At 43.1% G+C, this 281,130-nt stretch overlaps 30 protein-coding genes and 1 pseudogene across 51 annotated transcripts; 15 read left to right on the top strand and 16 right to left on the bottom strand.

The window, feature by feature from the left end:
* Positions 1-2,897: 2,897 nt before the first annotated feature.
* On the bottom strand, positions 2,898-5,385 carry LOC4325178 (probable indole-3-pyruvate monooxygenase YUCCA10). Its single transcript, XM_015787816.3, has 2 exons — positions 4,301-5,385; positions 2,898-3,418 (listed from the first exon to the last, which is right to left on the bottom strand). The coding sequence occupies exons 1-2, from the start codon at positions 5,315-5,317 to the stop codon at positions 3,200-3,202; spliced, it is 1,236 nt and encodes a 411-aa protein (XP_015643302.1). The 5' UTR covers positions 5,318-5,385; the 3' UTR covers positions 2,898-3,199.
* Positions 5,386-9,593: 4,208 nt separating this feature from the next.
* Positions 9,594-15,046, top strand: LOC136355183 (uncharacterized). Its single transcript, XM_066307485.1, has 16 exons — positions 9,594-9,636; positions 9,728-9,775; positions 9,875-9,922; positions 10,212-10,295; positions 10,382-10,441; positions 10,519-10,566; positions 10,853-10,918; positions 11,015-11,092; positions 11,179-11,277; positions 11,595-11,668; positions 11,769-11,843; positions 11,952-12,095; positions 12,206-12,310; positions 12,416-12,853; positions 14,027-14,818; positions 14,897-15,046. Exons 1-16 carry the CDS (start codon positions 9,594-9,596, stop codon positions 15,044-15,046), a joined length of 2,352 nt encoding a protein of 783 aa, XP_066163582.1.
* Positions 15,047-24,311: 9,265 nt separating this feature from the next.
* Positions 24,312-29,592, bottom strand: LOC4325177 (probable indole-3-pyruvate monooxygenase YUCCA10). The gene is made up of 3 exons (XM_015774210.3): positions 28,891-29,592; positions 25,313-25,672; positions 24,312-24,694 (listed from the first exon to the last, which is right to left on the bottom strand). Exons 1-3 carry the CDS (start codon positions 29,521-29,523, stop codon positions 24,491-24,493), a joined length of 1,197 nt encoding a protein of 398 aa, XP_015629696.1. The 5' UTR covers positions 29,524-29,592; the 3' UTR covers positions 24,312-24,490.
* A 13,600-nt stretch (positions 29,593-43,192) lies between these two features.
* LOC4325176 (uncharacterized) lies at positions 43,193-53,502 on the bottom strand. The gene is made up of 12 exons (XM_015765468.3): positions 51,626-53,502; positions 50,918-51,148; positions 49,565-49,694; positions 48,483-48,635; positions 48,133-48,365; positions 47,961-48,030; positions 47,499-47,705; positions 46,845-47,074; positions 45,745-45,823; positions 45,527-45,669; positions 43,718-43,988; positions 43,193-43,603 (listed from the first exon to the last, which is right to left on the bottom strand). Coding segments are annotated over exons 1-11 (3,237 nt in total). The 5' UTR covers positions 53,386-53,502; the 3' UTR covers positions 43,193-43,603; positions 43,718-43,987.
* A 7,931-nt stretch (positions 53,503-61,433) lies between these two features.
* LOC4325175 (uncharacterized) lies at positions 61,434-63,369 on the bottom strand. Its single transcript, XM_015777848.3, has one exon. It carries the CDS (start codon positions 63,315-63,317, stop codon positions 61,704-61,706), a length of 1,614 nt encoding a protein of 537 aa, XP_015633334.1. The 5' UTR covers positions 63,318-63,369; the 3' UTR covers positions 61,434-61,703.
* Positions 63,370-67,595: 4,226 nt separating this feature from the next.
* LOC112938624 (protein FAR1-RELATED SEQUENCE 5-like) lies at positions 67,596-70,627 on the top strand (annotated as a pseudogene).
* A 1,189-nt stretch (positions 70,628-71,816) lies between these two features.
* Positions 71,817-72,701, bottom strand: LOC4325174 (uncharacterized). The gene has a single exon (XM_015778278.3). The coding sequence runs from the start codon at positions 72,615-72,617 to the stop codon at positions 72,042-72,044; it is 576 nt and encodes a 191-aa protein (XP_015633764.1). The 5' UTR covers positions 72,618-72,701; the 3' UTR covers positions 71,817-72,041.
* Positions 72,702-74,164: 1,463 nt separating this feature from the next.
* On the top strand, positions 74,165-76,757 carry LOC4325173 (protein DELETION OF SUV3 SUPPRESSOR 1(I)). The gene is made up of 3 exons (XM_015772271.3): positions 74,165-74,230; positions 74,349-74,469; positions 76,421-76,757. The coding sequence occupies exons 2-3, from the start codon at positions 74,373-74,375 to the stop codon at positions 76,552-76,554; spliced, it is 231 nt and encodes a 76-aa protein (XP_015627757.1). The 5' UTR covers positions 74,165-74,230; positions 74,349-74,372; the 3' UTR covers positions 76,555-76,757.
* A 5,712-nt stretch (positions 76,758-82,469) lies between these two features.
* Positions 82,470-86,669, top strand: LOC9266469 (uncharacterized). The gene is made up of 7 exons (XM_015770877.3): positions 82,470-83,043; positions 84,083-84,136; positions 84,237-84,446; positions 85,428-85,567; positions 85,664-85,761; positions 86,129-86,253; positions 86,344-86,669. The coding sequence occupies exons 1-7, from the start codon at positions 82,525-82,527 to the stop codon at positions 86,497-86,499; spliced, it is 1,302 nt and encodes a 433-aa protein (XP_015626363.1). The 5' UTR covers positions 82,470-82,524; the 3' UTR covers positions 86,500-86,669.
* Positions 86,670-87,560: 891 nt separating this feature from the next.
* Positions 87,561-88,700, top strand: LOC107276383 (early nodulin-like protein 5). Its single transcript, XM_015781807.3, has 2 exons — positions 87,561-87,919; positions 88,038-88,700. The coding sequence occupies exons 1-2, from the start codon at positions 87,634-87,636 to the stop codon at positions 88,424-88,426; spliced, it is 675 nt and encodes a 224-aa protein (XP_015637293.2). The 5' UTR covers positions 87,561-87,633; the 3' UTR covers positions 88,427-88,700.
* A 487-nt stretch (positions 88,701-89,187) lies between these two features.
* On the bottom strand, positions 89,188-93,825 carry LOC4325171 (hydroxyproline O-arabinosyltransferase NOD3). Its single transcript, XM_015772469.3, has 8 exons — positions 93,316-93,825; positions 92,636-92,703; positions 92,180-92,378; positions 91,911-92,008; positions 91,749-91,818; positions 91,559-91,630; positions 91,296-91,409; positions 89,188-89,671 (listed from the first exon to the last, which is right to left on the bottom strand). Exons 1-8 carry the CDS (start codon positions 93,745-93,747, stop codon positions 89,606-89,608), a joined length of 1,119 nt encoding a protein of 372 aa, XP_015627955.1. The 5' UTR covers positions 93,748-93,825; the 3' UTR covers positions 89,188-89,605.
* A 27,950-nt stretch (positions 93,826-121,775) lies between these two features.
* On the top strand, positions 121,776-124,208 carry LOC9267815 (uncharacterized). Its single transcript, XM_015755147.3, has 3 exons — positions 121,776-122,012; positions 122,131-122,183; positions 123,905-124,208. The coding sequence occupies exons 1-3, from the start codon at positions 121,922-121,924 to the stop codon at positions 124,019-124,021; spliced, it is 261 nt and encodes an 86-aa protein (XP_015610633.1). The 5' UTR covers positions 121,776-121,921; the 3' UTR covers positions 124,022-124,208.
* Positions 124,209-127,932: 3,724 nt separating this feature from the next.
* Positions 127,933-132,179, bottom strand: LOC4325169 (NEDD8-activating enzyme E1 catalytic subunit). Its single transcript, XM_015755134.3, has 9 exons — positions 131,983-132,179; positions 131,737-131,900; positions 130,904-131,106; positions 129,995-130,227; positions 129,850-129,912; positions 129,718-129,774; positions 129,117-129,238; positions 128,815-128,932; positions 127,933-128,353 (listed from the first exon to the last, which is right to left on the bottom strand). Exons 1-9 carry the CDS (start codon positions 132,094-132,096, stop codon positions 128,072-128,074), a joined length of 1,356 nt encoding a protein of 451 aa, XP_015610620.1. The 5' UTR covers positions 132,097-132,179; the 3' UTR covers positions 127,933-128,071.
* Positions 132,180-135,097: 2,918 nt separating this feature from the next.
* LOC4325168 (ATP-dependent Clp protease proteolytic subunit-related protein 4, chloroplastic) lies at positions 135,098-139,412 on the top strand. Its single transcript, XM_015795983.3, has 7 exons — positions 135,098-135,443; positions 135,535-135,738; positions 136,124-136,179; positions 137,271-137,397; positions 137,639-137,716; positions 138,859-138,972; positions 139,056-139,412. The coding sequence occupies exons 1-7, from the start codon at positions 135,198-135,200 to the stop codon at positions 139,125-139,127; spliced, it is 897 nt and encodes a 298-aa protein (XP_015651469.1). The 5' UTR covers positions 135,098-135,197; the 3' UTR covers positions 139,128-139,412.
* A 761-nt stretch (positions 139,413-140,173) lies between these two features.
* On the top strand, positions 140,174-144,642 carry LOC4325167 (glutamate--tRNA ligase, cytoplasmic). The gene is made up of 7 exons (XM_015795971.3): positions 140,174-140,298; positions 140,948-141,119; positions 141,478-141,574; positions 141,670-141,823; positions 141,910-142,985; positions 143,079-143,543; positions 144,260-144,642. The coding sequence occupies exons 2-7, from the start codon at positions 140,983-140,985 to the stop codon at positions 144,476-144,478; spliced, it is 2,148 nt and encodes a 715-aa protein (XP_015651457.1). The 5' UTR covers positions 140,174-140,298; positions 140,948-140,982; the 3' UTR covers positions 144,479-144,642.
* On the bottom strand, positions 143,116-147,754 carry LOC4325165 (uncharacterized). Of its 6 annotated transcripts, none has more exons than XR_010738763.1 (8): positions 147,500-147,754; positions 147,288-147,425; positions 146,606-146,861; positions 145,727-145,804; positions 145,072-145,152; positions 144,739-144,954; positions 144,392-144,496; positions 143,116-143,525 (listed from the first exon to the last, which is right to left on the bottom strand). XR_010738763.1 is itself a non-coding variant. In XM_015796006.3 (8 exons), the coding sequence occupies exons 1-8, from the start codon at positions 147,593-147,595 to the stop codon at positions 144,483-144,485; spliced, it is 846 nt and encodes a 281-aa protein (XP_015651492.1). In that variant the 5' UTR covers positions 147,596-147,754; the 3' UTR covers positions 144,261-144,482. The 6 variants fall into 6 exon arrangements, 4 of the variants coding, with proteins under 4 accessions (XP_015651492.1, XP_015651482.1, XP_015610610.1 ...); XM_015796006.3 differs by lacking the exon at positions 143,116-143,525 and having other exon boundaries at positions 144,261-144,496; positions 147,500-147,540; positions 147,574-147,754; XR_010738764.1 differs by lacking the exon at positions 144,739-144,954 and having other exon boundaries at positions 143,264-143,525.
* A 19,502-nt stretch (positions 147,755-167,256) lies between these two features.
* On the bottom strand, positions 167,257-169,763 carry LOC4326274 (phosphatidylinositol 4-kinase gamma 1). Its single transcript, XM_015781806.3, has 2 exons — positions 169,277-169,763; positions 167,257-169,177 (listed from the first exon to the last, which is right to left on the bottom strand). Exon 2 carries the CDS (start codon positions 169,099-169,101, stop codon positions 167,623-167,625), a length of 1,479 nt encoding a protein of 492 aa, XP_015637292.1. The 5' UTR covers positions 169,102-169,177; positions 169,277-169,763; the 3' UTR covers positions 167,257-167,622.
* A 6,391-nt stretch (positions 169,764-176,154) lies between these two features.
* LOC4326273 (peroxidase 24) lies at positions 176,155-178,341 on the bottom strand. The gene is made up of 2 exons (XM_015766872.2): positions 177,961-178,341; positions 176,155-177,149 (listed from the first exon to the last, which is right to left on the bottom strand). Exons 1-2 carry the CDS (start codon positions 178,186-178,188, stop codon positions 176,403-176,405), a joined length of 975 nt encoding a protein of 324 aa, XP_015622358.1. The 5' UTR covers positions 178,189-178,341; the 3' UTR covers positions 176,155-176,402.
* A 10,705-nt stretch (positions 178,342-189,046) lies between these two features.
* Positions 189,047-192,836, top strand: LOC4326272 (cysteine proteinase inhibitor 12-like). The gene is made up of 4 exons (NM_001401643.1): positions 189,047-189,381; positions 189,491-189,710; positions 191,787-191,932; positions 192,286-192,836. The coding sequence occupies exons 1-4, from the start codon at positions 189,148-189,150 to the stop codon at positions 192,436-192,438; spliced, it is 753 nt and encodes a 250-aa protein (NP_001388572.1). The 5' UTR covers positions 189,047-189,147; the 3' UTR covers positions 192,439-192,836.
* A 2,204-nt stretch (positions 192,837-195,040) lies between these two features.
* Positions 195,041-200,297, top strand: LOC4326270 (actin-related protein 6-like). 10 transcript variants are annotated; one of them, XR_001542687.3, is made up of 11 exons: positions 195,041-195,327; positions 195,645-195,720; positions 196,768-197,549; positions 198,017-198,218; positions 198,289-198,352; positions 198,436-198,520; positions 198,613-198,663; positions 198,744-198,806; positions 198,896-199,061; positions 199,880-199,952; positions 200,049-200,297. XR_001542687.3 is itself a non-coding variant. In XM_015766847.3 (10 exons), the coding sequence occupies exons 3-9, from the start codon at positions 196,855-196,857 to the stop codon at positions 199,023-199,025; spliced, it is 1,290 nt and encodes a 429-aa protein (XP_015622333.1). In that variant the 5' UTR covers positions 195,041-195,327; positions 195,645-195,720; positions 196,768-196,854; the 3' UTR covers positions 199,026-199,061; positions 200,049-200,168. The 10 variants fall into 10 exon arrangements, 9 of the variants coding, with proteins under 9 accessions (XP_015622333.1, XP_066161394.1, XP_066161409.1 ...); XM_015766847.3 differs by lacking the exon at positions 199,880-199,952 and having other exon boundaries at positions 200,049-200,168; XM_066305297.1 differs by lacking the exon at positions 200,049-200,297 and having other exon boundaries at positions 199,880-200,043.
* On the bottom strand, positions 199,722-202,430 carry LOC4326269 (disease resistance protein Pik-2-like). The gene is made up of 2 exons (XM_015766842.3): positions 200,303-202,430; positions 199,722-200,182 (listed from the first exon to the last, which is right to left on the bottom strand). The coding sequence occupies exon 1, from the start codon at positions 202,262-202,264 to the stop codon at positions 200,321-200,323; it is 1,944 nt and encodes a 647-aa protein (XP_015622328.2). The 5' UTR covers positions 202,265-202,430; the 3' UTR covers positions 199,722-200,182; positions 200,303-200,320.
* Positions 202,431-203,084: 654 nt separating this feature from the next.
* Positions 203,085-204,222, bottom strand: LOC136354968 (disease resistance protein PIK6-NP-like). The gene is made up of 2 exons (XM_066306887.1): positions 204,025-204,222; positions 203,085-203,861 (listed from the first exon to the last, which is right to left on the bottom strand). The coding sequence occupies exons 1-2, from the start codon at positions 204,220-204,222 to the stop codon at positions 203,085-203,087; spliced, it is 975 nt and encodes a 324-aa protein (XP_066162984.1).
* A 4,313-nt stretch (positions 204,223-208,535) lies between these two features.
* LOC107277168 (disease resistance protein Pik-2-like) lies at positions 208,536-212,273 on the top strand. The gene is made up of 3 exons (XM_015781805.3): positions 208,536-208,733; positions 208,897-209,606; positions 210,185-212,273. Exons 1-3 carry the CDS (start codon positions 208,536-208,538, stop codon positions 212,271-212,273), a joined length of 2,997 nt encoding a protein of 998 aa, XP_015637291.2.
* Positions 212,274-213,917: 1,644 nt separating this feature from the next.
* LOC4326268 (disease resistance protein Pik-2-like) lies at positions 213,918-229,589 on the bottom strand. Of its 6 annotated transcripts, none has more exons than XM_066310026.1 (7): positions 225,013-225,212; positions 224,752-224,919; positions 223,657-224,363; positions 220,171-222,143; positions 218,916-219,027; positions 217,419-217,509; positions 213,918-215,256 (listed from the first exon to the last, which is right to left on the bottom strand). In XM_066310026.1, coding segments are annotated over exons 3-5 (2,670 nt in total). In that variant the 5' UTR covers positions 224,352-224,363; positions 224,752-224,919; positions 225,013-225,212; the 3' UTR covers positions 213,918-215,256; positions 217,419-217,509; positions 218,916-219,025. The 6 variants fall into 6 exon arrangements, with proteins under 6 accessions (XP_066166123.1, XP_066166128.1, XP_025880386.2 ...); XM_066310029.1 differs by lacking the exon at positions 213,918-215,256 and adding an exon at positions 217,142-217,281; XM_066310031.1 differs by lacking the exon at positions 224,752-224,919.
* LOC136356302 (disease resistance protein Pik-2-like) lies at positions 214,410-217,032 on the top strand. Its single transcript, XM_066310035.1, has one exon. It carries the CDS (start codon positions 214,410-214,412, stop codon positions 215,232-215,234), a length of 825 nt encoding a protein of 274 aa, XP_066166132.1. The 3' UTR covers positions 215,235-217,032.
* Positions 229,590-239,327: 9,738 nt separating the features above from the next.
* Positions 239,328-244,506, top strand: LOC4326267 (rab escort protein 1). The gene is made up of 10 exons (XM_015766985.3): positions 239,328-240,210; positions 240,297-240,419; positions 240,598-240,697; positions 241,226-241,264; positions 241,612-241,828; positions 241,932-242,007; positions 242,170-242,368; positions 242,478-242,558; positions 242,918-243,026; positions 244,037-244,506. Exons 1-9 carry the CDS (start codon positions 239,486-239,488, stop codon positions 243,008-243,010), a joined length of 1,653 nt encoding a protein of 550 aa, XP_015622471.1. The 5' UTR covers positions 239,328-239,485; the 3' UTR covers positions 243,011-243,026; positions 244,037-244,506.
* Positions 244,507-245,509: 1,003 nt separating this feature from the next.
* LOC4326266 (uncharacterized) lies at positions 245,510-249,697 on the top strand. Of its 2 annotated transcripts, XM_015761488.3 has the most exons (8): positions 245,510-245,893; positions 246,098-246,275; positions 246,420-246,599; positions 247,410-247,490; positions 247,574-247,737; positions 248,255-248,391; positions 248,872-248,987; positions 249,237-249,697. In XM_015761488.3, the coding sequence occupies exons 1-8, from the start codon at positions 245,625-245,627 to the stop codon at positions 249,489-249,491; spliced, it is 1,380 nt and encodes a 459-aa protein (XP_015616974.1). In that variant the 5' UTR covers positions 245,510-245,624; the 3' UTR covers positions 249,492-249,697. The 2 variants fall into 2 exon arrangements, with proteins under 2 accessions (XP_015616974.1, XP_066168121.1); XM_066312024.1 differs by lacking the exon at positions 248,872-248,987.
* Positions 249,698-249,909: 212 nt separating this feature from the next.
* Positions 249,910-253,480, bottom strand: LOC4326265 (Holliday junction resolvase MOC1, chloroplastic). Its single transcript, XM_015761513.3, has 6 exons — positions 252,973-253,480; positions 252,779-252,884; positions 252,505-252,557; positions 252,002-252,133; positions 251,060-251,132; positions 249,910-250,307 (listed from the first exon to the last, which is right to left on the bottom strand). The coding sequence occupies exons 1-6, from the start codon at positions 253,390-253,392 to the stop codon at positions 250,228-250,230; spliced, it is 864 nt and encodes a 287-aa protein (XP_015616999.1). The 5' UTR covers positions 253,393-253,480; the 3' UTR covers positions 249,910-250,227.
* Positions 253,481-254,179: 699 nt separating this feature from the next.
* On the bottom strand, positions 254,180-259,251 carry LOC4326264 (rhomboid-like protein 20). The gene is made up of 8 exons (XM_015761500.3): positions 258,931-259,251; positions 258,701-258,801; positions 257,617-257,757; positions 257,053-257,119; positions 256,189-256,343; positions 255,996-256,097; positions 255,241-255,360; positions 254,180-254,694 (listed from the first exon to the last, which is right to left on the bottom strand). Exons 1-8 carry the CDS (start codon positions 258,953-258,955, stop codon positions 254,527-254,529), a joined length of 879 nt encoding a protein of 292 aa, XP_015616986.1. The 5' UTR covers positions 258,956-259,251; the 3' UTR covers positions 254,180-254,526.
* Positions 259,252-263,191: 3,940 nt separating this feature from the next.
* Positions 263,192-267,056, top strand: LOC136354975 (protein MIZU-KUSSEI 1-like). Its single transcript, XM_066306890.1, has 2 exons — positions 263,192-264,376; positions 266,073-267,056. The coding sequence occupies exon 1, from the start codon at positions 263,407-263,409 to the stop codon at positions 264,346-264,348; it is 942 nt and encodes a 313-aa protein (XP_066162987.1). The 5' UTR covers positions 263,192-263,406; the 3' UTR covers positions 264,349-264,376; positions 266,073-267,056.
* LOC4326262 (uncharacterized) lies at positions 265,122-273,840 on the bottom strand. Of its 2 annotated transcripts, XM_015771752.3 has the most exons (7): positions 271,634-273,840; positions 269,554-269,686; positions 268,934-269,149; positions 267,425-267,580; positions 266,403-267,086; positions 266,148-266,264; positions 265,122-265,560 (listed from the first exon to the last, which is right to left on the bottom strand). In XM_015771752.3, exons 1-7 carry the CDS (start codon positions 272,752-272,754, stop codon positions 265,189-265,191), a joined length of 2,799 nt encoding a protein of 932 aa, XP_015627238.1. In that variant the 5' UTR covers positions 272,755-273,840; the 3' UTR covers positions 265,122-265,188. The 2 variants fall into 2 exon arrangements, with proteins under 2 accessions (XP_015627238.1, XP_025880382.1); XM_026024597.2 differs by lacking the exon at positions 267,425-267,580.
* Positions 273,841-281,130: the final 7,290 nt, after the last annotated feature.

The following is a 281,130-nucleotide window of genomic DNA, read 5'->3' as shown; positions in this document are numbered from 1 at the left end:
GTTGTGATACTAGCGGTGTATTTCACTCTAAAAACATGTATATACTGTAGCCACAAACATCATGATATAGTATACTGTAGCCACAAACATCGTGAGATGTGTATGTCTACCTTTCATGTACAACGTGCTTCAGCTCTCAATATTCATCTGACTCTAATTTTATTTTCACGTTTTTTTAGCACCGAAATCGTACCGCTGAGTGAATATGGTCCACACAAATGGTCTTTCTTTGATTTGGTCTCTTCGGACGTAATTTGATTCCGGGTTAATCAGTCCTGCTACCAAAAGTCAATAATTTTGTTTCGGGCATCCAAATGCCACACAAAATCGGATACGTACATAATCACTATCCACACGATCACTCGAACGAAATTGCACTTGCTTATTAATTAATTAGCGTCACAAACTATACGGGATCGGAAATGGTGAAAAAAAAGTTGTATGGATTTAGTGGGCAAGATTTCACTCAGAGTCAGAGATGGTGAATGAGCTGAGCAAGAAGAGGCAGGACGGAGTACGTATATGCAGATTCATTACCACACACAAGCACACACGTACTCAAATATATAGACCGGCCAAGCTTAAAATTATTACAAGCGGCTGATTAAAATCTACTCCCTCGTATCAGGTTATAAGAAGTTTTAAAAGTCAAACTATTTTAAGTTTGACTAAGTTTATATACAAATATATTAATATTTATAATACTAAATTAGTGTCATCAAATTAATAATTGAATATGTTTTCATAATAAATTTATCTTGGGTTAAAAATATTACTACTTTTTTCTATAAATTTGGTCAAACTTAAAGCATTTTGACTTTCACCAAAGTCAAAACGTCTTATAACCTGAAACGGAGGGAGTATTTGTTGAGAATCTGGAAATTAGGTTTTTCAATTCTTGCTTCTAGTTTATTTTTTGAATTATATAACTATACATTCTCAGAATATGTGTGGGAATCTAAAATGTTTGGAAAAAATGAAGATTCTGAGAGCTGCAGGTACTAGAAGCTCTCTCAAATAGAGCCATATAACAATATGGATTCTAATCACTCCGACAGATATCCCCTAGTTTCCTTTATCTTGTTATTTTCTCTAAAAAGTATTAATGCAATGTAAACGGTCATGAAAAAGTCTAACAAATATAATAATTCAAAGTATAGTCACACCAAAATCCAAAATTTTAATTTGTCCAAATGTTGAAAAAAAAGAGAGGTAAATTTGAGCGTGAATAGTAATACTATTGTTCATATGTTGGATACACTGCTGGAAAACCCTTTTTCACTCCCGGTTTGTAACCCCCTTTAATCCCGGCTACGTAACCGGGACCCCAAAACCGGAACTAAAAATGAGGTTGAAATAACTGGGACTAAAGAGGGTAGCGCCATGTGGCAGGCGCTACCATCCTAGTCTTTTTTTTTCATTGTTTTTACTATTTGCATATTGATATCTAACCAAACTCCACAATAAAATCATCAACATTCACATAAACATCACAAAATCATCCACATCCAAAAATCATCTATATCTACAGTCACAATTCACATAACAAATTTACAGATCCAAAGACATCACAAATCAGCAAATTCACAGATAAATCAACCAAATCCAACACTTAAAATCACAAATCAATCGCCTCCCTCCACCGCCGTGCCGTTGCCGTCACCGCGCGGGGCTGCTGCCACTCACAGCCACACGGGCCGCGGCCACCCGCTCCCGTGCACAGGCCACCGCCTCCCTCCACCGCCGCACTGTCACCATCGCCACGCAGGGCGCCGCCGCCGCCGCTCGCTCTCTGCAAAAGGAGGGAAGGAGATGATAATAGAAGATGAGAGAGAAAAAGAAAAGGATAAGAAGGAGGAAAGGGAGGAGGAAGTGTTTGCGCGCGAGGAGGATAAGTGCGAAGGAATAACGGGCCGGATGATATCGGAACCGGGACTAAAAATTATTTTAGTCCCGGTTGGTAAGTGCGTTGGGCTTTTCAACCGGGACAAAAAATAATTTTTAATCCTGGTTCCTATCGGAGCCGTGACTAATGTGGTTTTAGGCCAACCCAGCAAAGATCAGTTCTCTAGTAGTGATATATCTTTCTTTTCTCTCTATGTGAGATGAATTAAGATTTGAAATTGAGTGAAGTAGAATATTTATTATGTATAAATGTTATATCAAATATCTTGAAGAAAAATTATAACTGTTTCTATGGTATTTTGACGAATGAGGTGATATATCCTAAATCGAATGAAGAGTTTTCGCTAGATCATAATTTGATTTATGTAATTAAATGGCCCAAACAAGTGAGTGGAGAACTGTAGATGCTACTTAGTTTCTCTGGTTTTTAATGGATGACGGCCTTGACTTTTAAACATACATTAACCACTTTTCTTATTCATATAAGTTACATAATTAGTATTCATTATATTGTGACGTGGTCTAACATTACTTTAACCATGATTTACATTTATTTTATACTCCTTCCATTTTTAAATATTTGACGCCGTTGACTTTTTAAAATATGTCTGACCGTTCATCTTATTAAAAAAATTTAAGTAATTATTAATTCTTTTCCTATCATTTGATTTATTATTAAATATACTTATATGTATTCATATAGTTTTACATATTTCACAAAAGTTTTTAATAAGACGAACGGTCAAACATGTGCTAAAAAATCAACGGTGTCAAATATTTAGAAACGGAGGGAGTATTTATATATTTCCTTTAATAAGATAAATAGTGAAATGTATGTCTAAAAGGTTCAGATGTAAGCCTCTCTTAACAACCGAAGTGGCTAATTATTTATTTACAACATAACTATTATTATTAGTATTATCACAGACCATTAAGGCCAAACTATGCATATTTAATTTTGTTTAATTCATTAATATCCATAAAGCTCAGAATATAAAATGATACGTAGATATTTATCTCAAATTCTAGGATAGCACCACACATCAGCTTGTTGCATTCGCTTATTATCTACGTATATAATCCCCCCCTCTCTCTCTCTCTAATAACGATCTATGTGTCTCTATAGGCCTATTCACTTTGAAGCCATTTTCAACCTTACCAAATTTTAGTAAAGTTATAAAAAAAGTGACTACATTTAATTTGCTGCCAAATTTTAATAACTGGAGTATATGAGAAATCGTAAAAAAAAAAGGTTTTTTTTGACGTCAAAGTGAACAGGGCCTATATCTAGCCTTTAGGGGGATCCGTTGCTGATGTGGCCATTGTAGACGGGCTCGCTGCTCCAGCGCTTCATCTGCTTGCTGATGTCGTCGGCGATGAGCTCCGCGTCCTCGCCGCTGCCGTAGATTCCCCTCCTCACCATCCCGGCGCAGTACAGCCCGTTCTCCCCCTTCCAGTGATCCGGGTAGCTCCGCCCCGCCATCCCGTCGTCGCCGATCAGCCCGTCATCGCTCTACAATCCATTCACAAAAGACATGTAAAAATATATAGAGCATCTAAGTATTATTTATAGAACTTCGCTGAAATCAAGTTCAAAATCGATCATACACTGAGAAAAAAAATATAAATTGGATGTGAATAATACTACTACCTCCGTTTTTTAATAGATGACGCCGTTGATTTTTTCTTACATGTTTGACCATTCGTCTTATTTAAAAAGATTACGTAATTATAATTTATTTTGTTATGAGTTATTTTATCACTCATAGTACTTTAAGTGTGATTTATATCTTATACATTTACATAAAATTTTTGAATAAGACGAATGGTCAAATATGTGAGAAAAAGTCAACGGTGTTATCTATTAAAAAACGGAGGGAGTAATATTTTTCATACACTATATTTGTCTCTTTTGAAAACCTTTTTATGCGTATGTCCAGTTTGCAGTAATTTAGAATTTGTGGAACAGTATACTTTCTCCGTCCCAAAACATAAGAGATTTTAGGTGGATGGGACGTATCCTACTACCATGAATCTGGACCAAAATCTCTTATATTTAGAGACGGATGGAGTATGTTTGTTGCATGGGTTTTTATTTTTGTTGAAATTTTTTTATAACAATCTGGATGGCATTGGAACAAACGAGAACATATCCCATCAAGAATTAAGAAGGGGTTGTTTACCACACTCTATTTCCGATTTTCCGGTATATTCTCGGAACACACAGTACCCTGAACATGAAGTGTACTGGGTGTGCTCCCAAAAGTTGAGACCGGTTGGAGTTTTTATTCTTCGCAAAGCTTTCCCGCCAAATGACTTTGTGTCGCGGCACGAATCATGATGCACACAACCAGTTCATGCACACAGTGTTCAATTAATTTACTTAATTAATTACCTTGAGCCACTGCTTGGTGGTGCTCCGGTAACCGGTGGCGAAGACGATGGCGTCGAAGGCGTGGCGCCGGCCGTCGGCGAACTCGACGTCGCCGCCGCGGACGCTCTTGATGCCGGCCGGCACGACGCGGATCTCCCCGGACCTGATCTTGGCGAAGGTGCCGACGTCGAACACCGGGTACGCCGGCGTGGTCATCTTCATGGAGAACGGCCCGACGGCCGGCCGCCGGAGCCCGTACCGCGCGGTGTCGCCGCCGAACACGACGGCGCACATGAGCAGCACAACCTTGTCCACCGCCCACGTCGGCAGGTACCTCTGCAGCGCCATCCCCACGCTCCAGACCTCCCGGCTCACCAGGTGCACCTCGCCGCGCACGGCGATGGAGACGGCGGCGGCGCCGCCGGCGGCGAGGTCGTAGGCGATCTCAAAGCCGGAGTTGCCGCAGCCGACGACGAGCACGGACCTCCCCTTGAACGCGCCGGCCGAGCGGTAGTCGGCGGAGTGGACGACCTTGCCGGGGAACGTGTCCATGCCGGGCACCTCGGGCACCACCCTCTCGTCGTTCTCGCCCGCGGCGGCGACGAGGTGCCTCGCCGCGTACCGCTCCGCCTTCCCCGTGGCGAGGTCGACGGCTTCGACGAGCCACCTGGCGCGGGCGGCGTCGTGGCGCGCCGAGCGGACCTCGCGGCGGAGGCGGGTGCGGACGCCGAAGCGGGAGGCGTAGGCGTCGAGGTAGGCGGCGAAGTCGTCGCGGGGGAGGTAGTCGGGCGCGGCGGCGGCGTGCGGCGCGCGCGGCAGCGCGCAGTGGCGCTTGGGGAGGTGGAGGCGGAGGCGGTCGTAGGCGCGGTGGCGCCACAGCGACGCCACGCAGTCGTCGCGCTCCAGGACGAGGCAGCTCGCCACGCCGCGCACCGACAGGCACGCCGCCGCGGCCAGCCCGGACTGCCCGGCGCCCACGATGATCACCTCTTCCTCGTGCTCCGGTGTCATCTCCTCACCCTCCGCCGCCACCGCCATTGCCGCCGCCTTTGCAGAGCAGAGCTCGTCGATCGTCGCGCGCGTGGAGCGAATCGAAGTGAACGGGGTTGGATGCATTTGGTGTGGGGGTGGCGGCTTATAAGGGAGTCGCGTTGGAGGGGTGGGCCCTACATGTCAGGCTGCGGAGCTGTTTTTCTTTTTTAAAATTTTTCTGTGGCTGTGTGCTGCGTTGTACTACTAGGCCAAGGACTTGTTATTTATAACTTTTTCTTCGAACTTTTAACTTTTTCATCACATCAAAACATTTTTACATACATAAACTTTTAACTTTTCCGTCACATCATTTCAATTTCAATTAAACTTTTAATTTTAACGTGAACTAAACACACCCTAGGTCTACTGGCCTGTACCGGTGTGCCGGCCGGCCGTGTGTTCACTGCATATGCATAGTTCAGTGTGGGTGGTAATGCATGGTGCCACGTTTTTTTTTTGCGGGGATGGTGTCACGTATCTTACAAAATGTTTACTTCCTTCGTACGATTTTAAATGTGTAATGCTGTTTACTCTTCTGCATTATTTTTATAATATGTTTTATTTAAAATTTTAATCTAAGTATAAAAAAAATAAGCTATGCTTATTTTTAGAAAAAGTTTAAATTACCACCCCACTCCCCTCTTAAATTTTAATATCACACATTCTATACCCCTGAATTCTCTAAACCAGACGATTTACCCCCTTAATCACAATTGCCGCTGCCTTTGCATAGCTCGTCGTGGAGCGAAGCAATGAGATCTGGGGTGGATGCACTTGGTGCGGGGAAGGCGGCTTATATACTGTTGGATTGAAAAATAGGCATATAATATTCGTACATAGGAAAAGAGAAATTGAGAAGATACATGAGCGCATGATTAATTGAGTATTAATAATTTTAAACTTGAAAATGAATTAATATTATTTTTAAAGTAACATTTCAATATTTTATTTTCAAAAAACGCACCATCTATAGCAACGGGGAACATGTGCGCGTAAAACGAAAGAGTTGTTCTCTCTTTATGCTGCTTGCAGCCTAAGTTTTTATTAATTTATTTTATAGCTTACGTTTAGTATTTGGTTAAGATTTTCGCACAGGGCTCCAAAATTCATGGGACGGCCCTGGGGCCTAGAAGTCAGGCAGCGGGGCTGGGTTCCTTTTTTAAAACGAAAAATTCTGTGGCTGTGGCGCTGTGCTAGTAGGCCTACCGTGTGTTCACTGCATTGGTTAGTGGTGGAATGCATGGTGCCACCTATGTTCGAAATTGTTACCCCCTTCCTACAACTTTAAATGTATAATGTTATTTACTTTTCGACATTTTTTAAGTATATGTTTATGTTTATTTGAAAACTTAATTTAAGTATAAAAATAAGCCATGCTTATTTTCAAGATAAAACAAACCACAATAAAATAAATAATACTATCTCCGTCTCAAAATATAAGAAATTTTATATGGATGGGACACTTCCTTGTACAGTAAATGTCTCATCCGTCCAAAATCCCTTATATTTGAGACGGAGGGAGTATTTAATTAATTTTTAATAGGATGAATGATCAAATGACGACCAAACATTAACAGAGGCGTATATTTAAAAACGAAGATAGTACTATTTTAATAAGGGAGTTACTCATTTTATTACCACAAATATTTGAGTATTTCAGGTGCAAGTTAAGTGACACAATTTTTTTTTAGTAGATTCGCCTTATTTTAAATTTAGGCCATAGGGAGCAAATAAGATAGAGACCATATTCTTGTAGTATATATAATGCATTACAATTTCATAATGTATTATACATTTAGACCAATATGGTCATATCATTATTTTCATGTGTGTAACACAAATATTCAAAGGACTTCAAAAGAATACAAGTAATCGGAGTCCAGACATCGTAAACTAAATGTACCTCCTTTTCTGAAGTACAGAAAGCCGCTGAGTGAATATAATCCACACAAATAAATGATAGATCTAAAAAAATATCTGTTTGGTTTGGCCTCTTTACATTAGGACACGTAATCTAATCTGATTACAGGAGCTAAACAAGTCATTTAATTTGTTACGGCCGCGCCGCAGCTAATTAAATGCTCCTAGTACCACACAATGACACAATCGGATTAGTTTCGGTGTCCCGTGGAAATTCGTTTGCCGTACTTCCAATAGAGCACTGTCGGATACCACACAACACAAAACTAACATAATTCGTGCTGGCTTGTTTAGTATCACAAACCAAATCCAGCCGATGCATTGTTTTTTTTTAAAAAAATAAAAAGACAATATGAACACCCTCTTTTTCAAATTAATGCAGTTTAGGGTGGATTTTTTTGGTAAATTTTACTATAGGACACTCGATCAAAATTTATGTAATTTACTGGTAAACATCATAAAAAGTTGTCACAGCTAAAAGATATCTTAAAAACTAGTAATTTGGTGAAGGACAATTTCAGCTCAGTTAGAGAGAAATTCTTCAAAAAATATAATAAGGGAGTGTCTACAGATCATGCAACATATTTTGATGTCTCCCATCTGTCGAATTTTTTGACCATCTGATCCAGATCCAACGAACAACATTTTTTGATCAAAATAGAAGGAAAAAAAAATAAAAAAAACACAGATCGGGCTAGATATTGGCCCGTCTGACTCGATCCAAATTAAATGGAGGCCCAAACAAAAAAGTCTAAAATTCAAGCCCAATGTAATAAATCAACAAAAAAAAAAGCCCAAATAGATGAGCACAATACACGTGACACATGCCAGGTGACTTAATTAGAAAACTTGGCATCCAAGAAGAAAGTGTCACGTGATCTGGAGATAAAAAGCAAAAAGCAAATTCAACATAGGGGGAATCAAACAGAGACAGATATGAAGTCAGAAGAAAAAAGATGGAGATTAACGAGAAAATTGACGATAGAGAAGCAAATTTACAGTACGCACAGAAAGGAATCACAAGTTTGAGCGATTTGGAGAAGGGAAAAGGTGAAGAGAAGGAAAAATCAACAGGTAAGTGCACCTTTTGATTCCTCCTTTGAAACTTACCTTTTGATTCCTCCTTTGAAATATCTTGTTGTTTTGAATCTGGATTTGAATCTTGATCTTGCATTTTGTTCTTCTGACCATTCTAGATAAACTTTAACTCTGATCTTTTGAAGAATGTGAAATTTTGGAGAGTTTTCCTTGAGACATTCAAATATTCACACATATTGACTTCTGAATATACACACGTTCACACATTGTAGACAGTGCCTCTCTCGAAACTTCTGAATTCCTGTTAAATGAACATCACAGTATCAGAACAGAAGAGAAAATTTTAGGAGGATAAACAGAATCATTACAATTTTAGGAGGATAAACATAATCTCTTGGGTAGAACATCAGCAAATTCATGCAACTCATAAACACATCTCATTCAAAAATTTTACATGAATAAGGAAACTCAAATCACTGTCACAAGTAATTCTCTCCACTGTCATGAAAGCAAGTCATCTCAAACTTTCAGAAAATTAAAATTCACCAGCAATAAACATGATTATAAAAAATTCAGTGTGAACTATTCAGTTTGTAATTAAAACTATTCAGTGTGAACAGAACACTAAAGCATGTCATGTCAAAATTTCATTACAGAACACTAAAGCATTTCATGTCAAACTTTCATTGTTTAAAAAATTCATTGCCTACTATTTCATTCTGAAATTAAAACAAGTGAAATTCAATGTAGTTCATGTCCTTTTGTACTAAGAAACAGAACAAGTAAATACATCAAAAAATTCAGTCCACCAGAAATTGTTGTCAATCTGGCAACATTTTGTATTCATGTTGTTAATGAGCTGATGTACTTCAATGTTCAAAAACATATCAATCCAGATTCAAACAATTCCATTACAAACCAAAGCTTAGACAAACAAAAACTTTGAAATATAAAAATTACAGTGAATTTGTACCATAATTACATAGAAAAAAAACTGTAATTTCAATATTGAAATCATGTAACTGACATTGTAGATCATATAGATCAGGAGAATCAAAATCATTAAAAAAAAGACATAAATACAAAAGTGGCCATCAGATAAGTAAAAAAACACCCCAATTCTCTGCACATCATCTGGACAAGAATTTTAATCATTATTTTAACTTAGCATGATTAATTTTCTTGCCTAATGATGTGCAGAAAATTGATTTGCTTAATCAAAAAAATATTTATCATCATCTGGCCAAAAAAAAATTCATTAAGGGTAATGCTTCTATTTTCATGAACAAAAGAGAAGAAATTGAAAATATCAAATGTCCTAAAGATGGCAGATGAAAAGCAATTCGAAGCAGGGAAAACATCAAGTGGTAAATGCGTTACTGTGTATTATTCATGTTTAGTTCTGTTTTTTTTTTGCACTAATCTTCTATAAAATTACTTTTTTTTGTATTGAAATAGATTCAGGCAAAAAATCACAGGGTCTGAAGATAATGAAGCAATTAGCAGGTATATTATGCTAAATTTTATAATATTATCTATTTATCAAATTAAACAATAGGACGAGAGAAAAATTATGTATCTGATCTTAATAATAAACTTTTGCAGGAAAAATTGAAGCTGGAACTAGTACTGATTCTGTTAATTCAAAATCAGGTTTGCAAAAGAAGTCCAAAACTTTATACTAATATTACTTGAACCACAAAAGATTCATTTAGAAAAATGAAAAAATGACATAAAAACAAATGTGGCCATCAGATAAGTAAAAAAAAACACCTCAATTCTCTGCACATCATCAAGACAAGAATTTTAATCATTCTTTTAACTTAGCATGATTAATTTTCTTGCCTGATGACGTGCAGAAAATTGATTTGCTTAATCAAAAAAAATATTTATCATCATCTGGCCAAAAAAAATTCATGAAGAGGAATGCTTCTATCTTCAGGAACAGAAGAGAAGATTTTGAAAATATCAAATGATCTAAAGAAGGCTGATGAAAAGCAATTACAAGAAGTAAAGACATCGAGAGGTAAGTGTGTTAATGTGTAAATTTCATATTAAGTACTTTTTTTTGCACTAATCTTGATCAAAAAATACAAATTTTGGTTTCGAAAGGTTTTGAAACAGATACCGACAAAAAAGCACAGGGATTTAAGACAATGAAGCAATTACCAGGTAATTATAAGAATAATTAGAAGAATAATTAAAAGTAAAAAAATTATGCTTCTAATTTGTTTTATAATCTTTTGCAGGAATTTTCGAAGATGGAACTTGTACTGCTTTGGTTCAGTCAAATTCAGGTATACAAAAAGAAGTCCATTAAATTCAAATTATTTTTTTAGAAAAAAAATTCATAGAAAGAGTTTAACTGGATTCTAACAAATGTGAGTCTTTCATTTTAAACAGGTCTAGCATTCCTAGAGAAGAATTACAACACAACTCAATCATATAAAATGCAAGAAAAACAGAGACAACATAAAATCAGGTAATTAATGAATATGTTACAAGCACTCAATCATATTTTCATCAAAATTGATAATGTTATACAACTATGGATTGACAACAATTTTTTTTAAAAAAAAACAGGGAACAGGGGGCACTTATCAGATATAGGAAGTAAGATTGAGAAGAAGAACACAACAAATCAGACAGGTAAATATAAATAAATGTATAAAATTGTTTGACAACTTTCATACTGCATTAATTATTTTGTGAAACAAATTTAATAGTTTATATGATTGAAAACAGGTTTAGCATTGCTTGAGGAGAATTACAATACAACACTATCTTATAGAGTGCAAGAAAACATGGACATTACAAAAACAGGTAAGGGAAAAATTATGAAGCAAATTGCAGGTATGAGTAATAGTAAAACAAAAAAAATCAGATATTTTCCTCATATTTATTTTCAGGTAACAGTAAAGACTTCTCAGAAACAGAAGCTAAACTTGACAAGACCAAAAATTCAGAAGCAGACATTGGATGTAGTGCTTTGAATGAATCAGAGAAAAGTAAAAAATTTGCAGTAATATTTATATTATTTTTAAGAGAATTTTTTGATTAATTAAAAATTACACTAACCTATAATACTGGTATCAAATATTGCAGGTATTATAGAAAACAATGACAAAGAACTATAAGTTGTATGAATATGCAAGAAATTAATTCAGGTAAAAAGTTGAAAAAATTCAATCATAGTTCTTCAGTAAAAATAAACAAGAAAAATCATCAATCTAGTTGTTCAACTACATTAATTTTAGAATTGTAGAATAGCACTATTTCTTTCATATAATTTCTTTTATGATTAGAATTTTCAAAATTTTTGCAGAAAATGGAGCTAACAATGCAAAGGTTGATTATGAAAACAATGTTCTATCTCTGTTGGACCAAGACTACATTGTAGTAAGTTTTTTGACTTTGACAACCTTAAGTTTGATATAATTTCTTTTATTTTCTTTGACAATCAAGACTACATTGATTTTTTGTTTTTTTTATCAAACAGGATTCATTTATATCATACACTAGTCTAATGGAACATATTATTTCATCACAACCAAAACGTTGCAATGAATTGAAGGTAAATTTTTTTTTGAAAACAAAAGTACTGATTTGTTGTTCATTTATGTATTTATGTGTTCAATTAAGTATAGTTTTTTGAAAATCTTTCAAAAACTGTTTAATTAAGGTTGAAGGAACACAAAATGATACAATAGAGACTGGAATTGGACAAGATTATCAAAAGGTTGATGAAAGTTTGAATTCACACGTTGAATATCAATCAGAACAAAGATGCTCAATGGATATTTTAAATTTGCAAGAATCTGTGCAGGTATGTAATTGCTGTATAATATTTTTTTAAAAAAATACTAAAACTTCTGTCTATTAAATTTAAAAAATGAGAAACCTTTAATTTTTTTTTTGCATTTTGTTTTTTCACAGGATAAAAGTTTAGAGCAAACAAGTGAAATTGGTTACAGCAATGTTGACAATCAGTCACAACATGCATGGTCACTAGATATTTTCAATTTGCAAGAATCAGTTCAGGTATGAACTTCTTACAAATATAAGTTTTTCTATAAAATGAAAAGTAAAACATTATTCTAAATAAATGTGAAAAAAGTTTTATATTTTGTTTAAATCTTGTGACAGGAACCAATTTTAGAACAATCAAGTGATATTGGTAACATCAGTGGTAATGGTGTTGATGATGCTGTTTTGAATGATGAATTGCTAACTGAGGAAGACATTGAACAATTTTTAGAAGAAGAACAACAAGAAGCATTGAAAGGGAATAACGCAAACATAGATAGAAAGTACATACCTGAATTAGATCAGAAGTTCAAATCGATTATTGAGGCACAGAACTATTTCAACTTCTATGCATACATGGCTGGATTTTCAATTGTCAATGTTCATAGTGCTAGAACTACAAGTAAGAAAAGAAATAGAGAAGTTATTAGAGTGACATTCAAGTGCTACAAATATGTCAAAGCAGATTGCAATACAAAGCCAGAAACAGTAGATGAGACTGCTACTGGAGAGAGAAAAACAAATGAAGTTGTTGGAACAGAGTGCAAATGTGTTATGGTAATCTCAAAAAGAAATTTGGAATGACTTATAACAAGGTTAGATTTGGATCATAATCATGAGCTGAGCCCTCCAGACGAAGTCAGATTTCTAAGGTCACACAAGTATTTATCAACAGAAGAGCGGGTGCTTATTCGAACTTTGAAAGAATGTCACATTCCCACAAGGAACATGATAGTTATTCTGTCAGTTCTTAGAGGTGGTTTAACTTCATTGCCATACACTAAGAAGGATATCAGCAATGTCAGAACAGAAATCAACAGAGAAACAAGCAGCAATGATATGATGCAGTGTTTGACATATCTGAAGAAAAAACAAGAAGAAAATCCAAATTTCTTTTATGAATTTGATTTGGATGAAAATAGGAAAGGGAGAAATTTCTTTTGGACAGATGGTAGATCCAGAGATTGGTATCACAAATTTGGTGATTGTATAAGTTTTGACACTACTTTTTTGACCAACAGATATAACCTACCATTTGCACCTTTTGTGGGAGTTTCTGGTCATGGAAATACAATATTGTTTGGTTGTGCATTTTTACATGATGAGACAACAGAGACTTTTGAATGGTTGTTCATAACATTTCTGAAATGTATGAATGGGAAGCAACCAAAGACAATAATTACAGACCAAGATGGTGCTATGAGAGCAGCTATCAAAAATATTTTCAGAGAAGCTAAGCATCGAAATTGTTTTTTCCATATAATTTCAAAAGCTTTGAAAAGATCTGGATCCTTATTCAAAAAGAGGCAAGGTCTTTATGCAATATACAGTGATATCATACATAACTGTTTGACTGAAGAGGAATTTGAGGTTCTTTGGCAGGATATGATTCAAGAATTCAATCTGCAAGAGATAAATTTTCTAGCACACATGTGGCATATCAGAAAAAGGTTTATTCCAGTATATTTCAAAACAAATTTCTGTCTTTTCATTCAATCAACAGCATTAAGTGAAGGAACTAACTCAAGATTCAAGAAAAATGTTGGCCCCCAATATAGCATCAGAAGTTTCTTGACAGAATATGAAAGGGTTATGGAAACTATTCAAAATTTAGAACAGCATGACGATCATGAATCAAGAACAAAAAGGCCGACTAGTTTTTGGTCAAACTACTCCATTGAGTACCAAGCAGTGAAATTATATAACAACAAAATATTCAAAAGATTTCAGGCTCAGCTCAGGAAGACATTAGAATTACAAGTTGAAGAGATTGAAAAGTTCAAGTGTTATGCAGTGTTTGAGGCAGAAAATGTGATCAGCAAGCAAATCAGAAAGAGAAAATACCTTGTGATCATGGACTTGGATATAGAAGAATACACATGTATTTGTGCAATGTTCCAGAAAGATGGCATACTATGCTCTCATATATTGAAGATTATGCTTGACCTTAGCATCAAAGAAATACCGGAGAAATACATCATGCATAGATGGAGAAAGAATCATAAATCAACAGAAATAATTAAAGGCAAGGAAATCATACCTGTTTCAGAATCATCAGTTCTCAGATTTAATATCCTCTCAAGGAAATTTGCTGAAATTGCATCAAAAGGTGCGAAAACAGTTGAAGCATACAAATTCTTGATGGAAGAATCAGAAAAGATTGATGAAAAGTTGAATACTATGTTCTCTCATGAATTTGAAGGAGCAGATAAACAACAGGGACATGAAGAGAACAATAGTTTCAGTCCAACAGCAGAAGTGAATGAAAAATCAGAAAACACACACATTCATGGAGATATCAGAAATAAAGAAGATTACATTGAAGATCCAGATATAGCAAATTCAAAAGGGAGGACTAAGCAAAGATATAAAACAATTAGAGAGCAAATAGAGGACAAAGAAACAAATCACTGCAGTCACTGCGGTAGGACAGAACATACTTTTCCAACATGTCCCTTCAAGCATATTGAGTTTTATTTGGCAAGGAAAAGGAAAAGAAAAATTCCAAGTAAACCACAAAAGGTAATCTACAAAAACAAATGAATTCTGTTTTTCATATTTTAAGATATTATGAGTGATTAATTTTTGGCTCATTTACAGAGTGGAGAAGAAGAGAAAAAGGAAGCTACTTCAAAGAAAAGAAAACCAAACAAAAAGGAGAATACAGAAATAGGCAAAAGTCATCAAGACGAAGTACAACAGTTGAGCAAAAGGGTCAAGAAGAAATCAGAAATCAACACAAGCAAGTGATGTGTGATGAAAAGAAAAGAGTAGAAGATGAAAACTAGAACAAATAGAATTTATGTAGTGCTGACAGCACAAATATCAGAACTTGTATATTTCACCACCATGAATTTGTGCTGAAAATTATATCATGTACTGCTATATTCTAGTTACAGTACTATATATCATATACTGCTTTAGTCTAGTTTCAGTACTGAGATTACAAAAAAAAAATTTTCCAGACAAATATATTCTAGTTACAGTTTTATGAGAATTGATATCCTGCACTGCTATACTCTATTGCTTGCATGTAAAGACAAATCTGTTGTCTTGTTGAATCAGATCTTCAGCACACCTACAAAAAAAATCTCAAATTTAATTAAATTTTAAAAAGTTATCAATTTTGAATTAGCTATTTGTTCATTGAAAGTTGTTACCTTCAGAAGTGATCATTCAGTAGTTTGTAAAGGTCTGAACAAAGAATTGAATTGTGTGGGTGAAACAACATTTTGTTGAGTAACTGTATTCTGATATTAGGAATATCTCTTTGCGAAAAGATATTTGGAAGCAGCACTCTAGGGCCCCAAACCTCCATGAACTTGAGAGTAAAAATACCACAGTCAAATCTACAAAAAAAAAGAAAATAAAATCATAAAACATCTCAAATGACGTCTGACATCAAAAATTTTACAATTCATAAAAATCATATCAATCAATGGCAGTTGAAAAATACCAAACAAAAGATATCTGAAAATTTCAGTACATATTTTTTCTTCAATGTCATTGATTTCATAAAATGAAAATAGACAACTCATAATTCATAATAGTGCAGTGACATATTAAATTTACAACGAATTAGAACAATAATTACAAAGAAAAAATATTGTAATATCAATAGTAAAAGTATGTAAATGGCATTCAAGATGGCATAAATCAGAAGAGTCATAATCATTATCAATTAATCTCAGAAAATAAGCAATGAAAGCCCATAAAGCAAGTATATGTAAACTAGCATGCAGGTCAGCCATATGCTGAAAGGTCAGTGAACTAGGAGGTAAACAATTCCCTATACTAAACAACAATCATTCAAACTCTGTTAATGAGCCACTAGTATTAAATTTGTTCTACAAAATAATTGAATTTTGGTCATACAAGTTGACACATCACAAAAACAACCAAATTACATTTTTACCCATTGTATTCTGTATTGGAGATCATTGTAGAACATGTTAGCATCTAATTGTAAGGATATCAGAACAATTAAAAAAATTACAGTGAGTTTGAATCATAAATACATAGAAAAAAAACTGTAATATCAATACAAAAATCATGTAATTGACATTTTAGATGACATAAATCAAAAGAATAAAAATCCAATGACCAGCTGATACACATTCTATTATAAAAATGAATCTAGTCTTTACTTGCCAAATCTTAATTTGTGCTAAACAACATGTGAAGACATGTATTTTGGACAAAATTAAACTTAAAATGAAATTACAGTTATTTTGAATTAAAATTACATGAAAAGAATACTGTAATTTCAGTAATAGAAATATGTAAATGAGACTTTTTAAGATGAGTTTATACCTATTTGTTTGCTTGGGCACTGGAGGATAAATGACTGTGTAGTTGTTGAAATCTATTGGATGATCTTTGACATAAAGGTTCCAGGCAAGACTAAAGTTTGATATCTACGAACAATCAATTTCAAGTAATAATAACAAATTTGTATGTAAATAAAACATATGAGAATGGAAAAAATTCAAAAAAAAGATAAGCAAAATCATAAGAACTTAAATAACTATAACTTATCATACCAGTTTTGGCCTAATCTGTTGATGACATATACTGTCCTCATCATACATTGAATCCAGAAAAACAAACCTCTGAGCTTTCAGATCAATTGCAAACACAAACCAGTGCCGATTCTTGACAATTGGAAAAAAAAGCTGAAAAAGAAAAAAATAATGACAAGATTGAATATTATAAAAAATTTAATTTAGATAAAAAAAATACTAACCAAGTCACAGCTGTGAACAGGTCTTGCAAGGGATGCTCCATCAAAACACTTTTTGACAACAGAGAAGTTAGTTGCAGAGCGTTCCTTAAGAAGATCATCCTAACATTAAAACTGTGAACCTATGAAACAACAGCTATGGCTATGAACTTAATATTTTAAAAACTAACAGAATATCAAGTTACAAAAAAGATATTGGCATATGTTAAAATTTATTGAGAAATCTTTAACTTACGCCAATTGATGAGAAGAAGTAATGTTTTTTGGATTTTGAGGGATGGGATAATCGAAACATGTTACGACAGAAAACTGACATTACAAAATTTGAGAGTTCACCACCAGGCTTGAAAGAATCACCAAAAGTAAAAAATTTGCAGTGCACACCGTCAATGTCAACAGCAACCTTACTGCATTGTCAAAAACAAAAAAATCGTTAAACATTGTACGATCAATTTTAAATAATCTATTACATATTATTAATTTATAAGATGAAATACTTACTCTTGAAATGAAATTTTGCTTATCTTGCAAACAGCATTATATACTTGTCTATCATAAGCTGTGGCACAAAAAGATTGCCTCTCGGGACTATATGGATCAGTAGAATATCTTGCTGGTTGTAGAATTCTCCTGAGATCATGCTGAGGTTTTTGACTAGAACAACATTGTCCAACATTTCTGTCAACATTGCATAAAAGAACCCTTTCTGGACTGGCAGTGCACATCTTCAATTTCTTATCTGGATTGACTATGAAAGTGTTGATTTTGTTGTACAATACATTAGTCTTTGATGTGATATCAAGACAATTTTCTGTAGATTGCCTTTCCCCAAGAAAAACTACTTCAGGTGAATCCTAAAAGAAAAAAATAATTAAGAAAACAGATATTAAATATTAATAAATTTAGATTTATAAATTAAACAAACAAAAATTGCATATCATAAACATATAATAAAATTTTTTTAACCATGACATGCATACCTTTTTGTTTTCTGTTGACTTAGTGTACTGTTGTTGAACAGGCAAATTTTCCTTTTCATTGTGTTGAGATTGTGTTTTTGAATCTTCCAAAGTTACCATTATCAACTGGTCCTGTGAAGTTAAAAAGCAAAAATAAAAATTTTAAAAAGGAATGAAAAATTATTTGAGTACAATTTTAAAATTTACCTCGTTTTCTGAATTGTTTTCTTGGTTTTGAGATAAATCATATAAATTTTGTGACAGGTCCAATGGAATAATCTGTAAATAGTACAACAAGATGATTAAAAAGATTTGCACTATATGGCAAATTGTAAAGACAAAAAAAGATCAGAATAAATTATACCATATGGCAAAAAATCAAAAATCAAATATATGCAAAAAGTGACATGTTTGCTATCTGAATTTGATTATAAAGTTCAGTGAAAACTGTGACATGTCAATACAGTTAGTATCATAGTAGAAACTTATAACAATTATATTCTGTTAATAGAAAGTGAAAATGTCAAACAAAGTGAGTTATAATAGAAATCTCAGTAACAGGGAATGTGAATATAACTCATGAGGATAACAAAAAAATATATAAATAATCAAATATGAATTTTTTGTTTACTGCAAAGTATTTCTAGTTAAGACCTCAAGATCAGAATTGAATTTTGGCTAATCAATTTTAGAACATATCTAAGACCACATATATCATATAAACAAACAAAGTTTTGATGTCAGACCACAATTCAAAGAATGAGAGTACTAACCTTGGTTTTATTCAATTCAGTAGGGCATGCTGGGGAGTAAGAATCAGGAACAATTTTGCTTGATTTGAGTCCATGTCTTGGTGTTACTTCAAACCTCAAATTATCTTCTTGATTAATGTTATCATCATCTGAATCCCAGATTTGAAATTGTGGCTTCTCATGATCAAAATAGATGGGTTTTCTTTCATTGAAACCAACAAATCTTGCTTTAGTTATCTTTGGAGGACTAGAAATCATTCCTGCATAAAAAATTAAATCAGTAATATAATTTTTTTTCTTAAGAAACAGATATGAATCAAAAAGCAGAATTACTATCAAAAAAATAACAAAGAAATAATCATAATTGAAAAGGGAAAAGACATACCAGGCTTACAAAGCTTTCTCATTATACCATCAACATCAGAATTTTTATCCTACAAATTTGGAATTTAAAATTTAATATTAATGAAATGTTAATAAACTGGAAAATTAGGATTAAAATTGTAGTTCATTGCAAAGTATTTCTATTTAGATACCATTTCAGAACATGATCTTTCGGTAGTTTTAGTATCTTTGCACAGCATTGGGGACTGTTCATTTAGAATTGCATTGTCATCACAAGTGGAATGGATCTGTACGTAAAAGTTTTAGGTCAAATTTTAAATGATGAAAATTGAAAAAACAGAATATAGAAAATGAAAAAATATATAATTACCTTTGGGGTTTCACAAATGTTAGCTTCATTTATTATGCTGCCATCATTCAACTTATTCTTGTCATCTTCAGAAGGATTAAAATCTTCAAAATGTGTAAGAAAAAATAAATTAATTTAATAGACTTGAAAATATTGAAGATGACAATAATAAGCAAGTATTATCAGGAACACTAATGAAGATGACAGTAATGAAGAGATTAAATGTACACTAACCAGTATTATCAGGAACACTTGGCTTGCTAGCATTAGATAAAAGAACAAATATATCAATCAGAAGATTCTTCACTCTATCATCGATGCAATTTTCATCAGGACCCAAATGGTGCAGAAGCAACTCATTTATGTCTTTTTTTATTTCTTGAGGTAAGTCAACACCAATTGCAGAATCAAGCCTTTGAAGAAAAGTTGCTTTGGCAGTACCAGTTTCAATCTACAAAAAAATGATAGAACTAAAGAGTAAACAATTTAAAAGAAAGCAAGTTCAGAACTAAAAAAGTAGGTATAAAATTACCATTTTGTAACAGCTCTCAGAAAAATCTTTTATCGGTCTTCTGCCATAGACTCCTTTGCTTATTTTATCAAACTTTGAAAATTTTTTGATCATTGTTCCTTTCCATACTTTGATTCTTGGAGTATCTTGCAACACTTTTCGCATACCAAAGTTAAGAAAATCCAAGTAATTGACCTATTAATAAGAAAAGGCAAAAATATAAAGTTAACTGGTTACAAAAAAGCAAAGCAATTGAAAAAAAGATAGAGTAATAATACTAACCACAAGGTAGTACAGACAACCACCAAAACTTTTGGACTTCTCAAGCTTGCTAAGATGTTTCATCAACCATTCAAAAACAAGATTGCTCCAATCCAATTTATCAATAGAAGTAAGATCCGCAAAAGCACTGAGATATTTTGTGCTAGGTTGAAGGGATGAGTTTGGGCAAAGAAAACAATTCGAAGAAACCATCATGAAGGATATCAACACTTGATCGTCAGACATTGATTCATTCTTTATCAGCTTATCTCCAAAAAAATTGACAGTAGGCAAAGAAGAGAGACCAAAAGTGTCAAGAATTTTCTGCTTGCCAATTTCATAATTGGAACTGATAGGTAAACCTCCAACAGGAAGACCTAAAACTATATGAACAGATTCTTTTGAAAGTGGAATTACTTTGTCTTGAACAATGATGTCACAAGAATTGACATCAACTTTTTGGGCAATCCATAAAGCAAGTCTATATGGCACAGAACATTTCTCAAACAGCAAAAGGGTTTTGAAACAAGATTTGAAAATGATATCTCTATGACGTTTAGACAACTTTTCCAGAACTTCAGAAAAGTACTTCACAGAGAATCTTGTCAATTTAGTTTCTTCTGTTGCATCAATCATGACAGATTTTTTCTGCAAAAAAAGAAAATTGGAAAAATAAAAAAAATTGCATAAAAGAACAATTTATGGACGGGCAGTGCACATCTTCAATTTCTTGCTTCGATATATTGCATTTACCTTGCTTTTATGGCAGTGGAGTTTTCGTTTCATACCAATTAAAACATTGTCTCTAAAAATTTCAAGTAATGCTGAATCCAACTGATTTTTGAAATCAACTTCTGCTGTTTCAGATCTTTTTCTCTGCGCAAGAATAGGGAATTTTTTTAAAAAAAAACTGGAAATGTATTTACCAAGTGAATACAAAAAATGAGAAAGCTGTAAAAATAATAATTAAAATTGAACATAACAAAAAAAAGTAACCTTCAAATTGCAGTCAACAGATACTTTCTTTTTATTCAACTTCAGCTTCAAAGATCGCAATAGCTCCTCTTTTGATATCTCATCACAACTAGTTTTAGAGTCCTAAAAAAATAGTGAAAATTAATCATGTAATTAGAAAACACAATAAAAAACACATATAAGTCTCTTGCTTCATTGTATAAAAAAAAGGAAAAAAAATTAAGACAGAAATACTCACTTCACTATCAGAAATAACATCATCATTTTCAGAACTTTTAGAATCAGAAGAAGTAGAATCAACAAAAATTTCATCACTATCCTTTGTGTGAACCATCTATTAAAAAAAAGAAATGTGATTACACAATGGGAATAGCAAACAAAAGCAGGAGCAAATATTTTAAATAATGCTAAAGTAATCAAATTACATATAACAAGAAGACTGCAAAAGTACTTGGACAAAAGTAACCTATGTAACATAATTGTTCAAACATTAATCCACAAAAAAAAAGTCTGTATATAGAATAATGTTTTCAGTTACTGAAAAAGATGAAACTATGTTATTAAGTGCATTGCTGGAGGATAGCACCAAATGCATTACATGAACCTTATATAGCTGGATAAACTGTCACACTCACACAGCCCCCCCCCCCCCCAAAATAAACACTGTAAGGACTCAACAAACACAGGAAATGAAATAGGTATAGTACTATTGGATCAAATATTACAAATGAAACCTAAATAGAATAGAGGAAATACAGTTAGAACAGATTGAAGTAATGAAAAAACTTAAATTAACTTCAAAATAAAACTACTACAGATTAAATCATTTCATTTAATTATCATTTGTCTTTGTCATTTCCTGAATCATGGTACATGCATGAATGTGAGCTTATAGTTTATAGTTAACTAATAAAAAGAGGTGCAACCACATATCAACCCATCATTTCATTAAGCATGTTCAGCAGAGATATAATGCCAGCTCCACTTGAGATGACAAAAGGTTCCAATCCAAAACAGAAACACATTAAATCATCAATTTAAGTGACAACTGATGTCACGGAGGAAAGTGAGGATGAACTTTCATCAGTGCACACACAGACACTTCATCCAAGGTGAATTAAAAATTCGGTACAGCTATGTCTTATGGTGCTTCCAATGAACACAAATCATATAACCACACTCACTTAGGATCACACAAATCATTCTTAGATTCAAACTATATATCTGCAAAACTACAGATCTGAGCATCCAAACAAAAAACCAAAACAAAAGTAAATCAGTCTAGGGCATTGGTAAACAGATCTACATGAGAAATCAAACTCTATTAAATCCAGTTAAAAACAACTTCAGATCACACATAGTGTTCTACATAATTTAGTACATTCATTTTCAGATCTACACCACATCAAGTTCAGACAAATAACTAACCTTAACTGAATCCACCAAATCGAAGCTTCAAACACCTAAGAGAACACGACCCTGCACAACATGAGAAAATTAAACAACATGATCTAATCGCACATGAACAACATCACATCGTTGATGAAAGCCAAATAACACAATCTCCAAAGTAAAAAACATAAGGACACACAAAATACTACTAGTCATCCAAAAAAACGAGATCCCAAAAATCCCCTCCTCATAAACATGAACAAATCCCCTCCTCATCAAAAGCAAAAACAATCCACTCCTCCTCAACAGCAAACAACCACCCACCTCTCCCCCCAATCAACAGCAAAAATCCCCCACTCATCAACAGAAAAAAATCCACTCAAAACCTCAACAGCAGCAACAACCCTTCCCACCGCCCCACCCACCTCTCCCCCCCAATCAACAGCAAAAATCCCCCACACATCAAACAGTAACAATGCCCCACTCATCAACAGAAAAAAATCCACTCAAAACCTCAACAGCAGCAACAACCCTTCCCACCCCCACCCACCTCTCCCCCCCCAATCAACAGCGAAAATCCCCCACACATCAAACAGCAACAATACCCCACTCATCAACAGCAAAAAAATCCACTCAAAACTCATCAACAGCAAACCCAAACCAAAACGAAAAAACTCATCAACGCATGCAGTTGAGCAGATTCAGGTGATGCTCAAAGGGGAGAATGGAAGAAGAATGGACGAATCTACCAACGAATCGCCCTCACGTCGAGCTACTCACCAACGAATCGCCCTCATGTCGCTCCGCCAGAATCGCCGCCGCGGCGAAATGGCCTTCTCTTGACGACGACGAAATCGTCGCCGCTCTCTGCTCTCCTCTCCTAAAAGCGTTCTCTCTCTCTCTCTCTCTCTCTCTCTCTCTCTCTCTCTCTCTATCTATCTATGTCGGAAGAAACGAGAAAATTCAGCAAATGTGGGACCCACAGAAGAGACAAGAAAAAAGTAGGCGCGGATTTCAAAATTGAACAGTTGCTGTGGGACCCACGAGGAATCAATAAAAAGGCCAGCCCAATAGATAAAAAAGATCGGTAGCCCAAACAGAGAAGTCCATCCCACAACCCAATTATTGCACGAATCTTAAACATGATGGACGGCCCAAAAAACGAAAGATGGAGCCCAGCAAAATCTGTCGACAGAAGAGTAGCCAATCCGATATAATAATGCCCCTAAGGGCCAAAGGCTGATGACATGAAGATAAGTTGAAGATGGAATATGATGTATACTAATGATGTACTTGGGGTAATGGCAGATTTAGAGTTTCATGATTTCCAAATTTTTACTACAACACCATGTTTGGAGCCTATGCCCTAGGGGTGTTCTCGTCTATTTGAAGAACTTCTATCTCTAATTGAGCCGAACGTGTTCTCTAGCAAATTATCAATTTTCTAGGATGTCTTTCAGCCGTGGCACTTTTTAAATGTCTACCAACAAATTACAAAAAAATTGAATGTCCTAAGTAAAATTTGTCTCTTTTTTTACACTGTGTAGTTTTTTTTTTAAAAAAAGAAAAGACATAACTATTGTTATTGTACTCTTATACTTTGTAAAGTATTTGTTAAATAAAGTACACAAGTCTATCCCATAATTAAAGAGGTTAAAAAAAACAAAACCACACCCCCAAGCACGACCAGATCACAGCTTGATTACTAGAGACGACCCCACGATCGAGTGAGCCAACATGATATAACTATTATTAATCAAAGACCACCCAAGGGCAAGTTTTATTTTGTTTATTTCATCCACATCCACAAACTCAGAAACAAAATCATAGTATAAAAGCTACACCTAATATAATAACCAAGACAAGGTCCAAGGGGGAGAGCCTCATCAGCTTGATTTAATTTCTTTCTAGGCCGAGCCATTGTTGTGGGTAGGCTTGCTGCTGCTCCGGAGTTGCTTGCTGATGTCGTCGGCGATGTGCTCCGCGTCCTCGTAGCTGCCGTAGATTCCCCTCCTCACCATCCCGGCGCAGTACAGCCCGTTCTCCCCCTTCCAGTGATCCGGGTAGCTCCGCCCCGCCATCCCGTCGTCGCCGATCAGCCCGTCATCACTCTATAAAATTAAATTTAATTACACACAAATGTTAGAAAACATATGTAAAATATATAAATAAGGTACTATCTAGCATATGGCATAGTTAAGATCGTACAATAAGGTTAATTAAAACATGATTTTTAATGTGCCATTCTGTTTTTTAAAAAAACAAAAATATTAGAGCTTTTATTGTTGATGGTTAAATAACATGTAAAGCTTTTGTGTGTTTCGGATTGAAAAAAAAATGTTGTCATAAGCCACACTAGCTATCGCTGATATATTATTCGAAAAACATGTACTACCTCGTCTCATAATATAAGGGATTTTGGATAGATGTAACACATCCTGATTTAATTAATCTGGACAAATATTATATTAGGATGTGTCACATCCATCAAAAAATACTTTATATTACGAGACGGATCAGTATGTACGTTCAGCATGAGGTGTATGCTGCTGAAAGTTGAGACCTTGTCGAGCTTTGCTTCATGCCAAAGCCTCAGACTTTTCCAAATAGGAATATGCATACGGCCGGGAGCAGCAATAATTAATTGTGTCGCCGCACGTACGAATCATGATGCAAACAATTAACACAGTACTGTTCAATTAATTAACTTATTAATTAATTACAATTACCTTGAGCCAGTGCTTGGTGGTGCTCCGGTAGCCGGTGGCGAAGACGACGGCGTCGAAGGCGTGGCGCTGGCCGTCGGCGAACTCGACGTCGCGGCCGCGGACGCCCTTGATGGCGGCCGGGAGGACGCGGATCTCGCCGGACCTGATCTTGGCGAAGGTGCCGACGTCCACGACCGGGTACATCGTGGTGGTGGCCTTCATGGTGAAGGGCCCGACGGCCGGCCGCCGGAGGCCGTAGCGGGCGGTGTCGCCGAACACGGCGGCGCACATGAGCAGCACCACCTTGTCGATCACCCACACCGGCAGGTACCTGTACAGCGTCATCGCCAAGTTCCATATCTCCTTGCTCACCAGGTGCAGCTGCGATCGATTAATTAATTGGTTGCAATTTAGATTGCATGATTAACCAGAATGGTCACTGAGATTACCTCGCTAAGGAGTAAGGACGACGTACTACAGTTATGCGTGTAGAAAAAATCTCGAAATCTTAAATCATTACTAAATATTAAAATATTTTAAAAAATCAAAATGAAATTTTATATTAATAGATTTTTCATAAAAAGCTCTTTCATATAATTATATTTTTATTTTTTAAAAAAAAGTTTATCTATACTCGAGTAGTGGTGGTTCTTGTTCCGCCACCGACCCCCCACCAACTCCTAACTTTTCTTTTTAGCAAAAATGGCATGTGGGTCTAGAGGACCTATATGTCAACCACTCCCACCAACTATATGTTTTTTATAAGAAGGAAAAGTAATAGTGTAGTACTAAAGGATTCATATGTCAGTAACAAATATATATACATCAATTAAGAGATGATAATAACATCTTAGTGATAATTTTTTATTTGATTAAAATCACGTTACAACGCACGGTCAATATGCTAGTTCCATGGATATTATAGAACGTTGTGTTGATGTCTAAACCAACAGATGTATAGTGATTAATCAAAGACTAGTTACATTAAAAATTTTAATTAATTAATGATATTATTACTGACATCTCTGAAACTAGATCCTACGGTAATTACGCACACACGAAGGACCGTACGACTTTTGGCACACGGTAAGAAGGAAAAAAAAAAGAAGGATAACCACACTACATTTAAATAAGTAGAGATATACTCCCTCCATTCCATAATATAAGGCGTAACTAATTTTTAAAGTTGTTTCAAGTTATTTCATAATATAAGGCGTATATGCATGTATGTCATTAACTAGCCCATCTTTTTTTATTATAATAATATTATTTAAATCCTCCATCAACAAGATCTCTAATTTTATTGGGTGCATGTATTCTATTTATTAGGGTAATCTAAACTACGATGCGATAATAATTATTTCTTAGTTTTTGGGTTAATGGTAGTTATATCTTATATTTTAGAATGGAGGGAGGAATAACTTTCTGTCTACGTATAGTTATATTTAGCCCGAATCAAATAGAGCCGCAAATAGAGGGCTCCCCTAATAATTGGAACAAGAAAATACTAGAGGACAGGATCCCAGGCCGTCCGGAGGGACGCTGGACGGACTATGATATGCCTGCGTGGATCTGGCGTCGCCATGCGAAAATCAGACAAAGGCGTGCACGTGTAACGTGTTTTTTTCCCTCCTGATGACGATGACGCACGTACGGTACAGTATATACGTACGACATACATACAGAGAGATGAACGTACGTATACTGGATCGAGCCACATATATATGCTTGTGATGTGATTGATAACAATCGAGTTAATGATGTTTTTAAGCAAAATAATCATCGGATCCTATGCTGCATGCATGCAACCTGACCTGAATTACATTACGCATTTAATCAGCTGCGGTCTCCGGCTGAGATTAATTAGGAGCAAAATCATTGTGTAGTCTGATCGATCGATGATGTGTTTAATTTGCCTGCACGTGATGTCAGAGTTCGAGAGAGACCAGGCCATGTGCCAGCGACGATGAATATATATATATATATATATATATATATATATATATATATATATATATATATATATATATATATATATATATATATATATATATATATATATATATATATATATATATATATATATATATATATATATATATATATATATATAGTCAAGTTATTTATACTTTTACATGGCGCCGCCCACGATATAGCTCTCGGATACCATTTTATATGGTTGGGTCTAATAAAATTTGCAATAAGCATGCACACTACTGTAATTAATCATACAGCAACGAAATTCTCTGCCAGGTTGTTGGTTTAATTGTTTAATTTATTTCCACTTTCGAGTCCTCTGGAATTAAAGAGCCCAAGTTTTAAAAAAAAAAACAGCTTTCATGTTGGTTGCCCAAAATACACGTCAGGATGCACACACTTAATTACTCACGCCTACAAACACCTGTACATGATTATATTCTAGCTAGCACAGTCTAAAGAGACTAAATTAAGGACTAATTAACCTTATATATATAGCGGCGTGGGTACACATTTTACCATTGAATAGATTGTGTGGTTATTTCTGTTCTAAATACGTCCCATGTCCTAATTAAATATACGTCGTCTTATTTGTGGTCACACCTTCTATTCACCGAATTTATTGGCATATTATACTCTGTCTCTTTTTTAATTTTTTTTCATATAGACCATTAATGTAAACCTGTAATGTTGGTGTTTGGGGATCAATTTCGATCTCCGTACGTGTGTTTTTTTGTTTCATTTCAAAGTTAGTTGGAGTTTCTCTATTTGTCATGTTTCATCAGTACTGATGGTAGCTTAGGACCACACTGAAAGAATTTGGACTGTTGCGTCGTCATGTCTTAATTAATCGCTACTACTACGTAGTACCAGCAACACTAGGGAGTAATGAAGTAATTAACCCTGGTGATTAATAACCACATGTACTGATCGATCCATTGGAAAGGAAGAAAACGTGGATGGTTTTAATTAATTACAGAGCTTAATCACGGTCAGGAGCCCGCCGCGTCCACTGCTAATTAATCCCTCTTTAAGATCTCTGTCAGTAACTAATTATGGTTAATTAATTACTCAGCTTGATTACTCGATCCTAGCCGTCCGTTAGGCGATCCGATGGTCGTAAATTAATTCAAGGTACTTCCTCACCGATCAACTGATCAAGCACGGGTACTCTCACTCACTGGCATGTGGGGCCATGGATTAATTGGTACCAAAGAAAATACAAAAAAAAAATAGCTTTTCTCATTCTCACTAGCGTGTGGGGCCAGGGGTTGGTATACTAGCAAATAATAAGAATGTTACGAAAATTATTGGCAAATCTAGCTCTTTTAAGGTGGCTAGGATGTTATTAATTGGCCCGGCCCTACCAAATTTGGTCAAATAACAATTATACTAGTACCAAATATTCGATTCGGTCGTATAATTTTTTTAAGGTACAAATTCGATTAATTAATTGGTAAATCAAAAATAATTAATTATAAGCAAATTAAACGAGGGACAAATAAACAGAGCTTGAAATTCGCTCGTTTTAATGGCAAATCGAATTTAATTTGGAAACGATTGAAACGAATTAATTATAATTAAGCTAGTATAGGAGACAAGAGCTAAGCAAGCTAGCTGACCTCGCTGCGGATGACGATGGAGGTGGCGGCGCCGCCGACGGCGAGGTCGTAGGCGATCTCCATGCCGGAGTTGCCGCCGCCGACGACGAGCACGGACTTCCCCTTGAACCCCTCCGCGCTCCGGTAGTCGGCGGCGTGCACCACCTTCCCGGGGAACGTCTCCATCCCGGGCACCTCGGGCACCACCCTCTCGTCGTTCTCGCCCGCGGCGGCGACCAGGTGCCTCGCCGCGTACCGCTCCGCGCGTCCCGTGGCGAGGTCGACGGCGTCGACGAGCCACCGGGCGCGGGCGGCGTCGTAGCGCGCCGAGCGGACCTCGCGGCGGAGGCGGGCGCGGACGCCGAAGCGGGAGGCGTAGGCGTCGAGGTAGCGGAGGAAGTCGTCGCGGGGGAGGTAGGTCGGCGACGCCTCGCCGTGCGGCGCGTGCGGGAGCGCGCAGTAGCGCTTGGCGAGGTGGAGGCGGACGCGGTCGTAGGTGCGGTGGCGCCACAGCGACGCCACGCAGTCGTCGCGCTCCAGGACGAGGCAGCCCGTCACGCCGCGCACCGACAGGCACGCCGCCGCCGCGAGCCCCGACGGCCCCGCCCCGACGATGATCACCTCCTCCTCCTGATCCTGCTCCACCGCCGCCATTGCCGTCGCCGCCGTGGTGAATCGAGAGAGAGGTGGAGTGGAAGCGAAGCGAGGGCGAAGGGGTTTTATATATATAGGGTAATTTATATAGGGGGGAGGGGGTGGAGTGGCGTGGAAGGGAGAGGGTGGCCGGCGGTGGGGGTGGGGGTGGGGATGGGGCCCACCTGGCAGGCAGTAGGAGATGGATTTTATTTTATTTTATTTTTGGATTTTCTGAGGCTGTGTGCTGTTTGTTGCCACTAGTGCTAGTACACTTGTCATAGCAATTGCTGGCCTTGGGTTTCACTGCATGTGGGGCCATTGGGGGGTGGGGTGGAATTATTTATTATGTATGATGCCAAAATGCCTTCAATTTGTTGTACTTTTAATTAGGGGAGTTATTATGTTTTATTGCTGTAGATATTTTGGCTGTTCCCATTCATCAATGTTTTGGTAGTAATAGTAGCTGTATATTTCTTTTCCTACAGAATTTTTAATCACTCATGAAAAACGTGTTCCAATAGAAAAAGGTATAGGAGGGATTGAATTATTTCCTCTTTAATACTTTTAGGGAGGGATTAACCGAACTTAGACTTTAAGGTTGTGTTCTTTGCTCGATATTCTCAACTTCATTTTTTGCGCGCGCACTTCTCAAATTATTAAACGGTGTGTCTTTTTGCAAAAAGAAGTTCTATAGGAAAGTTGTTTTAAAAATCAAATTAATATATTTTTCAAAAGAAAATTAATTAATACTTAATTAATCATGTGTTGAGAAGTCGTTTCGTTTTACGTGAGCGGGAGATAAGTTCCCAACTCATTGAAAAGAACACAATGGAGAAGTTATCCAACATTTCATCAGACGTATCTATGAATATGGGGGCTTGGTTTTTTTAGAGAGATTAAGAACATGGAGAAAAAAAGAACTATTATATCCCTTGTTAAATGAGAGGTGCAATGACGGAGATGGAAAGAAAATTGAATGAGGTGTGCAGTGATGGGTGGGACAAATAACACTACATGAATTCTTATATTTATAGATATAAATTTTATAAGTATCCTAAATTTTATTTATGGATAAACTTTAAGTGCTAAAATCATCTTAAAAAACTATATGCAACTTGGAGTTTACATCCAAACCACGAATGCCTAAAGTGCATATACAACCGTTGGCACTTGGCACACAACACAAATTTGTGCCTCCTCAATTTGCTATCAGGTATACGCTATAGGCCTTGTTTAGGAGAGTTTAATATTTTGAGAAGCAACTATTTAGTAGCTAGTTTTTGAGAATCTAGAAAAGTTGGCTTTTTCAGTTTATGATTTTTAATTTATTTTCTGAATTTTATAACTACAATTTCTCATAATCTAAGTAAGAATCTTGACTGTTTGGGGAAATTGAAAATCCGAAAGAAGTTACAGGAGTTAAAAGCTCTCCAAATAAGACCATAGTCTTGTTACTGTGAGCTATAGTTTTCAGGTGTGCTCCAAATCAGTGGGTTTATTTGTGGTCTCTCTCAAGAACTTCATTTGCGAGGACTTTCACTGTCGTTTCTTCTTATGGCGTGATGGGGGTCCAAGTTGGAAGCTGGAATTTCTTTCTTGGGAAAAGGAAGAAGCATCTCAATGGACTGTAATTTCCAGCAAAAAGACCAAGTTTTCTCAGTCTCCCAAGATCCTCAATAAAGGAAAGTTTGTTCCTCGGCGTTTAGTTTTCAAGAGGTTATGTTTCCCTACCAGGAAGAACCTTTCTTCTTCCTCAGCTCTTCGCCATTGCTGGACTCTCAAGGTTTGAATTCTCATTCATTGCAAATTCATAATGGTCATTCATCCGAGGTAAATTCTGGAGCATTTTTTGTGGGATCTATCTCTTGTCCGCTTATTGCTCCTTGCTTGATGCCCGCTGCTCGAAATTTAAATTCTGCTGGGCTGCGCTCTCACTTGGGCCGCCTTAGCAAATCTGCTAGATGTGTCTCTTATTGGGCCTATGGGCATTTGGCCTCTTCTTGTCTTCATCGCGGCCCAAAGAAACGATGGGTTATCAAAAATCTCGCCGTTATTCTATCCCCCGCTAATCACTTGACTGATCCTGTTTCCATTTCTGAAAACGGGATTATCGCCACTACCACCTCCCCTTCCTCCCAAGCACCCCTTCAGCTTCCTTCCACCTCTCCTCTCTCTCTCTCTCTCTCTCTCTCTCTCTCTCTCTGATCACTGTTTCACCGATGGCGAACTTTCCGGTAGCCCTCTTCACTCCTGAGTTTTTTGTTCCTCCTGGCTTCGAGATTGAGGAACCTCTTGTCCGTGTGGCTCACTCTGAGTTCACGGTTCAAGCCCCCGCTGCCAGAGTTCATGAAGATTTTGTGGCTGTTCAAGTTGAGCCGTAGCCGCCTCCAGAAGCGTTCCCCAACCTGATTCATCAAGTGATCCACTTCATCAACAATCATCATCACATGCACGTCTTCAGGGCAGTTAGGTTTCCACTTGCTTTGTGTCTCATCCAAGTTGCTTCGGAACTCCATAGAGATATTCTTGTAGCTAGTGGGCACCTTAATCTAGATAATGGGGTTTTTCAAGCTAAGTTAATTTGTGCGTCCTGGTACTCTTGCCAATTGGAGGAATTGCCCTTTTAACAGATCTGGTTGGGTTCTTATTCTGGGTATTCCTCCGGATTACAGAAATGAGTTCCACATTAAGCAAGTTGTTAACACTTTTGGTAAAGTGATTCGCTGGCATAACGAGGATAGGGTTCTTGGGAGAGTTCTTGTTAAATGCATGTACACTGAACCAGAGGCTGTTCCGCGACGCATAGTCATGTAGAATCCCGCCAATATGGGGGGAAATGGGGAATCTTGGATGCTCTACACTTTTGTTTTGAATGGAGAATTCACTGATGTTTTTGCAATGGATGAAGACCTGCCACCTCTCTGGCATCAAATCCAGGATCTTAACATGGAAATTCAGGACTTACAGCAGGGTAATGAGGATTTGCTCAATCAAATTCAGAATTTGGTTGAGCACCAAGACGATAACAATGTCGCTCCTCCTCAGGATGAAATGCAATAGGATTCTATGTCCATTGCTGATTTTTCTCAGGATGATTCAGGCTCTATTCAGGAGATTGATTCCATTCATCAGTAATTTGTCAAACATCTGCAGATAGTCCCCTTTGGCCTGCCACACCCGCTCATGCCTTTTAGAGTTTTACCAGTTGAAGTCTGTATCTGGATAGTGAACAATGTCATCACTCCTCTTCTTACATGGAGCTCTCCTTCTATACTAATCAATCCAGAGGAGTTTATCACATGGGGTTCACTCTTTCTACCCCTGGCCCCTTGGGATTTTCAATCCCCGGCCTAGTCTGATAGCTTTCCTCAGTCTGACAGCATCCTCGATAGCCCACCGATAAATTTGCATTTCTCTGCTCCTAGCAGGAAGGTGGTCAAGGCTTTACCTTTTAGCCTGGGTTCTTCAGGGCAGCTTGAACCCTCGCAGGACTCTGGTTTGGAGGCAACTGGAAAATCAAAACGAAAAAGGCCTCGTGCTAAAGCCCCCATTTCAACTGAAAAATCTGAGAAGAAGCCCACAATTCCTGGGCCATGGTTACCGGACTGCACTGAACATTGGTACTCCAAAAAAGAAGTCTAAAGCCCAACCTATCTCTGCTTCTTTGAAGATTGCTGTTGAAGGCATTGTGAAGGAAAGCTTTGGGAAGGAAATTCCACCTCCACTTTCTGTTGAACATATCCAGACGGTTGCAGTGCAAAGGTGTGGTATGCTTCCTGAGGAAGTTACCAAAGACAAGCTGATGGCCCAAGCTAGTGATGATGCTTAATTCTCGTATGTTTCATGAGGCTCTGCGTAACCTCTTTGCCCCTGTTTGTTTATGGGCTATCTCTTTCAGTCTTGTTCAGAACAGCAGATGTGTTTTGTTGGTTGCTACTTTTGTTGGACTCCCTATCTATATTTTACTGAACCAAGTGAATCACTCTAAATTTGTACTTAATACTCAGTACTTTTGCCAGTTTGATAACATCTTGATGAAACTACGTTTCAGTGGACTAGTCTGTTCCTTTCTGTGTTTCCATGAATTGTAAATCTTGTAATATTTTGTGCTGGAATGTTCGGGGTATTAACTCAGATGACAAGTGGCGCTCTATTCATGATACAATCTCTAGCATCAATTGCGATATTGTTTGTCTGCAAGAAACAAAGAGGGAACTTTTTGATCACTCGTACCTCAGAAAATTCTGTCCAAGGAGACTGGATAAATTTGTGTATCAACCATCGGTTGGGGCTTCTGGAGGTCTCATTGTTATTTGGAATAGTTCTTCTTACCAAGGAAATGTTGTTTTCACTATGCCTTATGGAATTAGGGTTGACTTTATCTCTCAAAGTTCCCCTGACGATTCATGGAAATTGATTAATATTTATGGCCCTTGTCAAGGAGAGTTGAGAACTGAATTTGTTAACTGGTTACATGACCTAGACATTGGGGATGATGAAAATTGGATTGTTATGGGTGATTTTAACTTTATCAGATCAACTGAAAATAGAAATCTGCCAGGTGGAGATATGAATGACATTTTGATTTTTAATGAAGCCATTAGCTCAGCTGGACTGGTTGAATTACCTCTAAAAGGCAGGGCATTCACTTGGAGTAACATGCAAAATCATCCCCTTTTGCAACAGCCTGACTTGGTTTTTATCTCACCCTCATGGATCCTGAAATATCCTCATACGGAGTTAACGGCCCTTCCAAAGAGTATCTCCGACCATGCACCTTGTGTTGTCAGTATTGCTACATCAACTCCCAAATCACCCCTTTTCAGATTTGAAAATTTCTAGGTAGATGTCCCTGGTTTCTATGATGTAGTGCAACATTTCTGGGGATCTGATTCAAGTTCCAGTAATCCTGCGGTCTCTCTCAATCATAAGCTTAAAAACCTTTGAAGAGGTCTAAAAAACTGGAGTAAAAGGCTATCTAACTTGCACACCATCATTTCCAATTCAAAGGATTTCCTCTTTTATCTTGATTGGCTTGAGGAACAAAGACCACTCTTTATCTAGGAATCCAATTTTAGGAAAATTCTCAAGCAACACATTCTTCAACTCTTGAAGTATAAGAATGACTTTTGGAAGAAAAGATGCACCATTCGCTTTGTCAAATTTGGAGATGAAAACATCAAGTTTTTCCAGGCTTCTGCTATAGCTAGATTCCAAAGAAATAAAATTTCCCATCTCACTTTGGGGGATAATGTTAGGGTGACTTCGCACAATGACAAGGTCGCTGTTCTGTTTAACTGTTACAAGGCAAGAATGGGTGTTTTAGCAGACAACTCTCTCTCTCTCTCTATCGATCTTGCAATACTCCTCACCATGTCAGAAAATTTGGACATGCTATCTTCCTTGCCAATGAAAGAAGAAATGGATAAGATTATAGCTAAAATGCCAATTGACAAGGCTCTGGGTCCAGATGGTTTTAATTGACTTTTTTTGAAAAAATGTTGGCACATCATTTCAGAAGATTATTATAAAATGGCAACAAGTTTCTTTGAAGGAAGGACATCCATCAGAAATCTCAATAAATCTTTCATCACTATGATTCCGAAAAAGCAAAATCCTGAAACAGCAAATGACTATAAACCAATTGCTCTACAAAGCTCATCTCTGAAATTTGTCACAAAGATAATGGCAGACAGGTTGCAGACTGTCATTCTTCAATTAATTCATGAAAATCAATATGGTTTCATTAAAAGTAGAACAATTCAAGACTGTCTCACATGGTGCTTTGAATACATACATCAATGTCATCAAAGTAAAAAAGAAATAGTGATTCTAAAGATTGATTTTGAGAAAGCCTTTGACATAGTAGAGCATCATGTCATTATTGAAATTCTTAAGCACAAAGGTTTTGATAACAAGTGGAGAGGATGGGTGAAGGATATTTTATCAACAGCATCTACTTCAATTCTGCTAAATGGTGTTCCTGGTACCTCTTTCACATGCAAAAGGGGTGTTCGTCAAGGGGATCCTCTTTCACCACTTCTCTTTGTTTTGGTAGCTGACCTCCTACAAAGCATTGTAAATGAAGCTCACAGGCATAACTTATTATCTTCTCCAATCCCTCACAGCTCGGGTCTTTTTCCAACCATCCAATATGCAGATGACACACTTGTTATCATGAAAGCTGATCAAAAAGAAGTTTTCTGCTTAAAAGGCTTATTGCAGATTTTTGCTCAAAATATAGGGCTCAAGATAAATTTTCATAGATCCTGCATGATCCCCATCAATGTATCTCCAGAAAAAATGCAGATTCTATCAGGGACTCTGGGATGTCAAATTGGGTCTTTGCCGTTCACATACCTTGGATTGCCCATGGGTCTTTCTAAACCAAAAATTGCTGATTTTGCACCTCTAATTGACAGGTTGGAAGGTAGACTTTCGTCTCTCACTATCTTCCTAAATTATGGACAAAGACTAACAATGGTTAACTCAGTACTCTCATCACTGCCAACATATTACATGAGTACGATTAAGCTGCCAAAGAAGGTCATCATGCACATAGATAGAGCTCGTCGGCATTGTTTATGGAGAAAAACAGCAGAAGTTTCAGCAAAGACTCACTCTTTAGCAGACTGGGATATGGTTTGCAAACCAAAGAATAAAGGAGGTTTAGGCATAATTAATCTTGAAGTTCAAAACTATGCACTTCTTCTGAAACATCTGGACAAATTCTTCAACAAGCATGATATTCCCTAGGTCAAGCTCATCTGGACCAACTACTATCCGGACGCAAGTTTACCACCCCATGCTTGCAAAGAGATTGGGTCCTTTTGGTAGAAGGATATCTTCAAATTAATTCCTCTTTTCAGAGCAATCACAATAATCACCCCTCATGGAGGAGACTCTACTTTATTTTGGAAGGATGACTGGCATGGTACTGATCCCTGTTTTGCTGAGCAATTTAAATTCCTTTTCTCTTATGCCGCCAAAGAAGACATTTCCATCTTTGGTTTCATGAATGATCAAAACCTCACAAATCAATTCTACCTGCCCATCTCACCTCAAGCTCTTCAGGAATGGAATACACTGCAAAATCTTATTGCACATGTGTCTTTAAATAACGAGGATGATCACTGGGGTTACAAATGGTCACATCCTGGTTTTCAATCAAAACGGGTCTACTCACTATTCTATGATCACCTCTCTGTAGATTTGCCTCTCACTTTCATTTGGAAGAGCAAATGCACTTTGAAGCTGAAAGTTTTTCTATGGCTTCTGATGGTAGACAGGTTGAACACAAAAGATATGCTACAAAGAAAAAACCAAGCTGTCCCATCTGGGCCAAATTGCATCTTGTGTAGCCTCTCAATTTTGGAGGATTTTATTCATCACTTTTTTGGCTGCCCTTTTGCCACTAGATGCTGGAACTATTGTGGAATCCAATGGCAATCAAATCTGAGTTTCATGCCCATGATCATTGAAGCAAAAAGGAATTTTTCCCAAGTCTTTTTCGTTGAGGTTGTTGCAGTAGCATTGTGGAACATCTGGAGAAACATGAATGATTATATCTTCAACAACATAACGCCCACATTCAACTCCTGGAAATCTCTTTTCCATGAAGATTTTACCCTACTTTTGCATAGGGTTAGAGCTCAGGACATACCACCCTAGAAATCATGGCTAGATAATCTGTAATTTGTTCTTTTAAGTTCTATTTTCTTCTTTCTTCCTTTCTCCCTCTCAGAACTTTTTGGGATTGTAAATATCTTCTATTGGCAATGCATTTCAGTAGGAGCCTCTCCTGCTGGTTTTTCGTCAAAAAAAAATTGTGCGCTAACCACGATTATTAGGCTTATTGCTAAGGTGTGGTAAAAAAACATATTTTCTGGTTTATCGACCAAATTTTGAAAAATAAACAAACAATATAAATGTTTGGTAAAATTTATCTGGTTTTTATTGATTTTGCTCAGTTCTCTCCCGACAATAACGTTTTTCTCAAATGATCATACCATTGCCTACGTTTTATATAAAAGAAGAACGTATCCCATTTTAAGGAGTAACTGTGACCAAACCTTACACTGCTCGGTTAATTAGGGAAAACTGAGCAAAAACCACAGTTAAAACAAACACTTCAACTAGTCTAAGAACTGAACAGTAACGGAGCCCAACGCAAGGCATCGATGCTGAACTTGCTATAAAAGTGACAAAGTAGGCCCAACTACGAAAAAAGTGTCATTGTTGCCGAGTTTTCCACACTAGTGACACAACAGCTCTGACTTCACAGAAGATGCGTCCACATATCCAAACCCGTCTCTAAAACGAACAATCAGCATCGAAACCCATGATGAACATCAGTCCAAACCACCTAGGCACCACTTCCTAAACAGCTAGCACCAACATTCCTAGAGAGTGCAACATTTCATCGTTGCCAAGGTTCGTTGCTCCCCAACAGCGAAATAACTCCAACTCCACCCAGCAAAAACAAACAAAGTATGAAAGTCACCAGGTGCAGAGTAAGAAACAAAACCAAAGTAGTGAAGGCCTTATCAAATACCCTAAATCTGTAGAGCTTCATAGACATTGCAAAAGTCCACCAACAGTCACCGTCTCCCTAGAGATTATTGTCAAGGGAAGAGGGGCCCCGACAATAACGTCAACCCTGTTTGCGCTTAGTACGATTTTTTTGTTTATTACAACTAAAAGTCACCAATTAAATGTGTGGTTAACAACACACTTACTCAGCATAAATAATACTCTTCCTCGAAAAAAACAAATTATTTCATGAGAAATTTTGATTCTCTAAGCAAATGTATGGGGAAAACACTGCCCCGGCACCTTCTGCGTAAATCATTGTGTTCTGTCTCTGTCTCCCAGATGCTTGCAACCGAGATAAAAGCTCAAATCGAGTAGCCCTGGCCCAACTCTCTCCTTTTTGGATGATCAAGTTTATATCTTTATTTCTCCTCATTGGCTTGATTAAATTGGCAATCTAATCCATAATCCTTTTCAGCCCCCAATAGATCTATGAGGAGCTAAATGCTAACTCTCTAGCTAGGGACAATTTTTTTAAAAAAAATTATGGTCATGTTTACAACTGATGAAGATAAAGATTAAGTAAGGGCAAGTAAAATGAGAAAGTCATTAACACATGATTAATTGAGTGTTACTTATTACAAATTTGAAAGATGGATTTATTTGTTACTCAATTTTAGAGTAATTTCTATATAGAAAGTTTTCAAACAAAACAACCATGCATTTAGCAATGTGAAAAACGTGCTAACAAAAATAGAGGTAGAATATGCCTCCTAATAAAAAAGAACGGGGTCAAATAAAAGATGCACATGCTATTGAGGGTTGTACCCGACTATAATATTTGTATAGTGTGTGGGATGTTGATACAAAGGTACACATGAAATTGCGGTAAAGCAGGTGGAAAATAAGAAATTTTTATATTGGTCAAACTCTAAAGATGGAGAATAGGCCTAATCTAGTTTATATGTATAGCTCTAGGATGTCTCCAACAGAATGGTGGAGCAAGCTAGCTAATATAGCCTACCAACTAGTACTCACCGATAACTAACCGACGACTTATAGTTGGCGGCTAGCTATTCACTTCCTTCGAGTGGATCTGCGATGTGGCTTGTAGCTATGGCTTGTGTTTCGGTGCCCTCCCCTCCTAGTGGTGTTGTATTTATGTGGGTAAGCAACTTTCTCTCTAAATAGAGAACTCAAAAATCTCCTCTCTCTCCTCCCTCATCCTTTCCTCTCGTTCCCCATCTTCTTCCCCTCTCCTCTCCTTTTCCCCTCTCCTCAAATCCTCTAACCCATAGCAGGCGGCGACGCTGGCACCGGCAACAACAAACAGGAGCGGCGGCCACGCGACGGGAGTGGCCTGTGCGCGTCGGCTCCTCCAACACGGGCGGCGACAACGGGAGTGGCTTACGTGCCCTCTCCCCCTTCCCAGTGCACAACGGAGGTGGCAGCGGCTGGCGATGGCGAAGAAGACAGGGGCGGAGGATCCGCCGGCTCCTCTAACGTGGGTGGCGGTGACGGGAGGGGCGGGGAGTGGACGCGGCGGCAATGAAGTGGTGGGGAGGGCCAGCGGTAGACACCGTAGATCCAATGGCCTCTTCCCCCTCCAGCGCACGGATTCGGCAGCGGCTGCAATATGGGAGGGGCTAAGCCAGCGGCCTCTCCCTCTATGGTGACAACAGCGAAGAGTGGATCCGGCAGCCGGTATGGTGGTGATAGATGGGATCTCTCCAAAGGGTTACACTTTTCCGTTTTGAATTTTTTTTTGCCAACAATAATTTGTGTAGTCAGATGATCTAACACTCCGTATGAAAAAAAAAAACCATTTTCGCATACGGTTGGAGTGCCCGTATGAAAATATCGCTATTTTTTAGAGACCTAGGGGTAGGCGAGTGTTAGACCCGCCTGCGAAAATGCAATCTAGCCATTTGCAAAAATGCAATCTGTATTAGTATGTCTACCTCCCTGAGGTAGAATATTCTACTTGTAATAAGATTGTATGCCTCATATGACATGGCCACAATATTGTCCTTTTCTTTTACCTGGTCATTATATGAGCCACATATATGTACACAGTACACCACATTGGCAGATTAGGACCACATATATATATAATTAACGTTACGAAGCGTTAATGGCAGGTCGGACCGTCGGAGGAATAATAATCTAAGGGTTGAAGAATGCATGTTGATAATGGTATTGTTGGCCAATGATGGGGGCATTATGAACTAAATGATCAATATGTTGGAACTTTTGGAAAGCATTATTTTGGTTGCGACTTATAAAACGAAGAAACGTGACCGAAATAAAAAAGAAGTTACGGCAAGATTTTAATATTTATAGCAGCCCATATAAAGGTAAGGTTGAGAAATAGAAAGCGATGAATATATACAAATATATAATATATCTCTACTATTATAAAAATTAAAATTGTTTTTGCCGGTAGCTTGGTACGTCATCCGTGTATGAGTCGGTTTTTAACTTTGTTCGCTTTTAGAAATACATATATATCCGTATTTGAGTCAGTTTTTAGGTTCGTTCGCTTTTGGAAATACAAAAGAAGTCATATAGTAAGAAATGTCTTTAAAAAAATCGCATGCTAACTTGAAATGATCATACTTCTAATTGCAGCTTATGATTTTCTAAAAAATATATATGTTCAAGCAAATTCACACAGTAAATTTCATCTTAATTAAACCGTATAACAATAATAAGATTAAAATAACCCTCACCTGTTGCAACGTTGCAACGCACGGGTATTTTTTCTAGTAAAATAAATAAACAAATCCTAACATCTCAATGACTTAAGGATGAAGAAAAAAAGACTGAAATATCCCTGATATTAATAGTAGTATCAATGGATGGGTAGATGAGTAATTATTAAAGAAATATTTTTTCGATTCATGGACCTGTAGTAGGTAAGAAGGTAGGTATTGGTTTTTATATTTTGAGACAAAATTAATTTAGACCCTAAATGTTAGTTTATTTTGGGACGGATAGAATAAACTCATTAGTTTGGCATCTACAATATTGTAACTCCATTTCACATATATACAGACACGGCACTGTAGATAAACATCTATAGCTAATAACAATTTTCGTTATGTTCCATTATTTTTTTTATCTTCTTTATATCTTTACCACATCTTCCGTCTGGCAAAATCATAATACTATCTCAAGTAGGATGCACGGTTCTCTTCACTCTTAATTTCCATTTTTCCCATACATTTTCCATGCATGACATCAACCACATGTAAATAAAAGAAAAGTCCTCCAGCTGAGTGGACCATGAAAGAATGACCATGTCTTCGATACACTTTGGTTCCAACTATGAGCATCTCCATCTATCATATAAGTCAGCATCCAATATAATCAACCATCGACAAATATGTAATTACTCGAGACATGAATTCTAGCATACGCCAATTGTGTCGCCCATAGCTTAAAGTTGATGTTTCTATCTCGAAAAGTACATCAAACTTCACGCAAAAGTATATTTACATTAAGAAAACAATGGACACGACCAAAATGACAACAAACTAACGCAACTACAAACTAAGCCGGCCTCCTTTTCTTAGCTTGCCACGGCAAATGAGCCACTTTTCAGTTGCATACAAAGTTGTATCGAAGACAGATTAACAAACAAAAGAAAAAGGAATCACGCATGTCATATCATATCTCCTGTTCCTAGCTTCTATTATCTTTAAAGAAAAAAAATCCCATATTCCTTCTATCACAAAATTAATTAAGTTATAAGCAGTGGGAATATGTTGAAATTCCTGCACGCCATGCATGCTTTATTAATTACTCTCTTGAGGAGTTCATTTGAAGATCGACATTTAATTTTAAAGTATGAGTGTGATATTTATGCTTAATTGTTTAGTATATATTAAGATCTCCTGCAATTTAATTATATATATGTCCCTCTTTTGGGGATAACGTAGTCTAGTGCCTAGGCAGTTGTGTTGCCCTCAAATCTGTCGGTTTTCAGCAAACAGAGATAAGTGTACTTCCTCTATTTTAAAATATAAGTATTTTTTGGTTAACATGGGTAATAAAAAAGTAAATGAAAATAATTGAAGAAAACTTGTGATTGGTTAATAAGAAAAAATAGATGAAAAAATTAAATAGAGAACAGTTATGATTAGTTATGAGAAGGGATAGGTAAAGAAATAATTTATTTTATAACAAACTATTTGGAACGGATATACTTAGTAGTTACAAATCTGTACTTATATGAATTAACTTAAATATAGAGAATCTCTCTTGCAGCAGTCTTTGATCTGCAGTGACATCTTCAGACCCGATGCATAATCCTCTTCTGGTCAAGCTCAAACTCCCAAATCATGACGAGATAATTATCAAATATAAAAATGTATTTTTGTGGATGGACAGCCGCTGTTGATGATGATGTTTGCCAGCGATGGACCCTCCAGTGGACTGATCAAATGATGCTGAATGTTGGACTGGCTGATGCGGACATGCTACGTTTCCTTGTGAAAAATCTTGCGACGCACTGACTCACATGGGGACTTGTGATCGATTGGAATGTGCAGAAGAGTATACTGTAGTTGAATGGGGCATTGCCAACTTCCTGTCTCTGAGAAACTGAGCTACTGCATGATTGGCTCTACTATACTCCTATGCTCTAGCTTTGGATGGTAACAAATTATCGTTTGATTTTTGAATCAACTACCATGATGATGATGGTCTGATTTAAGTATGGGGTCATGACAGGATTAGAAGCTGCTAATGATTAAGGTATCAAGAATGCATTGTTGGTTAAGCAGTTTAAGCTATTTTATCCCATGTCAGACAAATGATGCTATCATTTTCCATTTTAGAAAAGTGGTGCTATGGTCCAAATGTCTTGGAGAATAATACTCACATGGAAGCGAGTTCACGGCAACAGCCAAGTGGTTTCAGCCCAGTTTTGACTTGACTCACTAAGTCCCGAACTGACCGTCTTCCAAAACGCGACCCATTCTTTACGCAAATATATCAAAGTGCGGCTTCAAAGAAAGTTAATACTCTCTCCGTCCCAAAATCTAATCTAGATACGAGCATGTACAAATTCGTTGTCCTAGAATAGATCTCATCCCATCTTAGGTTGCTATATTTTAGGACGAAGGGAGTACAGAATAAAACCAGCAAGTTAGCAACAAGAATAACACACAATTCATTCATGCAGCTTTAATCGTTTGTTACAACAAAAGAATCACTCACTGGTTCAGTTTCACACAAAACTGTACTGAGGGCAGCTTCAAAGGGTAAAAAGAAAAAAAAAATCCTGCTTACAAAATCACCGTGTTACAATCAACACATCAAACAAATCATATACCTCTGCCACGCTCATGTAAATGGGTGTGTACCCGTATTTACAGTGTTTCTGATTCCATTTACAACTGCTTCAAGAACTATACATACCATTGGATCTATGCACACCTTTTTTTTTTTGGCTGTGAGAAAGAGAAGTAACACTGGCATACAACAAAAAACTCTGCACACCAAGAGACGCAAACCTGGCATTCGGCAAACTCTGACATCAGTGGCTAGGCTTCTTTTTCTGAAAACAGAGACAGTATTGATTAGGCATGAACACCTGGATAGACAGCTTTTCAGAGTAAAGGTATTCATGCAGAAAAAAAACTGTGACATCAGTTGATTAGGCATGACTCACAGGCATCCTGAATCCTGCGTAACAGAAGCCAACTTTTAGCGTCGGACCTAGTCTTCAAAGGGGAAAAAAAGGGTAGGACTGATCCATTATGCATTTCTGTTTCTTCAGTGTACCACCTCATGATTTTTCCAAACATTGTAAGCTCCTGTCATTGTTTCGATTGCTCTGACCACTTCTGTAATATTCATGTGCGCTGTTTGCACTACTACATCAAAGATTCTGTATACATCCCCGCAGAAAAATAAAGATTGTGCATCTATCATTTGCTTTTCTGTATTACATTGTAAATGCCAAAAATTAGCAAGCAGCTGATGATATTTTGCTTTAGACATCAAGAGAAACTAAACAAATATCAACAACAAGGCAGTGATATCTGACAAACCAATTGCTGTTACAAAAACAGTGAACAATTAGACACCTAAAACTGAACTACCATAGATCGAAGGATCCTACAAGACTCTGTTCTCTTTCGGCTTTCTTCCAAAAGCTGGGTAGTAAAATGCTTGTTATCTAAAAATAGATCGAAGGATCCACAAGGTGTGTATTTATGGAATTCAGAGAGGATAATATAGAACAACTGGAATTTGTTTATGTATATGACGCTGGAAACAAAACAAACAGCTAATTTAGCAACATCAGTTCAAATTACTTGTGAAATGTAGGCATGAAATGGTTCTACAGCTCTAGGTAGCTTCCATTCTACCTTTCCTCTTCTCAACTAAACATAGCCATTCCTTTTAAGTCCACATTAGACAAAATATTTTAAACTTTTTGGATTTAGAAAAATAAACTTGCTTTGAAGCTCAAGTTCAGTTTGCGCATTCAAACAGTTGAAGATATGGAACCTCATACAAAAAAATAAACAATTTGGAATTCAACAGTACAAAAAATAAGTGAATGAACAGGGCTGTGGTACGTCATTACAGTAAATGACAATGTATCAGCATTCTATCAATAGGAGTAGCACGGAAGCATAAGCAACGGATAAAGGGCAAAGTAAAGAAGGCCCCGCATTCAAGTCTAATGATTAGTAGGACATACTATCTCACAGTTCACATGTTCATACGACCAAGCATATAGGATTCTCAAACATCAGTGGTATAGCACCAGATTCGAGATATTTAACTATTTGCCACTTTTAGATGCGGCAATTTGCCCCCAGATTCAGATCTTGAATACCACGTCAGAATATGCTTTCTAGATAAACCAGGTGGATATTGATTAAAAAACAGATCCATCAGATAAGAAGCATTATAAAAGGTACAAAAGTTCAAAATAACACAACCAAATCTAATGCTTGTTAATGTCTAATCTAGCACTCCAGCTGGTTTCTGTGATATAACCTAACATGCTTCAAGGTAACTTAAAAAGGAAAGAACATAAACATGCATGCAACTATGCAAGGGGAAGAAGTACAGTTTGCTAGTCGTACTGCAGTCACAATGATAATTAAAAATTCTTGTTCCCAATCAAAGCAAAGCCAAAGTGCAGCATAATTTTCTGTTACAGAAAATGAGGGGAACTCTTAATATAATGTCCCTTTCAGGATTTTTTTATAGTTTGTGTTTTTACGGTATACAGGAATTTTTCTGTTTCAGTATTTCCATAACATGCATTGCATTTTTTTTAGGGTATGTGTTCCATACTGTAGTTGAACTAACAGAAAACAAGGACACAAGAAGGATAAAGTAAACTGTAGCACGCAAAAATGTCCAGATTACTGAGACACTGATTCCGTTATAAGGGAAAAAAAATGAAACATGGTAACAGCAAAGTTACCAAAATGGATCGGCAGCTATTATCGCATACCAATTAGTTGTAGGGTCCGAAAGTATAGCATATGCTTTCCCAATTAGTTTGAATAGATAGTCAGCATCTTTGCGGATGTCATTAGCAATATCTCTCCACACTGCATCGTTGATATTTTCACTTCTCACAAGAAAATTACCAGCCTGTGCCATATTAATATTAGAGAAGAGAAGAAAGTAAGGAAAGCCATACTAGATGAAAATGGTATTCAGTATTACTTTGTCTGGATGATGCCTTAGTGCTGCTTTGCGGTATGCCTTCTTTATATCCAAGAAAGTGCAAGATGGTTCGATTCCTCTGCATGCAAAAAAGGTGTAAATTTACTTCCAACGAATTTCAGTAGAGGAGAAGGTTTCTTTCAGAACAAACTCATACAGAATTAATTTCTTCTAAACATGGTTTAAAATGTACTCCTTTCTTCCTATTGTAAGTTTTTTTTTCTCAAACACGCAAGAGACTTGCATGTCATTTCATTAAGAGGAGGAAAGAAAGTACCCAAGAGAGGTCAAAGAAACCTCACCCAAACACACCGACAAACACTGACTCCCCATACTTAAGAGACTAAGCCGAGTACGACCATCCCACCAACATCAAACTTAATTGTCCAGGGTGAGCGACTGAAGGAGGAGCTCCTGAACGGCAGAAGCTCCAGCCCAACACTATGGCTACTCTCGTAGGCTATAGTTTGTAGGACCACCTGAATATTTGGGTTACCCTTCAAAAACACAGCCATTCCAGTGCTTCCATAGTTCCCAGGCTCTACTGGAATTATTAGAGAGTTGAGGCCCTTCTACACTTCCTTAGGAACGCCCCAGGCAACATGCTACCACCAGCTACAGAAATGCACGGCAGGCTGAGGTGCAAATGCAAGAAGGTTTGACACTGGAAAAAAAATCTCTCTAACTTGGATGCTGGTGATTGCAATTTTAGTACATATTTTTTGAACAGGAAACAATTTTAGTACATAGCTGTCCACTTCTGTGAGTATGTGTGTGTGCAAGTGTTTGGGGTGATTGTGTGAGAACTGGGAAACTGGTGAAGGAGCTTTTGACAACATGATTTCTCATAGGTTGTGCATCCTAAAAGAAAAATATAGTCAGATAGTCCTGTTGAATGCACAAGATGGTACCATGAATAATATAACTTGATAAGGTAAGAAAGTGAAATACCAGTTTCAAATAACTTAAAAACAGATTCAACAGCTGAACAAGTTATAGGTAAAACATCAATCTATATCATAGAATTGCATGTTGTTATATAAAGAATGTGATTTTGTATGTTCAACATGAACTAAAATCTTTAAAGGGTATGCACTTACAGTATCAAATATACATTCAGTGAGATCCCCTTCTTGGCATCCCGCTCCAAAGCAGAAAGCCTAAGATTGGATCGGTTCAGACTGCTGCGAATACCATCTGATTTTTCTGAAGGCGTGTATATATTTTCTTGAAGCTGTCTCTCAAGAAGAGAAATTAACCTACGAAGATCATTCCCTGCCTGATCATAGTCCCTTATAAGTTCATACAAACCAGCTCTTCTAGAAATAGCCTACAAAAATAGGAAGCACAACATGTTGGTAATGTTATCCAGGTAGAACTCCATCTATGTAAAAGACTTAGCACATATCAACTAAATAAACAAGCAATAGAAGTATTCAAAACTTATGCAGCAAAATATTGTCAATAAAAAATAAAGTTCATATTATGTAGAAGAAATAAATCAATGTTGTAGCTCCAGATAAACAAATCAATAATAACTCCAGGATACAAGATCCATAAGAGTGAAGGGCAATTTTCTCTGGATGATCCAACAAGAAGGAACAGACACTGTCAAAGTAACTTGTAAAAGAAACATGGACCGCATGACACAAGATTATACACATAGTTTTGGCAAGACTCTTCGAAATAAAGAAAAGGAAAGAACATGGCTACAGTTGTCATTTCGATCAAGAGAAAAGAAAACTTTAACGAACCTTAGAATAATTGGAGTCAAGGGCTATGGCTAGTGAGCAATCTGCTATTGCATCTAAAATTTGGCCCATTGCTTGGTAAGCAGCTGCGCGGTTAGCAAAGCAGATTGCTGAAAAACGCGGTGACTCGGTATTGCTTAACAAAGCAGCAGTGTAATGCTCCACAGCCTCTGAATATTTACCAGCTTGAAATGCTTTGTTCCCAGCAGCCTGAAATGAAGCAAACAATAATTTCAAGCCACTAGTGGGAAATCCTTGAAATTTTTGTTCAATTTCTTGAGTATGACTATCATATTTGCACATGATTAATACGAGGATAAGGTATAGGAAAATTGCTGGATATAAAGGAAACAAACTATGTTAGAACATGTGGACAGAGAAAAACACATATTTGCTGCCTCTATCATACCATCAGCTAAAACTCTTAAAACTGAAAAAACTTAACAAGGCAAACATATGGCATACTTTAAGGCGAAGTAGTTCACAGATTGTCGTGGAGAATGATGAAACTGATTGCTGAGATTGCTTCCCGTACCTATTGAATTAGTTTCCACAAACTTAGCAAACTATATAAGACAAGATGCATGGAATACAAGAAACAAATAAAATTAACAAACCACTGATTTAAAAATATTGCCTGCATTCAACAAGTGCTTCCTGTCCGAGCTTCTTTAAAAACTGATGAGCCTCTTCAAGCTTTCCAATGAAGAAATAGGACTTCGCTATAATATAATAACGCCACAATTTCACAGAGCTACTGCAATTGTCCAAGTCAATGATTTTTGAATGCTGACACGGAGAAAAGCTATTTTCCTCTGCCAGATGTAGAGTTTCTTCACAAAACCGAATTACTTCTTCATATCGTTGTAACTGTTAAGTCCCAGAAAACCGATTGTTAACCAATAAAAATACACTAGCTGATGATAGCAATGAAAACATAGCAGTATGGCATGTTCAAGGCAAAATAAATTTACCGTAAATACAGACCAGTAACAAAGCTTCTGCTTTCATCATCATCAAATTATCTGAATAAGTACTTGTGGACAAAGCATCAGAGATCATCTGTAAGGCGCTGGGTATCTTATCAAATTCCTTTTTTACAATATATTCCTTGGATAGGAGCATAAAATTAGATACTTTCTGTCAACAAAAAGACAATAACATACTGATTAGATTGTCAATTGTCATGTAACAAAGTTACAAAGCATTTTGGTTTGAACAGATAATTCCTGAAAGAATTTATTAGGGTGTAAAAATAAGATAAGTTTTTTCCTTTGCATTAAATAAGATAGTTCTCACTAAATGGATATAATGAATTAAGAAATAAATATATCAGTCTGTCACAGAAAAAGTGACCAAAAGTCTGGTTTAGAAAGCAACCAGGGGAAGAAATGTTACAAACAGCCACAGTAAAAGGATTGTATTTTAAAAAAGTACTGTGAACATCATTGCCACCTGCGTCTGCTCATATTTATCATATACTCGTACTATGTAATATTAAATTACACTCAGTTTGTCTGGCACATTCAACGGTATATGAGGCAACAAGTTGGGAGTTTATAAGGTGTATGTACTGTTGAAGTAAGAGATACGTAACATGAATCTTTAGGAGATTGGCAATGTTATACATAACAGCATGAATCTTTAGGATATGTAAAACTAGATTTTTACTGTTGGTATAACATCTAGTTTTAGAACATCCCTGGCCTCTAATGTACCAAATTTAGATTAAAAAATAATTTCACACAAAATAAGCATGATCTTCTTTTTAGAGGAAGTAAAATAAGCACCACTAAGATAGCTATTCTGCAAGGAGATCCTCAACAGCTTGCTTCTAGTTATTCATTTTGCTATTCATAAGTAAAGGAATAACATGTGTGTGTTGTCATCAAATTTTAATCAAATTACAAACTTGTTTACCTTGTGATTACAAAAAAACATAGTAGAAACTAATGTACTAATGGTAAAAGGAAACGTATTTCACAGATTCCAGGATTCCTAGAGATATGCCAAAATTTAGAAAATGACAGCGGAAAACGAGATAATTACTTTCTGCGCTACCTGACTACCTTAGCTTTTTTTATGCCATCAGAAGCCTCTTCCGTGATTTTACTGTCCAAGCTTGCTTCATGATTAGACTTCAAACATATTTCAAAACCCTTTTGTGCTTCTTCTACATCCCCCAAAGCAAGTAGGCAACTATACCATTTATACAAGCACAATGATTAGTTCATAATCACAATGTTGAATATGAAGTATACTGAGGGCCAGAAAAATGAGCAACTAAATGCATTATCTAGTTATGCTTATTGAATCTGTGATGCAGAATTTGATTTCAGCATCATCCCTGACCCAGAGCTGAGCTCACAGAATATAACTTTGACGGAGGAATCATTTTACCTTCATCAAGATTTAACAGTAATTGTTCTCTAGACTAAATCATGCAAAAATGGCTACAGCAAACCTCAAACTCGTTAATTAATTACGTGTCACTATGAAATTACGGTCATTTGCCAAAACATGATTCACCCAATATAGTTTTTTTAAAAGAATGAAATGAGAGATAAGTGACTTGAATTAGAAACTCAGAAACTCTGCCCTGCCTACCTAACAAATTCGCCATAAACCATTTAAACCTAGACATAAACTGGTGGCAGCGCCCACAATCTGGAGGAGGCGATAACTGCTCACAATGCCGTGGCATCTCCAATGATGCATACAGCATGAAGGACAGGACACAACTGGACTTTTAGCAAATATCCTTGACAGTGGCAATTGTCGAGGGCATCGTGTTTGGGAATAATACAGTTGAGACTCCATCCAACACAGTGTTGTCAGGCAGAGCTGTAACAGCTAACATCTGTTACCCCACTCAAGCTTAGACACGGCGTGACAGTACATTGTAACCCTTAGAGGCATTTTGGCCATATCTTGTATTGCTTGCTCTCGAAAACTCAAAAGATGGTACACTAATATCTGTAGTGTGTTTCAGAAAATGATCATGATTATGTAATGGTACTTAACTAATTCGTGAGTACACAGCTCATTGAATAAATGATACAAACACAACATCTATTTATGGTGCTTGAATCAGTAAGGCTAACAACATAGTATCACCTTGCAAGTTGTAATCACGCTATGATAGTAATGTTACAGTTTGACCTTAAACTTTAAAACAAGGAAATATTTCTTTACTTTGAGAACTGGAGGCCAAAAAATACGGCAATCAATTAGGATGAATTAAAAAAATAACAGATTCCTAGGAGAATTAATTTAATTAGTCCATGTCTTGATCTTTTATGTATGATAAAATATCTTAATATTTTGATGCTAAATGATATGAATTTATAATGCAATTTCAAAAGTTTGCCGTATTATATTGGCCACTTCAGTGAAAGCACATCCCTAGCCATTGATCTTACTTGGCAGCTCTGATTTGAGCCTTCAGAAAGCTGGAATCAATATCAGTGGCTTTTCGACAATCAGAAAGGGCCTCTCTCATCCTACCAAGAGACATCCGAGTAGCTGCACGATTGCTGTAGCACAGCATCAATGATTTCCAAGAAGCCTCATTCAAAGAAACAGAATTGATTCCATGGGTATAGCACTCCTCGGCCTTAGCTAACTGTCCTTCAGCATATGCTTGGTTCCCCCTAATGCACATCAAATAATTTAGCTTAAAAAGCGGCAAAGCCAAATATCACAAAATATTGAAAAAACATGTGTGCCATTGTTTGAATCACAGTCGAATTGTAAAATACTTATTTCTGAATTTGGTTGGTTGATATACAGTGTTATGTATATCATTTGTTCAGTTACGGAAGATCTGCAAGTAGTCTTATATTAAGCAATAAAGGGTTGTACTTCTCAAATGATTGCGTTGCTACAACTAAACCAAAATAAGTAAATAAACAGCAATGCAATAAAAATCTATTTGCAAAATTTATAAATTACAAGGCATTGAAAGGGATGCTGTGCGTCGGCACATGTAAAGAACCACCATACGCTTGTCTGTATTTGAGAATAAAATTGGTTGCTGAGAGGTAAGTTATTGAAAAGGAATTGGTATACATGCCAAAACGTGTATAATTAAAAAGCCTGTGACTAAAGACAAAGGCTGATTTGAGAACCTTATACGCCATGTTTCACAGTCTTCTTGATGTCCAATGTTTTCCTTAATTGCTGGTCCTACACTCACTGTAACTGTTTTAGGATCTGTTTTGTTGTATTTGGTCCATTGAGCAGGTAAATCTGTGTATTGCTGCCTTGAGATTTCTGAGTGTGCAAGACCAATGGCAGATGACGGATGGCTTTCAACAGAATTAGCATGATTACTCATTCCTCCAATTTTTTTCTTGCTAGGTCGTCTTTGTGAGTGCAATTTACTATGATCAGTTGATGCCGCAAATATGAAATCAGAACGACTAGAATTTTCCAGGTTTGTCACAGAAATAAACACTGTTCTGTCATGATTACTCTCTGTTGCTTGCGGGCTAAAGCAGTTAACATCTTCTTCCTTTGTGCCAGAGTTTCCTTTACTGATATCAGAGTCCTCTAGTCTGAAGTTAGTGACTTCCTTCAAATGCAAATTTACTTCTGGAGCTGCTTTCTGATCGCTTATAAAGAGTGGTAGCGGTACCTGGTGGGCTGAGAACTTCTCTTGTTGAACTGCTCTTTTATTCATGCTCACACCCTTAACCCCTCCATATTCTCTGGACGCTGCATCGTTGTCATGTACAGTAAAGGATTGCTCATCAACCAACCCCAAATCGCCAAGTTCTGATGTTCGTACTCCAGCGCTTCGTCTTTCATCAGACAACTTTGTGGAAGAAACCTTTGCACCACTATCCTGAACTACAAGGCCAAAAGGTAAAGCATTTGAGGCTTTTGCTCTAGTGGAAACTCCACGATGATCCCTCATACTTGAGCCACATCCATGCCTTTCACCCTGAAAACTGGACTCGGTGCATGCATTACCTTCAGCAACTGAGGCATCAAGCTGATCAGAACCAAATGCTACAATCTTTTTCTCTACTGAATCTCCCTTCTTAATTTCAGTTTCTGTTATTTTTGTAGTGAACCCCCTTTCCTCAGAATTCTCACCAAAGACAAAAACAGATTTACTCTCCCTGCTATCAGCACCATCTGCAGAAATTTTGCCTTCATCCTTTGCGAATTGCTTAGCAACATTTTCTGTGGTACATAGTGATGGCCTATCCATTTGACCAACTAGTGAGCAGCTACTCTCTGTACTCTCGCGTCCCATTGTTTGAGAAGGAGCACCAAGCCCTTCATCACGGTGATCGATCTCTTGACGAACAAAATTCGGACTCAAAACCGAATCCGTAATCATCTCCGGAAGTGAACCATTTCCTCCAGAAACATCGACATCGCCTTGCCTATTGCGGGGATCATCTATGGTGAGCTCGCCCACCGTTGCTGAGAAGCTCGACGACGGTGCGGCCTTGCTGGATCCAAACGAGAAGCTGCTCCTCGTGTCCGACGCCCCGAACACGAAGCTGGACGAGCTCCAGGAGCTCGCCAACGTCGGCGAGCACCCCTCCACGTCGACGAGGCCGGGCGCCGCGGTGTCCCCGCCGCCGCCGCCGCCACCGAAGACGAAGCCCGAGGGAGCGCGCGATCCCGCGGCCCCAGCGCCACGCCGCACGCCGTGGCGGACCGGGATATCGACGCCGAGGCGCCGCGTCGACGACGACGACGAGGACGAGGAGGCGGAGGCGGAGGCGGAGGCGGCGCCGGGGTGGTCCGACGACCGGAAGGGCGCGGGCTGGCGCCGCGGCCTGGCGGCGCGGGGGTTCCTGGGGCTCGAGGCGGCGGGGATGGTGGGGAATGGGGCGGAGGCGGACAGCGGATCGGCGGCCGGATCCATCGCCGGCGGCGGCGGCGGCGCGGCGAGGGAGGGGACGTGGGCTTCGTTGTCAGGAGAGGCTGAGGGGTGGGGCCATGGACAGATAAAGGAGAAGAAAAATAGAAACGGAAATGGATTGAATCGGCCCTGTATATCATTACTCGTCACTATCAGCAATCAGTAATGGGAGTATTAAAAATAGAAAAATAAGATGAAGAAAAGGCAGGATCATATGCTAGTGGTGCTAGCGGGATGGGACAGCTCGGGGTGGAGAGAACGTGCTACAATTGAAATACCCAAAATTGCTCAAATATAATAATAATAATAATAATAATAATAATAATAATAATAATAATAATAATAATAATAACTACATAGGAGTGTGCATACACGCATGTCACTAGATTTAAATATCCATAAATGTGCCACCTAACAGGCTAACACACGTTTAAAGAGATAGAAAACGGTGGCATATCCATGATATCACTAAGTTTTTAGCCTTTTAGGATTTGAACTGATTGTTTCTGATATAGTACTCTTATCACCTTAATCTAAGCATGTGTGGCAGAATCCCCAAATAAAACCCAACCCTAAAATTTAGTGTACTCTTAAAAAAGTGGGTCTAATAGTTCCCTTTAAAAAATTGGCTCCAATAGTTCCCTTTAAAGTTGCTAAAAATTGTCCCAACACCATGTCCCTTGCTCTACGCAAGTTGGCCAGGGCTACTTTCTCCCAATCCATCAATCCGAAGGTATTTAGTGCGCGTGAGGGGATCAAGAACTTGCAGCACACGGAAGAATGACACTAATCACGCATGGAAGTGTATCTATTCGAGAACGCTCTGGCTCAGGCGCCTATGGGAAAGAGAATATCGGGTGACCACGCCTCACCGCCCTTTTCTCTCCTTTCTCTCGGTCTGTCGGAGAATGAACTCCTCCACCAGGGAACCGTGAGGCCCCCTTTGTGAGTTCGGTCGGGGGCAGCGGGTGAGATTTGAGGATTTGGTGAGCGAAACTGTGTGATCTTGAGCGGGTTCAATCCCCCAAAAACGATGAGACAAAAAGGGTTTATACAGGTTCGGGCCGCTATGAAGCGTAATACTCTACTCCTGTGTATGGGATTTAGACTGAGAGTTACAAGGGTTCCTAAATTCGGGAGAACACTCTTACTTCCCTCCTCCACAAGCTCAGGTTTTCTGAGAGTCATCCCCTTTCTCGGTGGGCAAGATCCTCCTTTTATAGTTCAAGGGGATACCACATAGGCTCAACAACCTAACTTCCTCGAGAAGTATTACCATCTTTGCATTAAATGCATGTCTTGTTTCTTAACTTGGAAGCCGCATACACGTCGCCTCGGTCGTGGGGCCTACCACACCATGCCGCCTGACACAGGGGGCGCCCATGTCATTCACCATTTAATGGGTGAAGACTTCTGGGCTCCTATTACACCGGGAAACGGGAGCCTAGCTTTGACCAGAGCGGGAGGACCAACTCCGGCTGGGATAAGAGGATGAGAACCTCTCACCATCATTATTTGATGGGACATGTCAGGCTGCACGCCGCCTGACACACGAGCAGCGCACAGGCGCACTACCCAGTCCCATCGGTCATTCGACCGGTCATAGACCGGTTGAGTACACCGCACGCCGCATTAAATGCGGGTAGGTGGGCACCTATAGGTGGACACCTAACCCACCGTACGTGGTGACCTAGAGAGGGGGTCGAGTGTAACGCCCCGATTTTCGTTCGGGATTAAAAATCATTTAATAATGCATTTCCTAGAAATTAAATAAAAATTTAAGCAATTTATTCGAGTGAATTAATGGGAGAATTAAAATTTTCCCTTAAAAATCATTGGCCGAGAATATTTTGCAATATTCTTTGTGCCCTAAAATACTCTCTGAAATTTCCCGTGAATTTTCGGAGCTCAAGAAATAATTTTAAATAGCACAAAGTTCATTTAACCAATTAGAATAAAAAGAAAAGAAAATAATCTTCCCCTTCCTTCCTTTCGGGCTCGGCCCAAATTCCTCCCCTCCTCCTTCCTAGGCCGGGCTTCCCTTCCTCGGCCCGCTCGGCTCTCTATCTCCCTCAAGTCTACATTACCTCCCTAGCCCGTTTTCCCCTCCCCCTCTCTCCGACAGGTGGGCCCCACATGTCATCTCCTACCTCCAGCTCCATCCCCAACCGCCGCCATGGCCGCCAAATCCTCCTACGTCGCCGACTCTCCCGCGCGACTCCCTCTCCCGCGCGTGCGTGGACGCGGTCGTCGCCCACGTCCGCGCCGTTTCCCCCTACTCTCCCCGCAAAATCCGGCCACGTCGCCGCCTCCCGCGTCTCTCTCTCCTCCCACGTCGCTGGCCGGTTTCTACCTCTCTCGGGCTCGATCCCGCCTCCCCTCCCCTATAAAAACATTCCCCGCACCTCCCTCTCCATTTTCCCCTCTCTCCCGAGCCCTCCCGTGCAGAAAAACCACCCCGCCACCGTCGCACCTCCCGCCGCCGCTCGCCGACGACCCTCCAGCCGGTCGCCACAGCCGCTCCCACCACCGTCGTTCCACGCGACCGCCACCAGCGGCTTCGCCGCGTCGTGCCACACCCCGGCGTCCGCTCCATTTCCCCTCCCCGCCTCCGAAGCACCGTCGCCACGCGCACCACCTCCTTCCACCGAAGCCGCCGACTCCAGCCACCGCTTGGCGCCGCTCCTAGCCACCCCAAGTCGCGCTGTCGCCGCCGCTCGCTTCGCAGCGCCGAGAAGCACCTCGGCCGCCGCTTTTCACGGCCGAGATCCCACCGGAACACGGTTCCCCTCGCGCCGGTGAGCATCCGCCGCCCGTTCTCCCCTCCGACCAGCGATTCATGCCGCTGGGAGCCCTCTCTCCCCCTCCTAACCTCTCCCCCATCCTCCCCAGGTCCTTCCGGCTGCCGTCTGCCGGTTCTCGCTCGCGGAACGCCGCCGGGCCACCGTTCCGCCTTCATCCCGAGGAGCGCCGACGCCGAGCTTGCCCCCCCCCCCCCCGCCTTTCCCCGCCCCTCGTCGCCGCGTCCTTGGTGAGCTCCTCCTCTCCCTCCTTGCCTCCCTCCTCTGTCTCCCGTGGCGCTGTCGCGCCGGTGGCCGCCGCCGGCGACCATCGGGCCGTGCGCCGCTGCCGTTAGGTCGGCCGGCCGGCTTGCCGCCGCCCCGCTCGCCTGGGCCGCCCGGATCCCATTGCCGCGCCTCACCGCCGCTTTCTCGCATGCACCAGCCGTCGCAGCAGGAGGCCGCGCCGCCGCGAGCCGTCGCTCGGCCGGGCCGGCCTGAGCCGTGCCCGTGCTCAGCCGCGCCACCCCGTGGTCCCGGTCCACGGTGGACCGATTCCCTTGACCCGTTGACGTGTGGGGCCCGCCTGTCGGCGCCGGCCTCTTTGATGACGTCAGCGCTTAAGCTTTTTCCTTTGAGAAAATAAATAATAATTGCGCAATAAATCGAGTTTAATTCTAGAAATTCATTTAAATGGCTCAAAACTTCTAAAATTCATACCTAATTCATTCGAACTCCGAATTGAGCCATTCAACTTGCAAAATTCATCTAAAATTGAGCTCTACATGTTTGTTTAGTTTTTATGTACTGTTTTCTTGGTTTTTATTAGAGTTTTTCCTCGTTTTGCATGCCAGCGTGTAGAATCCATCGTTTCGGAAGTCCGCGGTCGCGAGGAAAAGAGTTCGGAAGATCAAAGTGAAGAAGCAAGGCAAGTCACACATTCCCCTTGAGCATGTTGATCCCAATTTACAAATGTTTTACTGTTTGCAAATAAATATGCATGTTTTGCTAATTACATGGGGTCAGGGTTTTACCTATCTGCTCGCTTGTGCCATGTTTACTTGATATCTGTCCTTCGTCAACCATGGGTAATAAATCGCCTAGCTTGTGTTACTTTAATGACCTAGCTAGAACTATATGCTTAGCCATGCTTAATTACCACTAGCTCAGTCGATGGGATAATTGCAGTATTAGACATTCTAGTATCTTGTTGAGCTGCGTGCTCGAGACATCTGGCCATGCTTCATGGTCGTAATTATCCAACTAAAATGAGACTGAATGGTGGGCTGTGGGTGCATGGTTTTGCTAGTCGCACCCATGGCAATTAAGGACCGGTTCGCGGGATGCCCTGGAAGAACTTATCGTACTTACCACAAGCCAGCGTGGGCAACGGCTGGGCTTGTAGTGTAGCTTTCCTCTAGCTGACGCATCCAGGCAAGGGTGGGCATGATGGAGCGGGGCGGGCCCTGCGACGGCCTCTGTCGCTTCCGGATTCACCTAGGCACGAGAGGGGACTGCCCGTCGCCCGCTAGGGACGGGGGTGAAACCTGAGGTGTGGTGTGCTTGGCTAGAGGGGGTTATGTGAAGGGTCCTGTCACGGCCTCTTTCCGGTATATCGTGGTGGCATGTCGGCGCACGGTAACGTGTCGTGGGGCTGTGTCTTGTGGGTACAGTTGTACACCTCTGATCAGAGTAAAACTATTCGAATAGCCGTGCCCGCGGTTATGGGTGGTCGACCAGATTCACCGTGATTAGTCTCACACTTAATAAATCGACCTAATACAATGTAGTTCAGGTGGGTTGGTTGGGCCTGTTCAACGTGGTGTAGTGTTGATCAGTGGAGATTTAATGTTACTCTAATTACTCAACAGTTTTACTGTTTTGCTCAATAAAATGTTTTACAACCACCTTTATACAAATAGCCACAAACCATCCTTGTATCCCCTTGCACGTCTGCATCGTTGGTGTGGCTTGCTGAGTACGGTGGTTGTACTCAGCCTTGCTATTATTCCCCCTTTTCAGAAGTGTAGTGCTTCTGAGCTGAAGACGAAGTTAGAGGACCAAGGCTCAGACCCCAGTTGAGTTTTGCCTGTGGAGTGGAGCTGAAGCCCCGCTAGGATCGCCTTTTTCCGCTGCTGCTGCTTTCGTTTCGTGCGAGGACTAAGTGCCTCTTTTGTAAGTATTTTACGCTTTATTTACGTTTGGAACTGTATATTACTTGTCGTTTTGTGTACCCTGGCTGGTCCTGGACAGGGATTTAATACACAAAATAATCTGGAAATTTGGGCTAAATTTCTGGGCGTGACATCGGGGGAGCCCGACCCCTAGTCACAGGAGGAGGCGGTCACCGCCTGACTTCGAGCCCGTTTCCCCCCTCGGGGGAGGGCCACGTGGCATTGGGGGGCAGCCTCCTCCGTCCAATCTCTGGGAGGGAGTGGCCACCGCCTCACCTCGGGCCCGACCCCCCTCGGGGGAGGGCCACATGGCATTGGGGGGCAGCATCCTCCGACTAGTCTTTGGGAAGGAGTGGCCGCTGCCCCACCTCGGGCCCGACCCCCCTCAGGGGAGGGCCACATGGCATTGGGGGGCAGCCTCCTCCGACTAGTCTTTGGGAAGGAGTGGCCGCCGCCCCACCTCAGGCCCGACCCCCCTCAGGGGAGGGCCACATGGCATTGGGGGGTAGCCTCCTCCGACTAGTCTTTGGGAAGGAGTGGCCGCCACCCCACCTCGGGCATCACTCCCCTCGGGGGAGGGCCACGTGGCATTGGGGGGCAGCCTCTCCCGACTAGTCTTTGGGAGGGAGTGGCCGCCACCCCACCTCGGGCCCGACCCCCCTCGGGGGAGGGCCACGTGGCATTGGGGGTAGCCTCCTCCGTCTAGTCTTTAGGAAAGAGTGGCCGCCACCCCACCTCGGGCCTCACTCCCCTCGGGGGAGGGCCACGTGGCATTGGGGGCCAGCCTCCTCCCTCTAAACACGATACCCCCGGACCCATATCACCGACACGGTCCTATCCATTCCCCTTCCCCTCTCTCTCTCTACCATTTCTCTCCACGCGAGGAACGCACACTTCTCTTCCCGCTCCTCCTCCGCGACGACAACGGCACTGAATGCCGCCACCTTATTCCCCGCCTAGCCAGAGTCCACCAGTGGCTATGGCAACGACAACGGCAACAAGATCCCTAGCCCCAACTCAGCAGCCCCCGCCACCGACGCGGTGTTGTCACCAACGATCTGGCTAACCATTGGAGATAAAAAAAAGAAGTGGATCTAGTTGGTGTTTTTTTAAGATGATTTTTTGATGTTTTAGTCTATTTGTCTGGATATTTCACTAGTTAGATCGAAGCGTGGGTTTTTCTATGGTGTTTCTTTTTTTTTTTATTTCACTTGGATCTTGTTGATGTTTCAATGTCTTTAAATCATTTCTTACATATGTTGAAGCAAATTATTTCATCTGACGATCCGATTTTGTTTCACATCCTCACTAAATGCTAAAACATTGCTTTATAAGAGGTGAAACAATGCCTAATTTTTTGAGAAAAAATCGATTGTCCGATTTGTAGTTGTTTCTTTATCTATTGAAGGAAGGATTCTAACTGATTAGCTCAACTAGTTAGGATTTTGGTAGTAGAACTTTTTCACTCAGACTAAGAACAATGTCAATAGTATAGCCAGCTAACGGCTATAAAAATAAGGGTAATTTGGAACCATACTATTATAATTTTGCAAAGTTTGAGATATGCCATCGGTATCTCAATGACATGTAGGACCCACATGAGTCAATGACATGTGGGTCAGGAAAACATATCTCAAATTTTGCAAAATTATAATGGCATGGTTCCAATCTAACAGCTAGTGTATACGATAGGTATCTACTACTCCCTCCGTTTCATAATGTAAGACTTTCTAGCATTTCCCACATTCATATAGATGTTAATGAATCTACACACATATATATATATATATATATATATATATGGGAAATGCTAGAATGACTTACATTATGAAACGGAGAAAGTATCTTCTATTGCTACACAATTCCCATCAACCATGAACAAATGCATGCGGTAGAATGAGGGTGACCCCACCCAGCTTCTTGCGTTGCCATAGTATGCAGCCAACAACAGCTAAATGCAATTGCCTTGGATAGTGTGAGCAACTAGCAACTAATTAGTCGCCCGCTTAATCTCTCTCACCACCTTTTTCACCTCCAGCTTAATCTCTCTCACCACCTTATGCATGCGGTAGAATGAGGGTGACCCCACCCAGCTTCTTACGTTGCCATAGCATGCAGCCAACAACAGTTAAATGCAATTGCCTTAGATAGTGTAAGCGGCTAGCGACTAATTAGTCGCCCGCTTAATCTCTCTCACCACCTTTTTCACCTTCAGCTTAATCTCTCTCACCACATTTTTTCACCTCCAGCTAAGCATTAACGCTGACATGGTCATGGTCATCCTATCGCCACCTTTTTCACCTCCAGCTTAATCTCTCTCACCACCTTTTTCACCTCCAGCTAAGCATTAACGCTTACATAGTCATCCTATCGCCAGCATCTACCGCCTTATTGTACCTGCTCTAATAAGTCTTAGATTACAGGTGTTCGTATTTACGACTAATTCATTTTTTAATATTGGTCGTTATGTCTAGAGGAGTTCGGAACAAAGAACACAAAAATGCAGCTATAGCGTAAGGTCTTTTCAGAAATCATATTTTCTCGGGAAACAGGTCTCGGGAAACAAAGGTGAAAGGGTTACTGTAATAAAAGAAAATGAAAAGGCGGTTCACTGTCTCTCTTTCAGGGTTGAGTTATAGGCCAAAAGAGAAAATCAATCCAAATGAGGATATTTAAAAAAAATGTTTAAAATGCACCTACAACTATACAACAAATAGATGCAAGTCATGAGTCATCATGCAGTTCAGTCTTTATTCAGTACAATTTCACACTGTTGTACCAAAAGGAAGAAAGACATAGCTATATCCATATATCAGCTATAGCAAAGTCAAATTGAAGAGAAGAAAACAAGACCAAGGAAGACAGCAGGTGGCAATTTCAGTGCAAGTATTGGCTTTATAAACCATACTCCCCAGTACCCAATGCCTTCAAGCATTTGATGAGTTGAGGCATATATTCTCCAGTTATTGATGAACTATGATGACAATGCATGAGTTGATTTATGAGCAAGTGTTTTAAATAGGGTATCATAATCAATCAAAATGGATATCCATTGAATCCATGAGTATTTGACCAGCAAGAAAAGCACTAGGCTGTCTTCAAGAAGAAAAGTAGGCACTATGTGAAATCAAATTACCAATCGTAAGTTCATAACAGAAGAACCCTACCATTCTATTGAAAATTTTACAGGGGCAGTAATCAAACAAACAACCCCATTGAATTTGAATGACTAGTGACCATCCAATATTCACATCATATGTCAACCAGCACTGTGGAAATCCCAATTGACACCAAAGTGGAAAAAAGTGTGATAACATTTTAAGCTGACAACTTTCAGACCACTAAATTAAGTGATGCAGAGGTTTTTTCACTCATCAATATCCCAACTCAGCTCTTCATCATCTTCGACAGAACTAAATCGTTTTCTGATATCCTCAGCTTTGCTAGGAGGGCTTGACCGTGGAATCGGTTTTTTCTTCTCATCTTCATCACCAACATCTTCGATCTCCTCCCAGCTAAGATCTTCCTCCTGTGCAGATGGAGGAGATGCCGCTGAGAATTCACTCTCCTTAGACGAGTCGATTTTCTCTTCTCGCCCCATGTCATTGCTCGACTTTGGTGCTGCTACTTCATCCTTGGATTCGCCATTGCCATCCTTCTCAGCTGCCAGAGTAGTCTTCTTGTCCTCTGAAACATCAGGTGTATCCGCTCCTTGTTTATCATCCTCTGTTTTGTGGCTAACAGGCTCCTCAATTTGCTCTTCTTTCTTATTCACTACGGTGTTGGCACCTTCCTTGTGATCACCATTGTCGTCATCCTCATCATCATCATCGACATCCCAGCTGAGCTCTTCCTCATCCTCCTTTGACATTGCCCTGGTCACAAGCTTGGTGCGGACATCCTCGGCTTGTCTGAGCTTATCGACGGCGAAGAAATACCGGCACCAGAACATGTCATAGTCTACCACCGATGGCACAAGCCTCTCTACGAAGCTCTCCAGCCCGGGGCTCTCCTTCAGCACCCCCTCGATCTCCTCTTTCCTCTCATCGATTCTGAACGCATCCCGCCACTTAGCGAACCCATCGGCATCCTCCGGCTCCTCGGTGAAGGTGGCAGGGTCGGCGCGCAGCGCGAGCACCTGCGCCTCGAAACGGGTGTACTTCTTGGACGGCAATGACGCGCGCCAGGAGGCGCCGGAGGCGGAGGCGGAGTCGGAGGGATGGGAGGAGCCGTCACCGGCGCCATCCTCGCCGTCGGCGTCGACGGATCGGAGGGCCTCGTTGGCGTGGGAGAGGAGGACGGCGGCGGCGGCGCCGAGGTCGTCGACTGCCTGGCCGACGGACTCGAGCCTGTTGGAGGCGGCGGACGCGCCGGCCTCGAGCGCGCCGGGGAACGCCGCGGCGGCCCGTGCGGCGGCGGCGCGGAGGGTTGCCGTCTCGAGGCGGAGGCCCGAGCCGAGGTCCTGGATGTCGCGGCGGTAGCCCTCGAGCACCGACTCCGACCGCGTCGCGAACGTCTGGATCAGGCCCCCGAAGCTCCACTCCCCGCCGTCGCCCGAACCCGCGGTTTCCCCTCCCTCCTCTTCCGCCGCCGCCGCGGCAGCCGCAGCAGCAGCAGCCGCCGCCTCCTCCTCGGCTTCCAGCTGGCTGTTCACCTTCCGCTGCTCCTCTATCTCCTCCGCCAACGTCTTGATCAGCCCGCCGAAGATCCACCCGCCGCCCGCATCAGCCTCCTCCTCGACCTCCCCCTTCCCCTCCGCCACCTCCTCCCCGCCCTCCTCCGCCTCCTGCTCGTCGCGCGGCCGCACATCGATCTCCTCCGCCAACGTCTTGATCAGCCCACCGAAGCTCCACCCGCCGCCGGACTCCGCCTCCCCCTCCTCCCCCTGCTCCGCCGCGGCTTCCTCCCCCTCTCCCCGCTCCTCCTCGTGCTCGTCGCCGCCGACGCCGGCGGCGGAGAGGACGGAGCTGAAGAAATTCATCGGCTCGCTCGGATTTGGATCTGGGCTCTCGAGAGAGAGGGTGGAAGGCGGCGGAGGAGAGGTGGGGTGGCGTGGCCGTCGGGATAAATCGGGGTAGATCCGCAGCGTCCTACTACTAGGCTAGAGCCTGGAGTACGTGACGATGACGTGTGGGACCAGGTAGGGTGGGCCCCAGATTTCAGCGAGAGGGTAGGATCCACCAGTGGTGAGTAGTGGAAGGTGGAGAGGGGGTAGAGGCTGGTCGGTTTGGTGCCAATCTGGGCCAAGGTGGACTCCGTTTGTGTGGAGCTTTGCCTACCTTGCGGGTATAGATCCACTCAAATATTATTTGGTTTTTTTGCCTACCTATATGGAGGATGAGTGGATCATCTCCAAATTTGAAATCTTGTATTTTTTTAAAAAAAAAACTTGGATGTCCTGAAATACGGAGTACATGAAAATCTTAAATTACTTTTTTATAAATTTAATCAAATTTAAAGAAGTTTGATTATGAAAAATTAAAGCAGCTTATGGCTTATAATTTGAAACGGAGATAGTAATTGTCAGACTCAGCTAAACCCAGTGATCTGATTTTGGATAGACACAGGTACACCGTAGAGCGGTACAGCTTTAATATCTCTGTCTAGAATGATGCATATTGTATCTCTTTAGAGAGCATGTACATATCTCTTTGGACAATTGAGATCCTCTGCAGTACTACACATAGAGTACCGCAGACGATCTGCATCCCTCTTTGGAGCTCAGTCGTTTGTAGCAGAACTTGTATACTAGCCTATACAGTGTATGCTGTGTTTAGATCCAGGGTGTAAAATTTTGGCGTGTCACATCGGATATACGAACACACATTTGAAGTATTAAACATAGTTTAATAACAAAACAAATTACATAATTCACCTGTAAACCGTGAGATGAATTTATTAAGCCTAATTAATCCCATCATTAGTAATTGTTTACTGTAGCACCACATTGTCAAATTATAGCGCAATTAGACTTAAAAGATCCGTCTCGCAATTTGCATGCAATCTATGTAATTAGTTTTTTTTCGTTTATATTTAATATTCTATGCATGCGTCCAAACATTCGATATGATAGGGTGTAAAATTTTGCCAGGGAATCTAAATAGGCCCGTAGTTACATGTTGGATGCAGAACCTGAGGGTCATGTCACCAATGTTTTCAGTTCAGGATTTATAACTCCGAACCCTTTTACCATACTGTTAGAATTCCCTTAAAAAAACCATACTGTTAGAACATTTGATTTGTAACGATCATAATCAAGCGTAAGGAACCAATTACATTTCTAACTGAGGGTGTGTTTAGTTCCTGGAAAAAGTTGAAAGTTTAAAGAAAATTGGGAGTTTAGAAAAAAAGTTGGAAGTTTATGTCCATGTTTAGTTCCAAAGTTTTTTTCCAAACCTCCAACTTTCCATCACATCAAACCTTTCACACACGAGAAAATTGCATATCTACCATCGCATAAGATTGGCTTCGCAGAAATACCATTGCTTAAATCGGCTTCGCTAGAATATCACTCCCAACTAGAACGGCTTCGCCAAAATGCCATTTTGGACGAAAATGACCCTGCATCTGTCTCTTCCACCTCCGGCACGAGCAAACGGCAATGGCGCGCGGCGCGGTAGCGGCGGGTGAGATGAGGAGCGGACGACGGTGCTCTTCTCCGGCGAGTTTGTTCGCCTCACCTAGCTGCGCCGCCCCCATCGCCGGCGAATTCGACGAATTGTCCCCATCGCCGGCGAGTTCATCTACCGCCTCGACGCACCGCCCCCATCCTCAACGTGTTCTTCCACCGCACCTCAACGCGTCACCCCCATCGCCGGAGAGTTCGTCCACCCCGCCTCCGTCGCCGATGAGTTCATCCCCATGTTGATGATGTCGGCTGAGGCCTCCTCCTAGCATGACGGGCAGGATGAAAAGGTGGGGACGACGAGGAGGGCAGCGCCCCCATCGTCGCCGGCAAGGTGGCACCGGTGGCTGCCGACGAGCTCCTCCGGCATTGGAGGAAGGGAGAAGAACCAGGGCCATTTTTGTCCAAAATGGCATTTTGGCGAAGCCGTTCTAGTTGGGAGTGGTATTCTAGCGAAGCCGATGTAAGTGATGGTATTTCTGCGAAGCCAATCTTATATAATGGTAGATATGCAATTTTCTCTTCACACACACATAATTTTTCTATCACATCGTACCAATTTCAACTAAACTTCCAAACTTCAGTGTGACCTAAACACAGTCTATGTGTGTAGGAAAGTTTTTGATGTAATATAATGTAATGAAAAGTTAGAATAGAGGAAAAACTAAACACGGCCTGAAATTTTCAAACTGTTGTAGGCTACAGTTCACTCTGACATGGGTAGACCAACCTGGTGGCGGTGAATGATGATACGAGTACTCCTCGTTGGGCACCCTGGACAGGACTGTAAAATTCAGCACGGCGATGTGTCCTGTATTCTTTCAGCAGATATCGCGCGTTCTCGGAAGAGAACTTTTACAGTAGAATTCTACTGTAAGTATATAGGGTAAGTTTGGTATTCGTGAAAAATATAGAAATGGCTGTTTAGTAATTTGAATTTGAGATTTATTTGCACCCGGAGTTAATCTCGGACGGGTTGTTTAGTTGGTATTAGTTCTGGATCTCGTAGTACGTTCGGCTAGAGCAGCAGCGCTTCTTCGGAATACATTGTGCGTGGCGGCGAATCGATTGTCGACGGACGAGCGCGCGTGGAGGCAGAGCGATTCCTTCCAATTGAAACAGTATTCAGTACATCGTAGTTCAGATGCCGTAAGCCATTAACGACACACATCTACCTCCATCTTGCACGCTAGCCTGAACTCTGAAGAATCACCAACACTCGTTCAACTATCTCAGAGACACACAGCAACTGCAGAGCTGATGTTGCTGCTCCAGTGCTCTGTGCTGCTTCCCCTTCCTCTCTCCCCATACGTGATAGCATGCGAGTGTGGCGGCGCTTGATCATGGTGGCTGTCAGCGGCGAGCGGGCCGGGGCGCGACGCGGTGGCTGTCGGCGGCGGCAGTAGCGCATGGGACGAGTCCCTTTCTCACTATCCGGATCTGACTAAAGAATAGAACGCGAAAATACAAAAATATCCCCCGCAAAAAATATGGAAAGACAAATATACCCTTCACAATTTATACTGTAAAAAAAAGATCGGATGAATCCACACCGTTAGATTATTTATACTGCAAGTATAGTATATATTGCAAGTATAATGTACCGTAAAACTCCTCTCTCAGAAAAGGCTAAGCTCAACTGGGAAGCTTAGTTTGGGTTTCAGAGGTAAAAAAAATAAAAAAAAGATTTGAAAGAAGAGACGTCCGTTCAAACATTTTTTTAAGAAGAAATTGTGAGCGTGTTGCGAATTGAATACGAGACCTTGGGGTTGAAACTACACACCCCTTATTATTGCACTATCGACACACATTCTCAGACAAGGCTAAGCTCAACTGGGAAGCTTAGTTTGGGTTTCAGAGGTAAAAAAAAAAGAAAAGAGATTTGAAGGAAGAGACGTTCGTTCAAATATTTTTTTAAGAAGAAATTGTGAGCGTGTTGCGAATTGAATATAAGACCTTGGGTTGAAACTACACACCCTTTACTATTGCACTATCGATTACATCTCCAATATACCGGACTTCTACTAGATAGTGGATTGAAACTAACTTGTTTTAGAAGTGGCATGAGGCCTTTATTTATCCTTTCGTTTGGCCTTTGAAAAAAAACACGAATATTAGAGAACAGACTACTAATATTAAATAATTAGAAGATATGAGACTTCGAACTAGGTCAAGACCCCTGGATGTTTCTCGTTTGGCCTTTGTTGTTCCTGTTGTGAACATACTAGCAATTAGCAAGTGATTCTAGATGTTGTCTGCCGTATATCTTTATGTATAGCCCCTGATTTGAGGATGCGGCTTCCCTGTTGCTGTGTTGTGTTCCCTTTACTGTTCCCTTCCATGTGTCAGCTCCTAATTGGTTGGGGTTTTTCTGGTGGGCCTCTATGCCTTGCGCTCCTTTTTCCGTCTACGGTGTTAACGGCCGTTCTGTGTCACATCAGGATTAACATCAGGATTAAGGTGGAAACAACGTAATTTAAGGACGTTAACAGAAAAATGGCGGCAAACCAATAAAATTGGTGGCGGGGAGAAATAACTGAGCTGGTTAATACGCAAGACTACACAACTATTTTATCTTAAAATCCACATATTGCTACTCCACAATAATACAAGCCTCCGCCAAATCTTGGCACCATGGCAGATGAATTTCCCATTCATGTATCAGTGCCATCACAATTGCAGAATGCAGGAACGACTAGCATTTTGGATGATCCTTCGGCGCCAACATTCGGAGACCTTGATGAATCCAAGGATCCATCGGATGGCATCTTGGATGATACTTCGGCGCCAACATTCAGAAACCTTGATGAATCCAAGGATCCACCCGATGGCCTAGGAAGAAATCAATTAGAAGATGTAAGATCTATTTGTTCTCCTTTACACTTTGTTAAATTATTTGGATCTAAGTTGAATTGTCTCATTGGACAACTCTCATAATTCCAATCAAGTGTATGTGCATAGGAACCACTGAAATGTCAATTTTATTGATCTTCTTTTTTTTTTTTGCATTTGTATGGGTAATAATACCACCCAATAAAATCAGGATCAAGGAAAAAATGGAACTTCTGATGCAACCAAATCTATGGAAGACAAGGTGCCAAAGGTCGGAATGAAATTTAACTCCGAACAAGAAGCTTATGACTTATACAATGCTTATGCTGGTGAAAAAGGTTTCAGCATTAGAAGAAGCAGCTATCATCATGTGGGACATACTAAAATTATTAAAAACATGACATTTTGTTGTTCTCGTCAAGGTATTTTCTTCATTTCTAGTATTTACATTAACATTTAATTAGAGTTATTTTATTTCAGTTGGTTCATTGAAATAATAGGTACTAGAGGTATTGATAAGAGAGCAGAAGCTGCAGGGTATGGTGATAGTTTTAGTAGGCCAGAAACTCGATGCAAGTGTCAAGCATGTATGAAGATAAGTCTCATAGATGGATTATATTCTGTCTACCACTTTATGCCTGAACATAGTCATAATCTTGCAACAAAAAGCCAGGCTCATCAGTTAAGATCACAAAGGAAGATAAATGAAGCTCAGGTTGCAAGTGTTGAAGTCGCAAAATCTGTAGGGATTTCTACTAAAGCAGCCATTGATTTGATGGCAAAACAAGCATGTGGATTTGAGAATCTCGGCTTTACTCGTGTTGACATGAAGAATAAGTTATACTCAAAGAGATCACTGCAGACAAAACAAGGTGATACCGGAGGAGTTTTGGAATATATGGAGAAGAAAGCATCAGAAGATGTCAAGTTTTTCTATTCTATTCAGGTTGATGAGGATGATTTAATAACAAACATTTTCTGGGCTGACTCTAAAATGGTTTCTGACTATGAAGATTTTTGTGATGTTGTTTGCTTTGACACAACATATAGAAAATTGGATGATGGACGTCCTTTTGGTTTGCTTGTAGGAGTGAATAATCATAAGAAGACTACTGTTTTTGGTGCTACGCTTCTATACGATGAGACCGCTAATAGTTTTGTTTGGTTATTTAATACTTTTCTAAATGTTATGTCGGGGAAGAAGCCAAAAACAATTTTTACAGATGAAGATGCAGCCATGGCTAAAGCAATCAAAATAGTATTTAAAGGAACTCATCATCGGATATGTGTGTGGCATATGAATCAGAATGCTTGCAAGCACCTTGCTGGGTGTGTTAAGGACTATAAGAAATTTAATGCTGACTTTCAGAACTGCATATATGATCAAGAAGAGGAAGAAGAATTTATACATGCATGGAACCAACTACTTGACAAATATGAGCTGCAGCAAAATACATGGTTGCGACGGCTTTTTGATAAAAGGCACCAATGGGCACTAGTATATGGGCGAAATACATTTTCTGCTGATATGAGTACCACACAAAGGAATGAAAGCTTGAATAATGAATTAAAGGGTTACATTAGTGTAAAGTATGACATGCTTACTTTTTTTTAGCACTTTGACAGATTGGTAGGAGATAAAAGATACGAAGAGGTAAGATGTGATTTCAAAGCAACACAGAGTACACTGAAGCTAAAGGCGGAGTTGAGAATACTAAGAGATGTGGCAGAAGTTTATACTCCAGCAGTCTATAAGAGATTTGAGGAAGAAGTAATGCAGACTTTGAATTGTGACATATTCTACTGCGGTGATGTTGATGCAGAAAAGGTGTACAAAATAAAGGTTAGTGGAAAGAATCATGAACATGTTGTTAAATTCTCACCGTTGGAATCTACTGTTAAGTGCAGTTGCAAGAAGTTCGAATTCGTCGGCATCCTGTGCTCTCATGCACTGAAAAATACTTGACATCAACAATATCAAATCAGTCCCGCAACAGTATATATTAAAAAGATGGACAATTGATGCAAAAGTACTACATATAAGTGGCAGTAGCAATATGCATGATGATCCTATAATTAAGTTATCATATCGGTACTCCTCATTGTGCAAAATGTTTGTTAAAATAGCTTGTCGAGCTGCAAAATCTGAAGAAACATACTCCATGTCTACTAATTGTGCCGAAAAATTGGCAGAAGATATAGAGAACTTCTTGAAAATCAGAGGTGATCCAGATTTAGACAGCTCCCCTTCCCCACAAGGTTTGTTTTCTATACAATAATTATTAGTCATATGACAATATAAATTATCCAAGTCTGAACTTTCTCTTTTCTAGTTGCGAAAGAAAATCAGATGGCTAGTAAACCAAAAGGCATTAAGCTCAAGAGAAAGGAAATTCGTGGTTCAGCTAGACCTATCGGTGGCTTAGAGAAATCATCTCAGAAAAGGAAAAAGAAGAAGAATGAAGACTCCCCAGCCGAGGTACTAGAACTTCAACCTGTGACAGAGATGCAGCCACAGCCATATGCTACAGTACTGGTATATTGCTCACATAATTTATCTCCAAAATTGCATGCTCTTGGTTTCATGACTGACCATTCTTACGCTTATTTTTCTTGTCCTAGGGTAATCTAGAGGTTCCCAATGACCAAGCATTTTTACATGTCTCACGGTACTATGCTGCTTTGGATGCATCAACTTCAAATCCTACTCATGTCTTAATGACTCCAGAAAATCAAGGGTTGCACCAGCAAGGGAGGTCAATTCAACAATTTGACACTGATTTATACAATCTGTTCAATTGATCTACTTGCAGTATTCATTTCTTTTCGCAAACGCTATATTTATTTCTACTTGCAGTATCGTGTCTCAACGTAGTATTTATTTCTATTTTGCACAGAAACATTTTATATTTTCAATTTACTGAAATATACACTTCAGTGATCTAGTTTACTTATAGTTCACATGTGGAGCCCCACTATTGTTCTACTCGTTTGCAGTATGCAACTTTTCCAAAGGCAATGTGTTTTTTTGTCAGATCTACAATAGGTGACATGCAAATGAGCATTGAAATAGGCAGAAATCATCTTCAGGCCAAATAAAATACTACTATCTAAAACATCCATAGCATTCACAAGTTGTAACAAAATGAATAGATCTGGAGAAAAAAAGGCATGCAACAACAAAGGATGGATTCCTTACCCAATATCCAAGCTCATGCACTTGATGCAGCTAGATCACAGGCAGTGGTATGCTCGCGTGTGGCGACGCTTGTGCTCCTCCTGTTGACCACAAGCAGCGGAATCCAGCGGTGCGACCGCGCGCTGTTTTCGCCACAAGCAGCTCAATCCGGCGGCCGGCGGCGTGAGTGCTCATGCCTGGACCACCCGTGCTCGATGAGGCTTGGTTGATGGAGAAAATGTGGGGAATTTTTGATTCGTTTTGCTTATACTAGCTCAAGTGATAAACAAACTAGAGAGAAGCTGAGTAGAATTATTAGAGAGAGAAAAGTGAGACTCCATGCCGTTTGCGTGGAAAACGAAACTGGCGTTAACGGCCGTAAGTATTAAAAAGGAGCGCAAAGCATAGAGGCCCATCAGAAAAACCCCAACCAATTAGGAGCTGACACATGGCAGGGAACAGGAAAGGGAACACTCTGATGGTTTTGAAAATAAGAGTTTTGACATGGCTGTCCAATATATCATACTCGGTGTGAATTTTGAATGGGTGCCTGTGGAAAATGATTTGGCAAGTTTATAACTGGATCAGCAACCTCGCTAAAAGAACTCTCCAAGATTTTTGAAGTTAAGCTTGAACACCATTTTGCTGCTGTTCTGCCAAGGCTTATGCTTAATTATATTTACCTGTATGAATCGTTGTCAAACCTTATGCTGGTTAACATCGAAGGAGCACAAGGGAGCAATTACAGAACCAAGTTGGACAACATCGGTGTCAAAATTGCAGGATCCTAAATGGAATTTCCCTTTTCACGTACTGGACTAATTTAAATTTTTTGAAGAAAAACATTAATCCGTTTGAATTTGTTTCTCATATATAAATTCCAGTATGACCACATCTTGTCGACGGCAAGCACTCTTACATCGAAACAAATGAATCATTCAAACAACCAACAAAAAAAAATTACAGATCGAACAGTTCCAATCCGACTCGCACAACAATCGCATTCGAATCATCATCGATTCAAGGTGAGAAGGCCAGATCAGATCGCCGGGCGAAGGCGCCACCAACTTCTACGCGGTGGGCTTGTAGAGCTTCTCGACCATCTTCCTGAACTCGTCCTGGTTAGGCCAGAGGGCGGCGGCCTGGGTGTTGAGGGGGGAGTCGTTGTTGGGCTCGCCGAGGAGGCTCTGGATGGAGAGGAGGATGGTGCGGACGTCGTAGGCGGAGGACCACTTGTCCTGGAGGATGTCGAGGCAGATGTTGCCGTGGGCGTCCACGTTTGGGTGGAAGCAGGGGGTTTCGAACCTCACCTTGGGCGGCTTGTACGGGTACTCGCCGGGGAAGGCGAGGGAGAGGCGGTAGGAGGTGCCCTCGTACGCCGTCGCGGCGGACCCGGCGATGGTGCCCACCCAGCTGAAGATGTTGTCCCCCTCCGGGAACGCGGACACGCCCGGGTCGCCGCCCATCATCAGCGCCATCAGCTCCGACTGCAGCCGCCGCACCACCGACTGCCCCTCCGCCCCCGCCCCCCGCGCCTGCTGCTTCCCGGACGCGGCCGCCGTCCCCGCCGCCGTGGACGCGGCGGTGGCGGGAGGAGGCACGTTGCCGCTGCCGTGCGCGCCGGTGTTGTTCTCGCCCCTCGCCATCCTCCTCCCTCCTTGCCTGGATCGAGAGAATTCGAGATCGGTGGAGGCGCTTCGAGAAGAGAGAGAGAGAGAGAGAGGGAGGAGGAGGAGGAGGCGGCGCGGTGGGGAGTATATAAGGGATTGGTTTAGTGACCGTTGCTGCAGGGTTGCGTGGATGGGGCAGCTTTCCGGCGCGGCGCGGCGGCGGCGCCCCAACGGCTAGTTTCCGGAGAAGCGGGGCGCGTTCACACTTGGGGGTGGGGAGGCGGAGGTGTGGGGCCCACGTGACAGGTTGCGTACGGTGGGCCGCGGCGGGGGGCGGCCTGGTCCGCGCATTGGCCCGCTCGCCAGTGAGTCCGTGATAGGCTGATGGGTTGATGAAATTCATGCGGATTTTACGCTCTATGTCATTTTTGGTCTAAAATTATTTTAAAAATTATGAAATTCGATATTATTAGGATTAATTTTAGGGGTTTCTTTATTGTTTTCATTGTTAGAGCATCACCTTACATAGTCTCAAAATAGATCCTAAACCCAAAATTGAGGGTTTTTCTTTTAAAGAAAAGATCAAATCGAATAGTCGACCTGGTTAGATGTCCAATGTTTGGAATTCCCAACTTTGGTTTTTTTTTTCCGTTCTCCACATATAGATTTGATAGACCTCCAGATACTCTACCTATCTTTCTCTATTTTTTATTTTTTTAGCGAAACACAATACAAATGAACTTGTGTTTCGCTAAAAAAAATAAAAAAAATACAAAAAGATAGGTAGAGTATAGATAGATACTACCAGGGTTTCCAAACTGTTTTTTTGGGTGGTTACCGCCACCCTACGGTTTGGCGGTTGCCGCGAGATATACCATAGTTTTAAAAACTGAAAAGATAACCGTACACGATAACAGTGGTAACCATACGGTTACCGCATGTTTTTTTAAACCATGAATACTGTTGAATGGTTATCCTACTTCTATAAATTTCACACAATCGCTAGAATACGAGGTAACAGTTCTATAACAAAACTTAGGGTTCATCTATTATAAAAGAATTAAAGTCTTACATATTTTTTCAACATCAATTTTTTTTACCTTCGAGCAAATTTATCCATATCAGATTATTTGTGAACGAAAGAAAATAACATGTAGAAGACCCTATTCGAACGAACCTGATGAAGAAGAATATTACTTCCTCCTTTTCACAATGTAAGTCATTCTAGCATTTTCCATATTCATATCTAGATTCATTAACATCGATATGAATGTGAGAAATGCTAGAATGGTTTACATTGTGAAACAGAGGGAGTAAGTAAGAACACGTACACAAGAAAGTCATTATCATATGCTTATTTGAGTTTTAATCTTTACAAATTTGATGAAAGGAAGATTTATTTGATATTTTAAAGTAACTTTCATTTAGAAATTTTTTATACAAAACATATTAGCAGTTTGAAAAATAACAACAGAGGGCGAAAGAAATTTGAAATCCTGAACGACTCCTACTCGGCTACTCCGACCTCGCGGAAGTCGGTTTGACGCCACCGTTTCTACTCACCCAAGCCGCCACCGCACTTCGCACCCGAAGAAGAACAAACCGCCTCCAAAAATCTAGGGTTTCCACCCGCGCGCGACGCGATTCAGGTGGGCGCCGCTCCCTCTCCCGCTCGATCCCTCCTATTCCTCTTCCTCCTCCTCCTCCCGCGCGCACGATTGCACGAATCGCTCACGATTTCCGATCCGTTCGGCCGCGTCCTTGCAGGTGTAGCAGCAGCGGCAGAGGGTGATGGCGGCGGCGGCGCCGGCGGACGCGAAGGCGGAGGCGGCCAAGATGGACCTCCTCGAGGACGACGACGAGTTCGAGGAGTTTGAGATCGACCAAGGTATGCGCGGCCCGCGGCTCCCTCCTATGACCTATCCCTCCCCCAACCTATCGTCGAGTCGAATCGCCGTGGTACTGTTTGCGTTCTCTAGGGTGGGGGAAGCGACGCCGATTCGCCGCAGGTTGCGTTCGTGGCCGAGACCTTCGGTTTGGGCGAGTTGGTTTGGTTGGTCAGGAGACCGTGCGGCCTGCTATCTCGTGCGATCTGGTGGATTCTATTACTTTTTTTGGGGAAAATCTGTGCTCTTTTAGTTTCGCATAATGCAATGTATGTTCTAAGTTGGTTTGCTTTTGGTATTGTTGTTTTCCTTATCGAGTTAATTCATGCTCGCTTGCTTGCGACAATTGTGACCTGTGCCTTGTGTGCTTTCGTATCTGTACCGGTTTCTTCCTCTCACTGGCATATAGTGTAAAGATTCACATATTAGAATGTAGAAATTTAGAATGATAAACCCCTAAGATTTTTAAGTGTAGGGGCATATGACCGAAAATGTTTCCATTGGTGCTGCCTGTTGAGGTGAATCATAACAATTGTGAGCAGTTGATGAAATTTTGTGTTCTTTTGCAAGTCCATTGAACAATAATTTGTAGTTTAGTTTTTAGACCAAAATTTTGTCTTTAAACCTTTTCATGATAGGCATCCCAATTTATTTTTGTAATTATCCTAGTCCATACCTGCTCCCTTCCTCCTCTAGGAACACATGATATCTTCTCTCTCTCTTCGAGGCAACTAGTCCATGAATTGTGATGGAGGCCATTACATTACCAAGGTTGGTTCCAGTCCTGTTGCCACCTGCAAATGGGGGTGGCAGTGTTGGAGCCAGCTATTGCACCCCTACCACTACCAGTACGCTTGGGCACTAGCCTGCAAAGAAGCTGTTCTGAAAGCACGCTCTATGTTGTCCTAGCCTCTTAGGGTCTATAGTGATTTAACGGATAGAAGATTTTATCGCTTTTTGTCCATGGTTTATCGAGTAGAGAAAAGGAGATATGTACTCAACATATGAATGAGATAAGGACTTCTAGCTTGTGCTACTATTAATGGTTTTATTTTTAAGCGAAATGGAAATGTACAGACTACCTTCCCCTTACTGGGAACTGCTCTTCTTGTTACCTTATTATCATGGCTTTTCTTCCATTAAAACCCTTCTTGTGATTTGTGCTTATGGGCCTGTTTAGATCCATTTGGAATGGCAAATGGCAAAAGATTTGGCATGGAGTTGGTGTTTAGATGCATCCTAGAGTTTTGCCATTTTAGCACTAGAGAGAGAGAGCGTGGTCCCGGAGCACTTCTTGGCAAAATTTGCTACCTTGGGCTAGCAAATGACAAATGCCAAATTGCCAACTTTTGCTACTAGTGTTTGGATCCAAAATGGCAAAACTAAACAGGCCCTATGTATGATTTAGTGGCTACCAAACAACGTAGAGGTTTCCACTTCTTTTGTCATTTATGTGTTGGATTTTTTATGCACATTGTACTATATGTGGTGTGTTTTCTTCTATTTAAAATGAGCAGATAACCTAATATTTTGTGACATCACGGGGTTATATGATTTGGCACAAACTTATTGTTTGGTGCTTCTTCCATGTATTGAGCTATAACATCTCATATTGGGCAACTGTCTGTATGGTTCACAGGGAAAAAAAAACTTCTATAGTTTTAGGATGTTTCTATTGGCTTCCTCTCTATATGGTGGTAATAGCTACTTTCTTGAAGTTGAGTTTAGCATTTTGATTTATTCTTTACAGTGCCTTATGGTCAGCAAGTTGTGCTTCACACTTTGATTTTTGGCATGCGGCTGTCACTTCTGTGTTGCAATCTGTTTCCCCCATTTTGTACATTCTTCTGCAAGCAATATGCGATCCTAGGGTGAAGTTGTGGATCTGGTGCTACAATGTTATTATGTAAGGCTTGCACTTACCCATTCTTCCTGCTTTCTTATATTTTGTAGAATGGGATGACAAGGAGGATGGTGATGAGGCCATCCAGCAATGGGAGGATGATTGGGATGATGACGACGTCAATGACGACTTCTCGCTTCAGCTGAGGAAGGAGCTGGAGGAATGCAACACCCAGAAGATCTGAACTACTTTTTTTTCCCAGTTATGTTTAGCTGTAGCACCTATGCTGGGTCAGGCACTTTTGTACCCTTTGTGCCCCATTGCTTTCTCAACCTGCAATGTTCCTACTATACTCCTACTTGTGTGCTGAAACCTGCGATCAAATTTAATTTGTGAAAGGGTTAAAACCAAGTTGGTGGAAAAAATATGGTTCTCTATTGTTGGTAACTTCGAGTTCGAAAATCGGGGCTAATAAGCGTTGTCCCTGTTGGTCAAATCCAGGTCGTCTGATGCAAGATGGGATTTTTTTTTTTTGGCCTGTTGTGTTGAGACTGTTTGAGTCGAGAAGATGTTTCTTGGTGCAACAGTTATTACCGGCAACTCTAAGAGCTCGTCTACCTGGCATATGTTTGGTTTTGGTTTAGGGATGAAGAGCTCGTTTACCTGGCATATGTTTTGGTTTTGGTTTAGGGATGAAGAGCTCGTTTACCTGGCATATGTTTGGTTTAGGGATGAAGTTATATTTTTTGGGATGATCCCATATAGATGTTTGCTGCTGGCATATGTTTGGTTTTGGTTTAGGGATGAAGAGCACGTTTACCTGGCATATGTTTGGTTTAGGGATGAAGTTATATTTTTTGGGATGATCCCATATAGGTATTTGCTGGGCGATGTCTAAGGGGGTATTTGTCCACATTCGCTGATGTCTAAGGGGGTATTTGTCCACATTCGCTGCAAAATTGAGTGGGCCCTTATTTGTTACAAGAGTGGGCCTTCAAAATTGAGTGGGCCCTCATTTGTTACAAGAGTGGGCCTTCATTTGTTACACTCTAGATCTGTACCAGATTATATATGACCCTGCTGGGACCTGCGTAAGTTTATCGATTAAGACAGTGCGCTCTGGGGCACAATGCACATGTGATCAGAGGTGATATTTTTTTTGATTCACGGTATCATGCAATTTCTGATTTTTATTCCACGCAAGTTGATATGAATAGGGAGGACACGAGCTATACTACAAGTATACAAACAGTACTAAAGAACAATGGAAAAAAAAACCAATCCAAGCTTGAGAGTAAACAAACACGCAATCATATCCGACATTAATAATGTATATCCGACATTAATAATGCGCGGCATTCCACACTAGCTAGATTAATCAAATTAAGAACAATCATGTATCGATGAACTCAGAGGCTATCTGGTCGATGTCACGCTCGGCGTACCACTACGGACTAACACATGTCGGCTAGCTAGTCGTGCCCGGCTATCTGTCTTGCTCGCCGCCGGCGCCGGCGAGCATCCCATGGTGCACCCTGTCGATGAACTTGGAGGCCCTCCGATCGATGTCACGCTCAGCGTACCATTACCGCCCGTAGTAGTTGTTGTCGTCGTAGTGCGCCGGCGAGCATCCTTCGGTGTACCTGTTGATGAACTCGGAGGCCTTCCGGTCGATGTCACGCTCGGCGTACCACTACGGACTAACACATGCCGGCCAGCTAGAGTGGGCCCTCATTTGTTACAAGAGTGGGCCTTCATTTGTTACACTCTAGATCTGTCCCAGATTATATATGACTCTGCTGGGACCTGCGTAAGTTTATCGATTAAGACAGTGCGCTCTGGGGCACAATGCACATGTGATCAGAGGTGATATTTTTTTTGATTCACGGTATCATGCAATTTCTGATTTTTATTCAACGCAAGTTGATATGAATAGGGAGGACACGAGCTATAGTACAAGTATACAAACAGTACTAAAGAACAATGGAAAAAAACCAATCCAAGCTTGAGAGTAAACAAACACGCAATCATATCCGACATTAATAATGTATATCCGACATTAATAATGCGCGCCATTCCACACTAGCTAGATTAATCAAATTAAGAACAATCATGTATCGATGAACTCAGAGGCTATCTGGTCGATGTCACGCTCGGCGTACCACTACGGACTAACACATGTCGGCTAGCTAGCCGTGCCCGGCTATCTGTCTTGCTCGCCGCCGGCGCCGGCGAGCATCCCGTGGTGCACCCTGTCGATGAACTTGGAGGCCCTCCGATCGATGTCACGCTCAGCGTACCATTACCGCCCGTAGTAGTTGTTGTCGTCGTAGTGCGCCGGCGAGCATCCTTCGGTGTACCTGTTGATGAACTCGGAGGCCTTCCGGTCGATGTCACGCTCGGCGTACCACTACGGACTAACACATGCCGGCCAGCTAGCCGCGGCCGGCTATCCGTCTTGCTCACCGCCGGTGTCGGCGAGCATCCCGCGGTGCACCCTGTCGATGAACTCAGAGGCCCTCCGGTTGATGTCACGCTCGGCGTACCACTACCGTCCGTAGTAGTTGTCGTCATCGTAGTCGCTCGGCCGCACTTTCGTCGTCGTCCTCCCCCGTTCCTGCTGCTGGTGGCCGTAGTACCTCTGCTGCTCCCTCTCCGCCACCGCCGCCAGCTAGCCGTGGCCGGCTATCCGTCTTGCTCACCGCTGGCGTCGGTGAGCATCCCGCGGTGCACCCTGTCGATGAACTCGGAGGCCCGGTCGATGTCACGCTTGGCGTACCACTACAGCCCCGTAGTAGTTGGCGTCATCGTAGTCGCTTGACCGTACCTTCGTCGTCGTTCTCCCTCTTCCTGCTGCTGGTGGTCGTAGTACTTCCTGTTGTTGGTGGCCGTAGTACCTCTACTGCTACCTCTCCGCTGTCGTTGCTTCTGAACAAAGGTATTTTGAAAGCAAACACTGACTTCTCTCTCCCCATCACAGGCACAACTAGCTCACAAACAAGATTTGTTTGGTTGGTTGTGAGGGGACATGGCCTATAGCCTAGCCAACCACATGCACGCGCGGGCATTTGTCCACATTCGTTGCCATTGCTCTTAAACCCAAAGGTCTTTGGAAGCAAACACCGAACTTCCCTCTCCCCCATCACCTCTGCTGCTCCCTCTTCGCCGCCGCCGCCTCATCCTTCCTTACACCATTGCTGCTACCGTTGCTCTTGAACCAAAGGTTTTTGGAAGCAAACACCGACTTCCCTCTCCCCATCACAGGTATAGCTAGCTCAATCTTGATCAGAAACCAGATTTGTTTGGTTGGTTGCGAGGCGACACAGCGAGGCCATACGTATTTATAGCCTAGCTGACCACACGCACGCACGGGCATTTGTCCACATTCGCTGCCATTGCTCTTGAACCCAAAGTAAGCAAACACCGACTTCCCTCTCTATTATAGGCACATTCCATAAGCACATTCGCTGCCGTTGCTCTTGAACCCAAAGGAAGCACTCCATCATAGGCACATTCCATAAGCACATTCGCTGCCGTTGCTCTTTTAACCCAAAGGAAGCAAAACTGACTTCCCTCTCCCTATCACAGGCGCTCATCACAGGCACATTCGCTGCCATTGCTCTTAAACCCAAAGGAAGCAAATGCTGACTTTCCTCTCCCCATCATAGGCCTCTTAAACCCAAAGGAAGCAAAACTGATTTCCCTCTCCCTATCACAGGCGCTCATCACAGGCACATTCGACTCTTGAACCCAAAGGAAGCAAACACTAACTTCCCTCTCCCCATCGCAGACACAGTTGTTTGGTGGGTTGCGAGGACTCAATCTTGGTTGCGAGGGAACTCAATCTTTGATGTTTGGTTGGTTGCGAGGGAACATGGTGAGCATCACAGACACAGTTAGCTCAATCTTGATAAAAAACAAGATTTGTTTGGTTGGTTGCGAGGGAACACGGTGAGGCCATGGCGTATTTATAGCCTAGCTGACCACATGCACGCGCGGGCATTTGTCCACATTCGCTGCAAAATTAAATAGGGCCCAGGCCCCTACTGGTGATCTCTATAATCACTACTACCCTTTTACGAACTAGAGCGTAGTGATTCGTATAATCACTACTATGCGAAGAAGTGCCAAAAACATCCCTTCAAAAAAAAAAAGAAAAAAAAAGACACATTCGCTGCAAAGTTAAGTGGGGGCTAGGCCCCCTACTGGTTATCTCTATATAGTTTTCTAAGGTGCTTGGGAGGCATGGCGGCCGTTAAGTGGGGGCCTAGGCCCCCCTACTGGTTATGTCTAGAGATTTCTAAGGTGCTTGGGAGGCATGACAGCCGTTGATTACTTTCAATATGACGATAGATAAGAGAATCTATCGTCAAAACCAACATGGAGGTATTTAAAAATGTGGGCCAGGTATTAACTTGAACATAAAAATGAAAGGTTAGATAGTAATTTGTAGTAGTACCACAATCAATGGCGCATGCTAATAATAAAAATCTATGTTTCTCCTAATTGAATCTGCTCCATAATCTCATCAAGCAGTAGACTAAGCAATGCTGCCATCACAGCCATGGTCCGCGCAAATCAACTGTCGATGCTCTAGTACGTAGTTACTTATAGATGACAAAGCACGCAGGTGAAGAAATACGACATGAGAAAGACGATGCGAGGAAGCTAACCTGGCAACGTTTGATGGGCAGAAGTAACTTGCTATCACGATGGTTGATCATGAGTTATAATGTTCAGTAAAGATATCAATAAAATTTGGTTGTGCACCGGTGGCTCCACGTACCTAAGCCATGGTTGATCATGAGTTATAACGTTCAGTAAAAATATAAATAAAATGATATCAATAAAATTTGGTTGTACACCGGTGGCTCCACGTACCTAAGCCATGATTATGGAGGAGAATAATGTGGTCCTCTCAGTTAGTAATTCAATTTTAGATGAGAATCAGTTGTGGAGGAGAATAATGTGGTCCGATTAGATGAGAATCAGTTGGGGAACCTAAGCCATGATTATGGAGGAGAATAATGTGGTCCTCTCAGTTAGTAATATAATTTTAGATGAGAATCAGTTGGGGAAGAAGATATTAGTTTGATGAGAATCAGTTGATATTAGTTTGCTAAGTGATGAGAATCAGTTGATATTAGATAGTAATTTATATATATATATATATATATATATATATATATATATATATATATATATATATGTCGCAGAATTCACAAAGTTAGCGACAACCATAGTTATTAGGACCGCCGGTCCTACCGGAAAAAATCGGAACCAGGGGCTCAGCCGGTCCGGTCCAGTTTAAAGGTCCGACCGGAAAAAAACCGGAACTAGGGGCTCAGCCGGTCTGGTCCAGTTTAAAGATCGGCCATGCAATCAACCTGGGAAAAACCGATTGAACCGCTAGTCCGGTCTAGTTTAAAGATCAGCCATGCAATCAACCCGGGAAAAACCGATTGAACCGCCGGTTTTTAGCCAGAACCGGTGAAAAACCGAGCAGATAAACCGCTAAAGACCGGCCACACGTGGGTGAGAAAGTGCCAGTGCAGGCTGAAACCATGGGGGAGCGTGGGGGGATGGAAGAAAATAGGAGAAAAATATGGGCAGAGGGGTTCGAAACCTCCCCTTTAGACTCAAGAAACCCCACCACTGAGCTATGCATGCTTGTGTGATTGGACTATATATCTCAGTTTATTTAAACCGTCTTGGGCCGGCGGTTGAACCAATCAAACCGTGAACCGAGGTTTCGACCGGTTCGATGTCCGGTCCGGTCCTAATAACTACGGCGACAACTAGCGACAGATGGCTATGTAAAGATTATGTGGAGAGAAAAAAAACAGTTAGGAGAGAAGTTTCTCCAGTTGATAATTGATAAAAAAATTTAACAATTACTAAACTACCATGTAATGTTAATTTCTATCTCTATAAACTACCCTTTAACAGATCAATGGTGGATGTTTAATAGCAGGGGAGGTACTTAGGATACCTCCAAGCACTGTAAAAGCTCTCATCTCTATAATCACTAAGAGTTACGAAAAAAAATCCCTTTCAGAAAAAGAAAAAAAAAAGAGAAGAAGAAGAGATACGAAAAAGAAAATAAAAATCTTGTGCAGTTCGAGATATTAGCGTCGTGTCGCCGTCTCACCGCGCCTCGTAACTCGCCGCCGCCCTCACCGCGCGGCTGCTCTCCGACCGATCCACCGGAGCCATGAGCTGCGCGGCGGTCTGGGTCCCTTCCCCCTGCTCGCCCTCCCCCGTGCCGCCGCGGCACCGGCGGGGGCGATGGCGGCGGGGGAGCGCCTCCTCCTCGTCGTCCTCCGCCTTCCGGGCCTGCGCGGGCGGGGACGCGTCCGGCGACGGCGGCGGCGGAGGGCGGCCGGCGCGGATGGTGCTGCACGACTCGCTCGAGGGGGCGGGGGTGTCGACCGAGCACGCGAGGGCGGCGAGGGAGGGGTTCGCGAAGCAGGTCGGGAGGCTGACGCGGCTGGACGCCGAGACCAGCATCGCCATCAGCCGCGGCGCGGACCTCGCCCGCGCCGCGCTCTGCGTCGCCGCCGAGGACGACTCGCTCGTCTCCCACTCCTCCGTGCCGCTCCCCGTCGAGGCCTTCGTCTCCCGCCTCGACGACCTCTCCACCGGCTTCCTCGCCGACGGCTACCTCCCGCCCGCCGGCGCGCCGCCCCAGGTCTTCCTCGACCACCTCGACCGCTACCTCTACGTCCACAAGGTACAAATCATTTCGCACAAGCACATATTCTTCTTGAGGTCTTTTAGTGTGCTTGAGAGGTACCATGGGTACCTCCCTTTCTAGTAAATACGCACCGTTGATTCAATGATAATATTTTGTAAATAAAATTATAAAAACATGGGTAGTTTAGTAATAGCTCTTAGCCATAACTGTCCATCTACTTTTCAGGCATCCGTTGCTCACCTAAATTAAATTAACCTGCATCTCCGGCTCATGGATGAAATTGATCGTTAATTTGTTCCCATTTCGAGTGAGCATAAGGCATGACAAATTGATATGAGAATATTTTCTTTATCTGGGAACAATACTAGAATCTGATCGTATAGATTGAAGGGAAATACACAATTATTGATTAATTACTTAGTTTATCATTAATTATGCATGATCAGTGTATTAAATACGTTGTTCTTTTCTTTACAATAATAAAATACGCATCAACCAACTTGTGTTTCCTATAAAACAACAATTTAGTATTGTTTGACTATACTAGATAATCAACTGGTATTTATCGCCCGTTACACAATCTACATGTGTTCACCTTTTTTTTTTTTCTTGTGAAAGTTTTAAGCATTCACACGTTTAAGTGCACTTTTCCCCCACAATCAACGGACGTGAAATTTTGGAATGTAGTGGCACAACATAGTATAGCATACTATCAAAAGAAAAAAATACATACACCGTGATTTGCCTTCTCTCAGTTATCTAATTTAATTTGATAAGAGGCACACAATTACCTATTTAACCTTCCACCTAATCTACAAATTAAGTACCTGTCCCACTTTTTTGCTACCTTTCCTAACGTACCTTTGTTTGTATACCGTTAGATTTTAATTGATCAATGGACTAGATAACTTCCAAGCACCGGAGAATCTCTCATTCTTCTTTCAATCGTTTGACTTCAGGCTCACTCTGTTAGTTCGATTCCTTGATATAAAATCCTGAAGAATTTCTTGCTGTACCCTCTAATCGTACAGTGAATTGATGTGCTAAATACGTTATTATGTGACTTTCGATTCAGGGGTTTCGGAGAAAAAATGGATCGTCAGATGGGCGGGCAATATATCTTCACTCGGTAAAGCCTTACTGTACCTTGTCCGTGTTGTATGTGTATTCTCTTCTGACTTACTTGTATGTGATTCATCTAAATTTGTGTTGATTTGTACGGTGGCCAGGTTCTGACGTGCCGGTTGGGATCAGCTCTAATGCTCTCGTTGATATACTCCGAGATACTGAAGATGCTACGATTGTATGGCTTACTGGAATTCAATGTGGAGATTTTCTTTCCACATGATCTCAACAGTCTGCCTAGGGGTTATGACAAACACAAAAGCAAGTTGGGCGATGAACCGCATATTATGACATCAAAGTCACTTTTGGTTGAGGTGTGTATTTTTTCTATCCTCAGTACCCATGTTCCATTTTTAACTGTAAATATGTTTTTTGTCTGCTACATGCTATTTGTATATCTGGTAGCATTTACCACCAATTACCAATTCATAGGAGCACGCCAGCCATAGTGGCAATCTCAACAACTTTCCTACAGCAGGGAATTTTCATGTTGTTCTAGCTTGCTTCAGGGGAACCATTTCCTCAAGTACCTTTACCAGCAAAAAGATTGTTTGCATTTATGCATCAGATTACTGAACAAGACTTGAATTGGATTCCTGCTTGAAAATTTCCATATGCAATTTCCTGTCAATTATTTTTGAACGAATTTCCTACTAATTTCCATAAGTACAGACATGAATTTATGGTCATTTGTTTATACATACAAGTACAACACTTATGAACAGGCCTAAAACCTTTTATAATTGTTCTTTGGTTGTCTGTATAAGTCCTTTCAGAAATAAAGAAGGGAGTTTTGTAGTTTATAGCTTTTCAGGTGGTTGCCATAAGTACTTCCATGGGTTTGTGCATGCTTTGTACACGGTACACTTGTCAATTACTTCTTGTCCTCCGGGAATTTGTTTCTCCCTGCCATGCTTGAGACCTTACAGTTCAGTGTACACCTTCTTGGTCATCAAGTAGTCCTAAGTACCGGAGCATAACGATTTTGGAAGTGCCACCTGATCCAAGCATAATTCAACATCTCTGCAAGTCAACTTGTAATTTTATCTGGAACTAAACCAAAATATCTTGGATTTGGAGTTGTATAGGTAGATATATACTGTTGAAGGTTTCATCTGCACTTTAGAATGTAGCATTAATAGTTTCCTTCTTTTTGTCAGACATGTCGCTCCTGCTCTTTATATTAGTTAATGTTTTTGGTCTGTGTTCTGTTGAAGGTGGTGCTATGAGACTTCGACCGTTAATTTTTTCTGATGAGAAAACATTTTTCGCTTACTTTGACTTATCCTTTTCAGATTTTGAAAACTCTGAAGAATACATTTTGGCCTTTCCAGTCCAACCAGTCTGGTAGCTTATTTTTAAATGCTGTTTCTGCAAACCAACATGGCCCTGGTAATGTAGGTGATAATCAAACAACGCCACATGGCAATATAAGGTTTGTTCTAAACATGACTTGCATAGCAAAGTATTTTTTGTTGTTGTCATATATTATCTGGAGTGCATGATAACAGTGACATGCAACCATTGACAGTACCATAGAGATGGCTGCTGCAAAAGCTGCTCAACATAGGTTGATGCGTGGAGTATGGACTAATGTCCGGTTTGGTGATATGCGGCGTGCTTTAGCAGGTAGAACACCTTTTTTCTGTTTTAATAGTGAACAGTTGGTTATTTTACATATGATGCACTACCATAGCATCTCCTAAATGAGAAGTTTAATGTTTCAACCATAATCTGGGAGTTGTATATAACACACTGCAAGTCATTCGCGATTTTGGTTACAAGTCACCTATCTATTTTTTGGCACCTCATCCACTTCCTAAATGTGTGATCCTTCTCCTTTAAGGCCGTAATAATTTGGGTACCATATAATTGGTCATTGTTTTGCCTAACGTTGTTTTGCACTAACTCTGTGTTCCTGCAATTCCTGCAAAATACTTGCTTGGCATTTCAGCAGTTCCTAACCAGAGATTCGTACCTTTCATCTTCATGGCAGCATGTGAACGACTTATCCTACTGAACCACGATCCCCGTGAACTGAGGGATTATGCCGCCCTTCTCTACCACTGTGGGTACTATGAAGACTGCCTGCAATACTTGGCATCATACCAAACCGCAGTGGTATAATACATCTTCAAATGCGGTACGTTCGATCGATCATTGTTGAAATCACAGCACCTCTAAATGTCGCTCTATTTGTTTCACTCCAAGGCTGGGCAGCATTGGAACAATCCGCTGGAGATCATGGAGGACGAAGCGGTGAACACCCTGAGAGCGCGGGTAAGCTTGATTTTAGCAGAGGATGGCTGGAGCAGCCGCAGATCACCTGCCACGAGTTACTGGACGAAGAACTCCGAGCCGTGGTAGAATTAGATAGGACGATGCGTTACATGTGTATACGGTTTTACTGAAACAACACGAGCTTGTACATATAATTTCGATGGCATTTTCGCAATCATTTGTACTGGATGAAGTGAGCTCATGAATCATGATGATGCTACCATCTCTTCCCTCTAATGGTTATAATGCTTTCTAAATTCGCTCCGCAATTGTAAATGAATTACAGAAGGTGGTAATAATCAAACTGGAGTACCAACTATGATCAACAGATGCAAACTGGCTGCCGCATTTCGTGCACCAGGCCCACCGACGTGTTTCCACGAGCCCGTACCTGGTTGCAATCCATGAAAATTTATGCAAACAGGAGGATTTAGGTTGAATCACACGAATGGAAAAACATGGACGAAAAAAATAGAGAAATAGAAAAAAGATATGATTCTAATAGAAATGTAAATGTAAAATAGATGATTGCAAAATACAAATGTTATTTTATAGAAATAACCGTTTAATTGAATAACAGGAAAAACACAGAAATCGAATAAAAGAGATGGACTCAAAAGAAATTTTTCAAGAGATTGAAGCTCTAGCTAAGTTTCCTCTAAAATATACAGATAACGAGCCATTCGATATGAATTTATATGATTTGAAAAACTTCAATCTTTATATCAAATGACCAAAAAAGAAAATTTCTTATAGGATTTAAATCCTACGAAACTCAGGGCCCTAGCATGGATTGCAGCATTCAGATTTTGCCTGAAAACTGTAAAAGTTCCTGAGTACTTTTTTTTTACGCGTGTCCGCGTGTGTGCCTGGAGATGAACCGCTCCTAGTATTACGGGCTTGCATTTCATGGGCCATCCAACGTAACGGCAGTCAAAGTGTCAAAACCACGTCGTCACCCCACTTCCTCCAATCAAACTCCGCCACGTGGCCACGTCTCCCCGACTTTCCCCACCCTCCCCCAACCCCCGAAGCGCGCCCCCGCGGTCAAACAAATTTAATTAACCGCGGCAAACAAATTATTACTACTACTAATTACCCCACGACCCGCATCTTATATATATAAACCCCACCCCCTCACCCGCACACACACACACACATCGCTCTGCAGTTTCAACCTCACCTCACCACCCAAGCGTCGCTCGATCGATCGTGCCATCCATGGCGCCGCCGATGATGGCGACGGCAGCAAGGCCTCGCGACGACCAGCCGCGGCGGCGGCAGGCTCTGCTCCTCGCCGCCTCCGCCCTCCTCTTCCTCCTCTGCGGCGGCGGCGCTCCTGGCGCTGGCGGCGTCGTCGTGGCGGTCGCGGCGACGGCGTCGGCGACGGCGACGCCGGGGCTGGTGTTCCACGTCGGCGGGCCGCGCGGGTGGCGCGTCCCGGACGCCAACACCAGCTACACCTGGTGGGCGATGAACAACCGCTTCCACGTCGGCGACTCGCTCTGTGAGTAGCTTTGCTTCCACTCGTCTCGCCATTGCCGCCGCCTGCGGACCTCGCCGCTGTCTGTTGCAGGATGTGGATGATGGATTCACGGCGAGTTCTTGGATCCGTGTGCTTGCAGACTTCAGGTACGGCGGCGGCGACTCGGTGCTCGTCGTCGACCGGGAGGCGTTCGACGGCTGCAACGCGACGGAGCCGGTGGCCAGGTTCGCCGGCGGCGCCACCACCGTGCCGCTCGGCCGCCCGGGCTTCTTCTGCTTCATCAGCGGCGCGCCGGGGCACTGCGACGGCGGCCAGAGGCTCATCGTGCGCGTCATGGTGCACCCGGCGCCTGGAGCCCCGGCCCCCGCGCCGTCGGCCGCGGCGGCGGCGACCTCGCATCCTGGCGCCTCTGCCTCCGGCCCCGGCGCGTCGTCCGGAGCCGCCGCGGTTGCCGCCGGCGGCGCCGGCGCCGCCGTCGCCGCGGCGGCGATGGGTGTTCTCGCCGGCCTCGTCCTGCTGCTTCAGTGATCAGTTCGCTTGCAAGTAGTTCATTGGCTAATCTTCATTTAGGCTGCTTGGTTTGATGTTTATCTGTCGTTAGTAACAACTTGATTAATTAGATTGTGTCCAGCATTTAAGTAGGTATTATTACTGCTTAATCATGCCGTGTAAGACAAATATAATTGTTTGCATTGTGTATTCCTTTCGCTGGTTGCCTCTTTGATCCTCTCCAAGGGAAGGGATACAGAGGATGCGTGTTTTAGCAGTATCTAATTCTAATGTTATTTGTTCAAGTTGGTTTGATACATTCGTCATAAATGGATCAATCTACGTGATTTGAACTCACCCGGAGCATGATTTGAATTTTGCAAAAAGTTTAGCCAATATGCATGGATTGTTCTAAAGTAACTGTGTTGGATCTAATCCACTGGACGGTTCAGATCCACATAAAGGCAGTTCATCTTCTTGACCTCTTCAGTCCCGATGGACTTCGTTGTCGCCCTAGCCAACTAAACTTCTTTTTGTGTGTGTGAAATAGAGATTTTCGATTTAACCTAAATCCAATAAAAATCTTTCAAAAAATAGAGATCAGGCCATTCGAATGTCCAATGTAAACGCGACCAACGTATGAACGTATGATCTACGAAGGAATGCTCCTATCAGTCCAGATGCACACAAGCATGTGTCTTGGAGTCATCGAGTTAAAATAGAATTCGGACACAAGTCACAAGCGGCAACCAAAAACAATAAGCAATATGTGTGGCTCATTCAGGCAATTTGCAAAGTTATTTTGCAAAACGAACGACTAAACCATTGTATTTTATTGACATTATATAGGCGATATTTAACTTTGGCATTCGCAAACATTGTTTGCATGCCAATAAGCTACAGTTCACTATTTACACAGCGGTATAGTTCGAACAAACAATTGGACAACAGATCAACATATGCTCAGTAACTCTATAGAGATGTCAGAGGTGCAATCACCATTTTACTGGCATAACTATACTTTAGGTGTTTATACTAGTAGCATTTCGATATAATTTCATCAAAAAAACTTTTGGGCTGCTATCTTGTTTTCTTTCTGTAAGTATACTGGGAAAACTATCGATTTCTATCATTTATGGTGTATTGCCCCTGAATAGAGAGGAATGGGGCAGCTATCAGAATGAGTAATCACTAATCAGCAACATTTGTCGTCATAGTCTATCTTCCATCATCCCACCCTGGAAGGTTTGCGGTAGCCTCGTTTACCATCTTTACAAGTGTAACCTGCATTAAGAAAATATATAGGTTATGGCTAAAAATAAAAGCATGAAACCTGAATTCTCAGAGACTTTTCGCAAACAGGATAATGGTACAATTTCACAAGCATGATATTAACCCTTGTTAGTGCAACACCATTTTAGCTATTCTTTTTTATAGGAACAACGCCAGCTACTGGGAGTAGCATTTGTAAATTCAAGAATATCAACTAAAAAATCTGAGCCAGAAACCCAACTTGACCATGGAATAAATCAAACAAATGTCAGCAGACAACTTAGAAAAATTAAAAAAATGCATGAAGCATCTATTTTCTGGATATTTTCTATCAGAATCCGCAGAACATCTTAAACAACTAAAAGATATGTACATTTTGCAGTTTTGCTGCGGAACATATATTGCATTCCTTTGGAACACTTCTCATCTTCGCCCAGTTTAATAAAGGTGAATTTCGGAAGCTGCACCAGTAGCACATTTTCTGTAGACCCTGGGACACATTCATTTGGCATACACAGTTTTTGCAGGGCCTTGTATTTAATTGTCAGTGCCAGACAGGATCTGGTACGAATGGGGTAAACTGGGGTTTTGAGGGTGCTGCTGAGAAGTTTTCTTAGTATATTGGATACTCATCTTTGCAGTGTTTGAATTGTATCATGAATTTATGTAGGAGTACTAAAGTTAGACATCGATTGACTCTAATGCATAGATAACTTCCCTACCATATTTTCCTACATCCTAGATTATGTATAACATTATTCAGGTAAGCCATATGGCCAGTCCAATAGTTATCATTATGCACTTCTCCTATTGTTCTGTTCACACAATTATTCAGGATTGGCATAAATAAAGTAATGCTAACAACAATTTGTTAGGTAAAAGGACAATTCCAAGCCACATGAACCCACCGTACATGAAAAAAACACATGGTTCATATGTGATATACTAATACTCCTTATGTAACAATTTACTAGCTGGGTACTGTTGTGCTTTAAAATTTGTGCAGTACTCAGATGTAAGCATATAAGCTAAGAAATCTAGCTAACAAGTAGTTAATGATCATGTTGGAAAGGAAGAGAGAAAATTGGGTGATGAACTTGACACGGGAATCACATAGTTTAGTATTTGCTGATGATGGCAATGTGCCAGCATTGTGTAAGCAACTTAATTATGTATTCAAACTTCCAGAGTGGATGCCACCATCAATGGACTCAAAGTGGCACTTGAAAGGAAAAAGATGGCAAACCACTCTGACTTCTAAGCCCAAGCAAAAGGACAATTTATGCCAAGACCATCATGCAATCAATCATATAAATCAAAATTATGCCAATTACAATATCTTACAAATAATTGGGTTAAGGAGGAAATTATACAGATAACAATTGAGTTATATAATAAAACAGTGCCAGTGAAGCATTGCTCTAGTGTATTAACATGGCATCTGAATTAATTTAAATGAGAAAAAATATTTTTCTGTCTAGCAAAAATAAAACGTTGTGTTTTGTACTAGCAAGACTATATTATACTAAAAAATACAAGACACTAATAACACCTTAACATCTTAAAGGTTACAATATTTCTTTTACGACATAATGAAAATTTTGTATTTTACAAATTAATTTGCTAGTAAACATACCACACTTTCTGGTACTCCTGGAGGGGGCAATGTAAGATTTCGTGGCGGTGGCCTGTCTTGGTATGCTCTCTTGTCAAATCTCCATTCACCAATTTTTCCATAGGTTAGTACACCCTGAAATCATTTGCCAGTGTAATGTCAATTACATTATGTTAGCAAAACAAAAACAATAGTGACTTCTTTACTTTATCGCCTCAGAAATTTTAGCTTCCGATGAATATTTATATCTGTAGAAAAACATCACAGATCTGGGATTTCAATACCTTGAGTGTATAGTCACATCCGTAAGTGAAGTGGATAATAAATGTATTCCCAAGTTTGGTATCAAAAGGTGGCTGCAAATTTTTACTGGACCATCAATAGCACTCTCATCATGAAACTCAACACAACTACTCTGAAGTCAGGCAAGTCTGTTGTCAAGCATTGACAAAAAAACATAAACAAGTAGAGCACCTGAATCATGAAATCTTTTCGAAGGATATGTTGAACCCCATGGAGTGCACTAGCAACAGCATATGCATACCTAGAAGTCAAGTAAAAACAAGAACCTGGAATCATAACAATGTAACAAGCAAGTAAATGCATTATGAAAATATACACAAGCGTAATTCTCACATTTCCAAGACCCATCCAAAAGCTTTATCTGTCTCCTGATCTTCTTTCATTTGAATCGATACATTCATCCATGTAGGGGCAATCTTCTCAAGTTGTATCTAAAAGTTTCCTCAGATGATAAGGGATAGAGTTAAAAATTGAAGCTCATCAATTCAAAACATTAATAACTAGCAACTGGCATGTAAGTAATGTAAAAATAAAATCCAAGGAAATACTCCTCATGCATGAGACTTCAAGGTATACCACGTCAATTCTGCAATATGTGTTACCTTCTTAATGATTACAGGGGAATTCCCAATAGGGTCGATATTTGTGACAGGGCCTCTTTCTTTAGGATAATATTTCCTGAGAACACTTTCATGTTCTGATGGTGTAATGTAAAAGAAAGGGAATGCTGCTGGATCATCGCGGGCTAAATTTGGTAAAGGTCTCACAAATATATGATCTGGTTCTGCCATCAATATGTATCTGCCATGTTTCAACAAAACAGAAAATTGAAAACACATCAGAACATCCACATTATTTTAGCACAAATAAATTACCAACGCCAACAATGTTCTTCATCTCAAAACCCAACACCAAGAAAATAATTAAGCTATTCACATGTTGTTAAATCATGCATGTTGGGATTCTAGATATGCGTCCAAGTGTCCATCAGAGTAAGGTTAAATGTCAAAACCACAAATAAAGTAACTCAACGAAATGGCAGATAAATTTTAACTCACTCTTCTTCAATCTTTGCTTTCTCCAGCCACTGTACAAATGCCCAGGGCCTATTTAGTACGACATAGCCCTGCAAACAATTCAAAACAAAAAAAAAAGTTTGGTCAGTTACCAAATTGACTGATCATGTATGTATACTCTGCAAAGTGATTTCGGCGCAAATAGTTGCGTACAAAAGTAAAACACGCCACAAATCCTCATAAAACACACACACACAAACACAACAAGCAAATTCAATGTACAACCGAACAGAGAATAGTACCCACATGGGAAGGCAAGAAAAGGAGGCATAAGTTCAGACAAGTGGGTCAGAAAACTGAAGAAAACCTTCAGTTATGATATTATTGTTCTGTGAAGTACCATTGAAAAGTAAGCCATGACTGTTCACTTCTCACGCAATCTTCTTGCCGAAATTCACAGACACTATCTATCCGGAAGCTGTTCTCAAATCATAATGTTGTAAAAAAGAACATTCGGTTTGTCATTAAGAGTTGCATAGAAGCGGTCATTTTCATCCAAAAAATGAAGGGGAAAAAAAAACTTAGTCCCGTCTAAAATTCACAAGCACATGTGTTCTTCTGAACACCTGCTGGACCACAATGCCACTGCCCCCACATTGCGCAACAGACAAAACTGATGAAACGAGAGAGAGAGAGAGAATTTGGTTTGATCGCTTGCGTACATGGTCCTTGCCGGCGGGGAGGGGGTCGACGACGAAGGTGGGGATCTCGCCCATGAGGGCGTCGGGCTTCCCGGAGTGGAGCACGCGGGTGAAGCCTCCCATGTCGGCGCCCTCCGGCCGCGCCTGCATCCGCTTGTACCAGTAGTACATCACCCGGCACTGCCACCGGCTGTACGCGGCGTCGGTCGCCGTGAGCGCCACGTGGAACGGCCGCCGCCGCCCCCCGCCCGCCGACCCAGCCGCCCGCATCCACCCCGGCATCGCCACCACCGGGTCCCTCTCCCTCCCCGCCCCGGTGGCCGCGCCGCCGCCACCCCGGAGCACGATGGCCAGGAGGTTGTAGGAGATCAGGAACGCCCCCACCGCTACCACCACCAGCACCGCCGCCGGCAGCCGCGCCGCGGCGGCGGCCTTCCGCGCCGCCGCGTTCATCTCTCTGGGAATTTTGGGGGTTTGGATTCGAGGGGCGGCGCGTCTCCTCCTCCCTTGCGAGGGAAGCGAATAATTAACAGGAGAAGAAAAATGGGTATTACGTGTAATAATACATTAATACTCCTCCTAATTAGTAATTAATACGCGTGGATTTTAACGAGTGAGACACGATGCACACACTTACAGGTTACAGCGCGGGCCTACCATGTGTGGGGCCGAGTTGTCAGTGGGATTTAGAAGCGGGGTCGTGAGGGGGTCGCCGGTGAGAATGTTGGGGGGATGGGAGTCAACGGGATTTTGTTTGTACCTAACCAGTGGCGTGTGGTAGCGTTTGACGCAGCTGCGTGCTGCCACCGTGCACCAGTTGACTTGGCCCACTGAGCAATGTCGAGTTTATTATTATTATTTTTTTTTTGGAGGGGGGAGGGTTGGTGGTGGGGGCTTCGATTTTTTTAGCTGCCGGATGTGTTTTAAGATTATTTTTTCAACAACCGGATGTGTTTTAAGATTAGTGGTAGGGAGGGACAAAATTTGTTAGATGCGTGAAACTCATAACAAGGGAACACAAGCGCTTAACGCTAATCCGTGCGCTAGTACGTGTTTTTAAGGTATTCATATAAGTTACTATATAGAAGTTACATTATACGACAAGCAAGATGGATAAAGGAGCCAACGAGCTTCTCGATCCAATCATATTTCCTGCTACGCCACCTAGCCTACATCGACATGCCACCTCTCTCCTACCTTCTTTTTCTTCCTCCTCCCTCCCTTTGCTCTCTTGCCACAAACGAGGGGAAGACAGGATCAATGACGAGCTTGACTAGGGGCCCATCCGTTTGACTGAGCTCGAGAGAAGTGGGGCAACAACAAGCTTGATTGGAGCCTGACCTCTTGGCTAAGGTCGGATAGGATTTTTGAGTGGCCGCAAGCAGATGAGGAACTGGACATGGATCAGAGCTTTGTGGACATGGACATGGTGCGGATCAGCCCTCCATGCCATCTAGATTTGTCGATGGCTGCTTGTGATCTAGGAGTCTTTCCTTCCAAATGCCACAAGCCAAGTTGCAATGCTTCAATGCTCTCCTCCACGAGGCCTTTGTCATCGTCTCCTACCCAAGCTTTGCTACCACAGCGAGCCGGCCCCGAGCTTCGCTATGACACTCCTATCCAATATTCGTCGGTGCCGCTCTCCACATCAAGCTCGAGGAGGTCAGCTTTCATTGGTAAGCTCAATCAATGGTGAATTGTGAAGTGACATTGATTGATTCTAAATATCGGCATGTGTGATAGCATTCCATTATGGGCAGGACTTTGTAATGGGCCATGGCCCCCCTCTAGTTTTCTCAAATGGATAAAAAAAGGTCCATTTGGCCTCCATCAACTATATGCTGAGTTTAATTTGTGTTCTTTAACCGCAAATCTGGCTATAGAAGAACCTCAACTATTTAAACCAGGTTCTTCACTTTAATAGGATCTACTAGTTTCTACATGCAAAGCCTTAGAGCAAGTACAATAGCAGGCTACAAGTTAGCTATAAGCATAAATGGAATAAATAAGAGATGAGAGAGAAAAAAACGGGCTATAGTTTTATAGCCAGCTGCAATATGGATTCCAAAATATATGAGAGGTGGGACCATATATTAATGGTGTATTATATATTTATAACTAATTATTATATCAATAAGCTATTTGATTGACTATAGACGATTTGAATCTATTAGTTGGCTGTTTAATAAACTTGCTCTTACGCGTTTGGGTTTTGGTTTAACAGCATGCATGTCAACACGTGTAGCAGTTCTTCTCACAAATTGCCTTTGGTTTAGCTTTCTCCAACAAAAAAAAATTTGGGCCGTATTGCCTTCACGTACGTGCGTACTCGTGCCCGACCGGAGCTAGACCTACAGTGGTTAGCTTGTGTGTCGTGGTTGAGTCCGACTCCTGTTGCTGCGTGCACTAAAAGCCACGACGGTAACAAACTAGAATCGAGCGCTGGGTGCTCCTGGAATAAAAACGAAGTTGGCGATCCCGTCTACACCGAATCGAATTGCTCGGGGAGTCGTACGTCCTCGTGCCACAGCTCTGAGCTCGCCGCCTAAAGCCTACCGGTGAGTTGAATTGCTCGATCGTTCCGGTGCAGAGGGTGATGAATCATCAGTCACGCCGCGGAGATACATCGTACGTGTTGCCCTCTAGCAACGCGCCCAGGCGGCTCGAGTTCCGCATCCTTAAGCGCGGCCTCCGCAACTAGTGGCGGACGCAGGATTTCGAGAATGGAGTAGAAGTTAAGAAAATAAATATCACTCAAAAATAATAATAAAGTCCTATGTAAATATAGTGTACATTAAATTATTAAAATTACAAAATACTTAATAAAATTAAAATTATACTCGATCGGAACTTTTTTTTTTGAAAAATGGGACATTATGTTTTTACAATGAATATGTAGAAAAAAAAGTTGTTTTCAAAGAATTTAACTAACTAATTATTCAAGTTTTTTTATGTAAGTTATATTTCTTATTTATTTTATATAGAATTAGTTGCAATATTCTGGGTACAAAATATAAAAGCCCATGGACAAATCATCACAATAACATTTAGATGGTTCAACATATTAAACTTTTTCAGAAAATTTAATTCTTTGAAGGCTCCATAGATAAAATATTCAGCAATTTTAAAGGTTCTATAACCTAAAGTCACATTTAGCCTATAAATTTCTTGTTGCCTTGTAGTTGTCATGGCCATTGGTTCGTGCCAGTGATTAAGTGCAGGATGGACTATGGAGGGTGAGGTATTAATTGGACTGAAGTACTAATTTAGGTGCAGATATATTCATTTTAACCCACTTTTGGTATATGTATGAAATATACCATATGTATATTGTTCTTTTTGCAAAAAAAATTTGGGGGTACAGCTGTACCCCATGTCCCTATACAGTGTCCGCCCCTGTCCGCAACCACACCGGCAGGGTGAGCCGCCACCTGACATGTAGGGGCGGAGCTAGAACAAAATAAAAGAGAATGTCAATGGCTTAATTTACTCTATTTTAGATCAAGTTTAAGCTGATGTGGGTGTCTCAGTTTGTATTGAGAGGGTGCACAAATGATGAAAATCGGTAAGGTATAACTAAAAATTTTTCTTGACTGGGTTCCTGGGCACCCCCTCCAATACTCTACCTCCGCCCCTGCTAACACGTAGCTGCTTCGGCGTGCGGTCAGTCGTCCACAACCGCTACGTCCAGAAGACGCGCTACTACCACTACTGCGAGCTAGTCATGTCAATTAGGCTGTGTTCGGCAGCCCTTTTTCTCAACCCCTCTTCCTTGTTTTCCACATGCACACATTTTGAATTGCTAAACGATGTATTTTTTGCAAAAAGTTTCTATACGAAAGTTGCTTAAAAAATCAAATTAATCCATTTTTTTAAAAAAATTAGCTAATACTTAATTAATCACACGCTAATGGACCACTCCGTTTTCCGTGCGGAGGGAATGAGTTCCCATCCGGTAGATGCTAACACAGCCTCACAGCTGGTTGAGGCAGACATGATGGGGATAGAACGGTGGCCGGGGAAACTGTTTTAAACACTCGAGTGGACGTTCACCCATCTTTTGCATGTCAATTAAATGATTATGTAAAAATTTCAAAAAAATTGACAAGATGTATTAATATGTAATATATCACTTCACAAATATACAATTCCAAATTCAACTTCTATAAGTTGTAACAAAAATAATAAATTTAATCGTGAATATTTTTTTAGATAATGGTTTTTCATTAATCCAGCCTCTATATCCACGAGGGATATACACAGCCAAAAGGATAGAAGAGTACTTAGACTCACACCTCAATAAAGAGGAGAAAACACAACCAAAAAAATGAAAAACCTACAACCTCGACACATCCCTACATCCTGACATCGTCCTCTCCTGAAACGGCCACAACCGACAAGAGGGAGTCGTCTAGTGCCACTGCCCCTAGTGTGTTATCGTTGCGAATCTCCACTAAGTGCCATCTTCATCAGCTTCAAGTGAAGTAATGCCACTCGCTGCCGGGTAGCCCACCTTCATCCATCATCATCTGGTCAGAACTAGATGACCAGACACTAGCTGAAAGCATTTGCTTATGCTTCGCCAGATTCCTAAGCCCCGCCGCCCATAGGGCCGCCGTCGACGTCGGAATCCTCCTCCGCTCTTGGACTACCAGCCCACCGCCATCTCTGCTGGAGTTAGAGGACTAGCCTCCGTCTCTGCCCAACTCCGTTGTCGCCCACCAAGTCCGTCGGTGACAAAGGAGGGGATAGAGGACTCGCTCCATCTCCACCCAGCAACGCTGACCACCAAGTCCGCAGCACCGTCGTGATAAAGGAAGGGATAGGGGGCTAGCCCCCATCATCGCAGCCCATCGAGTCATCCAGTGATGGAGGAAGGGACGGAGGACTAGCCCCTGTCTTCACCCAACGCCGCCGCTGCTAACCACGTCCGGCATTCGCTGATCGGAGCGCCCGGCTGATCGGCAACCTCCTCCGCTATCACGGTGTCACCACCCTCGGCCAACCGGCACCATAACCACCGTTGCACCATCCTGCCTTGCCGCCGCTACCACCTTCAACATCACCACCGCTATGCTGCTTACCGGAGCCAGGCGAGACCCACCATGCCGCCCATCTCTAGGAAGGGGACTGAGGAGGAAGCCTCGTCGCCAACCCAGCGGACCTGCACCCTCCGGTGACCTACTCCGGCGGTGGCAAGGTTGAAAAGCGGTGACGATGGTGAGGATTTACCAGATTGGCAACAAGCCAACTGCTTGGGACTGGATCTGAGAAGAAAAGGTGGAAAAGGGAGAAGAGAGAAAGGGAAAAGGTGAAAGGGGGAGGAGGAAACAGGGAGGAGGTGGGTGGGGACAGCGCCAGCACCACCGCCGATGGTGCCGATGGTGGCGAGGGGAGAAGCGCCGGGGTCAGGTCATCCTCCTCCCGGGTGGCCCCAGAGAGTGACACGGGAGTCAAGGAGGCGTGTCAATTTTTAGAGTTTAATTTATCTTGTCATTTTTTTTGAAATTTTTGCATAATCATTTAGTTGACATGCAAAAATGGGTGGAGGTCCACCCAAGAAATTAGAATCCATCTTCTGGTGGCCGGGGTACGTGGAGGCGAGGCCATTGTGCCAGAGGGTCAGCGACATCTACTTGGCGCTCAATCCGGCGGCACACAAGGCGTGCATGCTACTAGAGCGCTACCGGAGGATACAAGCGCGGCGCAGGGCGGCAATGGAACGCTATCGGAGGATGCGAGTGCAACGCAGAGTTGATGTTGTGCAGTGGCGGCGGAAGAAGAGGTTGGTGAAGCGCGCACTCATCTTCGTCTTGCCGGCCTTGGAGACGGCCATGCTTGGGCTCACCCTCCTCAGGAACACGCTCGTGTTGGATTCGTACACCACATGATGGAACTTGTGCGCGTGCCTCTCGTATGTTGCATGGGTCTATTGCTTTCGCTTATTTGTGTGCATGACAAGTAAACTTTTTGTATTATTGATTGTTGATTGATTCTAGATACAGCATCATGCAGTAAGCATGGTCTTCTTCAGAGAAATATGGAATTACTACATTTCTTCGGTTTGAATTCAAGCTGAGATTATCAGTTCTCTTCTCCCAAATGGAATCGACCAATTGGCTGCACATTAAATATCAGAATATTGACATCTATCCTCATAATTATTTTTTAGGAAAGGGCAGGAGCTCTGCCAATTTCAATTAAGTAGGGGGAGAAAACACAATTTTTACAACATATAGCCTCAAGGCTTTGGGGGGTCCCCTGGAGAGACCAATTGAGGAGGGAGAGGGGAGGAGGCACATAAGTTAAGAAAATGCAAAGCAACTAATAACAAGATGCGCTGGAAACTCATCCAAGTTACTTGGCTGCATTGAACTCCTTGCACATGTCTATGATGGAATCAACAACCTAAGGCACAATATTGTATTTCCCATTAAAGATTATACCATTCCTTTGCATCCAGATGCCCCAAGCCGTGTAGATGAAAACGCCATCGAAGTTACGCCTTTGGTCTTTTATCATTTCTCTTCTGCATGTTTCCCACCAACCTAGCATATTTCCTGAGAAAAGGAAAGGGGAAGGGCGGAAGGCATGTGGAGGCCAAGTTTGCTCTATATGCTGCTCCAGACTTGTCTTGCAAGGGAACAATCCATGAGGAGTGGTGGGCAGTCTCAGGTTCTATACCACAGAGGGGGCAAATCTCACTCTTATCCCATCCCCGAATCTGGAGTTTGTCTGCAGTAAGGATTTTCCTGTGTATCAATGTATCATGAGCTAGCCGAAGAATTTGCAAAATCCTGTTATCCTCATATTTTCTAAAATGTAAAAAGATAATGATACTGTACACTACACAATTATGTCAGCTATGGTTCGATCTGCTATGGTTCTCTTATTAGTAGGGTTGAAAGTGATTCGGACCTTTTTTCGGATTCGGATAGTTTCGGTTGGACATATATGAAAATTTTCGAATTCAGAAATGAATTCGGATATTTTTTTCAGAAATAAAAACGAATATGATATAGGTGATATCCGTCGAAAATCGGATAACGATCGGATACTATCCGGTATTTTTCCATCGGATATCCGGAATTCTTATGCAAAAACATGTTTTACTTTTCTCTACTTAGGTGGAACAAAACAAACCATATGAATAAGATACAAGGAATAGCAATTAACATACAAACAAATGGAAAAATTCAATTCTGAAAAATAACCACTCAAATTTTCAAAAACTTTCAATTCAATTATGAAAATTTTAAAAACTTTTAATTCAAAAATTGAAAAGTTTCAGTTCGAATTCAAAACTCTCAACTCAGATTTAAAAAATTCAACTCAAATTCTAGAACGTTTAATTCAATTTTGAAATTCTCAACTCCAATTGAAATGTTCAACCCAAAATTTAAAATATTCAACCAATTTTCAAAAATTTCAATGTGCCTGTGAAAATTTCAGTGGTACACACTAATTTATTTGTTTCATGGTAACATAAATTTGTATGGAAAATAAACACAACATTTTCTATCTCCCCCTTGCCCTTACAAATAGAGATAAAATTTGAAAATATTAATGTGTTGTTTTTGAAAACTAATGGCTACATCTCTTCCTCGATTTAAGAAGCTTACTTTGAGGGGTCTTGATATTTCGATAATTATTCGTTACCGTATTTGTTTCGATTCGTATTTGCTCCGTAACTATATTCAATAATATTCGATTCCGTTTTCATATCCGGGTTTCCGATTCCGATTTCGATTCCAAGAAAAAAAATATGAAAATGAATATGATAGAGCTAGTTTCCGACCGTATTCGATCCGTTTTCATCCCTACTTATTAGTGGTGTGCATAGATTCTCCCCATGCATTGCCAAAAAGGCAAGAACACACAGGGTTAAAGCTGGAACTTTGACATGGCTGTATTTGGTCAAGATACAAGACAAAATTCCATAAATATTGCTGCAGTTGCTATGCTGCATCTTCATATTTCAGGAACAAGAAAAAGAGCACACATTGATAGATAGCGCTTTTGACACATTGCGCTTTACACATGCTTTGGTAATGGCTACAAAAAGAATCTTACAGAGCGCTTTCAAAAGACCGGCAGCCTAATCCACTTAAAAGGTGAATGGTAAAAACTAATGGAGATCACAAGTTAAATAGATTATTCTATTCAGCAAAAAATGTCCTAATAGGTGGAACCTTGAGCCTACTGTCTTTTATAACTTTACAGTATTTTGAATCTGATAATCAAAATAATTCCATATATTAACACAAACTGGGTTGTAGTTGGTCAAGTATTATACTAGCATCTGATCAATTAACAGAATTCCATGTGATCAATGGGGAAAATACAACACAGGTGGAAACTATTAGAATTCACGTTGTCAACAATCGAACAAGCACACACGAACACACGGACACGAAAGTGGAGGGCAATCAACTTTATTGATGTTTCTCTCTCTGTTACAAGTATTACTTTGCCCTCAACCTCACTATTGTATTTATACCCACAATAGGATGTCCTATATGGATACATACATATATATTTGATATAAGCCTACTTCATTAATAAGGAAACAGAAGAATAGAAGGAGGAGGTACCGTGATCCTCACGATCATAGTCCTACAAATCCGACTCCTTCGGGAGATCGGTTTCATAACACTCCCCCTTGGGCGAATACCGCGCTATACATATGCCTCATCGAAACTCCTTCCAAAAACCCAATGGGAGAAAAATGAATAGGAGAAAGAGTACATAGTACACGCTACTTATATTGCACTGTTGCCTCATTAAAAACCTAAATGTGAGAAACTTCAAAGAAAACTCACTAAAGGGAAAAAGAGTACAACCATAAGCTAATCTACTGGATAACTCTATCATTCTTCAAGAATGATGTACTAATCTGCATGATCAATATCAACGGAACACAGTCAGGGAAGTGCTCCCCCTGATTTGTTCATATCTCTCATCCTACTCATACCGATGCCATGCACAAGCTTCTCAAAAACACTAGTTGGCAAAGACTTAGTAAATAAATCTGCGAGATTTTCACTAGTCTTGGTGAGAGTCACCTTGATTTCTTCTTTCTTTTACAATTCATGCATATAGAAGAATTTAGGTGATATATGTTTTGTGAGACTCGTCTTCACATAACCCGTTTGTATTTGTGCAACACAAGCTGAATTATCTTCATAAATAATGGTTGGAGTTGGTGTGATATTCAGCCCACATGTATTCTGTACATGTTGTATCACCCTCCTCAACCACATGCATTCCTTGCTCGCTTCAAATAATTCTATAATCTCCGAGTGATTTGTTGATGTCGCGACCATCGTCTGCTTCGTTGACTTCCATGAGATGGCTGTACCACCACAGAGAAACACATACCCAATCTGTGACAATGCTTTATGAGGGTCTGACAAATATCCAGCATCAGCATATCCCGTCATGGTCAAATCTTGATAATTTTCTAAAGAATAAACCGAGATCTTGTGTGCCACGTAAATAACGGAAGATTTTCTTAACGCCATTCCAATGCCGTTTGGTAGGAGCCGAACTGAACCTTGCAAGTAGGTTAACAGCAAATGCAATATCGGGCCTGGTACCATTCGCGAGATACATTAAAGCTCCAATAGCGCTTAAATATGGACATTCAGGGCCCAATAATTCCTGGTTATTTTCCTGTGGTCTAAATGGGTCACTCTCTACTGCTAGAGATCTTACTACCATGGGGGTTCTCGTTGGATATGAATCCTTTATATTAAATTTCTCCAATATCTTCTGGATATATGCAGACTGGTGTAACAATACCCCTTCATGAGTGTGCTCAAGCTGCAGACCTAAGCAATATTTAGTCTTACCTAATTCTTTCATCTCGAACTCCGTCTTTAGGTAAGAACTAGCTTCCTTAATCACCTGTGTGGTCCCGATGATATTCAGATCATCCACATATACAGAAATAATACAAAATCCATGTTCTGATTTTTTTGATAAACACACAGGAATCATCATTCTTGATGAATCCTTTTCCTTCTAGGAATTCACTGAGCCGGTTGTACCACATCCTACTGGATTGTTTTAACCCATACAATGATCTTTGCAATTTAACACTGTATATGTTGCGTTTTGTTTCTTCAGGAACTTGAATCCCATCGGGAACTTTCATATAGATTTCAGAATCCAATGACCCATATAAATATGCGGTCACTACATCCATCAATTGCATTTCTAAGTTCAAATTGACTGCCATAGATATTAAGAACCGGAATGTAATTCCATCCATTACAGGTGAATAGGTTTCATCGAAATCGATGCCAGGTCTCTGCTTAAACCCTTGTGCTACTAATCTCGCTTTATACCGAACCACCTGGTTGTTCTCGTCCCGTTTTCGGACGAACACCCATTTATATCCTACAGGGGATATCCCTACGGGGGTACGATCAACAGGACCGAATACTTTTCTTTTATTGAGCGAGATTAACTCTGCCTTTATTGCTTCTTTCCATTTGACCCAGTCTGAACGCTTTTTGCATTCTGCCATGGACTTTGGTTCTGGATCCAGATCAATGATCTTAGCGATCTTTTCGGCAAAGTATATGTCGACAATAGTAGTCTCTCTATTGTATGTTTCACCTGTATCCACATAACTGGTGGATATTTCCTCTATTCTTTCACATTCCTGATCTTCATTGTTTCCCGCAATGTTTAAGTCAGGAATTTCCGGTCTCCCAGTGCTAGTAGTAATTGCGCGCGCATTCTCACTGGGTTCATTGCCATCCGGGCATATCACTGCAGGTGGCTCATCTACCTGGTGAGCTCCTTCACTATTCTCTGGTGCTGTGGTATTCTGTCCAATCTGTTGTTTCGTAGGACGTCTCCTAGAAACTTTAGTTTGGTTGTGTGCAACCGGTGGTCTCCCCCTCTTCCTAGAAGTTGGGGTAGATGTAGAAATTAATTTGAAAACCGGTTCCTTTGCGTCATGAGGTATTTCTACTCTTTCCGGTGCATTCACAGCAGGTATATGAGATTTCATGATCCCCTTTGGGTTAGTGAAGGCTTCTGGCAGATTATTTGCAATTCTTTGCAAATCAATTATGGTCTGAACTTCCTGGTCAGATTCCTTAGTACGTGGATCTAAATGTAGGAGATTTTTAGTTTCCCACTCAATTTCGCGGCATTCGACCTTCTGTAGGTACTTTCCTCCCCCTAATGCCGGGAAATGATCTTCATTAAATATACAATCAGCGTATTGACCCGTATGTAGGTCTCCTATCAATGGTTCTAAAAATTTAACGATAGACGGAGATTCAAATCCTACATAGATTCCCAATTTTCTATGAGGACCCATTGACGTACACTTAGGTGGCGGTATAGGGACGTATACAGCACATCCAAATTTGTGCAGATGGGAAATATTTGGTGCATATCCACGTGTAAGCTGCATAGGGGATACAACATTGTATGCAGTAGGTCTGATTTGAAGTAACGCCGCTGCATGCCAAACAGCGTGTCCCCAACATGTAGTTGGTAGGTTGCTATGCAGTAGCAATGGCCTAGCGATAAGCTTAATCCTCTTAATTAATGATTCGGCGAGACCATTCTGAGTGTGGACGTGTGGTACAGAATGTTCCACTTTAATTCCCAAAGCCATGCAATATTCATTAAATACCTTAGAGGTAAACTCCCCGGCATTGTCCATTGTAATGGATTGTATCCGGTTATCCGGGAAACTGGCTCTCAACCGGATTATTTGGGAAATACCGGAATGATCCAGACATGGGATTAATTGGTCCACATATGTTTCCCTGTATTCGTTGCAAGAATACTGGTGATTCTGCGTTCACCTTTAGATTAGAGGGTCTAACGATTAATTTCGCTGTTGCACAATCAGTGCAAACAAAATCTTCTTGGTTTGGGAAATCGTTAGTTCGTAAATTATGGCCATTTGAAGTTGAGATGATTCTTGTCATCATCCCTAGACCTGGATGTCCTAACCTATCATGCCATATTCTGTATGACTCAGGATTTTTAAATATTGTTTTCAGTGCAACATTTTCGGGTTTTATATGAGTGTAGTACAGGCCAGATTTCAAGGAAGGGAGTTTTTCAACAACAGTCTTACGATTTCCGTTTAATTTCGTTATGAGAAGAAATTTGAGTTTATTCTCATCTTTGGTTTCTACATGATAACCATTAGCACGGATATCTTTAAAGCTTAGTAGAGTACGACTGGACTCTGGATATAATAGAGCATCATTTATAATGATCTTGGTACCATGTGGGAGAACTACTGTTGCTCGTCCCACTCCGACGATGTGTGCATTGCTTCCGGCAATAGTAGCAATTTGACCAGTCTTTTTCTTTAAAGTCTGGAAATACGTGGTATCTCAAAAGATAGTATTGGTGGTACAACAGTCTACCAGACACATCTCCTCTTCCATTGCCATAGTACGTAACACTATTCTTATCATAAAGCATTTAAATATAATCAATTCATGACCATATAGCAAAAATTAACACTTTAAGATAGAAAAATAAAAATCTGGGAAATATATTAAACTAAAAGAGTTCACTCAATTATTAAGATAACCATTGCTCTGAAGGAGCTTACAGAAACTATAGTTCTGCTAGGAACACAAACTAAATGCACACTTGAAAAATCACCTAACTTTAGTCTATTACATAGTCTAAAATTTAAAGTAACTTATAATGTAGGAAGCTAAGATACAAATTGGAAGACTTAAATGTCCCCATATAACTGATCAGAGTCCATGAGATCATCTGAGAGCTTTAGCTCTGCGTCTGCTGCATTCTGTTCCATCTTATCATCGATGTGCATTGCAACCACTGCCTTCTCGTCGACCTGCTTGTCGATATTCATGGCAGCCATCTTCTCCTCTGAGTGCTGGATCTCAACAGTGAAGTGTGACTCATGCTCCGACTTCTTCTTCCCATGCTTCTCTTGATAAAGCTCAATGAGATGCTTAGGGGTGCGGCAAATGCGAGACCAGTGTCCCCTAGTGCCACACTTGAAGCATACCTGATCTTGTTTTCCATATTCACCACTAGTAGAGCCCTTCTTAGACTTACTGTTCTGATTTCCTTTCTTCTTGAAAGACATCTTGTTAACTTTGCCACCATTTTTCCAGAAATTCTTCCCTTTGTTCTGGTTATTCTGGTTATTCTGGTTTTTCCCCTTCTTAAAGGAGCTAGCATTTGCTTCGGGTGCTGCTGAACTTCCAGTGGGGCGAGACGTATGATTTTCAGCAAGTGTCTCATCTTCTCCTTGCGCTTCCATGAGCACGGAGACTAGTTTAGAATACTTCTCGTATTTATCCTGGCGGTATTGCCTCTGAATATTCACATGATTGGCATGGAAGGTGGACAAAGTTTTGTCTATCATGTCAGCATCAGTGATTTTCTCTCCACATAGCTTAAGACAAGTGACAATGCGGTGAAGAACTGAGTTATATTGCTCCACATATTTGTAATCCTGGAAACGTAAGTGAAGCCACTCACGTTTTGCTTTTGGGAGCAAAGCCTTTACTTGATGGCCATAGCGATCCTTCAATGAGTCCCAAAGGACATTCGGATCTTCCTCAGTCATATACTCATTCTTGAGAGTAGTATTCAAATGGTGCCTCAGGAAATGCAGTGCCTGATTTTTCTCGGCTGAAGTTGGTAAATTATTAACTCCTCCAGCTGATGTTGCAATAGTTGGGTCCTGAATGCAGTTCAGGAGTTTCTTAGCACCAAGCATGATTTTGGCATCTAGTGCCCATATCAGGTAATTCTAGCTGCTGACTGCTAGTTCAGCAAAATCTCTCTTAGCAATATCAGTCATTTTCCTACACTAGTCATGCAAAATTCAATAAGTACTGCAAGTAAGAGCATGACAAGTGTGCAAATAGTAAATTGTCTGGTTATCCAAATTTAGTACTGTGTCAATATATTCCCATAATTCTCCCAACATTTCTCAGAATTGTTGTACTATTTATTTAGGTACCAAAGTAATTACTGAATTACTAACCCATTAAATAGTATCCTGAAAAAAAAATAAAACAGCTAGGAAAATAAACCATAAATATGATGCTCTCTCGTGTGTACTAAATTTCAAATTATGAGAGCTCATTTCCTAAAAACCATGTCTCTAGGATTCTATGGTTGATTCAAAAATTAACTAATAAACAGTTAATATACAGAAAATTGAAAGTACGGAATAACAAAAAAAAAAGTGATATTCTCTGTAATTTCTATGATCCCGAGGGACTATTCCGCTAAAATTCCAAATCCGCGTGTATCCTGAAAATTCAAGGACATATTCAGAAGTTTGCCTTTTTCGGGCCAAATTTCGATTCGAGCCCGACTCCTTTTATAGGCCTAATTTATACTCGGCCCACCTCTATGTACCGGCTATTCAAAGGTTAACCGGCCCGTCGGGACCGTCGTCCTGCTAATGGCCTTGGCCCATATGCGGCCCAACAAGGGCGCCGCACCTTATCCAATCGGGTGGCTAGGGTTGAAACCCTAGCCCCTAATTCCACCGATTCGATGGCGGCGGCGGGTATCCCGGTGGCTCATGCGGGCGAGGCGGCGAGGTTGACGGGGCTCGTCATCACGGCGGGGTCGACGGAGCTCGTCGGCGCGGCGGGGTCGATGATAGAGGCGGAGCGGCGGTGAGGCTACAAGCAGCACCGACGCCGGCGTGGTTGGCTACGGGCCGTATCCGGCGTCCGGCAAACGCAGCTCCTTGCTGTGCGCCGGTGGAATTTGGCTCGGCATGCGGGTCGGCGAGGCGGACGGCTATCGGCGGCGGGAGGCCGCGGCGGCTTCGACCCCCATCCCAGTTGCGTGCGGTAGCGCGGGAGGCGTGCCGTGCGTGCCGGCGGGGGGGGGGGGATGCGGGCGCGGTCTCCTCAGCGTCTCTGCGGGCGGCGGCCGTTGACGGCGAGTGCGGGCGGTCGATTGAAGACCCGTCGACTGGCTTTTCAAGGGCGAACCGACGACGGAAAGCCGATGGCACGATTCTGCGGCCATCGGTGAAGCGGGTGGCCGGCGACGCGTGCTGGCGGCGGCGAGGGCACGACGGCGCATGCTGGCGTCATCGACTCGGTTTCGTCGTCGTCAACTTCAGGAGGACGGCGGCGCTGGCATGAGGATTTGGGCCGATTCGTTCGGAATCGGCAATCACGTTAGCCAGGTACGCGATTCTTCTTATGTGCATCGCGATTACACCCTGAACATAGCGTCGCCCTTCGAGGCATCACTAGTTCTAAACCGTCGTTCTTGCAGCGGCTTGTCTGATCCGTTCGTGCGTCTAGGGCATACGGTATCCGTGTATTTGTTTGCAAGAAAAGAAACCCAGCGCAAAGGCTGGGAACAGATCTAATCGGACTATAGCGATAACCGCTTCTCGTTCGATAGATCGGTTGTACAAGGGATAACCCCATACGCCTGTCGCGCATGGGGTGGAGAGCCGCAAACTCTCCTGCTACGTGCGCCATAAGGGACAAATCCACATAGTACAACCCATCGATCAAACGATTAGCGGAGAAATAAAAATAACAGAAAACGATCTAGCAAGTTTATCGTTATCCCTATAGAACGAGATTAGGACAGATCGATGTTGACAATATACCTTGGCTGAAGAGCACCTCGTGCTGATAACGTATTAGGATTCACGTTGTCAACAATCGAACAAGCACACACGAACACACGGACACGAAAGTGGAGGGCAATCAACTTTATTGATGTTTCTCTCTCTGTTACAAGTATTACTTTGCCCTCAACCTCACTATTGTATTTATACCCACAATAGGATGTCCTATATGGATACATACATATATATTTGGTATAAGCCCACTTTATTAATAAGAAAACAGAAGAATAGAAGGAGGAGGTACCGTGATCCTCACGATCACAGTCCTACAAATCCGACTCCTTCGGGAGATCGGTTTCATAACAGAAACCATGTGATCAATGGGGAAAATACAACACAGGTGGAAACAACCTCTTGCACAGTGCACACTTTTACAATAATATCCCACCCTGATCTATCTTTTTTAAAGCTAGCTCATCTCGAGTAATTTTATTGGGCCACATGGCAGTGTTAAATTTTGAGATAAATCTAAGAAAATTAAGCATAAGAAGAAATAGCCAAAAGAAAAAGAAAATACACAAATCCAATTTCTAGAGGCTTCCCAGTGATCCATCCTTTTGAGATAAATCTAGAGAATATCCATAAGAAAAGAAATACCGAGAAGCAAACAAAAGGCACAACATCTAGATTCTAGAGGCTTCCCAAAATATATTTCCCCTTTGTAATCTATCTCGTGCTGGTTGGTTTCGTGCCAGTTGATTGGCTGCCCTCACCAAGAGCGACACGTGGCGAGATACAAGCGGTGGAAAGAGTGTCGGGTAAGAAACGCTCTCTATAAAACTGGCAAGCGCTCAAGTTATGACGTTGAATTGAAAAAAAGAGAGAAGAAGAGCCACTCCATACGCGTAGCTTAGGCCACACAGCACCACAACCCAATAGTATGTGATTGGACCAGTGCAAACACGTAAAAGAGAGGGAAAAAGAAAAAGGAAAAAAAGGAAAAAAATACTTTGTAAAATTCTTTGCACATTATTCGGGGCATGTATCGTGATCATATATACTATGTTTCGAGAAACTAAAAACAATAAATAGAAAAACTAAATGACATAAACAATTTGCTCTTTTCTAGGATTGAATCAAACTTTGTAATCCTGATAACCATTTTCTAAATATATGTATAATCTGCTTATACTACAAAAGAAATAATATGTAAATCTTTCAATTTTTAAAAACACTATAATTCGGATAAAACAAACACTTATGTCGGTGTTGTAGTCTTATTTCATATCTAAACATCATGATGCTCAAAATCGTACAAGAAAAATTAAATATTTTGTATGTTAATAATGTGGTTTTTAAAGACCAAATACATAGGCTAATCAGCTGGCGCGCTAACCAACGCGTTGATTTTTCTACTTAAAAACAAAACATGGACCACTAGAATTTTTATAAAGATATGGAGGAGAAATAAAAAAACAGGGACATTGAGTATATGGAGGAGAACCATAGAGAATTTTATGTGGGTATGGAGGAGAACTAAAAACAAAGGGCAACTGAATTTTAGGATGATATAAAAGACAATCATGTAGAAAACACAAGTAATGAACATTAAAGAATGAGTACAAACAGTACATTTAAGTCTTGGGGTAGATATGTACAAGTTATCAATCTTACAAATATATCAAACGGTTGTTGGCAACCGCGTATCTATCCATGCATGCAAGTGTGTTACAAGAAGGAGACCAAACGATTAAACAGAAGTAATAATCTTTCGTAAAACACTCGAACTGAACTAACGAATCTCAACAAAATCTCACAAAATTACCACACAAACAGAAGAAGAAACGAGATAAGCACTAGACCGATTGTCCCATTAATCATCAATCAGTTAACGAGAATGATAAAATGTCTATAATTAAGATCCAAAAGAACTGACACAGCCGATTGAAACATATACAATTCACAGTCTACATTCTGCAACGCAAAATTAAATTAAGACATACATGCAAATTCATGATGCCTCCTAGACCTACGATAATTACTTGTGAACTCATGACGAAGAACTCCTTCATGGCCTTTTGCCAGGAGCATTCGTTAGCATGATCATTTTAGAAGCCATGGCTGGAAGAAATACCTCTCGTAATGTCTCACGTTGGATCTATCCAATAACATGTTCTCTAACATATGCACATTATCGATTTGGTATCTTCATACCATGATCCATAATACATGATCATCTATCAATATATGTGCTGATCATCTAATCACATTTGTTTCATATGTGATATTTGATTAGGGAATCTTTGAATAAATAGTAACATACAACATAAAGAGTTTCATGAATGAATCACATATTTATTAATCAATAATAATAAAAAATACCTGCAGTCTGAGCTGACATTGATGCGGCTAGCATGCCTATGGCTACCACCACGCCGAAGACCACAACGGCAACGGCGATGAGCACAAGAAAAGGATGCTTCGCTTCTGGCGTGCAGAGCGTGCACAACAGCAGGGCGACATGTCTATCTCATGTTTTGCAAAACGTAAAAACCAGTGGTATTGTACACTTTATAGTCATTTGTATCCACAAACGAAGTATACGCAAGTGCACTACAATGTAACTAGAGATGAAAACGGAGCGGATACGGACGGATAATGCATATACCATATTCATTTTCATATTTTTTTCCAAATACGAAAACGAATACGTATAGCTCGAATACGAAAACAAATACGGATTATCTCGAATATAAATAAGAATCGAATTGATCGGACTCGAATACGAAAACATTTTTTTCTCGGAACACGAAAACCAAACTCAACTTCTAATATAAACAAATATCAACATATATAATTAGATCCTTTTATATAAAATGTAGTATACTTTATAATTTTTTAAAAAAACTTAAATAATATTAATAGTGTAGACTAGTGTTAAGAAATAAACTACTATTAAAATCTAAAAAGGTATATTGAAGGTCATAGAGTTATAAAGAAATGGAGTATGTCTCATGGCTTCTGCAGATATCCTAATAGCACTGTTCACCGGATATCCGAATTGTTATCCGTATTCGACGGAAACCCCGATACCATATTGTCAGGGTTACGAATAACGCCTACCCTCCATCCTTGGATATACGATGTATACTGATATGGTATACCCGCGCATATACGGGTGTTTCCTGTATACGTTAAGGAAATCTATCACGTAACATAAACAAAGTCCACAATTGGAAGGAGTCCTACTCGGACGGAACTGGGTCGTTACCATATCGTGTGGGGTCCGATATCTCCGAGTTCTACTTGGAGATCGACTAACCCGCGATATAAAAGGAACCCCCCGGGAGGACCTAAGGCATCGAATCTTACCGCCAACACATCCACCACAGCCTACGAAGCCAGAGCCTACATGAGCCAAGTCGCTGGGTGATCTAGTCGAGCCAACTCGACTACGATCTCGTCGGTATCGCCGAATTTCATTATTCCCTTTGTAATATGTGGTTTCCACTATATAATCCCATATCAACTGGACTAGGGCTATTACCTACCAAGGAGCCTGAACCAGTATAATCCTCGTCTTCTGTTTGCTTGATGTTGTATTACGTAATCCTCGTACCAGCGTACCCCAATACCCTCTATATCCGGTCTGCGGGTATCCCCCGTCGACACATATTTGTATTCGTATCTGGGAAAAAATATCCGTATTCGTATCCGTATCTGAACTATCCAATCCGAAAGGTATCCGTTTTTTGTTTTTCTCCGGAGCGGACGGAAACTATCCGCTCCGTTTTCATCCCTAAATGTAACTGCAACTGAATGTATAACACATTCGATTTGCTATAGTAGTGCAGCAGTGGGAGAGTAGATTATTTTAAACACTCTCGAGAGAATTCTTCTCATTATTTGCATGTCGCTTAAATAGTTAAAATATTAAAAAAATTGAGAAAATATATTAGTATGTGATATATATATATATATATATATATATATATATATATATATATATATATATATATATATATATATATATATATATATATATATCATTCTATAAACATTAAGTTAAAATTCAAATTTTACAAGTAAAAATAATAAATTACATTACAACTAATTAACTTACATTTATAGTCAAATTTATTTTTTTCTTTCAACATGTAGAAGTTAAATTTTGCCTTGCATATTTGTGTAGTAATTTATCACATATTAGTCTACCTTGTTGGTATTTTTTAAAAAAAAACATAATTATTTGAGAGTGACATGCAACAACGAGAGTACATACCCTCGGGAGTTTATAGAATAGTGGTGTGCAAAAGATTGTCCACGATAGAAATTGCACTGTAGTTTATATTAACTGAATGAAAATAAATTTTCTGCTTTGTCATTATCATCAACGATGGAAGTGCATGCACGGTTACCTTTAGCATTAGCGGCCCATAATAATGCAACTTCTCTCTTTTAAGTTTTTATTTTTCAAGAGGACATCCTCTTATTTATTGCACGCAACCTAAATAGTATAGTTATTAAAAATTTAGAAAAAAAAAGTTTTGATGAAGCAAATTAGTATGAAACATATCACTCCACAAATATAAAAGTCCAAATTCAACTTTCACAAGTTGTAATAAAAACAACAAATATAATTGTGAATTCACGTTAACTAATTTCAACTTAATTTGTACTTTTTTCTTATAACTTATAAAAGTCGAATTGATCTTGCATGTTTGTGTCGTGATATATTTTATATTAATATATCTTAATTATCATTTTTTTTATTTTTTAATAATTATTTACGTGATATGTAAGAAAGGCAAGAATGTTCCATCAAAGATGAAAATCCATCTCCCTAGCTTTGACATACCTATATATGGTCATGATACAAAGACACAAGCTGCACCTTCATATTTCAGGGGGAAAAAAAAGCGCAAATCGCATTTTTGTACGAGAAACAAGAGCATATGAATTGGTATAACAACTCGTGTCAATGTTCAAAAAAAAAAAACTCGTGTCGACGTGTCGTGTGGTTGGGCCCGACTACGACTCAAAAGACCCATGCCTGAGCCATGGCGGCCGTGTAACAGATTATAATAGCAAATAGCTCGAGTTATTTTCGTGGTTTTCTCCTGCCGAGCGGTACTGCTCCCGGTAAAACGAAACGAAGATGCATGGCGATCCCGTCTACACCGAATTGAAGTCTCCAAGCCAGTAGGAAGAGAGAAGATGAATCAACAGTCACAGCAGATGCCGGGGAGATGCATCATATCGCCCTCTAGCGAGTAGCGAGACGCCCAGGCGGCTCGAGTTCCGCAAGCATCCGCAAACGCGGCCTCCGCAACAACACTGGCGGGGTGAGCCGCCTCATGATACGCAGCTGCTTCGGCGTGTGGTCGGTCGTCCACGGCCGCTACATCCGGCGGACACACTATCTCCGCTACATCTGGAGTTGAGGACGGCTTGAGCATGGAGTGCATTGTGGGCGTCGACATCCAGAGCAGGGAGTGGCGGCGCGGGTAGTTGGAGAAGAAGCCGGGACGAGGCCGACAGATAGTCGGGAGAGAAGCGCCCGCAATCTCCGGGAGCATTGGCGGTGAAGTCGGGGCCGCAGCCAAAGTGGTTTCTGCGCCGCGGGAGTGTCAGACGCAGCCGTCGCTGGCAGATGTTTGGAGAGAGCATCACGCACGGCGGTCGATCGTGAGGCCGGGAGGGGGTTGGTACGAAGCGCGAACACCATCGCCCACCGCCGTGGCGACTGCGTTGACCGGCGCGTCGTCGTGGGATGGGGGAGGAGCCGGCGGTTGACATGGTCAGGGTTCTAGGAGCGGAAGCGGTGGATCGAGGAGTCTGATACCTTGTGAGACGATAGGACTCAACGCGATAATCGAATTGATACTGATGAACCTTCCTGAATTAAGTCAGCCGATTTATAGAAATATAACCGGAGAGATGATTTAGAGAAACGGGAGATCAGGTGTGGCTAAAAGGAAACACGATATACATGCCAAATATACATGATCGATACGCTAACATCTATATATACGTATTCGTCGGTGTTGGTGGTGGAGGCTAGGTTTTGCTTGCACCTTCTCTTCCTCTCTACGCCGGCGCCTACATCCACCCACCACGAATGGCAACCAAGGGAGGACGCGGCGGCAGGGGAGGCCAGCCGGGCGAGCTCGGCCAACCGGGCGAGCCCGGGCAACCGGGCCGGGGCGGCGGCAGGGCAGGACGAGGCGGCAGGGGAGGACGCGGCGGCGGCGGCGGCAGGAGAGGACGCGGCGGGAGGGGAGGAGGACAGCCGGGCGAGCCCGGCCAACCGGGCCAGTTCGGCGGCCCCGGCGGCCGCGGCGGACCCGCGCTCGGCCCTCACGGCGACGACGGCGGCACCGGCGGCACCGGCGGCTTTCTCGGCGTCGGAGGCGACGGAGGCCGCGGCGGCGACGGCGGCCCAGGAGGCAGCGGAGGCCGCGGCGGCGACGGAGGTCAAGGCGGACCTGGCCAACGGGGCGGGGACGGCGGGCCCGGCGGGGCAGGCGGGCCCGGCGGGCACGGCGGCGACGGTGGGGACGGCGGGCCGAGTGGTTCCCCGTTGCGTAAACGGCGGCGTGGTGGGCGGAGCAGAGGCTATCTGCTTAGGGAGGAGGAGGAGGAGGAGGAGCTTGATCAGATATGAAGATACTTTGGATAGTACAACAACTGTCGATGCCGCTGTAGTTGCACTCCATCTATATTTGAATTTAGTTAGTAGAAGTACTGTTCGCTCTAGTGTTCTATGTGGTCTAAGAGTTTTAAACTCGTTTATGCTATGATTTGTTTTTCCATGGAAGCAGCATCTTGAAATTTTAGAAATTATGTTGGACGAACACATCTGACAGACGAGTTGAGGGGGTGGTTTAACAGCTTTGTTGATCGCCTGCGCTTGAGCTACTACTGCTGCACAATGCACATGTGGCAATGGAGAAGGTGGAGTTGCACGTGAGAGGAGGCGGACGGCGCGGGTGGAGCGGTACGGCGATGCTGCTGCGCGCGCCATCTAGCTACAAGCTAGGCGGTCTCGCCGGCGGCGCGGAAGACAAACAGGTGCAAGCGCGGCGCGCATGCAGGGCGGACGGATGAAGCGTGCGCTCATCTTCGCATTGCCGGCCATGGTGACGGCCGTACGTACGTGCTTGGCCTTACCCTTCTCAAGAACATGTTCGTCTCAGCTCGGAGTCGTATAGCGCGCGTATGGCGAAACCTGTGCATGTGTGCCTTTTGTACGTACGTTGCATGGGTCTAAGTGCCTCCGTTTCATTTGTATGTAGGAGAAACGAACTTTATACTAGTATTAACCGTTCATTTTTATGTATGAGAAATGAACTTTATACTAGTATTAACCGTTCATTGATTCCAAATATAGCAGCATATAGAGCATCACCAATACATTAGCAATAATCTATCTCTAAAATTTGATTTTTGGGTTTTCTAAACTAAAAGTAATTAGCAATAATCTATCTCTAAAATTTGATTTTTGGGTTTTCTAAACTAAAAGTAGGAAGTATTCCTTAAAAACTAAAAGTGGGCCCTTTCACTTTTTCCTTCCGCTCACGCACAAAAAATCACGGTCACTTGCTCCCAAAAATAAGTTTTGATCACCCGCTTCCAAAATAAGTTTTCGCGCGGGAAGGAGAGGACAAGCGCGGGCAAGGAGTGAGAAACGGCGAACGAGGAGACACTCTCTCTCCCTTAAATCCACATAGCAAAATACTCCCTCCATCCCAAAATGTTTGACGCAGTTGATTTTTTTAAACATGTTTGACCATTCGTCTTATTCAAAAAATTTAAGTAATTATTAATTATTTTCCTATCATTTGATTCATTGTTAAATATATTTTAATGTATATATATAGTTTTACATATTTTACAAAAGTTTTAGAATGAGACGAACAGTCAAACATGTTTTAAAAAGACAACGGCATCAAACATTTAGGGAAGGAGGGAGTACATAGGGATGGGAACTCCAAAACTATCTCAAATACACGTAGCCAAATATATGGAAATGGGAACTCCAAAACTAGTGTAGAGCTTTTGGGATTTGTTGGATCCGATTTTTTTCGCTAAAAAACCTCAAAATCAATTTTGGAAATGAAATAGGATGACTGCCGGTGATGCTCACATCCTTATCTTTTATCTTTACCTATTATAAAAGTTTAAGATGTTTTTGCCAAGTATTTTCGTACGTCGTCCTAGTATAATGGGCGCGTAGTCCGATTCCCTCCCCGTACGCGAAACGGACAACTTGTTTACCGTATAGCTTGATTCCGAGGTTGATACGATGTGATTTTGCTCTAATTCTTAGAAAGAACGAAGATAGAAGAAGATAAGGATCAAAACTCTTCAATTAATTTTGGATTATCTCTGTGGATGCGGACTGATTTCACAGAGGTGGCGGTGTTGGGAAGGTGCAGAGTCGGACGGAGGTAGGGGACGACACTGTAGCACTGGGACCCACGCGATAGTGAGAGGAGGACAAGGGATGCTAATTAGACTTTGTGGTTGCTTGATGGGTCGGATGCACGCTTGCAGGCTGAGGTGGAAGGGAGGAGAAGTGAGGTTAACGGGCTGAGCCGGCTACGGGCTAATGAAAGAATGGGCTGAAAATGGCCCTGGGAGAAAGGAGGGTTTTCATTTAGATTTTCATTTAAATAAATGCTAAAATGATTTTTGTATTATTAAAATTAGTAATGGAGCTTTGAAAATACCGAAAAAATTTCACATAGTATAATTAATCATGGAAAATTGAATAAAAATTAAATCTAGCCATAGTTTATTTGGGAAATTTTATTTTCCACATTTACCTTGATTTTTACGAGCCTTTCTTTTCTTTAACATCGTATACATGCATAGTTGCGATTTTATAATTTAATTAATTACATAATGTAAGGGCCTATTCACTTTGATGCCAAAAAAAACCTTACCAAATTTTGGCATTACCAAAATTTTGGCATAGTTGCCAAAATTTTAGCAACTTGCCAACATTTTGGCATGATTTTTTATATAGTTACCAAAATTTAGCATCAAACTAAATGTAGCCACTTTTTTGGCAACTTTACCAAAATTTGGTAAGGTTGAAAATGGCATCAAAGTGAACATGCCCTAAATCTTTCCCAACCTTTCCTTAAAGTTCTCATGTTTTTTCCGTTGCAATGCACGAGCATTTTTTTCTAGTTCAGAGAAAAATACGGAATTACTATACTTCGGTTTGAATTCAAACTGAGCTTCGATTGCAGACTAGAGGTCAGAAGAATAACATCATCTATCTCATGTTTTCTAAAACGTAAAAACTAGTGGTACCTATACATATGTATCCATAAAAAAAGTATGTGCAAGCGCACCTACAATGTAAGGAGAAACCATCTTTGATCGGTCGACCAAATTTCACAATAGTCCTGGTTACAATAAAAACCGAAACTAAAAATTATCTTTAGTCCTGGTTCAAAAGGTTAGAGCTATTTTTTTTATCTTTAGTCCTGGTTGGGAACACCAACCGGGACTAAAGATCATTTCTAGTCCCGGTTCAAAGAACAACAGACTATGTCACACCTTCTCTATTATCTTTAGTCCCGGTTAGTCTATTTCTTGTCCTGGTTGGTAACATCAACCGGGAAAAAAGATCGGCATACGCGGCGGAGAGGACGAGACATGTGCAAGATCGAGGAGGAGGAGGCGGGATCAGTTAATAAGTTCTATCTCCTCCCTCACCTTATCTCTTCCTCCTCTTCACCCCATCTCTTCCTCTTCCTCCTCGTCTCCTCATTCTCTTCCTCCCCTCTCCTCCCATTCACAGGCGGCGGTGGCTGCGCCCTCGCGCGGCGGCGGCCGCGCGGAGGCGGAGGCGGCCTCGTGCAGCGGCGACCGGGCGGCGGCAAGCAGTGGAGGCCGGTGCTACTGCGTGGATTTTTTTTCTTTTTTCCTTAATGTGTGATTCGATCTGTATTGAATGTGTGATTCGATCTGTGTTGTTATTGTGAATGATTTGGGGATGACTATTGAGTGAATGATTTGGAGATGAACTATTGTGTGAATGATTTGGGATGAAACTATTGCTTGTGAATGATTTGGGATGAACTATTGCTGTGAATGATTTGGGATGAACTATATTGCTGTGAATGTTTGATCTAAAATGATTTCCGCAAATAACAAAAAAACAATGAAAAAGAAAGAGAGAAAAAAAACCTCCAGCCGAGACCACATTGGGACTAAAGATCGATCTTTAGTCCCCGAGTATTTGAACCGGGACTAAAAATAGCGATATTTAGTCTCGAATTCTTACTCCCGGTTGGAAAACCAGGACTATAAAGGGGTTACCAACCGGGAGTAAAAAAGATTTCTCCACCAGTGGTATATATATAACACATTTGATCTACTATGGTAGTGGCGTGCAAAAGATTGTCCAAGATAGAAATTGCACTGTAGTATGGTCTATATTAACTGAAGGAAAAGAAATTTCCTGCTTTGTCAATTGTCATTGTCATCGATGATGGAAGTGCAGCACGGTTAAAGCATAGCAGCAAATAGTAAAGCAGCTTCTCTCTTTTGACATGGGAAAGTGTTATTATTTCTGGTGGCGATATCCTCTTATAGTCTTATTTATTGCATGTCATCTAAATTTATATATCTATATACCTAACAAAAAAAATACATAAGGTTTCCGGTTATTTGTTTTCGTTAGTCATCCCACTTGCGTGCACTAAAATCTGTTTTAATCCGCTTAGCCACGTCAGGCCTTTTTCAATCTACTCCAAAACCAGAGTTTAGATAGTATTTTCCATGTCTGCCTACTTGGCTAAGGAAGGATGTTTTCACGTTGCCCACCACCCGTATTATTACTTGGAATAAATCTACTTTGTCCTCATCTCTTGCTGCTAATTGTATCGCACCCTCAACCGTAAAACGGGTATAACACCTCCCTCATCTTCAAAAACCGGTACAAATCAAGTTTTTTCATGGTTTGGAGAATGGTTTTTACTGACGTGGCAGGTGGGATCCATATGTAGGGACTCCTCTTCCCCCTCTCTCTTTCTTCCTCTCTCTTCTCGTTTTAATCTCTCTCAATGACGTTATGTCTGAGCACGAAGACTCACCACCATGAGTCGGCGTCCGTGGCTCGGCGGTGGTGGCAATAGCCTACCGTAGCGTCGACCACGCGTCGTCGTAGCAGGCGGGGACGAGGTGCTCCGGCACGAGGCGGTTGTCGACAGCCGCAACTCGCTCATCATGGAAAACCGCTCGATCGAGCGCCGCGCCATTGCCTCAGCGTCTTTGTCTCCACTGTCAAGACGACGGCCACCGTGAAGGAAGCCTCGTGCCCACCGCTAGCTGCCGCACAAGTGGAGAAGGCGTGACCATGAAGGAGCTGGTGAGGAGATCTACGGTGGGCGGTATAGATGGCCAAATGGGCCGCCCAGTCCGGCATGACCCAGGCATGGTCGGGCCTAGGCCGAGTTCAGTTGGACCGGCACGACTCGACCTACACGGCCTGGCCATGCCATTCCAGCCCACGGGCTACATACACGGCCCAGGCACGACCCAATAAGACTCAGGCCATGCCAGCCCGTCCCGAAGACACGATAGCCCATCGTGCTTCTCCATACAATAAGTCTATTTGTCCTCCCTCAACTCTTATGGCGATCTATAGTGGACGGTGACCACGACGGCACTAACGATGGGAGGACACTTGGGCCAGAATGGCTGTACGTTGCGCGAACATTCCTGCAACGACCATTCTGCAGGATGCATGCCATGACGTACGGTAACTGATCCGTTGCTCCAATTAGGTACGATGAGCCCCCTACCTGACATCCCTGCAACTAACTGGACGGTGCCACGACAACGTCGTGGTCGCTAGCCAGCTCGAAGCACGTCGACTTCGCCTTCTGCGACATAATAATTCCGTGGAGCTTCGTCAACCGCTACCGCCGCCGCCTGCTCTATGTTCGACGTGGTCTCCGCCGCGATATGGCAGTGTTGCACCCGAGCTAGCCATCCACGGCCACGGCGGAGGTGTCACCGCCGCTCCCGCGCCCCCGTTCGTGTTCACGGCCAACGTGCGGAACCATGTCGGAGCTAAGGACGGGTACTATGGCAACCGCATCACGCGGCAGGTGGTGGCCTCCACGGCCGGCACGCGGTGGCGAGCGGCGACATCGTCGACGACCTGGCTAGGCTCATCAACGACGATGCCAAGGAGCGGATGCCGGGGCTCCTCCCGAACAAGCAGCAGCATCTGATGTTGCTGGCGCGCGCTGTACGTGTCGAGCTAGGGAGGCATCGTGCTGTGTGCCGTGCCTGCCATGCTCGAGAATGGACAGTGTGAACGCGGTCGCGTGGTGCGTCACGGATGAACACCACGATGGTGTTCCGCTCCGAACTGGACATACTCCAGTGATATGGAGTACTCCCTCCGTCCAAAAAAATGTTCAACGTTTCACCGTCTGTCTTATTTAAAAAAATTATAAAAAAATTAAAAAAATAAGTCACGCATAAAGTATTAATCATATTTTATCATCTAATAACAATGAAAATATTAATTATAAAAAAATTTCATATAAGACGGACACTCAAACGTTTGTTTTTTTTAGGACGAAGGGAGTACTCTTGAAGATGTACTCAATAATAAATACGGGCCGAATTGTTTCCGGACCAATACTAGGTCCCCCATCTAGCCCTAACATGTAGGGCCCACGTAGATCCCACTTGTCACATCAGTTAAAACTGGACTCGAGACATCGATAATCACCGCTTTTACAAGTTGAACATAAGGGACCTAAAGTGAACTTGCATATTTCTCGGGCCGAAATTATACAGCCCGATTAGGGCCCATTAATACAGCCCCAATTCAGTCTCTGGGAAGGCCATCCCAATTCCCAAACCCTAGCCGCCGGCGGCCGCACCACACATCCCCGACCCACCGCCGTTGCCGCAGCCGCAGCTCGATCGCGAGCGAGAGGGGCTAGCGGAAACCCCAGCAGCGTGAGGGCTAAGCTTCGCGGCGGATTGGAGATGACGCAGAAGCAGAGCCAGTTCAAGGGGCAGGGGAAGAAGAAGACCATCCCTCCCAACCGCCATGGCAAGGCGCCCCACGTCCGCAAAGGTACCCCCGCCGCAAAGATCTACCGGCGCCTCCGTCCGTCCTTCCGTGCCGTTCTCTGGTGCTCTTCGATGCTTCCCTGTCGCCCTGCGTGTTTTGATTGGTCGCTCGATTCTTGCAGGGAAGAGGGCCGTGAAGCCGACCAAGTTCACCAAGGACATGGACGCCGATAAGGTAGACTCGGTTTACTGAATGCTTGCTCTATTCATCAATCAGCACCTGCTTTCTCCCTTTCGGACATAAGATGTTATTTGGGGCAGCATTTGGAGATTGGGGGTCTAGCCTTCTCTGAGCTCTGAAGTAGGCAAGAAACAAACATGAATTAAACTAGTGATACATGCAAACCAAATATGTTCTGTTTTTGAGTGATATAAGATGGAAAGTTGTGTGTTCGTTAATGTGCTCCAAAATAACATAGCAATATTCTTTTACTACTCCAAAAGAGAGTTACATGCCTATTGATTACGGATTCTCTACTAGTACCAATAAGATCAAAGTTAATGATTTTGTCGGAACTAATATCCAGTGATAGTTCTTTTCAACATAGGTTACATATGTAGTAATATGTTTCTTCATAAGTTGAGGAGCCATGGAAATAATAATTGAGAGGTGTATGGACATATGGTTAGTATGGTTAGAGGGGTAAAGGTAAAGGCTAAATTGCTTTGATTAGCAGCTGGGATTTGTCTTTTAGCGCCTGATTTGTGTTGCATTTCAATATGGGTGCCCATATTAGGCTAATACATGTAAATCTCATGTGGTTGACTTCAACATTGTTCTGGTGAGGCCCTTTTAGGGTAACTGGGTGCTGAGGTCATGCTCCATGATTCATGGCCTATGGCTGGGAACTGTACAAAATGCAAAAACTGATGTTAATATTACCGTATAAATATATGAATTTATGATAAGTTTGACTCCAGAGGCAATTGCAGAGAGAGTCCGACAGCATTGCTGATTTTTTGGCTGGCTGTTGCTGAATATGTCCGCTAATGCCATTACTGTCGTTCCATTTACAGTGGTTGATCTGTTTGTATTGGTTGTTTGGGTGCTTGCCAATCATCTACCGTATGTTAAACCTAGGGATGGATTTAAAATCTATTTTTACTGGTTGACAGACACAGCATCAGTATTCAGTAGTCCTATAGATATGCCAAGCTGTAGTTTAATCCATGGTTTTTCTGCCAGTACTTGCAATGATAGGTCTGTTTAGTATGATATTAACAGTTTTCTATGGCTCGGTAATATGGTAACTAAACTGGCATAGCTGTAGCCTGTAGTCAACATGTTATGGCCATTGATAAGTTACATCATACTTGGGACTACGATACATTCTTTGTAGACTATAGTTTTCTAGCTCGGTATGTTTTTGTAATATTCCGAATTGTGAGGAATGCTGCCTCAGTTTTCTATTCCACTTTCTTGTTATAACAAGATTGGTAACTCAATTGCATGACCGTGTAGTTGTTGTTGATGTTCTACGGTTTGATCTGAAAAACCAGTTTTACATTGCTTCTTGTTGTATTTTGATTTACAGGATAAGTTGTGTTTGTGAACTATGTAGATGTTTGGGAAATATTTGGCAATGTTTTACCTTGACTTGCGGTGTGGTTTTTGCACGGGCAATCGTGTCCGAAGTTATCGAGGATCAAATTTTATTAGACTATTTTGGTGTTGCAGATTTCAGTAGGTTTGGCATTCTCTATGATACTAATAAACGACCACTTTTGGCGCCATGTCTGTTTGTCAAATGGTGACATTAGAGTTTGGAATAATTGAAAGCAGACTAGACCTTCTGATCTTATTGTTATTAACTTTGTGATTACGTTTTTTTCTTATTTGAGATATTTAAGATATTTAGTAACCAGTGAACTCATTTGATGTTCTCTTCTTCCCAGGAACTCACAAAATTCATCAACCAGTGCAACGAGAAGAAGGCTGCAAGTCTTGCCAGCAAAGAAGGCGGCGACCTCAGTATACTCAAGGCGGACGTTGATCCCTCCAATTCAAACTAGGAATCTGTGGCTACCTCTGCCTACGGCTATGTGCTATAGAAGATGAGTGTGTGGAATGGATATTATGTTACATTGCATACTTGCATTCTAGTATTTCCCTGCAGAAATGTAGTAATTCTGTATTTCTCTGAAGAAGGTTATGCTTACTGCTAAATGTTTACAATCAATCAACGGTTAATACTGTAAAGTTCTCTTCTCATACATACAAATAATTAAGGCGAAAGCAATAGACCCATGCGACGTACGCGAGGCACACGCACGGGTTTCGCCACGCGCCGTACAACTCCGAAGATGCAAGTAGTGAAGATGCATCCTGTGAGCAATGGTCAGGCTTGTAGAGTTGCATATACCATTTGGGGCTTTTGGGATGCGTGTGTGCGAGAGAGATAATAGCATATGTTTATTGAGAAGTAAGAGATGGTCGAACATGTGAATGGACGTGCTCCAGACCCACGATTTAAGTCAAAGGGCTTAAATTCTTTCTGTTGTGTGCTACAGTAAGATTATGTAATCATATGGTTAGCAAAAAAATGTCAACCATCACCGTAGGATCAAACATGCAGTATAAGGATCGTACGGGTCATTTTGCTAGTACGTACTCCCTCCGTTTCAAATTGTAAGACTTTCTAGTATTGCTCATATATTTAGAAGTTAATGAATCTAGATACATATATATGCCTAGATTCATTAATATCTATATAAATATGGGCAATGCTAGAAAGTCTTACATTGTAAAACAGAGAAAGTACGTACAAATGAAATGGAGAAGCGGAAGCAACAAACCCTCGAAGTATGCGAGCCACACGCACAGGTTCCGCCACGCGTTGTACACTTGTACGAATCCGACACGAGCATGTCCCTGAGGAGGGTGAGCCCAAGCACAACCGTCTCCTTGGACGAGCGCGTGCCTCACCAACCTCTTCCTCCGCAGGCGCTGATCCGTCGTTGATGTACCGCCGGGAGCTTCCAGCCCTAGCCCGGACCGTTGCCCCTCGAACATTGCCTGCAAAGAGAGCCGAAAGAAAGAATTGACACAATCCGATTTTAGAAACATGCAAAACGAGAGATTTTGCAATGCAAAGTGAATAAAACAGGCAAAATAAAGAGGCAATACCAGTAGCAGGCGCTGATGAAGCTGGAGGGAGCAATGGTGTTGGTGCACGGGGCAATAGAGCCATAGGTGGCACCGGGAGCCACACGCTGGTGGAAGTGCCACCACGAGGTCCTGGAGGGGGAGGAGATCACCGGAAGGGAGGAAGAAATCAGCGGAAGGGTGTAGGATGTTGGTGAATAATGTCACGAGAACGGCTGCGGTGAAAGCCACGCCGCTAGCCACAACAAGGAACTAGCATGCTGGCGGAGGCGCTTCATAGTTGGGGTCGAGGGGGAGGGCGAGGTCATCGTCGTCGTCCTCCTCCTTGTCCTGCTCGTGGTCATCGTCAGCGACGGCCGGGATATGCTCTGCGCCGGCGACCTCGAGTTGCTCCTCCGAGGGATCCTCTGACGACATAGAGCTATAGTAAAGTGCATTGGGACCTACTGTGCTCCTTGTTGACGACGGTTAAATACCAAATTTAAGCCTTCGATACCTGCATAAATTTAAAAATATAAAACATCCAACATAGTGGTAGGGTTTATTTCTAACAATTTTCATAAGTGTTGGTGTATATTTGAATGAAGGTGATAAACTACCAAAGTGAAAAGAAATATACATAAGGAAGAGAGAATTACGTTCATATCCAAGACTATGGAGTCTCGGGCCCACAAACTCATCGAAATACCAGAAAATAGGCCCAACCATCATACCAATGGGCTAAGGACTCCTTTGCCAAGGCCCAGGAGAAAGGCCTAGGCCAGGGAGGCCAACCAGGGTTCGGCCGAACCCCAACCCAGCTAGCCCAGAAACTTCACAAGCTAGTAGTTATCACCCAAGGCAGTTGTGACTGTTTCTACCTGAAGAAACCATCAAATGACACTTGGCACAAGGAGGTGAAGCAAGAAGGAATATGCTCATTGGATGCTTGAGCATCTCCACATTTCCAAGGCACTTCTTGGCCTATAAATACCTCTCTCCTCCTTCATTCACAACACACCAAGCATAAGCTGAATTATAAGAGGCTCTATTGTATCTTTTACTCCCTCCATCCCAAAATATAAGGCTCAACCACTCATAACACAAAGACCAAGAAAATATTTAATCATATTCTTGGTTTGGATCACCTCGATGCATGAAAGCAAGGTGATTGAGAGGTTTGATGGTATAGGATTTAAAACAAATCAATTCTATTGAACCAAGAGGTGCTAGTTAATCTATGCATGCATGCACATCTTATATTATGAGACATGGAAGAAAAGTGGTTGTGTCTTATATTTTGGGATGGAGGGCGTATGTACATTAGAATATGGAGAGGGTAAGGGAGAAAGAGTTGGAGGAATTAGAATAGGGAGAGAGTAAGAGATAAAGAGTCGGATGAATTTTGGAGTTTTCTATATTTTCCTTTTATCTTTTGTATCTTGTCAACTAATCTGCTTTAATAGATAATATCTTTATCGAGTAATTGAGATTTACTTTGTAAGGATTATCTTTTAGTTCAGCTGCGCAGGAATATGTTCCTTTTACCTTTTTTTATCTTGTCAATTAATCTGCTTTAATAGATAATATCTTTATCGAGTAATTGAGATTTACTTTGTAAGGATTATCTTTTAGTTCCACTGCGCAGGAAGATGTGCCCCAGCCCGAACCGCTGCCCCTCAAATTCTTCCTGCCCCAGCCCAAACCGCTGCCCCTAAAATTCGAGATTTATTAAGGCTAATCTATTTGTTCCACTGCGGAGGAAGACGTACCGCCACCGCCACCGCGAGGAAGTCCGGTTGATGTGCCGCGCGAGCCTCCAGCCCCAGCCCGAACCGCTGTCCCTCAGATAGCTTGGTTACTGCTGTAATGTGAATTGCTTTCTCCAGGATGTGAGATTGTCAATTGCTTTGTGTGTGTGTGTATATATATATATATATATATATATATATATAATGTCATTTTTCTCTTTTTTTTAGCTAATTTCATTTAAACAAACAGTCAGTTTTGAATGTGTGTATTTTATCTCTAAGCACTTCTTGGTTATCCCTGAATGTGAATTGCTTTCTTCAGAATGTGAGCGAAAATTCTTAGGATCGGTCAATCGGGGGAGGGGGAAAATCGGTCGCTCCCCCTCCCCACGCGCGCACCCCCGCTGGGCCCACCAATCTGTCCCTCCCCTTATTCCATAAAAAATGTTTCACCTAGTGTATCTACAATGTTTCACTATATATAGAGATCTAATGTTACAGTGGATTAAAATATTCTTTTGCAACAAATCACCAACATATTTTGTAAACCCTCTATGTCACCAACATATTTTGGAAACCCTCTATGAAAGGAATTTATTTCATTTTTTGTTCCACCAAAAATGTTTCACCTAGTGTACTTATAATGTTTCACTATGTATGGATTAAATGTTGCAGTGAATTGAAACATTCTCTCGCTATTTGCTGAAACATTGTTTTTATATAAGGTGAAACATCGTCCGATTTAAACGATTGAAATATTGTTGATTTACTTAGTAAAACAATTTCGATATACTTGGTAGAATATCGTGCAACATTTAAAAATAATTCAATAATAAGCTAAAAAAATTCGTCGGAATATATCCATATGTGTCTTGTTTTAAAGATTTAATTGCAACGAATTTAATGGTGCAATCGAATCATGATTTGGATAAGTAATTTAAGAGAAAAAAAATAGTTTAAAGTGGTTTTACACATATGCGTGACGCTGACATCATGCTGACGTCAGCACCGATTTGACCCCCTCCCGGGCACCCAACTGGGAGTCGCGTCCGGACTTGTGAATTGCTTGTGAGAATGTATACATGTCATTTTCTCTTTTTTTAGCCAATTTCATTTAAACAAATAAACAGTTTTGAATGTGGTGTGCATTTTATCTCTAAGCACTTCGGTCCCCCCGGTACAATTGGTTAATTCTCAGTTCTTGAAAGCCATAGCTATAAACTAGTATCAAGAACTCTCATCCATTTTCGAAGATTCCTCGACGCCCTTGAAAGTAACACGCAGCTTCCTCAGAGAGGATACTTTCTTCCCGTTGTTTTCTGCCATTCCAGTTACATGCACAGTCGTGCGTGCAGCTCCTTTGAGTAGCTCAAACATTGGGACACCCAGGTTTGGTCGCGTCATCTGCTCTAGGACTTCAGGTGCCTGCATGTAGAGGTTATCGCCTTCGTGTGTTACGCTAGCCCTCGACATTAGCAGCTTGGGGTGCTCTTCAAGCATCTTGATGAACTGTTTATCAGGGGAAGTGTTAGAAATCTACAAGATACTTAGGATTATACACGAAATGTAACAGGTATGCAGAATATGGGCAAAAAAAAATGTTTGTCTTTGCTTGTCCAAAACAGGAAAAGGAATTCAACAGTTTAGAAAAGCACGATGTGAATGCAAGCATAGCATGCTGTTTAAACTTTGTAAACAACAACTTTAGATGACAATGGTTTGGAGTCTCCATATAAGTGATTGCCATATGATGGCTGTATTAATGCATATGTAGACAGGTCACAGGTGAGCTAGATAATGATTACTATAACAGCTCTACCTCAGAGGTTCAGACTGCCATTAACAGCTGAAGTACGTCACATACTAGTGTGATTATGTGGCTAAGCTAGCAAAGTGAGTCTAGCAAGGAAACGTGTTCATGACATCAGAAATTCTCAACATAGTTACAAGGTATTGAGTGTATTACTGACCTCTGAGAGGGTAGTCGATGTCCCAAGTTCAATAAGGGTACCAGGTCCACATACAAGGCAGTCTTTCTCTCTTGCAAATTCGCTTACATTAATGTGTGTTCCATCAAGGCCGTTATACCTGCAGATAGTCAAAGAAAAATAATGCACTTCAAACAGAACCATGTTAAGTGTTTCTAACCTGGTCAAGAAATCAATCGCTTCAGATGTGCTTGTTAATTATAGTTAAACAATCTTGGGGATAAATAAATATTCCAAGTCGAAACCAAAATTTAAAATAAGACTCAGAAAAGTAGTGAACTCACGTGAGATAATTCGACACAGTTTTGCTGCACCCAGAGATAAGCTTAAGAGCTTCCAACGCACATGCAGCAGAAACAATTGCATTTGTTGAAGCAATGGCTGGGATGATATTCTTGACAACACCCTGTAATTCATGAAAATACACAGTGGTACATATGTCACATCCCATCAAATTAACAACCATGACTTTCCAATAATTACACGGCATATCAACTAATGGTAAGATGATCTTAGTCATCCACTCAAATCAAGAAGCAGAAATGGCTGGCATAAATTTCGATGAAAACTGACAAAATGGACCACAACCAAAATTAATACCCCATTTAGCACAAGGACCAAATATTGAACATGCTTTTATTTATTTGTAGTAAGATCGAATCACCATGAGAGTCAACTTGTTGTGCAGAGAGAATGCTATTCACATACTGTTGAGTCTAACATTTTCTTTAACCAATGTTGGATCGTTTATCATCTCAGTCAATCTTAAAGAATTTCCCAAAAAAAAGGTTGAAGTTGGTGTGATTATAGGACTCATGCATTATTACCAGAGTACAAGATTCGCATTAAATCACTAGCAGAGAAGGCACAAGATTAGAGAGACACCTGGGTAAACGAATATGTAACTCCAGAAATACCAAAAAGTTCTGCTCTCTTTAAAGCCTGTATTACAATGAGGAAAAAGATTAGAGAGAAACCAGAGATAAAATAAATTCCATGTCATGAAGTAAAGCAAACCTCTGAGTAAATCCACTGCATATGTTCTGCATCATCAGCATCAAAAGGTTTCCCAGGATGAACCTACAAGAGTGACTTTAATTATTGGGGGGGGGGGGGGGGGGGAGGAGTTCAAAGAGCAATTATACAGAAACTAGAACAGTACCTCATTCCATTTGATCAAATGAGCATATTCAATGCAATGAGCTGCAGTTCTCGGAGTCTCAGCAAGTGTACATAAGGGAAATTTGACCTGGGGAGGGAAAAGCCATATGTTGCATTCAAAACAAGGTGTTGTCCCAGGTATGATGACTCTAGCATGACCTTTGAAACCTTCAGTCCCACCATCGACCATAGGTTTAAGCGTCTCAGGGATTGGCTTGTCATCTGAGTCATACTCTGCAATTGCAATTACATATTAGCACTATAGCACTGCACTGAATATACTGAGTTTGGTACAGTACATAGTGAATAACAATATACCTCTGTTTGGGCATCACCATTGTCTCCTAGATGCAATTCAGATCACTAATTTATTTTGGAAAACCCATTAATCTCTTAAAGTATACTATTGTGAAAATATTTTTTGATACAAATCTACATGTATGATTTTCATATGTTCAATCTAAATACTTGAGACAATATTGATACCCAAAGTTCTAAAAACTTTACTACATGCATGTCCAAAACGAAATGTATTTGAGACCGAAGGGAGTAGTAAGCTATGGACAATTGAGAATCAGAAATATAAGCAAACTTCATAGACAATGATGAGTAAAAATTATCTGCGCACTAATTTGGATTTATATAACCATGACTTTTGTCTGCACAGTATCATATTTACAAGGTTACTCCAATTCGTCACGAATGGTTTTTCATCGGTTTTAATCCTGAAGCTATCTGTGGCATGTGTGTAGGTTATCACATCACTTTATAATTTAATGTCAAAAGTTTTATACTGAAAGAGGAGAGATGAAGATGTTGTAGAACTCAAGACGTATGCTAGATTAAATGTCTGTTTCCAATTCCCATGCAGGAGAAAAGATAAAGAAAGAACGGCTAAGGAAATATGTACCTAAGAAACCACACGCCACGGAATTGATATAGCTTCGAGCTTCAATTGAATCTAGACCAAGAACAATTATCGAGAATTGACTGTAGAACTCTATCTCTTTATCTTCAATCCTACAGAAATGTGGAACAATGTTCACTCCACTAACTCGCTCCATAACCCTCTTTGCAGCAACTTCAGCCTTGGACTTCCCAACATCTTGAACCCTGTAAGAGAGTACATGTAGCACTTATCGAGATGAATAAGATAATAATAAAAAACACAAATACAAACATGAAACGTCAAAACAGACAAACAAACGTGAATGCTGCACCACACTGAAACTTGAACTTGGCTATGAGAGAAGCCAAAACATGGGACTTTTTTTTTTTGCTTTCCATTCAGGTATTGGCTTTGAAAACTCGAAATAGGCTTTCTGTAGTTATCTACCATTACCGTCCCTTTTATTAGGAAATATGCGTGCGGGTTGTCACCATCGCTTAACTTAACTTTATCTAAGGCTTATTCTACTCCGTGAACTCAGAGCTGGTAAGCAACTGAATTAACAAAGGGAAAACCACCTCAATTGCATTCAACTGAACAAATAGGCATAACACTCTTAATCCTATTCGCCCATTCTCCGTGGATATTATGCACTCCCAGTGAATGTAAATGAATCTTTTCAGTCGACGCTCATAGGTGCCCGGCTCTTGGCATTTGAACACGGCATCGAAACCTGACAATCTATCCCTATGTTTTTCCCTCACGGCGCAACAATCTGATGGCATCGCACAACAGTGGGGGGGAGGGGGGGCACAATTAGGTGGGCGTGTGGAAGGAAGGAGAGTAAAAAAAACCTGAAGAGGAACTGGCGGTTGAGGTTGGAGACGTCGATGGTGTCCATGTCGATGACGTGGATGTTCTTGAATCCGGAGAGCGCCAGGTCCTTGAGGAGCTCGCACCCCAGCCCGCCCGCGCCCACCACCAGCACCTCCACGAGGCTCCCCAGCGAGTCCCGCAGCTGCGACGCACAGGGCACAACGATCTTCATCTCAGGACAAACGCAAGAAACACACACAGACAAAGAGAGAGAGGTGGCTGACCCCGGGGCTGGGGTTGAAGTCGGCGTGGACGAGGTTGCCGGGGCGGGAGAGGAGCATGTCCAGATCCCTCCACCGCTCGGGCTCCGTCGGCGGGTCCTCGTCGGGGGAGGACATCTCGCCGGCCCTGCTTGGACGGTGGGAGGGGAAGAATCGCTGGTAGAAGAGACCCTAGTAGAAAGAGAGATTGCTGATGCGGCGGAGGAGAAGAGGAGGGGGAGGAGAGGAAGGGAGAAAAGAAAACCCAGGGGCTTTGGCGTGGACGGCTAGGATGCGTGGTGCGTCCGATCGGACGGCAGCAACCGAGGTTTCCACTTTCCAGGCTGATCGAGTTGGCATCTTATCACGCGTACAAGGGACTCAGTTGCGCCTTTGGGGCAATAGAGCGCATTTTTAGATTTTTAACACGGAGTCTGAGATACTATTTTGATCAACGATATTTATAAAAGTAAAATGTTTTAAATAAAAAAAATTATATATTATGATAGTTTGTTTAATAATAAATCTAGTAACATCAATTTTACATTATTAATCTTTTTTTTATTTTTTTTACAATTAATAGTCAAAGTATAGCATATGATAGAGTTAATTTAACTTTTTAAAATTTGCTATTATAATTTGTTTATTTGGATCAACACTATTATAATTCGCGTATGATTTGAAACATATCATAAACCTATGTATTTTTACTTGTATTGGATATAAATATCCACATCTTCCTTCAACATCCTCCTTGTATCCTTTTTAAGTTGGAGACCAGGCAACGCCACGGCGTCTAGCGGCACGACTTGCTTGACGCACACCAACCTGAGAAGGATTGCACGTCACATTGACTTAGAGACCATCCTCTGGTGATAGATGAAGAAGAAAGAAAAGACTCAATCTAACAAAATGTGTCCGGTAGGGATGAACATGATGATAGCTTATTTGATTTCAGAGCCGGCTCTGGGCTCCGGCAAGAAGTGCGATGGCCTAGGGCCCAGGAAAAGTAGAGGCCCAGACCTTGGTATGTATTAGTTATACCATATGGACGTATACAAGTTTCTGATTGAATCGCTGCCCGCATAAGCGCCACTTATACGCGACCGTCCGAGTTCCAAACTTCTGTTTTCTCGTCTCCTCTCCTCTACCGGTGGCAGTCTCCGCCAATCCGCCTCCAGCGCCCTCTACGGCGCCTCCGCAAGTCCGCCGCACGCCGGGCCGCCGCCGATCCCTGCAGCATTCAGCCCTTCACAGCTTTGTCTGTTCGCCATCGACCGGCCGACACAACATGAATATCTGCCTCAACTTCCAGAGTGTCTGCGGGTTTCAATTTATATGTACTATCGTGCTGCCGTGCTGCAACCATATTGTCCATTGAATTGAACTACTGAAGTAACTAATTAGTCATTAGTAAATACTAAAGATCAGTTTCCTCTGTACGTTTAGGTTTGCAATGTTACAAGAAAGATTAAATGGCTTGGCTATGTGCATGCATTGAGAAGAATGTCTTGGACAATATTGATATCGATACCGTATTAATGATTTTGCATCAAGAAATACCCGAACGAGTATTTTTTTTAAGAGATGCAAATGGATGTATGTCATCTTTTCTTTTGTCAAGTATTATTAATGAAGTCCCTGGAGCTTGATCCTTAGTCAAGAATCCTTAGTCAATAATTTAAGGTAACCATAGTAATTCTATTTTACTGCTCTTTTTGTATTTTTAGCAACATATATAGAGGATATTATCAATATTTATTTTCAGCATGATTAGCGGATGAATGCTTTAAAAGTATACTTTAAAAATCCAAAGTGCATATGTGTATATATAGAGAGAGCGTATGCCTAAGGGCCCATGTCATGGAGTTGATCTAGGGCCCTAAAAAATGTAGAGCCGGCCCTGTTTGATTTATGCAAGCTTCGAATGGGGGGGAGACGCCACGCGTATGCTCAGCGATTCTGACTTAGGACCATCTAGGCATTAAAATAACTCCATAACAATGTCAAAAGACGCCATCATTGTTATTGCCATCGGCTGCTATGGTGGTTGTTGCATGATGTTGAGTTGTTCGCGGATGGGAATCTATCCTTGCTCTGACCCCATCCGATGGTGATGGAAACGGAGTAGAAAGAAAGCAGGTTGCCTTCATCACTTCCTTCCCTCTAGGATCGATTAGATGTAGCAAAGCATGTACGATGGACAACTAATGAAAAATATTCATTTTCACTCCGTCTTGCATGTCTTGGTCTTGTGGCGTTTATTGTTGCCGTCTGAGCGAACATATCATTTCTCTCAACGATGTGTTCTTCTCCCGTTTCTGACTGCTTATCCTTAATATTACATTGTGTACAAAGCAAAAAAAATATAATAAGAAAATAGATCATGCGTAGAGCAAAAGGAGTTGATCAAATACAATAACCAGAGTATACATCACCTTTCGTGTGGATTAACTCCCAATTAAGATGGTTTGTCTATTGTATTCTTCCATGGAAGAATGCAGTATCAGTAGTAGGTCTGAAAGCTTATTGGGATAAATTAGCTAAAGAGAGGGTGTAGTGTGTATGGCGACGTCCTTTTATAGAAAATGAGGGTGCACACAACATAGCATTAGGTGACAAGTGCCCCAATAGAGCTCATCAACGGAATTGCTGCTACGCCTCACCGAGGCAATGCTCGGTAAGTCCCAAGCTCCCTAGAGCCCATCCATTTCGTCGTGCTAAAGTCAACCTAAATAGAGCCCCACCTCTACCGGTGCTCCACCTCGCTAGCCCCCAACCTCCATTGGCACTTCCCTTAGCTGCGCCGCTCCAAAGTGTTAGCCCATCGTGCCGAGCTATCCTTCCACATACAGTGCTGGAGAATATGAACAGGAAAAATCGAGAAATAGAAGGGAAAGAAGAAAGAAAATAAATGCAATTATATATAAAAAAAGCAAACAAAATGGCTAAGCAATAACATATATCTCATAACCGTGAAATTATAACGGATGTGTTCAAATTTATTTTAAGATCGGAAAAAAATTAGTGGCATATGGATCGGATTATTTTTTTTTCTTACAGAACTGACATGTGACGATTGACCAACACTGGCACAGGGACGGTCCAGATGAACCCACGTCCTAGCCGTCAACGGCGTAGGCCTCTTCGTTCCGCCTCCGCTTATCCGCTCTCGGAGGCCGCATCCACTCACCCAGCTTCGCTCGCTCGCTCGCTCTGCCCCCCGGACTGCCTCAGCCATGGAGGCGGCCGCCGCCTTCTCCCCTCCCCGCGTCTCCCCCGACGCCCGCGCCATGTTCGCTACCCTCCCCGCCTCGCCCTCCCCCCACCTCCGCCTCGCCGCCCGCCCCCGCGCTCTCTCCGCTTCCGCCCCCACCACCGCGGCGGTGGCGGCCACCAAGCAGCGGTTCTTGGCGCCGCCCCGCCCGGACCCCGCGGCGCCAGGAGGCTGCGGCGGCGGCGGCGCCAGGGACGTCGTCGCGATGGTACGGGCTTTGCCTTTCACCTGCTACACACTACCTGGCTGCGTGGACTGAAATGGCGTCTCATTTGGTTGGGATGCTTGTTGCGTTGCAGGTGGTGCCGTTCCTGAGGGGGACCGCGTGGCAGCAGCCGCCGCCGGACCTGGCCTCGTTCCTGTACAAGAACAGGATCGTCTACCTCGGGATGTGCCTCGTGCCGTCGGTGACGGAGCTCATGCTCGCCGAGTTCCTCTACCTCCAGTACGACGACGCCGAGAAGCCCATCTACCTCTACATCAACTCCACCGGCACAACCAAGGTTTGCTGCATTTGATTCAATTTTGGTTATACGATTTCCACTAGGCTTGGTTGATTAGTGAACGGGCACGCGCGTCTCAATCTAGGGTAGCTTGTGGATCATGAAGGTCTCTGCCCCCCACAATTTTCAATGATCTGTTCAGATTCTTTTACTTTGCCAAATGATTCAGATAATGTGCAGTTTATACATCTTTGAAGTGATTAGCAAGTGAGGCAGGAACTCAAAAGTTTTTATTGGGCTAGAAAATGCAATTCCGGTTTATGCCTATCACCTTTTCCAGTAGCACATCATCTTAACAGTCTACAATGTTTTCTTCAATCAGAATTATTGTTGTTCTGTTTTCAGCATAAAATTTTCTGATATATTTCTCTCCCTTCTTACTTAGAATGGCGAGAAATTGGGCTATGAGACAGAAGCTTTTGCAATATATGATGCTATGAGGTGATTTCCTACACATGCACCACTTTCTCTCAAAGCTATTGATCTTCCTGCTTCCTCTCCAAATGATTTTCCTCTTGTTTCTTGATGCTGTTCTCTAATGTCAACTTTCATACTAGTAGTTCCTTATGAGCAGCTCTTTTACTGTATAGGAAGTTCGAATCAAATTGGTCTATAACCTTAGCCAGATGGAGAAATTCAGTGGACTGCACTATATGGTGGAAAGCACGATCCAAGATATAAAGACACACAGGATATACCTCACATGGAACTCAAAGACACATAAATATGTCTCATATGATTCTCCCTCATAAAATTCTAGTTCTATCCGTGTTATCAGAAGGGTGGATCTATGTCTAGTGTAACAGTGTGCACTGTACCAGAGGCTATATTTTTGGTGGCCTGAGTCAGACAACTCTTTAGGGAAACAACCAAATACAGCTGTGTATTGCTCAGGCTCACTGCAGGCCAGGCCAATCTCCACCAGTGTAGCAACCAAACACACCCTATGTGACCCAGAATAGAGGAATCAGCTCCCTGCTGCTCAGCGCAAGACCGCAGTAATCTCTCCCCAACATGAGCCACAGCCACCAGCCCACCAGTTAGCTATTTCCATCTGACCGCCATCTTTTGTATTTACCATTTGAAATACTGGTGATCAAATACTACAATACTTGACCAACTACTATAATACCTTATTCCCAATTTGTGTTGACATATAGTGATTATATCCTACTACCAGCTTCAAATACTGTAAATTTATACAAGCAGTAGACTCAAGGTTTCATTTACCAGGAATTTTTTTTCGTGCTACACATAATTTAGTTGCAGAATAGAATAAAATCTGTTTAGCTTATGGTCTCCAACTCTCCATTAGTTCTTTCCATTCACCTTTTAACTTCTACTAGTTGTACTTGGGTTACTAGTCTTTGGAAGATTGTAGTGGTTATAGCCGTTGCCAATACATGCTGTTATTGTCATCCAAAAATTCATTCTTCAATGTCTGTACTTGTTGTTTTACGAAATATGCTCATGCAACCTAGCGATTGTAGTAAAATTTCTGGAATTCTGTCTCATGTTTTCACTAAATACAGGTATGTCAAAGTTCCAATTTTCACCTTGTGTGTTGGCAATGCATGGGGAGAAGCTGCTTTACTCTTGGCTGCTGGTGCTAAAGGTAACCGTGCTGCGCTTCCATCGTCGACGATAATGATAAAGCAGGTCATTTTCTTTTCCATCAATTAATAGAGAGCAGTTTAGTTTCTACCTTGGACAAGTCTATGTCTATCACACACCACTAATAAGACACTGTAGCAGAATGTGTCACATTCTTGCTCTTCGATTGTGGTGCACACTTGGATATACTTATTTTGTGAACATGCAATTCTGTACAGTATCAGTAGTCTTTGCTTCCAAGAAATACGAGGATAATGATCTTATTCTTCTGACCTTTAATGTGCAGCCAATTGGTCGCTTTCAAGGACAGGCGACAGATGTTGACATAGCAAGAAAAGAAATCCGAAATGTGAAAATAGAAATGGTATTTTTTCCAAGGATAGCCTATCCTATTTTTTCCTATCCATTCTGGAAGAAAGAACTGATAATTTCAGCTTAATTTCAAACTAAATCAATATTTAACATGTTCATGTCTTATCAGTCATAACAATTTCGCTAGTTCATAACTGGTGCTTTTCAATCGAACATTGCCGCAAGACAAGAACGTTAGAGTTCTTAACTTACCTGAATTATCAGGTAAACAAAATTATACATTGAATAGCTAAATGCATGTGCTGTGCTACACCTAGGCATAAAAGAAAATATGTCATAATAATTCCTAAAATAAATAAAATATGTTTTTGCATGAAATATGTTATCCGCTTGTTTGTTACTACCTCTGTCCCAAAAATATAAGGGATTTTGCTCATGTAACTCACGGGCCAAATCCCTTATATTTTGGTAGGATAAGGGAATGCTGACCTTGATCATATATATGCCAAGTACTTGCAACCTATTTATTTTGGTTCTGTAATTCTAAAAAAGTATCAGGACGGTAATTTATGAGAACTGCAGCGGGAAGAAGTGAGGTGGCAGTTTCGCTGTCACCACCACCAATGCAGTCTTTTAAGAGGAAGTATAGATTATCTGTTATCCATATTAACAATACTACCTAGGCACATTTATAATCTTACCAGAAGTGAGCAATAGAAAATTTGGCCTCCTGTCTTAGGGAGTGAATGGCAACTGAACAATAGTTTCTGTCTTCATATAATCACTGCCAGGATCCCGATGTCCTGAAAATTAGGTGGATACAGTGATTTGAAAGTGAAGCTCTTTGTTATATTTTGGGGCAGCATTTGCGTGCCTTGGAAATGATAAAAGACAATATACTTATTTTAGTTATTTGCAGCAACCCACCTTAAGAATGGCTACACACAATTTATCTGAAGCCAAGATCTTATAGGGATACAAACTTCTTGTTGGAACTTGGAACTGATGTTGGTGAAAATTTAGTTGCATTGCATTAGATTTGATACGAACTAGGTTTCCCTTGCGTTATTTTCAGCCATGCTACATTCATATTTTGCACTAGCTACCCATGAACTGAAGGGGCAGGCAGTCTATTTCAGTAGGCTGTTTACAATTCAACCTATAATGTACTGTATGAATTCACTTTTATGTCAGATTAAGCTGCTGTCAAGGCATATCGGTAAATCAGTAGAAGAGATTGCTCAGGACATCAAACGGCCCAAATATTTCAGTCCAAGTGAAGCTGTGGATTATGGGATCATTGACAAGGTAAAATTTCTAGAATGATCGCAAAAAAAAAAAAAAAAACCTGAAATGCCGAGCCTAATTTGACGGTGTTCTTCCACACACAGGTGCTGTACAATGAGAAAAGCCAAGAAGACGGTGGTGTCGTATCGGAGCTCAAAAGATCAAATTTGATATAGTATTACGCTAGATACAATCTCCCTGTAAGTTGGTAATAGGTCAGACACACGACATGCTTTGTAGTGCCATGGAGTAGCTGCCATTCATTAGCTGGCCTGGTTGTAGAACATCGAGCTGGATTGGCAATGCAAATATGCAGTACACGCTGATACTTTTTTTTTTTTTTGATATGGGCTTTTTCCAATCTGGTGCCTGATAACTTGTACGGTGGCTTGGTGCGAAACTTCTATTTTTTGTTTAGTTTTCTGAATGGCGATTCAAATGGTTGCTCTGGTTGTTTGCAATGGTATTGCTTGAATTGTGAGCGCCAGTGACTGTAAGAGCTGATTTTGGCCTGTTGAGTGCCAATATTTTGTATCTGGTCTAAAAAATCGCGCAACACTGACTTCATCTATCAGGGTTTAGAAATTTTGTGCCGCACTAGTGGATATGTTTTCGGTAGGAATTTTACTAGATTCATGAATTTAATTCTATTTCAGTTGTGTTTGTGCGTGTCTGTACTTTATGTTTATTTTCTTTTGAGAAAGTGCGTGTCTTTACGTAATTAGGGAAATGTTGTGCTCGTCTGAAATAGGTGTGAGTGTATGTTGGTGTACGCGCATCTGCTTTACTAATGTTTTTTTTTAAAAAAAATGCAAATATGCAGTGTAAATCATAAATATAGTGAAAACCTGAAAAACTAACATTTGATAAAAAAAAAGGACATCTAATATTTGTTCATTTCACTGAGAGAAACTTTTACTAAGTAATAAAATTTTGCTCAGGATAAGTTCATTTTTTTAATCTAATAGTAGTTTTTATAGTATTTTTAGGTTTTCAGTATACATATATGGTTCGGAAAGAATATAATCGGAGAAAAAGGAAATTGATGACGGAAAAAAAGCGGGGAAAACAGGAGATGCCAGGTTCCCTTGGAACGGAAAATGTTGGAAACCATTTGATCTACCACTGGCTCGCAGAATTAGACCATCTTTTGCGATTCGCACGGCAGCGGCCAAGTTTATATTAACCCCTCCCTTGGTTGGGCCTTCCCTTCTCTTCCTTCGCTAGAAGCCGCGCTCTGCTCTTCCCTCCCCCTCCCCCGAGAGGCCGAGAGACCCGCCTGCCTGCCTCCCCCTCGCCGGCGGCGCGCCCGCCCCGTCGCCCTCGCCCGCCGCGCCGGCATCCACTGTGAGTCGCTTTGTTGATCTCAGCCTTGAGCCCTTGACCCTTCTTTACCGTGGGAACAACCGACTTACAAGCTGCGGGGCGCCCCCCCTAGTTAAGCGAGGTTTCGGCCTTCGCGCGATTTTGGCCGGCGGCGCGGGGTATAGGGGACCCGGACCCGATGCGATGCGATGAGGTGCTGCGGCCCTCGGGGATTACGTGCTGCTAGTTAGTAGTAGCTTCCTTCCAATTCCATCGAGGCTTTTGGGGGCAGTGAGCATTCTGTTGGCCAGTTCGTTTTGCTCACCGTCTGATGCTTCAAATCAAGTTTTGAGTAATCGACTTGTTTGGGTAGTATCCTGGAATTTTATTTTTGGTTTTAGGGAACATGTAAATTCTACTGCTCATGTGGTACTCTTTTGAGGTTGCTATCATAACCCCAATCTTTAGAGGTTGCTGTCATAACCCCCAGCTGACTGCATTCTTATCAGATGTTCAGTTTGTTGAAAATGACGTAATTTTGAAAGGATGTTTATTTATTTTGATTTTTGAGTTAGAAGGCTGGAATTTTATATCTTTGCTAAAATTGCTCGTATAAGGACTCGATGAGTAAGTGCATACTGGTTTATTTAGCTGATGTAAATTGTACAGCTTACAACATTTTAATTTGTAGGTTCCCTCTCTTTGAGAGGACTTGCAAGGAGCTGAATGGAGCCGAAACTAGCATTCCCCCAGGATAGTCCACCACTTGCCATCCTCTGTGCTGCTAAGGTCGCAGGTGTTTCCCTCACCCTCGATCCGAAGCTCGCCTCGGGTTCAGCACCCACACTTCACCTTGGTTCTGGGTAAGTGGATACTGATCAGTCTGTAGCTTCTCTCTGAGACGAACCACTACTTTTTTTTCCCTTTCTTTTAAGGCTTATACTATGATAATTTGCTCCATCATCATGCCTGCATCTTGAATCGTGCTTGGAATGGCAAGTTCGGTGCATAATATTCTATTCCATAGTAGGGTTTGACAAAGCAACCTTCAGCATTATTTTTTTCTTTATGTCATTCTAGTCTTCATGGAACATCAAAACAATATTTTTGGTGGCCAAATTATTGCTCCTCTTTTCCATTAGTATTTATCCTTCTCAGTATTTCCCCTTTAGAGTTTAAAAATTCTCACTGAACATCTGAACCTTTCATGATTCTGTGCAGGGATTTTATCCACGGTGTTAACACAATTCTTCGTTACATTGCTCGTGTTGCATCTGTTACCAGTTTCTATGGTCAGGATGCTATTCAGGCAGCATATGTATGTTCTGGTTGACTATTTGCTATCGCTGGTGCTACTCAGTGAATTTATTGATTGTCTGAGTATTCATAGTTCCTGTTATTATGCATGTTTAGGTTGATCAATGGCTCGACTACGCCCCAGTCATTCTTTCAGGATCTGAATTTGAAGCTGCTTGCTCATTTCTAGATGGATACCTAGCATCACGAACCTTTTTGGTTAGTTATGGCTTGTCAATTGCTGACATTGTAGTATGGTCAAATCTTGCAGGTAATTGTCTGGTTTCTTTTATAATCTATATTTTATCATTCTATATGTTTATATTACTTACTTTGGAGTGGCACCCCTTTATTTAGGGACAGGCCAACGATGGGAAAGTCTAAGGAGGTCCAAGAAATATCAAAACCTTGTTCGCTGGTTCAACAGCATAGCAGACTATTCAGACACACTAGATGAAGTTGTCTCTGCTTATGTTGGAAAAAGGGGGATAGGAAAGTCTCCTGCACCAAGCCTGAAAGAGAAATTACCTGATTCAAAGCAGAATATCTCAATCCCTGAAGTAGATCTCCCAGGTGCAAAAGTTGGGGAGGTCTGCGTTCGCTTTGCCCCCGAGCCTAGTGGGTATCTTCACATTGGTCATGCAAAGGCTGGACTTTTGAACAAGTACTTTGCTGAGAGATATAAAGGGCGCCTGATAGTTCGATTTGATGACACAAACCCTTCGAAAGAAAGCAATGAATTTGTTGAGAACGTCCTGAAGGATGTAGAAACACTGGGAATAAAATATGATATAGTTACTTACACATCAGATTATTTTCCGCAGTTAATGGAAATGGCTGAAAATTTGATTAAGCAAGGGAAGGCTTATGTTGATGATACACCAAAGGAGCAAATGAGGAGTGAGAGAATGGATGGTGTGGAATCTAAATGTAGAAATAATACTGTTCAGGATAATTTGTCATTGTGGAAAGAGATGATCAATGGAACTGAAAGGGGTATGCAGTGTTGTGTACGGGGTAAACTTGACATGCAGGACCCTAACAAATCACTTCGAGATCCTGTATACTACCGTTGCAACACTGATCCCCATCATCGTATTGGCTCAAAATACAAGGTCTATCCAACTTATGACTTTGCTTGTCCATTTGTCGACGCATTGGAAGGAGTGACTCATGCTCTCCGCTCAAGTGAATACCATGATCGGAATGCACAGTACTATCGTATCCTTCAAGAAATGGGGTTAAGGAGGGTAGAAATCTATGAGTTCAGCAGGTTGAATATGGTTTACACGGTTCTTAGCAAACGCAAGCTTCTCTGGTTTGTACAAAACAAAAAGGTGGAGGACTGGACTGATCCACGCTTCCCCACTGTACAAGGCATAGTACGTCGTGGCTTGAAGGTTGAAGCTTTGGTACAATTTATACTTGAGCAGGTAATGTTCTAATGAGTTACCGTTTGTGATTTCATAGCTATATTTAATGGTGTCTTCGTAATTCATTTGTTCTTTGACCTTTTATTTCTCAAGGGTGCCTCTAAAAATCTAAATCTTATGGAGTGGGATAAACTCTGGACAATCAACAAGAAGATAATTGATCCAGTGTGTGGAAGGCATACTGCCGTTCTGAAAGACCAGCGTGTGCTTTTCACTCTTACTAATGGTCCAGAGGAACCATTCATCCGAGTCTTACCCAGGCACAAGAAATACGAAGGTGCTGGAAAGAAGGCTACAACCTTCACAAACAAAATTTGGTTGGAGAGTGCTGATGCATCAGTTATTAGCATCGGTGAGGAAGTTACTCTGATGGACTGGGGAAATGCTATCATCAAAGAAATCAAGACACAGAATGGAATTATAACTGAACTGCTTGGGGAACTCCATCTTGAGGGGTCAGTTAAGATGACAAAGTTAAAGCTAACGTGGCTGCCAGATATTGAAGATCTTGTATCTCTCTCGTTGGTAGAGTTTGACTACCTAATCAAAAAGAAAAAGGTAACACGTTAAATTGAAGTTCCTTTATTAAGTAGTAGGCTAGTATCGTACAGATGCAATACCACATGAGAAACAGAGTTCTTATAGTACTGAACAATTGGTACTCTACTGCTTTTGCTATAATTTTGTAGTATTAATACCTAATTAGGCCCTCTTTGAATCAAAGGAAAAACCATAGGAATTTTAGAGGATTTTATCATATGGAAAATAATCCTATCTAGTCCTTTTGAAACAAAGGATTGTTTCCTATCAATTCCTTTGAAATTCCTATGAAATGGACCTTCCTAGAGTAATTTTGAAGGAAAATAAGCATGAGGTTTCACCTCATGTTTTTCTCTTCATGTGTCTAAGTTTCTTGCGTTTTTCCTGTATGCTAATCAAACGATAGTTTTGAGACTTTCCTATGTTTCAAAATCCCAGAGGAGGCCCTTAGTCTGTTAAGTTTGACTATGTTCACCTTAGACTTCTTCAATAGATAGTGTATGAAACCCAATACTAGTGTATCACAGTATCAGAAAAGCTAGGCTTGTGAAGGAATGGTCAATATACTTGTTCTTGGAGCACGATCTAGAAGAGATTTAGTTTCTTTATTAATTTCTTTACATATTGGATGATGTCTCTGAGTTTTCGCTTCCATGAATCCATCGATGTTTTCCTTCCATGATTGAGTAGCATCATCTGCTAGTATTTTAAATATTGCTGTGGCATTTTTGCAGCTGGAAGAAGATGATAATTTCCTTGACAATCTTAATCCATGCACTTGCCAAGAGTTTCCGGCTCTTGGAGACGCAAACATGCGGAATCTCAAACAAGGAGAAATCATACAGCTTGAAAGGAAAGGGTATTACAGGTGTGATGCTCCATTTATCCGGTCTTCCAAACCAATTGTCCTTTTCGCTATTCCAGATGGACGACAAAAGTCCGCAACGAAGTAGGAACCTATAAGATGGTTTCTGGAACAGCAAATACAAGAATCATGTTCCTGATAAAACTGGTGTTGTAAACTTGTTGATTGGAATTTTAAACTTAAATAATTTTGTTGCTCCTTTTATTCTGACTATATGAAAATTAGCTGATCGATCATATTTCTGTGGTTAAATTATGCTCTATCATATTTCTATCATGAGAATTGGCTGATCTATCATATGAGAAGGAATACATCGTACAAAATAGTATTCGTGAACTGAAGAATTACCGAGGGTAAATTCAGCACAAACTGTAATGGCACAAGCATCATCACATCCAACGAATACGATATTTTTATCAAAAATGCTCTTTTTTCCCCCACAACGGAGGCTCCGTGTGGCCCTTGCTGTTACTGCTTCAAAGTTTGACAGCACTACAGCGTGAGGCACATGAAAGAAGAAAAAATTGAAGTAGTGCAGCCCATGAAACAGGTTCCTCCTGCGGTCTTCAGGAACGCACACAGATTATGAGAAAAAAAAAAGGTCCTTCGATGGTCCAAATTTTTACTTCTTTAGGCTGCGCCCAAGTCGTTCTATAGCGGCACCAACGCCGCTTTGATTACCTTGTTCCTCCACCAAATCTGTTGGTTTCGAACTTGCCATCTCAAGATTGGCTTTCTCTGCCAGCTTCAACTGTATCCAACCTGTAAAAGAATTCCTTAAGGCTGACTTATTGAACAAAAAATCAAGCTACCAGCATCCTAGAATGTGTCAGCACAGCACGGTCATCGTGTAAGCATAAAGTTGTTGGCTTGGCAATTGATGACAGTGTGCTAGTAGTAGCTCTTATATGCAAATGCTAAATGCACTTCTTATATGCAAATGGCTTGGCAAATGATTCCCAAGTCCCAAATCCCAATCAAACCTCATTGAGACTGTTCATAAGTTTATAGAAAGATCGAGCACCCTTGCGCTGAAGATGAACAGGGCTAAGCGATGGTAATCCATCAGTAGGCAATATAAGCTGAAGAACTACCAATTTGGAAATGCATCCTGCCCAACATGAAATGCAACTATGTCCAAGAGTCCTGCAATTAAATGTACTCTCAAAGTTGTTAAAGCATAGATTGAGTTCACATGATTCAATCTAGTACTACCAGGGAACACACTAAATATCAGTTATTCAGCTTATCAGGACCATATTCAATCAAGTGATGTGCATGTTCGAGTGAACTAAAATGACCATTTTTCATTGGTGAATAGAAAGTAGAGTAATACCAAGGGGAAAGCAGACTCCAGCACCAAGAGCTGATCCAACCAATACATTCCTTGCACGCCACATTGGTGAACCTGGCACTGAAGATGAACGATCATCAGTTAAGATAAACTAAGGATGCTGAGGGCTACCTTAGTTAATGAAGTTAACCAACTATTTGCACAGCAGAATCAGAACTAAAATACAAACAATATCATAAAACAATGATTTATCTCATCATATCATGTGGCAATGAGATCACAATTAACCCTGACAGGTAGTAATAATTTCTGAGCACACAGATTGAAAACCAAAGTCAAAGATAACAGGATTTATTAGATATTCAAGGAACCTATTTTAAGAGCTTCTTACATTAATCTACATCCTTCAAGGTACAGGGGAAAAAATCGAGCACATCATGGTGACAGAAAAATCCAAGTAGGGCTATATATCTTAGCAAGTCTATTCCACCAATCAGATTTTCAGGTATCATATGGCTAGGACCTAGAAGCTCACAGCGGTAGAAGGCCTATAAAGGAAGCAAACCTTATAGAGGAAGACAAGTAATATAACCTACTAACCTTCAGAACCTCTGGTAGATGACTACAACAGACGACTTTCCCCAAAATAATAGTACTTACGACACAAGATTGTCTATACTGAATTACATACATATTACGGGTACATGATAACCTCGTTTTCTTCAAAAATATGTCATTTTTCTTTCAAAACATGACTGGGGCTATTCTTATTCTATTACAATCAGTAATTGAATATTTGAATGCAATTCAGGCTTCACAGTATCACAAACATATTTCATAAGCTCACTTCAAATTATTTGAGGTGACCAAAATTTCCACCATCTAAACAAAAGTATAAACTGGACATGAAGAGATACATACATATAAGTCCAAATGCAGCTGCAGTAGCCGAGCCAGCTCCAGCTATATTAAATACATCATGCACCCCACGTTTCTCAATAAGAAGGTTCTGTATGCCAAAGAAAGTTGCAGTAAACATCCCAAGGCGAACACCACCAACTAGCGATCCTTTGGCAACCCGGATGAATCTTTTCTCCATTGCATCTCTCATCAATCTATACTGCTCACGCTTGTCTGTGGTGCTCCCCATCTTCAACATCACTTCAGCGTCTTTGCTCTGTAAAATACAGCACAATAATGTTGTAACTGAAGACATTTCATTTTATTTGGTGTAAGGAGTTCAGGAAAAAAGGATATAAATGTTCACCTCAAAATAGGGACATGGTTAATTATCTTAATCAAAATTCTAGAATCCCAGTTCTAAAGGAGACCTTAATGGTTAGTACCCACTTGGTTATATAGATTGGTAGCTTGTTTCGATAAAAAGGAAATTTCTCAATTCTGCTCTAGCTCTACAATTTCAGGTCTAAATGATCTGTGAGCTGTGATCAAAAGACCAATAAAATAGTTATCAGTCGATGCAACCACATATCTTCCATCTGGTGGCCATTCATTTGTTCAAATTGTTTTTAATTTCACGCAATTTATCATACAGAGCCAATGATAGAAAGCAGGAGGCGGATAGAGTAGAGTAGCAACTTACGACAGAGGCGCTGGCCTCCTTGCTCCCGCCGTAGAGCAGCCCGGCGAAGACGCCGACGAGGGTGGCGGTACCCCAGTTCGCCGTCCCCAACGCAGAAGTTCTCGGTGGCGTGGCACCCTCCTCCACCTCCCCGTCCTCCTGCATCATCGCCCACACCCAACCACGTCAGAACTCGGGCGCCAGACGAATACGCACGAGGGATCGATACAGACCGTGGGCGCGGTCGAAGCCGGTGGATTCGTCGCCGCCGCCGCCGCCGCCGCCGGCGGCGGCGGCGGCTCGGCCGGAGGAGGCGCCGAGGCGGCCATCGCGATCTGCTACCGCTGCCGCAGGGGGAGGATTCGCTCCTAGGATGGTACAAAACAGGGTACTTGTAGGTCGCTACTAGTAGGCCTCAGGGGCGGCGGGGCGGCGCCGGCGGCGAGATCACGGCCGGTGGAGGCGAGGCGGAGATGAGGAAGGGGAATGGGGGAGAAGGAAGCGAAGTGTGCGTGTTGGGGTTTAGCCGAGTGGGCTGGGCTTTCGCCATTGGTGATGGGCCCTGATGGTAGAGCCCACGGCCCACATGTTCGCTCGATCGTTCCACCACCCAAATTCAAACGCGATGATTTCCCCGAAATTCTAAATATGTTTGAATTTGAAGGAAAATGGTACTACTTCAGATTTCCTGTGTTGTGCCATTGTTCTTCTCCATGTTGATTTAAGTTTTTTAAAGGGTGAATAGCTAAAGTGATCCTCCAAGTTTCACCTAAGGCTCAGTTTAGTCCTTGATGTTTCAATCTATCCATATTAGTCCTTCAAGTTTTTATTTTATTTCAAACTTATCCTTGAACCAACAACTCTCTTCATAAATGACACTTATACCCCTTATCATTCACATATATAAGAGAAAAATTGCATGCTTGAATTTTTTATAGATAATACATAGTATATTATGTAAAACCAAAATAAATTATGTACCAGCAAGTGTATACGATAGCAATTGCTTAAGTTTCATGTGCACATGTTGAAACAATGGGAAGTACATATGTAATGTTGTAATGTTGTTTATTCATGTTGACTTTCTCTTTTCTAGTATATAGTTGTATACAAATTAAGGGCAAAAAAGATATTTTTTTAATAGAAATATTGACTAGAAATAGCCATATGGCATATTAAGAGGGTCCAAGGATAATTTCAAGACAAAACAAATACTCCCTCCATCCCAAAATATTTGACGCCGTTGATTTTTTAAAAAATATTTGACCGTTCATCTTATTCAAAAAATTGAAGTAATTATTAATTCTTTTCCTATCATTTGATTTATTATTAAGTATACTTTTACGTCTACATATAGTTTTACACATTTCACAAAAGTTTTTGAATAAGACGAACGGTCAAACATGTTTAAAAAAGTCAACGGCGTCAAACATTTAGGGAAGGAGGGAGTATTTAGAGGAGCTATGTGGACAAAATTGTTAGGGTTACGGATAAGGTATACCCTCTACCCTTTGATGTATGCTATATGGAAATACGGTATAGCGGTGCATATACGGACGTTCTCTGAACACGCTAAGGAAATCCATCACGAAGTCCGCCAATGGAAAGATTCCTACCCGTATAAGACTGTGTCGTTATTATATCGTGTAGGGTCCGATGTCTCCAAGTCCTACTTGGAGACCGCCTGACCTGCGATATAAAAGGGACACCCGAGGGACCTAAGGGATCGAATCTCATAACCTACACAACGACCACAGCCTACGAAGCTGAAGACTACAGGAGCCAAGTCGCCGGGTGATCTAGTCGAATCAACTCGACTACGATATCGTCGGTACCACCGAGTTCTATTATTCCCTTTGTAATATGTGGTTATTTCCATATAATCCCATATCAACTTGATTAGGGCTATTACCTGTTAAGGGGCCTGAACCAGTATAATCTTTGTCTCTTATTTCCTTGATGTCATACTACGTAGATCCTCGTACCAGCGTACCCAATACCCTCTATATCCGGTCTACGGGTACCCACCGTCGACAGTGGCACGCCAGGTAGGAGCACTTGGTGCTCAAGGTTCTACTACTATGACATCGAGCTTCGTCGACAACAGAGTCGACACCGGCCCCATCCAAGGAATCCCTGCTTCAACAATGCTGGTGTGGACTCAAGTCGGCGAAATCGTCTTCCTGGTTTACACCACGGTGCCAATCTCGGCTAGTCCATCAATAACCGGAAACGAGAACGCCGTGGTTATAAACCCGGACGGTCCCATGTCGAAGGATCCTCCCACCGTGGCGGAGAACGGAACATCGACGTCATACGAGCTCGAGAAGATTCCTAGTGCGGCCGAGCCTTGTCCTTTTGACAAGGACTGCGAGCCGAGGAGGACAACTTCCGAGGTCACCAAGTCCTGGTGTCATATCCACAAGTCCAGGAAGCACAACTTGCAAGCTTGCTGGGTTTTTCTCAATGTACAAGCTGAAATCCGTGCTTGCAAAGAGCGTGGAATCCAGCGTACTTCTCCAACTCGTGATGTCTATTGTCCTATTCACAAGACGAAGAATCACGACTTCTCAAGCTGCAAGGTCTTTTTCCGCGCCATGAAGACGACACCTCCTAAGGTCCAGCAGTCAGGAACCTCTCTCGAGGATACAAACAAGGAACAAGGAGCGACGATAACCTCAGATCGATTCATTGGAGTAATCGACATCAATCCCCGTGAACCATCAGTCCTACACTTGCTCGAAGACTATGGCTCGTCATCTTCCAGTACACCACGTGACATGTTTGCCATTGGTGGGACTAGCACGTCTGCACAGGCTAACGCAGAGGCGGAGAATCAGACGGCCACGCCAGCCCAACATCTCGGCACCGTCAACGCAATACTGAGAGAAGCTCCCTATGACCTGTGCTTAATGATGATCTCGCACGATGGACGGAACGACTATGGGAATCTGTAGCCAATCTCAGTAACGCGTTCGAGAAAGCTGCTACCAGAGCACAACCGGAACGACCGACAGCTGGCGGTGCCGACAGTGAACCACCGGAGCAGCGGACGTCGCCCGCACGAGCTACCCCTCCACCTCGCGGCACCGGCGATCTCCGCGACCATCTGAATGGCCGCCGAGAAGCACGACGCGCGCGAGACAACGAGAATCGTTCCCGACATCGTGTTTCTTCACGACGTCACGAGAACGAGGAGCGAGGAGGCCGCTCGAACGAGGACCAACATCACCGTGATCGTCACAACCGCCGCGATCGCGATAACCGCAAGCAGCGGACACCAGACGATGACGGTCGGGGGCGTCAGCATTAAGGTGATGATAATGGTGACCGGCGCCAGGACAACAATGGTGGACGGCGACAGAATTCTTGAGAACCTGAACGTCGCCCTCGGAATCGCACGCCAGAGCCGAGTGAGCCATCGTCATCATCATCATCATCATAATCTTTGTCTTCGTCATCCGATAGACGTCCATGGAGGACACATGATCGCCGACAACCCACTGCCCCCAGCGCTGGGTGTAGAGCTTTCAACCGTTCTCTACGTGATGTCCGATGGCCCGAGAGATTCCGACCCGAAGCAATAGAGAAGTACGATGGAAGTACTGACCCTGAAAAATTCCTCCAGGTCTACTCCACGGTACTATACGCTGCTGGGGCAGACGACAACGCATTAGCGCACTATTTGCCAACAACGTTGAAAGGTTCTGCGCGTTCATGGCTGATGCACCTCCCACCTTACTCGATCTCTTCATGGGCAGATTTATGGCAACAATTCATCGCGAACTTCCAGGGAACTTACAAGCGCCACGCGATCGAAAACGATTTACACGCGTTAACACAGAATCAGGGTGAATCTTTGAGGGACTATGTCCGGCGCTTTAATGAGTGCAGAAATACGATCCCCAATATCACTGATGCCTCTGTGATCCGCGCTTTCAAAACCGGTGTCAGAGATTGCTATACTACCCAGGATTTGGCAACAAGGCGAATCACTACTACTCGAAGGTTGTTCGAGGTTGTCGATCGATGTGCCCATGCAGACGACGCGCTGAGACGCAAAAACGACAAACCAAAGGTGGGAGGAGAGAAGAAGCCAGCCAAGGACGCACCCGAATCAAGCAAGAAGAAAAGCGACAAGAGTGGGAATAGGAAAGCTCAAGCAGAAGTCCTTGCATCTGAATACGAGCGCCCGCCCAAACACCCAGACCCACAAGGCAGTGATACAAAGAGAATATGGTGCCCCATACACAAGTCGGACAGACATTCTCTGGAGGAGTGCCTCATCTTCAAAAAATCGTTGGAAAGGCAGCTGGCATTGGAGAAAGGCAAGCGAGTACGTGTAGTCGAGAAGGCAACTGAGGCAACCACTCAGGACTCAGACTCCGCGTACCCAGATTCCGATCTTCATGTCTCGCACATCTTCGGAGGTCCCACAGCGTACTCTTCAAAGCGAGAATACAAAAAAGTGGAGCGTGAGGTTTGTTCGACATGGCAGGGGGCTGCACCCAAAATGAAGTGGTCTGAACAGAAGATCGAGTTCTTAGATGAAGACTACCCCAAGGCTGCTGTTATACCAGGACGATATCCGATCGTGGTCGAACCCACTATTCGGAATATCAAGGTAGCGCGAGTCCTCGTCGATGGCGGCAGCTCCATCAATCTTCTCTTCGCTAGCACTTTGGACGCAATGGGAATCCCACGAAGCGAGTTGACACCTACCGATCAACACTTCCATGGAATCACCCCTCAATCTTCGTCCAAGCCATTGGGCAAGATCACACTTCCGGTGACTTTCGGCCAAGCGAGCAACTTCCGAACGGAGCAGATAATATTTGATGTTGCTGAGATCGACACAGCATACAACACCATCATCGGAAGAACGGCACTCGCGAAGTTCATGGCCGCATCTCACTACGCGTATCAGGTGCTCAAGATGCCCGGCCCGAAGGGAACAATCACTATCCAAGGGAACGCAAAGCTGGCGGTCCAATGCAACAAGCGGAGCCTTGACATGGTCGAGCACACTCCCAGCCCACCCGCCACAGCCGAGCCACCCAAGAAAGTGATCAAAACGACTAAGACGCCGAAACCAGACGGCGCAATCAAAATCGTCCCACTCTGCAGTGCCAACCCCGACAAGACGGTCAAGATTGGGGCATCACTGAATGAGAAATAGGAACTCGCGCTCATCACCTTCCTCCGCGACAATGCGGACGTATTCGCTTGGTATCCGTCCGACATGCCGGGGGTCCCCAGGGAGGTGATTGAGCACAAACTCATGGTGCGACCCGATGCCAAGCCAGTAAAGCAAAAACTGCGGAGATTTGCACCAGATCGGAAACAGGCCATACGAGAAGAGCTCGATAGACTTCTTAAGGCTGGTTTCATCAGAGAGGTACTCCATCCAGAGTGGCTAGCCAACCCAATCATGGTGCGGAAGTCTAACGGGAAGTGAGGAATGTGCGTCGACTTCACCGACCTAAACAAGTAGTGCCCCAAGGATCACTTCTCTCTCCCTCGAATAGACCAACTAGTGGACTCAACAGCTGGTTGCGAGCTGTTAAGCTTCCTTGATGCTTACTCCGGCTACCACCAAATCAGCATGGCAAAAGAGGACGAGGAGAAGACATCATTCATCACACCATTCGGTGTATTCTGTTACGTTAAAATGCCGTTTGGACTCATAACCGCAGGGAACACTTTCCAGCATACGGTCCAAGGGGCACTTAGCGATCAGCTGGGTAACAATGTTGAGGCCTACGTCGACGACATCGTTGTCAAAACCAAGACAGGCGACTTGTTGATTGACGATCTACGGGAAACTTTCGACAACCTCAGACGATATCGCCTCATGCTCAACCCTGAGAAGTGCACGTTCGGGGTACCGTCGGGCAAACTGCTCGGATTCCTCGTTTCTGGCAGAGGAATAGAAGCAAATCCCGAGAAGATCAAGGCAATCGAGAACATGAAGTCGCCCACAAGACTCAAGGAAGTACAGAAGCTAACCGGATGCATGGCGGCGCTAAGTAGGTTCGTCGCTAGGATGGGAGAACGAGGACAACCCTTCTTCGCACTGCTAAAAAAGCAAGACAAATTTGTATGGACACAGGAAGCCGAAGAGGCGTTCATCGCACTCAAACGCTACTTGTCAAATCCCCCTGTACTTGTTGCTCCCCAACCTAATGAAGAGTTGTTCCTCTATATTGCCGCCACGCCCTACTCTGTGAGTACTGTCATTGTTGTCGAAAGGGAAAAGGTGCAGAGACCAGTCTATTATGTCAGTGAGGCCCTACACGACGCAAAGACAAGGTACCCACAGATCCAAAAACTGCTCTACGCAGTAATCATGATGTCAAGAAAGCTACGCCACTACTTACAAGCCCACAGGGTCACAGTTGTCTCCGCCTTCCCCCTTGGTGAAGTCGTGAGAAACAAAGACGTTGTCGGCCGCATTGCGAAATGGGTAGTCGAGCTAAGCCAGTTTGACGTCCACTTTGTACCACGAACAACCATCAAGTCCCAGGTTCTCGCCGATTTCGTAGCCGATTGGACTATGCCTGAAAACAGGTTAGACAGCCAGACCGACAACGAAACATGGACAATGGCGTTCGATGGCGCGCTCAACAGCCAAGGAGCAGGTGCAGGGTTCATCTTGACATCACCTTCGGGAGATCATTTCAAGCATGCAATTCACCTTAACTTCAGGGTGACCAACAACACAGCCAAGTACGAAGGACTACTCGCTGGGATGAGAGCTGCAGCTGCACTTGGAGTCAAGCGACTGATCGTGAAAGGGGATTCCGAACTAGTCGCAAACCAGGTGCACAAAGATTACAAATGCTCTAGCCCTGAGCTGTCCAAGTATCTCGCAGAAGTCAGGAAGCTGGAAAAAAGATTTGATGGGATCGAGGTCCGACACGTATATCGCAAGGACAACATCGAATCAGACGATGTAGCACGGCGTGCGTCCAGACGAGAGCCACTCGAACCCGGCACCTTTCTGGACATCCTGACAAAACCATCAGTGAAAGAGGCAAACGACGAAGATAGCCCAGTCACCCCCGACATAAGCTCGGGGGCTACAGAGGCAGAGCGCGCCGTTGCCGACATCGAGACCATGGATGACTGGCGGACCCCACTCATCAAATTCATAAGCAGTGACGAGTTGCCCGAGGACGACGCAGAAGCCGAGAAAATAACTCGTCAAGCAAAAATCTACTATATGATCGGCAACGATCTATACAAGAAGGCGCCAAACGAGGTACTTCTTAAATGTGTCTCGTCCGACGACGACAAACACCTCCTCCTCGACATACACGAAGGGGTCTGCGGGTCTGTCGGTGACATGGGATCAGGAGTATCATGACTAGAGGTTTGAGGCAGACACAAACGCCCACGTGGCCTGGCACCCTCGGGGGACGTCGGGCCCGAGGGTGATGTGTTCGCCCTCCTCTTAGTCCCCCCGAGGGGGTCGGGCCGCACCCGCCTCGGCCCCGAGGGCCGAGGCGCCCCGACCCCTCGTGGGTTTTCGCTCCGCGTGTATGGGTTAGGTGAGCACAGTGGGGCTCACCTAACCACATTTATTGCGGTTTGGGTGAGCGTGTCACGCCGCATGTAACGCAGTGCAGTGCACTCATTTATTCGGTCTGTGACCAGTCACAGACCGGTCAGATCGCGGGTTAGGTGGCGACAGGCGGTCTGACGCACGCCTCACCCCATCCCGTCAGGACGAGGGCTTCTAGGCGCTCGTCCCCAGCTGGAGCTAGCGTGTTACCTCCCAGAGATGGCACGTTAGTCCTGATCAGATATATGCCAGGCTTCATCCTAACCATTACAAGCAAGATGTTGTGTGAAGAAGGGCGAACATGTAGATTGCTAAGCTGACATGTGGTGGACAAGAATGACCGACGTGACTGGTCTGACTCCGGTCATGTCGTCAGCAGGCGGCCACGATTCCACGTCGCATCTGCTCCCGGTGAAAGTGGAGGTAGTTGTGGGCCGTCCCATCAGAAGGTGACTCGGACGGCAACGATACAAATCTCCGTCCATTTATGAAAAGGTGGGGGAAGTCCCCACAAAAAAGAGGGAAATGGTGCATGTGGTATCCCCTTAAGATATAAAAGGAGGACCTTGCCCACTTAGATGAGGGAGATTTTTTTGGACTTTTCCAGATTGGGAACCTAGAACGAGGGAGAGGCTGGCTCATACTTTGTAGCTCCTTCATACACAGATCTCCCAAAACACAGGAGTAGGGTATTACGCTTCTCAGCGGCCCGAACCTGTATACATCGCCGGCGTCTTGTGTGCTTCCTGTCTCGCGAACCTTCCACAGATTGGGAGCTTAGAGTCTCACCCAGGGTCCCCGGCCGAACCGGCAAAGGGGGGCCAGCGCGGTCTCCCGGTGAGGAGCCCCACGCTCCGTCATCTGGCGCGCCAGGTAGGGGGCTCTGCGAGTGATCTTCTGAGCTCTCGCACTCCTTCGTGTGCGCCAAGCTTTTCCTGTTCAGCCCAATGGCCGAGCCAGCAAAGGCGCACGACCTCTCCCCGAGTATGAGCGGTGACGACGGGGAGCCAAACCCACGCCGTCGAGCTCGTACTCCACCGCCCCCTCCACGCCAAAGTCCTAGGCGGGAGAAGGCGCTCGAGAGGGCTGAAGGATCCGCGACTTCGACATCCACAGGAGGTGGAGAAGGGCGGCGAGATGGGGAGCGTCGCCTCCTCGTCTACGGCGACGGCAGCACGCCCCAGGGCGCGCTCCAAGCTGCAGGCGCGCTCCTACGTCACCCGCCTGTCGCCCATGACCCGGAGTCTCCAGCCCAACGTTGGCTGGACGATGTGGCCAAATTGGTCATGACTGCAAGGCAGCGCCTAGATGCTGGTGGGCGGTCCTCCGCCACCAAGGCCTCTGGTGCTGCTACCACCGGCTCCGCGTCGTCGAGACGAAGGGCGCGGCGAGCGGCAGCTGCCGTTCGCCATTCGGCCACCACTCCTTCGTCGACTCCTTCGACCCGGGAAGATCTGCGTGGGGGGCCGGACGCCCGCACTAGCATCGAGCGGCGGCGTAATGGCCGACGTGCTACCCACGCAACGGAGGGCGCTTCCTCGTCCAGAGTGTCACCTCAACACGGACGCAGGAATCAGCCCTCCGTGCCCCCGGTTGGTGGTGTCGGCTGTAGAGCCTTTGTGGCGAGTCTTCGGAATGTCCGTTGGCCCCCAAGGTTCCGGCCCACCATCGCCGAAAAATATGACGGGAGCGTCAACCCCGCCGAGTTTCTCCAGGTCTACACGACCGGGATCGAGGCCGCCGGGGGTGACGACAGGGTCATGGCGAATTTCTTTCCCATGGCCCTGAAAGGACAGGCGCGGGGCTGGCTAATGAACTTGCCACCCGCATCTGTCCACTCTTGGGAGGATTTGTGCCAACAGTTCACCATGAAATTTCAAGGCACATATCCGCGCCCAGGTGAGGAAGCGGACTTGCACGCAGTACAGCGAAGGGATGATGAGTCACTTCGCTCGTACATTCAGCGGTTCTGTCAAGTCCGCAACACCATACCATGCATCCCTACACACGCGGTGATTTACGCGTTCAGGGGGGGTGTGCGGCACAACCGCATGCTCGAAAAGATCGCCTCCAAAGAGCCCCAGACTACCGCGGAGCTTTTTCAGCTCGCGGACCGAGTGGCTCGTATGAAAAGGTGGGGGAAGTCCCCACAAAAAAGAGGGAAATGGTGCATGTGGTATCCCCTTAAGATATAAAAGGAGGACCTTGCCCACTTAGATGGAGGATTTTTTGGACTTTTCCAGATTGGGAACCTAGAACGAGGGAGAGGCTGGCTCATACTTTGTAGCTCCTTCATACACAGATCTCCCAAAACACAGGAGTAGGGTATTACGCTTCTCAGCGGCCCGAACCTGTATACATCGCCGGCGTCTTGTGTGCTTCCTGTCTCGCGAACCTTCCACAGATTGGGAGCTTAGAGTCTCACCCAGGGTCCCCGGCCGAACCGGCAAAGGGGGGCCAGCGCGGTCTCCCGGTGAGGAGCCCCACGCTCCGTCAGGGTCACATGCCTCCGGTCGTACACTAGTCGGAAAAGCTTTTCGACAAGGATTTTTCTAGCGAACCACCCTCAAAGACGCTTGCGACATGGTACAACGGTGTGAAGCTTGTCAATTTCATAGCAAACACACAAAGCTACCAGCGCAAGCACTACAAACCATCCCTCTCACTTGGCCGTTCTCGTGCTGGGGGCTCGACATACTCGGTCCATTCCCACGAGGATAGGACGGCTACAAATTCCTGTTCGTGGCGATCGACAAATTCACCAAATGGATCGAGGCAACACAGGCAACACCCACGGGGGAAATCAAGGCCGACAACGCCATCAAATTTATTAAGGGGATATTTTGCCGATATGGATTGCCTCACCGCATCATAATGGATAACGGCTCCCAATTCATCAGCGCCGATTTCCAAGACTACTGCATCGGACTGGGAGTCAAGATATGCTTCGCTTCGGTTTCTCACCCTCAGAGTAACGGATAGGTCGAGAGAGCAAACGGTATAGTACTACAAGGGATTAAGACTGGTGTCTACGACTGGCTCATGTCACATGATAAGAAGTGGGTCGAAGAACTCCCCTCTGTACTATGGGCCGTGCGCACCACACCAACAACGTCCAACAAGGAGACACCCTTCTTCCTCGTGTACGGCTCGGAGGCCATGCTCCCTACCGTGTTACGACATCAGAGTACACGAGTACAGAAGTACTCCGACGAGGATCAGGAGGAACAGCGAAACGACGACGTGAACCTACTCGAAGAACATCGAGAACGGGTTGCCCTCAGAGCAGCTAGCTACCAACAGGCCCTACGCCGATATCACGAGAAACGCATCCGAGCACGCATACTTTCGTTCGGCGACTACGTCCTCCGACGAGTTCAAAGCCAAGCAGGGCGAAACAAACTCTCGCCCAAATGGGAAGGACCGTACACGATCACACAAGTCTTGCGGCCGGGCGCATTCAAGATTGCAGACGGCGATAGTCGTGAGTTAGCAAATTCGTGGAACATTGACCAATTGCGTAAATTCTATGTATAAGTCAATAGTGTCCATATTTGTAAGACATCTTACAACTTCAAAGTCTGTTTTAAGGCACAGATTTCAATCACAGTGCCCCTTCCCGATGATCCCTTACCCATACGACACCTAGCGTTGAAACCTATCATCATGTCCCTTTACGCCGTCTTGACAAGGCCTCCGAGGAACCTAAGGGAACTTCGGCTGGGGATGCCCAGAGCTGATAAGGCCTTGTCGGATCCTTCAGAGATGAAAGACCATGTAAGATCTGGTCGTGTAAGAGTTCTCGCCGTGCGTATTAACCAAGCCGTGTAATCGGAAATGGATTTTTCCAACTTCATGGCTAGGGGCTAGGATCAGTGCTTGTTCAACTAAGGCAAGTCGAAGGTCCAAGAGCCTTATCTTCCGAGAAGAGTTCTCCGACGACAAGGCTGGGGGCTCGGGAGAGTGTATAACTCAAGTGACTGATCGAAGTCGCGAAGTGAGAAGACACTCGTGCACACCGCATCCAGAGTAAGAAAGCTTAGTTAGATAGATTTCCTTTCTATTTCACAAGCATTTCTTACAGATCGCAAAGAATTCCAAAATATATTACAATTTTCCTAAGATGTTTGTCACAGATATGCAAGCACTACCAGGAAGGCCAACGCCAATCCATTGACTGGATGATCTTCTCCGCTAGCGGAGCCATCGACTTTGCTAGGTTGTCTATCTCCGCAGGATTCCTCCGAGAACGGGAAAACCCTTCGTGAAGGAACTCGAGGTGCAACTGCGGACGATGATCCCGTATACACGCCAGCACGTGCCCTCCGGCGTATCGGCTCGATCGACGACACTCCTGCTTCAGGGCCTCGTCGATACGCCCCCTGATGCCTTCAAGGTGAGCACAAGCCCCGTTCAACCACGAGATGTAGCCAGCCGCTAACTCCTCGGGATCCCCGTGAGGTACTCGGAGCTCTCTGCAGATAATGGCCATGGTTGTGCAGCAACTCCTGAGGTACGAGTTGAACCATACCTCGCGACCTCGGAGCGCCTCCACAGCCCGGTCCCTCTTCACTTCCAATATAGTCCTCTCAGGTTCGGCGACCTCGAACTTCGTCCTCCAGTACTGGATGCGACGGTCGCGATCAACAAGCGCACTGTCGAGGTCTGCTTAACATGCAAACACCTAAGTCAAGCTAATTAAGACAGACAAGGTAAAGGAAATAGAAACGACAAGAACCAACCTAAAGGAGTCGACGCCACGTCCGTCTCCTCGGGCAGATCCTGGTCTATGCCGTCCCGCGGCACATACGGCTCGAGCTCAAGTGCCGGAACGACTACCGGCAATTTGGGCTGCCCGCGCTGCTGGACATCCTCGACATCGACATCTCTACAAACAACAAACAAAGTACCCGGAATCAAAACGCCAAAGAAAACTAAGGTGATGATTGCATACACAAAGGTAGTCGGAACCGACAAAAGTTTTACAAAACGCTATTGGTTAAGGGGTACAGAGGAGCGGTGGCCCTACTCTTCAAAAAGTGGGAGAATGGATTCCCCCATGTCGCCGATTTCTTCCATCACATCCTTGCGCGCATTGCTAGCCGCCCCCTGATACAAGATCTTCTGGAGATCAAGTTCAGGGTGCGCCAACTTCACACACGCAAGGACGTTGCACGTCCCGGTGTAGATCCCGCTTGACGTCTCCTCCCCGATCCTGGCCGCATGCTTGGAGGGGATCACCTCCATCGCCGTTGCCAGTTCCGCGAGCGAAGTCGTCAGCAAGAACTCGTCGGGATTCGCCGGGATGGTAGTCGTGACACCACACTCCCTGGCGAGCTAGTGTAGGCCGGTGTAAGTGACCCGCAGCGAACCGCGGATCTCCGACAGATTGTTCTCGAGTTCTGACATGCGGTTCTTGAGCCCCTGCCGTTGCCGCTCGTTGCCGGCCACCAGCTCCCTCATTTTCTGGAGGTCCTCTCGAACCTCCGCCAAGTCACGCGCCAGCTTGTCGGCGCGCTCGTTCGCCGACGATGCCGCCGCCGCCCTTGCCTCCGCAATCTCATGTCTTATGCCGCGAGCTCCGGCCTGGAGGATGCGCCCCATCTCGACTTGGAGCTCCTCCCAGGTAAGGATGTCAGCAGGAGAGCCTTGAGTAGGCACAAGATCGCCGACAGGGCCGTTGGGCGTCGCCTCACGGCTCCTGGTCATGACCACGACATCCGTCGAGGCCACCACGGGAGACGCGCTGGAGTTCCCTCCAGATCTGTCCTGCGCCGCCTTAGCCCGCGCCGCCCTGTGAAAGACTACAATCAGGACAGACTGCAAGAGTTCGATGAAGCGACAAAACCTCAAATTCATCCACTTACTTCTCGCCAAGCGTTACAAGCCGTTGCCGTCGCGGAGGCGGGGGAGATGCATCTGAGGCCTGAAGTATAACGAGCATGATGTGAGATGGAAGCTTTCCGACTACGCAATGGACAGACAGGAGAGCTTACCGAGGGGGTGGGTGTCTTCCGACGATTCCCGAGCACGGAGGAGAATTTCCTCCCCTTTTTTGGAACGTTGACGCCGCTCGTTGTGGCCACAGCAGCAGCGGCATCAGACGCCTCCTTGGCGACGTCCTCCTTCAGCGACGCCGCTGCCTGATGGTCCACGAGTGGCCCGACTAGAGATGGCAACGGGTATGGACCCGACGGGTTTCCACTCCCCGTACCCACACCCATTGAAACTAAATCTGCCCACTAAAAAACCCACACCCGCTCGCGGGTGAGAAATTCCCCCATACCCGCACCCGCAACATTTTCAATTGTGCACAACAATAACTCAATAAGGTTATAGGCTGTAGTGATATGTACACAACAAGATTAAAAAACTAAGGCTCAAACAAACCATACAGGATACATACAGCCTACCACATTGCAAAATCAACAGCAAGCCATCTCTACTCACGGTCTCGGCCCCAGCCGGATCCAGCGACCTACCTCATTGCACCTACGGCGGCGCTCCTGCCGACAGCTGACCGGCGCGCGGCGTCCCTGCCTGTCACGCCCAGAAATTCCCGAATAGAATTCCAAGCAGAATGCGCATTAAAACCCCCGTCCAGGACCGGCCGGGGTACACAAACGACAAAGTTGACATACAGATCCACGTCTTACAAACATCATAAAAGTCTTACATAAATGCAGTGGAAGATTAAAAGATAACTGGAGCTAAGCCTTGACTTGGACTGCAGCGGGAACACCACTCCATAGGCATCCTCGACGGCACGGACGAAGCCTACTCCTCGGAGAAGCCACCATCTGACATGTACTCAAACTCTAGGGTTTGGGGGAAAATAGAGCAAGACTGAGTACTACCCACTATACTCAGCAAGTCATACCGGAATAGGGGTATGATGCAGGATATAACCAAAGGATAGGTAGAGCGGTTCATTTGCATAAAGCGAGCATTTAAAAACAGTAGTTCAAAGCAGTAAAACAGTGGTAGTAACTAATCAATATTAATCATCCACTGTCCAACGCTACACCACGTTGCAACAGGCCCAACCATTCACCTGAACTAACCAATTCCATTAGACTAGACTAGGGTGAGACTAATCACGGTGAATCTGGTTGACCACCCATAACCGCGGGCACGACTATTTGAATAGTTTTACTCTGATCAGAGGTGTACAACTGTACCCACAAGACACAGCCCCATGACACGTTACCGTGCGCCGACATGCCACCACGACATACCGGAAAGAGGCTGTGACAGGACCTTTCACATAACCCCCTCTAGCCAAGCACACCACACCTCAGGTTTCACCCCCGTCCCCAGCGGGCAACGGGCAGTCCCCTCTCGTGCCTAGGTGAATCCGGAAGCGACAGAGGCCGTCGTAGGGCCCGCCCCGCTCCATCACGCCCACCCTTGCCTCGATGCGTCAACTAGAGGAAAGCTACACTACAAGCCCAGCCGTTGCCCACGCTGGCTTGTGGTAAGTACGATAAGTTCTTCCAGGGCATCCTGCGAACCGGTCCTTAAGTGCCATGGACGCGACCATCAAAACCATGCACCCATAGCCCACCATTTAATGCATTTTAATTGACTAACACCAGGACGGAGGCTTTAATCCAACACCAACACTAGAACCTGAAGTCTATGCATTAATGTGATTCTCCCATTGTGTGCTAGTTGAACTAAACATGGCTAAGCAATCCCTAGTGCAATATCTAGTCATGTTATATCCCAAGCTAACAAAGGAGCATAGTACAAAAATAGCATGGTTGTACAGTAGATATACATCCCATAGTAACATTATAAAACAATGCAGTATTTAAGGGAAAACAATAGAGCATTTGCAATATAGGATCAACATGTTCAAGTGATAAGTATGACTTGCATTGCTCTGCTGCTGGAGGAACCTCGGCGACTATTTCAAAGTACACCGGAGCACCGGGAGAGCCGGAATCTAAGCGACATACAAAGCAAACAATACAAACAGGCCAAAAGACTACTGAAACAGAGAACAAAACCATTTTTAATGGATTCTATGCATTTTTCTTGATTTACTGAGACTTGAATGGGCTTAAACGGAGCTCAGATGAATTTTCTATGAATTTTAGAAGATTCACTGTGTTTTTACTATAAACAGAAAAATCCTTAATTGATTTATTGCGCAATAAATAAAATCCCGGGGAGAGAGAGGGGCGGCGTCGACATGCGGGCCCCACATGGCAGTGACTCGGGTGGCGGTCCACGATGAACCAGGTCCACGGACCGGGGAGGGAGCAGTGCACCACGTGGCGCTGACGTGGCGCGACGTGGCACACACGTGGCAGCCACGTGGCAGCCACGCGGGCAGCTGAACCGATGGCCCCGAGATCTACCCGAGGGTAGATCGGACGGCGGCGGGGAGCGCGCGACTGGCGCGCACGGGCAGCTCAAGCCGGCCCGGCAGCAATGGCGTACGGCGGCGCTACCGCGGGGCGGCGGCGGCAGACGGCGGCGAGTGGCGGCGGCGCGACGAGCGGCGGCGGCGCGATGCGACGACTAGGCGGCGGCGCTACCGGAGGAAAAGAGAGGGGGAAGAAGGAGGGGGTGTCCTCACCGAAGAGGTCCGACCGGCGTGGAGGGAGACGACGGTGAACGGCGGCGAGACTCGACAGAGGGAAGTCGACAAGCGGCGGACGGGGTCCGGGACGACCTAAGAAACAAAATGGGAGAAGTTAGAGGGGAAGAGAAAGATCACCGATGGCGGGAACACCGGCCGAAGGCGGCGGCCACGGCCGAACTCACCGGCACACGGTGCGGAGTGGGTTCCGGCGGCGGAATCCAACGGGAGGGGGGTGGATGGGGTGGCCCGCACGACGGCGAACGCGACGACGTCGACGGCGTGACTTGGCGCAGCGGCTAGCGACGGCTAGCGGCGGCCGGAGCGGTGGCGGCGGCGGTGGAAAGGAGGGGGACGGTGCTAGGGCGGTGGAGTGCACGGGAGCGGGCGATTGCAAAACGAAAAAGAGAGAGGAGGGAACGGGGGTGCTTTATATAGGCTCACGAGGGTTGATCGTGGCCGGGGTGGCCGCGATTTCGCCGGCGGAGTGGAGAGAGGTGGGGAGGAGAGAGAGGCGGGATTCAAAAATTGAATCCCGGCCGTCTCGTGCGCGGACGCGGGCAGAAGAGAGGGAGTGGGCGCGGGGAAGGCGGGCGCAGGCAGCGACGTGGGCGACGTGGCCCGAGAGACGCGGGAGCGAGCGGGGTGGCGGTTGCGGGATGCAGCGGCGCCGGCTGGAGGTGGGAGACGGGCCCGACAGGTGGGCCCCACCTGTCGGCGACCTGAAGAGAGGAGGGAGGCGGCCGTCTCGGCTGGGCCGTAGCCTTCGGCTGGCCCAGCGCGGAGGGGGAGAGGAAGAGAATGGGCCGGCGGCCCATTCGAAAAAGAAAAAGGAGGGAAAAGAAAATAAAAAGAAGGAAATGAATTTCCTCGGATTAAATATTGCTTGTGCTCGATTTTAATTGGTTAAAATTATTTCTAGAGCTCTGAAAATTCCACTAAAAATCTTGTTAGCACATTTCGACATGTAGAACTCAAGAAAAATTCCATATGCCAATTCCGATTATTATTCGCATTAATTTATTTAGGGTTTCTCTCTTGCTTTTACACCGATATTTTCTTGAGGCCAATTAAAAATTCAATTTAGGCTTGGGAAAAGAACTTCAGGGTGTGACACTGCCCCCAAGCAGCGATCGATGCGGTGGCTATCCCGCCCCTAGGAAGCAGCGTCCCTGGCTCCCTGGACCCTGCCCCAGGCGGCGACCGACGCGGTGGATGTCTGCCCCCACGCTGGCGGCTGCCCGCACGGCGGCGCCCTACTCCATCGGCGAGACCGAGACCGGCTGGCGGCTGGTGCTGCGGCCGTGCGCGCCTGCGCGGTGGCGTGCCGGCGTGTGGCGTGCGCCCGTGCGGTGCGGCCGTGGCTTGGGCGCTTGGGGGATGAGGGACGGCGGAGAAACGGAGACAGGAGGGAGAGGATAGGAGGAGAAGGGGAATAGGATTTAGAGGAGTGAGGAAAAGAGGATTTATACCTAGGGTTTTGATGGTTATGGGCCTTGGGCCATCTGCATATTGGGCTAGGCCTACGGGTATTTTCAACCCACGGGTTAAAAAGGCAAAAGGGCTGCCGAGTACACTTACATTGATTGCAGCTTCACGTTCGGCTGCCCAATTCTCGCAGAGAGGAACAGGGACATTGCTCGCTGTTGTAGGGCCGCTGATCATCACTTGACCGATGCGGCGCCCTACGGTCTCGCTGTTCAGACCTGCAGATCGAGAACCAAAATCGATAAGTCGGGAGGAACATGCACTTAAGGAATGGAACCCAGAATACAAGAAAAATACCCCAAGGAGAAACCCGGGTCGCGTCTTTGGGCCCTGAGTAGTCAAAGGCTGGATGGGCTCGAGCCTGGAGCGGCTGGATCCGTTTACCAATGAAGTCGGCAGCGACTTCATATCCCGACAACTCTCGCACTCGGAGGTCATCGACGATATCGATGAAGGATTGAAGGGAGGGGGTTAAGGCGGGTTTGACGGTCCAAGACGAAATCTTGTCTGGTTGTTCCTCAAGAACAACAAAGACTGGGTCCGAGTTTTCTATCTGAAGATAGAACCACCTCGCCCGTCATTTACTACGAGAAGAGGGGCACTGGAAGGGGATATAGCGAGACTTCAGGCCATCCCGAAGTCGGAACCCAACACATCCAGATACCCTGTTGGATTCCATCCAACGCAACTCATAGTAGAAGCGGAAGAGGTCAAGAAACAGCTCTACCCCAATGTAGGCCTCACAAATATGGGAAAAGATACTGAGGAAGGCGATAGAATTGGGATTCAAATGGAGCAAAGAGAGACCGTAGAAATTCAAGACTAAAAGAAGAAACTCGGATGGAGGAGGAACAAAACCACAAAGAATGTAATCCTCGACCGCAACCATGCGACCCAGGACAGGTTCAGGTTCAGTACCTCCTGGTTCCCTCTCCATGGTCCCGCGACCAGGGAGAGCGCCTTCCTCCTGCAACTTCTCCAGCGACACGCTGGTAGAAGTGGACTTGTCGAGGTCCATTCCGGTCGAAGATCGCCGGAGAAGGGGCCGAGATGAACAAGCTAGGGTTTGTGCGGAAGCGGAGAAGACAAAGAGCTCTGGAAGGCTTGAAAGTTTCTCACAACTGCCGGACTCCAAAATGGATTCCCAAAACTCCCTTAAATAGGCGCACTACTGACGGTGCGAATCCCAAGGAAAGGAGAGAGATGGACGCCGGAAATTTCTGGGTCCGTTGCGCGAAGCGGTTCCTTGGACTTCAATTTAAATTCACTCATAACCGTTAGACTTCGCATGGTGTTGTCGATCACTCTTTGTCTCTACGGTCCCTACACCGAGATCGACCAGTCGAGAACGACAACAACTCCGACATCAGAAGTCGCGATTGGTTACACGAGTTCATTTAAGTAGAAGTCGGGGGCTACTGTCAGGGTTACGGATAAGGTATACCCTCTACCCTTGGATGTATGCTATACGGAAATACGGTATAGCGGTGCATATACAGACGTTCTCTGAACACGCTAAGGAAATCCATCACGAAGTCCGCCAATGGAAAGATTCCTACCCGTATAGGACTGTGTCGTTATTATATCGTGTAGGGTCCGATGTCTCCAAGTCCTACTTGGAGACCGCCTGACCTGCGATATAAAAGGGACCCCTTGGGGGACCTAAGGGATCAAATCTCATAACCTACACAACGACCACAGCCTACGAAGCCGAAAACTACAGGAGCCAAGTCGCCGGGTGATCTAGTCGAATCAACTCGACTACGATCTCGTCGGTACCACCGAGTTCTATTATTCCCTTTGTAATCTGTGGTTATTTCCATATAATCCCATATCAACTGGATTAGGGCTATTACCTGTTAAGGGGCCTGAACCAGTATAATCTTTGTCTCTTGTTTCCTTGATGTCGTACTACGTAGATCCTCGTACCAGCGTACCCCAATACCCTCTATATCCGGTCTACGGGTACCCACCGTCAACAAAAATGAAACGTGAAGGACCAAATTGAGCCTTTGGTAAAACTTGAGGGACTAAATTAGCTATTTACCCTTTTTTAAACTACAACTATAATACTATAAGTTATATTTAAAAGTTCTTTACCCTAAAAAAACTTGGGACAGTGTTTTAGCAATTCCCTATTAAAAAGCTTGACAGGAATACAGGATCTCTGCTTACTCATTTAGGATGAGTGTAAAAACAAAAAAAAAAATTTGCAAAGTGAACTCTGAATGAGTGAAGCGTAGAAGCACCCCCTGAATTCGTATACGCAATGACGTATCCATCCATGGAAACTGCAGCCGAGACAGCCGAGACAGAGATCGATAGACAAACACATGTCAATATCACAACACAACAATGAGCAATGTTTGTGTTTTGCTCGATGCATTGGATCGTTGGCACTGCTAGTCAGCTTCGTTGGAACATTTGTTACCATTCCAGAGCTGCTCCCTGGCTCCCCTATAGCATCAAATGTTAGGGTTCAACTTCAACCTCTCGCGCAAGCAACAATGGCGGGATCGCGATGGCCTCTCGATCGATCGATCGTCTCACACACCTATGCTGGCACACGTCACGTACAAATACAACAAGGGCTCTCGGAATTCACACGCATTGTATGTGTACACAAGCTCTCGACCTCGATCTTCTTCTTCTCTAGCTCCGGCGACGTCGTCGTCGTCGGCGGCGGCGGCGGCGGCGGAGATTAGAATTCAGAAGGAGGTGCCCAGCCTGGTGAGCTTCAGGCCGGCGCGCTTCTTGGCGTCGAGCGCCGCCGGCAGCAGCTGCTCGAACCGGTCAAGGAACGCCGCCCACTCGTCGCCGCTCAGCGCCTTGAACGACATGCGCTTCCGCGCGGCGCCGCGCCCGGCGGCGCCCTGCTCCGCCGCGGAGAAGCTCACGCTCTTGGCGATGCCGCCGCCGCCGAGGAGGAAGAGGTGAGGAGGGAGCCCGGCGGGCACGTCGTCCATGCCGAACTGGGTGCTCTCGTCGTCGGAGTCGTCGGAGTGGTGGTGCTTCCGAGGGGATGAGCCGGCGGTGGTGGTGGAGGAATCGTAGGCGTTCTTGCAGAGGGACTCGAGCGCGCTGAGCCCCTCCTCCATCGCCGAGAACTCGCGTGTCATCATGTCGCCGATGTCGGCGAGGCAGAGCCCCGCGGCGGCCGCGCGCTGCAGGAAGATGGTGCAGAGGGTGAGGATCCGGATGGCCGCCTCCGTCAGCGACGGCAGCTCGGCGCGGAGCATCGCGGCGTCCCGGAACGGGTCGAGCGACGCGACGTACTCCAGCTCGGCGCCAGAGAATGGCAGCGACGACTGCGGCCAGTGCAGCCACTCGAAGTAGGGGTCGTCGAGCTGCTCCGGGAGGCAGAGCCCGTGGTCGATCGGCACGAGGTCCAGCGGCGTCAACGTGCTGCCGCCGCTGGCGCACTCGCTCTCCGGCGACTTCTTGACGAGGATGTTGCCGGCGTGGCGGTCGATGTTGAGGAGGCGGACGTCGAGGCTGCCGATGCGGTGCACGGACGCCACGGAGAACCGCGACGGGCCGAGCTCGCCGGCGTCGCACTCGTGCGCCGCGAAGCGCTGGATCGAGGCCGTGGTCGTCGGCATGGCGGGTCGCGAGATCTTGATCAGCGCGGTCGGCTCGACGCGGGCGAAGCCGTCGTGGTCGAGGAGGAATGCGGCCACCTCCCGCAGCACGGCCTTGCTCGCGTAGCCTCCTCCACCGCCGTGGGACGGCGAGGACGCGTCGTCGAGGAGCGGCTTGATCACCGCCACGTGGTCGACGGAGCGGCCGTCCTCGAGCAGCAGCGCGCCGCCGATCCCGCCCTGCGCCGGCACGAGGCGCGTCCCCGTCGCGATGGCGCCCGCGGCCTCCGCGATGAGCTCGTGCACCCCGCGGGCGTGGCCGCCCGCGACGATCTCCACGCGCGGCATCATCTTCTCGCCGTCGTCGCGCGCGGGCTCGGCGCGGTCGGCGGCGGGAGGGACGACGGTGGAGAAGCACGGCGAGGAGAGGCTCCGCCGCGGCGACAGGCCGGCGTGCCCGTTGCGCTCTCGGCGGTCCAGGTCCAGGTCATGGTCGTCGAACACCGGGCAGTCTAGCTGGGTGACGGAGCGGAGGCGGCAGTGCCGGCCGCGGACGCCGCCACCGGGGGGACTCAGCTCGCGGCAATGGCCGACCGCGATTGCCATCCTGACCGATGAAAACGAATTCACGCTACCTCCGGCGTCGGCGACCGGAGGTGAGGCCGGCCGGCTACGCAACGGACTGCCATGCATGCATGCAACCAAAATTACTCAAATCATACTGTGCAAACTGCAACACACCAATGGCGATGATCGACTCGCACATGCAACACATCCATACCTTCGCTGGTGTTTTCGGCTCGTTACAGCAACATGTCGACGACGTACGGCGAGCAATCAAGCTACATCCACGAGTCAGCAGCAGACGTCACAGACGCGCAGGGACGACGACGACGACGACGATTCGACGGCGAGGGCACGGGCCGGCATGGCAGTGAACGAACGAACGAGTCGTACGTGCGTGCGTCCTCGATCCGCCAATGCAGGGGGAGGCAGACCACCGGAGGAGGGGAGGGTGAGCTCTACGCGAGGTTCGCCGGCGACCACCCTGCCGGCGTGCCGGCCGGCCGCGCCGCCTTGGTATATATGTTGAGCCGCTAAATCAATCAGCTATAGCTAGCCATCAGCCGTCGTCTTCCCCGCGGTTCTAGATCTTCCCCTCCCCTCCCCTCCGCGGGCGCGAGCGGCGTCAGGCTCGTTGCCGGGGGAAGGAGAAGAAAGAGAGAACTCGTCGGAGAAGGTCGATCGCTACGGCTGCCTATTTTTTTGCACCCGCCCAGTGGGGACGACGGCATTGAGGCATATATAGATCTTGGCTGTCCCGTTCGTCGCCCTAATTTTGGGCTTGGCTTGGCGCGTGTGTACGCATTCCTAGCTCTCCAGCCAGTCCATGCATGGTTGACATAACGCCTTCGCGTATCGGAGATTCAGAGGGGTGGAGCGGTCCATGATAAGACAGTATCGCATGCATGCATGCATATAGGAAGGAACCTGGACTGGAATGTGGGAGAAATGGCCTCAAGGAGCTAGTAAACGGTTAGCATATGGCAGCAGGTCACGGTTATAAATTACTTCTTCCGTATCATATTAAGTTCATTTTCAACTTATTTCATTTGTCCCAAAATAAACTCATTTTAGTGTAGCTATTGTATTGGGGTTTGTGGAAGTTGAGAATAATTGTATTGGCAGACTGAGAGTAGATAAAGTGATGAATAATGAGATTGAATGTATGCTTAAACGCTTTTGAGGGAGGGAGTACGAATTTATGTCCAATAAAACATGCCATCGTAGATAGACAAAGACGTTTTAGTTTTCTAAAATTAATAATTGCAATTAAATAACGAGTGGGTTGTGATTGAGTGAGCCTCCATATCTATTCTTCGGTTAAGAGATGCGAATTATAGTGTAGTGTTGAGAGATGCAATATGGACTTTTTTTTATAACTCAATATGGACTTTTTCCTAGTAAGATTATGTTATGCCTAACAAGGTGATAACAAGGTCCCTCAACTTAACAGCGAGATTTTTTAACGTCCCTTAACCCTTAACCACAAAATCAGAAATGTATACCCCTAAACTCACTCAAAACGTACACTCAAGATCCTATGGTAGTATGGGTGGTTTCACTGATGTGGCATCCTAGTCAGCAAAATATTTAAAAAAGGATGCGGGGGGCCACATGTCAGCTGCACATCTTTTTTTCTTCCCTTTTCTTCTCCTTCTCTTCTCTTTTCTCTCTTCTCTCTTCTCTTCTTCAGTGAGAGAGGCCAGCGGCGGGCGGAGTGGCGATGCGCGGATGCAGACGGTGGGCGGCAAGCGAGCGCGGTAACGGTTGGCGGGTAGTGGGGCAAAGCGGTTTGGAAGGGGAGGGGGACGCGGCCGGCAAGCCCGTTCGAGCTCGTCCAACCTGCGCGCGAGGGAGACGAGGAGAGAAGCAGCGCACGGCGCACCGGCGAGGGAGAGGAGTGGAGCGCAGCGTGTCGATGGGGGCGGCAGCGGGCTCAGATGAGCGCCAGATGCGGCCGGTGGTGTATGTCCCCTCCCTCTTTCTTGTCCGCGCAAGGCAGTCGTTGTGGTCAGCAGTGGCTGCTACCGGCGACCGGCAAAGAGGGGGCTCCAACGTCGACGACCGCCGCTTAGGGGAAGAGGCGCGAGGAGTGGAGGGGAAGGAGATGGGGAGGCCGGCAAGCAGGGCGAGGAGGCCGGCAAGCAGGGCGGGGATGCCGGCGAGGAGGTTGGTGAGCGTGCGCTCGAAGAGGGAAGAGGTGGGCGCCACGCCGCTCCTCTCCCACGCCGCCGCGCCGTGCCATGCGCCTCTCCTCTCCTCTCCTCTCCCTCGTCACCGCACCACGCCGAGCTCAACGTCGCACCAACTGTCTCCTCTCCCGCCGCAGCCGCGAGCTGGCCGAGCTCGCCGTTGCGCCGACCTCTCTTCCCCTTTCTCGCCACCCTTGCTCCGCCGCCGGCCACCTCTCTCCCTCTCCTATCACCACCGTCCCCGCTCCGCCACCGGTCGCCTCTCTCCCCCTCTACCGCCGCGCCCACTCGAGAGAATTAGGAGAGAAGAGAAGAGGAAAAGAAAAGAAAGGAGAAATGTGGGGCCCACACCATTTTCTCTCACTTACATGTGGGCCCCATATATTAATCTTAATTATTTTTGCGACTAAGAAGCCACGTCAGTGAAACCAGGCCTCTATATTGACTCGGAACCTTTTTTGGGATGGTTTTACATAGTTTAGGGGTACACCGTACACTTATCTGGTATTGCGGTTAGGGGACTTCAAATAGACTCGACGTAAAGTTGAGACACGGCCGGTGAACTTATTCCTAACGCTGATGACCTAGCCCGGCCCAAGCACACGATGGCGCACACATTACAGCAGGCCCCGGCCCGGAGACGCGGATGCATAAAAAGCGGATTAATTCCCGGTCGATCTGCACCTTAACTCCCTGACATGACATGAGCCCTAGAACCGCAGCGTGTCGGCACCTAATCGCATTCAAGATGCTTGGAAAATGGAACTCGTTTGATGCAAAGCAAATCCAAGATTCGTAGGACCGCGGCCATTGTTTTATTTTGGAAAAAGTACACCCAAGTTCTCTCAACTTGTCATCGAGATACAAAATCATCCTCAGACCACAAAACCAGATATCCCACATGCCTTAACTAATCAAAATCGGTCACAAAAGTTCCCTCGGTGGTTTTGACCTCGGTTTTATCCTACGTGGCTGCTGAGTCAGCGTGGGACCCACATGAGTTGCATATGTCAGCTTGGCCCACATCAGCCTCCTCTCTCTTTCCCCTATTCTCTCCCTTCCTCATCTCTCTCTCACCCTTCCCTTCTCTTCTCAGGCAAGCAGCGCTGCTGGGGAGGAGGCCGCCGGGGCAAGGCGCTGCCACGCCGACGCTGGGTGGAGGAACACCGAGATACAGCCGGCAAGCATGGAGTCGAACGTCGACTTGCGGGTGTAGGAGTCGCTCGCCGCGTGGCTGGATGCAGAACACGCGGACTCGAGGAGCTCCATGATCCGCCTCGGCGAGTTGTAGTGCCCCGAGGGCGAGCTTCCGAAGGGTGCAGGACGGCGACGCGGTGCACTGCTCGATGATCTGGGCGCGCACGGTCTTGGTGCTCCCGGTGCGCGGCGCGCCGGCGAACGCCCAGAGCCACCGGCGGTCGCGCCGCCGCATGTGCGGTCCTGCCACCGGAGCACGTCGGCGTCAAACAAAAGTTTATCTCTAGCTCTACCAAAAACACGCACGTATGCCTTCACGCAAAACCCATCCAACCACTGCGCCGCGCCGTGCATGGGCCTCCATCTCCATCGTCTCTTCGCAAACCAGTAGCACCACATTGATTTGGTTCTTCGTGACAACAGGCTGTGCCATCTATGAAGCAAAGCAATGCCTTCGCTGCCCAACGAGGCAACGACACACCGCCATGCATGCAAAGCCCACGTGTAGTATCCGTTAACTCAGCACACAAATTCCCAATAAAGCAATTAATTAAGCAAATCACTAACCAGTCAGTAATTTGGCAAACCAAATAACCCAACTGGCCAAATTACAGTGTCAACAGACCGGTGCACCGGCCGGCGAGTGTACAAGTACGAGCTCTCTCCGCGGTTGGTACCGGCTGTACTCGAGGTCGATGGACGTGTGCAAGCTCGTCGTGAACGACGGGTTTGGCCCGGCGCTCCCCAGCGGCGGCGCTCTGCCGGAGCGGGACGTGTACGACACCGACCAGTACATGCTGGCGCTGATCTACCACACGCGGATGCGGCGGTATGAGTGCCTCACCGGCGAGAGAATGGCGAGGAAGAAGATCCGCGACGCTTGGAGCAAGCTCTCTCCGCCGCCGCCGGACTTGTCGGACACGCACGACACTCGCCGCCATCGGAGCAGACGTGCGCCCTCGCCTTCTCCCGCGTCGAAGCTGCCGCCGCCGCCTCCTCTCCCGCCTCGCCCCGGCGGCCTCGTCCCCAGCAGCGCCGCCCGGCTTGCCTGAGAAGAGAAGAGAAGAGAAGAGTGAGAGAGATGACGACGGGAGAGAACAGGTGAAAAAGAGAGGCGGCTGACGTGGATTACCTTGACATGTGGGGCTCACGTGGGTCCCACGCTGACTCAGTAGTCACGTAGTACAAAACTAGGGTCAAAACCACTGAGGGACCTTTTGTGACCGGTTTTGATTAGTTAAGGGACGCGAGATATCTGGTTTTACGGTTTCAGGATGATTTTGTATCTCGATTATAAGTTGAGGGACCTTGGGTGTACTTTTTCCTTTTATTTTAGGCTAAACTACACTTGGCCCACTTATTCCCGTCCTATGCAACTCGATCGGGGTGGCCCAACCGACTCGAAAATCACCAGAATGAAACGAAACCAAAAAAAAAAAATCACCCGTCCCTATAGTGGCCTGTACCCTGTACCCCACCTGCATGTTCATCTCGTATGTATCAGCCGTAGCGATCGACGACGAGCCAACAGGCAGCAGGGTTGGTTGGTGCATGGCAACTGGCAAATCCGCGACTCGTTCGACGCGCATCCGCTAACAGCGACCCGCCCGTGCTCATGCATGGCTTGCTCGGCAACGACGCGAGCGAGGCCATGTGCCCCGCGCTCTCTCTCTGTTTCCGCCGAGAGCGACGTGTGCGCGCGGCGCGGACGCGAGCGCGGCAGCTCACGGTCGCGCGCACTGTCCACGCATATGCACGCACGCACGGCTCTCTCGCGCGCGGGGCGGCCACGATCGAACTGGCGAAACGATCGATGGCATCCAACCTGTCGAGAGCGACGGCCTCGATTGGTCATCAATCTCTTAACAGCAAAGGCTTGTGGGTTGCGGCAGCTGCAGCTTAGGCTATCATGGGCCCTAATTAATCTCGTAACTCCCTGCCACGCTATCACGGACACGATCGAGTCTGTTACGCGTGATGTGGACGTACTACATAACAAAAAGAAAAAAAAACTTAAAATTCTTAGCTACCTAGCTGATCAAGGATGGACAGGAAATATATATGTCCAAAAAAGAAGAAGAGATCGATCGAAAAGGATGGACACAGACACAGTGCACAACAGCACAAGCGCAACCATTTGCCTTATCATCTCACGTGTAGTGATATAAGCAGGAAATCCAACAAGAGAACATGGGGTGTGCACACTGGCCTCACTTGCCATAACCTAATCTCCACCACGTACACGAACCTCACGTCCTCACCAGGTTTTCGTCCATGTTCTCGAGTCACGGGCTGCTGTGGCTGTGCACGACGGCATCAAGCAACATGCATGAACGCGGAGAATGGGCCCCACCCGTCACCCATGGCGTACAGGGAAAATATCAAATGGAAAAAGAAATTAAAAGGAGGAAGAACTCGTAGCAAAATGATCATCTCTAGCTAGCAAAATGATCATCTGGAGCTGTCGACCAATTGCTCGTAGGCCGAGAGAGCAGAAACACGGGAGGAATCTGTGTCCTGAGCTTGCCAGGAGACAGGGAGGAAAGCTGAAGCTGACGAGCCCTTTTTTCTCTTTTGTTTTGTTTCGAGACGGGGTAGGAGAATAATCGTAGGCGGCTACTGTTGCTTTCAGTAGTTCTTCACTCACTCCGTCGTCGTGGACCTGCTGCATACCCCGCCGCCAACGGCGTCCTTTATCTTTTCTCTCACTTGCCCTTTTTTGTTTTCTTTCCCTTTTTTTTTGTTTCAGCAATTCAGCGTTCCTCGAGATCTGAGCTCGTTCAAATTTTACATGAGTTTATTTACAGAAAGATTTTGCGAGAAACGGTATTTTTTTAGCTGTGTTTAGTTCACACCAAAATTAGAAGTTTGGTTCAAATTAGAACGATGTAACGGAAAAATTGAAAGTTTATGTGTGTAGAAAAGTTTTGATGTGATAAAAAATTTGAAAGTTTGAAGAATTATTTTGGAACTAAGGGTGTGTTTAGTTTACGCTAAAATTGGAAGTTTGGCTAAGATTGAAATAATGTGACAGAAAAATTAAAAGTTTATATGCTTAGAAAAGTTTTGATGTGATGAAAAAGTTAAAAGTTTATAGGAAAAGTTTGGCAGAGAAAGAATCTCTCTAGTACTTTTGAAACAGACGCCCACATACAGAAAAAACTGTCAATGAGTGCTCATCAGACCAGTCAGAAAAGCTGTGTCTTTCACTGTTCATCACGAGCACAAGAAGTCAAGAACGATGCAGCTTCAAAGCCTCTCTGTTGTCCCATTTCTGCATAGCGCAAGATAGCACGTTGAGTGTCGTCAAATCAGACGTTCTTTGGTTGCCTGCCCTAATCAAGTGTCATTCAAATGATTCAAAATATGCAAACGCATGGCGGGAGTGACGGGACAGAGAACGGAGCACCTTGCTGATCGTGCCAATGGTGTTCAGATTTTCAGAGGCAGAACGTGGTGGGATCAGAGTAGGACAACAATTAGCGATGGGATTAGCGCTGGGGCTAGTGGTGCACCAACGCACACATCTTCAAGATCACTAGTGGGCGCAGAGAATCAGATAAACTAATCCTGGATCGCAGAGAAAGATGTTCTTGTTATGCTCGTGTCACCATCATCTTAGCTGGATTAAACAAAGAACAGTGGGAGTAGCAGTAGATTTGTACTCCTACGTGCGTAGTATCTGCATGTTTGTTTGAAGCAGCAGTGGAAAGAACGAGCTGCATTCTTTCATTCTTCGATTAGATCGCGCGACGAAGGCCAAGATGAACAAAATGTCACACCTTGAACGATCGAATCGAGCACTTAACAAATTAATACAGATCTTGGGACCTTAATTAATCATCATGGCGCACAATATATTTTGATCAGCGCCGATGAAACGAGAGAGGAGAAGAAGAAAAAAAAATTCAAGAAACCAAGAAGAAAATATGTTTGTATGGTGATCGTCAGGATTCAGGAGGCGGAGCGGCACTGCTTCCTGATATTCCCTTTGCTGCCGGTGAGCACGTCGATGCGTCCCATCTTCTTCATGGACATGGAGAACGCGGCGTAGAACTTGATCGGGTTGGTGAGGTCTGCCACCATCTGCGCCGCGGCGGCGTTCTGGGTGAGCGCGGCGTCGGACGCCAGCGCGCCCTGCTTCTTCTGCAGGTTGGCGTAGTAACCGCTGTCGAACTTGAGCGGCGTGGCGACGTCGAGGTCGATGGTGGACGACGACGGCGACGGGTTGGGGCACGACGACATGAGCGCCTTGGCGTAGGCGGAGTCGAGCAGCGGGTCGAGGGAGGTGGTGTTCCCCTGGTACAGCCGCGGCGTGACGCTGGAGCAGCTGGCCTTGCCGATGGTGTGCGCGCCGGAGAGCGCGACGAGGTCGGTCAGGTTGAGCCCGCGGTTGGCGAAGCTCTGGAGGAGCGTGCTGAACCCGGCGAACGGCGACGGCAGCGCGCCGGTGTTGGACGCCAGAGACACGGGCCCGTCGCGCCTCCCGGTCTCCACCTGCCACAGCGACGCCTTGAACTGGTACGACACGGCGTCGCGCGCGGCGAGCGCCACGATGTCCGCGCACGACACCACCCCGGGGCACGCCTGCTCCAGCTGCGTCTTGATGGCGTCGATCACCTCGTATCCCCCCACCGATAGGTTCGGCCCCGCCGTCTTCTCGCTCCCGGCGTTGTCCAGCAAGATCGACGCGTCGCACCCCTGCACGCAAAACCACACACACAAAAAGAAGAAAACCGACCGGTCAGCCAGGCGCCATTGACACGCGGCCACAAACAGCTGCGCTTTGCAGGGTTTGAAAAAAAATCGCGGGAGCAAGGGGGCCAAGGCCGGTGGTGTGGCCATGGCCCATGCATGGCATGCATGGGCGCCGTACAGGGCGCGGCAGCTTTGATAAGCTTAGCTGTCGCGCGCGATGCATCGGCTCAGCGCCGCATGTGAGCTGCACGGCAACGCAACGCACGGGCCGCACGGGGAAAAAAAATGGGGGGAAAAATACGACAAGATTCGGCGTGCTCCCCCCCTGTACTAGGCACGCAGTATTTTTCCCGTTTGTCTCGTTGCTTTGGCGCGTCGCGACCGCCTCGCCCCTCGCCTCGCGCTGCCGCGAACCGGGGAAAAGGTGCCGTAATGCTTACGTATATGTGTACAGGCACAGGCGAAAAGCAAGATAATATCTTCTCGGCTGGTCCTCCCGCCACTGTGAAAATCAGAGTAAAAGCCACGAACCACCGCGGTAAAAACCCCGGTTCACTTGAGCCTCGTTTCGTCCCCAATCGACGCCATGCAAAGAATGCAGGACCAGTGAAGGCCTCTAGACTGTAGCTAGAGCTAGGTAGCTCGAAATGGTGGCTCTCGCAGTTAATTCCTCTCAGGATGTAGACAGGGAGAAAGAAAACCGGCCATGGCTGGCTAGCTAGGCCGGCGCGCGGCACGGCGCCGACACGGCGAAATGGGGGCTTGGAGAGAGCTGAAGCAGCGAAGAAACGGGAGTATTTTTGCTGGCACTGACCTGGACGAAGCAGTCATGGAAGTGGAGGCGGAGGAGGCGGCCGGGGAGCGCCGGGTTGGCGGCGACCTGCGCCCAGGTGACGCTGCGGACGATGGAGTCCACGTTGGGGCACGACTTCTGGTAGAAGTTGTACGCCAAACCCGGGTTGGTCTCCAGCAGCCCGGCGCTGCCGCCCCCCACAAGGCCGCACACCACCACGGCCACCGCGAACCACCACGCCAAATCCATCTCTCAAACTGAACTCGAGAAAGAAATAAAGAGAGAAAGAAACAGAGGGGGAGAACTATCTGAAGAAGTGCCTGAACTCTGCAGTGATTTTGGTCGGTTTGGGCTGCTCTCTGTGTTTGTGTGCCTGCGTTTGTGTGGTGAGATGACGGTATCGGAGGGGGACGGCTGGGAGCCGGGGATTTATAGGAGGAGCAGCTAGCCAGCCAGCCGGCGAGATCGATCGTTCGTTTCGTCGTCGCTGCAGTTGACACAGCCAGCTAGCGAGGACGGCGATGTGGTGGCCTGGCTACTCGATCGATGGCTAGCTGTGCGGCCCCTCGCTCGCTCCCAAGTTGCGTGCTTTGTTTATGGGTTCGGCTGGAAGCTGTAGGCCGGACTAGGGGAGCGCCTGTACGCGCCATACGTTTTGTCCATATCGGGTACAGGGAGAGCAGCGCTGGGAATGCTCGCGCCTGTGCATGCATGCGCAGTGGTGTCGGCCGTCCGATCGGTGTAGCTGACGGTGCTGATCTCGTTGGGATTGGGATTGGAAGTACACATGGATGGATGGATGGATTGATACATGTGGGGCAGGGGGGCATGTGCTCCAAAGGGGGGCGAGTTAGGTGGCCCTTTTGTTTAAGCTCCCGGTCACTGTGTTGTTCCCTGCACACAACTCCCGGTTGCATTGCATGTCCCCGAGACCCTGACCCGCAGGCGAGACGACCGACCGTCCACGAGGCGCCGTTTGTGCGTTTGACCTCTGCCTCCCGCCTACGCTATCGTCCTTCGGCTGTATTTAGATTTAAAGTTTGGATTTACTCCCTCAGTTCTAAAAAAAAGATAAACTGTGGGTTTTTAAATTTTTTTATAATTAGTATTTTCATTGTTGTTAGATGATAAAACATGATTAATACTTTATGCGTGGCTTATCTTTTTAATTTTTTTCATAATTTTTTCAAATAAGACGGACGGTTAAACGTTGGACACGGAAACCAGGGTTTGTCTTTTTTGGGACGGAGGGAGTAAACTTCAGTCCTTTTCCATCACATCAACCTGTCATATACACATAACTTTTTACTCACATCATCTCTAATTTCAACCAAAATCTAAACTTTGCGTTGAACTAGACACAGCCTTCTTCTCGGCGTTTTAAACTTTTTTCCCCGACCCGACGGGTGGACGGCGCGTGGTGGAGTGGCAGTTTTCTTTTACCGTTTTCCGCTCCGCGCTCGCGCCGCGACCGACATGCCCTCGCGCGGCCGCCGCGTGCTAAACCCCTTCTCCCCCCGATCGATGCGCCTGTGTGCCACTGTCTCGCGGCGTTTGCTTTCACCGGCTTTCGCGACGCGACGCGTCGCGGCGCGGCGGCCGCAAAACCGCAGGAAATCACGGGGGGGGGGGGGGGATCAAGCACGCGGGGGGCGGAAAAGGTGGTTTCTCCGTAGCGTATCGCGCCCGTGTTCGCGCAGGGGCGTTTGTTTGTTTCCCGGCGGGGGGGTGGATAGTTCAGTGGAGACGTGGCCGGGCGCGGCGCGCGCGCGGGTCTTGGTCTTGTCTCGTTTTGTTTCGTCTCGTCTCGTCTCGTCGTGCTGCTTTTGGGCTAGCTTGTCTCGCTTAATGATACGTTCATACTACACTTAAAAAAAAGAACATCTGTTTTGAAATGTTACTATTCTATATGTGATTTAGCACTTCCTAATACAATAATTCTTAACGGATGTGTTCGATCATGTACTAGGCAGTGATATTTTGGAGCGAGTGTAGTGAAAATCACGGTGACCGCACCCGGTTTTAAGCACGGAGAAGGGGGCAGCCACTATACGGTACGCCTACGTGCTGTGCGCCTGTGCCGCGCTCTTTTTGATTGGCGTGTGGGGGCAGGAACAGGAGGAGGCCGGCAATCATACGATGATTGGCCGGGTTCGGTAGCGAAAGGTGGCCAGGATTGGTGGCGCCACCAGGGAGAGAGCGAGAGGACAGAGGGAGAGGTGTGTGTCCCTGCGATTGCGAGGGGGCTCACCACTTCGAGTTGCTTGGCGTGTAACCTGGTGCTTTCTTGATTTGGGGTATTAATTAGCACATTTGATTGCTGAGTCCTGTGACCGTAAAAAAATAGCTGGAGTGTTCTGTTTCCTGACATTCAGGCCATGTTTGGATTAGAGACTAAATTTTAGCCCCTATTACATCGAATATTTAGTACTAACTAGAAAGGTAGCCCGCGCAGTTACGCGGGCAATTTATTTATTGTTTACAAATTTAATTGGTAAATTTTGAGATAAATCTAATAGTTTAGAAAATTTGAAGATTTTTTTTCCTAAGAGAGTAGGAAAGGAAAGAGGAGATGAGGAGAGTACGTCCGTACCAGGAAAGGGTGTGGAGAAGGTGGGAGCACATACTTTTTTTATTCGATCTAATAGTTAAAAATATTAGACCCACCAATTTAAAAAAAAATCAATGGATAGATTTTAGAGTGTCACTTGGCTTAATTCAAACAAATTAAAATTAAATCAGATCTACTTGAAAAAACACAACTAAATTGTTTTATTTTTTTCGCAATTACGTAGTACATTTATCAAGTGATATTTGACATCCTAAAATATGATATGAAATTATTTAAAATTATCATAACATTAATTATTATATATTTTTCCCAAGAGGTGGTGATGTATCTAGAACCGCAATATAAAATTTATAAGACACAAATATTTTATTTAATTAAAGAAATACGACAGGATCACAAATTGATTATATAATTTAAAATAATTTAAAAGATGAACATTTAGAGATAATTGATTTGATATTTTTTATTTATATTATAGATCTAGTTTATATTTGCACATATTTGTGGAGTAATATATTTTTATATGGTAAAAAGTTATATTTTAAAGACCATTGATTTTGTTCTGACGTTAATATGTATTATCGATTTTAATTTATTTTGAATCTTAAATTGTTGGTTTAATTATGTATAGAGCAACAGTTAGATTAGATATAATATGTGTAGCTTAAAATAACTGTGGTTGTTTCTCTTTATCATAGCTACTAAAAATTATAGAGAGAAGTGGAGGGGGCACAAAGTGTTGTGCGTATCTAATGGTGAGGGTGAGGTGGAGGGGACTTTGTTTTTCTATTTTTTTCTAAATCATTCAGGTCAAAAACCAATTATCATGTATTTTGTTTTTTAGAAAATCTTTTTTAATTTTAAAGTCATCATAATGAGTTAAAAAGGTAATCTTAGATACACCGATTTAAGCTGGACGATTTAAGTGGAGATTGCTTGGTTCGAATTAGCTACGTAATATCACGATAAAGCCATATAAACTGATTTAATTAGCTGTATATGTTATATTACCGTTAATTTCCTTCCACAAATCATGTATAATAACTAATTTAATTAGCTATGTATAATCTTCTTGTTAATCTCCTAGCTTCCATATATATATTGCCGTGCATATAATAAATATAGATATGATTAGTAGCAACACAATATGACAGCTAATTAATCTCAACTTCTAACAACCATAACCATAGTTACTAATCCTTCCGGCAAACCATACATACGTACGGGAGAAGGTAGATCCAATTCATTGGTATAAAATAATGGGTCCACCAATTTAAGTGAAAATCAACGGCGGGTAAAGATCTAATCTAACGGTATAAAATAATGAGTCCACCAATTTAAGCGAAAATCGACGGTGAGATTATATTGTGCCACATGGCGGCCTAGGAGCATTTGTAGGAGCGCCACGTGGCGGCTTGAGAGCGTTTGTAGGAAGTTTAATGAACTTTTAGTATATAATAGATAGATAGATAGATTAGAAGTATTAAACCTAAACTAATGATAAAACCCATTCTATAATCCCGGACTAATTCGCGAGACAAATCTATTGAGTCTAATTAGTCCATGATTAGCCTATATGATGCTACAGTAAACATATGTTAGTTATGGATTAATTAGGCTTAAAAAATTTATCTCGCGAATTAACTCTCATTTATGCAATTAGTTTTATTATTAGTCTATGTTTAATACTTCTAATTAATGTGCAAACATTCAATGTGATAGGTACTAAAATTTAGTCCCTAAATCCAAACACCACCTCAATCTGCAAAGTGAACTTCGAATAGCAGGAGTTCAAACTTTCAACCTTCGGCATTACTTCTTTCATTAAAAAAAACCTCAACCTATAAGGATCATTTTAGTACCTTCAGATTCGTGGTAATAGGAGAGGTTACATCCCTTCCTAAGATTGAGTTTTTTTTTATAGAAGGAATACTCCTACTAGTATACTCCATCCATCCCTAAAAAAATTAATCTAGTATCGGATCTAACACATCTTAGTGCTTGTTCATTTTGCTACCATTTTCAACCTTACCAAGTTTTGGCATTACCAAATTTTGGTAAGGTTGTCAAAAAATTTGGCAATCATATGTGCTTACTAAAATTTGGAAATAAACTAAATGTAGCCTTTTTTTTTGGAAAAAGTACGAATTACACCCTCGAACTATCGCGGTCGTCCGAATTACCCCCCTGAACCACAAAACCGGATATTCTTCACCCCTAACTATGCAAACCGGACGAATTACCCCCCTGGTTCAATCCATGGTGGTTTTGGTCTACGTGGCGTACGCGTGGCAGTCTAGTCAGCATTGTATTTATAAAAAAAAATTGCGGGACCCACATGTCATACTCTTCCTCTCTCTCTTCTCTCTCTCAATCTATGCCTCACTTTTCCTCTCTCTCATTCACGGGTGGGTCGGCGACAGCGGGCGAGAAGCTGAGGTCGGCGACGGGCGGCGGGTGGGCGCGAGGCTGGCGACGGGCGGGGGCGGAGGAGGCGGCGGGCGGTGGTCGAGGAGCCGAGGCCCGCGACTGGCAGGGGTGGAGAAGGCCGGCGCGCAGCGCGCACGGCGAGGACGGGCGGTGGGCGCGGGCGGTCGGCGAGGATGGCGCGGGGACGGACGGTCGACGAGGACGGTGTGGACGGCGGCGCAGACGGCGTGGACGTCGGCGCGGAGGCGGAGGCGGCAGAGGAGCGTGGCGGCGGTGAGGTGAGGACGGCGGCGCGCGGGGACGGAGCCAATGGCGGGTGGCGGAGGGGGCTCGAGGACGACGGCGGCCGGCGACGGAGGCGGAGGCCGACCGGGCGAGCGGGGACGCGCAATGGGCGGCGGGCTCCTCCTCCTCGTCGTAGGCGCGCGGTGGCCGCCGGAGCGCAGGGTCTGCGGTGGCGCACGGGGGCAGCGGCTCCTCGCGTCGCCGCCGCCTCTCCTCCTCCGCCGCCGTGGGTGGGCTCGCGGCGCGCTCTCCAAGCCCGTTGCACGCGCGCACGCATGAGGGCGGCAAGAAGGAGGTTGCTCGAGCCGCGCTCGCCGCATGCAGCCTCCTTTGGCCTCGGCTCCTCGCCGCCCGCCGGCGCTTGAGCGACCTCGGCTCCTTGACTGCCGCCCACTATCGCCTCTGACCCCGCCCGTCGCCAGCCTCGCGCCCACCCGCCGCCCGCTGCCTTCTCCGCCACTGCCCGTCGCCGGCCTCGGCTCCTCGACCGCCGCCCGCCGCCTCCTCCTCCATCCCCGGCCGTCGCCAGCCTTGCGCCCACCCGCCGCTCGCTGCCGCCTCCGCCCCCGCCCGCCGCCCGTGGTCGCCCGCCGCCGCCGACCCACCCGTGAGAGAGAGAGAGAGAGAGGAAAAGTGAGGCATACAGAGAGAGAAGAGAGGGAGGAAGAGTATGACACGTGGGTCCCACAATTTTTTTTATAAATACAATGCTGACTGGACTGCTACGCGTACGCCACGTAGACCAAAACCACCGTGGATTGAACCAAGGGGGGTAATTCGTCCAGTTTGCATAGTTGGGGGTGAAGAATGTCCGGTTTTGTGGTTCAGGGGGTAATTCGGACAACCACGATAGTTCGGGGGTGTAATTCATACTTTTTCCTTTTTTTTTAACTTTACCAAAAAAAAGATAAGGTTAAAAATGGTAGCAAAGTGAACAAGCCCTTAATACTATTAAGTTGATTTTTTATGTGATGGAGGAAGTATATATCATCAAAGAGAGCTAGTCACTTGTATTGGTCTAGTCCCTCCGTCCCAAAATAACTCAACCTAGGACTTAGCCTAGGACAACAAATATGGACAATCGTTGTTCTAGGATGTGTTGTCCAGATTTATTGTTCTTATATGTGTCACATCTCACTATATAGGTTAATATATAGGTTAAGTTATTTTGGGACGGAGGGAGTATATATATATATATACTACATTACTAGACTAATTAATCGCCATTTCACATGTGTTCTGGCGCGGTTGATAATAAATTATTACTAGTCATCAATCCCTGTATTGCATGAACTAATTACTCCCTCGGTCCCTTTGTAAGCGGGGTTATAAATTTCTATGCCTATCTTTGATCATCCGTATTATTTATTTTTTTAAAAAAAATAAAAAAATATAAGACATGTATAAAATATTATTCATGTTTTATCAATTATCATCTAATAACATAAATGCTAATCATAAAAAAAATCAAACAAGACGGACAATTAAAGTTGGACTCAGAAGGAGTACTAGTCACCAATCCCTATGTTGTATAAACTATTATAAATATTATAATTTTAATCATATTGTAAATATATGGCTTTTTTTAGTTATAATGGTTAGATTAATTAAAAGAAGAGTCTAAGCAGTTAAGTACAACTTGTTAATTATTGATTTCGGATTTCAGGAAAATAAATTAGTAGTAAAGTACTAATTGAGATATACAAGTTCGTATAATTTTAGCACAAGATTTTGGAGAAATTTAAACAAAAATTCTTGATTTTCTAGAAGTAAAAAAAACCTAAGACACCATAATATTTCCAATCGCACTTTCTATTGCGATCATGTTTAAGGGAGCTCAATATTCTAAGACAACAACTAATAAGTATCTAGTGGTTGAGAATATAAAATAGTCTATTAGCTCATTTTCTAGATTATATAGCTACTTAGTCTTATAGTCTTGATGTGAATTTAGACGGAGATTATGAGAAAAGTTTTACCGTAAGAATATAAATTTGGCATGGCAAGGGATTACATCCTGTTCCATAAAAAGTTTAATCCTAATTATAAACTTGGACACATGTATATTTAGTAGGTTTACAGTCGGTGTTGATTTTTTTTTTACAGAGAGCCCATTTCGTTTTTAAGCTATACATGCAAGTTACCTAGGTGGTCTCACCTACTCCTCGTAATTAGCTTGATATACCCTGTATATGTACGTCAGTACGTAGTTCGCGTAGCCGCGCGATCAAGCTAGAGCACGAGGGGATCAATTATTTTTTTTACAAACTATAAGCTTATAACCCTGGAAGGCCGTAACCATGAAAACTGAAAAAATATATCACTACCTACACACCGACAGCGCCAACACATATTCAGGAGAAAGTTAGCACTGGACCGACCGCCGCTAAGCGTGACCGACCGTTGCTAAGTCAACAAAGTAACATAGGTGTGATCATCCAAAACTCGACCCTTACGACCAACACAACGTTCTACTCTATTCTAAGTCTTTAGAATTTAGGAAGAGAGGGCAAGAGACAAGAATGGAACTCCTCTCCGAGGGAATCAAATAAAGGTCAAGGCACACGTCAAGCTAGCTAATCCAGCTCGTCGGCTAGGACTAATGGCCGAAGCACTTTAGTTTATCTAAATTACTCTGGTCCTAGCTACATTGTGTGATACGTATCATATAGATATCATTATATCCAGTGCATGCTCCACCAGACAGCAGTTGCCATTAATAATTAGTCAGCTAACCAAGCTGGATCTATCCATCCATCCATCTTAGCTCACACTGCATGTACACATTAGCAACTAGTAGGAGTAGTAGCTAGCTTGTTCCTGAAAAAGTTCAGAGATTGCTTGGTTTGAACACAACTTGGACCGTATACTGCAGGCTTGCAGCACGCATATGGTGACGGTGTCCCCGTCGTGCTAATGCATAGGACAGAGCAGAGGTACACACAACTGGTCAAGATTCCAGGGACTAATTGTAGCTAGGACGACTAATTAGACCCCGGATTAGGTACTAATATAATTAACTACACACCCTCATGGACATGGAGCCATGCATCCGGCACTGGCTGCCTTACTTGCTGTCGCCTCCATGATTAACTAGTGGTGCTAAACTGTGTACCTCTTTGTTCCTAATTATGAGAATCTCTAGATTGATTAACGGAAATTTCCATTCAACCATCTTAGCTAGATTTCAAATTGGTTAGAATCCTCCTCTTAAACATCTGATTGGCTGGAAATGCTTTAGACTCCTGTACATTTGAATCGTTATCTAAAAATAACTATGATGTGTGTAAAAACTTAAATTCTAGAGATACTTATATTTAGGAAACGGGAGAAAGTACTCCATCTCAAAACAAATTCATTTTTGGGTTATATCATTTGTTCCAAAATAAATTCACTTTTCTTTTCTCAACCTATCCCGGTCAACAAATCGATGAATTTTATTTCTTTAATATCCTTACCAATACACTCATCAACGGTGTTTTTTTACGAACTACTCACTCCGTCCAAAAAAACCCAACTTAGGACAACCATTCGTCCTGATTCATTGTACTAAGAGGGTCACATTCTTTTTCAGGTTAGATTTTTTTAGACGGAAAGAGTAAAGATGATCGTATTTTGGGACTAAGGGATTAGTACGTGACTGAACTGTTTCTTGATTGGAGGCCATTGCAGAGAGCCAGAAGAAGGATCATGCGGCACATGACATGAGACGAGGAGAACACATGTGCAGTAGTAGTACGTGGTACTATACGGCCTGTAGCCATGTAGTGAGCGAGACTGTGTGTCTGTGTGTGACAGTGTGAGAGTGAGAGATTAGGGAGCAGAATATGGTTGGGCTCCATGGATCTCTGCACGCTGCCTGCCAAGCTAGCTTTGCAGTTTGCGTGACAGGTGCCCGTCGTCCTACGTGGAGCAAGGAAGGAATCCGATGGAGACGACAGGTTAATTATAGTCATTAGCGGCACGTAGGATTAGTGAGTAAAACAAGGGAGAGAACAAGGTGAACATGGCCGGGAAATCGGCGATAAGGTTAAGTATTAATGACACTGATTGTTTAGACGTGCAAGGGGCTTCTGAAAAGAGTACATCGGGTTGGCATTTCCATTCTGGCTAAGCTCTGTTAACATTCGTAATACGGATTTTGCCCCCCTGTTTCGATCGAGGACAAGCTAACTAAACAGAGATGGATTAATGTTCTACAGAGATGAGATGATTCAGGTGTGGGGCATGACGTTGCTTGGTGGTGTTTAGTAGGGCGAAGGTAGGTAGTACTTATGGTTGACAGAGCATATATACATGGATTGTCCTCTGATTGGGTCGACGTAAAGCTAATGATGCATCATCATGCATTTAGGAATATCGGATTATATTAGGCAGGAGGCGATCCAGATTAATCAGAGATCGATCGAGGTGTATGTACTACACAGTACGTCGTGCTGTCTTGGCGACGACATGGAGATCAAGGTAGATGATGGATCGAACCTAAACATCTTGGAATTAGCACGAGGCTGCTTGCAGCCCGGTGCTTTATGCCCCTGCGGCTCTGCAATGCAGCTAAGCTAACACATCATTGGTTGATTAAGGCGCAGAGATCTGGAGTTGAATAGTTGGATGAGCCCAGATGCACTGTCAGTGCTTGTCGGTGATGCATGATTATCGAATAACTGATCGGCGCCACGTGAACTTTTGGAGGGAGATCGATGGTTGATGACGACGGTGACTCAATCATTTAGCCATGGCTCCTGTTGTTTTTGTCCTCTTCTTCCTTTTGAGGAGAACCCACACATGTTTGATCTTCATTTTTTTGAGAAAGAATGTGCATACACATAGTTAATACTATAGTTAATGTATCTTTGCGATCAGCGGTTGATTTGAGTAGGCACAACTCACAAGCTCGTCCCGCTAATTGTCGGCTTCGACAAGCGGTAGCAAACTAGCAACCAAAACCAGCTAAAATGTGTCAAAATTAAAAAAAAAACAAAACAAGCTAATCTGGGCCGTTCATCCCGAGCCCATTGCAACCCCAATGCTTATAGGCCTTATGTTAGTGCACGATCTTGTTTCGGCCCAATACTAATGGCCCAGAGGTAGGCGGCGATCCTGTCCCGTGCCAACAATATGGGCCGCACGTTGGACGCTATACCGTTACGGCCCAACATTTCTCGGTCACATGTAGGCCTCATTTCCATTCCAGCCCAACATTTATCGGCCGCACATAGTACGTCGACCCGCGAATCTACTTATTTAAAAGCGATTTTGCTATATCTCACTCGAAAGATTTTTTTTCTTATCTATCACTCGATTTTCTCTCTCAATTTTACATTGCATTTTCTTGTAAGTTACAGTGTAATTTATGAAACTTACACTGTAACTTTTGTAAGTTACACTGTAATTTTTGAATCTTCGCACGTAAATTTTAAATTTTGTATTGGATTTGGTCTTTTTCTTGAGGATATGGTAATTTAGTGTCCATTATGGTGTTTCTTAATTGTCTTTTGCTTTTTATTATATCTATCGGATTTTAATCCAAAGATTAAAAATCTGTGTGATACGATTATAAAAATCTTTCGAAAGATGTATAGGTACTCCCTAGGCCGCATTCATATATGGGCCACAGTGAGGCCGCGATACCGAATGGCCCAATACATGTGGGCCGCACGTCGGTCGGAGATCCAGTTCCGGCCCAAGTATGGTGGTGGGCCCCACGCCCCACCGTCCGAATCGACGCCGCGTAGGCGTAGCCTGCACCTTCCCCGCCACGTGTTCCGCCACCGCTCTCAACTCTCTCTTTCTAGATCGACTCGCCTCAACAGCCAAACCGTCATCCCCGTTCGTCGCAAAGAGAGAAACCCCCCGCACGAAGCAAAGAAGCCGCAACCGCAAGCCCCAAGAGCGAAACCGTAACGAAGGGAAAGTTTGGGATGCGCGTTGCTGCGACGACGCGGCCCGCCTCCTCCTCCGCCGCCGCTCCGCTCCCCCTCTTCCTCCTCCTCGCCGTCGCCGCCGCCGCCGCCGCCCTGTTCCTCGTCGGCTCCGCGTCCCTCGCCATGGCCGGCCACGTCCTCGGCGGCGCGCACGACGCCCCCTCCGCCGCCAACAGCGTCGAGACCGACGCGCTCGCCCGCTTCGCCGTCGACGAGCACAACAAGCGCGAGGTGAAGCCCCCTCCCCCCCCCCTCCCCCCTCCCTCTCTCTCGCTTCCTCCCCAGTGGCGATTTTGTGGGTACTGAACTTGTGAGGGTTCTCTGGGTGTGGTGCTTGCAGAACGCGCTGCTGGAGTTCGTGCGGGTGGTGGAGGCGAAGGAGCAGGTGGTGGCCGGCACGCTGCACCACCTCACGCTCGAGGCCCTCGAGGCGGGGAGGAAGAAGGTGTACGAGGCCAAGGTCTGGGTCAAGCCGTGGCTCGATTTCAAGGAGCTCCAGGAGTTCCGCAACACTGGGGATGCAACCACCTTCACCAACGCCGACCTCGGCGCCAAGAAAGGTTTTCGCTCCCACTGATCTCGCCTGTCGCCTGCCTCTAATCTTTGCTTGTTTTGAGATATTGCGTGCTTGCTCGCACGCTAGCTTGTGATTCTGCGAAGGGAGGGGATTGGGCATGGGTGGTGATGACGAGGTGTATGTAGAAATGCCTAGTCATCTATGGAATAGTTTCGTTGGAAAAAAAAACGACAGTGTAGAGTCGAGATCATCGACTGGGAATGAGTGACGGTTGGGTTCTCAATTTCTTGCACAAGGAATTGCCAACATTTCCACAATCATATAAATGTTGACAATTATACAACATTTCTACATGTATAGCTTGAAATACATTTCTACTGGGAATAAGTGACGGTTGGATTCTGTGATAGCTTGGAATTTGACAACTCACAGCGGCAGGTGACTGTATTCTTGTCATCCTCTGTTAAAAACCTCTTTTACTGAATTTAGATAGCTGTGGCATGGTTAATGGTTTGCTGTTGACTCCATTTAGTTAATAGTGATCTGAGTTGTTGTTACCAAGCATTTGATTCTACATACAGAGAGCACAAGTTGTAACGTGTGAAGCTCAACCTTTATGTTTTTGTTTAGTTTCTTATTTTGTTTGTTAGTTACACATTCATGTCTAGTTGAGTTTGTTATATGTGCCCTGTTGAACTTAAAAGGTAATTAGTCCAAACCTTAGTTTTCTTCTTCTTATATTTTTTTGAAAAAGTTCTTCTTATGTTTGGTGGGTATAACTTGGTAGATCAATTTTATGCTGCTGGGTTGCGTAGTTATATATTTGAACATCCTGCGTAAGCTGATCCCTGCTAATATGTCCTTCTAAAACTTTGGCATGCCATGCTCGATCTATATTCTGGTGACATACCCCTGCTCGATTTCTATTTTGGCATGACATGCTCCTGCCTGATCTCTATATTCACTCTGCTATGCTGCTTGAACAGCCGCCCAATCATGGCGGCATGTGTATGTTCATGCTTTACCACCTTGTCTGTCTGAACAAACTATTACATGAATCCCATCAGATTGATGCAACACCTCACTGCATGAGCATGAGTGCATGACGATTTGATTACATTTGCTTGCCTATCACCACACACACCCTGTATGTCTGCATCATAATCCCACTATTATGTTTCAATATTGCATTATCACCTAATGTATCATTGGGTGGTACTGGTATATTTAGAAGAACTTATGTAGATGTAAAATTTCATGAGAAAATAATATTCACAACATACAGTGTCTAGTTAGTGCATTCTCCTGTTTTATTGCTTGTAGAATTCTATTATAGGGTACCTGTGATAATGTTTGTTTTGCATTCATGTGAGCTGCAGCGGACTGGGCATAATCTCATTTGTAGCATGGATAGCAGTAGCATTACATGCTTATATTTATATAGTGCATTTTGAATTCCAATCAGATCACCACACCAGCTAGAAAGAGTGCTCAAGGATTCTCACACTAATTATTTGTTTGAGTGTTAGAAGTTTTGCTGTACGTCTATATGTTTATGTCAGTTCTTCATAAGCTAGTTTCAGACAGCAGAATGTTACACCTGTGCCACAGGGGTTAAAGCAAAAGAAGTTCCTCCCCTTCTGGCATATTTGTTCATAAGAATTTGCATTCCATAATATTTTTGAGGGAGGGAAGAGGTGTGCCCAGCATCTACAGGTAGTAAAGACATGGTCTAATTATATTGTATTTGTAAGAGTGTAATTACCATAATCATGCTAAACTGTGAACAAATGGGCATAATTACACACTATCCATGCATATATCAAATGCTGACATGATGCCATGCAAGCCTGGTGCCTGGTTTTCCTTCTACCAGTTTAAAGAGGGTTGAGCACCCCAAGGCACACTATGCATCCTTCTACCTATTTGAATATGTTTTCCTTTCAGTGAAACGTGGCAGATGTCAATGTCAACACATATGATACAAAGTGGCTAATTAGAATGTGATAGTTTCTTCATGTGCCAATTCATGGATGTTGAAAGTTGATCACACACTTGTGCTGTATATGAGATATTGTTATAACTTCTAAACCTGATATTGAACTCAATGAAATTTCAGGTGGACATGAGCCTGGGTGGCGTGATGTTCCAGTACATGATCCTGTAGTCAAAGATGCTGCAGACCATGCTGTGAAATCAATCCAGCAGAGGTCAAACTCCCTGTTTCCATATGAACTTCTCGAGATCGTTCGTGCAAAGGCAGAGGTCAGCTATTGTGAATTCATCCATCCAAAGATTATCTTTTCTTTTTTGTATCTAATTTAGTAATGCTGAGCTTATAGTTCACTTAGGCAGCGTTCGAGAGGGTGAGAGAGTGAGTTTGTTTGTTTCGTTTTCCGCGCGCACGTTTCCCAAGCTACTAAACGGTGCGTTTTTTGCAAAAATTTTCTATAGGAAAGTTGCTTTAAAAAATCATATTAATCCAGTTTTGAAATTTAAAATAGTTAATACTCAATTAATCATGAGCTAATAGCTCACCTCGTTTTACGTATCTTCTTAATCTCCTCAATCCCCTTCTCCTCAAACACACCCTTATTTCTGATATGGTTATCAATCAGGTTGTTGAAGACTTCGCAAAGTTTGACATTCTGATGAAACTTAAGAGGGGAAACAAGGAGGAGAAGTTCAAAGCCGAGGTCCACAAGAACCTTGAAGGGGCATTTGTACTGAACCAGATGCAACAAGAGCATGATGAATCGAGCAGCCAGTGAACCTTGCCACATTAAGCTGTAGTTATGTAGTTTGTGTTCAATAAGAAAACAGTGAACATGCACCCTTCCGTTTCTATCGGGACATAGGCTGGAACTTGTTCCTAACATCGATGAAAAGAAGACACTACACTATCCTTTTGTTCCTGTTGCTCTTAGTGTGATAATACGATACTGGTCGTGTAACTTCTCAAGGGAACCGTGGGTCTATGCCATACAGCTTGTGAATGTGAAATCCTATGTTGATACTTCTCAAGTCACCACTCTTTGGTTGCTTAACATGCCAAATGTACTTGCATGAATATTCAACATGTTATACCGTCGGATCTCTGCAGATATTCGGGTTAGGGATCCGATTTTTTTCTGCATTTTAACTACTATGTAGAGAAACATGCCAAAGCAAGGGAGTTTGGGGCTGCTGATTTCTGCTTCATGTCCTGTCTGCTGTCTCCATTATAGATCGTTTTTTTTCCCATCTTTTTTAGTGGAGGAGATCAATTGATCAGACGGAACCTAGCGAAGGCTAGAAGTATTCAAGGTTGAACAGATAGATACTTCATCCATCCCTCTGAAAATATACCTAATATAAGGTATAATCATTTTTTATCCATGTCTCGTTATATATAACTCTCCAATCATATTACTTTCATATTATTTGCATACATCGAGGTGACCTTACTGAAGAGACGATTAATTTCTTTTTTTTTAATTTATGTGTTAGTAGTGTTGTGCGTTATATTTTGGGATAGAGGGATTATCTATAGCTGCTTTAAAAAGAAAAACAGAGAAAAATGGGTTAATTTGATCCATGCAACTGCAAGAGTAAATTGCACCGCTAGTGTATCAACTTGATAAGTGGGTGCAATATGGTGTAAGAACTTGATAAATGAGCAATCTAGTGCAACAATTTGGTAGGTAGGTGCAATTTAGTATAAGAACTTTATAAGTGATCACATAAATACAACAACTTTGTAAGGTAGGTACGATTTTGATACAATAAATTAAGAAGTTATGTGGCAACTTTATTATTGGGTGCATATTTATATTGGTATCATAATAACTAGTAACTGAAAATCAATTAAACTGAATGTATAAATTATTATATTTAGTTGATATTTGAGAAGGTGAAGAAAACAAAAAATTCTTAAAAGGTAATTGGATGTAAATTATATGTGCAATATAATTCTTAAAGATTACATTCAATACTATAAGGTAATATCCGTAGGATTATGTAATGTTATATTGACATCGTGAAAAAAAAATCACCTAGCATATGCTTAGCCAAGTTAATGCACCAAAATACTACTTCCTCCGTTTTATGTTGTAAGACTTTCTAGTATTGCCCATATTATGTCTAGATTCATTAACATCTATATGAATGTGGACAATGCTAGAAAGTCTTACAATATGGAACGGAGGGAGTAAATTATCAAGTTCTTGTATTAGAACGCACCCACTTATCAAGTTGTTGCACTCGGACGTTCAATTCTCAACTTCTTGCACTATATCGCACCCACTTGCCAAGTTGGTGTACCATGGGTGCAATTTACTCCAATTGCAAATATGTCCATTTCAAATATATGCCATTACAATTCGTCTATTCGTAACCATGCTAATGAAATTATACAAAATTGAAATCGTGCCACTGCCGTCACATTTTCCATCAATCTCTTTTTTCCCGTTTTGTTTCTTCTTTCTTTCGTCTTCTTACCACACCAACGCATGGCGGGACCTCGGCGGCCCGGCACGCACGAATCCAATCCGATGAGTGGCGGGACCTCGGTGGCTCGACACGCACGCCGTCCAATGCACCGTGGTCTCAACCACATGCTCGTGGACGCGGTTGTCCATCACGATGACGATCTACAAGGAAGGGGATACGGGGAGAAGGGCATAGAGGAAGCGGGGCAGGCGGGGCAGAGGAGGTGAGTTATGCGGCAATGGAAGAGTTTCCCTGTCATTGATCCCGCCAGGGCTCCATCGCTGGTGGTGTCACCTCGCCTAAACTCTACCCATATCTTATGATAGAGAGAGCCCCCGGCTTTAACAGTGGAGGCGGCGGCAACGTAAAGAAGAGCAAAGATGGTGTACGACCGCCTCTTCGTGCCGCTCGCGAGACAGTGGGTAGGCGCCAGCCCCTCTCTCCCTCGTCGCGGTTGGCCTGAAGGGCTGCGCGAGCCTTCTCACGCACGGTACGGAGCAAAACAATGATTTTTTTAAGTTTAATAGAATGGTTCACTTTTAGTTTTTGAAAAATAAATTTAGGTTTTCTCTTGAAAATATTAGTTTTTTCACTTCCTATTTTCGGTTTAGAAAACTCAAAAATAAAAATTTAGAGGTGGATTATACACTTTTGTTGGTGATGCTCTTACGCTATTAGGGTGTGTTTGGATAATGGGAAAGAGGGTGGGATTAGAATTGAGAAATGAATGAAAGGTTATGATTAAATGGAAGAGGGTGAATGAACGGTTAGAATTTAAAGATATCTTTTGGTAGGTGAAAAATTATTTCCCATTAGCCAAACGCTGCCTTAGGTATTACAGTTCTAACCGCTCATATGCTCTATACTATATGTCTATATCCAACGGCCCTCCCCGATTTCCCCGAAACGCTACTACCCCTCCGCCACAGCGTCCACACCCGCGCCGCCGCCGCCCTCACCCTCGCCGCCGCGCATCCCGCGGTCCCACCGTCGCCGATTCCACCGCTGCCACGGACAACCCCGCCGCCCCTTTCCTTCCTCGCCGTGGGAGCGCCCCCCCCCTCCAGGTTGGCTAGCAGCTAGCTCCGCCGGCCGCCCTTCCCCGATGGGGGCAGCGGCGTAGGCGCCGCCATCAGCCGCCGTACGTATGTGAGCGGCGCCTGCGCACGCCTCCAGCTGGTCCGCGCGAGGTAACTGTGTGGGGTAAAATTCCTCTCTAGTCTTCGCTTTCGCCATATCGCATTTTCGAGAATACCTAATGCCGTAGTAAGCCATACGGGGGTCGTTTTATTGCTTTTATGCTTAAGTCACACACTTCGAGCAAGTCTATTGAATCTATACTCGGGTAGAAGTAATGCGCGCTCATCTCCAACGCCTATTTTGCAAAAGAAGAAGAAGAAGCAGAAGAGAGAAACAGTGGCTTTTGTACTACTCTTGCACATAGAACCCCTTCTCGACTTGCTATCAACAGTTGGTTTGAAACTTAGCATTTCTTTGTTATGCGCAGTTTTGCTGAACCAGATGCCGATGCAGTGACGATTCGTTGGCCGAGGATCGCGTTCTTATAGGCCCGATTTGCAAAGGTACTACTGCAGTGGCGGAGCTTGAGAGAGATTCTAGATGGGGCCAGCTATTATAGAGTGGAAATGTTGGTAATGGCAGAAGTAGAATTTGTAGAAGGGCTATTCATATTGTAAAATAATTTCCAAGCATGTTTTTGTTAAGAAAAAATATATGTTATACCTAAGTATAGCTGTTAAACAGGTGGAAAAGGATCACTCAAGTTATAAAAGACAACATATCAAAGTTATTGTAAATTAACAGGTTTTAAGAGAGCTATTTTATTAAGATAAAAATGTTTGTCATCCATAGGAGGAAAATGATTTAGTAAGCAATTAAACTGAAGAAAAAGAATGGACTTCTCAGGATTTGAACACCAAACTTCCAAGAAAGCATCTGCCCTCTTCACTTGCTAATCAATTGAGCAGAAAATAAATTTTCTTACTAGATACTTGTTAAGTATATATGTGTTTGCTGCCAAAGCTGAGGGGGCAACACCCAGGTTGGCCTCCATGAAGCTCCACCTCTGTACTATTAGCTGTTGTTGGAACTATATTGGTCGCATCAAGCTTCCGCCAATGTTTGCAGGGTTAAAATACTTGGTGGTCTGTCATGCTGTATGTTGATGTTATGCATTGCTTTTGGTACAACCGAGTTCCTTTTTCCTGACTGGTTCCATGGTTGGTTGAGATATGGATGCTATGTATTGTTCTTTAATGTTACACTTTAGCAAAATTTTCCCAGATTACGTAAGCAACTACTCCATCCATTTTATATTATAAGTCGTTTTGATTTTTTTCCTAGTCAAACTTTTTTTAAGTTGGACCAAGTTTATAGAAAAACATAATAGTATTTTAAACACATTATATTATCAAAATATATTCAATGTTAGATTTAATGAAACTAATTTGGTGTTTTAGATGTTGCTAATTTTTTCTAACTTATAATATGAAACGGAGGGAGTATTGATTACAAACATGATGGCTACTTCATTTGATTTTATTTAGCATTAGCTGTTTCAATCTTGGCAATTTACCATTTCCATCTGTTGTGTGGTTTTATTTATGTAGGAGTGCTTGTAAATCCAATCATACCATTTCGATTTTCATTTGACCAAGGATAGGCAAGAATAGGAGGAAAAAGGAGAGTGGCATATAATGACGGGTGGATCAGGTGTTGTGGTGCTAGACAATGGGGGTGGTCTTCTGAAGGCTGGATTTGGTGGGGACATGAATCCGACTGCTGTTGTCCCCAACTGTATGGCCAAGCCCCCTGGTTCCAAGAAATGGCTAGTTGCTGACCAGCTGCAGGCACAAGATGTTGATGTTACTGGCATGACATTGAGGCGTCCTATTGATCGTGGCTATCTCATCAATCAAGAAGTGCAACGGGAGGTGTGGGAGCGGGTTATACGCAACCTACTGCAGGTGGATCCTAACAACTCATCGTTGCTACTGGTGGAACCACAGTTCAACCCTCCAGCACTGCAGCATGCAACCGATGAGCTTGTTTTTGAGGAGCTTGGTTTCAAATCTCTTTGTGTTGCAGATGCCCCTTCCCTTGTTCACCTTTATGAGGCTAGCCGCCAGCCATCGCTGTTTCGAGCTCAATGTAGCCTTGTTGTTGACTGTGGCTTCTCTTTCACTCATGCATCTCCCGTGCTTCAAAACTTTACACTGAATTATGCTGTGCGGCGCATGGACCTTGGTGGAAAGGCCCTCACAAACTATCTCAAAGAGCTCATTTCATATCGCTCCCTTAATGTCATGGATGAAACACTCCTCATTGATGATGCAAAGGAAAAACTATGCTTTGTATCCCTTGATGTCCCTGGTGATCTTCGTCTTGCCAGGTCTGTTGCCATTCTCATCCCACCACATATGGATACATGCTTGCCTATTGTTTAGGGTTCAAATTTAACCTGATTTCAAGTTTATCTTCAAGGTCAAATGGTCCTTCACACAGAAAGTCCTGCTAAGAATGTTTTGCTTGTGTAACCAGCTTAATGAGATGTAGATAGCTTAGTATCTTATCTTTGGAACTTAGTGCTGTAGTTGACAAAGGTGGCTTTGTGTTTCATATGTATGTATGAAGGGTTGGTATTTCCTTTATTAGAAGCTAGATTTTGAAACTTTGAATTGCACTTCTGGGACAGCACAATCACTGATTGAGATGGTAATAGTTTTTCATTAAATAATTAGTTGGTCCACGTGTTGAATACAGTTGAGGTTTTTATCCATCTAAGTTTCAATTCTAAATAGTTTTTGTAGTGTCTTTCCTAGTATCTAAGTTACAAACATGCTATGCAATTATTTGCAGGTTATCATCTAATGACAACCCTTTTAGATGCTCCTACATTCTCCCTGATGGTATAACATACAAGAAAGGGTTTGTGAAGGACTTGGATGAGGCATGCAGATACAGCTCTCTGCCTGCTAATGGAGAATCGGTTAGAAAGGATAGTTCTGACAGCGATAGGAGCAAGTTTGAGGATAAGAAAAAGCCTGAACTTAGTCAAAATGTAACATCTCGAGCTATAATTACATGCTTAATATTATTTGGCATCATCTAACTGGGTTGTTCCTATTCAGGAATTTGTGTTGACCAATGAGAGGTTCCTAGTGCCAGAGATGCTTTTCCATCCAATTGATCTGGGTCAGCAGATCTACTAAAATGTCATGTGTACTTTGAGCTGTTCATTGTTGCTCTGTTAATCTCACTACTGTGCATGTTCATAGGTATGAATCAAGCTGGGCTTGCTGAGTGCATAGTTCGTGCTATACAAGCTTGCCACCCACATCTTCAACCTGTGCTTTTTGAGAGGTATCATTTATTTATTGTCTGAATTCTGAACCTATCTTGACATTTGAATATACATCCATGTTACTATGTGTTGGTTTGTTTCCACTCTCCAGAATTATCCTGACAGGAGGAAGCACGCTATTCCCTCGATTCACCGAAAGATTGTAAGTTGATCTTTTTATTATTTTTGTACATCAGAAATACCATCTCAAGGGGTGTGGGATTTATTGTTTGCTATTCACAGGGAAAAGGAACTTCGTCCTCTTGTGCCTGATGACTACCAAGTAAAGATAATTGCTCAGGAGGAGTATGTACCACTCTATCTCTTTTGCACACGTGCGCTGTTGGACATGTATAGTCACCAACTTACCATTAACATCCTGTTGCTTTGTCTAGCCCAATTCTTGGTGCCTGGAGAGGTGGATCTCTTTTGGCGCACAGGCCTGATTTTGAATCAATGTGCATTACAAAATCAGAGTATGAAGAGATGGGTTCAATGCGGTGCCGTCGTAGATTCTTTCACTGAAAGTTGTGTGCCAGCAGCTCAGTAGAAGTGCAATTTGTAAGTATGATTCAGCACTATCTAGTTCAGGTCTTGAAGAAATACTCATTAATTAGGCAAACGAGAAGTTTGGTTCTAGAAGGTAATGATGCACAATTTTAACACGTGGTCATTTTTTTACATAGGAATTAGAAGCTATTACTCCATGTATCTGGTCCCCCTTATTACTGGCAACCAATTCTTTCAGCCTTCCTACCAGCTAAATATGCAGATATAGTCCTTACCAGGGAAAACCTTTGTGGTCTAACACCCTCGGAACACAGTTGCTCTGAGATAAATGGTGAATTTTGCTTTTCTGCTCGGTGAAAAGTTTTCTTAATTTTTTTCCGAGTAAACAGCGTGCATGGAAATATTTTATTAGTCATTTACTCTGGCAATACCTGACCTGTGTACGCCACACAGAGCTTTAGTTTAGAAACAACAGTATGCATGATCGTCTTTTAGAAGCATAAATATTAGTATGTTAGTTTGTATATTCAGTCTCTGGAATTTTCGAGTCTTCTGTCCACCTTTGAGCTGAAAATGACCTTGCTGATCGTGTGATTGGCTTGAATGGTATATTAACTATTGCTAGTACGCTGAGCCTATGAGATATGCACCTATTCACTTGTGAGATATCCTCTAAAAATGTCTTTGTTCAAAAAAAAAAATCCTCTAGTGTTTACTGAAATGCACTTATGTCATCAAAATTTTACGAGCAACATTGCTGGCACTTCACGTAGCAAACTAGCAATGATTTCCAGATAAGAGTCACAAAGGAACAACACACACACACACACACACACACACACTCCGACTGCTGATACAGAATCTTACAGATGTCACCAGCAAGAGTTCAGCCACAAGAACAGAACCACTAGTACGTAGATAACAAGTGCAGCGACATGCATGGTAACAATTGAATTGCCAACTCTCAGATAACACCAGGACTCCCCTCAGGCAACCATGGTTACCTTCTTCATCCCTCATCCCTCAACCTTGTCGCAGGTGTCTCTCAGGCGTATCTTCGGACCTCAGGATCCAGTACTTCTCCATGGGATGATGGGAATGACCTCCTGAGCCTTCAGAATTTTGTGCAATGTTCCTAGGATAGAAGTCGGATGTATTCCTTACCATCGAAACTGCACAGTTTATGAAACCAAAATTACATGTCTTTTCTAGATAATCGATTAATTAGCGTATAAAACTCGAATACATGTAGAACTGATTGGTGCATAAAAGAGGGTCAGTTATGTACATACCCAGTCGCTAGCAATGTATCAGCTGGACAATTCAGAGTCCATCTCCATTGGTCGATCTCCCCTGTAAACTCTCGGCTTGTTAGGATGCTTCTTGCACACAGCTACCATGCTCTCCACCACGGAGTCGACGATGACATGGCCAAAGAACTCAACCTCCTTGAGCCTTGGGAGCTTGTCAATGCCGGAGATGCCATCTGCAGGCTCCTTGAGGACGGCGAGCGTGAGCCTCTCAAGCTCGGGGGCGCCTCCTTGGAAGCTAAGCTCATCAAGGTTGGGCATATTGTCCACGATCAGCTGCTTGAGCCTCGGGAATAGCTTCTCCCGGAAGTGGAGCTCTCTCCCCATATATGACTGGTAGTAGAGCTTGAGGGAGAGGAGGCTAGGGAGCTTGCCTAGCTGCTCGATGACCTCCTTGCCATCAAGGAAGTTCTCTCGGAGCGAGAGGTCGACCAGATTGCCGAGGTGTGAGACCCAAGGAGGCAACATGCTAAGCTTGCCCCAGAGGAAGAACTTCTCGAGGAAGATGGGTGGCGAGTCTAGATCTAGGAGTTCCTCGAGGCCAGCGTCCTCATTTAACCAGTGGAGGATAGACAAGCTGCGGAGGGAGTAGCTGAGTTTGTTGAGGGACACAATGAATGGCTTCCATTTGTTAGGCCCCTTTTCACAGTTCATGACGCAGAGCTTGGTTAGGCTAGGTAGGTCACCCAACTCGCCCATGGCGATGCCGCTCGACGTGACGTTGGCATGGGCAATGGTTTGGAGGGACTCCATGGCGCTCAAGCCAGGTGGTATTGTCATGGCCTCAAATGGCTCAAAGAGCTTGACACGGTGGCTCCTTGTGTAGTATCTGTACCTGCCTGATAGAAGATGCCTCATGTGTCCTAGCCGGGTGATCGTCTCCGGCAACTCCCTCACATCGGTTTCCCTGACGTCCAGTGTCATGAGCTGTTTCAGTCTCCCGACCGACCGTGGCAGCCGCTGCACGCCTGTGTCCCTAAGGCTTAGGTACCTCAAGAGGGAGAGCTTGCAGATGTCGTCCAATTCACGGCTGCTTAGCCAACGACAACCTTCGAGATCCAGCACCCTGAGGAGCTTTAGGCGCTTGAAGCTAATTGATGGCAGTGGTTTCTCGATGCACCGGAGCATCAACAGCGAGCGGGCGCAAGACAAGTCTACGGACGACAAGACGTCGTCCTGACCCTCGCCCTCGCCCTTCTTCCTTCTCCTCCTAAACCTAAAGATATCCTCATCACCACCACCACTCCTAGATTGTTGCCCCTGCGGCATGTGGGAGCCATGGACAGATAGCCGCCGGATCTTGTCATGCCCAGTCGTCGTAGCCGCGGTATGTTGGTGACGCCCGTAGCTGGTCACGCTCCCCAACAAGGAGATGAAGTTCTCCTCCACGCACTTGGCCGTCATCACCTCCAGCATGATGTCGTGCACCTTACAACACCTAACCACGCCATTGGTGGCGACCCGAGTGGGTGTGACGATGCTCCTGCCAACGAACTCGTCTATGTACTTGCCGGCGGCCTCCTCGGGGGTCCACTCCCGCCCACCGCCAACGAACCCCTCGGCGGCCCATCGCCGCACCAGGGGCCCCCGCTTGATCTCGTACCCCTCGCGGAAGACGCTGAGGTAGAGGAAGCAAGCCTTGAGGTGGTAGGGCAGGTCGTGGTAGCTCAGCGACAGTATCCGCCTCATCCCCCTCACCGCCGCGCTCGTGCTCAGCCCGGAGCCCAGCTTGCCGCACACCTTCGTCCACTCCACCGGCGTCTTGTTCTCCGCCTGGGCCAGCATTCCTCCCACACTGACTATGGCCAGCGGCAGGCCGCCGCATTTGGTCAAGATGTCACCGGAGATGCCCTCCAGGCTTCGGTACTCCGACGGGCAATGCTCCTTCTGGAACACCGTCTTGAAGAACAGCTCTCTGGACTGATCGTTTGGCAGAACATCCATGAAGTGAACGCGATCGCCGGGAAGCGAGCAGCAGCTCTCAGCAACCTGACGGTTCCTTGTAGTGATTATTATTCGACTATGCTTGTCATTGTCGGGAAAGGCTGGCTTCAAGCTTGCCCAGTCCTCCAGACTCCATAAGTCGTCAACAACAATAAAGTATCTGCACATGAAAAGGAATGCATTACATATTCATACTTAATACTTATAATATTGTGATTTTTACGGTTTCTGAAGAGATCCTGAAAGGCACCTTCTTTGTCTGATGTTAGTTAATTTATAGCACCTCCAGATTTCTTAACACTAGCAAGATACCGATGGAAACCAAATCTACACTAGGAATTGTGTGATATCTCCTACTAGTTGCTCATGGATAGTAAAAGATTCTCAAAATATTTGACAAAGTTCTGACATCCCCTAAGTGATTAGAATCCAACCTCCTAATAACTACTATAATAGTTTTCGACGACTATTTCCTCATCTAAACTACTACTTCCTCCATTTCAAAATGTTTGACACCGTTGATATTTTAGCACATGTTTGACCGTTCGTCTTATTAAAAAAAATTGTGAAATATATAAAACTATATGTTCACATGAAAGTATATTTAACAATGAATCAAATGATATGAAAAGAATAAATAATTACTTAAATTTTTTGAATAAGACGAATGGTCAAACACGTATTAAAAAGTCAACGGTGTTAAACATTTTGAAACGGAGGGAGTATAAGATAGAGGGTGTATGCGTTATCAAAATTTGAAAAGATGAAACTGTCTGAATGTAATTTTGGCAACAAAACAATCAACCAACCAAAAGCATTTTCAGTTGAAAATTAAGTAGGCAGAGACAGAGACAATAATATACCTCTTGTCGCTCAGATGAGTACTGCAATGGGCGAGGAGTTGGGGAATGTCCTTGGTTTCGATGCCTCTGAGTATTTCATCCTTTTCCATGGCCATGATCTCCTTCCTGGAGCAGCGTGGATCTCGCGCCGGCGCGAACAGCTGCTCCAGCAGCGACTCCAGCATGGCGCGAAGGTTGCAGCTCCGGGTCACCGTCACGAACGCCCTGTGATGGATCCCCTGCACCGCCGGGCTCTTGTACACCATCGCCGCCAGCGTCGTCTTGCCCAGGCCGCCGAAGCCGACGACGGCGACCACCTTCCGGCGAGCCAAGCCGTCGTCGTCGCCGTCGTCCTTGTGTTCCAGCAGCTTGAGGATGGCTCTGGTCTTGCTGCGGACGCCGACGAGGCGGGACTCGTCGACGCTGAGCGCCGGAAGGCGACGGTCGAGGTCGTCGTAGCAGCGGGGCGCGTACTCGCCGGAGCTCGACGCCGCGGCGGGCGGCTCCAGCCTGTACCTGAGCCTCCGCTCGCTGACCTTGAGCGCGCGGGCCTTGAGGCTCTGGACCTCCACGGCCAGCTTGTACATCGCCCGCAGCGTCGTCAGCGGCCGGAGCGCCGTCCTGCGCAGCCAGCCGGCGACGACGAGGAGGCCCTCGTCGTGGTTCCGGTCGCCGCCGACGTGGTACCGGAAACTGTCGATGCAGTCCTCCGCGTCGTACGCCACCTCCCTCACCTGCTTCATCCACGTCCTAGTCTGCAACCCAAAAAAAACCTATGATTCATCATTTCAAGAACACGAAGAACCAATTGCGTTGTATAAAAAAACTCTTTTCTTTTTCTAATATGTTGACGTGCAATACTTTTTAGCGTTCGCGAAAAAGAAAAAACAAGGCGCGACGCCACGGCGAGGGGCTGACCTGCTGGGACTGGTGGTAGTCGCCGACGGCGGCGAGGTCGCGGAGGCAGGCGTTCATGCTCTCGAGGTCGTCCTTGAGCTCCTGGATCTCGTGGCGGACGCCGCTGAGGAGGACGTACTTGTCGGAGAGGAATTCGCCGAGCTTGGCCAGGAGGATGCGCACCACGCCCTCGGTCGAGCTCACCACGGCGGCTTCCATGGTCAATTGCCGCAGCTACCGCAACCCGAGTGTAGAGTCAATCAGCTGGCCTCTTCGAATCACAATTTTATATACCGTTTTCCTGGGCTCAGCGCCTGAGCAACTTCAGCTAAACTCTGACACTGATGGGTGCTCTTATAGTTTGGTACAATAGCAGACTATAAGCCAACTATAAATATATTTTAAAACGATAAAAGAAAAGATGTAAGAATAGCGGGCTACAGATCTGTAGCCAGCTGCAACATGAACTCAAGATACATGTGTGTATGACAGGTGATACCAAAGGTTAATTATGTAGTATATGTGTATATGTAACTATTGTATAAATTGGCTATTAAATTGATTATAGATGATTTAAAGCCAATAATTGACTATACTATTATACTTGCTCTTAGAGCAAGGCTAATAATACAACCAACTGCTTACTGTACAGATCCTTATAGCCTATCTCTCAGCTCACTCATATGGTGGTTAACTCTTCACTATAAATATATGGTCCACCTGTCTGTCTCACAAATTTTCTTGGTTTCTGTGCCTAAGCCGGCTGCAAACTTACAGCTCGCTTATCATCTCTCCTCTCCTCTCTCATCCACATCAGCATTCAGCCTTTTTATAGCCCTATATTATACTTGCTCTTATGCAATCTGTACTTTGTTACTACCTATGTCCTAGAATTTAGCAACCTAGGATGACGAATTTAGACAGAATGTAGCAATCTGATGGATGTTCTAGGATGAGTCTCATATTATGTCCAGATTTTTTTTTATTTTAGAATAGGCCTCATCATATTTTAGATTGCTACATTTTAGGACGAAGGGACGGAGGGAGTAACATCTATATGGTAGTATGGACATATGGTTGTGGCACCTCATATGTCTATTATGCTTCATGTACCCTGTTTGAGCAGCTTATAGTAGCTGTAGTTTTATTCAGCATCTTTAGCTCATTCAAACAATAGACTATTGTTAACCAAATTCTAAAAAATATAGTTATTGGACTCATGGAATAAATTAAATGTTAGAAGTTAGTAGACCCAGCCTTCTTATATTCTCGAAACATTAAGTTCACAAACATGCCCTTTAAATATCGACACCAAGCGGTGGCATGTATTTTAAGGGAAGAGTGAAGTGTGTGCATATATCTAAAGTTTTTAAAATAATCTCCCTAGCCAGCTCGAGTTAATTTAATTTTGTTTTGTTTCTTACAGATGGAATCATGTTGACCGAGATAGCTGTAGTTTCATACAGCTGGAATATTACTTTTATTACCTCTTTATGTGATATCAACATAACTTACCATGCATATTTATTATTATTTTTTGTACTCATATTCTTATTTAATTTAAATTATCAAAATATGTCTATACACAAGTAATTTTTAATGATAAGTCTATCAATTTCATTTCTCCCATACCAAACTATATTATTTTCAATATGTTAGCAAAATATTTGGAGATTTGACTATTCATGCATATTTAAAGTATCACCTGTTTAAGAATAAAGAGTGCCGAAAAAAACATATATAGTATTTGTGATGGCGATCACAATATCTAATATTCATCGGGGTTGTTGGATCAGCCATCATGTGAGAAGTTAGTTGTCCAAAGGAAGTTTCAACAAACAATACTACTGTCAGTCTTACAAATATAATATAGGAATCCTTGGTTTATAAATTATAAGTACTATTTCCAGAGTGCCTTAAAATATGATGTCTTTTGAGAGTTCCGCTTAATAATCCTGCCACGAGAACATTTTGAGCCTGTTTGGTAGAGTTCCAACTTACAAATTTAGCTTTAGTAGTTAGTCTAGAATGGAGTTGTGGAGTTGGTTAAATCTAGATCCACCTCTCTAGTTCATTGTGTGAGAGAGCTACACCCAGTTTCGCTCCCATTTTAGGTGAAGCTGAAATTGTTCGGTTGAGCTCTAGCTCGATGGAGCTGGAGCTATGCTAAATAGGTCCTATGTTTTATACCTGGAAACTGTGAGCAACTATTGGTGTAGGGATGAGTGTAATATTAAATGCCCACTTCTATTGGATGTAGGGATGAGTGTAATATTAAATGTTCACTTCTCTAGTTTATTTTTCAGATTACTCTCATCCGTCACACTTCTTTTAGATGGATCTGAAACCGTTTGATTAAGCTCTAACTCAAGCGGATGTGAAGTAAGAGCAAGAGCCCTACAAAACAGGTCCAAGCTCTCGAGGGCATGTCCTTATAGTACATACTATAAGCTCTTAAGTTTCGTAATTTTATTAATAATAAGATTGATAAGTATAAAAAATTTAACGGCGTTAAATACTAAAAATCGGAGGGAGAGCAAGTTTGGTGATATCTCAATGATATGTAGATCACATTTAAGATAGAGTATTATCTCAGGGTTGAATCAAACATGCCCTTAGTTCATTTGCATAGTTTTGTACTAGTAATCATTGGGGGTGTTTGATGTGTCATGTGTGAGTGCGAAAACTTCTCCGTGGTACCCATGCAGCACCTGAGCAGCTGACCGGCCTCGATCAATGCGTAATTAAGCCTGCTCTAACAACAATTTGAGCTCTGACTTAGTGTGAAAATAGTAGACTTGGCCTTAGACTTGGTATGAAATTTCCAGGGTAGGATTTGTTCCACATAAAATTCACTTGGTGTGTCGAACTGCTCCCAAATATATGTGTGGTCAAAACCGTGCTGTCTCAATACCCATTGTCATCAGGACACAAACTGTTGGTCTTCTGGTATGAAAAGCAATCAAGCGTGTCTTGACTTAATGACTTGCCAGAGATTCATTATACGTAGCCACGTATGGATATCTACCGAAGGAGACTTGTGTTAGATGCTTCACGGAAATTAAGCTAGGATTATAGATACTGATCCCATTGAACATTGGCATTGTCACAACAAATTAATAACAGAACAACAGAGGTGGCCCAGGTGTGGGGATCACATTGTAATAACAAAGTGGGTTGGTTTTAGGTACCTTCTACCTTCCTTCAAACAATTCTAATTTGGTGAATCTCTATCATCAATGGCAATTCTTTTTATGAGGTGGGTTAGAGAGAAGCATAAAAGTACACACACATATGCAAAGCAAATAAAATGCAAAGTAAATTAAACTTTGCGGTTAACTTATGCAAATTTAGACTTTATATGCATGATCGATGCACAATTTAGAAGAGACGTGGAGACTATAAACAAAAGATAAAATATATAGTAAAACATTTCAAAATATTATTGGTACAAGAAATTAAGTTACAAAGATTGAACTTTGAATTGACAAAAAAAAAAATGATTCAGTCAATAAAATGTCTTTGCTCATTTTCCTAACACCTTGGGATCCATCTATCGATACGATGATTCGTATAGTCATTCTGTATTTATGGGACTTACCTCCATGAAACGGAATTTAAAAAAAACATGCATGTTATTTTTGGGCATCAGAACGGTTGTAAAATACTAAAATAGTACAACTTTGACCGCTACTTTTCATAACATGATAAAATGGTAGCAATATGAAAGTAGGTTTCCAAGAAATTTACTCATACGATTTTTATTCATCCATTCTAAATAATTATAAATATATTGTTGTTCAAACTTTTTAAAGTTTGAATTGAAGTACTCCCTCCGTACTCGTAAAGGAAGTCGTTTTGGACAGCGACACGGTCTCCAAAATACAATTTTGACTTCTTGTTTCTATAAAAGTATTTATTGAAAAATGATATATGTATACTTTTGTGAAAATATTTTTCAAGACAAATCTATTCATATAATTTTTACATTTTCAAACTCAACAACTTAAGAGTTATTCATGATTTATATTCCCAAGGTTTGACTTAAACATTATCTTAAACGACTTACTTTATGAGTACGGAGTAAGTATGTTCTAAAATGTCTGAAACAACATAGTTTCGTTACTTGAGAGAGTACTACACAACACTCTCATGAGAGATCTCGTATTATAAGGCGAAAAATAGTACTAACCATGAACCAATCATTCCCATATTTTTAAGAGTAATGACAGTGTAATGTATTGATTGATACTCCTACATCCTTGGTACCCCAACTTATCACATGATGGCTGATCCAACAACCCCAATAAAAATTACTACTAATTGAACCTGTAAAATAATTTGAATATTTTTTTTGACACGAATTATTTGAATAAATTGTTAGTGAAGTACAGTATCCCAGTTGAACAGCATCTATCAGTCTTATCACTTCAGTGTTTGAGCTCAACCAATTCGGCGCGGATCGTCTGTATAAATTCCTACCAGAAGAAGCCAAGAGCTCATCGACCAAACTTACACTGCGCTAGGAAGCCATGGAGGCCGCCGTGGTGAGCTCCACCGAGGGCGTGGTGCACATCCTCCTCGGCAAGCTCGGCGAATTCCTCTCCGACAAGTACGTCCTCCTCAGCGGCGTCCGCCACGAGATCCAGGAGCTCAAGGACGACCTCGAGAGCATGAACGCCTGCCTCCGCGACCTCGCCGCCGCCGGCGACTACCACCAGACCCAGCAGGTCAGCCCCTCGCCGTGGCGTCGCCCCTTATTTTTTTCTTTTTAACGAACACTAAAAAGAATTACACGTTAATATATTATAACGAAAATAGTTTTTGTTATACAACGCAATCGGTTGTGCGCTTTCGTGTTCTTGACACGATGAATCTTTTTTTTTTTTGCAGACGAGGACGTGGATGAAGCAGGTGAGGGAGGTGGCGTACGACGCGGAGGACTGCATCGACAGCTTCCGGTACCACGTCGGCGGCGACCGGTACCGCGACGAGGACCTCGCCGGCTGGCTGCGCAGGACGGTGCTCCGGCCGCTGACGACGCTGCGGGCGATGTACAAGCTGGCCGTGGAGGTCCAGAGCCTCAAGGCCCGCGCGCTCATGGTCAGCGAGCGGAGGCTGCGTTACAAGCTGGAGCCGCCCGCCGCGGCGTCGAGCTCCGGCGAGTACGCGCCCCGCTGCTACGACGACCTCGACCGCCGTCTTCCGGCACTCAGCGTCGACGAGTCTCGTCGGCGTCCGCAGCAAGACCAGAGCCGTCCTCAAGCTGCTGGACATGGTCGGCGACGACGACGGCTCGGCCCGCCGGAAGGTGGTGTCCATCGTCGGCTTCGGCGGCCTAGGCAAGACGACGCTGGCGGCGATGGTGTACAAGAGCCCCGCGGTGCGGGGCATCCAGCACAGGGCATTCGTGACGGTGACCCGGAGCTGCAACCTTCGAGCTCTGCTGGAATCGTTGGTGGAGCAGCTCTTCGCGCCAATGCGAGATTCACGCTGCTCCACGAAGAAGACGACCACGGATCACGACGAATACTCAGAGGCATCGAAACCAAGGACATTCCCCAACTCCTCGCCCATTGCAGCACTCATTTGAGAGACAAGAGGTACTTACTACTTGGCACGCATGTTGCTCACCAAAACTGAAATTCTATTGCTTGGTTAATTGGGTACTGCTATTTGACGCATCACGTACGCGTGTGCGTTTCCTAGCACACACTTTTTTTTCCCTAAAAACTTTTATCTCAAAAACTTTATTCGAAAAACAAATTTTTATCTAAAACTTTCATAGAAAAACTTTTATATGAAAAAGTGTACGCTAGTAAAACACACGTGCACCAAATAGCAATCATGTGGTTAATTTGCCATCAAATTTGCTTTGAAATAGTTATATTCTTTTTATAAAATTTTAATAAATAGTTATATATAATTTAAAATTCAAAAGAACATATGTGGTCGCTTAGATGAAAAGAAAAGAAAAGAAAAGAAAGATGCAAACCATTGTTATTGATTACCATCGAAAGTTGTAAATTAAAATGTACTTGCCAGTTGTGTGGATATGCTTCTTGTAGTTCGGATTTGAGAGGATGTAGTTGTCGGAGGCTTGGTTTTTTAAGGAAGGATTAGCTTAGCTAGTGTTTTTATAAGCATGGACGATGTGTGATGGTCTCTTTTTATTGTGCAGGTACTTTGTAGTTGTTGATGATGTATGGAGTCTAGAGGACTGGGCAAGCTTGAAGCCAGCTTTCCCAGACAATGATATACACAGTAGAGTAGTTATCACTACGCGGAATCGTCAAGTTGCTGAGAGCTGCTGCTCCCTTCCCGTCGATCGAGTTTACTCCATGGATGTTTTACAAGATGATCAGTCGAGAAAGTTGTTCTTCAACACGGTGTTTCGGTCGAACAAGTGTCCCGCGGGGTATCGGAGATTGGAGACCATCTCCGGCAACATCTTGGCCAAATGCGGTGGCTTGCCACTGGCCATAGTCAGTGTCGGGGGAATGCTGGCTCAGGCGGAGAACAAGACACCGGCGGAGTGGATGAAGGTGTGCGATAGGCTAGGATCTAGGCTGAGCACAAGCGCAATGATGGAAAGGATGAGGCGGATAATGTCACTTAGCTACCATGACCTGCTCTACCATTTGAAGGCTTGCTTCCTCTACCTGAGCGTCTTCCGTGAGGGGTATGAGATCAAGAGGGGGCCATTGGTGCGGCGGTGGGCTGCCGAGGGGTTCGTTGGCGGCAGACGTGAGTGCACACCTGAGGAGGCCGCTGGCAAGTACCTGGACGAGTTCGTCGGCAGGAGCATAGTCACGCCTACAAGGGTTGTCAGCAATGGTGTCGTCAGGTGTTGTAAGGTCCACGACATCATGCTGGAGATGATGACAGAAAAGTGCATGGAGGAAAACTTCATCTCCTTGCTAGGAAGCCCGAGCAAGCATGGCCACCAGCAGCATGCCATGATGGTGGCAGCTGGGCACGACAAGATCCGACGGCTCTCTGTCCATGGCGCGCACACGTCTCAGGGGAAACAAGCTGGTGGTGTTCATGACAAGCATCTTTGTAGGAGGAGGATAAAGAAGGATGAGGAACAAGACGACGTCTTGTCGTCTGGAGACTTGTCTTGTGTCCGCTCACTTCTAATGCTCCGGTGCATCGAGAAACCAATACCGGTAATCAGTTTCGCAAAGCTAAAGCTCATTCGTGTACTAGACCTCGAAGGTTGTCGTTGGTTGAGCAACCATGACTTGGAAGACATTTGTAAGTTGTCTCTCTTGAGGTATCTCAGCCTTAGAGACACCGGTGTGCAGCGGCTCCCACGGTTGATCGGGAGGCTAAAAGAGCTTCTAACACTGGACATCAGGGAAACTGACGTGAGGGCACTACCAGAGACAATCACCCGGTTGGGACGCCTAAGGCATCTACTCGCCGGCAGGTACAGGTACTACACGAGGAGCCATCGTGTCAAGCTCTTCGAGCCGTTCGAGGCTGTGACAATACCACCTGGTCTGGCCGCCATGGGATCCCTCCAGACCATTGCCCATGCCAACATCGCGTCAAGCTCCATTGCCATGGGTGAGCTCGGTGACCTGCCTGGCCTAACCAAGCTATGTGTCATGAACTGCGAGGAAGGGCCTAGCAAATGGGAGCCATTCGTTATCTCCCTCAATAAGCTCAGTTACTCCCTCCGCAGCCTGTCCATCCTTCATTGGCAGTATGACAATGCCGGTCTCGAGGCCCTCCTAGATCTCACTTCACCACCAATCTTCCTCGAGAAGTTCTTCCTTTGGGGTAAGCTCAGCACATTGCCTTCCTGGGTCTCACACCTCAGCAACCTTGTTGACCTCTGTCTTCGGGAGAACTTCCTCAATGGTGAGGTCATCATTGAGCAGCTAGGCAAGCTCCCCAGCCTCCTCTCCCTCAAGCTCTACCGCGCGTCATACCTAGGGAGAGAGCTCCGCTTCCGGGAGAAGCTATTCCCAAGGCTAAAGCAACTCATCGTGGACAATCTACCCAACATTGAGGAGCTCAGCTTCCAAGGAGGCGCCCCTCAGCTTGAGAGGCTCACGCTTGCTGTCCTCAAGAAGCCTGAGGATGGCATTTTCGGCATTGATAAGCTCCCAATGCTCAAGGAGGTTGAGTTCTACGGCCATATCATGATCGATTCTGTGGTGGCAGAGATGGTAGCTGTGTGCAGAAATCATCCGAACAAGCCTAGAGTTTACAGGGAGGATCGACCAATGGAGATGGACTCTGAATCATCCAACTGATACTCTGCTACCAACTGAGTATGTACATTTGTCCCTCTAACATGCATTAATCTGTTCAATATAAATTGAGTTTATCATGCACAAATATCACTACACGTGTAACTTTGGTCTTGTGAAGTGTATATTTCTTATCACAAGTGACACATTCGGTTTCTATACTTGATCATAGGAAACAAATTCTGAAGGCTAAGATTTCATTACCTTGGGAACTACTGACTTGAAGATATGCCAGAGATGCATCTGCACCAAGGATGAAGATGAAGATGGTAATAATTAGGGTTGCTTGAGGGCAGGCTTTTTATCATTGATATCAAAGTTGTGCTTTTACTCTATTTGGACTGTTGACGTTTGCTATTAGTGTCTAGAATGCATTACAATTATTGATATGTAGCCACTTTGTTATATGGTTCTTAATTATCTTGTGTCCAAACTCTTGCTGGCATGTATAGTTTTATATCTACTGTTGGAATTTGTGTGTACTACAGCTAGTTTTTCTTTTACGGATTTACCTGGTATCAATACTATGTGAATCATTAATCATGTTAATATGTTACCCATGAATATTTGAACTCGTGTTTTGTTGTTCCTAAGAAATTGACAACATAACTAACAAAGGGATTCGTGGTACTCGCATCGTTCTATTTTACTTGCCGTTGAGAACATCGATACAATCTATACTACACATTTTGATATTGTATATATTTCATAAATTCATTATAAGTTTAACTATATGAAAATATTTTTCATGACAAATCTAGTAATGCTATTGTGACATATAAAATCGTAACAATACCTTTTACTAACATCATAGTGAGTTAAATTTGAGTTCCGACTTTATGTGTTCTATCTAAAACATCATTTGTTTGACGATAGACAAAGCACATAAACATATAAGGACATTTTTAAGGTTCACATATTAGTTGGCTTCTTTTAATCCAGTGGTAAAACAATCTATTACTATGTACTAGGTGAGCAACCATTGCCAGTCTCAAGAAAACTAGTAAAAAAAAGCAAGTGGTTGGTTATAAAAACCTAGTTGGATCACATGTTTTACGCTAGATCCATACCACCACCCCATTTCCTGTTTTTTGGTTTCGTTGCAACATAGGAGAGCATATGCTAGTAGTAAAGAGAAAATAAAAAAAGGAGTAAAAAAATTGAACTCAGGCTTGGTGTGGTGCGAAAATAGCATACTTGACCTTAGATTTGGTGGCCAACTGCCCACATATATATGTGGTCATTGGTCAACTTCATAGCTCAATATATAGCCATTCCCATCAGGACGAACTTAATCATATTGGTCTTCTGGTATGAAATGCAATCAAGGGCGTCTTTACTTAATCAATAGTTCAATTCGCCATGATCCATTATTATATCTGATCTGATTGTTTCAGATTTCTCATGTACAATAGACAATGGGGGAGTAGATCTAGTCACAACACAATGAAGTTGACACAGACAAACAATATGTTTTGGGGTTGGCCATAGGTATCTTTCACCATAAAAAAATGTAATTTGGTGAATCTCTATTAGTGTCGAAGAAAAAACATTTATGAAGTAGTCTAAGAAAGCAGAAGAAAATACACTATACATTTAGGTCGATAATTCGTATACAAAGCAAAGCCAGTTAAAAAGCAACACAAATTTAAAGGACGAACTTGCGGATATATACATGTGTAGACGTGGGTGTTTGTGTGCGTCTTCCATGTAATCATTACATGGGAGAAAATATCAAACTATGCATTGTGCAAATTTGTTGTGTGACATTACAAAATTCAACCAAGAAAAAACATATCAAAACCATTCAAAACATTATTGATATGAAATTACAAATGGCTGAACTTTGAAGCATTCAATGACAAAATATGACTCGTAGTCAACAAAATTTCTTTACTCATTTTGCTGTTGAGCTTATCCTGCAGTCTGCAGTGTATATAAGCAAGCTCTAGCTACACACAGAGAGGATCCCGCCGGCGAGGTCTCCGCAGCCATGGAAGCTAGCCGTGGTGGTGAGCTCGACGGAGGGCGTGGTGCGCATCCTCCTGGCCAAGCTCGGCGACTTCTTCTCCGACAAGTACGTCCTCCTCACCGCCGTCCCGCCACGAGATACAGGAGCTCAAGGACGACCTCGAGAGCATGAACGCCTGCCTCCGCGACCTCGCCGCCGCCGGCGACGACGACCAGACCCAGCAGGTCATCTCCCTCGCCGCGGCGTCGCGCTTCGTGCGCCTTCGTGTTCTTGAAATGATGAATCATATATCTTTTGTTGTTGCAGACGAGGACGTGGATGAAGCAGGTGAGGGAGGCGTGGCGTACAACGCGGAGGACTGCATCGACGGCTTCTGGCACCACCGCGGCCGCCATTACCGCGGCGATGAGGGCCTCGTCGCCGGCTGGCTACGGAGGACGGTGATCCAGCCGCTCGAGACCTTGCGAGCGATGCACAAGCTGGCCCTGGATGTCCAGAGCCTCAAGGCCCGCGCGCTCAAGGTCAGCGAGCGGAGGCTGCGTTACAAGCTGGAGCCACCGGCGACGGCGACGGCGGCGTGGACGGTGCCGAGCTACGACGACCTCGACCGCCGGCTGCCGGCGCTCAACATGGACGAGTCCCGCGGTCCCGCCTCGTGGGCGTCCGCAGCAAGACGAAAGCCATCCTCAAGCTGCTGGAGGACGGTGGTGATCATGGCGGCGACGACAACCCGGCGCCGGCTCGCCGGAAGGTGGTCGATCTCCATCGTTGGCTTCGGCGGCCTGGGCAAGACGACGCTGGCGGCGACGGTGTACAACAGCCCGATCGACGGTGCAGGGGATCCAGCACCGGGCGTTCGTGACGGTGTCCCGGAACTGCGACCTCCGCGCGCTGCTGGAGTCGTTGCTGAAGCAGCTCGTCGAGACGCCATTGATGAGAGATCCGCGCAAATGTTGCGGCCAGGAAACGGCCGCCGGCGACGGCGACCATGACCCGCTCAGAGGAATCGAGACCCTGGGACGTACCCCAACTCATCACCCACACCCAGTGCAGCTTTCAATTGAACGGCAAAAGGTACTCCTTTCTACGCACTTGCTTAATTTTAATTACTTCTCTCTTTCTCTCAAAGTAACGAATCATGTATGTACATATTTAAATTTAGGATTGGTTTCTTTTTAGACAGATGGAGTACTCCCCTCGGCCAAAAATGTTTGAGGTAGCTTTTTTTCTTATCATGTGGAAATGGTTTTTTTTTTATCTCAACATCATTTCCATGTCATTTCATATTTCTTAATTTTAATGCCATACTGCTAGATAAAGAAATAGCAAAAAAAATGTTATTATAAATAACATAGCATAAAAAGTCAGGTAGACGTCTGTGGAGTGTGGAGTGTGGACCAACATCAATAGAAAGATTGTGACATCCAAGAGCAGCCCAATCGTTTGCCTTTTGGCCCCAAAATTTAAATTTTTACAAGTTATTTTTAAGTTGATTTTGAGTTTTTTTATCATAATTTATTTTTTAGCATTGACTTTTAAATCACTTAAAAGTTTTTGCCCATAAATTAGTTTTTGATTTCTGTCTATAGACATCAAGATACATGAAGAGTTGATCATGGAGCAGCTAGGGAGGCTCCCCAGCCTTCTCTCCCTCAAGCTATACCATCAGTCATACATGGGGAGAGAGAGCTCTGTATTCCAGAAAACCTATTCCGTAGGCTCAAGCATCTCATCGTGGACAACTTACCCAACCTTGATGAGCTCAGCTTCCAGGGAGGCGCTCCTGAGCTTGGGAGGCTCACGCTGCCCTTCCTCAAGGAGCCTGCAGATGGCATCGTTGGCATCGATAAACTCCTAAGGTTGAAGGAGGTTGAGTTCTTTGGCCATACTACTGTCGACTCCGTGGTGGAGGGGATGGTAGACGTGTATAAGGCACATCCAAATCGGCCAAGAGTTTACAGGAATGACCGACCTATGGAGGACTCTGAGTCATCTAGCTGATCGTCAGGAACGGATGAAGTACACATATTTGCTCCTCGATCTAACTGTCAATCGGTTTCATCCTACTACATGCATCTTCTGGCTTGCTCTACTACTGGAGCTTATATAAGGAGAAAATCTTTATATAAGGAATCACTGTACCATTACTGTTTATGTTCAACGGAATAAACCAAGCTAGGTTTCTGAGGGCATAGTTTGTGCTATACACGTGTCCACATCTTCAACCTGTTCTGTTCTTTTTAGAAGCATTATTTGTTTAGCAAGTCTGAATTCTGAACCTATACTTGAATATATTGATGTTCTTATGTGTTGGTTTATTTCCAGCATTATTCTGAGAGGAGGAAGCACACATCGTTCAAATATATTCACTGAAATATTGTAAGTTGATTTTTTTTGGTGGGCCGGGGGGGGGGGGTGGGGCGGTATCAGAAATATATTTTCTCTGAGGTCTGGGATTTATTTGATTGACAAGGAAAGGGAGCTTCGTCCACTTGTGCCATATGACTACCAAGTGAAAATAGCATCTCAGGAGTATGCTTTTTCATTTGCTTAATGAAATCTCCGCTCTATAAAAAAAAGTGCAGCATTGCGTCAAAAAATAAAAAAGTGCAGCAGTAATCTTATCTATTTTGCACCAAATGCATACCTGCTGACATGAATAATCACAATCAACGTCCGGTTGCTTTGTCTAGCACAATTCTTGGTGCATGGAGAGGTGGATCTATTTTGACTTACAGGTCTGATTTTGAATCAATGTATATTACAAAATCAGAGTATGAAGAGGTGGAGTCGTCGCAGATTTTTTTACTGGGGGTTGTAGGCCAGCAGTTTAATAGAAGTGGATACTAATTGTAAATGTGATTCAGCAATTGAAGATATTAGGCAAAACGAGAAGTTTGGTTCCACAGGTTAATGACGCATGTGAGTTAATTTGCAAAGCCTTATTGTGGTCTACTGTAGATGAGTTAACAATCTTAGGTCATGGACCAGTTGGAATTAGACGCATTTGATCCATGTATCTGATATTCTGATGTCCCCCTATTATTGGCAACAACGGTACTGATTAAAAAGAACAGCAGAAAGTGAAAATATAAAATAGACGGACCTATGAAAGTAATTTGTACCAGAGCATTCATGCTAATGAATTATGATGAAATAATGTCCTTGTATGGTACCTTTAGTTCAGGCTTCGGAGCTTGGCAATGGTAACTAGTATCCCTCACGTCCAGTGCAACCAGTTACTCCAGCCTTCCTACCAGCTTTTGCCTACATAACATATACAAATACAACCTGTTTTTATTTTATAGGAAACAATATGCACAGAAATATTGAAGTTTAATTAGTTCACAAACAGAACTATACATTGCTCCCTTTTCAGAGGTGCGAAAATCTATTATATTATTAAAGGAATAGAAAAATGAGCCTATAGGTTTGCTCTCGTGGCCTAGAAATTCTCACATTAATTGGAGAAAAAGAAAAAGCAGAATCCATATAGAAATACAATTTAGAAATAGCTGAAATTCGAGAATTAAAAAATAAGAAATATTAGAAGATGAGACTAGAGTCCATATAGAAATACAATTAGGAAATGACTGAAATTCAGAATTAAAAAATAAGGAATATTAGAAGAGGATACTAGAGTCCATATAGAAATACAATTTAGAAATAACTGAAATTCGGAATTAGAAAATAAGGAATATTAGAAGAGGAGACTAGAGTCCATATAGAAATACAATTAGGAAATAACTGAAATTTAGAATTAAAAATAAGGAATATTAGAAGTAGAGTATAGAGTCCATATAGAAATACAATTAGGAAATAATAGAAATTCGGAATTAAAAATAAGGAATATTAGAAGTAGAGTATAGAGTCCATATAGAAATACAATTAAAAAAAGATAGAAATTCGGAATTAAAAAATAAGGAGTATTAGAAGTAGAGTATAGAGTCCAAATAGAAATACAATTAAAAAAAGATAGAAATTCGGAATTAAAAAAATAAGGAATATTAGAAGTAGAGTATAGAGTCCATATAGGAATTTAAAATTAACTAAAATTCGGAATAAACATAATAAAATTAAAAGTAGAGTTTTGAGTCCGTATGAAAATACAATTTACAAATAACTAAAATTCGAAATTAAGAAAAACATGGGAAGAAGAGTTTAAAGTCAATATAGGAATACAATTTAGAAGTAACTGAAATTCGAAATTAAAAATTAAAGAATATTGAGAGATGAGTTTAGAGTCCACATGAAAATACAATTAGAAATAATAAAAATTCAGAAATAAAAATAAATAATATTGGAAGAAGAGCCTAGAGTCTATATAGAAATATAATTTACAGAAAATTCGGAATTAAAAAAATATATTGAAGGATGAGTCTAGAGTCCATATAGGAATATATATAATTTACAAATAAATAAAATTTGATACTAAAAATCATTAATAACTAACACGTATATAAAATACAATATGAATATTACACATTTGTAGTTTCGTAAAGTTATTGCAAAATTTAAAATTATGATGTTATTTTAATATATTTGAATAATATAATGAGAAAACATATATGCTATTATATGAGAGAAAATATAATGATGCTAGCCGCGCAATCTGCGCGGGCCACCATGCTAGTTGAAGTAATTTCTCTAGAATTTCGGGGCAGGCCATTCACCAATGACCGTCCATCCTCCTTGCTAGTCACTACGGTAGATTCCTTGGCATTATTACTTAGTCGTTGGCCCTGAACCGCCTGCCTAGCAGGAGATTGAATGTATTCCTGGCTCCTGTCATTCAAAAGGTCAAACAAATTATTTCAGATGTATGCACTTGCATACACACCATGCATCACAGCATGGAAGTACAACACTTCAAATCAAAGTTATCAGTGCAATTGGGCCAAACAAAATCAATTAGTTTTAATGAAACAGTAGTGATAATTCTTTGCTCTAATACATCATCAGGCTACACTGCTCCCTGAACAATGTATATTTGTTTGATGAGCCAATATCAGTGTTTTCTAGCAACTGGATATAACTATACTGTAGATGCTAACAATCTATCTATATATATAAACAAAAATAGATTTACATGTTCATGCACTCTTCAGACTTCAGTGTGATCGTTTTTTGTCTCGAACACGCAGGACAGCTGCGTATCATTATAGAGTTCAATGTAAATTAGTTGTTAGTTATCTTTTTCTCAGAACTATTGACTTAGAGGGTCGATAACAGAAAGCAGCTGCAGATTAGCTCACATTTTAAATTAAAACAAGTGATATAAAAAATCAATGAATGTAGTAATTCTGTTATGGGCTTATGGTTCCAAAGGGCTAGAATCAGGTACTTCTCACACATGTAATGCACCAACAAGAGGATCAGTTCCCTTCTGAAATGAGATTATGTTAGGTTTGTTAGTATCATCTAGTTTCATGATATAACGGAAGTTCCTGGCTCAAGTTGACCTATCTACATAACGTTGGGTTGTGTCTATTTTTCAGTAAGCAATGACAAACCAGCGAGTGATAATAAGGATCATAGGTCCTTATCACGTTAGGAAGAAGCAGTGGCCGGCCCAAGAATTTTCAAAGAACCCGGACAGAAACCACGACGGCTGGCTGGCTGCCGGACTTTGCACTGTATGCCGGCCAGCCTGAGCGGCTGCCTAGGGTCATGGGTCCTTCGGTTCACTGCTAGGGAGAAGCCCTGCATATGGCTACACGTAGGTGAGTGCCATTCCCCTGGTCTTCAGACCTTTACCCCATATGAAACCCAGATATGGCATGTCAGCTATACCAGCCCAGTATGGTAACATAATCCATGTAAACATGTTAATGTGCGGAGATTATACTTAATGTTGTCGTGCAATTCACGAAAAACTAGGAAAGAAAAATGCCTAAGAGTTAAAAGGGAAGAAAAAGGCAAACCTACATGCTGTAGTAAGGCTCCTTGGGTCGATTGTCTCGTCTCTGTAAACTCTTGGATGATTTGGATGAATCTTGGCAGCAGCTATCACCCCCTCGACAACAGAGTCAACAATAATCCCGAAGAACTCAACTTCTTTTAGTTTTGGAAGATTCTCTATGCCAGAAATGCCTCTTTCGGGTGCTTTTACAAAAGCCAACGTGAGTCTCTCAAGATCAGGCGCTCCTCCCTTAAAGCTAAGCTCATCAAGATTTTTTAAATTATCTATCATAAGTTGTTTGAGTCTCGGAAAAAGATTATGCTCAAAGCATAGTTCTGTCCCTAGATATGAGTTAACATACAGTTTGAGGGACAAAAGACTATGAAGTTTCCCTAGTATCTTGACCAATTCACTCTCCAGATAGTTTTCTCGGAGCGATAGCCTGACTAAGTTGCTGAGAGATGAAATCCATGGAGGCAGAGCACTCACTCTTCCCCAAAAGTAGAGCTTTTTCAGGAAGAGAGGCGGCGAGCTTAGGTCCATTAAGAACTCAAGCCCATGTTCCATTTTGTCGATATGAATTACTGATAGGTGGCGAAGGGAATTGCTCAGTTTACTTAATGAGGTAGCGAAAGGTCTCCATTTCTCTACTCCCTTTCTGTTGATAGCACAAAGCTTGGTCAACTGAGACAGCTCTCCCAGTTCATGCATTGCACGGAAGCTTGATGAGATGTTTACAGGAGCAATGCTCTGAAGGGCACTCATATTTTTCAACCCAGCAGGTATAGTCACAGCTTCCTTTGAAGCAAAATGTTTCACATGATGTGTCCTTGTATAGTACTTGTAACGGCCTGCAAGAAGATGTTTGAGACACCGGAGCTGAGTGATAGTTGCAGGTAACTCCCTAATGTAAGTGCTTCTTACATCCAATGTCAAAAGTTCTTTCAGGTTCCCCACTGCCCTTGGTAGCTTTGAAATATTTGTGCTTCGAAGACTTACATACCTCAACAGATACAGCTTGCAAATATCTTTCAAATCTGAATCACTTAACCAGCCGCAACCTTCAAGGTCTAACACCCTTAGAAGTGTTAGATCAGCCAAAGCGATAGGTATTGGTTTCTCCTTGCAGCCTAGGATTGTCAAAGAACGTAGATGGGATAAGTTCCTACATGAGAAATCTTGCTCCTTACCACCACCTACATGGATGGAAAGCCGCCGAATTTTGTCATGCCCTGTTATGCTGTAACTGTAATTCCCTAGGAGTGAGATGAAGTTTTCTTGGACAGATATGGCACTGATTACTTCCAGCATGATGTCATGAACCCTACAACTCCGGACCTCGCCGCTGCTATCAATCCGAATAGGTGTAACGATGTTTCTACTGATAAATTCATCAAAATACTTATCAGCAATTTCTTCCAAATTTGATCCACGCACTCTACCAATGAAACCCTCTGCTGCCCATCTTCTAATCAAGGGTCCTCTTTTGATCTCAAAATCCTCGGGAAAAACACTAAGATACAAGAAGCAAGCCTTCAGATGGTAGGGCAAATCATTGTAGCCAAGAGAGAGTATCTTTCTCATTCCCCCTACAGTATTATTTATCTCTAACCCACAGTCCAATCTGTCACACACCTTCTGCCATTCTGCATATGTCTTGTTTTTCATTCGAGCTAGCATTCCTCCTATGCTCACAATGGCTAGAGGCAAGCCATTACATTTTCTTAATATGGCATCGGAGATATCCACCAAATCTTGGTACTGTGAAGGACATTTGTCCAATTTGAACACTCTCTTGAAGAATAAATGTCTGGATTCTTCACTGGGTAAGGGCTCCATGCTGTAAATACAGTCATGGGGATAATAGCAGCAAATTTGAGCTACAAGGTGATTCCTTGTAGTAATTAGTATTCTACTCCGTTTATCATTATCAGGAAAGGCTATCTTCAAAGTCATCCATGCTTCTGGCCTCCAAAGGTCATGAAGAACAATGAAGTACCTAAACATATATGAGAGATGAAAGTAAATAATCTTTCAACTAAAAGCAAAGTTCTGATGAGGAGCAAAATTATCTATCAATCTACAAGCAAAATATATATATATAAAGATGAACCAAATTTGAGAAAAGTGAGAAATAGGGAATGAACTGTATGTGTTGAGTTAGGCCAAAGGGCATATGCATAGTGTACATGAGAAGGAAAGGACTCATACTCTTGACACACACTACTACAGATATACTTGACACGTATACCCATAACAGGTGCCAAATTAATACTCCATCCATCTACTTTTGATAGTCATATTTCATCTTGACACACAGACCAAGGATAAATAATTCTACTTATCATCCATTTAAACATGCTACTAGTCATTCATCGTAAACAAACGATTCATTAATATTTACATTTCTCGATGCTCAAGTAGCCAATCTTGTGTGGAAGAATGGAGAGTCATGCATTAAATCCGAGAAAGTCATTAAGATGATAGGTTGTTGAATTGAAATATGCCTATCAAAAAATAAATTTTTCAGATTTGGAAATATGACTATCAAAAGTAGATGGAGGGAGTACTTGTGAAGAGATTGGGGTTCTTACAGATCTATTAACATATATAAAAATTGAATACAACTCATCGCATGCCAGACAAACAAAAAGAGGAAAAACACAAACAGTAGCTTTTCTACCTTTCCTTTTTTTATGTAAATTTCTGATTTTATTATAGTGTTATATTTCATTAGAATTACTTAAACACTGAATTCAGAGATTTTACTGCTGATTGTACAGCTAAATTGTGGTTCTAATGTCCATCATATGGTATTATACATGCCCCTAATGAGATAATCATTAAAAATAATACGACAACACATCATGCATCATATTAAACCAAAAGAAATTGTGAGATATTATTTGTTTAAATAAAAAATGAATTATTCCCTTTATCATATAATTAGAATTTATCGCATAAGTTTAGTCTTGATCTAAGTTAAAAAATAGGTGTATTGTTTCCCTTTTTTTACTACTGTGAGAATGTGTATATCTCTGAACAAACATATTCAGTGTATACCCATTATATATGTGCTGGTCGAATGGACCCACGGTCTTTTCATCTTCTTTTCTAAAAATGCTTACTAATTATCGGGATTTTGTAGGAGCTATTATGTTGATAAAGTGATTAAAAGTTGACCTCTCAAGCAGAAATTTCTAGATTTACCATTGAAACATTCAAGTGGCCTAAATTATTTGGGTTGTTCTAGTTTTCCACTCTTTTAGGTATGTTGTTTTAGGTGATAAAACTTTAGCTTTTTTGTTACATGTTGGGTTCTGGAGTTATTTTAATTTTATAATCCCCGTTACACATGTATTTCAAGATACAATGACTTCTATGCTAGAAAACTGCTTGTTGCATTGTTAGTGAAAGTCAATTTTTAAAAAATTCCAGTGTGTCATTGGTACTGCAAGCCAAGTAAACTTATTAAAGGTTATGACACTGAAAATTCAAGGAAGTAGTATTACCTTTTGTTCTCCAAGTAATTTCTGCACCTATTAATGAGTTGGCATATGTCCCAGGTTTCGATGCCTTTGAGGGGGTCTTCAGTACTAGTTTCTTCATCCACACTCCTTGGCTCTCTGAGAAAGGGTCTTTGGATAAGCTGCTTCAGTAAAGATTCCAGAAGTGCTCGGGGATCATAGTTTTGGGACACTGCCACAAAAGCACGGCTCTGGATCCCTTTCACTGCTGGGCTCTTGTAAACAGTCATTGCAAGGGTGGTTTTTCCTAGTCCACCAAAGCCAACAACGGAGACTACTTTAAGATTAGGCACATGACCTTCGTCTAGCAGCTTGGTGACTTCTTCTGTCTTATCAGCCATTCCAACAAGTCGTGATTCGTCGATGTTTAGTGCAGATAATCGGCGCTCTTGATCAATGTAGTTTGAAGAAGACAGAGATCCATTGGTTGATTTAGAAGTAGATCCTGTTGGGTTGAGCATGTATCTCAGCCTCCGCTCACTCACTCTCTGCACACGAGTCCTGAGACTTTGGATTTTGATGGCCAGGTTGTTCCTCACTTTCAACGTCTTCAAGGTGTAGACTACCTTTGGTACACAATAACAGCGGACTCCCCTGGCACCATAATGATGGCCAATGTAGCACCAGAATGTGTCAATACAATCCTCAGCATCAAATGCTACCTCCCTGACTTGTTTCATCCACGTTCTTGTCTACATTAAGCCCAGTGTCATTGCAGGTATTCAAGGAAGATTGAAAAACTAAGAAACAAAAGGAAAAACATCATAAGCCCAAGTACTATATGTTATTTGGCCATTTGTGTTTGTGCAATCAAGTAGTCTATCCTAGTTTTGTTGATGTGAGCTATTTGACTATCTTGCTTTGCTGCAAAACAAAAACTTTGTGAAAACAAAGAATATAGATGTTTTTATTTGAGATATTTTGACTAGTTTGCTTTGCACGCAAATTAAACATTGAGAAGGCAGTTAAGCTAATAAGCTCGACTATCGATCTGTTCGTTGCAATCCCCATCGAATTTCTCTCAAATTTACTCCTTATGTGCCATCGCTTCTCAAAAGACAAGACTTAATTCCTCTTTACCTTTTTGAAGCCATCACGGCAGGCATCTACTGCTAAGTGCTACTAACTGATAGTGCCGCATTCGTGGCCGGTGCGCGAGCTGCTACTGCTACCACCCATCCCCAGCTGAAGACATGAAGTAGCCCCAGATTGCGATTGCACGCCTCGTCCCCAGTTGAGCTCTCTCTGCTGTGTGCGTGAGAGCAGCAGCAGCATGAAGATTGAAAAGGCTAGAAACAAAAGGAAAAGCATGAGAGATCGAATGGCGGGACAGGCCTAAACCTGCTCATCGGTCGCTCCCCAACCAAAGACTGTGCCGCCGCCGCCGCCGGATCGAGCGCGTGCGCGCTGCGAGCGTGCGACCTCACCATCGTCCAACAACAGCTGCGGCTCGGCTCCCTGAGTCGCAACCGCGAGCGCCGGTGCGGCCGTGCGGGGGAGAGCCGCGACCGGCGAGTGGGGAACTGCCTCTTGGAACTCTCTATCTAATAACAAGAAAAACATATTAAAAACAAGTAAAACTAGTTGGGTGGCGCGCACAATTGCGCGGCTAGCACCCAAACAAAATCATATATTTTTTTAGGCCCCCTTTGATTTAAACGAAATTCATAGGAATTTTAGAGGATTTCATTCCTATAGGAATTTTCCTATATAGCCCTTTGAATCAAATGAATAGATCTTATGGAATCCTATGAAATTCCTATGGATTGCCTAATGCCATGCAAGTTTTGGAGTAATTCTAACATGAGGTAAAACCTCTTGGAAACTTTCCTTTAAGTCTTTATCTCTCCTCTAATTCCTGTGTTTTTCCTGCGGTCCAATCAAACGACCATTCCTGTGTTTTACAATCCTCTGTTTTATACTTACATTCCTATCAAAATCCTGCATTTTTCCTATTCCTATGTTTTCTTATTCCTGCGATTCAAAGGGGCCCTTAGTATGATTTTACTTAAAAAATTTTAAATAGCTATCTCATTATCTTAAGACTTTGAAATACAGTTTTTAAAAGTTATACTAGTTGCTACTCCTTATATCATTTTTCTTATTTATTTGCTTGCTCGATTTACCACTATTTCTATTTATTCTTCTTAGAGTCTTTAAAAATTAGATGTTATAGTTTGTAGAGTTTATTGTCACGTTGGATTTCGTTTTTATAATTTCTAGATGTCCCGTCAAATATTACCATTATACTCCTCTACGGCACGTCAACTGTCTCTACTCTTTATTGTCATTGTGATTTTAAAAATCGAACATAATTATTGTTTGGGTTCATTTTTACTTTCTAGAAGTCCCGCCAAACCATCCGTGGCTTTGCCATTGTACTCCTCTACGGCTCGCCTGCTGCCTCCCTTCTTTATTGTCATTGAGATTTTAAAATCAAACATGACTATCATTGCCTTTTTTTTTACTTTTTAGAAGTTCCGAACCTTTAAAATATAGACCTCGTAGTTTTTAGAGTTTATTATCTTGTTGGATTTTATTTTTTATAATTTTTAGAAGTCTCGTCAAACGATGCCACTATGCTCCTTTACGGTCTGCCGCCTACTTTTTATTGTCATTGTGATTCTAAAAATCGAACATAACTATTGTTGGAATTCATTTTTCATTCTCTAAATGTCCAGTCAACCGTCAGCGGCTCTGCAATTATACTCATATGCAATCCGCCCGCTGCTTCTCCTTTTTATTGTCATTGATATTTTAAAATTTGAATATGATTATCAATGGGATTTATTTTTTTCACTTTCTAGAAGTCCCGGTAACCGCCTTACTCGCTTGCTTCACGGCCTGCCTGTTGTCCCTCCTTTTAATCGTCATTAGGATTCTATTTGGTGTTTTACTTTATTTATCTCGTCATGTGTTTTAGATGTTCTTTTCTTTCAATAGTATTTATTTTTATCACAAAATTTAGTTATTTATAAATTGTATTCTTAATTGAAATCTTGTTTTTCTTTTTTCTAATTTCAGAATTTATTTTTTTTCAAATTTTAATTAATACCGTATTGTGTTCTTTTAATTTTTTTTATTTTTTTATTTTTAATTTTAGTTGTTTCAAAATTGTATTTCTACTCGAACTCTCTTTTAATTTGTCTAATTTTGGATATTATTTTATTTTTTATTCTGAATTTTAATTAATCTCGTATTTGGTTCTTATATGGATTCTTCTTTCAATATTACTTATTTTTAATTCCGAATTTCAGCTAATTTTAAATTGTATTCCTACTCGAACTCTTGTTTTATTTTTTTTGCTAATTTCAGATTTTATTTTTAGTTTTATTTTGAATTTTAATTAATCTCGTATTGGGTTTTTATATGAACTCTTCTTTTAATATTCTTTATTTTTAATTACGAATTTGAGCTATTTTTAAATTATATTCCTATTTAGACTATCCTTTTCTTTTATAATTTTTGATTTTATTTTATTTTTATTTCGAATTTTGATTAATCTCATATTGGGTTCTTATATGGAAACTTCTTTCAATATTGCTTATTTTTAATTCCGAATTTCAGCTATTTTAAATTGTATTTTTATTTGGACTCTCCTTTTCTTTTCTAATTTTGGATTTTATTTTATTTTTATTTCGAATTTTGATTAATCACGTATTGGGTTCTTATATGGAAACTTATTTCAATATTGCTTACTTTTAATTCCGAATTGCAGCTATTTTTAAATTGTATTTCTACTTGGACTCTTCTTTTCTTTTCTTTTTATTTTTCTCCGATTAATGTGGGAATTTCTAACTTCACAGCGAACATGGTGCCTCCTTTTAAAGCTGTTTTAATAATATAATAGATGTTCAGATTTTTGTTACCAATCCTTTTTGACTTAACTAGCGTTTATTTATTTTGTTACCATCAATTTATCATGCCGCAGCTTTTCTTTAAATCGTTTTGTAATCGTCTGGACCAACAATTTTGCATTTAACACGGTACTACCTTCGATTTTTAATATACGATGGCTTTAAATTTTGAATAACTCGATATATGTTTGTGTCAACAATCTATACCCGATAATGTTATTTGTAGTGTATGAGGATTATTGATACTAAGGTAACATGAGATTGTAATAATAAAATAGGTGACAAGGATTATTATACAAGTTTGGACCCCTACGGCTAATAGCTCTGTCCCTATTTGCCAAAACCGGTGTTGCCATTATATAACAATATTTCACGAGTATAATATTAAGGATGATCTAATCTAGTCTCTGTTTGCCTAACAGCGTAAAGCTCTCACATGTCTTCAATGGCTAGCAATTGTCAGTTTTCTCTAATATAAACTCGGTGAACTTCTTCTAATATAATAAACTCGACAAGCTTCCTTTAATATAAACTCGCCGTCCTCTAATATAAACTTGGTGAAATTGGAGTTATCCTATATCACTATGACTTTTGTGACGCTATGGGTTTATCTTAGCTTGTGTTGACATGTCCCATCTTCTCCTAAAGGGTCCATTGGGTATCCTTGATCCAATTAGGACTAGGGAGGAAACGATCCAAGTAGATCTTGTAGTGTTCAAGTAGAATTTTATTGCTATTTCCTTATCTAGAAACATCTTCGTATTTGAGATTTAATTTTGTATATAGGATTTGGTATATGGTTCCCTGCTAAGCTTAATACACAAGTATGATGTATCTCATATCCAATTTTATCTTATCTTAATTAAAATTTTATGCAAATATAAAAAAATATTTTTAAAATATCCTTAATGGTAGAACAAATTATAACAAAAAACTAATAACTATGTATTTTTCATAATAAAACGCAAGATCAAAGTTATGTCAAAACTCAAAAATCAACATTGTTATACGTTAAAAACCGAAGACAGTATTATAGATGTATGCGATATATCGAGGCAAAGTATGATTGATTTTTTTTTCTAAATTCATCATTGCACATGGTTAATTCTGATATTCACGATATTACACACCCGTAAGCTTTTTTTCAATAGGAGCATGATAATGTAAGAGATTTACTCATTCTCTGTGCCCACGTACTTCCTTGTGTTAAAAAAAATTACTCCATCCATTCTAAAATATAACACTTTAGTTGGATAAAAGATATGAAGTAATATGAATCAATAAATTACTATATTTTAAAACGGATGGAGTATATATTTTTCCCGTGAAACAAATGGGTTGGAGAGCTACCCATTAATTGCTGTATCAAAGAAGCAGTTTGCTTTCAAAATATAAATATTTTTTTATCAATCTGGATAACTATATCTAAAAGTGATTATATTTTGAGACAAAAATAGTGGAGTATAACTTAGGCTATGTTCGGGAAGAGGGATCCCGGCACGCAAATTAAAGCTTGTATTGTTATATGATTAATTAAGTATTAATTATTATTTTTTAAAAAATGGATGAATATATTTTTTTTAAAACATCTTTCATATAGAAAGTTTTTGTATAAATCAAACTGTTTAGTAGTTTGAAAAACGTGTGTGTGGAAAACGAGAGATGGGTTAGGAAAATGGAGGAAGAATACAGCCTTATTTTGGAAACAAAGAAATAGGAGTAGTATGCATTTCCACGAGGCCAGAATGACTAAAGTTGGGTTTCCTTCATTTAAACTACAGCACGCACGAGACGAGAAGCGGCTGCATTCACCTGCTCGTTGCGGTCGTCGACGTCGCCGGCGGCGGCGAGGTCGCGGAGGCAGGCGTTCATGCTCTCGAGCTCGTCCTTGAGCTCCTGGATCTCGTCGCGCGCGCCGAGGAGGAGCGCGTACCTGCCGGCGAGGACGTCCGCCAGCTTCCCCAGGAGGATGCGCACGGCGCCCTCCGTCGAGCTCACCACCATGGCCTCCATGTCGCCAACCAACCTCTCATAACTCACAGCCCCTTCCCGTGTATTACTCCAGTTCCGTCCCTTGTTGCCGAGTGGGCCAGCAAATGCTTTCTTCTAAGACTGTCGCGTTTTTATCTTTCTTTAAGCTAAAAAAACGAATATAATCGCCCTCGAGAGAGAAAAATAATAAATAAACCGCTCGCGGTTTCGCTTGCTGACCCAGGCGCTACTGCTAAAGGTGGCGGCGGCCTGCTGTTTGCACTGTCGACGATTGACGTGGTTTGTTTTGGTTTAGGCTGTGTTTAGATTTAGCCCTTGTTTAGATACAAACTTTTTCTTTAAACTTTTAGTTTTTTCATTACATCAAAATTTTCCTACACATATAAACTTTTAACTTTTTCGTCATATCGTTCCAATTTCAACCAAACTTTCAATTTTAGCGTGAACTAAACACACCCTCAGTGTTAAAAATTTTTGTCGTGTCACATCGGATATACATACACACATTTAAAATATTAAACGTAGTCTAATAATCAAACAAATTATACAATCCGCTTGTAAACTACGAGACGGATTTATTAAGCCTAATTAATCTGTTATTAGCAAATGTTTACTGCAGCACCACATTGTTAAATCATGGAGCTATTAGACTCAAAATATTCATCTCGCAAATTACTCGTATTCTGTGCAATTAGTTATTTTTTAGCATATATTTAATACTTCATATAGGTATTCAAACGTTCGATGTGATAGGGTGTAAAATTTTTGCGTGGGAACTAAACACCCCATTAGTTTGATTCACTAGGATATTTTGGATGTGTCAAAGTTTAGATTATTTTTTTTGGTATTGTAAAAATTAGGTGGGACAATACCACATTCCTATCTAGTTTTGTCATCATTATAAACGTGGGTCCTATATTAATCGGTAGGGTCAAATGAAAGTGACACTGGTGGAGAAATGGTCTTTCCTCCCGGTTCGTAATCCCCTATATTTTCGGTTGTAATTTTACAACCGAAAGTACGAATTCGGGATTAAGGTATCTTTAGTCCCGGGTAAAATAACCGAGAAAAAAAATTAATTTTTTAAGTTTCGATTGGTGTTACCAACCAGGACTAAAAATGCTAGAGCAGAACCGGCGGTTGGTAGTTTTTATTTCTCTTGTTTTTTTCATATTGATTTCACTAATCACTACATCCCCAAATCATCCCCAAATTGAGAAATCCCATAATCATGTAAAACATCACATCTCCAAATCATAGATCAAATTCATCATAAATTCTAAAAAAAATTATATCACAAATTCTAAAAAATCCATCACAAATACAGTACATCACATATGCACATCACAGATCATATCACAAATTCTCAAAAACAATCAACAGAAATCCTCAAAAACAAAAAACAAATTCTGAAGGCCGCCGCGCGCGCCTCCCCAGCCCGGCGGCCGTTGCCCCCGCCCGCCCGGCCACCGCCGTCGCTCCACCGCCGCCGCCGGATCTGGTAGAGGGGAGCGCGAGGCGCCGCTGCCGACCCCGCCCGATCCCGCCTGCCCGCCTGGCCGTCGCTGCTCCCGCCCGATCCAGTGCAGCACCCGGCCGGACGCCGCCGCCCTGACCAGCTGCCGCCGACCCAGAGAGCTCGTGGTAGGAGGAAGAGGAGGCGGGGAGGGGGAGGAGAGGGGAAGGGGGAGGAAGGGGAGAGGAGATGGGGATCGGAGAGAGGAGGCCAGTCGAGAATGCCCGAGATTGAGATGGGATCAAGGAGGCTGGAGAGTGGAGATGGTTTTAAATGGGAGTGGAAGGGGGAGGGGATGGATAAGACCGAGAGAGAGGACTCGGCGCACGCTCGGGAGGATTTTTGTCCCGGTTGGTATAAAGAACCGTGACTAATGATCTATTTTAGTTCTAGTTGTTTATACCAACCGGGACTAAAGATAATTGGGGCCTAACTCGACCCTATAATTTCTTTGAACCGGGACTAAAACTGATCTTTAGTTCCGGAACTAAAGATCAAAAAGTTTCTCACCGGGACTAAAAATAATCTTTAGTAACTAAAGATCAAAAAGTTCTTCCTATTTGAACTAGGACTATTGTGATTTTCGGACGACCGACCAAAAATGGTTTCTCCAGTAGGGTGAAGACTCAATCTACTCATTAACTAGGAGAAGTAGGAATGGATTAAAAAAAGGGTCATGCTACTCGCGGAAACACTTACCAGACCAAACAGGGGTGCGCAGCGATTGATACTTACTCTGCGTGGTTTCCAACCCTTCCATGTCGTTTTCCGCACGCACGCTTTTCGAACTGCTAAACGGTACGTTTTTTTAAAAAAAATTCTATACGAAAATTGCTTAAAAAATCAAATTAATCTATTTTTGAAAAAAAAAATAGCTAATACTCCCTCTATATACATTTGATAGTCATATTTCATTTTGGTACAATGACCAAGAATAAGTAATTCTTCTTATCATCCATTTAAACTTGCTACTAGTAATTCCTCGTAAACAAGCGATTAATTAATATTTATATTTCTCGATCCCCATGTAACCAATCTTGTGTGGAAGAATGAAGAGTCATGTATTAAATCTGAGAAAATCATTAAAATGATAGGTGGTTGGATTGAAATATGCCTATCAAAAGTAAATTTTTTAGATTTGAAAATATAACAATCAAAAGTAGATGGAGGGAGTACTTAATTAATCACGCGCTAATGAACCGCTCCGTTTTCCGTGCGGAGGGGATGTGTTCCCAACCCCAACTAACGAACAGACTTAGTGTCGTACGACAGTCAGAATCAGCCACGTGGCGATTCTCCCCAATGGGAAATCCTAGGTTGGCACTTGTCCAAGGCTTTGACACGTGTTCGGTCCAACGCACTCCTAGGCAAGTGGTCCCTATCGTTCTTAGGAAAGGTCAGGTGTCAGCTGCCGAGCAGAGAGATACGCGGGAGGGTCCTAATCTATCCGCTCTACCATTCGATAGGTCTGTCTCTGCCAGTGTAAAAGAGTTGTCGTCTTCCTCCTCCCCCGCTATGTAATAAAACTACACTGCCTAAAAAACAACCCTCATTCAAACAACATTGTTTTCACGAGAAAATCAACCCACCATAAAAAAAAACTTAGATAGATAAAACTGAACTCAATAAAACCATTCGCCTGTATCCCTTCAATTCCGTTCTGGTAACAAAATTGACATTTTTAAATATTTAATTTGTTACCACAAAAGGTGACAATTTTGCATAGCGTATACATGTCCATTGTAAAAAGAGACTGATACCAATTCTTAGTCATTTTTAGTTTCACTAAAAACCTATTAAAAACACACCCCATTGTGTATAATATTTATGTACATTAAGATATATATCCTGGATGAATATACTCATGTATCCACAACTTTATCACCACCTCCAAAAACAACAAAATACTGCTACCAAGGTTATAGGTAAAATGACACCAAACGCGACCTTCAAATTGTCATAAGTTTTGGTAATACAGCCATAGTGATGTTTGATTTGCTATAAAAATGAGACTTACCAAAATCTTGCTCGGCACCTATGCGGGCATGGAAGGGAAGAACCTGGCCTAGAAACCAAGCCCAAAGATGCAACGAAGCTACCTCACTTCAAGTTTGAATTGCATCCTCAAACCGTAAATACCCGGTATAACATGTCCCCCAACTTATAAAACTGGTACTGCCATATTGTAAGTTGTTTTAGCTGACATGGCACTAATGTGACACCAAAGATAAAAGTAAAAAGTAAAAAAATATGTGGATCCTTCTTTTTCTCCTTTCCCCCTCTCTCCTCTCTTTCCTCATCTCTTTTCAGGATGTGTGACGGACAGGAGAGACGGTGGCGGGTGGCGGCTGGCGGCTGGTAGGAAGAAGAGCAGTGGAGAGGAGATAGCTGGTGGCAGCGATGCCAGCATAGCAACCCTCGCGACGCGGTGATCGCAACCATCGCACCATGTGATAGAGAGACGGCAAGCAGGCGTCGCCACCGATCCCGATGAGGAACCGAGCCTTGGTGTGAGGAAAGACCCGCCGTTGTTGTCGCCAAGCAATGGCGTAGCATCCAGGGAATCCCTGCCACTTTTGTCGTCCTTGGCGCTGTGGTCTACCATGACGTGAACCGTCGTCATCTGGCCGGTTTTGCAATGTCCCGGGCTACTGGCACGCCGCTGATGAAGTAGAAGTTGTCGTTCCGGTCAAGGCGAAACCTGATATTGGTGTCATCATCAAACGTCTACTCCGGCTTGTCGGTGTTGCAAGGTTTTTAGTCGTCGCGGCTGCTGATCAGTCTACAATCCATGAGGAGGGATCCACCAACAAGAACAGATGGAGTAGACAAGCAGCGAGCAAGATGGCAATCACTCAAGGAAAAAATATCAAAATGGCTTATACATACAAAAATTTAACAGCGGATCAACACGACAGCACTATGGTTCATCTGAATTGTTTATTTGACCATATTTTGAAGTGTAACTACTAATCTGACTCTATATTTTTAAGTTTGCTTATTTAACCTCGTTTTTTAAAATCAAAGATACCATCTAACCCTATTTTTCCTACACCATTAGAGTTTCATTTTACCATATTGCCCTGAGTACACATTTATGTTGGCCAAAACCTTATCCAGGCCGTGAGGCCGACGCCGTCTCGACCCTGTCTCATCTTGGCGGCAGGGCAGCTAGTCGAGGCCGGCACGGAGGGTTGCACCGCCGCGCATGGACCTGCGGTGGACGGAGGCTGGCGACGGCCGGCGTGGAGCAAGCTGCAGCGCTGGCAGGGAGCGGTGGAGCGCGGAGAGTCGCGCACGCCGTCGCACATATGGACCTGGGAGGGACGGAGGCCGGGGCAGGGACTCGCGGCGGCCGGCGTGAAGGGAGCTGCAGCAGGCAGGAGCAGTTGTGCGCGTGGGCGGTGACGTACTGACGTTTGTAGGCGCAGGCAGCCTACTCGGTGGCCGCCGGTTTCAGCGGCTGTACCGTAGGCTCTACGATTTTGTTCCCTTTAGCCCCGTTCTTTTCTCTAACAAGAATTGGATGATGATTAAGATTTTTGTAATACGTTTTTCAAACTAATAAACGGTATGTTTTCTGTGAAAACTTTCGATATAAAAGTTACTCTAAAATATCATATTATTTTATTTTTTTCAAGCTTGTAATAATTAAAACTCAATCAATCATATGTTGATACCACATCGTTTTGTGTAAAAAACTTAATTTTTATCTCCATCTTCATCTTCAAGAGAAAAGAACACCACTTTTAATCTCTATCCTCTCTGTTCAGATTTTTTTCTCAAGAGATCAGTTCAAGTGGATTTAGGATTTAATTTGTGTTCTGAGATTTTCTAGTTGAACATAACAATTGAAGTGATATGGGTTATAATTTTTGTTCTATTGGAAATCTATCTGAACTTTTAACTTTTGTTTCACTGTATTTATGTGTCCTCTGAATTTTTTTTCCACTGTACCTATCTATTCTTCGTCTTTCGAATGAAGGGCATAAATGATATTTTTATACTGGTTTCATGAAATAGGTCAGATCTAATTTTTTATTAAAAAAAGCTAAATGAGCAGACTTAAAACATCATGTTTAAATTGGTTGTTATACTTTAAAATAGAGTAAAAACACAATTAACCCTAAATGTCTAGTTCTAGAAACCTATCGATCAAGGGCTCAAGGCAGCTCACTGTTGGCACGAAGCATCGCCGCATGATGCGCCTGCTCGGGTACGGCAGCCCCGTGCACTCGCCACAGTCAGAGTCTCACAGAGCCCGTCGAACGCACGCGCAAGCCACTTGGGACTGTGATGTCCATCCACCACTCACCGAGAAAAAAAGACCGAAGCGGCGGCGACGCATCCCCAACCCCTATGTGGCAATTTCGTTGCACTTCAGTGCACCCTTGAGTCATTAACAAATGTTGTGTTCTTTTTAGAATTCTAAAGATGAAGATTATGAAGATTAAAATTTTTTAACACAAAACAAAATGGTACTAACATATGATTGATTGAGTTTTAATTATTACAAAATTAAAAAATAGATTAATATGATATTCTAGACCAACTTTTATATAGAAAGTTTTCGCACGAAACACACCATTTAACCGTTTTAAAAGCGTGCCACGAAAATCTTACCGCTTACTATATTTTACAAGTAAATATAAGTTAAGTTAATACATGGTTTGGGAATGCAATTCGAACTTGATGCATAAGTGAACTTGTTATTCCAAGATGCAATTTTTTTATTTCTAATTTTTTTATTAAAATATTTACAAAACTAATTTTGTGTTTCAAAATTTTACAAAACTAGTCGGCCGCTGCCCTTTGGGAGGGCGATTTCGATTTTCGTGACATGGCAGACGACCGTTAGCTCATTCCTAACGACCGGCTATAGGGGGCCTGCCATTTTGCAGGTGGCCCCCTTGCCGCCCTTAGGAAGGGCGATTTAACACCGTGCGGGGGGCCGCATGCACAAGGGCGGCGAGGGCGGCCTGGCTTTTTTGCAGGCGGCCCCCTTGCCGCTCTTCCAAAGGGCGATTTACTACTGTGCGGGGGGCCACCTGGAAAAGGGCGGCGAGGCGGCATGGAATTTTGCAGGTGGCCCCCTTGCCGCCCTTAGGGAGGGCGATTTTTCCCCCTTCCCAGTATAAAACCCCTTCCCCCTCTCAGAATTTTCATTATATTCACTCAAAATCCAAAAAAAAGAGAAAGAGGGAGGGGTGAGGGGGGAGGAGAAGGGGAGCGGCGAAGCCCTGCTGGTTTGCTGACTCCATCACAGGCGATACATTCCTTTGAAATGTGTTTCCATTTTTTTGCTGCATTTTAGTTTTTTTACCATATATTTTAGTATATCTGTAGCACACACCCTATTTTAGAATTTGAGACATAGGACAGACAACTTTGTAGGATCTTTAACTTAGGGCATAGAATGTATTGATGAATGGGGGGTTAAATCTGGTTAGTATGATATGAACTTAGTTAACATAGCTATTTTTTCATCAGGCACAATGTCAAGTAAGGTCATGTTTCATATAGTTCACAGTGAAGGCAACCTTAGATTTGGTCCTGATGGTGTTGATCTATCAGATTTTTTTAATGACATCGAAGGGCATCGATAGATCTGCCGAGAGATCATTTTAGTCAATTTATAATTGGTTGATGCGAGGATTTAGAATAGACTCAGAAGTCCACACAATGTCAGTATCTGTTGTAGTGAGTCGTGCAATGAAAGGTTATTTTTGGGAACTCATGCCGATGCATAGCACTGTTGCTTGGAAACATTATTTGGAGATGGCTTTTGAAAGGTCATGGCCCCTGGTTATTTTTGTGTCAGTGCATGAAAATGATAGAAATATTGCAATGGAAACTGAAGATGTGGAGTGTCCAAGCCATGTGGGGGATTTTGTTGAACCATCGGGGGAAGATGAGGGAAATGACACAGGGGTGGTGTAGGCCAGATGAACTCTCATTAAGTCCAGTTATAGCACTAGTTGCGGCCCTATATAATAGACAAGCCGAATACAAGCTCTTCATATCATCTTTCATATTCCCACACATCTAGAGAGAATGGAAGCTCCATTTCTTGAGCGTCTCAACTGGTGAAGCGATCCTTTCGCCGGTTGGTTTCCACCATGGTGTGACTGGCCGTTATGCACTTGTGGGGATCGATGCATACTTAAGTCAAGCCTCATGGTAGAAACTCGGGGCAGGAGATTCTTCCAATGCGCAAACCTTGATCAGGTATGATTTATTCGTTACAAGTTCAATTAACTATACTGAACACATAAAACGCTAACCGATTTCTACGCAGACATACCGTACATTGTGCAACTACATTGAGTGGGGTAGATACGGAGAACCCACAAAACGACGGAACATGTCCATATGCACGTAGTGAATCAAGATCGGACTACCTCAGGCGAAGGATGAGCATGAGCGTCAAATTGTTGCGGAAGCTTTAGAATGGCAGGTAAATCCCCTGGGACTCCCCACATGGCGGGAACGTCCAGAGTGTCGTTGTGGTGACCATTGTCAGGTGATAAGGTCTGTAAGACAACGAACTCGAGGACAAAGATGCTTCGTGTGTCCTAACATTACGACGACGATTTCATCGTAAGTATCCTTTTTTTGGTACCACTAATCACTACTTTCATGCACTTACCTCTATTTACACAATTTTTCAAATAGGAGGAGGTTAAGAAATGTCAATTCGTACAATGGATCGATACGGTCAGAGTTACTTCCATTGGTCAAACGATAACGCAACCTGAGACGACCATGCAATTCATTCAGGGATGGATGGAGTACGAACGTCAGGTACAAATTGCAAGCTTAGACTGGAGGAACAATCCATTAGGTTTACCTAAATGGTCGGAGCGTCCAAAGTGTGGTTGTAAAGATCGCTGCCAGGCGGCTACCTCGTTTGCAAAATAAACAATTGGCAGGAGATACTTTGTTTGCCCCCAAAGAAGACGACGATTTCGTTGTACGTATAACAAATTACAAATTTAACTAGCATCTGCTTATTATTACTATCCTAACTAACTAATTATGTTTGTTTCTTATGGCAATCCAAGGAGGTGCGCATTCACTTTATGGATCGACAATGTCGATCCAACATATGATGGCCAAAAGATAACTGAGTCTGAAACACAAGTAGAGTACCAGCGAGAGAAGGAGCATCAAAAATGCAATACATGTTGAACGACGCGGAAGGAGTCGGTAGATAAGCTCAAGCTTGATTTGTCAGGACCGACAAATTTGTATTTTTTATCCATGCTATCTTGCCATTATAATGTTTCATTATTATGGTGTGTGTTGTTGTATGCGTCACGAATTATAAATTAATGTGATTGTATCGTTCTGAATTCCAAAGTTTCTTTGACGCCACGATACGTTGTATCCTTATAAATTTATAAGTATCTGCTTATATTTTTATAACTTCCACTTTCAATTGTGTACATGATTCAACATACGCGAGAATTATACGTAACTTACAATTTATAGGTAACAAACCCCCTCATCGTACTTTGTTCGTTTCAAAACGATACTTTACCTAATTTTAAGTGCTAAAAAATCAGGTTCATGTAAAATACCTATTTCGTAAAATTTTAAGTGCAAAATAGTTAGATTTATGTAATGAATAATTTGAAACTATTCCTCCTTCCATTTCTAAACGATGATTTACGTAGTTTTTAAAGTCACAATTAAATATTTCGATATAAAAACACCCCTTGTTGGGCTAGAAACCGCCAAAACAACGTGCCATTCAATTCTAATAATGTTTTTCTTATTTCACAATTTTAAAGTGATGATTTACTAAATTTTCTAAATGAACGGAGCTAAATGCCTGGGGGCTGCCCTTAAAGCTGGCGGCCCCCAACACAATACATAATCGCCCTCCCTAAGGGCGGTAATGGGGCCGCCTGCAAAAGGGTCTGGAATTTTGCAGGCGGCCCCCCGCACAGTGTTAAACTGCCCTTCCTAAGGGCGGCAAGGGGGCCGCCTGCAAAATGGTAGTAGCCGGCCGTTAGGAATGAGCTAACGGCTGTTTGCCACATCACAAAAATCGCCCTTTGGGAGGGCGATTTTTCCCAAAGGGCGGCGGGCGACTAATTTTGTAAAATTTTGAAACACAAAATTAGTTTTGTAAATATTTTAATAAAAAAATAAAAATAAAAAAAATTCTCCAAGATGCAACGCACTGGCCTGCCTAGTTATGTGCAGGCTGTGTGGGCCGTAACTCACTCTCTCCGGAAGGCCCAAACCGCAGCTCAACGCTTCTCTCCTCTCTCTCTCTCTGCAGCGCTTCCACGCTGCACTGCCGTCGGCAGCGTGCGCAGGAGGAGAAAATTGCGGAGGGGATCCACAGTTCCAGCCGCGTGTGACGGCGGCGTGCGGTTGCCGCGGCGTGCTGCTCGAGCCGCTTTACGACTGATCCGAGCGGCTTTTTCCGGCGATCATGGCGGACGCGCCCGCCACCGGCGGCGGATTCCCCGCGCAGGACTACCCCACCATCGACCCCACCTCGTTCGACGTGGTCCTCTGCGGCACCGGCCTCCCGGAGTCCGTCCTCGCCGCCGCCTGCGCCGCCGCCGGGAAGACGGTCCTCCACGTCGACCCCAACCCTTTCTACGGCTCCCTCTTCTCCTCCCTCCCTCTCCCTTCCCTCCCCTCCTTCCTCTCCCCCTCCCCCTCCGACGACCCCGCCCCCTCCCCTTCCCCCTCCTCCGCCGCCGCCGTCGATCTCCGCCGCCGCAGCCCGTACTCGGAGGTGGAGACCTCGGGGGCGGTGCCCGAGCCGTCCAGGCGCTTCACCGCCGACCTGGTGGGCCCCAGGCTGCTCTACTGCGCCGACGAGGCCGTCGACCTCCTCCTCAGGTCAGGGGGAAGCCACCATGTGGAGTTCAAGAGCGTGGAGGGGGGAACCCTCCTCTACTGGGACGGCGATCTCTACCCGGTGCCGGACTCGAGGCAGGCCATCTTCAAGGACACCACCCTCCAGCTCAGGGAGAAGAACCTACTCTTCAGGTTCTTCAAGCTTGTGCAGGCCCACATTGCCGCGTCGGCTGCCGGCGCCGCCGCGGCGGGGGAAGGCGAGGCCTCCGGTAGGCTGCCCGATGAGGACCTGGACCTCCCCTTCGTCGAATTCCTCAAGAGGCAGAATCTTTCGCCCAAGATGAGAGCGTAAGGAGGCCAGCCTGAAGCTGGTTTTAGTGTACTCTATTTTTAGCATTGGTGTCTAAGATTAGCTTTATGTGCCTTGTTTTCAGGGTTGTCTTGTATGCAATTGCCATGGCGGATTATGATCAGGATGGTGTGGAGTCTTGTGAGAGGTTGTTAACAACGAGAGAGGGAGTCAAGACAATTGCTCTTTACTCCTCATCTATTGGGAGGTCACTTAGCTGCTTGAACCTTTTTCTTGTGTATACTTTGGAGAGACATTTCTTTTATGAATTGAGCAATCCACATTCATATAGCCTTGAAGAGACATATAGTCTATGAGTGGGGTCTTAAGATAAGTTTCTCGCTGTGTCCCTAACATTTTATATCTGTTTATTTCAATTTTAACAGGTTTGCTAATGCAGAGGGGGCTTTCATTTATCCTATGTATGGGCATGGTGAGCTGCCTCAAGCTTTCTGCCGCTGTGCTGCTGTTAAAGGTGCCCTATATGTAAGATGATATTCTTGAAGTAAATCTGGCTTTGAATTTATCATGTGGATTTGGTTTGTTATTCATTTGATACCTCCACCATTCTCAAATAGATGACATTTTGGAACTTGTGCAGTCAAACCTTGAAATTTTAGCTCACTAATATATGTAAAAATATCAGGATTTGATATGTGAAAATAACACTAACAGGTCTGCCATGAAAAATAATTTCATGTAGTTATATTTTTTATTAATATACAATTAGTGTAATGGTCAAACATGTACATTGGAGACTGTGTTATTGTCTTAAACTACAAATAAAAAAGAAGGGAGGAGTAATTTTGTAGCCCTATACCCCTATATTATGTATAATGTCTCGCAATCTGATTGCACCTAACTATTTTATTATGATAATGTGCTAGGCCAATGTTTTAGCTTCTTCACTGAATGACTTGCACAATTTTTCTGAAAACTTGGCTAACTATCCTATACCCTGTTGACTTATATGACGTTTTGATACTTACCTTCCCATTTCTTCTCATCATTCAGGTATTGCGAATGCCAGCCACAGCACTTCTTGTTGATGAGGTACATCAATTTAATCTCCATACCTGATGTATTCGTGCCACTATTTGTGTCTGACCTAGTCAATTGTACCACAGATCCATTCTGATATCTTGCTTCTCTTATGTATCTTTATCATTGTTAGTTTTTGCTTCTATGTTCAAATGTGTTGGGCTTTTCGCAAACGTGTTAGACTTTCAGCTGCTCAATCAATTATCATTCACTAATTCACCAACCTCACAAATCACTGATGATTTTCCTTGCCCACTTTACCCATGGGCATGCTGCATGCTTCACTTGTACAATTGCACTACAGATCATACAATTAGTTCTTCATGAATATCATCCATAACCATCACTTTCTTGACCAGGAAAAAAAGCGTTATGTAGGTATCAGATTGGCATCTGGTCAGGATATTTTGTGCCAACAGTTGATACTCGATCCATCATATGAAATTCCTTCCTTGGATATGCCAAGTGATGCACCAGTATCAAATTTGCCAAGAAAAGTTGCTAGGGGAATATGCATAATCAGCAGCTCTGTGAGACAAGATACATCAAATGTTCTGGTTGTTTTCCCCCCAAAGTGTAAGTACAGCCATTTCTCCCTGTGTCTCTGATTAGATCTTGGTGCACCTGAAGGTGATATTTTGCTTCTCTTCTTTGACATCATCTGTTTCCTTCATTTTAGCACTAGAAGAGGAGCAAATTACTGCTGTTCGGGTGCTTCAGTTGAGCAGCAATTTAGCAGTATGCCCTCCTGGAATGTAAGTTTTTTTTCAAGGATGTAAGTTATTTGTCCTATTATTAACATTGCAATGTTAGGGTATTTTTACTACGATCACCAAGGAACCACTCATTTAAAACTAATACTGTATAATGTTGGTGAGCACTTCGCTTGGACCCTTACAAGCTAATCTCACTTGCAGGTTCATGGCATATCTCTCTACTCCCTGTACTGATGCCTTCACTGGAAAGAAATGCATCAGCAAAGCAATAGATGCTCTTTTCTCAACTAAGGTTTCTAATGATTTGGAAGATCATTTGGAGAAAAACAGTGAAGAAAATAAGGAGAGTGTGAAGCCAACCCTACTCTGGAGCTGTGTGTATGTACAAGAGATTATACAGGTGCGTATATTTCATTCATGGTAGTTTCAACATTGTTAAAAACATTTGCTGTTCAGATGTGCATATTTATAGTTTTATACCTTATATAACTTATTTTTTATTTTGTCAGGGAACATCTGGTACTGCATTGTCATGCCCCATACCTGATGAAAATATGGACTACAGGAGTATACTTGAATCAACAAAAATGGTACGCTTTCTTCTCAATTTTGTACTAAGTACTAACCACATCAGAAACTAAGCCAGAGAGTTTGGTTAATCGTGGATGTTATGAAACTGTTCCTGGCTTCCTGCCAAAATGGGAAGATTTATTTCTAGGTTACATTAAAAAAAAAAAACTTAGATGGAGTAACATATGCATCTGTGCAGCCCTGGTGCAGAATCATTAATCTTTCGTAAGCTAAACTGTGTTTGAGATAACTTTAGAGGTTGACTGTTCATTTCAATTATTACCCTAAACCATATGAAAAACAACATGCACCTGTGTTCTTTACTATGGACAACAACATGCATCTGTTCGTACCTGATGTTGCATTGTTCTTTTTGCAGCTGTTCACTGATATTTGTCCTAATGAAGAGTTCCTGCCTAGAAATTCAGCTCCCAAATATGCTTCTGATAATGACTCTGATTCTGCAGAGTAAATCCAAACTTGCAAAGGTAAATATTTTCATGTGGAGCTTACACTGTTTACACATGTTTAATTCATTAGTATTGGAATTGAAAATAAAACATTCTTTGCACATGAGTTGCAGTACTCATAGTACCTTATTGCATATGAAAGTACGAAACATATCAAAACCTTTGCAAGTGAAACTTTGTGCAATTTAATTATAAATACTGTTACATATAAACCCTGTAATCAACTATGAGTTTGTGCCAAGGAAATTTTTTGGTACAATTTTCTCCTTACCACCGGTTAATTGATTAATATTAACGTGTGATGGACAAGATAAATACCAAGAAAGCTATGAAGATTTTTGAACAAAATGCCAGGAGACGCATAGCTATTTCAACATTACAGCACTACCAACAGAACCTTTGATACTTTGATTTCATCTGCTGCTTTTTGATTTTATTAATTACAATTCCAGGACAAAATGACCATTACAAATAAGAAAGTTTGGGCGGCTAAATATATATCAATAAATAGAATGCATATATTCTTTTAAAAGATCATATTATTAGGTACTTGAGGTTTGACTTTCTGGTTTTATTAAATGTCGTACATGTTTGATTCATCCTGCTTTTGGAACTTTAGTTGTATTTTTTTTCCTTTGTCCACATAGATGCCATATACAGTACATCCTTACTAGTGATAGGTAATTCCAGCTACTAGTGGTGCGAACTCCTGCCTTGAACCCTGGCTTGGGCCTCAGTCTTTTTATTAGTATTATTTTGAAATCTTATAATGCAAAAGACTAATGATGGTGACGATAGCAAATAGATAATAAAGTAAAGCACACTCTTTCTTGTGATATTCTTGTGCCATAGGCCTATCGTGTTCTCTCATTAATTGGCTTGCATACTATACTATACTGGTTCACACGGCTGTCCTTTAGAAAAGTCTGAGATAAAGAAAAACCAGGCTGCATATATTTTACAGTGATCTTTTTGTTGGTAACAGATGTTTGCTTGTGCTGAATAGATGTTCTTGTTATTTTTGGCAGGGCTTTGTATTCTACATGACAGGGTTATCGTTGAAGATATCTGTTCCATATTACAGTGTTCCCCAAAGTCACGGTAAGAAATATTGCAGCAAGGGGGAGCCCTTTACGTTGGTGAGATTTGCCAGGTTTCTCTTTGACTAGATTGCAGATGCCTACATTGTTCCATCATTGGTACGACATATTATGATACTGGTAAAACACTCAAGAGAGAGCGATGCAGATGTCCTTGGCATTTTGACATTTGGAGAACATCATACCACATGAACCGCTTAGTGTGATTACTACATCCATATGGTTCTCTGAATTCTATGCTGAATTTGTTGGCACATAGGAGTACTGTACTACATAGGAAGGATACTGCTGAGTTCTATGCTAAATCTGTGTATTTTTGGTGGGCTGCCTGAATCATTGTACAAGCGAACGACAGAAATGGATATCAAATGAGGTCCCTCCGAGAGGGAGTTGCATTACATGCATCCTTATCGATCTGCGCGGTCAATTTCTGTTGCAATGACTGCAACAAACCTACAGAGAATCCTGATCCGCATTTGTTTGTTTGGGAGAGAACGAGGCACTGCGATGAATTTTGGCAAAAAAAAAAAGGGGGGGGGGGGGGGGGGGGGGCTTGTCTATATGAGATTCGCATGATTTTTTAGGCTTCTATCATGCAGTGTTTCACCAAGTAGATTAAAAATGTTTCAGTCTTTTAAAAAAGCCAGAACACAACTAAATCACATCATGAAACATTTTGGTACAACGTATGAAACAACGGTTCTAAATATATTGAAATATGAAACAAATCCTGAGTATATCTAGGAAACGTCTATATGAGATTCTCATGATTTTTTAGGTTTCCATCATGCAAATTTTGAAGCTAATCGGACGCTGTTTCACCAAGTAGATCGAAAATATTTTAATTTTTTAAAAGGCTGATATATAATCAAATCACCTTGTGAAACATTTTACTACAACGTATAAAACAACGGTTCTGAATATATTGAAACATAAATGATTTAGCTATCAAAAAATCATTCGATAACCATTTAGTCTTCCTGAAAAAGAAAAGTTGATGTAATTCTGTGTTGGTTCTTACATTCTGTCTTCTTTGAAATATCTTGCCTTAATTCTCAAATATGTGAAAACCAACTCTTTTGAAAACAAACCATGCCCAAATAACATTACTTACACGTATCACGTATGCATGGATTGAAGTATTTTGCTAGAGGGGTTCAAATTATTCGTGTACGATTATGCACGCGAGAGCGTTTCCAACAAGTTTTCTTTTAGTCAAAATAAGGAATTATAGTTGGTTTTCGTCTCTCGTACACTTTACTAATACAATGGATAAATATATTATCTCATCAACTCAACTAGTATTTGAATTTTATATGAGTTTAAAGATTGATTTAGATTTAGATTCCACGTAATCGCGAGAGAGAGAGAGAAGAGAAGAGAAGCGCGCAGTGTCCAGACGCAACCGATCAGTCTCGCTTCTCGCCTCGTCTCGTCTCCTTCCTCCGACGCGCGGAACCTTCTAGAAGCTTCTCCCTCCGGTCGGGGGATGCCGCGCTGACCCCCTACCGTGGTTATGCTGGCGTCAAAGCTCTGGTCGAGGCTCGCGTCGCCGTCTTCCCCCGCCTCGCCGCGCGCCCTTTCTTCTTCTTCATCGGCGGCGGCGGCGGCGAGGTACCTACTGCCGAGCTCTGGGATGCCGGCCCAAGAAAGGTCGCCGGGTCACCCCAGTGGCGGCGACGCGCGGCCCGGTGCGGGGCTCGGGCTCGCCGAGACTGGGTGTGGCGCGGCCGGTGCGCCGCGACCGCTGCCGCTGCCGTGCTCTTCTTCGTCGGACAATCCCGCGTGAGTCTGCCTCGGCGTTCTGAATCTTCTGATTCTCTTGTGCTCAAGCGCTTGCACCTTATCTGGATCACTGAATAGGTTTACGCATTTAGTAAATCTTTAGTAAAATGTTTGCCCCAAAAAATGATAATGAAATTGTAGATTCAAAATTGCCCTATTCTTTTGTAATCTGTTGGCTTGAGCTAAATTTCGTGTTTGCGGTAGGGAAGAGAATCCTTGCACAAGACAGATATACCAAAGACAGCTAATGCCGCATCGGTTCAAGTTATTTTTGGGGGAGAAACGTCATTTTACATATGCAAATGGTGCTTCACTGAATCCGCAGAACTACAGATATTTTTCATCTTCTTCTGGCCAACAGAGTATAGGAATTGGTAACAAGGTGGGCAGCCATATGTTAATGAGCTTCTATGACAGAGCTTGATATGTTCAGCCTTTAGCTTTATTAAAGGAAAATTGCTGCCATTTTTGTTATAGAAGAATTATTTCCTTCTGAATTTATTGACTGGAGGCAACATGTTTCCAGATTATACATGACCTTCCAAGAAGTGTGAAAATTGTGGAAGTTGGGCCACGAGATGGGCTACAGAATGAGAAGAACATAGTTCCAACACATGTAAAGATTGAACTCATACAGAGACTGGCAACCTCTGGATTATCGGTTGTTGAGGCAACTAGTTTTGTCTCTCCAAAATGGGTACCACAGGTAATTTTGGTTTAGCAATTAGCATGCATTAGATACTTGCTTCTTACACATATACGGTTTGATATTTTAAAGATCACCATCCACCCATTTTTTTCTATAATATTTATTTGACTTCCATGATTTTTTGGAAGGATTTTTCTACTTGATAATTTTAAGAAAAGTTTGGTGCTAGCTCTGTTACAAATACAGAGCACTGTATGTTATGGAACAGCCATTACATGTGGTTATCGATCGTTAACATGATCCTCTTATTCCCAATGATGCAATTGCTTCTTGCATTATAATAGCCAATGTCATGTTTCTTCCAAAGTATTAAATTGTTGCTTCTCTTATTAAAAGCCAAAGAAATGTCCTTATTATAGAGGACACGTGTACTTTTCAAGTAACTAAATAAAATAGATGAGATGTAGCAAACATGACACACGAACAAGTATAATCTAGAAATAAGCATATGCTTGTGGCTTGTGGCATACTTATCATTGACCTGAGCAAATTATTTCACCGCACCAAGTTCCAGTTAACTTGTAATGGAGTATTGGAGTGAGAAGAAAAATTGAAAAATGTAGGAGTATCTCAATAATACTTTGCTGAACTTGAATCATTGTCCATCCATTGTTTCCAGATTTTATGGTTTTGTATGTATATTACTTCCATTATCTAACAAAAAAATGTATATTACTTGCTTGCTGCTTTATGTACTTGACCATTATTTTATTATAATCTATTTTTTATCCTGTTTGTTCATTGGTTTATTTACCCATCACATCTTTACCGTTGAGTTTCTCAATAATTTCTTGTTTCTAATTGTAGCTAGCTGATGCTAAGGATGTGATGGATGTAGTCCGGAATATTGAAGGTGTAAGCCTTCCTGTATTGACACCAAACCTTAAGGTAATATAATTTGATTCAGATAACTTTTGAGTACATATGTCTGTTTACCTCGTTTCACATTTATTCTGTTCGTTGGTAATCAGGGATTTGAGGCAGCTGTTGCAGCAGGTGCAAAAGAAGTTGCAGTATTTGCGTCAGCTTCTGAAGCATTTTCCAAGTCAAACATAAACTGTACCATTAAAGAGAGCCTTGCTCGCTATAAAGATGTTGCTCTTGCAGCAAAAGAGCTAAAAATCCCCATGCGAGGGTGAGTTATGTCACACAGTAGCCTGATGTTGCATCAAGTTTAATTTCTACATTTGCAAATATCGGGTGTATTTGTATGAAATAGTAATGAGCAAGTAAAGTAATCTGGATTTGATTTATTCTGTTGAATAACCAACCAGTCTACCTGTTGCCTCTGGCATCAGCTCACTAGCTAGTCTAGTGTATGATTTATCTTTCTCTGGATGGTAGTTCAGTTTACCAGAGTTTTATTCCAGGGTAGACTTGTATAAATAGCTTATACAAAATAGTGTGTGTTAATAGTCGCTCATTGCATAAATTGGTAGTAGATGCTGACACAAAGATAAACTGGAAAGTCTTCACATACATGGTTTGGCATAATGGTGTGGGCAAATCTGATTTATAGAACTACCATTTGGTTAGAACTTAGAAGAGATATGTGAGCATAATCAGTTACTGAACTTAACATTCTCTTCATTTTGTACTGGTTCTTGGTGCAACATGTTGATATCTAGTTCCTTTACTTGACAAGAATATAGGTATGTTTCTTGTGTGGTTGGATGCCCAGTAGAAGGATATGTGCCACCGTCAAATGTAGCTCATGTGGCTAAAGAGCTTTATGACATGGGCTGCTACGAGGTTTCACTTGGTGATACAATAGGCGTTGGTACCCCAGGTGATTTCATATTACCTATTTTCCATCTCCTGTTTTTTGTGCGCTATATTATCTATAGCTTCATTCAACTGCTGCAAGGCCTTAGTTCATTACATTTGTTAAACAAAAAATATTTCTTGCTGCGGGGGGCAGTTTTGCGCTAAACAGCTCACCGCTACAATCTTCTGGAGATTGTGTGTAGTTTTTCTTTAGGAGATTGTATGTATAGTTATTAACAGGATATTTGTTTTTCAGTGCATCATGATAAAAAAAATTCCTGTTCTTATTAATACTTACCAGAAAACAAGAAAACATCACATAAAAGGAAAAACACCATCGCGAACCATGTAATTCATGTGAATGCCAGTAGCCTCTTGCCCTTTTATACACATAGAAGTTTAAGTTTTTGTCTACTAGCTTTGGTTTATTACCCTTCTTCTCCAGCTTCATGATCCCATTACTAGCCAGGTTTTAAACAGTTTACTTCCTCCATCTATCCAGGCACCGTTGTTCCAATGCTTGAGGCTGTTATGTTCTTTGTTCCAAAGGAGAAGCTTGCTGTCCATTTCCACGATACCTACGGCCAATCGCTTTCAAATATCCTCATCTCTCTCCAGGTAATCATCCACCAGATACTAAACAAATCATCACACAGAGCCAAATGGTTGTGAACTTGTAACAACAAAGAATCATATGTAATTTCCCCACCAAAAAAAAAAGAATCATATGTAATTGATCATGTCCTCTGCTCTCTTTTTATTGTCTCACCTCCGAGTGCAGTGGCCAGGATATTTATTCCATTTTGTTCTACTGGAAAATGCTGCAAGCTTTCTTACCAACGATTACTGCATTTGCCTTTGAATCAGATGGGTGTGAGCGTTGTGGACTCTTCCGTAGCGGGCCTCGGAGGGTGCCCATACGCGAAAGGTGCATCGGGCAATGTGGCGACGGAGGACGTGGTGTACATGCTGAACGGGCTGGGGATCAGCACCAATGTCGACCTGGGCAAGGTGATGGCCGCCGGCGAGTTCATCTGCAACCATCTGGGGCGCCAGTCTGGGTCCAAGGCAGCTATCGCTTTGGGAAGCAAGGTTGCTACTGCCAACGCATCCAAACTGTGAGGTTCACTAACATTCACTGATGCAGTCTTTCGGAGGATGCGTTTCAGACATACAAATGTATACGATAAATAAAGGCGAAATTGGTTCCATGCTATTCAAGTGACCTGGGATTTGTCGGTGCTAGAAAACTAAAATCGGGATCGTTGGGTGATGTAAGATCAATTTTGCCAGAAATAAATGGACTGATGGGATTGTTGATTGATATATATGGTCAGCTTTTCCTGAAGAACTTAAGCTGATGTTTCCGTTGGTTCATGAAACTCAATGTGTGTATAGAGCCAGAAGCGGGTTGCTCAATATTGCATTTGAACAGCTGCACATTTAAAAAGAGAAGGAACGGGTGGTATATTTGTATGGAATAATCGACGATGACATAACTAGAATGAAATGGATGAAGAGGATAGTAGCTTTGAGCCCATTTAACAAAAAGACACCTTATAATTAAAAGTTTAGAACGAATGCTACAATCTCGCTCACCCAAAAAAAAAAAAGAATCATCGGTTCATTTCCAACTTCAAATCAAACGTTCAAACAGCAATAATATCATTTACAGTAGCTTGTTAAACACAATGGTACACTGCTAATGTGTTCCTGAAAATTGAACGGACTAGTGCACGCACCCTCCGGGCTTACTTCAATTATATACTTGATGGCGCCCATGAGGAAATACCAAAATGTTTGCACCAGTCCACTCAAAATGATCAGTCAGTCAAGCCTCCCTATAAAAGTCGGATTGTCATAATGTTTTGCTGAACTCCCCTGATGGCAGCACAAGACCTTTTCCGTAGGCCGCTAACAAAAGGGCCTCTGCTCGCCCTGCATGAGTGTAAAAAAAACATTATTGAGCTATAGAAGGAACATGTGTCATCTATTCTCATGGAACGCTTGAATTAAATGGATTGAAGCTAAATATGTTACATAAAAAACTTATTTAACTCATCCATGTAGGTCGTGAATTTTAACACATATACAACCTACAGATTCAATGGACAATACTAGTAGCAAATATGCACAGTGCACACTGTGAATGTGAAGCATATCAGGGGTCGTTTGATTTTGATTTGATGCGCACCTGGAAAGACAGACAATGGTTCTTTGTATTGTCTTTGACATACTCCCTCCGTCCCAAAAAAAGGCAAACCCTGGGTTTCCGTGTCCAACTTTGACTGTCCGTCTTATATGAAATTTTTTTATAATTCGTATTTTCATTGTTGTTAGATGATAAAACATGATTAATATTTTATGCGTGACTTGTCTTTTTAATTTTTTTCATAATTTTTTCGAATAAGACGGACGGTCAAACGTTGGACACGGAAACCAGTGTTTGCCTTTTTTTGGGACGGAGGGAGTATATCGCTTGTTTATTCATGTGTATCAGTCAAGTTTACTTCAAATGTTCAGATGAACTAGCAGAAACAAAAACATGGCGAGATAATGAACTATTCGCTAAAAATAAGATATAATGAACAGAAAATGATCTTGTTGCAGTGAAAAAATCATTTATATTAGCAGGTATGCTCAAGGCCAAAACTGCGTGACATAGGCAGTAAAAGTTTCACAGTATGTACCATGATGTTTCTTCCTATTCAGGGACAGGGCCTTGTCCGGGAACAAGATTGAAGCAGCTTGCCTGCTATAGTCCTGTTATAGATCATAAAGACAACCATAAGAGGGCTATAGAACAGCAATGAGTTGATATTCTACTTCAACACTAACCATATTGAGTTATTGACATTGAAATCATGTTAGGACAAGATCAAAAGCTAACAACAGAGATCTTGAGATATGAAGGTAATATTTTTCAGATATTTAATTCATGAACTTTGTATATAGGAAGTATTTCAGTGCTCTCCCGGAAATGAAGAAGAGTGAAACTGTGAATTGAATGCCTAATTTGTGACCACACTACTGCACTACCAACAACTCTATAGGACTTCCCTTATTTACACTACCACACTACTGCACTACCAACAACTCTATAGGACTTCCCTTATTTACACTACAGACAAAAATAAGCAACAAAAACTCCAGGCCCGGGCACTTCTACTTTGTTTTTTCTTTGTGGTGTGTTTTTGTATTGTTTTTTCTTCCCCTTAATGAAATGAAATGCAGCTCTCCTGCGTTTTCGAGAAAAAAAAAACTCCAGGCCCGCCATATAGAAACAAGAAGAATACAGACAGACACATGTTATCTTCATAGCCCTGGTAATGAAGTGAGACCTCAATCCCATCCCATCTTGTTAAACTCCAATAGTCCATTATACCCAACCTATAATGTACTTCAACCCTAAGCCAGCTCCCACGCACATTTTGGCCTCATTATGTTCATGTTGTACAGTGTGTTCATTTTAGTTGACACCTTCGTTTAACTAATTTGGATGGCTTGTTATATATTCTGCAAAATCTCTCCAATACCTCCAGGTTAACAAACAACTCTACTAGAGATTGTAGAAACAAAGAGTCATAAAGCAACTTTATGTTGCATACTTCCATATGACAAGAGTAACAAACCTTAGGTGATCCGCTTCGTGTTAGCCCAAAATAAGCCTTCCAGGTCTGTGATGCAACTGGAACAACTGAAAAACCAGATGCAACTAGAGCAGCAATCCACAGGCCATACGAAAAACCTGTACTCCACCATCCCTATATGACCCCCCAAAAAAAATCACCAACAGAACAGAAATTTATTGCTGAAATTCACATTGCACCACATGGTGTGATTATTCAAGTTATGAATAATTTCAAATTGGAATTCATTGTTTTAGTGTAACTCTAAACTTCAGATTATGTGAGAAACATCCTCAGGAACATGATATCTCAAACTGTCGCAAAAATTAGTTCTATTGTTTTCCACCATTGCAATCGTGCATACATCGTCAATAAAAAGACATAGGAGAGCACTGCTATCCAATTGCATACATTCTCCAATAATCAATGCAGGGGACATTAGTCTGATACTGTTGACACAAGGACTTCTACAAAATGGCTAAATGGAAGGAAGGAAAAGAAAATACCAGCTTTCCATCAGTTGGAAATGGGCTTGACTTCTCAATATATGCCGTAGTTCCTGCAAGAGAGCGAAACAAACAATGATATCATGATTAGAAACAATGCAGTTCTTCACATAGCGCATATCTAAAAGAAGAATGTGATAACTATGAATGACCATAATGAGTAATCATAATGGCCATGTCCCTTGTGCTGATTGCTGAACACAACACGAAGCAAACCAGCACCACCCACAAAAGAATGCAGTAAGCAGTACAAGTTGCACCCATCTGTTCATACCAGGAGGCGCATCGAGGCCACGGAGCAGCTCGATGATGGATTTGGTGTCCAAGCGCTTCCGGATGAACTCCGAGACCACTATGTGCACGAACGGGTTATCAAACACCTGCAAGACATGAACGCCTTTGCTCAAGCACACAAGTTGTACACACAGAATGCGCGAGTTCCATCGGAGCAAAGAAACCCAGCCATACCTGCGAGGACCCGTCGGGCGAGAGGACGGCGATTGCGCCGCCCGTATCGGGATCCACCCCAATCGCCCAGCCGGTGGAGGCCGCGGCGGCGGCGGCGGCGGCCTCGCCGTCGTCGACCGGGAGCAGCGAGAGGGAGGCCAGCCAGGGGTCCCTCGTATCGGCGTCCGCCAGTAGCTTCGCCCGCGCCCTGGCCCTAGCCCTAGAGGGGGACCTGGTGGGCCTCGTCTCGGCGGCGGCGGCAGGAGCAGGCACGCGGCGGCGGCGGCAGCTTCGGGAGCGGAAGGGCGGGGCGAAGAAGGCCGCGGCGGCGTCCCAGTGCAGGGTGGAGCGGCGGAGTGCGGTGGAGCGGAGCGCGTTCATGTGGTCCTGGCTGCCGGCGGGGAGGGCGGCGGCGGCGGCGGCGGCGGCGGCCGCTGCCATAATTAATTAATTAACTCGAAATGAGGGAGGAGGGGTTTTGGGGGGATAAGGCGTCAGAGGAGGACGCAGGCGTGCGTGATGCCTGCTTGCTTGCTCACGAATCTCCTCTCCTTGTTTATTTTGCTTCGTTTTTCTTGGTTTTTTCTTAATTGCAAAAGTTTTTTTGTGTGTGTCGAATTAGGCATTTCTCTTTAAAAAGAAAAATAAAAAAGTTTCAATGTCACATCCTCTTCGGAGGTTTAGTTGAAGTGATTTTGTGTATTTGATGTAGTGAAAAATGAAATTGCGCATGACAAATGTAGTGCAGGTGTAGGGTACATAAATCCAAGAACGCATTTGTCACTTGCGACAGAAACAATGCCATTTTTATTTAGAAAAGAGATGGTACATGTGTTTTTAATAGAAATTTAGTAATGTTAATGATTAACCACTAGCTTTTATCTCTTGTCGATACACTTTTCGTATGAATTTATCGAGATTTTTATGTTCTCTCGATATTATTGTTAGTCTCCGTCTATTGGAGCGTGTCATGGTACATAGGCGTCCTTCACGTAATGAAAAATAGCATTGGATAAAATCATAAAAATGAAGAAACTAAGCAGGAACAAGGTTTTCTTTACCGCCAGATGCAAACAGTTAGCACCCAGTAACCCAAACCAAGCATAAAATTTTTGAACAAAAATTTAGTTATTTTTGTTCAATTTTATCCGGTTTCAGTTTTCCTGACCGAAACATGATTAGAGTACTTATCCATGAATCGATGCTAGAACTGATCACGAGGCACAAATTTCTAAAGAATTTTACACTATGATTCCAATGTTTATATATCATCTATCCTACAAGCTGAATTTGGAATTATACATCATCTGTAAGGTGAGAGAAATTTAAATATTGACATAGATAACCCGTTAACTACGGCAAATGTTTGCTGACTTCCTAAGCAGACGCCTGACAGCTAGCAAGAGCCGAGTGGAACTTCTCATCAAATCATGGTACCAGTGGCAAGTGAATAAAATTAGCAGCGCACCATTTCGTCGCCAATCTGCTGCCTAATGGACCTCAGCATGTTGCCTCATCTTAGAAATATCACCAATTCTGCCCGCAATGTTTCCAGGGAAGTCGCATTAAGTTAGCTCAACGAGTCTGCGCTTCAAGGAGGATGTTCGTGGCCGTGTTGATGTCATTTCTGGCTCGCATTAGCGCCTGTCTTGCAGCATTTCCATCAAAGCCCATCGAAACCAGCATAGCGATTGAAGATTCTGGGGGCTCCACGACAGGAGCGAATCCAGATGGCTGATTGTTCTATATTAAATAGACAGAATCAAGATGTAAGCATATAGTCATTGGTTTTCTTTCAGGCAATGCTTAGGAACTCAGAGATGATAAAGGTTTCGTGCCTTGTATGTTAGAAACTATAAAAATTAATGGGCTATGCTTGTATCAGTAGAAAAATAATTGAATAACAGTAACAGATATGAAACATCAAAACCCATCAAGATGAGACCTGTAACTTAAGTATGAACTTTAAGAACATTGTGGACCAAGACCAAGGAACAACAATTTTGTGCTAGTAACTGGAGTCATCTTAATCTTGTTGATGATTACATATATGGATGAGTATTTGATCTATCTATGTTCACTTCAGTTACAATGGATCTTCATCACATATGATGGAAGACATCACAAAACAATCATAATTGTCCAGTTGAATCATTGAAACATGCATACATGGCAGCTAAGTATATGACCAATTACTCACCAGCTAAGAATCCAGATGAAAAGATTTATTTATCAAAGGATCAACATACACATAAATCAAAACCCAAACTTAGCTTATCAAAAACTAACCTGCACAGCACGGCTTGTACGAGAACTCATGTTTCCGACCAGACTCCTGGAGGGCCTAGATGAACCTCCCGAAGAAGGTGCGAAAATTCTTGCGAAAAATGATGCAATAACCTGTGGCATCTGTACAACGAGCATAAATAGTTAGAACTGCAGACAGAAAAATAGGCATGTTTTGAGCCTTTGGTCAAACTCTAAAGACAAGGAAATATAATAATAAATAAAAGCTCTCCTGCCCCACCCACCCCCAACCCCCACCCCAAAACAATAAACTTGAAAAGAACAGACACCAGATCGTACTACTCAAAACCAAGCTAGCAAATATCCAACAAAAAAGGGGAAACCAGGAATAAACAACAAAATGCAATAGCAAAAAAGATCTGACTAGATGTACTTTCACTTAATTCTGCCTGCAGCCATATGTATGTCAACATGGACCATACAGGCGGTCCGTGCTGTTCTTTTCTTCGAAATGATTATCTGATATTTAACAACTGTAGGTGGAGCAGGTAATGACTAGCTCCAGCCTGATATTACTTGGTCCAGTTGATTCCATATCATATTGCACACAGTGAGATTTTATTAAAAAATAACTTCTGATGCCATGACTCATGACTTGTGACTACAATAGTTCTAGTATATGGAATTAAATATTATTCCAAGTAACCAGGCGACTAACAGAAAAACAACAGAATATAATTTTAGTGGTACTGACATAACAAGAAAAATTAATATAGTATGAATAAGGGAGAACTTACCTTCATCCTGCGGATGCCAAGCACGTTCAGACGATAGAGAGAACCAGCAATCAGACCACAAATACCAGGAATAAGAGAACGCTTCCCAGAAGATAAAAGCAGCTGCCAAGAGTAACAGGGAAGTTGTGGCAATGAAATACTTAAGCGTAAATGACAGATAAGTATCCATTTCTGTCCAAAAAAAAAAACTAACCTGCAGGCCAGCTAGGTATATGAATGATTTATCACTGAAGTTAACACCAAAAATACGAAATCGTGATGTGACAGGAATGTCAAGAAAGAATGGAATGAATGAGGCAAATATAAGGCCATAAGGTCCACATGCAAGAGTGCTGAGGTAGTTGGTGTCTGCAAAAATAAATAAGAATATCAAAAGAAGCTCAATAATGACAAATAAAAAAGTCAACATTTGCCACAAAATTATGACAAAAACTGCACTCTCAATAAATTTCAAAAACTCAGAGAAAATAATGCTCATAATTCAACAGCTAAGCTCATGAAAAATAATCGTGAAAAAGAGGGAAGGAAACTAACATCAGCATGGAGCTTAATGTCTCGAAAGACCACTATAAAATGGTGAAGAACAATAAATCAAGAGCCCTATAGCATAATATGGCCAGAAACAATGTCTTGGAACAACTGGATCTAGTATGTCACATATAATGAATCTCTCTAGGTAGCAACTACCTGACTTGAATTCATAACATATTGAATCAATAAATTTGTATTTGCTTGCAAGTTGCACCAAATGATGCATTGCTTGCTAGTTCATTGGTTGGGTGCTGATATTTATCACAATTCAGCCTACAAACTACTCAGCTAGGTTCTCAACTATATTGTTTTTTAAGATGTATACCTTGACATTTTCTTATCTAGACAACAGCCAATCAGTTTCCAGAACATCCAAATTATAACAGTTGCAGAAAGCAGGAAAATGAAAACAATGTTAGTATGTAAGCATCATTCATAACTACTCAAGGAAAAGGAATTTAAAAGTATGTTCTTTTCTTAAAATTTACCAGACAATGCTAGTCAGAAATTTGTCTCATTGTCATACCTTTCAGGAGAACCAAAGATAGGATCTCAAGAAGCAATGATACTGAGATAGTGAATAAACTAAAAACCTGCAAAATACAATTAAAAAGCAATTATATCATGATCTCTTACTAGCAAATTTGTTTGAACAACTATTTCTTCTTACAATGGAAGTTAAAACAAACTAAATATACTGTTTATTCCTTCATGCATTATATATGGCCCTAAAACTGAGTTGATTCCACACTTAGGCTCATGACTTGATAGAGTATTTCCAATTGCACATTAGGTTTTTACACTTCAGAAGCATTTCACTAAAGTCTGCGGCATATAAATTTACAGTGCGTTATATGAAGCAGCTAAGAGCAACTTTAAAGTTCAAGGTACTAGACGGTAAAGTTCTCGAGTTCCACTGTACAGGTTCAGATGCAATATACTCCTGCTTCTAGTTCTACCAATATAATGTAAGTTGTTTATCAATCTCCATTTCCCAGAAAAGAATTGATCTCACTCTTTCTACCATACTATTACTGTTGTTTATCAATTCATTTCACAGCAGAGAGAAGTACAAAACTGAGGCACTTACCGAGTATTTGTTAGAGCCTATCTGCCTCTCGAAAACACGGAAGTAATAGAGCAGGTAGACTCCAAACAATAGCTCCGGTGTTGACTGAAAGGCAAACCCAGATGCAAACAACTTCCATAGACGGAAGTTTTTGACAATCCCCTGAAATAACAAAAATGATTGCTTTACACATACAAATTACAAAAGATCCGTCATACCACGGATGCAGCCCACCTTAAGTTTTGCATTAAAGAAGCAGAAGGTGAAGTACAGATAATAACAAGAATAATTTAACGGTGCTGCAGCAGTGCAAGCTAACAGGCACATGAGAAATACTGTTTCAGAGCTACTATTGGGAGTTAACTATCATTATAACTATAAGGTACACACATGGTTAAACATATATAAGTGGCATGGTGCAACTGAAATGTCATGTTTGCCAACTTATCAACATAAAATCATGTCCTACTCATTATTAACATGATTAGTTTCCATGTAAGTTTATATGATAAGTAAAACTTTAACTCGTAGTCTACTGTCCAAAAAGAACATATGATATATTCAATTACAACGGTGATGAAACATCTATATGTGCTAGTTGGTCTGAAGATGGTTCTTTTTCTTCTTTTCGGGTTGTGTACAGATATTTCCCAGACTAACTGAATCCTAAGTTGATGTACACATTTTGCTTCTGTTCTATTTGCCCAGAGATGCACTGCGTGACCGCACACCCCTAACAGTTCAATCCATGTCTTCCCACAGATACAGTCCATCAATAAGCACCAGCTACTGAGCACTCCTCAAATTTCCAGAACGGACCAAAATCTGCAATCTAACATCACCTTGGAACAACATTCCACTAGCAAATTTCACCCACTGATTCGCCAACACCATAGACTATTAAAAACAAAGTAATCAGGCACATCAAAACCTATGATTCAGCGATCGTGCATTCATGAATCTTAATCAATTAGTAACCCATGAATCAGGCACTTAATCAAAGCAACACAACACAACGCTCGTGACCTAACCACGGAACAGCTGCCTGAAAAACCAATCGAGATTCGGCGCCCGGCTATCCAGGGAGGGAGGGAGGGAGGATGACCTGGTGGGAGAGGACGAGGGCGCGGGCGCGGCGCTGGGCGCTGAAGACGACGGAGAGGAGGCCGCTGGCGAGGACGACGGCCCGCGTCACCGGCGCGTTCTCTGCAACCAACCAAAGCGAAAAAACAAACAAACAAACGCCGGGGAGGCGGTCAGGCACGGAGTAAACGGGGCGGAATTCCGGTCTCGATTCCGGCGAAATCTGAGTGGGGGGAGGGAGGCGGCGCTTACGGAATCCGGACACGCCGCCCTGCATCGCTCCTCTCGTCCGGAACCGATCGACCACCGCCGGGGTCGGGACGCGGCCCCCCACCTCTCCGCGGTCTTCCGCGGCGAGGGTTCCCGTCAACTTGGACGGGAGGCAGGCTCGCGGTCGCGGGCGGTCCGACGAGGAAGGAAGCGCGGGGTGGGGGCCGTGCGAGAGGTGCGGCGAACTCGACGGCGGCGGCGGCGGGCGGGCGGGCGGAGCTCGGGAGGGAGGAAGGGGGAAGAAGAGTCAGATGAGGCGTGGCGTGTTTTATGAGGCGGAAGAGACGAAGAGTCGTTGACGGTGGAGGGGGGGTGGTTGGCTGGAACTCGGCTTTGGACTCTCCTCCTCCTCCGACCTCCGGTGTGGAGCTTTCTAGAAATCACACAAGTTTGCTCTCTTCGCATCAGTTCCCTACACAAACTTGAGAAGCCTTTCTTAAGGTCTATTTGGATTGTTATCATACCAATTTTTTAAAAAAAACTTAGATAAATTTTGGTACTACCAATTTTTTTTTGTTAGGGTAAGATTGTATTTGGTTTGCTACAAATATAAAGCCAGCACATGAATTCTAGTGAAGATTGTTCTAAATTGATGCCAAATCTAGCATGGGCATTACCAATAAATTGGTCTCAATCAAAACAAGCACATGTACTATTTAAACTACCAAAATATTGGTAGGGCTAAGTTTTGGTAGCAATCCAAAACAGCCCTTAATTTGATTTCTGGGGCGGGGCAGATTGTAGCCAAAATATTACTCAATATTACCAAAAATTTTGGCAGGATTTCTTACGTATTTACTAAAGTTTGGAAAAAAAAACTAAATATATGCACATCTTTGGTAAATTTACTAGAAAATAATATGGTTAACATCAATATGAATAGCCCCTCTATTAAGTCAACCGCAATGCCAAATTTTAATAACGTAGCTAAGGTTAAGATGTGTGAATCGTGTAAAAAAAAGTAGGTTAAGGTGTGTGAATTGTATCTGGTTTGTTACTTTATTTATATCGAAGAAAATTTTAGAACTATCAAATCTTTGTAGAGGCTATTTTGGGTACTACTACCTCCGTTTCAGGTTATAAGACTTTCTAGCATTGCCCACATTTATATAGATGTTAATGAATCTAAACATATATGTCTAGATTCATTAACATCTATATAAATGTAGGCAATACTAGAAAGTCTTATAATATGAAACTGAGGAAGTATTTAAATTGTTATCTTATCAAATTTTGGTAAAGTTAAAATTTGTTATTGTTTATTTTGGCAAGGAAACCCCCCCCCCCCAATTGAAAGTCCATCCAACACTCTAAAACTTAAAACGAGAATACTGTTCATATAACACCCTAAGATGATTTTATCAAGTGGTTTTTATCTAACTTGCATATATGTTGAATGAGTTTGACCATGTGACACATGCATTGCACATATATATGTTAAAATCCTTGCCTAAACATTTTGCTTTTACCTTTTTTTTCTCTCACTTACAAACCAATGTTGATATAATACTAGTATGACATCACTATAGAGGGATCGATGAATGACGATATATAAACATACTATGTTAATTATTATTCAAAACCACTTATTTAAGCTCCAAATATGCAAAATTACTATCCAAAACTATCTTATGGTGTAATATAAATGATATTGTAAAATTTGAAAGGTTGAATGTTTGGTTTCAAAGTTTGGTGTGCTTCATGGAAGTACAGGGAGTACACAGACTTTTCCCTTTCGGCAACCATGTGAATTTAAGTTTGTATTGAAACTTTTAAACAAGTACTCGAAATTCTATATAAATTTGCTTTAGAAGTTCTAAAATTGGCTCCATGTTCTATAAGGGCCAGACTGCTCTGAATGTGGCAATGTTTGGGTGTATTAGATGGACGACTATTATCCAGGTCCTTAACAATCCTATGGCAAAAAATGGGACAACTAAAACAGTAAGTCCAATAACCAACATATATTCTGCAAAAATTATCTATGTCTTAAAAAAAACTATGCAAAAAAGTTCACTCTGCTGTTGTACAAAGGAAAATACTCTTTTACTCTCATAAAAAGGTTGAAACTAAATTGAAAATGGTACTAGCTGTAAATACAGAGAAAATTTGTCACAATGATACAAATATAGCAGTACTATTTTGTTTTGTAAGAAAAAAACACTCGCTCCATCTCAAAATATAACAACACAGTATTAGATTATATGCAAATAGTTCATAGTATTAGATTATACACCATGTTCACTTGGAGAGGAGAGGAGAGATGGCTATCTCAGCGGCCGTGCGTACAGTGGAACTTTCTGTTATCTTTTGAATTGATCAAATCGTTCTATAGTTAAATTAATTTGCTCAAGCTCTAAATTATTTTAGTCTTAATTTCCTCTTCTCATCGTCTTCAGTTTTTCAGTTAATTTTTCATGTTCCATCTTTATCAATATTAGTGTTCAACAATTTTCCATCTTTGAGTGCCCATGTCATCCTCAAGGGTGACTCAGGCGACGACCACCCGCGGCAGTGGCCCACCACCCTTCCCCTTCCTTCCCCCTCGCCGTCACCGATGCTAGCCGCCGGTCTACGTGCGGTGACAAGGAAGGCGACGGTGGGGCCGCTTTTCCTCTCCAGATCTAGTCGAGGCTCCTCGCGGATCTAAGGCGTTGTAGTTTGGAGTTCGCAAGGTCAGTAGCAACACTTGCAGCAGAGGAGGCGGCAACCCGCGTAGAAGGAGGAGACAGAGTCGACGACGACGGAGTTGGCGGTGACAAAGTTTGGGGGTCGAGCTGTTGGTGGCCCCATGGACAGATCTGGTACCCCATGGCCGGATCTGGAGAGGCTGGCGCCTTCAACGGTAGGAGAGCAATTCCAAGGTGGGCAGGGCTGCAGCAGCCACAGGCTTCGCAGTGGCCGATAGGTCACGGCGGTGGTGTGCTGGAGTTGCTACGGTTGCAGGGGTAGAGTTGAAGCCGCCAGAGCACCTAGAAAGGGTGGAGTTGGAGTTGGAGCCGTCGACGGATTTGTCTGGATTGGCGTATGTTGAGGGTGTCCGCATTTGCAGGAATTGCTCGTGCATAGCCGCAGGGCAACAACATCATGGTGGGCATCGGCTTTCTTGGTGGCTTCAAGGACGGCTTGTGGTTTCCCCCTCGACTGACCAATCTCCTTTTCCCACCCGGAGCTCCTCCCCTTCTTTGTATCGCTCTGCTTCTAGATCCCGGTGCAGGGAGCCCCATGGTAGTAATGAGGTTTCCGTATGGTCAAGCAGGGTTCCCACAATATGCTAAAGTTTGAGCAACCTTCGGCGTCATCGTCATTTTCTCGAGGTCTGCGACATCTAGGTGACATGTGGGGGGGTGTACCTAGGGATTTTGGTGGTTTTGGTTGGTTCCACCCACGGCTGAGCTTTCGCAAGCTGAGGTGAAGTCGGAGCTACTTGGTGTGACGAGCTTGGCAATGATAACCCCTCAGGAAGTGTAGTTCAACGTGGATGGAGGAGCAGTGTTGTATGCCCCTGAAGTGCAGTGTCATCTTGTGTTGTGGTGGAATCGGAGCTGTTGTGCCGGGTGGCAAGCTAGGCAATGATAACTCAGAACACCCTTGTCTTGTTCTTTAGGGTACTCCCTCTGTCCCAAAATATAAGGAATTTTGGTGGGATGTGATATATCCTACCTGTCCAGATTCGTAGTACTAGGATGTGTCACATCCCTCCAAAATCCTTAATATTATGGGACGGAGGGAGTAATCAACAATCGAGAGAGCCCAACTGCCCAAGGCGGAAGCCTTTCGTAGTCTTTTTGGTGATGGTGATGTTGACGCCTTTGGGTGCCGTGTTCTTCTTGGGTGCATCATTCATGTGACTCTCTCTTCTTTAGGTGAACACCTAGTTTGGTGCTACAGTCAGGCGTCAAAAGCATTCTTGATGTTGTTTCCTTGTTGGAGGCTTCGATTAATAGTTCCTGCTCCTGTGGTGGGTTTGTTTGAAGGTTGTGGCTCTTCTTAAGAAGTCGGGGCGCTTCTCGTCTCTTGATGAGTTTGACAACGATGACTTGAGTCGTACCTTAGTAGTCTTGTAGTCGTTGGTTGTTTCTCTTTTTTCTCTATGTGTAGGTTTTGACGGTTTTCCTTATAAACTGGGCTAAATCTCCTTCTTAATATATCTAGCAGAACTCCTGCCGTCGGTGTTTTTTTAAAAAAGTTTTTATGTTCCTAGGTGACATCAAAACCAATACCTTGACGGCCTCCTCGTTTCATGCAAGGCCATCAGTTGGCGCCAACGCACGCCGGTGTGGTTTCCTCTCCAAAATTAAGGCGTCCCCTCTCCCAACCGCACGTCGCGCGTTCCCTCTCCTCGCCACCGCCGTCGCCGCCGCCGCCGCCGCGCCGTTCCCCGCCCCGACCAGACGACCGCCGCCGCCGCCGCCGCCGCCGCCGCGCTGCCCCGGCGGCAGCGCCGCCGACCGCCACATGACACAGCCTCCCCGGCGACCCGACGCCACCGAGACGACGACCGCCTTCCTCGGCGCCGCGTCCACACCGAGCCCGCGGCCCGCGCCGGCCACCCCGCTCCCGGACGCCCCGTCGTTCCTGCTCGGCCCGTCCACGCCGCTCCCCCCGCCGCTCCCGCCGCCGACGTCGACGGCGGCGGCGGCGGCGGCGGCGAAGGCGAAGCACCAGAAGCAGCAGCAGCAGCAGACCTCCAAGCACTGGTCGCGGCCGGCACGGTTCGTGCGGTCGGTGCGCGCCGCGTTCCGGTCGTTCCCGATCCTCCCGGCGCCGTCGTGCCGGGGGCTGCCGTCGCTGCCCCACCTCCCGGGCCTCCACCACGGCGGCGCGGGCGGCGCCGTCAGGAACCACTTCCACGGCTCCACCCGCACCACGGGGACGCTCTACGGCCACCGCCGCGCGCGCATCACCATCGCCTTCCACGACAGCCCGGGCAGCCCGCCGGCGCTGCTGCTCGACATCGCCGTCCCCACCGCCAAGTTCATCCAGGACGTCAGCGCCGCCGGCATGGTGCGCGTCACGCTCGAGTGCGACAAGCAGCAGCATCAGCCGCCGCCGCACGCGCACCCGCCGGGGGATCCCCTCCCGCCGCGGCGGCTGCTGGACGAGCCGGTGTGGTCGGCGGAGGTGAACGGCGAGAGCGTCGGGTACGCGGCGCGGCGGGAGGCGACGGAGGCGGACGAGCGGGTGATGCGGCTGCTGCACGCCATGTCCATGGGCGCCGGCGTGCTCCCCGCCGTCGCCGCCGACGCGCCGACGTCGGCGGCGGACGGCGAGGTGACGTACATGCGCGCGCACTTCGACCGCGTGGTGGGGTCCAAGGACGCCGAGACGTACTACATGCACAACCCGGAGGGATGCGCCACCGGCCCGGAGCTCACCATCTTCTTCATTAGGACATGATCGACGATGATCACTCTAATTTATTTAGGTTTTTCTTTCTTCTTCTTCTTCTTCTTTTTTTATCTTGGATCATATTGTTCTTGTTTGATAAGTGTGCCTCATCCCAACCTTGTGTGTTTTCCTCTATGATTGTTTGTGTAGATTATTACATATCAATGGTTTAGTCTAGATTGCATATAAAGAAACCATGTAGAGAATGAAATACTAGATTGAAATGTTCAGATGGAATAAGCTTGATTAGTTGATCATGTGTTCAATTGGTGCATATATGCTTACATTGTATTGGGAAGTCGAATAAGTTACATGGTGATAGAGCTCTACGCCTCCATGCCTAACGCCAAAAGTTTTTGTTAAGCAAAAGGTATATGAAGAGGGCAAATCTATTATTCTCCTTTCAAAAATTGATCGATTGTCACACATTACCATTCGTGTTGTGATTCGTAACGCAAAGGCTAAATTTTGGCAAATAATGCTCTGCTCCAATGAAGTAATCTTGTCAAGTTTCTAGGGGTAGAAACATATCGAACTAATGGAGGCCTCCCATATCAATGTTCATATGTTAATGATAATGAATACACATCGAATTAAGATATTCATGTACTCCAATGTTGTGAGTAGGAATCAATGTTGTGAAGAATACAAATCCAATAAATGCTTCATATGGTTGGATCAAATTAATATCCAATCCAACAACATAATAAAGGAGTTCAGTGAAAGAAGTTTTTAAGGAGTTCAAGAGTTGCAAACTTCTCCCAAAAAAAAAACACATTGTCTTCCTCACTCTTTGAAACCCAAATTAAATTTCCTTTCTTTTCGTTGTATAAACAATTGGTTATGAAATCATAATACTTTGAGATCCCTCAAATTTCTTACAAACCTTTCTCCAACGGTCGACCCAACTCTCACAAACACAGCCGGGAAGCCAATCCGGGCCTCAACCTCGGCCTCAGACCCATGCGACATCCCCTCTCCTACACCCCCTCTACTCGTACGACCACCGAACTCATCGCCGGTCCAAACGTGCTTCCATAAGCCGCCATCTGACATGGGAAAGTAGGCGGTCACCGTGCTCCTCCCCTTGTCCAAGACCGGCACCACCAGCATCTCTGTCCCAACCAGGAATTGTTGGTATGTCATCTTCTGCACACGCTGATCCTCCGGGTAGTGGAGGAAGAGGTGCCGCGCCACGGGAAGGCCCTTCTCCGCCGCCTCCTGAGAAGAAACCAGTTGTCAGGATAAACAACTAGGTAGTACAATACAATACTGTGTAAACATGATACAATATATGGGCAATCACTTCTAAATGGGCAAGTGATTTCATCCCTTGAGGGGATATCCTCTCGTTTCGTGTATGCCACCTAAATAGTCTTTAAAAATTTTGACAAAATTTGGTAAGATAGATTAATATGATATAGTATATCACTCCACAAACATGCAGGTTAAAATTCAACTCCTACAAATTGTAACAAAAATAACAAATATAACTGCGAATGTACGATAACTATTTTTAGTTTATTTTGTTCTTTTTGTTGCAACTTGTAGAAGTTGAATTTGGTTTGTATGCTTGTGGAGTGATATACTTCATATTAATCTATGTTGTCAATTTTTTTAAAAGATTTTTATAACTATTTAGATGACATACAAATATAATAATATTTGCATGAGAGATGTCCACTCGTTATTTATGTCCTGTAACGTGCACCGTGTAAACTTTTTTTTTCCAGGCACGTGCAAAAGCTTTGCAATGACATAAGAGCGAGAAGGAATAGAGAGTGGCGTGTCACGTGTCAGTTCAGTACCTCGACGAGCTGGATCCGGTAGAACTCCCAGGCTTTGTAGATCTTTGCGCAGCGCGCGAAATGCGCGAGCGTGCGGTTATTGGAGTAGAACTGGCAGTTGGATCCTGGCTTGTTACCCTGCACATCCAAACTCAGAATTAATTGGATCAATGGATCATCTTGCTAGCTAGCTAGCTCGATCGAATTAATCAGCTCATTGTTTGATCAGCAATGGCGTCAGCTGATCAGCTGATGGATGTATATATATGTATGTACCTCGTGGGTGCGGAAGACGACGGTGAAGGCGCTGAGCTCCAGCCATCGGAGGAGGAGCTCCTCGCTGCGGCGGTAGCGGAGGAGCGGCAGGTCGACGGTGCAGTAGCCGCCGGCGTCGCCGTGGTTGAGCGGGAAGCCGGACATGCCGCCGGTGAGGAGGCCGACGACGCTGCTCTTGATGCCGTCGTTCGCCTGCCAGCTCACCATCTGGTCCCCTTCCCAGAACAGCATCGCCCACCTCGAGCTCTCCCTGAACCCCGCCCGCACGAAGAACACCAGCTCGCCGTCGCCGTCGCCGTCGTCGGCGTCGTCCGCGACGCGGCGGTGCTCGCCGGAGCGCCACTCGTCGGCGAACTCGCGGTTGACGCGCGCCCACAGCTCCGGGTACCGGTTGTGCGCCGCGACGGGGCCGTCGTCGCCGGAGCCGGAGGAGTGCAGCCGCGCGTTCAGCGGGAGGCCCTCGCCGAAGTCGGCCATCCAGCCGGCGGCGCCGCCGCGGGCCATCACGGCGAGGACCTCGCCCTTGAACCAGGCGCGCGCGGCCGGGTTGGTGAAGTCCAGCATGGCGACGTCGAACGCCGTGTTGGGCATCATGTACGGCTCGCCGGCGGCGTCCCGGACCAGGAGCCCCAGCTTCTTGGCCTCCTCGAACAGGTGCCTCCTCGCGTTCGCCTTCTTGTCCATCTGCACCCGCCATTGTTCTCTTCGTCAAGCTTCAGAATCACAAAAAAGCTACTCCCTCCGTTTTTAAATATTTGACGCCGTTGATCTTTTTAATTATGTTTGACAATCCATTTTATTCAAAAATTTAAATAATTATTAATTTTTTTCCATTATTTGATTTACTGTTAAATATATTTTTATGTATATATATATAGTTTTATATATTTCACATAAGTTTTTAATAAGACGGACGATCCAACATATGCTAAAATATCAACGGTGTCAAATATTTAAAAACGGAGGGAGCAGCATCGAATCTGCATGCATCGTCGCCATGATCACTGATCTCTGGAGCTCACCGGGACGAGGCATGGGTTGCAGTAGGTCATGGTCCTGACGCCGCGGCGCCGGAGATCGCGGACCAGATCATTCCATCCGGCGTAGTGGTCGTCGTCTACCTCCCAGTTCCACCATAGCTGGGATCCAATGGACGTCTTCCTCTGGCCAACCCAATCCTGCATTTTTGTGAAAGAATTTGTCCAGAGCTTGGAAATTGGATCATGGAGAGTTTACTTGGTTCAGAGCGCTGAATGCATCAGGATCATGGTCTTATCATTATCGACAGTCAGGGGTCTAAGGCCATCAACAATTTATCATGACAACTATAACAAATTTTAACTGGTGGAGTTTCATGGTAGTTGTGGTTTCACACAATTTTTTCTAATTAATTGTGTATTGTAAGGTTGTTTCCTTTTCTTTTTAAAACGGGGCACCTTTATTTTTTATATAAAACGTCGGTAATGGTTTGGCCATTCAAAAAAATATTGAACAAATTTTAGTTAAAAAATAGGTTCATAAGACCTAACCAATAAGAATTGTGGCATTTTGGTCAAACGCATCTAAGGCCAAGTCTACTATATAATTTTATTCGATACTACGAAGAAAGCCTTGGCATTGGGTCTACGTATTAGAGCAAGTTTAATAGTATAGCCCACTACTAGCTCCAAATCATCTATAGCCCATGTAATAGTTAATTCATAAAATAGTTTGCTTACTATACTATTAATATTTGATCTCACCTATCAGGGCATCCACAATGGTTATCTATAAACTCTCTACAAGAGATCCATGTCAGCATATTTTCCTACTTGAAAGAGATTAAATGAAGCGAGAGAGCAAAGCTATCTACTAACATGGAGATAGTCTATAGAGAAAAACGAGGCAATGGATTAGAGAGCTATAGATACCCATGTAGACATACCATTGAAGTGGTTTACTATTAATCTAGTCTATTGCTGAGATGTACATGTTTTATAGATAGCACCTTACTTTACCATTGCGGGTGCTTTCATACACACATTACATCTTAGAGTTTGTGCTGTAGCTGGCTACATATCTATAGCACGCTGCTATTCTCTCTCTTTCTTTTTAAAATATGGTTATAGCTGGCTTATAGCCTGCTATTGTACATGCTATTAGAAGGCTAGTAGATGCTAAAATAACACAAGAACTGATTCATGTAGAGACATATATTTCCAATGGATAAAGAACATTTCTTTTTACTGTCACTAAGTTTGTTACTTGACCTTCGCATGATAAGTAGAAAAAGACAATTTCTTTTGTTTTTAGACAGAACCGATAAACACTAGCATTGTTTCTAGCACACGTACTAGAGAGAGAGAAAAAAAAGATCTAGCACATGTATGACAAATTTATCTACTACAAGTCCTATGAATATGATAGGGAATAGTAGCAAACTTTGGCAATTGCGTAGGGAATTCAGCTAGTAGGTTCAGAGTTCAGATCGAATGCAACAAGAAACTCAGGTTCAGAGAGGGAGAGGGAGAGGGAGAGGGAGAGGTTGAGACCTGCAGCCAGAATGCAGAGACCGGGACGTCGTGGTCCTGCAGCTGCTTCCAGACGCGGCGGACGGCGTCCGTGCCGCCCTGCATCCCGACCACCGCGCCGGACGTGATCCACCGGGGAAGAGCCGGCGGCCTCCCCGTCGACTCCGTGTAGCTCGTGATCAGCTCCGTCGGCGAGCCGCCGTGCAGGATCCTCCCCTGGACTGAACTCCCGTACACCTGCCAGATTCATTCAGCACAGAATTGTAATCGGCGAATTGCAAAAGCAGAATGGATGTGCGAGTTCTTGGAATTCTGTCCATAACATCGATGAAGTTCTTGGTTTTATGATTGAAAAATTCTGAGATGCACTTGATAGTGCAGTGGTAAAGGGTGTGTGGTTTTAACACGCTCACAATTTCTTCTTAAAATGTTTGGAGGGATGTCTCTCCCTCCAAATCTCCTTTTTTTTTATTTGGAAAATCGCAAAAGCAGAGTGAATGTGAGTTCTTGAAATTCTGTCCATGAACATCGATGAAGTTCTTGGATCTGGTTAGTTTAGCTAATCAAGTATTGACAGTTCAGAATGATTAGTCAGAAATTCAGGATTCAGAAATGTGTTTAGGGGGTAATGGAATGGCTACCTGAATCTGCACTCTATCAGGCTTTGTCAGGTCAAAAATGGAGTAATCGTATCCCTCGAGGTACAAAGATCTCATCTTTGAGGTCATGTAGAACGGAGACGGAGCATACGTAGTACTCCAGTTTCCTCCAGACCTATACATGACGAAACAAAGTAATAAACCACCATGAACAACAACATACTAAAAAATGCATATCAAGTTATCCAAAAGAAGAGAAGAAAACTCGTAGAAATCATGGATCAGTGCTCACAAATCGACAATTTGACATGATAATTTCTCTCAAGAGAAGTACAATCTGCACAAGAATTTCAAGCACACACGCACAAGCTACAAATTCTCTAACCAAGGCACAACGGTCAGTCACTGTCGCTGCGGTTTCAGAGTTCTCATCTGCAGGCCTTACAATTCCTAGAATTATTTGGTGATTTCTATCAATGCAATGTCGTTTTCTACCTTAAATTGCTGTACTCTTCGAGCTCATCCAAATGAGCTGCAAGTGGCAACGCCTGGATAACTACTCCTAGATAAGTTCAGGCAAGCTCTCAATGCAGTTCTTGACACTTGCATGGCAATCTGGCAATGAGGATTTTCACTTTCTACTTACTATTCAACTACAAAAACAGTAACTTTCTGGAGTACTTTCTATTGCTTACCAAGACGCAAAGAAACCGAATATGTGACCGAACGGACCGTGTCAGGACCGGTAACATCAAACTTTGAAAGATCTTTTGTTGGTTGAAGTCAAAGTTTGGTAGGGTTAAAAAAACTGGAATAAGTCATGTACATAATAAGGAATATGATCAGTGCGGTCGATTTTTAAAGAAATCTGTTCAATTTCATGGGAATTCGGAAATTTTCCCCGTACTCAAAAAGAGCTCTGATCTCCTTTTGAGAAGTACTCACATGTCACAAGAACAAGAATGCAATTTTCCTAGAGTTGATGTGGTAAACCGGGAAGTAAAAAGAATTTATAAATGATAAGTGAAAAATTGTATAACCATGCATGACACCGTTGATGTACCATTAACTAATATTTTTCTATTAGAATATAACCACGACATATAACAAAATTATAATATTATAAAAATACTCCTTCCATCCCAAAATATAACAATTTCTAAAATTTAAAATTTCTTTCAAATATAACAACCTATTACCATCAAAAGATAACCTTTACCACTAAACTACCCATACTATCCTACTTCCTCCGTTTTATATTATAAAACTTTCTAGCATTACTCACATTCATATAAATGTTAATGAATCTAAACATATATGTGTATAGATTCATTAGCATCTATATGAATATAGTCAATGCTAGAAAGTCTTGTAATATGAAATGGAGGGAGTAGCATCAAAAGATAGTTTCCCAACTAGTAAGGGCCTATATCTCACTCCCCCCGAAAAGGCAACAAGACTTTTCACCCCTCCCCTTAATAGTCGTGCAAATTACTAAAACTTGATATATTTGAAATGGAAGTACCTATAAAGAAAAACGTACTCATACGATTTTTATTTTTCCAAACTAAAATCATTTATCATACTAATATTTTGAGAGGTAGTATTAATGATCATAGTTTCAATGTTGGACTAAATCAACAATAATACGTACTACCTCAGTTTCATCGTATCCTCAGTTTCATCGTATCGTAAGTTGTTTTGACTTTTTTTTCTAAATCAAACTTTATCAAATTTATAGAAAAGATATGCAATATTTTCAACATGAAAAAAAGCTATTAAAATACTAAGTTTGACTTAAAAAAATTAAAATACTCCCTCCGTCTCTAAATATTTGTTGCCGTTGACTTTTTTAAATATGTGACCGTTTATCTTATTCAAAAGTTTAAGTAATTATTAATTATTTTCCTATCATTTAATTTATTGTTAAATATACTTTTATGTATACATATAGTTTTGCATATTTCACAAAAGTTTTTGAATAAGATGAACGGTCAAATATATTTAAAAAAAATCAATAACGTCAAATATTTAGAGACGGAGGAAGTAACTTCTCTAATATGAAACGGAGGGAGTAGAGTACCCTGTAGCTGCCGGAGTATTGTGGATTTTGACTTGTTACCTGTAGCTGACGAGGTTGGCGGCGAACGTGATGGGCTGGTCGCCCCTCCCGATCCCCTGCTCCTGGACCAACACCGGCACGCGCTTCCCCTTAAACTCCACGCGGCTGAACTGCTCCCCGAACCCGTAGAACCTCTCCTCCCGCGAGCTCGCCAACGTCATCCACACCCGGTTGAACTCCAACTCCTCCTTCGCCGCCGCCGCTGGCACGAGCGGCGCGAGCTCCTCCCGGTCAGCCGGGACGCCCGCGGCGGCGAAGGCGAGCTTCTTCTTCTTCTTGCTGCCGCCGCTGCTCCGCTGCACCCGGGTGGATAGGCGGAGCCGGAGGATGCTGCCGGCGCGGTGCGTTCTTGGGGAGGTGGAGGGGGATGGCGATGGCAATGGGGATGGGTGGGTGGCGTGGCGGTCGTGGTCGCAGCTCCATTGGTAGTCGCCGAGGTTGACGCGGAACGCGACCTGCGTGTCGCTCTTCTCCTCGAGGAGGATCCAGTACCGCGCCGAGAGGACCGGCCGTCCGGCGGCGGCTGCGGCGCGGCGCCGGCCGCAGAGGCAGGACGGCGAGGGGGTCGGCTTCCTGGCGGACACGACGCCGGTGATCACCACCACGGGGAACCGCGCCTGCTCGTGCTCGGACGCCTGGAACGCCGCGCCGGCGACGCGCAGGAGGTCGGCGTCGGCGTCGGCGTCGGCGTCGCGGCGGTACACGGCGCGGATCCTGTCGACGCGCTGGCGGTCGGGGACGAGGCGGGCGCGGCCGTCGCGGAGCGCGAACGAGCCGCGGCACTCGTCGGCCTCGGTGTCCACGGACGCCGCCGAGACGAACGCGACGCCGGGGACGGTCTCCCACATCGTCGCGCCACCGCCACCACGGCGAGGAGCCAGCGACACCGCGCCGCCGAGGGACGGGTCCCAGCGGAGGAGGAAGTGGGGGCCGACAGGGAAGTCGTGGGCGCCGTGGGCGAGCTTGGAGGACGGCGAGAAGGAGAGCGGCGGCGCGGCGTCCCGGTGCCGGAGGGAGGACGACGGCACGGCCCTCGGGAACGGGTTGTTGAGGCGGACGTGGTCCTTCTTTCTGGTCTTCGGCTGCGCCGGCGATGGCGTCGGCGGCGGCGGCGGCGCCATGTCTCCGGCGGCGGTGGCGAGAGAAGGCGCGGCGCGGGTGCTCTGCTTGGCGAGGCGAGAAGCAGAGAGCCGATTGGCTGAAATAGATTCTGGAATGAAGGGGGAGTGGGGGCCCAGGTGGTGGTGGGCCTGGAGAGCACGCGCTCGTTTTGACTGAAGTGGATTCGTGTGAATTTAGGTAGTGTTTGGTTGGTGGGATGGGATGGGACGAATCTACTTTTAGAGGTGTTTGGTTGAGGGGCGAGTGGGATGGGTTGGTCCCTAGAGAGGAATATTCCTCCTAGATCCGGGACAAACACATCCGGCAAAATCGGCCAGACGAGCTCGTCCCACTTGGACGAAGCACACGGCGTCTCCTCGGCGACCGCCGGCGCTCGTCCGCGCCCGCGCCCGCCGCCTCCTCTGTGACCGCCGGCGCTCCGCCACGACCGCCTGCCACCACCTCCACGACCGCCGACGCTCCTCCATGACCCCCTGCCTCAACACCGGTCGCCGCCACGAGCGAGATGCTCTGCGCCATCCTGCCGCTCATCGCGATGCTCGACGAGAGCGGCTGCGGTGATGTCGACGTGGCGGGCTCGAGTGGCGGCGAAGCTTGGAGGTAGGGAGGGCGGCGGCGGTGGATCCAGAGGAGGGGGACTCGGCGGCGGCGAAACTTGGAGGTAGGGAGAGCGGCGGCGGCGGATCTGGCGCAGGGGATCTCCCGATCCAGCCGCGGCGACGATGGTGGGCCAGCGGGTTGGGTGCTCCGACGGTGGTGGCCGTCCTGCTGCTGCCACTGTGCTTGATTGTGGCGCAGTCAACGGTCGTTGACGGTGATGGCAAACAATGTCCATCCCATCTCCCCCTTATCCCTTCAACCAAACAAAAAATTAGGATTGTCACATCCTACAAACCAAACACGTGAGTGGAATCATCCTAACCCAAAATCAGATATGGTTTCATCCCATCCCATCTAGCTGGATCATGGATGGAGTAGCAATTTTGGTCACTTCCAACTTTGCCATGTGTTTATTTGGATTAATAGCATTTTTTACCCTGTCAATTTTTTTTGGCAGCTTCAATAGTAACGTATAAAGGCCCACAGTATTTGTATTATAAGTTGTTTGACTTATTTTCTAGTTAAACTTTTAAAGTTTGATCAAGTTTATAGAAAAATATAGTAGTATTTTTTTTAAAAAAATAAATATATTATAAAAATATATTCAATGTTAGATTTAATGGTACTAATTTAATATTTTAGATATTGCTAAATTTTTCTATAAACTTAATCAAACTTTATGAAGTTTTATTAGAGAAAAATCAGACAATTTATAATATGAAATGGAGGGCATATGAAATTTGGTAGTGCCAAAAGTTATCAAGGTTTTAGCACTAGCAAAATATTGGTACGACAAAAATTGGTAATAATCCAAACAAGCCTAATATCTATTAGTATTACCACATTTTTACAAGGTAAAAAAAATAATCTTACTATTGCTACTTTACCAAAGATCGATAAGGCTTCAACCCAAACACAAAAATACTATCAAAATTCGGTAGCATAAAAATGTGCCACAATTTAGTACTTCTTAAAATTTGATAACGTTAACAACAAACAGGACCTAAATGCGCTCACCAATGTTCAGGCCACAAGATTCTCTCCTTGCGTAAACAGTCCACGTGGAATGGCATACTGGCGAGGTAAATAATTTAAGAATATCCTAATTACCTTGTAAGATTGACAGATGATACGGTTTTGTATTTGGCGCCAAACTTGATTTTGAAAAGTTTGACCCAAATATATTCTAAATATTAAATATTTATGTACGGATGGAGTATAATAGATCTACAATCCCAACAATGTTATAATGCGAGGTGGAGCAGAACGACGCAAGAGCGGTGGAGAGTGTGTCGTGGGCAGCCTTGGATGCGCGCCGAGCAGCGGCAGCAGCGACCGCTTCTCCAGTAGTTGGGTCAACGTCGGATCCGGAGGAGGGTGTGAAGGAATTGCGTACGGCGTCGGCGACGGCTTTGACAGCCTCATCGATCGCGGCGTTAGCTGCATCAGGAAACAACGCTGGCTTCGACGTGGTGTCGGGCGCCATGGAGAAGAAGGAATAGGGTTTAGGTGTTGTCGACGTTTGATGTCACGATTCCGGTATTTGCACAGTATGGGGATCGTTGGTACTAGGATATATGCGAGATTTAAGTAAAAGAGACGGAGACGAGGATTTTTTATAGGTTCGGGCCCCTGAAATGTCAGGTAATAACCCTATATCATGTTGGCCAAAGCCGGTATTGCTTTTATTCACCATAATCATACCAGTATAATATTTGGGGTAGTCTATCTAACTATTGTCGACTTGGCAGTCTGTAGTACTGACTCGTAGTCGATAACAGGGTAGTCTTCCTCCTCGAATCCACATCCAGTGAGATCAGAGACAACGCTAGATTCCTCTCTTTGGTTCCCGTAGGTACCATATGGGGTTTTTCTAGGCTTATCTCTAAAGTCGATATCTGGCGTCTTGTCTTGGCGTATATTGGCTTGTATGTTGATCTTCTGTCTTGATCTATTGTTCCGTGTCCCCTCTCCTCCTAGGGGACCATGTATTTATACCCATAGGTATCCCCTCGTCAAGTAGAACTAGGAAAACCAATATGGATACAATCCGAGTAGTCCTTGTCGTTTTCATGTAGAGCTCTAGTTGTCTTTCCTTATCCGGAACTCCTCCTATATCCAAAAGTTGTTTCCGTATAAGACATGGTATCTGGTGGATCCTGCCGAGATTTAGTCAACTACTATTAGGTATGTGGTATCCATAACCCTGACAGGTGTGTAGCGGAAGCGATACCGTATCTGATACCATGTGAGACGGAGGAACTCAACGTAGATTGGATTAATCCCGGAGTGTTTAGATATATAGGCCTGTCTATAACCATTCAACCGACTTATAGCAACTGAATCGGGAGGATAAGGATCAAAGACTGTAGGAGATAAAACTCAACCATACACGTAAACTATATTGTCTAACAATAATAAATGTTATTGATGACTTACTGCATTGGTTTAACATCTTGCTAGTAATATTTTCGTAGTTAGTTTCTTGAATGAATTTTATATCGAAAATTAAATGGTAATATATTCTGGTAGGAAGTTTCCTAGGTGAATTTTATTTTAAACCATTATATATATATTAGACATATTGCGAAAGGAACAACCATACACGTGAAGCTAGAATGGGACTATAGAATGATTACATGTTTATGATTTATTTGGTACTGCACATGTGATTTGGTAAGTCAAATGGAGCAATGGAAATGCTTGGAAATTTAGCCCCATCGTTTTGCTTATACTTAAAAATTTAGTCAAAATTTAAAATTTAAAACTAAATCTTTCGAGTTGAATTTGTGGTTCTTTTATCATCATTTATTTTAAATTATTTACTTTTGAATGGCAAAGGACACACATATGAAAATCTTAATCACAAATTGTTTTTCTTTCTAATAAGCTGTACGGATAGGAATAGTATAAGCAAAATGATGTGGCTGACTAAAAAATTTAACCTATTTCAAATATAGGCTTCACCTGATTTTATACGATTGTAAATTCACAAATATTTTTGGTTTAGTAAGATTATAATCACGAAAGTAGCGATAATATTTAAATATGTAAATTATGTGCACCCTTCAACATGCATGATGGATAGTTATTTTCTCAACCAATTTGGTTATTATTCCGGGGTGTACATATCAAATTTACTGTAAGAATCTAAACTGGTCAAACCTCAGAAATGTAAACGGAGATACTCCGGAACTCCCCATAAATTACCGAAGTTTATGGTAGGATTGCTTTAGTGTATATTACTCCCTCCGGTTTCATGATTCCTGACTTTTTAAATAAGTTTAAGATTAAACTTTTGTAACTTCAATTATCGTTAACTTTAAATATATTTAGTTTAAAGAAACTAGAACAACATATATATAGATTTATATTTCAAAATACTACTCTCTCCGTCCCAATTTCATCATCACATAAGAATTTTAAAGTCTTCCCAAAATGATCAAACAAGTGACTATTTGTTTATTTGTGCAAAGAGTAAATAAACATCATTGAATGCACTGCATGTTACCAACCAAATTAATTTCTATCGGTGCAACCGTGAAATATTTAAAACATGAAGCAATTCATGGAAGACGATGCATCGTAGCACCTTAATTGATGATAATTAATTATAGAATGAAGATTTTTATTGTCCTTGGTCTCTGCGCTTTTTCTTTAAAAAAGTAAACATGTATTTATTTGTTGTATATACTCCCTCCATTCCATAATATAAGGCACAACCATTTTTTTAGATGTTCCATAATATAAGGCATACATGCATGCATACAATTAACTATGACATCTTCTCCATTAAATTATTAATTCTTTAAATCATTCACTCTTACATCCTCTAATTCTATTAGATGCATGTATTGTATTTATTAGGATGATCCAAACTATAAGATGATAATAATTATTTCTTGGTCTTTGGGTTAAGGGTAGTTGTGCCTTATATTTTGGAATGGAGGGAGTATTATAATAAAAACAAAGTCATATATATATATATATATATATATATATATATATATATATATATATATATATATATATATATATATATATATATAGGAGACTGTGTCATTGTCCAAACATTAAGAATTATGAAACCGGAATAAATACTGTAATATGCTTTGAATTATGCAGATTTGCTATATAAAAGTTATATTATTAGATCTGCCACTGAAATTGTTTCTATGATGTTACACTCTTACTGAAATATTTTTATATAGATATATAAAAAGTTAAAAATTGAAGACGCACACCTTAGTTAAAAACATATATGATGTTAATTTTTTAGGCCTTCGAGATATGACTGACCATATTTTTTTGTTAGAATAATATATATAATAAGTTTGATTACTAATTCAAATAAATCTGCATATATCATTTTTATGTGTTCATGCTGGATATTTAAAAGATATTGATAGATTAATTAAGTTTATCCAAGGCATGTATCACAGTCATGGTGCAAAATCATTAGGTTAAGTGAATGAATGGCAGGAGTACAGCCCAGAGTTCCTTTCTTTGTAAAGTTTGTTGTCCCGTTGTGAATAACACCGTGATTGTGGAAAGGTGCATCTCGTATACAAAGTTAGCCGTGTACGTTCATGCTTAGTACTCCTAGCAAGTAGCTTTGGCAACAACCGAGCAGAAGACAAAGTAAGGATGAGGCTTCTTACAAGGTACTTCTATTAATTAATGGAATGAATGAATTTAGCTAGAGGCATGTAACGTGCCAAAGGTGGCCAGATGCAATGAACCTAGTAGAGGTTTACATATAGGACAATGGATATGTGGGCGTACCGTTGAAGTGATTTAATTCGGCACCAAGTTTTTAGGAACAAACAACTTCTTCTAACAAAATAAATGAATTGATACTCTCTTCATCCCAAATTATAGCAACCTAGAAACAGATATGACTCAAACGAATCTAAACAGAAAGCCTATCCAAATTCGTAATAGTATTTTGAGTCCATCTAATTCTAGATTATTCTATCATGGGACAGACGTAGTACAATTTGGAACTCCGTCTCTAAACAAGATGCATAGGTTCCCTCTAGTCATTAATATATGACTTTTTAACACTAGTTTAGTGTTAAAACTGTTAGATATTAATGAGTGTTAAAAATTTCATATATGAATATTATTGGAGTGAGTATATTATAGGACAAGTGAAATAACTTACACTCCCGTCTGATCATATTAATATGTTGATAGGGGATTGTTGTGATCCTATTATCTTACTCAATAAAGAAAGAAATCATATGACTAGATGGTTTCATACCACATATCACTATTTGGATATTACCTCCGTTCTCAAAAAGATGACATCAAATACATGCAGCCAAAGCTCGAACTTTTAAATCAGTCCTAGATTAAAAAATATATTAGAATTTAATATGTTCTTTTCATGTATTTTCTCGTAACGAGTTTTATAAATATATATTTAGAAAACATGTGTATCGGAAAGGGGCAATTTCATTCTTACCCCTACTTCGATGTTCATATTGATTTTGCCCCTTCGGAAATTATGTTGATGTTCAAACAATGAGTAAAAAAAGAACGGAGCAAGTATATAACTGCTAGGAAACGTTGAACAAGATTAGTAGTTATTCAACGAATTTCAGTTATTCATGTGTGCTTTAACTAGATGGGATATTCGTTAATTGATAGTAGTACTACTTAGTAGAACGTAATTCAGCATGAGCTTCAGTGATCCATGTGACCATGTCTATGTTACAGCCTTACAGGCCTATATACGTAAGATCGAGATGGTTCATCCATTGGCGTGCATCTGGACGTTTTCGCAGCTGTGTTCATCCATGCTAATAAGCTTCAGTATAGCATGAAGACACGTCCAAACCTCTCGCTTTTATGGAGTACCTTGCATCTGCTCGTTGCTTATGAATCTTCCCGCCATCGTGGAAATGTTCTCAGTAGAACTGCATGCATTACAAGCGTACGACAGTCTGTTTGTCATCATGCAAACGAGATGTTTCACTGAAGTACTCCCGACGTTTCAGATTATAAGTCGTTTTGATTTTGGTCGGAGTCAAATTGCTTCAAATTTAATCAAATTGGTAAAAAAAATAGTAACATTTTTAATCCAAGATAAATATATTATGAAAATATATTCAATTATAGATTTAATAAAACTAATTTGATATCGTAAATATTACTATATTTTTCTACAAACTAATTTAGAGCGGTTTAACTTTGACCAAAATCAAAACGACGACTTACATCAACATCACAATAAGGAGAGATAGTTCATTTAGGTTGGACTCTTGGAAAAGGCCGATGATCGAACACCATGAAGAAGAAGAGAGAATCTTAAAGAAAGAGAGAACCGGCGGTATACCTATACAACTTATTACAAGGATTGAGTTCAGAAGTTCAGATTCCTTAGATTGATAGAGAAAGTGTTTGTGGTATTATATAGAAAATTTATGTCCTTAATTGTGGGTTGTGAATAGAAGATATAAGGTGAAAATTAAGACCTGTAGCAAATCTAGGGGTGCATTTTTTTTTAGAGGGGGTGTGATGTTGAACGTAATAACGTTTGGAAATTGGAATATTTGATCTCGAAAATAACATCTAGAGCCATTCATTAAAATTGTTCGACCAATTAATTTCTAAGAATGGCTTTAGTTGAGTTTTTTTTTTATAAAAAGGACAAAGGGGGAAGTTCTCATTATTTTTTACTATGATTTGACTGCTTATACATAGAGTATAACTAAAAAATCAGTTGAATGTGACGTAAGATTTGCGCAGGTTCACAACGCAGCTATTTTACGTAAGTTTTACTAGAAAATTCCACAAGAGTTACAATTTTTTTTCATAGTAATCAGAGTTAATTATCGTGTTCCAACATGAATCGATTTGCGATTTAGGAATTCTACAGGATACATGAATCGATTTAACTAGGTGAAACCCCACGCATTGCTGCGGAAATTTAGTATGATAACAATAAAAAATAATGTGTAAAATAGCTAGATAACATCAGATTAAATAAATTAATGTGGTTTATGATAATTTAAATTTAAATAGTACGTAGAATGGTGATTCAAACGTAAAAAGTAAGCTAGTATGACTTTATGGAAGAATAAAAGTAGGGAGATAGTTTGGACCGTAGATTAATCATCTAAAGGCTAAAAATAATTGATGATATGACTTAATTAGAGGAAAAAAGGAGAAATATAATTTGGATCATAGATTAATCATTTAAGTACTAACTAAGTGAGGATGAACTATATAAGTATATAGGATATCATAAAACATAATAAAGATATACATTGAAACATTATGTGAATTATGTTGCATGATAATTTAACATGTTTGTATTTAAAAAGCTCTTAAATTATAAAAACTATAAAGATATAACATGTTTGCATGATGTTTAAATGTGATGATTGTTAGTGGATGATGATGTGGCATCTTGTTAATTAGTGTATGATGATGTGGTATCTTGTTAGTGGATGATAATGTGACATCTTTGCATGTCAAGCTTAAGGAGTTAGTGGAAATAACTTTATACTACCTCCGTCCCAAAATAATTTTATTTCTAGGATTGAAAATTCGTCCCAAAATAATTGTAATTCTAGAGTACTAATTGCCCCATCAATCATCTCTCATTTAAATTTCTCCCTATTTTAACCTCAGCCATCTTTCCACTCTCACATAAACACCATTTAATAAGGGACACCATAGTCTTTCTTTTCAATTTCAAACCTTAATATATGCTAAACAATATAGAATTACAATTTATTTTGGGATGGAGGTAGTAGTAAGAT

Source organism: Oryza sativa, chromosome 1 (assembly GCF_034140825.1).
Source record: "Oryza sativa Japonica Group chromosome 1, ASM3414082v1".
Classification (NCBI taxonomy): Eukaryota; Viridiplantae; Streptophyta; class Magnoliopsida; order Poales; family Poaceae; genus Oryza; species Oryza sativa.
This window is presented reverse-complemented; position numbering and strand designations above follow the sequence as displayed.

Excerpts from the sequence above, each read along its gene's own strand:
- LOC9267815 (XM_015755147.3), top strand. The coding sequence starts at position 121,922 with ATGACGCAGAAGCAGAGCCAGTTCAAGGGGCAGGGGAAGAAGAAGACC. Across the intron at positions 122,013-122,130 it reads GGCGCCCCACGTCCGCAAAG|GGAAGAGGGCCGTGAAGCCG; the intron begins GTACCCCCGCCG and ends CGATTCTTGCAG. Across the intron at positions 122,184-123,904 it reads AGGACATGGACGCCGATAAG|GAACTCACAAAATTCATCAA; the intron begins GTAGACTCGGTT and ends TCTTCTTCCCAG.
- LOC4326267 (XM_015766985.3), top strand. The coding sequence starts at position 239,486 with ATGGCGGACGCGCCCGCCACCGGCGGCGGATTCCCCGCGCAGGACTAC. Across the intron at positions 240,698-241,225 it reads CTGTTAAAGGTGCCCTATAT|GTATTGCGAATGCCAGCCAC; the intron begins GTAAGATGATAT and ends CTCATCATTCAG. Across the intron at positions 242,559-242,917 it reads TACTTGAATCAACAAAAATG|CTGTTCACTGATATTTGTCC; the intron begins GTACGCTTTCTT and ends TTCTTTTTGCAG.
- LOC4325171 (XM_015772469.3), bottom strand. The coding sequence starts at position 93,747 with ATGAACGCGGCGGCGCGGAAGGCCGCCGCCGCGGCGCGGCTGCCGGCG. Across the intron at positions 92,704-93,315 it reads TCCCCGCCGGCAAGGACCAT|GGCTATGTCGTACTAAATAG; the intron begins GTACGCAAGCGA and ends AATTGTTTGCAG. Across the intron at positions 92,009-92,179 it reads CCCCTGTAATCATTAAGAAG|ATACAACTTGAGAAGATTGC; the intron begins GTAACACATATT and ends GGAAACTTTTAG.
- LOC107277168 (XM_015781805.3), top strand. The coding sequence starts at position 208,536 with ATGGAGGCCGCCGTGGTGAGCTCCACCGAGGGCGTGGTGCACATCCTC. Across the intron at positions 208,734-208,896 it reads ACTACCACCAGACCCAGCAG|ACGAGGACGTGGATGAAGCA; the intron begins GTCAGCCCCTCG and ends TTTTTTTTGCAG. Across the intron at positions 209,607-210,184 it reads ACTCATTTGAGAGACAAGAG|GTACTTTGTAGTTGTTGATG; the intron begins GTACTTACTACT and ends TTTATTGTGCAG.
- LOC4325176 (XM_015765468.3), bottom strand. The coding sequence starts at position 53,385 with ATGGATCCGGCCGCCGATCCGCTGTCCGCCTCCGCCCCATTCCCCACC. Across the intron at positions 48,031-48,132 it reads GAAGCACTTGTTGAATGCAG|GTACGGGAAGCAATCTCAGC; the intron begins GCAATATTTTTA and ends CTAATTCAATAG. Across the intron at positions 47,706-47,960 it reads GTGAACTACTTCGCCTTAAA|GCTGCTGGGAACAAAGCATT; the intron begins GTATGCCATATG and ends GCTTCATTTCAG.
- LOC4326265 (XM_015761513.3), bottom strand. The coding sequence starts at position 253,392 with ATGGCAGCGGCCGCCGCCGCCGCCGCCGCCGCCGCCCTCCCCGCCGGC. Across the intron at positions 252,134-252,504 it reads TTCCAACTGATGGAAAGCTG|GGATGGTGGAGTACAGGTTT; the intron begins GTATTTTCTTTT and ends GGGGTCATATAG. Across the intron at positions 250,308-251,059 it reads GAATAGGAAGAAACATCATG|GGCGAGCAGAGGCCCTTTTG; the intron begins GTACATACTGTG and ends ACACTCATGCAG.
- LOC4326269 (XM_015766842.3), bottom strand. The coding sequence starts at position 202,264 with ATGGATGTTCTGCCAAACGATCAGTCCAGAGAGCTGTTCTTCAAGACG.
- LOC107276383 (XM_015781807.3), top strand. The coding sequence starts at position 87,634 with ATGGCGCCGCCGATGATGGCGACGGCAGCAAGGCCTCGCGACGACCAG. Across the intron at positions 87,920-88,037 it reads CCACGTCGGCGACTCGCTCT|ACTTCAGGTACGGCGGCGGC; the intron begins GTGAGTAGCTTT and ends GTGTGCTTGCAG.
- LOC4325175 (XM_015777848.3), bottom strand. The coding sequence starts at position 63,317 with ATGAATTTCTTCAGCTCCGTCCTCTCCGCCGCCGGCGTCGGCGGCGAC.
- LOC4325174 (XM_015778278.3), bottom strand. The coding sequence starts at position 72,617 with ATGGCGAGGGGCGAGAACAACACCGGCGCGCACGGCAGCGGCAACGTG.
- LOC4325165 (XM_015795996.3), bottom strand. The coding sequence starts at position 147,595 with ATGGCCGCCTCGGCGCCTCCTCCGGCCGAGCCGCCGCCGCCGCCGGCG. Across the intron at positions 147,426-147,499 it reads CGGCTTCGACCGCGCCCACG|GAGGACGGGGAGGTGGAGGA; the intron begins GTCTGTATCGAT and ends GCGATGATGCAG. Across the intron at positions 146,862-147,287 it reads AGGAGGCCAGCGCCTCTGTC|AGCAAAGACGCTGAAGTGAT; the intron begins GTAAGTTGCTAC and ends TGTATTTTACAG.
- LOC4326266 (XM_015761488.3), top strand. The coding sequence starts at position 245,625 with ATGCTGGCGTCAAAGCTCTGGTCGAGGCTCGCGTCGCCGTCTTCCCCC. Across the intron at positions 247,491-247,573 it reads TATTGACACCAAACCTTAAG|GGATTTGAGGCAGCTGTTGC; the intron begins GTAATATAATTT and ends GTTGGTAATCAG. Across the intron at positions 248,392-248,871 it reads AATAGGCGTTGGTACCCCAG|GCACCGTTGTTCCAATGCTT; the intron begins GTGATTTCATAT and ends CCATCTATCCAG.
- LOC4326272 (NM_001401643.1), top strand. The coding sequence starts at position 189,148 with ATGCGCGTTGCTGCGACGACGCGGCCCGCCTCCTCCTCCGCCGCCGCT. Across the intron at positions 189,382-189,490 it reads ACGAGCACAACAAGCGCGAG|AACGCGCTGCTGGAGTTCGT; the intron begins GTGAAGCCCCCT and ends TGGTGCTTGCAG. Across the intron at positions 189,711-191,786 it reads CGACCTCGGCGCCAAGAAAG|GTGGACATGAGCCTGGGTGG; the intron begins GTTTTCGCTCCC and ends ATGAAATTTCAG.
- LOC4325168 (XM_015795983.3), top strand. The coding sequence starts at position 135,198 with ATGGAGGCGGCCGCCGCCTTCTCCCCTCCCCGCGTCTCCCCCGACGCC. Across the intron at positions 135,739-136,123 it reads ACTCCACCGGCACAACCAAG|AATGGCGAGAAATTGGGCTA; the intron begins GTTTGCTGCATT and ends CTTCTTACTTAG. Across the intron at positions 137,398-137,638 it reads CGACGATAATGATAAAGCAG|CCAATTGGTCGCTTTCAAGG; the intron begins GTCATTTTCTTT and ends TTTAATGTGCAG.
- LOC4326264 (XM_015761500.3), bottom strand. The coding sequence starts at position 258,955 with ATGCAGGGCGGCGTGTCCGGATTCC. Across the intron at positions 258,802-258,930 it reads GGGCGGCGTGTCCGGATTCC|AGAACGCGCCGGTGACGCGG; the intron begins GTAAGCGCCGCC and ends GGTTGGTTGCAG. Across the intron at positions 256,098-256,188 it reads TATACCTAGCTGGCCTGCAG|CTGCTTTTATCTTCTGGGAA; the intron begins GTTAGTTTTTTT and ends TACTCTTGGCAG.
- LOC4325167 (XM_015795971.3), top strand. The coding sequence starts at position 140,983 with ATGGAGCCGAAACTAGCATTCCCCCAGGATAGTCCACCACTTGCCATC. Across the intron at positions 141,824-141,909 it reads AGTATGGTCAAATCTTGCAG|GGACAGGCCAACGATGGGAA; the intron begins GTAATTGTCTGG and ends CCCTTTATTTAG. Across the intron at positions 143,544-144,259 it reads ACCTAATCAAAAAGAAAAAG|CTGGAAGAAGATGATAATTT; the intron begins GTAACACGTTAA and ends GCATTTTTGCAG.
- LOC136355183 (XM_066307485.1), top strand. The coding sequence starts at position 9,594 with ATGGCAGATGAAAAGCAATTCGAAGCAGGGAAAACATCAAGTG. Across the intron at positions 10,442-10,518 it reads GACAATGAAGCAATTACCAG|GAATTTTCGAAGATGGAACT; the intron begins GTAATTATAAGA and ends AATCTTTTGCAG. Across the intron at positions 12,854-14,026 it reads CAGAGTGCAAATGTGTTATG|GCTCAGCTCAGGAAGACATT; the intron begins GTAATCTCAAAA and ends AAAAGATTTCAG.
- LOC4325169 (XM_015755134.3), bottom strand. The coding sequence starts at position 132,096 with ATGTCCTCCCCCGACGAGGACCCGCCGACGGAGCCCGAGCGGTGGAGG. Across the intron at positions 130,228-130,903 it reads CGTGGCGTGTGGTTTCTTAG|AGTATGACTCAGATGACAAG; the intron begins GTACATATTTCC and ends TTGCAATTGCAG. Across the intron at positions 128,354-128,814 it reads CATCGACTACCCTCTCAGAG|TTCATCAAGATGCTTGAAGA; the intron begins GTCAGTAATACA and ends CCTGATAAACAG.
- LOC4326268 (XM_026024601.2), bottom strand. The coding sequence starts at position 229,541 with ATGGAGGCCATGGTGGTGAGCTCGACGGAGGGCGCCGTGCGCATCCTC. Across the intron at positions 224,364-229,340 it reads TCGACGACCGCAACGAGCAG|ACAAGAACGTGGATGAAACA; the intron begins GTGAATGCAGCC and ends GGCTTAATGTAG. Across the intron at positions 222,144-223,656 it reads AATTACTTGGAGAACAAAAG|GTACTTCATTGTTCTTCATG; the intron begins GTAATACTACTT and ends ATATATGTTTAG.
- LOC4326270 (XM_015766847.3), top strand. The coding sequence starts at position 196,855 with ATGACGGGTGGATCAGGTGTTGTGGTGCTAGACAATGGGGGTGGTCTT. Across the intron at positions 198,521-198,612 it reads CAACCTGTGCTTTTTGAGAG|AATTATCCTGACAGGAGGAA; the intron begins GTATCATTTATT and ends TCCACTCTCCAG. Across the intron at positions 198,664-198,743 it reads CCTCGATTCACCGAAAGATT|GGAAAAGGAACTTCGTCCTC; the intron begins GTAAGTTGATCT and ends TGCTATTCACAG.
- LOC4325173 (XM_015772271.3), top strand. The coding sequence starts at position 74,373 with ATGGCGGCGGCGGCGCCGGCGGACGCGAAGGCGGAGGCGGCCAAGATG. Across the intron at positions 74,470-76,420 it reads GGAGTTTGAGATCGACCAAG|AATGGGATGACAAGGAGGAT; the intron begins GTATGCGCGGCC and ends TATATTTTGTAG.
- LOC4325178 (XM_015787816.3), bottom strand. The coding sequence starts at position 5,317 with ATGGCGGTGGCGGCGGAGGGTGAGGAGATGACACCGGAGCACGAGGAA. Across the intron at positions 3,419-4,300 it reads CCACCAAGCAGTGGCTCAAG|AGCGATGACGGGCTGATCGG; the intron begins GTAATTAATTAA and ends AATGGATTGTAG.
- LOC136354968 (XM_066306887.1), bottom strand. The coding sequence starts at position 204,222 with ATGGAAGCCGCCGTGGTGAGCTCGACCGAGGGCGTGGTGCGCATCCTC. Across the intron at positions 203,862-204,024 it reads ACTACCACCAGTCCCAGCAG|ACTAGGACGTGGATGAAGCA; the intron begins GTCAGCCCCTCG and ends TTTGGGTTGCAG.
- LOC136354975 (XM_066306890.1), top strand. The coding sequence starts at position 263,407 with ATGACACAGCCTCCCCGGCGACCCGACGCCACCGAGACGACGACCGCC.
- LOC4326273 (XM_015766872.2), bottom strand. The coding sequence starts at position 178,188 with ATGGATTTGGCGTGGTGGTTCGCGGTGGCCGTGGTGGTGTGCGGCCTT. Across the intron at positions 177,150-177,960 it reads TCCATGACTGCTTCGTCCAG|GGGTGCGACGCGTCGATCTT; the intron begins GTCAGTGCCAGC and ends TTTTGCGTGCAG.
- LOC136356302 (XM_066310035.1), top strand. The coding sequence starts at position 214,410 with ATGAACGCCTGCCTCCGCGACCTCGCCGCCGCCGGCGACGACGACCAG.
- LOC4326274 (XM_015781806.3), bottom strand. The coding sequence starts at position 169,101 with ATGGCAATCGCGGTCGGCCATTGCCGCGAGCTGAGTCCCCCCGGTGGC.
- LOC4325177 (XM_015774210.3), bottom strand. The coding sequence starts at position 29,523 with ATGGCGGCGGTGGAGCAGGATCAGGAGGAGGAGGTGATCATCGTCGGG. Across the intron at positions 25,673-28,890 it reads CCATCGTCATCCGCAGCGAG|CTGCACCTGGTGAGCAAGGA; the intron begins GTCAGCTAGCTT and ends AATCGATCGCAG. Across the intron at positions 24,695-25,312 it reads CCACCAAGCACTGGCTCAAG|AGTGATGACGGGCTGATCGG; the intron begins GTAATTGTAATT and ends TTAATTTTATAG.
- LOC4326262 (XM_015771752.3), bottom strand. The coding sequence starts at position 272,754 with ATGGCGCCGCCGCCGCCGCCGACGCCATCGCCGGCGCAGCCGAAGACC. Across the intron at positions 269,687-271,633 it reads GCCAACCTCGTCAGCTACAG|GTCTGGAGGAAACTGGAGTA; the intron begins GTAACAAGTCAA and ends CGTCATGTATAG. Across the intron at positions 267,087-267,424 it reads GCAACCCATGCCTCGTCCCG|ATGGACAAGAAGGCGAACGC; the intron begins GTGAGCTCCAGA and ends TGGCGGGTGCAG.
- LOC9266469 (XM_015770877.3), top strand. The coding sequence starts at position 82,525 with ATGAGCTGCGCGGCGGTCTGGGTCCCTTCCCCCTGCTCGCCCTCCCCC. Across the intron at positions 84,447-85,427 it reads CAAAGTCACTTTTGGTTGAG|ATTTTGAAAACTCTGAAGAA; the intron begins GTGTGTATTTTT and ends TATCCTTTTCAG. Across the intron at positions 85,762-86,128 it reads TATGCGGCGTGCTTTAGCAG|CATGTGAACGACTTATCCTA; the intron begins GTAGAACACCTT and ends TCTTCATGGCAG.